The following is a 257,483-nucleotide window of genomic DNA, read 5'->3' as shown; positions in this document are numbered from 1 at the left end:
GTCACAAAACGACATGTCCTCATCAAAAATCGACATGTTTATGTCAAAAAGTGTAGGTACTCATTTGCTTCACTATAAAATTAAATTTATTAATATCTCTTTATTGAAGTAAAAATATTACGTTTCTGTTTATTTAAATGTTACTAATAATTAAATTGTATGATTAGTATCGTTAGTGATAAGAATTAGAATAATTTTGATAATAATTAAACGAATTATGATAGTTTGTGAATACATATCCATTTAATGATTTACATGTGTAAATAGACGGTAAATAAACGCATGGAAATTGTATTGTTTTATTTATTTGCAATTAAATATAAGCTATTCCATATATTCAATTTATTGAATTTTCTCCATGATATGTAAGTCCATTCGGATGACAAGGCTGAGTGATATCGCGGTTTTTTTATATACGCATATCTTACTCTTGAATCACTCTATCTATTGCTGAACTGAAACTGCAATAGAAACTGCATTAGAAGCTAAAACTGCATCTATTTTTGTAATGAATCTTTTTTAAATTACGCAACGGATTTAGCCGTTGCGTAATTTAAAAATGATGCATTATAAAAAAAAAGATATAAGCGAAGAGACAGCGGTGGCGACTCTGTTTTATACTTTTATACTATGTAAAGATTTATAAATATACAACAACGAGAAGAGAAAGAGGCAACAATGGGCGGCCTTATCGTTAAAATAATTTTGTTTACACTATTTTATTATACTACATAGTAAAATAAGGTAAGTATTTCTGCTATTTTGTATAATTATATACGTGCGTGCTAATAGAAAAAGCATTCTTGATGGCGCGACACCGGCAGGCGACAGCGGGCTCGTTATCGTTTGAAAAAGGAATTCAAGAATTTATAGGAACTACGAGTATAGAAGGCGAGGTCAGTCACCTCTAAAACACCGGTATTTCGAACTGTTTTTTTTTTATTTATATTAAGGCTACGAAACTTTTTTAAACGTTTTAGCACAGCAGTTTTATATAAGGTTTAATAAAAAAAATAGTCTAATAAATGAAATAGTAATTCTGAATATTTTACACGACGAATTATAGTTCTAAACTTAGTAGAACTTGTACTACGGGCATTAAACAATTTGATAGACAGATTTACTTAAACACTGTCTCTTGCAAATACTTAATATATTATACGTAATATTAAATCTAATTTTAATACCTTTATAAATCTTAGTTTTGGGTAATAAGATGTGTTATTTTTCATAATATTTTTTGGTAGTCTATACATATAAATAAAATTGGAGTGTCTGTTTGTGATATTGAAATAACTGTTTTTTACTACATGCATATGAATATAAATACATATCCATGTACATATACAGGTACATATACAGTACATACACCAAAATAACATTTTTTACAATTTTAGTCTGTCTGTTTGTTCCGGATAATCCCTGAAATGGCTGGACCGATTTTGACGGGGCTCTTTTTGGCAGGTAGCTGATGTAATAAGGAGTAACTTAGGCTACTTTTATTTTATAAAAAATAAAGTTAAATCCCACGCGGACGAAGTTGCGGGTACAGCTATAATAAAACAACACAACTGTCTGTCCAAAAAAGTGATCACAGAGTAATAACATTACGTCGAATAAGACTTAGCTGACGTTACGAGAATTGAACCATAATTGAATCTATGTAACATAAAAAAAAAGTTTTAAATAACGCCGGCTTGGATTGCAAATGTCGAGAGTAAAATGAAAATGAATATATACAAACAAGGTACATCACATATACTGGCCTAAAACATTGGTATCACATGTTCATGCAAAAAATATTTTGTTGTCAGTTTCAAGCGTTGAGGCAATATCGAGCACACTTTTTCCCGCGCAAATGAACAAAACCACAGATATTAAAATATTCGTACGTAGCGGCTAACCTCTCATCTGCATTCGATTACAGATTATACATAAAATGTTTTGTTCTAAATGACACCTCAAAGCAATAATAGGCAGTGTTTATTTTTCCGCGCAAATAACATCGGCATAGATATTTAAAATTCGAACTGAAACAACGATGAACATATGTCATAACCGTATCTTGCTTGAGTATCACTATTATAAACACCAAGCAAGTATTCACTGCGTTTTTAATTACATCGATTAATATTATACGATTTTTTTTACTTATATTGTAATTAAGTAATAGTAAATAGATGTTCTACTTCGAAAGCTATAGAAAAAAAAATGAGCAAGAAACAAAGATTCTTTTTATATCTTTGAAAAAAAAAAAACGTAGACTAGGCTGTACGGTCTAAGGATCTTTGCCTGTTCCATCACTGAAAAGGAGATGGACGAATATGGAACAAAGATATTTTTATCTTTGAAAAAAAAAAATCTACAATAACTTTACCTGCGCACTGGTGTGAATGCGGGCGGATAAATTTTGTTTTTATTTAATTTTTTATTTTATACGTAGGAATCAAAAAGTAAAATCTTTCCCTTAATTTCCAATATTGGGTTGGATAAATGAATTAGACGATTATGTTTGGACTATCCATCATCAGTTGCCGTTTGAAGAATGCCACCTTCCCGGAAGTCGGAGCCGTATCAGTGTCAACTGTGCTCTGATCCAATATACATGCAAATTCGCATGAAGACAGCCGCAAATTGTGTTTACAGAGAGATCGAACTGACTCAATGCTTTTGGGAACGCCTATGTATGTGTTAAGGTTAGAAATTGTTTTCAACCGACTGTCAAAAAGGAGGTTCTAAATGTGAATGTATTTATTTACATATGCAATATCTGTTAGGAAGGTGTTACATAATTTGATTGTTGATGGTTATAAGGGCAGAGGAAGGCTGAAAAAGAGATAGATGGACTGTGTGAAGGATGATATGGTAAGAAAGGGAGTAAATAACGAGATGACTGCGAACAGGGATGAATGGAAGCGAAAAACATATTACGTCGACCACAAATAAATGGGTTAAGGAAGAAGCAGATGATGATATGCAATATCTGTTATAATTTGATGATTATTGTTAATGATAGATTTTCTTATATTGTTGAGTTATTTATGTTTTTGAAATGGACACCAAACTGATAGTAATCTCTAATATAATTATATATAGTGATAATAATAACACAGAACAATTCACAGCACCAAACTAAACAGAACTGATGTTGTTGGTACTAGACAACTTATAGAAATACTTAAATTTATATTAATTTGTAAATGCACACACACACACAACATAGAAATCACGTATAACGATGTAAACAAATCATTGTACTCGTTAATACAAATGTTGCACCCTGCTAGGAATCGAAGCAGCGACGATCAGAATAGAAACGGTATGCAAAACCGCAATATTTTTTATGGATGACAATGGAATGGTGCACTCGATTGCGCTAAGGGTTTACGCTGGGCACCAGTGGAGGACGATAAGATGAGTATGAGGTCCGGTCAGTTAGCCCATCGTGACAAATCACCAAGAATATATCACGATGGTTTCCAGGGGGAATCATGCCCCCTCCGATCGATCCCCCGTCCAATTCAAACGGGGATCGATATTACGACCTGGGCCGAGGTTCGAACCCCTAGTGGTGCCCTCAGACTAAAGTCGTATCCGTCAGGCAGGAGTTGGCCTTCAGCCGCCCCATAAGTCCTTCCGCGTGTTTGGAGTGCTATCTGCACTCGCCCCCTAACGTCCGGTGAAGCTGTAAAGGCCAGCTGCGGCCAACAGCATTAGAGTAGTCCGAAAAAAAAAGAAGGGGAACCACGTGGAGGTCAACCTGGTACATTGATAGTAATAAGATTATCAATCCACATTACTAACCTTTCCCTCCAACCGTTAACCAAGGCTGACTTACATGAAAAGTACATAAAGTATGTAAGTACATATAAAAGTACATCACAACGTTTTGTTAGGCCGTGCATGTCTACGCATAGGAATTTTACTTCTAGGAAGAACTAAAGCATAATGTCATAGTATCATATTTTATTAATACAACTTGTAAAATGAAAATTTTGCTTCTTAAAATATAATGAACAATCTCGTTATCAAAAAAAGTTTAATAAAGAAAACAAATTAAAAAAAAAAGTTGTTTTTTTGCAGTCTAATTATTACATTCAAATTTTTATAAAGGTCATCTCTAATTTAAGATTCAGTTTTATATTGCACCGAGCTAAATGAAAAATGTTTCCCGTATTTATAATTCCAAGAATTCTCGTTCAATATTTGAAAAAGGAATACTGGAATATTTTAATGTACTTTTTTTATAAGATTAATAATCGCAACGCTGTAGACTGCGTCATTCCGGAATCGAGTTATTGATTAGTATTAATTATTTTATTGTTTTTAATTTTTAAAAATGGAACGATGATGTTAATTAATTTTGGTATAAGAAGTTTATTAAATTTGATGATATTCTTTAAGTAGCAAAGGACATATGCCCATACAGGATTAATTAATAAAACAATTCTATAGTATGCTCGATGTATTTATATGTTTATATTAATTATCAAATACCTACCAATAGTACAACTTACTCTGTTTAGTTTGAGAATTGGGGCTATAATAATAAGGTTTTGTATGACATATATAATAATAAATACATATAATACTTAAAATTATAACGTTATTTTTAATAAAAAATAGACATCCCATAAATGTAGAGGGATGGAGCCGTAAGTAGTTTATATTTTTTTAAATACGGAAAACAACTATTAGTAGTTTTTTGTATATTATTTAAATAGATTGTTATATAATGAGCTGTATAAATAGTGTAATATATAAGGTACATATGTTTTAGATGCACATTTTATTTTATATAAGTTGCCTGTCACAGATTATACTAGCATTTCAATTCCACAGATTACTTAAGATATAAACAGATCTACGAAACGAACTTAAACGGTGAAGTATTTAATTTTGTCCGATGATGGACAAGTGATTATAACTTTGTAATTGCTACTTAAAAACTTAATAAGTGATTTAACAATTAGCACAGAATCGTGAAGGTTGCTTATTCAACTAATTCGAGTCTTCAACGTAAAGTTAAAAGTTGAGACGCTTTCTACAAAGTTGTCTATTAATTAGCTACATAATAATGAATAAACCCTTGCGTGTAATTACAGTGGCCGAGATGGTGTGTTGTTTACTAAAGGCCTCTCAATTTGGTCCGAATTAGACAATACTAGTGGGACATCCCGGTTTCTCTCGATTGATCTTGACTTTGCGTGTTTTGTATATATTGGCATCATATTCGACGGCCTCGGAAGTCTAGTGGTTTAGCACAGCCTTACTCCTGATGTTAGGGGTTCGATGTATAGTTTATTAAAGGCCTCTCAATTTGGTCCGGGTTATGCAGTAGGTACTAGTGGCCCGTCCCAGTTTCTCATGACTTTGCGTGTTTTGTATATATTGGCATCTTATTCGACGGCCTCGGAAGTCTAGTGGTTTAGCACAGCCTTACTCCTGATGTTAGGGGTTCGATGTATTGTTTACTAAAGGCCTCTCAATTTGGTCCGGGTTATGCAGTAGGTACTAGTGGCCCGTCCCGGTTTCTTCCCATTGATCAATATCGCGTATTTTATATATATGTATATTGACATATTATTCAACGGCGAAACCATGGTCTAGCGGTTTATCACATCATCTTACTTTCGATGGTTTCGGGTTCGATTCCTTATGTGTATTTAAAAGTATTATTGTTTGTATCGGGCAGGGTGTTTATGTATCTACAAAAAGAAGAGACTAAATATATCTGTAGGTTAACCAACAAACATGCTACTAAATATTATTTTACTAAATGATGTTCTTTCTTTCTTTAAACGTTCAAGTATGGTTATAATACATGAAAAAAATATATTAGTTAGGGTGTTTATATATTGTCTAGTAACCATAACACAAGCTCTCCTTAGCTTAAGACTAGATGGCGCTGAGTGAATTGTACGGGGATATTATATTACTATTATTAATATATATACTTACTTACTTGGAATGTGTTTTTGAAATAGTGAGGGATTTTTTATATCGGGCAATAGTTCCAGAGAGATTTTCTCAAAATCCGCACTCTCTCTCTTTTTTAAATATTACTGTATACAATATCATATTTCTCTTACATTCATTTAAATTTATTTTTAAGAACAAAGAGGAAATACTTTTTAATTTTAACGTTTCTATTTTGATGTGTAGTTTTTATTTCACGTATTAATATTATGTTTCCTTACATGACATTCTCATAAAGAAAGCCGCTTTAATATTATTTATTTTAATTTTAAAATTTCATCAAAACATAATAGGATAAAATATGTATCTACCTAACACACTATAGACTCGAGTAATAATTTTCATCTTAAAATATCCAGTTTCCCGCAAAGCAAAAATACGCCACGTCAGACGCAGGAGGTCCATAGTGATGGGAACATGTAAAGATATCTTTTATATTTCTAATATATTATTTTTAAAACTTATTCTCATTCATAGACTAATATTTTTATAACTATGTATGGTATTTTAATGAACTTTTTGCATTTTCGAAGGAAGGCCTCCAGCAAGGTGGACCGACGATCTGGTTAAGATCGCTGGAAGGCATTGGATGCGAGCAGCGCAGGACTGAACGTCGTGGAGATCTTTGGGGAAGGCCTTTGTTCAGCAGTGGACGTCTTCCGGGCTGTGATGATGATGATAATGATGACTGCATTTTCTTTTGCTTAGAGGTGGCTTTCGCCATCTGTCGCCTTTCACCGATAAAGATTTCCAGTTTTAGTGTGGCGAAAGTGTAATTAATGAAAATTTTGTAAGTTAATGAAATTTCTGTATATAGTTTCAAAAATATTAAAATTTTAATAGTTAATTTTAATAATATTATAACCGCGAAAGTTTCTAAGTATGGATAATTGATATTCTTTCAGACAAAAACTACTGAACGGATTTTGATGAAACTGTACACTGTACAGTATAGGTTAAGCATCAGATTAAAAGGTAGGCTGTTTCTATGTAGATAAAATTGCGGGCACATTCAGAGGCATTATAAAAATTATCGCTGAACAAACATAACGTAAAATTATAAAATACAATAAAAGTATTAAAAAATATATTAAAAATGTTGTCTTCTTCTCTGTTGGTTTTATCTGTTGGATATTAATAATTATTTATTTTATTCAGAATACATACTATTTTATTTATATTCACTATATTTTCAAATCTGGCTTATCACAATGTAAAGGAAAACTAAAATATCTAAAGCAGTGATTATATGTGGTCTACATCGACCCGCAGGGGTCTATGACAAACTGCAAGGGGTCCAGCGGTCATCTTGTTGTTTTTACTTTATGTTTTTAGCACTAAACTTTACTACAGTTAGAAATTTACAAAAAATCAATACCAGGTAAGAATGTGGGATGGGGTAAAGATAGGGGGGGTCTACCCAAAATCGAAAAATATGGCAAGGGGTCTACCACATAAAAATGTTTGGGAACCTCTGGTCTAAAGTCTCTCCTTTAGTGAGTTTTACACTATATAGTAACTATTATTATAAATGTGAACGTGAGTTTGTTTGTTACACTTTCACACCTAAACCGCTGAATATTTTATAATGAATTTTGTGATGGAGATAGATGGCACCCTAGAGACTTCTCGAGAAAAACTTATAAGTATTGCGATGATGGAAGGAGTAATTTTTTTATGAAATGTTTTCATAAGTCATCTGATATATTTTTATAGAATAATAGACAAATTGTGCATCCTTTATTTTTTTTCAAATATTCAAAAAATGAAATGTATAGATGACTTAGAGAACGCGAGCGAAGCTGCGGGTAATAAAATTAAGAAATTAAAGTAACTTCCGAAACGAAAAAACATTAATATTGTATAGCTACAAAACATTGATCACATCAACTTTCAATAAAAAAAAGCATCATAATCGGTTCATTCGGTTAGCTGTCAAATACCGCAGATATGTAAATCTTATAACATACTAGCTGTGCTCGGTTTTACTCGCGTTAAATTTCAATACAAAATATATAGATAGATAGATAGAGTGATAGAGTACAAAGAGCAGATATATCTGTGGTTTCAGCCGCGTAATATTTATAGCCCATGTATTCTTCTAATATATAAGCTATATTACTGCAAAGTTTCATCAAAATCGGTTCAGTAGTTTTTGATTGAAAGAGTAACAAACATCCATATATACAAACTTTCGCGTTTATTGAGGTTGGACGATTTTTTTGGGGTTGGAGTAAAAAAGCGGTACCTCTAAAACATCGACTAAAAATAGTGAATGTAGTCGATAAACACGTCGCATCACTAATGCACGAGAAAATTTCAAATTTATGCAGAATAAATCTCTATTGTTCCGTACGTAGGTACTAAACGTGAATTTGTTAGGTGTCGCCTAACCTACGTAATTTTGATTACACGTGCGCGAACTTTTTCTAACTTCCGGAATAAATCAGTTCCGTGATACTTCCCGGGAGAGTTTCACGTGTAAGCCGCGAGTTATTTTGAGTGTATGACGGTACCGCTGCAAGTTATATCGAAAATAGTTGTATGGAACTAGTTTCACGACACGAATTTCTGCATCATGAGGAAATTTCTCTTCGTAATGCATGCATTAGTTTTATGACGTTCTTACTAGTGCATCGTATCTCTCGTGCGAGGGGCACGACCCTTGGGGAGTCGAGTTTATTACTACATATGATAAATTACATACAGATGCAATAAATTTGTTTATTAAAATACAAATGTTTTGTACCATGCGAGGAATCGAACCCGCGATACGTGGTTACGGCCCGTAAGTGTGGTCACGTCACAAAGCGTAAAAAACCAGGAAAAGACGAGAAAATGAGACAATAGTGAAAATAATAATAAATTCTTTATTGTGCTCATAGAAGAAATACAATAAGAGAAACAGTCAATATAAGCAATTTTTACAGACTACCTGGAAGATAAGACTCACATACACAGAAAATAAAAGACACCATAATTATGAAACTAATAAATAGACATACATATAGTGTTTGCGATCGCAAATAGCCCTTTAATATATTTAAAAATGAAATTGGACCGTCAGGCACAGAACATCGTGTTACTTTATATACATTTTGCACTCCTCGGACATTCCGTGGCGACTTTTAAATTCTGTGTACAACATATTCACACCATTTTTATTTCAATAATATAACAAATTTAAAAAATAAAACAGCAATTTTCCTCCAGTAAACATATAGATTTATTTATTTATTTACTTAATACAGAAAACATGTGTACTAATTTACTGAAGAAACGATGATATTCACAGAAGTATAAAACTGTGTTGCGAATATCGACACCCTCCACCTAGTATATATAATACCAAATACAAAAAAAAAATACATGCAATGTCTTTACCCATCACGTATTGTCTAATAAAATTTACAAAATATTTAAATTTACCAAAAACAAAGAAAATTTAACTTATAAACAAAAAGAAAAAATGCACAAAACAAAAAGAACCTATGCCTGTATTTGATATGTAAGCATTATGCGTATGTGTGTGTGTGTGTGTGTGTGCGTATGTATGTGAGAGAGAGAGAGAGAGGGTGGTCTACGATTACTGTACATTATTATATAGATATGAATAAATAACACACATACACTTATATATATACAATTTTACAAACAAATCCCAGTGCGTAGCTCGGTCGCTACGTGTTTATTGTAAATAATTTTGCTAATCAATTTCCTTGCTGACTGTACAAGGTAACATTATTAATCCTGAGTAACAGATGCTGCATGCGGGTAGTCTGACAAATGAGGCAACTGTTAATATATTATACGACTAATATTCACACCCGACTTGATTCGTGTGAAGATAATGAATAAATCAGCGTCTATGAATCAATAAGGGTTTTTATGAATTTATCTCGCTGTAAAATACAAACTTGTACCGGCTTGGTGGACCTGGTCAAAGTGGGAGCACTTTGACCAGGTCTAATATAGGAATTTATCTCGCTGTAATGTAAATATGTATATATTTATTTAAATTGTTAGTTCTGTAAGGAACAGTACGGTATTGTTTTTCTAATAAAAAAGCAGCTGTAATCTCATATAGGGAAATATTGTTATTGTAATATAAATAACAAAAAAACCAGGCACATAAGTACACACACACACACACACACACACACACACTGCACTTACTTGGTTTCAGCCCGTAAGTGTGGAAAAAACCAACAAAAGCTGGGAGAGCGAGACGATGCTAATAATAATAATAAAAAACCTGTACTTACCTTACCTACCGTAAATACAAACTTGTACCGGCTTGGTGGACCTGGTCAAAGTGGGAGCACTTTGACCAGGTCTGATATGGGAATTTATCTCGCTGTAAAATACAAACTTGTACCGGCTTGGTGGACCTGGTCAAAGTGTTCCCTCTAATATGATTGAGTGCAATGATGGCTAACTCATCCGTCATACTCGTGAACGGGTGCTGCTTGTGGGACTGATCTGTTCGGGTTACGAACACTGATCACACTATACAGGTGGTCTATAGTACTTGTTTTTTCAATAAAATATACAGGTAGTTATTTTATTGTCCCAAATTTCAATTTAAAAATGAATCTGTATTATTATAATCATGTACAACATTTATTTGAAGAGAATACGAGCTGAGTTTGTGGTCAGCTCTTCTAATCTCGTAATTATTCCGAACTGACAGTAGATTTGACATATCATAAGAGTTTGTAATAGACCTACATGAATAAAGATATTTTAAATTTGAATTTTGAATTATCTCATTCCCTCAATGTAAGACACAGTGCTATAGATTATCCGGTAGGAGGCTAGCATTGTACCATTTTTGTTTATTCTAATTCATTCATTCTAACAATGTACCATTATTCTATTCAATTGTTGAAGACTCTTTTTAATCATAAAGATGCCTGTGGCTCTATTCTTCCATAACTTATGTCACAATTTTTGAAAAATGTTTATATTTTTTTTTAGGTATAGAAACTAAAGTGTATGTATCAGTAATAAAAATTAATACTAACTAACATTATTAACCTAAAAACATAATTTTTTTTTAAATATAATATAATAACTAAAATATATTAATAAAAGGCTTTAGGCAAGGTTCCGAAGATACTGGCAGCGTTCCCCCTTTGAATAGCTATACTAATTCTTTGGTCGAGGTAGCTGCCAGCTCTTCGGTCTCCTGTGATATCGACTAATCTTTTTTTATTATATTATATTATATGTGTGTGCGTACGCGTGGATGTGTGTATATTCTTATATAACAGTTTTTAGCAGTAATGATAATGATGCAAAAGTAAGAAGTCACTTTCCGACTAAAAAGGTAAGACAAAGGTACCTTTATAAAAAACTACTTTTAAATAAAGTACTAAATATCATAAATTAACAGCATCATTTTACGTTACATTTATTCGGTGGTCTAGCAGTTTAGTACACGACTTTACTGCCGATGGTCGTGGGTTCGATTAATCGAACGGTATAAACATTTGTATTCTTAGGTCTGTATTTTTTATTATTCTATGTGTTATAATATTATGTTATCTGTGGTGTTATGTATGTATTTATAGAGAAAAGGTATTTAAGTATTTCTATCAGAAATACAAATAATGTTTATTCGAATAAACTTAATATTATATTTGAATGCCTTTTGAATAATAATATAGTTATTCTACCGCTTATTCAGAAAGCAGATTCAACAAAAGAATAACGTACAAAAGACTCGCGTGTTACTCTTTTGAATAAATGTTTTTCAGCATTACATTGCATACGGTCGGCAACCTGCACCCCTAGTGTTTCAGGCGTCCGTAGACTACGCTAACCGTTTACCATCAGATGTGCCGTATGCTTGTTTACCACCTACGTAGTATAAAAAAACATATTTAGAATTTTGTGTGGAATACAAACTACCAAATATTGTCAAAAGTAAATGAATAAATAGCTACTTGAGTAACCTAATAAATCAGTCGTAGTTATTTGACCAGAACAGTTTCTATAAGTGAGAAGTAGAGTCGAGGCAGACAGAGTAGGAGAGGTAGAGGTGGTCGGTATACTCTACCCATATGGGTATATTTGGGTACACATAACAGTAGTTTTCCTTAGCTTGGTACTAGATGGCGCTGTGCGAATTGTCCAAGGTTATTATGATCTATCCATCTTAACAACCTTTCTCGTTTATTATATATATTTTATATAGTAGGCTTGTATACAAATACAGCTCGGACTTGACCGGTTTCTTTTCTATTAGGCTAACAATAACATGTATACGTGTATAGGGTTGCGTTATTAATCCGCCAGATGCCGCATGAGGGTGGCTCTGACAAATGATCAGTGCCAAATGAGTTATAATTTACATCGTAGATGTAGGAAATGTGGATATTCAAATATTTAAATTTGGAATCCTGGTTGAATGATCCATTGAAAGAATGAACGAAAGAACGAATGAAATTAACGATATAATATTTATTTATAAAATAGTATTATTTGCACAAAGGCTATATTAAAAAACTTAAATATTCTATCGAGGTATATAATAAACCACCTAAATTAACTTAGTAACCTTTGCAAGGTTACTAAGTTAGGTGGTTTATATCTAGACGAATGGCGGTCTTCCACCGTACGTTTTTGGATTAACTTTTTGCCACGCACAAACACAATGTGGAGTCACCTTCCAGCAAAGGTATCTCCGATATGATATTGAAACCTTCAAGAAAAGAGCTTCTTCCTGAGAATAAAACACAATGGTGGCAACAGCAAGACAGAGAGAATATTTTTATTTACTAACCTATATCATTGACAATATTTCTTACAACTACTACACATGTAAATATATGGCGTTAGTTGTCTCTAAAAAAGGTATTTTGATAATAAATTATAATTTAATTCCTTCTTAAAGGACCGGCAACGCACTTGCAATTCCCCTAGTTTTGTGAGTGCTCATGAGAAGCGGTAATCATTTACCATCAAGCAGCCGCTAATTGTGTCTCCATTGCTATAAAAAAGATAATTTAAGGTTTGACTCTATTTTGATAAATATTTTTCTAAAAATTAAACATTAACATATATTTGTAATTCAAATTACAATATTGAAGTAATTTTTTTTTATTGGTTTGTTTGGGCTATTGTCAGATACCCTGCACCTGTAGCACTGCGACCTACATAGGTCTATTGTGCTCGCCCTTTTTCAAAGTCCGCTACCTAGACCCGTCAGGGACAAGAATTGAAGGATATTCTTAGGAGCGATGGTTTTTATCTCCTCGGGAAAGAGTGTAAACTTTCCAAGGGAGATATTTTTATGCATGAGTGGGCTACAACCACATGGGATGTGTAGTGGCGTTTCCTCATCAGTTTGGCAGAATCTGCAGATTGAAGTAATTACTTCTCATTCATTTTTAAATAAACCAGTTCATTATAGATTTGATGGCCTTGGTAATCTAGTGTTTTAGCATACAGCCTTAATTCCGATGATTGCGGGTTCGATTCTCGCATGACTCAAAAACTTGTATTCATGAGTATGATCATGTGTATTTGTCTAGCTGTTTCTTTCATTAATTTATGTAAGTACTAGCTGAGCCACAGTTCTACTCGCGTGTAGTTTATAGCATATGTGTTATTCAAATATATGAGCTGTATTGTTCTAAAGTTTCATTAAGATCCATTTTGTAGTTTTCTTCATTCTATAATTGCAAGATCAAAGTAGTATTTTATTAGTCACTGACACGTACGTTGTTATTGCGCACACTAGCTGTGCCCGTTATTCATCCCTATGTCATTAAAATTTGTAGCCTGTGTTATTTTATATATATGCTATATTACTGTACTGTACTGTAGTAGTTTTTGCTTGAAAGAGTAACAAACATCCATCCGTCCATACTCACAAACTTTCGTGTTTATAATATTAGAAAGATTTATATCAGTTTTTTAGTACCTACACTCTGCTTAGTTTGACACTAGATGGCGCTGTGTTCATTGTCCTCTATTATTCTTATATATTGTTACATCTTGTATATATATATATTGCTATTGTTGTTATATGTCACGTCGCGGAAAGACACAGTTTTATTAATACAAAGAATAGCGTATCCATTGCGGCTGTCGCTCAGTTCCAAAGGTGATTTTTCTAGAAAATCACATTGTTGTCATTCTGATGAGATTATTCGTCATGCAGAAAAATATAACAGATCATACATATACAACTAGTTTAATAATACACGTTTTTTTGTTAGACAGACTTCAACTATCGTGTCAGAAATTATAATTTAACCTGGGATCTTTAAATACTGTGTCGATAATTCCATTATATGGCTAAATGTGTAAACGAAACTTAATAATAATAATAATAAAGATTATTACTTATTTATTCAGCGTTTCAGTATTCTTATTTACTACTATATATCTAATATTTATTTTTCTAAAATAAAAGTTTACTATATAATCAGCTACCTGCCAAAAAAGTTCCGTCAAAATCGGTCCAACCATTTCAGAGATTACCCGAAACAAACAGACAGACAGACTAAAATTAAAAAGGTGTATGTACCGTATTTATATTAATGTAGTAAAAAACGGTTATTTCAATATTACAAACAGACACTCCAATTTTAATTATATGTATAGATATATTATTTAATATTTACAACTTAAAAGCTTAAACATACCGGTAACGCTGAATGTGACTCCCACTCACACACAAGATATATATTATACTGTAGTATACATGATACAAACCACAGATAACACAATATTATATAGTATAACTATTATACCACAGTGATTTTCAGTGGGGCCACCACCCACAAGATAGCATACGTACAGATAACAAAAGGAAATAATGAAATTAAAATGTGAGGAGATGTGAAGTTTTCTTAAATGTGTTTTTAATCAATTTATCTATTACTGTAGAGTCAGCGAGAAGAAATATACAGTAACTGATTAAAGGAAGTAATAATAAACTTGCATATACCTACAAGGATAAGCATATACTACTACCTTCCATGTTATTATTTATTTCTTGTTTTGAGTCTTATTGTAAATTGTATTATTTGTGTTATGTTGGCAATAAATCAATTATCTATCTATCTATCTACTACATGTCCTATATGAGTACTTTCATTAAGTAATAAGATCCACAACTGTACCATGTAGAATACGTGAAGCGAAAACTTTGTTCCCCTTATAGATTTTTTTTTGGACCTATCTAATGCTGTTGGCCGCAGCTTCACCGGACGGTAGGGGGCGAGTGCAGATGGCACTTCAAACCCGCGGAAGGACTTATGGAGCGGCTGAAGGCCAACTCCCGCCTGACCGATACGACTTTAGTCTGAGGTAATAATGTATAATAATAAGGTAACATCGTAATTTTTGAATTGGACAGAGGATCGATCGGAGGGGACCTTTTTGATAAAATTGCGCGAAATTTCACATACTTATAGTTTATATAGAGAAAGTGTGTGGAATGGTAATATTTTTTAAAATAGTGCATCAAATAAATAGAATAAACATTACACATATAACCATGTATTTATACGTACACACGCATATATACTCTTTTGTTTATTGTTAAAGTCTGTAGTCGAATATCGACCACTTGGCAACCACTAGTTTAAAGAAAGTACCAGTTGAGTTTCTTGCCAGTTCTTATAGACTATGGTAACAGAACTGGCTATTAGATATATTATAAAGAATTGATTTCCTTTGGATATCATAGTTTATTGGTGTTGATTAAATTCGAACATACGACCTTTGACTCCTAAATCGGGGTAGTAAACCATTAGTCCTCGACGCCCTTCTGACGATAGTTAACAATACTCCCTAAAATGTTCTATATATGTATACCTACATATATTATAAGGGTACCTTTTTTATCGAAACCCAGAGGCAATATTTTACATCTGATGTTCGCACTTTACATATGTAAATATAATACATTCAACAAGGGTCCAACACTACAAAACTTGTGTACAAATGTACCTACAATAGAATGTGCAGGACGGGTAATTGAAACTGGTACTTTCCGTTGTCAATATGATTTGAATTATTTTTTTTATATTATGAAAATAGAAATCTGAGATAAAGAAAGAATCTGGCAATAAAGCTAGTATCAATGGGATTGTTTTTATTGACGTCCTCGGTGGTCTAGCGGTTTAGCACACCGCTTTACTTCCGATGGTCGCGGGTTCGATTTCACGCACCATACAAACATTTGTATTCATGAGTATGATTGTTTGTATCGGTCTGAATATTGTATATGTACCTAATGTATGTATTTACACGTAAAAAAATATCTAAGTATTAAATCAGTTGTCTAGTACCCATAACATAAGCTCTGTTTACCGTGGGACTAGATGATGTAGTGTTGGTTGTCCAGGTTATTTATTTATACATAAATTAATCATAAAATAATGCTATTTATTTATTACTAGCTGTTTAGATAGAACTTGGAGAATATCCGCCCAACTCGGGGAGGCGAGTTATCTATATATTTATAAAAAATATATATTTAAGTGTTTCTGTCAGTTGTTTTGTACCCATAACACAAAGTCTGCTTAGCTAGGCATTAGATGGCGCTGTGTGAAATATCCAAGGATATTATTATTACTTGTTAAATTGTTTTTTACAACAGAATATTACCAGAGGGATATGTTAAAAGAAATCACATACTAATAATTATTGTACTTGTGCAAAGTCGGGTATACCATAAATAGAAAAATCCTTAAATAATTATAGAGACAATATCGAGCCACAGTTCCTTAACAAATAGCTGATACAGACAATTCTCTTTATAGGGGCTGCTTGGAAGCCGAAGAATCGGCCGCTCACGTAATCCTGGAATGTGTAGCAGTAGCCACACAACAAACACAAATTCTTCAAACGGAGAGGTTGCTTCCTGTAGCCTGTGAAGATACCAGGAGGCTTCTGTGCTTCTGGAAAGAGTCTACTTTAATAGTGTCTTCTCTACACGCGTTACGGCGCAGATGAGAATCTAAGTGATTTTATTCTTACCAATATTTAGGCGCAAATGTAGCAAATGGTTGCAAGAACAATCCCTCGTTTCGTAGTATTGTAATTTACTAAGTTGTGTCGATATATATGTGTACACGCTAGTTTGCGTCTGATGGTATATACGATAAAATAACCCTGAATAATTCTTAGATTTTATTTAAGTTGTAACTAATCCTGAATAATGTTTAGATTAAATATATATAATTTAAGTTTGTTATTGTCAATTTTTATGTTTACTTTGTTAGTTGTAGTTTAAAATTTAATATGCTATCGTCGTCGTCGATCTCACATTATATTTTACTAATAGAGGCTATAACAGAATAGCAGAAAGGGTGGACTCACTACCCTCACTGAGTTATAGACCGTATTGTCTCATTAATTAGTTTTTAAATTATATTATTCTATGGGCAATAGTTGTATTGTGTAAAAAGTTTCTGTTTGAGACAAATAAAGATTATTATTATTATTATTTTTTATATATATATATATATATCTCCCTTTGATGGGGTAATAGACTGATCATTGCGGGTAAAAATCACCAAACAATGATAGTATAAATTATGAATGATGTGGATGGATAATTTTTAAGTGAAAGACAAAAATTTGCGGACTATTCTACAAATGTTTAATATTACACCTTTTTGGAGAAGGATGAAAGTAAGTGGGTGAAGTTGTAATATCTTGAGGCTTATTATTATTATTATTAAGTGCGTCGAGAATAGAATAGAGTTCATATTACATTACATTGCAAGGCTAAATGCGGAGAATAGAGTCTATATTTCATTACATTACACGTCAGGTTGTAATACCAGTACATTAAACTATCCACATCTATCTCAATAATGACACTCGTAAAATATGCATCACCCTCAACAGATATGCTAAAACCACATCAAACACCGTCGTATTACGTAACGCAATATTATTCTAATTCAAATAGCGTATAGATACAACATTATTCTTTGGTTATGTAGTTAGCGCCTACAGAATGTGGGCGCATTTCGCTTTCGCTTCTCAAAGGGTTGTACAAGATTAATTAGTACAAATGTTATGATAATAGAAGGCGAATAAGCGTCTTTAATCTCCTTTTGTACACGTTATGTCAGAGAGGTATGCAATTGTTGTATTATTTTAATAATACGTATATAATTTTATATTATACTAGCTGACCCGGCAAACGTTTCGCAATGTAAATTAAAATCGCTATTAAAAAATAGGCGTTGATTGTAGAAGGGTGAAACATTAGGGACGTATGTATTTTTTAATGCCATAAAAATAATAAAATTTGTCTAAAAAACGAACAAAATTGTCAACAATATTCAAATCACTTTTGTGTGAAGAGAACTCGACAGAAGCCGGGGCTTTTCTCTATTATAATGTACTAGTTGACCCGCGCAACTTTGTCTGCATTACACTTACCAGACTTTCATTGTATTTCGCCCAATTTACATAATGTCTTTTAAAATTATATCATATGTGTTATTCTGATGTATAAGCTATATTACTGTAAAGTTTCATCAGAATCCGTTCAGTAGTTCTTGCGTGAAAGAGTAACAAACATCCATCCATAATCACAAACTTTCGCGTTTATGTTATTACTAGCTATGCGCGGTTTCACTCGTGTGAAATTTATAGCCTACGTATTATTCTGATGTATAAGCTATATTACTGTAAAGTTTCATCAGAATCCGTTCAGTAGTTCTTGCGTGAAAGAGTAACAATCATCCATCCATACTCATAAACTTTCGCGTTTATAATATTAAGATAGTATAAATACCAACTACCACTTTAAAGTGCTGACGTCGCCTTCTAAGTACTTTGAAACAAGTCTGAATCAACGGCGACTCCTCAGTCCTTTTACTCGACTTGCTTTAAATGAAAATGGGACTGTTTTATTGCTGTGTTCATTTAAGTTTATTCTTTCATATCTTACAGTTTCAAAGATATCACTGAGACCTCTTTTGCTTAAATCTGTATTCATTATAAGTTTTTATTTGACTTGTAATGTTTCTTTCCTTATGGAGGTTGGCTTGACTTTCTTAGGTTTTTTCTGAATTCTATTTTTGGATAACGTATTTGTTGCCTATATAAAAATATCTTGTTAAAGACTGACTGTTAATTTAATTATTAAGTAATTTATTTGTTCAAAGAACGACAGAAATTATTTACGAGTTAATTAATTAATGTGTGCGTATGTATACATAGGACCTATCCTACTACTTACAGCAAATATATATAAATAAGAAACACAATGGTGTGTATATTTTGTAAAAAAATATATAATTTTTACAAAAAATAGAAATAGATATCTCTCAGGTCAATATTTAATTTGATACCGATGTTTTCTTCATCGGAGAGTAAGTTAGTTAGCGATAAAGATCGATAAAATTTTAACTCACGATCTCTTGGGCGTAATTCAGGGCAGTAAACTACTTGGCCATTGTACTCTCAAATAAAGAAATACATTATATTTTAAAATGAAATTTAACAGATATTTAATCTATTTATATTCTTAATTTTGTGTGTTTATTTTACAGTTGAACAAACTTAACAATTATACAAACGAACTCAAATGGAGTACTAATTAAACAGAAGTTTCTCAAGCTGTCTCCTTTTAGTGGAGTAGTTGATTTTTAATATATTATTTTGTGGATTATTTCGCTCGAGCGCTCTGAATTAACGAGCGATATCGAGTTTATTTATGTATTCGTACATAATTTTATACACTATTCTCATGTTTTTTTTCTTCTTTTGGATTCTCATGTTTACTGTATGAGAATATTCATGCATATGTATACAAGATTTTAGGCCTTTTAATTCTCATACAAGTTTGTATGAGATTTTGACCTACGGAAATAAAAAAAATACAGTGATGTAGGAGGTGAAAGGACCTAATTAAGATATATAATATACTAGCTACCCGCCGCGGCTTCGCACGGGTGTACATGTATTATACATGACCTTTCTCTTGAATCACTCTACGTATTCCTTTAAACTGCATTAAAATCCGGTGCATAGTTTAAGAGATCTAAGCGAACAGACAGCGGTAGCGGCTTCATTTTTTACTACGTAAAGAAGAGTATTATACGAGATTTCATAAGTTTTATTCATACGAGGTTAAATATTACATATTATAAATGCAATAGTGTCTGTCTACTTTACTGCTAATTTTTCACCAGTAAAAGGAACAAACGATTCTGAATTAAAATTGATATAAATATAGGTGATAAGGTCCTTGATTTAAAAAAAAAATCTGACATCACTTTATCATAATAATAACACCCTTAACAATAATATAGTAATAATCCTTGGACAATTCACACATCTAGTCACAAGCATCTTATTTCATCACAAGGTATCTTATTACTTCTATTTATGTTCTTTATAATTTACTTCTCGTACAATAAAGTGTAAATAAATAAATAAAATATGTTACTTATGTATAAATTACAAAAAATGTATCTAAATATTTATATCAGTTGTCTAGTACCCATAACACAAGCTCTACTTAACCATAGGACTAGATGACTTTGTGTGAATTGTCCAGGGGTATTATATTATATTATTATATTACACATTTTCAATTTTACTTAACATTAGTGTTGTTAACATCTATACAAATGTTATAAATTTGAAAGTATCTGTCTGTTTGTTTGTCTGTTATTGATTTTATGACTTAATGGACAATCAATTCGTAATGAAATTTAATTTAAAGATAGATTGTTAAGACGAATATAGGCTATCTTTTGAAAGCAGATGATATCGCGATTGGATTTATAGATGATTTGTATCACGAGCATAAACCATCTTTTATCTAAGTAGACGATGTCGCAGTTAATAGCTAGTTAGAAATAAATTCGCGCCTGAAATTTATCAGCGACTGTAGCCAATAAAGGTTGGGGAGATTGTGGATTGCATCCCGTTCAATCTGGGGGAAGCAGTTACGTAATTAGTTACGGACATTTGGCCGCTGCCGGCAACACCATTGTTCCCACTTCGCGCTTCTCTACTACGTACCATTAGGGTTGCCATCTCTCAGCTCTGGCATTTAGAACAAACTAGGATTTTTTAGAACTCTCTCTACTACGTACTACCATTGTGGTTGCCATCTCTCAGCTCTGGCATTTAGAACGAACTAGGGTTTTTCTTTCAGACTCTCTCTACAATGAACTACCATTAGTGTTGCCATCTCCCAGCTCTGGCATTTAGATCGAACTAGGGTTTTTCTTTCGGATTCTCTCTACTACGAACTACCATTAGTGTTGCCATCTCCCAGCTCTGGCATTTAGAACGAACTAGGGTTTTTCTTTCGGATTCTCTCTACTACGAACTACCATTAGTGTTGCCATCTCTCAGCTCTTGTAGTTAGAACAAACTAGGCTTTTTTTTTCAACTCTCTTCACTAAGAACTTCCATTAGGGTTGCCATCTCTCAGCTCTGGCAGTGAGATCAAGCTAGGGTTTTTCTCTCGGACTACTCTAATGCTGTAGGCCACAGCTAGCCTTTACAGCTTCACTGGACGATAGTCCGCGAGTGCGGGCACTCCAAACCCGCGGAAGGACTTATGGAGCGGCTGGACGCCAACTCCGCCTGACGGATCCGACTGGTCTGACAGCACTCCTAGGAGTTAGAACTTTGGTTGAGACCGTCGTAATTTCGATCTTCGTTTGAATTGGAGGGGTAAGGTATTGTCAGTAAAGGTATGTCTATTGCTAGCAATGGATCATATCAGGTTGACAATGCGGTATTGGCAACAATTTCTAGTAATTCCTAATAAATTCGTCACGTAATTACTGATCTGACTTCGAGATCATCCTATCATAGTCCACTGAGCATGCAGGCAGGCTGGGGATAGCGCAGGTAGTTATAATTCCATTATCAGCTATTAAAAAAAACGCACAAAAAAAAAACGATGAAAATTCAAACACAACACTTGAGTTTGAATTTTTTAAAGTTACCAAATAGAACTTCATTATTATATTATAAACGCGAAATTTTTTAAATATGTATGGATGGATGGATGTCTGTAATTCTATCACACAAAACTACTCAATGGATATTGAGGAAACTTTACAGCAACACAACTTATAAGTCAAATTAATACATAGGCTACAAATAGCCTACGCGTGAAACCACGAGCACAGCTAGTAAGTAAATTTTTAATTAAAAGCATTAAATCGTACCTCTGATGATAAGAAAACTCCGAAATCGGAACTATAAATTAAACTAGATAAGACTTTCTCTAAACTAGGACCAGTCCGGGAAAATCTAGATAAATGGTAACCCTAACTACGCCGTATTTCGAACAAAATAGAGAAAAGAAAATCGACGTAGTAAAAGTACACGTACAGAGTAATGAACACTACGCTTTATAAGAGTTGGCACCGCCCATATGAGAGTTGAAATAAAATTGAATCTATGTTACAACCTGTAATGATTCTAAAAAAGAAAATCTTTTACATACGTTTCACACGAAAACATTGTGTTCGTTGACGCGAGCTTGTTCTTTTTTTAAGTTTGGTCTCATAAGAACTTCAAAAATTAAATCAGACAGTGGTAAACAACTAAATTAAAAATGTACAAGTGATTCGATCACATGTGTAAACCGGAATTAATTTAAACAAAACGGTAGTTCGGTAGTTTTCTCATAAAATTTATGTCAAGCTGTAAACTGTACTGTATCTGGTGATTCATAGATCCAATTTTGGATATGAGAAAACTACCGAAGACAATGTCTGTATGGGTTGAGTCCTTTTGCCTTTCCCTAACATGGGTACCAAAAAAACAAAATAAATTTTGGTTGAACTGACATAAAAAGTAGTTTTAATTGTTCTGTGAGAACAGTTAATAAGACGACGAAGTGAAGAGAAATCATGCTGCAACTAAAATTGGATACGTACCTGCGAAGTTGGAATGGAAACGGTCGGTTGAATCAAAGGTATTCTGTAATGAAATCTCAATGGAACCAGTGGAAATGCGTTCGGAAATGAATTCAGCGCAATCCGTCTCCAAAATGGCGGCAAATAATGAAATGGAATATCAATATATTCGAAATTCAAAATTAGATAATTGGAACTCAATAGAAATGTATTCGAAATTTAAAATTAGATAACTGGTTTAAATATATTTGGGATCGTGTTTTGCTTTGATTAAACATAATCGATTTAGTTGTGTAATTTTTAAGTGTAATAATACTATTACGATATAAGTACGTTATTATAACATATGAGACTGATTTTAGCCCGAACCAAACGCGAGGGCGTAATAGCATACACACGTGTATTGTATGACGTTTAGTAACACACATGACTATAAATAAATTATTATTTAAAATCGGTGAAATTAGTACCAATTTACGAGCAAGTGTGTTGAAAAAATATATTATAACTAGCTTTTGCCCGCGGCTTCGCTCGCGTTAATTTATTCTCTTATGGGTGGAATTCATCAAAATCCTTTCTTAGGGGATGCCTACGTCATAGTAGCTTTATGCATGCAAAGTGTCACTCCGATTGGTTTGAAATTGACAAAGTTTCATACAAAGTTTCATCCCCTATTTTATCCCCTTGGGGGTAGAATTAATGAAAATCCTTTCTTAGCGGATGCCTACGTCATAAGATCTACCTGCATGTCAAATTTCAGCCCGATCTGTCCAGTGGTTTGGGCTGTGCGTTGATAGATCACTATGTCAGTCACCTTTCAGTTATATATATATATATATATATATATATATATACTAGATGTCCCGGCGAATGTTGTTTTGCCTTAAAATAAAAAAAAAATTAGGGGTGGACTACCCCTAACATTTAGGCGGATGAAAAATAGATGTTGGCCGATTCTCAGACCTACTCCATACGCTCACAAAATTTCATGAGAATCGGTCAAGCCGTATCGGAGGAGTATGGGAACGAAAACTGTGACACGAGAATTTTATGTATATGATAATACATGTACACCCGTGCGAATAGTAATAATATAAACATAAATTGTCTGTCTTTATATAGTGACATTGGTATTGATTTGCGGAAACCGCATTTACAGTAGGGATATGAAAAAATAATATATTATTTTACAAACATATTTAAACTTGAACTCCTGACCTGACGGATACGACTTTAGTCTGAGGGCATAAATTTATAAATGATACTTAATACCAAAAATTTCGCAATTATGAATCACTAGCTGTACCCGCGACTTCGTCCACGTAAATAATGAAAAAATATTTAACTCAATTAACACAATATAAGTCAAATAAATAACTTTCATCATTTTAGCTGATAAAAATTAAAAATAAATATTTAATCAATAGGCTAAAAAATAAATTTCAAGCTTCTAGCTTTAAACATGACGATACATCTATATAACCTTGGATCTACTCTTTCAATCCTCTTGTAACCCTTTTTCACATTAAAAAGTAACCTACGTCCTTTCTCAGGATCTAGTCTATCTATGTCTGTTTCAAATTTCAATTTAAATCGGTTCAGTATTTTTGGCGTGTAAGCGAGACAAACAGACAAAGTTACTTTCACATTTATAATATCAGTAAGGTATTTAATAAACTAACTCTAAAAAGACAAAGCAAAAAGTTTAATCGTTCTAGCTTCCACAACCACACAAACAGCAAATTTCCACAATAATTTTCATTCCCTATTTTATTTTACTACTCCCCTCCCCCCTAAGAGTAAAAATTTTACAAACATTGAATGTCATATTTATTGATATTTAAACAACAGGCTAAAAATGAGTCTCAAACTTCTAGTTTTAAAAAATGACGATTCTTCATACAGCGTACCATTGCAACCCCCTTACAATCCTTTTTTCACATTCAAAAGTACCCTATATTCTTTGTCCGGGTGTAAATCTACCCCAAAAGAACCAATGAAAATAGTTTTATCGTTCTAGTTTCAAAAATTACGAATTTACATAATAACTATCATCCCCTATTTTATTTTACCCCTTTAAGGATAATTTTTATACACACAATGAATGTCATATTTATTTATATTTAATCAACAGCCTCAAAAATAAGTTTCAAGCTTCTAGCTTCAAAAATTAATTGTTTAAAAACTTGGTTATGTGTTCAATATTTTTTTGCTTTTTGAGGGTAATTTTTTTAAAACAATGAATGTCATATCGGTGGTTTATATTTAATCACACTTAAAAATAAGTTGTAAGTAGAAAAATTATTTTACATAAAAACTTGCATCACACAATTTTATTTTCTTCTTGTGATATTTTTTTTACAGACAATGAATGTCATAGTATTTATATTTAAAAAAAAGTCTCATCAATAAGTTCAAAAGTGCTTCAAAAATGACGAATTTATTTGAAAAATTTTAGTTTCTATTTTATTTTATTCTATTCTATTCTATTCTACAAACATTGAATGTCATTGTTATTTATATTTAATCAATGAGAATAAAGAATGAGAATGAAGAATGAGAATGATGAAAAATGTCGATTCTTCCAAGAATGCTTTGAAGAATGAAAATGAAGAATTTTTCGCATGAAGAATGAGAATGAAGATTGAGAATGAAGAATGAGATTGAAGAAACATAATGAAAATCAAGAATGAGTAGTTTTGAGACTGAAGAATGAGACAGACAGACTGAGTTGAGCATTTAAAATGAGACTTTGTGAGAATGACAAAAATATATTTTTAATGAGAATGTAGTAAAAATGTGAATGAATGAGAATGAACAATACCAATGATTTTGAAGAATGGAAAATGAGAATAAATAATTTAAATGAAGAATGAAAATGTATGACACAATGAAAATGAAGAATGAGATTTTATAAAAATGAGACAGTTTTTTTATTTTAGAAAAATAGAATGAAAATGATTTTGATACAACAATGATATATTTATTAAATGAAAATTTTATTAATTTTGTGTTAAATGATTTTTAAATAAATGAAGAATTCGATAGTGAGACCATGAATGAGAAAAAATGTAAATAATAAAATGTGAAGAATGAGATTTTTATAAAGTTTTTTTTTTAAAAATAATGTGATTGAAGAAGAAACAATATTTGATGATGAGAATGATTTGAATGTGAATGAAGAATGAGAATGTATGAAGAATGAGAATGAAGAATGCTAAAAGAATGAGACTGAAGAATGAGAATAAAAATGAAAAAAAAGAATGAGAATGAAGAATGAGAATGAAGAATGGGAATGAAAGATTAAATGAAGAATGAGAATGACACAAGATATAGAATGAATCATGAAAAATGTGAATGAAAATGAGAATGATGAATGAGAATGAACGTCATGTTTCCGGCCAGATCTTTCGTTTTAGAATGAAAAATGTGTTGAATGTTCTGAGAATGAAGAATGAGACTGAAGAATGAGACTGATGAATGAGAATGAAGAATGAAGAATGAAAATGAAGAAGGCGACTTAAGAATGAGACTGAAGAATGAAGAATGCAAAAAAAATGTGTTGAAGAATGAGTTGTTAACTATGAGAATGAAGAATGAGAATGAGAATGAAGAATGAGACTCTTCATTTCATTCAATTTTACGAATGAAAGTAGCCTAAAAATGTGAATGAAGAAGGAGAATGAGAATGTAGAATGAAGAATGAGAATGAAATGAGAATGAAGAAGATTAAGAATGAGACTGAAGAATGACAATAAAGAATGAAAAAGTGATTTGGGAATGAGAATGAAGAATGAGAATGAGAATGAAGATTTTGTTAAGAATGAGACTTATCTGAAGAATGAATATGAAAATGAGAATGATGAATGAGAATGAAGATGGTTGTTACTTAAGAAAAACTGATTGAACGAATAAAGAATGAAAAATGTGATTGAAGAATGAGAATGAAGAATGAGAATGAAGAATGAGAATGAAGGATGAGAATGAAGAATGAGAAGAGAATGAAGAAGGCACAGCTAGTAATCAATGAAGAATGAGAATGAAGAATGAGATCTCTGAAGAATGAAGAATTTTTATGAAGAGTGAAAAATGTGAATAAAGAATGTGAATGAAAGATGAGAATGAAGAATGAGAATGAGAACGAGAATGAGAATGAAGAATGAAAAATGTGAATGAAGAATGAGAATGATGAATGAGAATGAAGAATGAGAATGAAGAATGAGAATGAAGAATGAGAATGAAGAATGAGAATGAAGAATGAGATTGAAGAATGAGAATGAAGAATGAGAATGAAGAATGTGAATGAAGGATGAGAATGAAGAATGAGACTGAAGAATGAGACTGAAGAATGCGAATGAAGAATGAGAATGAAGAATGAGAATGAAGAATGAGAATGAAGAATGAAAAATGTGAATGAAGAATGAGAATGAAGAATGAGAATGAGAATGAAGAATGAGAATGAAGAATGAAAAATGTGAATGAAGAATGAGAATAAAGAATGAAAAATGTGATTGAAGAATGAGAATGAAGAATGAGAATGAAGAATGTGAATGAAAAATGAGAATGAAGAATGAGAATGAAGAATGAGAATGAAGAATCCGAATGTAGAATGCGAATGAAGAATGAGACTGAAGAATGGGAATGAAGAATGAGAATGAAGAATGAGAATGAAGAATGTGAATGAAGAATGAGAATGAAGAATGAGAATGAGAACGAAGAATGAGAATGAAGAATGAAAAATGTGAATGAAGAATGAGAATGATGAATGAGAATGAAGAAGGCGACTTAAGAATGAGACTGAAGAATGAGAATGAAGAATGAGAATGAGAATGAAATGAAGAATGAGACTGAAGAATGAGAATGAAGAATGAGAATGAAGAAGGCGACTTAAGAATGAGACTGAAGAATGAGAATGAAGAATGAGAATGAAGAATGAAGAATGAGAATGAAGAATGAGACTGAACAATGAGACCGAAGAATGAGATTGAAGAATGAGAATGAAGAATGCGAATGAAGAATGAGACTGAAGAATGAGACTGAAGAATGAGAATGAAGAATGAGTATGAAGAATGAGAATGAAGAATGAGAATGAAGAATGGGAATGAAGAATGAAAATGAAGAAGAATGAGAATGAAGAATGAGAATGAAGAATGAAAAATGTGAATGAAGAATGAGAATGAAGAAAGAGAATGAAGAATGTGAATGAAGAATGAGAATGAGAATGAAGAATGAGAATGAGAATGAAAATGAAGAATGAAAATGGATAAATGAGTTTGAAGAATGAGAATGAAGAATGAGAACGTCAATGAAGAATGAGAATGCAGATCTTCTCTTCTTGATTTTATTCTAGTTTTTGAATATGATCCATGTTGTCAATAAAGGTTAGACTAGAATACTGATTTGAATTAATCATAAGAATGGGTAGTGGTATTGAGTAAACAAAAAGTAGAATGGAGTAGAATGGAGTGGAATGGATTAGAATGAAGTAGAATGGAGTGGAATGGGGTGAATTGGAGTAGGATGGAGTGGAATGGGGTGGAATGGAGTAGAATGGAATAGAATGGAGTAGAATGAAGTAGAAAGTTGCAATGGGGTGCTCATATTACTAAATTGGCGAGTCGACTTAGTTCTGCCGCTTATGCGGTAAGAAGAAGTAGACAATTAACAGACGTGGCAACGGCTAAACTTGTCTATTTTAGCTATTTCCATAGAATTATGTCGTTTGGTATTTTGTTATGGGGCAAAGCAGCTGATATAAATACAATATTTACTTTACAAAAGAGGGCCATTCGCTCCATTTATGGTATGGGTTCCAGGGAGTCATTGCGAGAGTGTTTTAAGGAATCAAATATCCTCACCGTTGCTTCTCAATGCATTTATGAAAATATCATCTATGCCAGAAGGAATATAGACAGTTTCAAAAGAGTTAGTGATTGCACTAATAAAAGCTTACGTAACAATAACAAACTGATTTTACCTAAATGTCGTTTAGCTAAAGTTAGTAATTCGTTTTATGGCAATTGCGTAAGGTTTTACAATAAAATACCAGAGTCTGTTATAAATCTGCCAGAAAAAAGATTTAAATGTCAAATAAAACAGTTCCTTTGCAAAAAAGCTTACTATAAAATTGAAGAATTCGTTAACGATAATAATGTTTTTATAGAAAAACTTTGAATCCATAGCACTGACAATATTATCTGATTACATTAATAATGAGTGCGTAGCGACTTCTATGTTGATTATCGCATGCCTCTTACTTGTTATACTGTAATTATTTATATAAAAAAAACATATATTAAAAAGAGCAACACACAAGTTTCTTGCTCATTCTTCTTGTGATGAATCTGCATTCCGAATGAGTGGTAGAATCAAAATATGACTATTCAAAAGTGCTTGTAATGAGTTTATTTGAATAAAGATTATTTCTATTTCTATTTCTATTTCTATTTCTAATGGAGTAGAATGGAGTGGAATGGGGTGGAATAGAATAGAATGAAGTAGAGTTGAGTAGAATGAAGTAGAAGTAGAATGGGGTGGAATACAATAGAATGGAGTAGAATAGAGCGGAATGGAGTAGAATGGATTCGTCTACATTTTTGAGATATCAAATGGCCTATGTCTATAATATACAACATCTTCGCGTTGAATATAATTACGATCTATTTAGCCGTTTAGTAGTGAAAATTTGTCAAACAATAGACACTTTCACATTTATAAAGTTTGAATTTAACTGGGTGATGACTACAACGTCGTCTGTGTAGATTTACATATCGCTTTGTCAACTTGAGAAATAATTAAATGTTCATATAAACTTTTATTCCATTTTCTTCAATTTTTCGCGTTTAAAGTAACTTATATATGTTCTTCGCCGAGATCTATCTTTATATCAAAAAGTGGTTGCAGTGACTATTTTATAACTATTAGTGGTGTGCAAGCGCTGTATTTTACTCAAAATTGAGCAAATACTCAGTAGATATTATTTCCTACGAGGCATATTAAATGATTGCTACGGAATATTTACTGAGAGTTGAGTGAATGGTGCAGTGCATACACTAATCTCCATCTAGCTGTGTATATCACTGCCATTCATAATAATATTAATAAGACCTCGGTGGTCTAGCGGCACAAAACCTTACTTTCGATGGTAGCGAGGTCGGTTCCTCGCACGGTACAAACATTTGTATACATGAGTATGATTGTTTGTGTAGGTTTGGGTGTTCTTAATGTATATTATATTTAGATAATTTTTTAAAAATAATTATATATTTAAAAAAATATCCAAATATTTCTATCAGTTGTCTAGTATCTATAACACAAGCTCTGCTTATCTTGAAATTACATGGCATTGTGTGGAATTATTCAGGGATATTATAATTATTTTGGGACTGAAATTCAGATTTTGTTATCGGTGTTACCTTCGCCAGAAAGTCAGTCAGAAATATAAATAACCACACATATTTTTTATGGTATCAGATTTGTATTCACGTCCTTTTTATGAAGCAGTAAGCCACCACGCTCTAACAATTTAATTAATACAATTTAGAGCTAATGTCCGAGAGTGGGCATTAACAAAAACAAAAGATTACGTGATTATGTGTTCTGCCGCGGAACAAATGGAAGGGTCTATAACTTACGCAATTGTTATATACAACTATCTGACCCCGCAAATGTTGTTTTGGCATATAAATTTAAAATCGCTATTAAAAAATAGGAGTTGAGTTGGAGTGAAAATTTAGGGTTGACTGCATTTTAATGGGGGAAGGGGGATTTTTTTCAATGTGACTGTTGACCCCATTGCTAGCAATGTACCATGTCAGGTTGTTCACGCGGTTCCCCCTGGAAACCATCTTGATAAATTCCTGGTGAATTTGTCACGATGGACTAACTGACCTGACCTCATGCTCATCTTATCATCCTCCACTAGCGCCGCACCAGCGTAAACCGTTAGCGCAGGCGGGTGCATCATTACATTATTATACATATAAAAAAAATACCATATTAAAAAAAGTAGGGGTGGGTAGTAATAATAATAACATTTTGAGACTATTAACGCAGACTATCATCCCAACTAAGCAGACAACATATGTACTTATACAACAGGTATAAGTACATATTTGTTTTGTAAATACGTACATAATGAACATAGAAAACACCCAGAACGATATAAACAATCATACTCATGAATACAAATGTTTGTACCGGTCCAGGAAATGATTCCGCGAACATCGACAGTAAGGCGGTGTTCTAAACAGTGGTTTACCACTAGAGTTTTTTTTTCGGACTACTCTAATGCTGTTGGCCGTAGCTGGCCTTTACAGCTTTACCGGACGTTAGGGGGCGAGTGCAGATGGCACTCCAAACCCGCAGAAGGACTTATGGAGCGGTTGAAGGTTATCTCCCGCCTGACGGATACGATTTTAGTCTGAGGGCATCACTAGGGGTTCGAACCTCGGCTTAGGCCGTCGTCCCCTAGAGTTGCCAGATTTTTTTTTTGCCTATGAGGGCAAATGCTTAAATAGGTAAAAAATACGGGAATTTAATTTTTTACCCGGGACAAATAAAAACTAAATTATATAGTGACATAGAGCAAGTTAGCTTTAACATATTTTAATTTGTTTTAACATATCTATAAAAATTAATACAATTATAATCGTAATTAGAAACGGTCATTAACTCGCTTTATACATAATTAGTGGTACAAACGTTGCGTGCGTGAGTATTTTTGTCTAGCGTAGATCGATCGATTTAATCATAAAAAACGGAGCACGATTCGAATACGGGACAGAGTAACTAAAAACTAAGCCTAAAATACGGGACGTCCCGAGAAATACGCGACGTCCCGTATTTTATTATTTACCACTGAGGCTGTCGAATTATAAAGGTGAAAGATTTTTTTAATGCCTGAATTAGGAAACTTGACACGTTTTAAAAAGTATACGACCTGTAGAAATCTACTTTATCAGCGAATAACATAGTTTTTCTTTATTTTTCAAAGAACTAGTCATTATAACAAAAACATCGACCATAAAAAGCATCTTCCATGAGTTAATAAAAAAACGAGCATCGAGCACAGCGTAGCAACGGTGCAATGAAGTCCTATATCCGGAATAGCGTTTTAAGTTAATTTTATAAAGTTAACATGACCCTACTAATATTTAAACTCGCTCGAAACTCATTGAGAACTCACTTGTAAATAGTTTTTATTTTATTCAACAGACTATTATTCTTTTTTATATACTGCTCGGGTTTCTCATCGGTGCATTACAAATCTTTACATATCTCTGCTCTTCTGCACTATAATATGTAAATATTACATACAAACCTTCCTCTTGAATCACTCTAACTATTGGTAAAAACTGAATTAAAATCTGTTGCGTAATATAAAAGATAAGCGTATAAACAGCGGCCGCGACTTTGTTTTTTTTATAGCATATAACGAGGTTGCGGCTCATCTGATATTATGTAAAAATGAATAAATATTGTAAATATGTAAATTTTGTCGCAACTATTACAGTCGATTAGCAATTACCTGGCTTTGAGGTATGGTTCAGTGGGACGGTGCTATATGGCAGTGAAAATATAGAGTACAGAGTATGGGGCATAGTCTGTAGTTGTTACTAGTTTTTAAGAATAGCAACACAAGAGACAAGACGACTTGATAGACAATGTATAGTTTCAATTGATCACTCGATACTGCAATTCAGTCGCTGTAGTATATGTGAGAAGGAGAAGAAAGCATTATGTCGTCTCTAGCGTACACAGCTGGCGTCATAGGGCCATGCTGTAACCGGCAAGTGAGAACAGTGGTGTGTATATGAACCGATAATGAGGAAGACAAACAGTACAGTAGCCGAAGGTACCTTTACATATTATTCTTCTGAAATGGCAACTTATACAGAGGAGTCGTATGACCTCGTGATGACCTGTGGTGCTGTTCAAAATGCATACATATTGCATGCCTTATATACTTCTTACTACTTAGGTTGGACCTAAATTCGTTTGCTATAACAGTTATATAAAAAAAACTAGAAGTGCGCGTGACGTAATGCGCGTTATATTTAGAATCGCCATCTAGCGATGTTAAATCAAACAATATCAATAAATAAAACATATACCCTTATACAGTATCTCTTATGTTATTAATAAACGAATTAACATAATTGTAGATACCTTTTTGAAATTATAAATGAAATTAATCATTTTATTACGAGTATTTAGTACATTTCACAGCTTTCTTTAATTTAATGGATCCAATATACAGCACCATCTGTTATGTTAGTAATAAACTAGTTGACATAATTTTTGACAGAGTTTTCAAACTATAAATGATATTAATTATTTCATCATTATGTATGTATTTTTCATAGCTTTCTTTAATCTATATTTTGATATTTAATAACATATTTTATGAACATTTCATTTTTACCACTATGCAAATGCTATTGTATGCACAAGTCTTATCACACAAACAGACAGTCAGACAGTTTTTGCCTCAGCATAATTTCACGGTTTTATTGTATGAGAAGAGAAGAGATAAATATGATTCGAGAACAATGAGTAAGAGAAGATTGTATTCGAACAGTAGCTTATTCCGATTTTAGTGTGTTCATAAAATTTTACGCGCTGCTCTCTCCTTTGTGTGCCACAATATTTAATATTTAAACACTTCGGTTAATTTCGTGTAATTTATTTCCTTTGCTTTGATAACAAAAAGGAACATGGTAATTGGATTTTTTACATTAAGTTTCTAAGTAGTTTTAATAATAAATATTTTTAGTACATCTAATTGATGTCGAATTTAACATCATTCTGTTGCAATTTGCGAAATCCTGTCTTGTGTGGTGGACAATCCTTACTAATAATATAAATCCAAAAATAAATCAGTCTGTCCGTTTGTCTCGCTTTAACACCAAAACTACTGAACCGAGTTAAGAATAAATTCAAATTAAAAGAGATTCTTTACATAATATAAAACAAAGTCACCATTTTCTATTATTAAAATACGCAATAAATTTTAATGCGGTTTGTGTTTGTTTATATGTATAATACATGCATGTTATAGTATAGATCAAGCCGAGAAATTCGAAGATTTGTAATGCATCCGCGCGAATACAAACAAAGAGTTATATGCACATATAAATATGCACACAATCGCCAATGAAGACACCCAAAAAAAATTTAAACAATATCTACGCATAAATGGTAACAAATAGTAATGTAGGAGAATCAAATCTGCAAATATCGGAATTAAATGTATTAATATTACGTGAGTGAGATATTATTATTATTATTATTTTTATACTATTTTATAATTATATAACAATAAATTGGTCTTCTCCTATCTTCCGCTTGATGATGATGATGAAAATTATGGAATGCAAAGCTTAAATAAATAAATAATATCATTACATCCAATATAACTTTAAAATATATTTGCACAAAAAGTTCTTACTTTAAAACAATATTTCATAAGAGTCCAAATCTTTGAACTCTTAACGAGATGCGTGTAAATACAAAATTTTCTCTCTGATCCGCCCACTTCTTTGTATCAATATTTGTATTACGACATTCAAATTTTAATCGTACTTCCTATGTAATATTGGAAATTAAGTTTGAAACATTTTTGTATGCATTAAGGAATATTTTTTTAAATTCTAATTAAAGGTCCAGTTAAAATACGCTGTTTCAAGGTTATTTGGTCACATCACTACAAAAACAATTAGATGACATAACCTTGAAACAGAGCAGTTTGATGTGGTTTGACGTTTAAAAACTATTGTTTTTATATTTGTTAAGTAGTTAAACAGCCCAAAATTAATACTATATTGTAAGGTGGAATAATTATTAATTTTTTAATGTCATCACCCGTTAATAAGGCAAATAAGAGATATTTAAAATTTTGCTTTATATTGTACGTCAGTTCATAGTTACATGGCCCATTCCATCTCGACCTGTCAGAAACGCAAACTAAGCGACCGGATTGTAAAAGTATAGCAAAAAAGCTGATTGTAAGAGGTAACCATTCCCTATGAACAGTATCGTGGACGACACGTTATCATTTGACTAAACGGCTAGGCCACCGAGGCAATCAAATGAGCTGATTAAGTCGTCCATTTGGTGGTAAATGAACGATGAAGACAGTCAGTAGACAATCGAGCTGTAAATATAATTTATTATGTAATAGTATTTTACGATATAAGTGCGTTATAATGGTTATAACACATGAGGCGTAATAGAGCTAATGTAAATAAAATGAATATTTTGTTTGTAAAGGATTGTATTTTCCCGCCAATGATTCAGTTAAGAATGACATAATTAAAATTCGAGAGTTCTGTGGTCTTTTAATGTAGCAAAGAGGTTGCATACACTTATAAATAACAATATCTAACGTCTTAGATATATATCGTACGATGTTTTATAACATACCATACAACTGTGATGTACTCTGTTGCTTTCCCGCCGTTTTTAGATCACCGTCCTGTCAACTGGCTGGCGCCGTTCTGCGGTCAGTTCGAAATTTGAAATTGAAAAAAATAGAAAACAGTGCGTTTATAACGCACGCGTTTTTTTATGAGATGCTTCATATATAATACCAAAAACTAATGGAATAAGATCAGTGGATCTTATTCCATTAGTTTTTGGTATTATATATGAAGCAAGTGTGTTAAAAGACGATTATTACATTACAATTATACTTTACTGTTGCTAAGGAATACTAGAACAGTACTAATTTTGAATGTGATGGATTGATTATTCTTTCTCTTTCTACCTAATATGAATTTATATGCTTAATATTATGATATATATAGAACAAAATATTCATATGGAAACATAAATCACTCGTCAATTTCGTGCCGGCGGAAATGGCCACGTATTTGTATGAGCTTTACTCTTAGCTCATTTGCTCCAAGTGAAACTTTTTTATTGGAAAATTGGCTGGACCTCCATTTAAGGGTAACTGAACACTAGCGATTGAATATTATGACTCATTTATTTTGTATTGTATTTTTGTTATTCGATAGATTTTATTTCAATACAATACAATATAATCGAATTTTAAATAGAATAATTTTATAGTAAATAAAGTATATAGCTGGCCTTTATAGTTTCACCGGACGAAAAAGGACGCGAGCTCAGAGGGGACTCTCAACCCGCGGAAGGACTTATGCAACTGCTGTAAACTCCTGCCTGATGGATACGTCTTCAGTCTGAGGATGCCGCTAGAGGTTTAAACGACAGGTCGTGATTTCGATCTAAGTTTGAATGGAATAGGGTATCGATTGGAGAGGGGTTTAAAAATGTTTTTGTTTGTTTAATTATTAGTTTCGCAGTTTTTTTATATACTATACGTATATATTTGGATTTATAAATTCTTAGGCTCACACTGCGATTTGCTTGCGACAGAGAAAGTTTTTGACAGAAGTTTTCACTTTCACTTTAAGATATATATATTACTAGCTGTCCCTGCAAACGTTGTTTTGCCATATAAATTTAAGTACTAATATCACTATTAAAATAAATAGGAGACTGTGGTAGAAGTTTTAAGACTATATAGTATTTATTTTTTAATGTCACATAATATAAAAAAAATCGTAAAAATAAAAAATAAATATTTGGAATGAATCACCCTTAACGCTTAGGGGTATAAAAATTACTTACAAACCTACCCTAACTTAACATCAGACCTACTGAATATACATATAAAATTTCATCAAAATCGGTCAAGCTGTTTCGGAGAAGTAAAAACACGAAACCTGTGAATTTTATGTACATATTTTATATATAGAATTTTAGATATTTATACATATTGTTTAAAATGAGTAGATAGTAGTTTTTACGTTAGTCTGCGGGAGACCTACAGTGATCGAGTGAAGTTTAGTAGGACTCGCCCTCGCATGTTCGGGGTTCGGAAATCTTTGTTACATATAGCTTTTCCTTTCTAACAATGCTTACAAATTGGACTAAATTACCCTAAGCTCGAGCGTCCTTCATTGAGTTTGAGGAGCCTCGTTATATGTACGTATACATATATTCTTTTATGTATATTTCACTATTTCTATGAGGCTATCTCTGCTGAACCTATCAAGTTGTATAGGATATTTATGATAATTACCTGAAAATACACTTAAATTCTATCACATATCAATTTATACAAATAAATAAAATTAAAGTGTCTGTTTGTAATATAAAATGAACAGTTATTCACTACATATATATGAAGGTAGGTATATTATAAAAAAATGGTATATGCTACTTATATAAAATTGAATTTACAATAAATTGTTGGTTTGTGACTTCTGTTCGTTCTTGTTAATATGTGAAATGAAATGGTTGGACGGATTTTGACGGGACTTTCACGCATTAATAGCTAATGTTATCAGGAGTAACTTAGGTTACTTTTATTTAATTTTTTTTTTATTTTAATAAAATAATAGGAGCGGAGCTACAATGAAGAATGTTGCAGAAACGTGTAAAAACGTAACGCAGGCGAAGTTGAGAGGATCTAGTAGTGGACAATAATATATATATACCATCATAATTAGATAGATAGATAGATAATTGAAATATTGCCAACATATCACAAATAATATAATTTACAATAAGACGCAAAATAAGAAATAAATAATAACATAGAAAGTCTGCAATAGGAAATTGGGTACATGACTATACTAGAGTCATTTGCACATATTTTGAATGCCACTGTCTACACTCTCATTCAATTATCAGGCTTGACCTCTGTGCTAAATTTCATTAAATTCGTTGAATGACACTTGGAAAGGTTCCTTCGATAATTCGGCGACGCTGAAATAACGTATAAAATCACTCTGCTGAATTAATTCCCCAACTGAATGTTAATTCCCTTTCAATTTCCATGCGATATACATATGTATAAATATACACATACATATCACTACGACTGTTATCTGAGATGGGGAAGTTAGAAGCATTGATGTCCTTTCTCAGGGTCTGGACCTGTGTACCAAATTTAATTTAAATCAGTCCAGAAGTTTTGGCGTATAAGCGAGACAGACAGACCGACAGACAGACAGAATTACTTTCGCATTTGTAATATTAGTAAGGACCAGATAAGGATTAGTAAGGAAGTAAGGATAAGAATAAAAAAAATGTACAGTTGAAAGATATCGCCGAAAAGTACACTCACTGATAAAAAAAAACAACAAAATATAGCCATGTTATAACGCAAGTAGTAAATATCAAAGGAATGTTTTAATTATTAACCCAAGGGACGGACTGGCTGTAATTTCTGAGCCTTTTGGTCACATGCCTTCGGTACTTTAAGTCCCCGGAATTTGTTGTTGCAAAGTTACTACACAATTATGCACAGACATACGAAATATCCTGTGTATTGTTTCATTTAATATTCATTTCGCCGATGAACCCGCTTCCTCTTGGTATAGGAATAAGTACTTTATGTTTCTGTTAATAAGTTTGATTTTCTATAACAAAAACAAACTAATATCGTAAAGAGGAACAAAAAAATTGCTTCTAATTCATAATCTCCAAAAATATATAAGTATATATAGATAGATAAAAATCTTTATTCGTATCCCGATAACAAAGATAGTACAAACAAAATTCAAATAACACATAAGAATAGTAAATAATTATAAAAAAAAACACATAATACTTTAACTTCCACATAAAATAAAAAACATAAAATAAACATTAAAATACATATTAGGTGCCACAGGGATACGAAAGGGTTGAGCTACTCAGTGAACAATTTGCTCAGCGAGCAAAACACTGATTTTCAGTAGCAGCCCAGTGGTGGTGCGATCGCGTGCATATGAATTTAAAAATACATTCACATATAGAAAACCTTATTAGCAAGTAACGTGAAGTGTATCCTTACTTTAATTTTTTTCCGACTACCCTAATGCTGTTGGCCGCAGCTTGTCTTTACAGCTTCACCGGACGGTATGGGGCGAGTGCAGATGGCACTCCAAACCCGCGGAAGGACTTATGGAGCGGTTGAAGGTTATCTCCCGCCTGACGGATACGACTTTAGTCTGACCGCTAGGGGTTTGTACCTCATTTGAATTGGACGGGGGGTCAGAGCATATGATTGTTACTTTTTATCGTCTTAGTGATGGAATTAGAAATATATGATCTTGATTCAAATAAGCTTAATGTAAGCTCTTTTAAGTAATCTATTTTTTCAATACACCACTCATTCTAGATGCAGGCTCATTGATGTTCTATGTTAAAACTCATAGGCATAGGAATATTAGAAAGGCATGGCACTATAAAATTGGTTAATACTGATATAGACTATTTTCTGTTTCAAACCGCGGGTAACTTCTAGTTTATACCTATATTTGTATAATACAGCTTTAGTAATAGAAATAGAAATAGAAATAATCTTTATTCAAATAAACATAATATAAGCACTTTTTAATAGTTAAGTTTTTTTATTCTACTGCTCATTCGGAATGCAGACTCATCACAAGACGAATGAGAAAAGACCTTAAGTGTTGCTCTTATAAATATTGATTTACTTATATTTAATTAACAACAAGGATTAGGCATGCGACAATCAATATAAAAACCGCTACGCGCTATATAATAAATCATAATAAAATAATAAATAATTTCTCCACTACCTTTTGTAAACATTACGCTCATATACAGAGATACAACGCTACATTAGCGAGTACAAACAATGCATTATCTCTCTAATTTATAGACACTAATAAAAGACAAGTAATCAACTCGTAGAATGAAGCAACCCTTTCATTTAGAAGCTGCTCGGTCCACAATGCCGTGCAAACAATTGGGTGCCAGACCACGTACGAACGTGTATTCCCATTAACGACACAGTGTTGTATACGTGCCTATAATTAAAAGGGGGATATAGGATTGTTAGTAATGAGGACTAATCACCTATGCTAGCAATGTACTATGTCTGATTGATCTCCACGCGGTTCCTCCTGAAAACCATCGTGATAAGTAGGTATCTGGTGAATTTGTTGCTATGGGCTAATTGATCTGACCTTTATGCTCATCTTATCATCCTCCACTGATGCTCTGCCAGCGTAAACCATTAGCGTAAGCGGATGCACCATTCCATAATCATCCATTAAAAAAAATCTTGTTAGAAGAGAAGGGATTGCTAGTAATTGGGACTGATCTCCACGCGGTTACCCCTGAAAGTCATCGTAATATGTAGGTATATGGTGAATTTGTCGCTATGGGCTAATTGTCCTGACCTCTATGTTTATCTTGTCATCCTCGACTGGTGTCATCCTGGAACTATAACCATTAGCGCAAGCAGGTGACCCATTCCATCATCATGAAATGTAAATATGTTGCTAGGGGTGGAGGGAATTGTTAACAATGGGGACTAGGGGTCATTTTTTATAGAAAAACTTTAAATCTCCACAATATTATCATTACATTAATAATGAGTAATGTTGATTATCGATGCCTCTTACTTGTTATGCTGTAATAATTTATATAAAAAAACATCTATTTAAAAGAGCAACACACAAGTTGTCATTCTTCTTGTGATGAATCTGCATTCCGAATGAGTGGTAGAATCAAAATATGACTATTCAAAAGTGCTTGTAATGAGTTTATTTGAATAAAGATTATTTCTATTTCTATTTCTATTTCTATTTTGCTAATTTTCTACACACCAGTTCTGAACGAGATCTATACAATTGAAAAAATCCAGAGCAAAACAATAAGTCATTATAATTTTTGTATTAATTATTTTGTAAAGTTTTTGCATACTAGATTCTGAAGCTTCACGATTGTACTATATAAATATAAATAACTATTTAAGGTATTTATCTGCGAATAAATAATTGAATTCAAATGTTTGCATTGTGCGAGGAATTGAATCCATGACTATCGAAAGTAAATCGTTGTGTTAAACCGCTAGACCACTGAAGCCGTCAAAAATGAAATAATGTTTAATCTATCGTTAACTGGAGTGGTACTAAAGGGAGCTTTTCGTCCTTTTGTGGAGCGACTGCGATTTCTGAATGTGGGCCAATTAAACTGCCTTAAAGGGAGTCAAAAGAACGTGGGTATGTTTTGTTCTTAGCTTAATGGAGCCCTTCATTATTGAGAAATGGTATACGTGGCGAACTATAACTATGTTAGGGATTTCGTAGCGTGCATTTTTATACCACTCCTACACTAGCTACCCGCCCCGACTACGCCCCGGGTATCTATATGTTAACTTTCGCAACCTTTCGTTAAGGTTGCGAACACTGATTAGATTTTTTGTTTTTTGCAATTTCATGTGCTGGTGGTTACTCTATTCTCCCAAATTTTAATTTAAATGAAATAGTATTATTGTAAATATGTACAACATTAAAAAAAAATACGAGCTGAGTTTCTTGTCAGTTCTTCTGATCTCGAAATCATTCCGAACTGACGGTAGATTTGACTATCATAAGAGTCTGTAATAGACCTACATGAATAAAGATATTTTGAATATGAATTTGAATTTGAACTAGCAGACACGGCCACACATTGCTATAGTTTGGCTTGAATAAAATAATATTGCGACTGTAAATTGAAATGTAAGATATCCTATCTTTCAAGTTGGTGCAAATCAAATTTGCAATCGGTTCAGTAGTTTAGAAGTTCATCGCGGACAAACAACGTGACATGAACGTGAAGAAAAAATTTGTATCGCCTTTTTATGAAAATTGCGAAGCCGAAGGAGTTGTCAGTTGTTCTGAGCTCGATAGCACTCCGGACTGATGATAGATTTGACATATCAAATCAAAACAAATCAAATAATTTATTTACAGAATGCAGTGCTTATATATAGATACAATATTAAATATATGTAATGGCCAGTATATTCAGCCTGCATACAGGCGTGCAATTTTTTATATATTATTATGATATGTTATTCTAATTAATCAATAATTATATTAAAATAAATATTTCATTGGAATTACTGGTATTTTTATCATAAGAGTTTGTGATAGACTTACATGAATAAAGATACTCTGATTTAGATTTTATTATATACTAGCTGTACTCGCAACTTCGTCCGCGTGGAAATTAATTTTATTTTTCTAAAATAAAAGTAGCCTAAGTTACTTATTACATCAGCTACCTGCCAACAAAGTCACGTCAAAATAGGTTCAGCCATTTCAGAGATTAGCCGGAACAAACAGACAGACAGACAAAAATTGTAAAAAATTACATTTTGGTGTATCTATCGTATTTATAATCATATGCATGTATTAAAAAATGGTTATTTCAATATTACAATCAGATAATCCAATTTTATTTATATGTATATATGCGCTAAATGTGTATGTATGTATATTGTAAGTGTGTACTTAATGCTCGTTCTATAGGAATCCCCTCTTAAAGGAATCATTTCCATGTAATGATAATATTGTTGCAAGAAAATTGTCTCCTTTTATAGTCCGCACGCTGCAATAGGGTGCGTCTTTATTTTTGTGTAACTGAAATTGCGAACAATGACGGTAACAACAAAACTTTCTGTCGGCAATCTTAAACTGGAACACAGCTTCAAAGCACGTTGCTTAGTGGCAGAAATAAGCGAGACATAGGTATCCACGCAAATAAATAAAATTATAAACTTTTTTTATACTACATGGTGGCAAACAAGCATACGGCCCATCTGGTGGTAAATGGTTACCGTAGCTTATGAACGCCTGAGACACCAGGAGTGTAATGCGCGTGTCGTGAGAAAACCTCGACAGGAAGTTTATTCCACAATCTAAGTGTACGCGAGAGGAAGCTCCTCTGAACTCTCTTTCTCACTGAAAATAATAAATCAATTCTTTGCAAAACAGTAATAATCTTTATGTAGGTTGTGACGGATTATTGACGAATATAATGAGAAAAAATCATGGAAGAGACAAACATATTATGCCGACTCCAAATAAATGGTATAAGGAAGAAGCAGATGATGATGATAATAAAAAAAGAAAGAAAAGTACCGTATAATAGCAAATATATTCCTATATTACTTACATTACTATTATACTTACATTATTATACATGACATATATAATAATGTAAGTATAATAATAAAACAGACAATAAAAAAGGTTTATAAAATAGTTTGCAACAGATGTCGACTCTAAAAATATCGCTACATAAATAGTGTTATTCATATGCATGCTGTATAATTACCCGTGATAGTGTGATGCAGCACGAACTGAAAGGAAAGAAAAAAGAAATATTTTGCTCATCCACAAGCATCATACAAAGCAAACATAACAAAAAATAATGCGCCTGGACAATTCACACTACGTCATCTAGCCCCAATTTAAGCAGAGCTTGTGTAAAAATACTTATATATTTCTTTGTTTGTAAATACATACATAATATACACAAACACCCAGACCGAAATAAACAATTATACTCATTGTTTAGGCGCGGTTGTACTATATTTGGCCCAATATATTATTTTACTATAGCAACCCTGGAACGACGGTATTTCAGCGGGCCATAGACAATATGTTAACCGTTATACTTTCATATTCAAAATCTGTCAACGATCATACGCATTATCACATGCAACCATTGTAAACCTATTTTCAAGTAATTAAAAAACTAGCCAGGTTTCTTCGAGTTCTCTTCTCACTAAAAGGCGTAAACACTCATGAAAGAAAATGTTTGACCCCTACGAGCACCGAACCCGTAAGCATCAAAGTAAAATGCGTTCATAGGCTATGATAACCATTGAGGACCTCGGTGGTATAGCGGTTTAGCAAACCGAATGAATGAAAATGTTTGACCCGTAAGAGGAATTGAACCTGCGACTATCGGAAAAAAGAGGTGTGCTAAACCGGTCAACCTGACGTACATCGCTGGCAATGGAGACATCAGTCAAGATTACTAATCTCCTTCTTTCTTTTTTTTAACGGGTGGAAAATCTTCAAAACACCCTCACCCCGCTGAGGGATGGCTGGGTGGTACGTGGTATTTTTACCCACTAAAATGCACACGATGTAGCAAGCCAATATGCCACAGCTGAGGGTTTTGCATGTGTATTCCACCCCGGCTCCAACGGCGATGGAGCGCCCTAGGTGTTATAGGGCAGGCCCCATCTTGCTAAGGTTAGGGCGACCTATTCCGCCCTACTCCATTGTGGGGGCGTGTGGGTATAAGCGCACACCTCTGGTTCATTTGATGGGGTGACTGTCTCATCACTTTCCCCTAACTACTGTACTATCTATACATACAAAAACATTTGAGTGTCTGTTTGTAATATTGAAATAACCGTTTTTTACTACATGCATATGAATATAAATACGGCACATACACCAAAATAACATTTTTAAAAATTTTTGTCTGTCTGTCTGTTTGTTCCGGCTAATCTCTGAAATGGCTGGACCGAATTTGACGGGACTTTTATTGGCAGGTAGCTAATGCAATAAGAAGTAACTTAGGTTACTTTTATTTTAGAATAATAACGTTAAATTCCACGCAGACGTAGCCGCGGGTACAGCTAGTAAAAATATAACATTAGATTTTAACTCGCGTCCTAGTTCAGCGTGTGTATGACTCGAATAAAAAAGTCAAACGTAGATTACCTTATACGATCAGAAAATATGAAATTATCGCTTTCCAATATGAGAATTAGAATACCTTATTCATATACGACATTAGAGTCAGTTATAGTGAAAATATATGTGTTTTTATGACATGTAATCTTACTAATATTATAAACGAGATAGTATGTGAGTATGGACGGAAGAAAATTTATGTATATAACCGGGTCTTCAAACTTATAATTTTATGGCAAATAAATGTGTTTACCTCTCGTATTAAGAGCCGGTTAATAATATACATAATGTATATTAAACACGATCTGATGGATGTTTGTTACTATTTCACGCAAAAACTACTGAACGGATCTTGATGAAACTGTACAGTAATATAGCTTATACATTATAATAACACAGGTTACAAAGTTCATACGGAAGAAACCGCGGGCACAGCTAGTGTTTTAGATAAAGTATCATACGCAATAACAACTTACGTGTCAGAGAACAATAAAATACTTCTTTGATCTTGCAATTTAGGCTTCCCCGCGATAATAAATTTATGATAGAGTTTATAGCCTATAAAAATTGCTATATCTTATCACGACATGAGGTGGCGTGATGGGCTGGGTCATTGGGCCCCCAAAATTATGATCAAGCATAGTGATGGCTCATCCGTCATAGATACTGTTGTTTGAACTGGTCTGCTCTAATCATTGACTATTGCAAACTCTTGGCACATTTTTATATATTTATTTTACTGCAATTTATAGAGTTGTCGTAATTTGTATTGTCACTTTTGCCTTGCCACTGTTTGTATCTTCATTATAAGTACTTACCATTTTCTTTCCATTGTTTAATTTGTAACACGCATACAGCGATTTAGCACATCACTTTGCTTGGTCGCGGGTTCGATTAAAAATAAGCGCGTAACAAAAGCTAAAAAACCGGAAGTGAACAGACAGCCAGCGTACATGACTTACTTAAGAGAAATAACGGACAAAATTAGAACAGCACTAAATGAATACTCCATTAAGACTGTATATTATCCGCCCTAAAAAGTAACGAACAACTTACGTTCACCAAAGGATAAGCTACCTTACGAAGCTCCAGGTGTCTACAAAATTGACTGTAGTTGTGGTAGCTCTTATATTGGCCAAACAAAACGATCAATAGCCGAGAGAGTCAAAGAGCACATCGCAGCGGTTAAAAATCGACAACCACACAAATCAGCGATTGCCGATCATCTACTGAACGCAGGAACAAATCACTGGATTGAACTACATGCGCCTAAGGTCCTCTCTACTGATCGCCACTATTACCCACGAATGGTCCGGGAGGCGATTGAAATTAAAAAACATCCCAATTTCAACAGAGAGGATGGCTTAAAATTATCATCTGCGTGGAATCCAGTCATAAATAAATTCAAGCAAAGTTCAGTAGCATCAATAGTCAATAAGTGTACGGATACCGTGAGTGCTGTGTGTCCCGAACTTTCGTTAAACAATCTAGTGACGGTAGATGAGAAAAAACATCTGTCACCTATCTACCTACTCCAGTCAGCTCGTGACCACGGCTAGTGCAACCTAGTCGAAACGTCGAGAGGGGTAAATACCTTTATTTGCCATAAAATTATTCGTGTTAAGACCCGGTTAATAATTTAAATAATGTATATTAAACACGAAAGTTTAAAATTAACTAATCTTATCTTCTTCTGTACAATGATAATTATATGTATATATGTCTAGATGGCGCTGTGTGAATTGTCCTGAGGTTGATTCACATCTTATGGTTTCTTACGCTTTGTGGCGTATACCACACTTGCGGGCCGAAACAAAGTAAGTGCAGTGTGTTATTATTATTATTTACCATTAAACGCTCTATATCAAGTATTGAAATATTATTTCTAAAGATATTTAATATAGAATGTGCAAATAGGGTCTATATTAGGTTTCAAGTCACGATCTCTGTTGGCCCCAACATTTGTCCCAAATGTTTCATGTTACACTTGTTTGATTTATTCGAGACAGGCCCACTCGAATGTTTTATGGCCAACCTTCATGAAACCCTAGCAATATTTATGGTTTCGGCTATGTTTAAAGATAACCTTAGATGTTTGTTTGTGCCCTTCTGTTTTCAAGTACCTACTATATACTGTGACCAACGGGCTTATACGACATTTTTTACCTACTACAATGTGTGTGTATATATATATATATATAATAGACTAGCTGTGCCCGTGACATTGTCCGCGTAATAACCCAAAATATCCAAAGAAAAAAGTTTCATCGTTCTAATTTCAAAAATGACGAATATCCATACAAACTTTCACCCCCCATTTTAATTTACCATCTTAAGGGTAATTGTTTACAAATTTTGATTGTCATGTTTATTTATATTTAATCAGAAGCCTGAAAAACTTTCAAGCTTCTAGGTATCAAAATGACGGTTCTATAGAAACTTTGACCTCCACTTTCAACCCCTTTTTTCGCATTCAAAAGTAGTATGTCCTTTCTCAGGGTGCAAACTATCTATGTACTAAATTTCATTTCAGATCGGTTGAGTAGTTTTGGAATTGGATCGGTTGAGAAAGTGATACAGACAGACAGACAGAGTTATTTTCGTATTTGTAATATTAGTAAGGATATGTATATGAACAGAGAACCAATAAATAAATTTATAATAAAGGACACATCTTTTATTTATTTGACTAGCTAACCTGACTGAAATATTCTCGAAGAAATAGAAAATAAATCAGTTAAGTTTCTTGCCAGTTCTTCTCAAGTGAATCTGTATGGAGAGGGGGGGGTATTATTAGTAATGGGTCTAGAGTCCCCATTCGTAGCAATGTACCATGTTAGGTCGACCTATAAGCGGTTCCTCGTCCATGCATCGTGGTTAATTTCTGGTTATTTCATCACGATGGGAAAACTGACCTGACTCATGTTCATCTTATCACCATCCGCCAGCGTAATCCGTTAGGGCAGACGAGACCATTATCATCCATTAAAAAACTGGACGATAGAGAAAAAAATATACAAACTAGCTGTCCCGGCAAACGTTGTTTTACCATATAAATTAATAACGCTATAAAAAAATAGGGGTTGATGATAGAAGGGTGAAAATTTAGGATTGTATGTATTTTTGTATGTTGTATCATAAATAAACAGAAACTAAAAATTTTGTCTAAAAAATAAAAATCTAGGGTTGGACTACCCCTAACATTTAGGGGGATGAAAAATAGATGTTGGCCGATTCTCAGACCTACTCAATACGCTCACAAAATTTCATGAGAATCGGTCAAGCCGTTTCGGAGGAGTATGGGAACGAAAACTGTGACACGAGAATTTTATATATAAGATGTTCACTCTGCGAGACATCAAACCGCGTCCATCTGAAGCAAAGCGGTATGCTAAACTGCTAGACCACTGAGACCGTCCACTCAGATGTCATTATTTAGTCGTTTTAGTGATGTGCAGTCTTAATGGAGGTCATAACTACCCATAATTACTACTTGGAAATTTGGGAGCTCTAGAGAGGAAACTTCTCTAAAATTACCCTGTACAAGACAATAGGGAATTTATCTTGATGTAAATGATCTATTTCTGTTTTTATAAGGATGAAATCGTTGATAAGCAGCTTTTATATTACAGAATTGACGACCTCGGTGGTCTAGCGGTTTAATAGATCGCTTTACATCCGAAGGTTCGATTCCTCACACGGCGCAAAAAATTGTATTCATAAGTATGATTGTTTGTTATTCTATGTATTTACTTACAAAAATATATATAAGTATTGATATCAGTTATCCAGTACCCATAACACAAGCTTCGCTTACCGTGGGTCTAGATGGCGCTGTGTTAATTTTTCAAGGTTACTTATTCATTCTTTCATATGTATATACTAAAATACAGTGAAGTTACAACGTCAACTTTTTTCAAGTCGGTTTAATATATCCAATGTCACGAGCGACTACAAGAAATATTTCCTTTGCCTGAACAAATGTTAACCGAGAAATTATTTCTATAGACCAAGGCTTCAGATTGGCGGAGCGGGCAGCGTTTAACGAATGGCGTGTCGTCGGTAAGAAGTAATGACTTTTATCGCCCGCTATTCGAAAGCCGGCAAATCTTAATAAGGGTGTGCGCTTTGTGTTAAGAGACGCGTTATTTATTTTTTTAAACTTATTAAGTGACTGTACAAAGTCGCCTGCTTGGATTCTTCAGTTTTATCTATTTCTGACGCCAAATATATGGCTGCTAAATTACTGAGTTTGTAGCATTTGTAGTCGTGTTTGGGTCCATTGGTTCTCGTACTCATAATTTTGTTAACAATGAAGGCGCTTAGTAGGCTGTATGAAGTGGACCTAAGAGCTGGCATTTCCCTGTCTTAATAGCAATGCAGGTGCTCGGTGGGTTGCATTGAGTGTACACAAGGCACTTTTAAGAAATCACTGTCTTAAGAAATCACCTCGGGAAGACTTCCACACGAATTAAGCTTTTTACATGTATTGTGATATTTATTTATTTTAATATTGTAGTCGTTTAATATTTGTATTCTGATGATTAATATATTTCAATTAAGTAATTAACATAAATAAATTTTACGTTTATTTAATTAGTAATATTAGTTTAATATTAAAATAAAGTATTCATAAAATTATTTTCTTTTAATGAATATTAAAAAAATATAAACAATATTTTGGATATCGCACGCTCTTTTTTACCACTAAACCACAACCCTACTTCAATGTCCTGTAGCGTTGTCATTTTTATCACTTTGATTATTATAACCACTTCTGTCATTTATTTAAATAACTTTGTTCCATATTGTAAATATAGTGTATGCATTTGTAAATATAAATTTGCTAAAAAATTTAATTTACATTTCATGAACATATAAGATAAAAAAAATTGTCACGATTTTTTACGATTGTGTTTATAATTGAATTTAATTGTTTTCAAAATGCCATTTATATAACACGTCCTATTCTACGGTGTATTCAGTTATTGAGATGATATTAAATTTCGGTTTATATAAAATATAAATTGCAAAAACAAATGCTCGGGAACTGCACGCTCCTCTTATGACAAAACTACAGCCTTACTTCAATGGAGCCGCAAGCCGAACTCTTTTATAGGCAGTGTTGTAATTCTTACAAAATTCCTTTTGACTTACTCCGTATGTCTGAGTGCTACGTTGAAATATTTATTGTATGCATATAATAAAAGTGTCGACGTAACTTTTGTAGGTAATCTATGTATGTACGACACTACATACGATTACTCATAAAAGGTATAACAAATTGAAATTCTTTATTTGTGAAGTATAGGTTACAAAGGTCTACGAAGAGATAGTAAGTTTCACTGTCTTCTGCAGTTACGCGTATAAATAAGATTGGAAACACACTATATATATTATTGTAGGATAATATAAAATAGTTAATCTTTGTCCAGAAATACATTTATGCTATAAAAATTTTATAACAAAAGCGAAACTCAGTGACGTTATTTTGTTCTCTTTATTTTGGCGACAGACAGTCATTATATAAATATATGCCGAGTGGTTACTGAAGTAAACAAAAGTGGAAAGATGATAAAAACGGTCACATTTTTGTTACATAGGTACTTAGTTTGCGCGGCCACATGATCAATTTAGTAATAAAAAATCAACTTACTAATATTATAAAGAGGTTATATTTGGGAGTATAATTTCTAAATGAACTAACCAATTTCGGAAATTATTTTATTGTTGGATAGTCCATTTATCGAGGAAGATAAGCTATATAACATCATGCTACGACCAATAGGAGCGGAGCTGCAATGAACAATGTTGCAAAAACGGGAAAAATGTAGCTCAAATGGACTCAAACATCCATTCTATTATAATTATTATAATTCAGACTTCTACTTTGTTTCTTAAAATTGTTCAATGTTATTAGTATTCTATGACTTTTAGCTCGCTATAACATTCTCTGATAACCCTGTAATTTTTTTTCTTTTATGTAAACAGGAGGGGAGGAAGGGAGGGGGGGAGCCCTTCCGTTCTCCCCCCTCCTCACCAAATAGTAATACATATGGTAACCCTGTGTGTTCTGACATCCTTTCCCAATCCTTATATCCTTGTATTAATGAACACATAACAAGATATTGCATTCATTCAATCAATTCCAAATTCAAATATTCCCGCCAACCAGTGTTAACTGCTTGAGCGTGTGAACCCCGATTAAAGAAAAAGTGTGTTCCTTATGGCTGTCTATATATTCTATGTGAATATAAACAAGAAAATCTGTCTGAATTCATGAGTCTAGTGTATTATAATTGTGACACAAACTGCTGGTGGTGTGTGGAATCGGAGTCAAGGACGAAGGGTGATCCCAAGGTCTTCAATTCACCATCAAATTAGCCCGGTCGGTGAGTCCCGCCTTCTCCTACCTATTTCTGTCAGCACACAGTCATCTGCTGGTTTCTAGGAATATTCAAACCTTTCTCAGGCAGGTGAATAAAATACCTCAGATTTCTTTAGCAATTTATTCATATTCTCCCACCCTGTATAAAATATTATCTTTCATGTAAGCACCTCCATTTATCTTCGGATAGAAATGCACTTATGCAGTAACCCTACATTTATTCCAAAGACTAAGATGATTAACTACTTCCGTGATTTAATTTTATGTGAACTCCCTCACCGAATAGTAATGTACTTATGTACATAGTCCTACATTACTATTCCCGAAGACTAAGATGTCATGCTTCCGCGATCTAATTAAGTAATTCTACTACCACATATCAGTTATCAATTAGAAACACAGTTTACAAAGCAAGCCACTTGGCGACTGAAACACGAGTAGGTGCGGTGAGGTATTCACGCAGACGGTTTTGTGTGCCTGGGTCTTTATGCACTTCTCCATATGAATCTTAATTACGTCAAATCTTTTGAACAGGTCGTTTCTGTGTGGAAGTTGCGTTTAAAATGGGTATAGATTTATAATTACTATAGAACATCAAATCAATGACGACCTAGGTGATCACCTAGGCCGTCACAATGCCGTTTCAGATCCCTAATACCTATAGAAAACATTTTTATTGCGTAACATTTTTATTAGTTATAGCATAATTAAAAAAATATTCAAGTGTTTAATAATTTAACTTCACTGTTAGTTTACGGTTATTTTAAAATTTGATGTCCTCGGTAGTTTAGCGGTTTAGCACACCGCCTTACTTCCGATGGTCGCAGGTTCGATTCCTCGCACGGTGCACAAGTTTGTATTCATGTGTATGATTGTTTGTATCGGTCTTGGTGTTTTCTATATGTAATATGTATGTATTTACAAAAAAATATATGTCTAAGTATTTATATCAGTTATATAGTACCCATAAGACAAGCTTAAGCTAGGTTAACTTGGATATAGATGGCGCTCTGTGAATTCTCCTGAGATTATTATTATTATTAAATCAAAAATCATTTATTCTTATGTTATGTTATCTTCTTATATTATGAACATCAAGTTTTTTGTATTAATATATTTTCCCCACTATCCAGTTCAGTATACAGATACAGTTAATAAGAACTAGGAAGAAACTCAACTGAGTTTATTTATATAGTACACTGACTACAATATAGGTCTAATATTAAAAGTAGTATTGTCATTCAAGTAATCGTTTAGTGAGTAATAGAATTTGCTCAATAAATATCATTTAACAGATGTTTTAAATTTATTTCAACGTAATTTTAGTTTATCCTTTAGTATATTATTGTAAATTTTTATACCTATTTCCATTTCAAGATTTATAGACTTTCTAAATGACACATAGACACATCAAATCTTTAAATCTAGTATTAATGTTGAACATAAATTACCATCATCAGTCGTCAGCATGATAAAGTGAATTTCCAGCACATTTAATTTGCCATCTTGAGTAAATCGTTACGTAGCTGTAAGTATGTCAATTCGTTTCCTAATGATGGCGTTGCTATGTGTTTTCAGCATCCATTCATACTGCTTTACGCTTCTGAATACAGTCACTACTCTGTATTTTCGATTCGCACTCTATGTTAGTTAAGTATCTCATTAATCTATTGTTTCTTTTAAAATAAGTAGCTTCGGTTATTTTGCGCTATTACTATCTGCTTAAACTTCTTATTTGCTTGTAGAAAGAAGGCTCGCTCTAATCACTACGACTGATATATTTTGTTATTCGTTTCTGTTATTTGATTCGAATTTAAAAAATGAATCTGTATTTTTGTAAACATGTATAAGCTCAGTTGAAAAGAATAAGAGCTTCTTGTCAGTTCTTTTTGGTTCGAAAACCAAGATGAATTTAATGATGATACTATATCATTGTTAAACCAAAGCACTCCAAACTGACGCTACATTTGACATATCATAAGAATCGATAATTAGATCTAAATTAATAAAGATAGTTTAATATGATTTGACGAAAGTAACTATTTATTTACTCTTATGAAATTAAATTATTCCTAATTGGAAGTTTGTATTCACACAAAATCTTGAAATTTAAAGTTGAACGTTAATTTAAAAGAGCAACAAGGGAGTTTCTTGCTGCGTTCTCTTTATGCTAAATGAGTGGTAAAATAAAAGACTTTCCTTACGGGTATTAAGTTTTTTAAAATAAAATTATTTCTATTTCTATACAAAGCAGAGAGCACGTCTTTCTTACTTATGTTCATGTCTATATTTAAATGAAAGAAAAGATAATATTTGTGATAATCGTGTTTTATTATTTATATTTGAATTTTAAAGTACAGAATCAGTCTTCGTACGTAACCATTGTATGCCAAGTGAAATAGTTGCGGAAATAGATTATTGCTGTAATACTATAACCACAGATAACATAATATTACATAAAATGTTCATATCTTTTAAACAAGGAACTTTCAAAATTAGGTCGTCCTTCGTTTTGTGAATGTACTTTACTAAATTTACGATTATTTACTAAAACTTTTTTTCACATTTTAGGACTATATGATCTTATTGTTCGCAATTGGTGAAATATGTAGTTAGAGTTTTTTTTTATACTCATAGCATATATAACATATTATAAACTGAGTTCATCAATAGAAATTAATCTAAATATGATAGAAAATTAATATAACCGACAAAAATAATAACTTTTTGTATTTTTATATAAAAATGTTTTTAGGACCGTCAACTAAACGAATAAGTATTATTATATTTTGCAATTTTGCTATTTTGTTTTTGGATATTATCATAACTACTATTAACATAGTTAAATTTAGTCTTTCTAAACCTATTTTTTTCAAATCGACTTGGAAGGTTTCTTAAAATTTGCTTATCGCAATTAAAGACAAAATTTAATGAAGATAGAACAAGATTTAGCGATTTATCTAATCATAAGTCACTAATTACAAGTTAAAAACGATATTTAGGCTCCTGAAGTACAATTAATGATTTTAGTGCCTTAACATTAACAAAATAGAGATTATACAGACAGCAGATTATAGCTTTTTACAGATACTTACTATTCAAAGATTAATAAATTAAATAGAATAAAATAAAATAAACGTAAACTTCAAAAATGATCAGTTTCGGTATTCTTAAACATGTATTCAGGTTCTTTTTATTTCCTTGAAATTTACGGACTTTTGTACAAACTAAAAGTAGATGCCAGTTCCATTGTACCCTAAAACTAATAACTATATCGCTTTTCCGGTGATCTCAGGTTGATCTTCAACAATGCTAATATTATTACTTTAATCCATTTGTCCACTCGATCCATTGTTGAAATCAATAACATCGTTAATAATATCAGCGACATTTTTGTTTTCAATGATATTCACATGATTACTATCAAAGAAGTGTATAGTTACAGGCGCCTCGCTAAATTTATCAAGACCATAATTCTCTTCACAAACTATAAATGGAGGATTTTCTTTTGGTCTCAGAAGTATAATTGGTGATTGTAACTTCTTAATATTTACTTTATCGTAGTTGTAAACTACCTTCATACGATCGAAGCATACTTGAGCTGTCGATGCGATAAATTCTTTTGAATAATTAGTTTGTACTGGGGATACTTTGACACTGTAATCAATTCTTTCATCATAATTCTCTATTTCATTGAGTTTCTCCATTAGAGTATCAGTGACTTCATTATTTGGTGATACAATATCTATAGTTTTACAAATAAGACTGTTTTGCAGTTGGAAGTCATTCTTGAAGTCTACCATAGCATTACCGATGGAGAGAAGGAAGTCAGGGGCGCCGTCTAAGCAGAATATAGTACCCTTGATACCTGTACAGAGTAAAACTTTATATGTTGGTAATGTTTCCTACAAATACGAAAGGGATATAACATAAAATAAGTTTATTAAATGTTTAATGTGTTTATTAAACATTTAATAAACTTATTTTACATTTTGAAGTAATGTCAAATAGTTAAAATTAAATAGTTATTAGAGACTAAAACGTAGAACGTTTATTTTGTTCTAAAATTCTAAATGTGACAGGCTGAATAAGGTGTTTTGTACACTGTCAAGCAGAAACTGCTTGAATGAATTCGATTAAAATTTGATACATCTAGATGTATCAATTCACTCAGGAAGTATGATGATTAAATGATATAAGAATATATTTTACCTTGACTCTCCAATTTAGCCGCTAAATTCAACGCTAGTATAGTTCCAAAACTATACCCTAGCAGCCAGAACTTGGAGCCAGGTACCAATTTGGATATCACCACCTATAATAGATATAATAAATTGAATTTCAACAATAAAAGTGCCAAAATACTGTTTTAAATTTGACGCCGTCATTATTTATACGTATAAACTCTTGCGAAATATTGGGAACTCAGCAAATAAATATAAAACGTGGTAAGATCCCGTTATTTTTACTAATTATACGTATAAAAAGTGTCAATATTTTTAAAAGCGATTGGTATATAGGTATTTAAATATAGTTTCAGAGATTATCGTCTCTCTTGTCTATACTAATATTATAAACAGGATTTTTTTTGTGCGTTTGTTTATTACTAATTTCACCTACATTACTAACAAATAATTTAATAACATGAAAATATACTTTCCTGTTACTAAAGCTCTTTCAACTATAGATCTACTGTGAAACACTTTAAAATACATATTTTTTTAAATACATTAATTACAGTCATAGACATGAGTACATATATTTGTATCGTTCGCGTAATCGAACTCACAACCATAGGAAGGTAAGATGTGCTAAAATGCTAGAACATCGAGAATGTCTACTGATAACAATCATAAAGATTTATTAAAAGCAGAGCAGGATAGACTTATTCCAAATTATCAACATATTCACCTGATACAGTCTCTCCACCATTTGGTCGCAGTTTTCATTTTTATGCACAGTTCCAAGTTGCAACACGCAAACTTCGATGTTGAGCCTACGGCACAGTGGATCTAGTACTGCAGCGGAACCTTCTACTCCTGGTAGCATGATCATTACATCCTCCATAGCATGTATTGCTTCTTGTTCCTGAGAAACCACATGTAATCTTTTATTAATGATTTTTAAATAGCAATTTTTAATTGCGGTTTTTAAAAGCTTTTTTAGCTAAACTAGTGGTAAAAATTTCCTATATGATTGTTTGTGTTACAATTTTTTTTAGTTTAATATTATTAAGAAATTATATTCCATATAATTACTTAAAAATTATAAATTTTAATCAACACGTATATATTTAGGTATTTGTATGTCTAGCTTTATGTGTACACTCTTTTGCCTCGTTAAATCTATTCGCTTGTGAAAGAGGACACGTGATATTTCAGGTGATATAGAAATAATATATTTTTATATCACCTGAAATATCTTGCTTTCTATAAATGTATGAGGTCCACTCAGGAGTCTGAACAGATCTTAAATAAATTTTACTCTTATAGATTGTATGAGGATTCACATAGGCTATCCTTTATGTTAAAATATCATGAGATGCGACTAATGAAATGATGTAAATTAAGAAATTGCAAATGGATAGCTGAACAATTAATCTTACTTCTATTATATTGCTAACTGCAGTGGTCATAAAGATGAGTGGTTCGTTGGCTAATTTTTCTTCTCCGAAATTCCTTATAAGTATCTTGAGACCTGCAGGAACCTCAATATTTCCTTGTTTAACTACAGCTTTTGATGCAGTACTATCACTTTCCGCTGATAATTCCAGTAGTCTAAAAGTTAGTTCCAATTTATAGTATTATTATAATTATACCTTCAAGACTATTGTCCTAGATGGGGTAGTCAGAGGCAATTTTACTGTCGACGGCGTGGTGGACGCAACAGTGGACTTGCCTACTTTAGTTCGGTATATTGAAATCTAGCGTGGCTGAAGTTGAGCCTAGCAATGTCTCTCAGATTAATTTGGTTTGCTACCGGTATTTCTATCAGCAGTGAGTTAATCAGGAATATAACTCGCAATTTTTCGGCGTAAGATACTAATCACTAGGCACCAACACTTTCAAGTTTAAAATAATTAGATTAAATTAGCAATAATTTAATAGTATATATAGAATATAAAGTATCTTAAGGGTCGATAAGGCCTACGTGACACTCCTAGTATTCCACACTTAATATTTCTAGCGTTTATAAGCTACGGTTACCATATATTAGGCCATATGCTTGTTTGCTATCATCGTGGTATTTAATAATATTAAAAATCTGCCTATAGCTATCTTATTTGCGATACTTTTACATAAGAAAATCATTGTACTCTTTCCTTCTTACCTGGCGAAGGTTAGCGTTCTGATATCTTGTGCAGTGAGAATTATCTCGAATTCTCTTTCAAGAGTCTGTTTGATTTCCACAGCCATCATACTATCCATGCCCAATTCAGCTAAAGTGACTTGTCGCGACACTGTTTTCAAATCCCTAATACCTATAGAAATATGTGTAACATTACCATTATATTAGTTATTTCTATTTATTCCAAAGTTAAAAAATGTTCAAGTGTTTAACTAACAAAGTTACATTTTAAAATAAAACTAATAACAATAAGAAATGTGGAAAAAGTTGTGAGATTGAGGTAATAATTTATAGATGTTTTTTTTATGTAACTGGCGTGCAAGAAGTCACTGGACCACCTTATGGTAAGCTGGAGCGTCGCCTATATACATGAAGAATACTACTCATTCATTGTTCTTATATTAATATATATTGTCAACATAAACAGTTTATAAAGCAGGCTGGTTAATGATTGATATACTCGTGAGAAAGAAGCATTCGTGTTAACATCAGGTTTTTTTACGTATGCGACTTTATAAAATGCCAGCCTCGGTTAATGCATGTCATTCGTGTGAAATTAGTCTTCGGACCACAAAATGTTAAAATAAAGCCTATGTTTATTAAAGGAAAGAATGTTAATAGTAATAGGTAATAATAAAAAAATCAACAACGTGCTCGTGAAGTGGATTTCAAGAAAAACGCGTGCGTTTTATAACGCAAATACTGAAGTTATATACGAACTATTTGCTATTTTTTATCAAATTTCGAAATGAGCGCCACGCGGCGCTATCTAGTAGGCAGGGCGACTTAAAAGACTTAAAATGGCGGGAGAACGTATCACTTTAATAATTGTACTTTCGCTGTCTCAATAATTAAAAATAACAAAATATATTATTATTTAAAAGATCACATTGCAACTTTCTTGTGATAAGACTTTCCGAATGAGCGGTTAAAATTGAAAAAAAAAATGTGTTGACTACTCAAAAGTGCTTCAATATTAGCTTATTTGAATAAGATACTTTTTTTCTTTTCTTTTCTATGGTTTTTTTATTCTGTTTCCTTGCAAGTGTGTGAAAAAGGTCGTACTATATTCGTGCGTATTTAACACACTCGGCTTTATTATGCTCTCACCGTAGGCTCGGGCTGAAATTTCGCCTCGTATGTTATAATCATCATGACACTTATATCGTAATATACTATAATTGAAATTTGTACCCATAATATCAGCTATGGTCTGAACAATATCCCCACTATTAGAACTACCAGTCTTTTTCTCAGCAACAACGATAGACGAGACGATTGGTGCATCTTGTTTCAAAAACTTGTCCAAAGTTAATAAACACGATGATATCCGCTGCTGCAAAGTTCCACCAATCTCCAGCTGTACGTCTTCATATTGCATATCTGCTACTAAACCAACCTAAAAAGACGTAGAACTATTTACGAATGTAAAATAATAGATAATATTATACATTTATTACATTCTTACTAATATTACAAATGTGAAAGTAACTCTGTCTGTCTGTTTGTCTCGCTTTCGCGCCAAAACTATTAAACCAATTTAAATGAAATTTGGTTTACAAATAGTCTAGACCCTGAGAAAGAATATGGTGTACTTTTCAATGCGAAAACAGGGTCATTTTTAAAGCTAAAAAAGCTTGAAACTTTTTCTTTGGATTTTTGGGCTAAATTATTCAATATTTCTTCTTTATTTGATCAATGTTAATATTCTACGAACGAATACGCGGATGCAGTTAGTAATAAATAAATAAATATTTTATATTACTATATATAGATATATACTAACATCACCAATTGCACCCCACTGAATAGCAAGACCAGGCAATCCATCTTTCTTCCTTTGTTCACAAATTCTTTCCATAACTGAGTTCGATAGCCCATAATTGGTTTGTCCAGCGTTACCTCGACCACATGATACCGATGAGAATACTACAAAGTTCCTGAAGGGACAATGTATATTAGAAGTATATTATTACAACAGATCTATAAAGTAGACAGATACAGAATCAAATTTAGTAAAGTAGTCAAAGGCATAATCTTTAGACGTAACATTTGGCACGTCCACTTTTGTCTCCATGGAAACCAACATGTCGTGGAGTAAGTCAAATGCCGTCTCTCGGATTACTTTTCGATTGTTGTCTATATTTCTATCACCGTACTACCTATTTATGTTATTTAGGGCGCTACTAAATATTTTATGATATTTAGTGGCGTTCATATATGGAACTAATTAATTTTAGGTACAAAGGGTAGTCCACTAGGCCATGTCGGCATTTGAATTTGATGTCTTCCAGATATGAACGCATAGTGCGTACGGTTTTAGGCGTAATGTGTAGTCTACTAGACTACATCATCATTCGAATTTGGTGTCGCCCAGGAATTAACTAACAACTTTTAGGCGTAAGAGGTAGTCGACTAGACCACGTGAGATTCGAATTTGATGTCGTCCAGAAATGAACTAACCACTTTTAGGTATAAGGGGTAGTCCATTAGACCACGTCGGCATTCTAGTTTGGTGTAGCACAGATATGAACTAACTACTTTTAGGCGTAAGCCTAGCCCACATCATCATTCGAATTAGGTGTCGCCCAAAAATTAACTAACTACTTTTAGGCATAAGGTATAGTAATCACTAGACTACGTCAATATACGAAATTGCCACTAATATTATCATTACTTACTTCAAATTCGGACATAGTTTTCTTGATAATCTATCCAAATGCATAGTAGCAAGGGCTTTCGGACCAAATGACGTTTTGAACATTTCAGGGTTTTGGTTTTGAAATATCGCATCTTTCAGAATCACAGCAAGATTAAAGATGGCTTCAACAGTACCCATTTCGTTGGCCATGTTAAGCATTTCCTCGCATCCAGACTCCGTGGTGACATCATGAGTAGAGATGCGAACGTCGGCTCCATAGGATGACCACATCCTGTTAATAATTTTTACTTAATAGTTAAAAAATATATATTAACAATCATTATATTACGTGAAGCAAATACTTTGTAACCCTTTTTACGAAAATTGCGCAGAAAGAGGTGTCTGAAATTTGGCACACTTATATTATTAAAAAATACGTTAAATATATATATATATAAAACATTACATCCACTATTAAGTATTTCATACATACGCATAGAATTATATCTTTGATAATACAACGAAACTTCACTCAATCACTAGATTACAATGCTGTTAGAAAGGACCTACAGTGATAATGTTAAGACTTACCTCAATCTTGTCGACTGGTAACCATTACTGACACCTTTGCGGGAAGTCAGTAGAATCTTTCTAGCTCCTCTCAATATGCACCAGTCAGCTAATTCTAAGCCGAACCCACCTAGACCTCCTATGATTATGTATACACGATCCTCATGGCACATGTACCTGGAAAAAGAGTAATAATAAAAACCTACAGGAAAATAAAAGAAAACCCAAAAATTCACACAGAAGCCATATAGTCTCAAGCTAAACAGAGCATGTACTATATAATATTTGTGGCTAAACAACAACAGATAATGAAAAATGAAGAGTACGTATTTTGTGTAGATTTTTTTTGTGTATTTTTATTTAAAACATATTTTCATATTTCTTACCCTTATCGAGTTATTTTGAAAAAACAACACTTCTTTTAATTTTATCATCGTTTTCCCGTCAACTTAAATCAAAATTTCTATTTGAACATTATTATTCATGTATTTGCGGACTTATTTTTACATATTGCGCCAAAACTAGTCACATCATGTTTAATTTAAAATTTTACTGCACTAAATATTAATTCAAATATTTATGTAATGTATTTATATAAAGGATCAATGAGTAATACTTTACCTAGGAAGCGCTTCGATAGGCATACACGTAGGTTTCACTGGTAAATCAGTTTGCTCCTCATTCCGAATTTTAATAAGCACCTATTAAATGAAACAATATTCTATATATATATTAGCTGGGGAGTCTATCTATCTATATCTATGTCGCTTTGCTATATAAAAAATAACATCGCTATTAAAATATAGCGGTTGTTGATAGAAGCGTGAAAATTTATGTATTTTTTAATGACAAATTATAAAAAAAATATATTTTTACCGAAAAATTAAAAAAATGTTAGGGGTATGAAAAATACATAGTAGCCGATTCTCAGACTTACTGAATATGAATATAAAATTTCAGAAAAAAACGGTCAATACACATACTGTAATACAATACAGTCTAACATTGTAACACAAGAATTTTATATATAAGATGGATGTACTCGTATATATTATATGCGAATACTGTTAAAAATGCAACCAAATGAAACCAGCAGCCAAATGCTGTCAGTCACTATATTGATTGCTACGAGTGTGATTTCCCAAGGCTCTGTTACGATTAGTTAAGCTCCGTGTAATAATTTGCTTCTATGATATACTAGTTGTACCCGCAGTTTCATCCGCCTGCAATTCATAGCCTATATTCTGATGTATAAGTTATATTATTGTAAAGTCTTATTAAAATCTATTCAATACTTTTTGCGTGAAAGAGTAAAAACATCCATCCATCCATTCTTCTCAACATCCTTCACGACTCTTTTCCGATTTAATTTTTAAATTATTAAAGTAATTAAAGTAAATATAATTAAAACAATATTTATTTAAAAGAGCAACACACAAGTTTCTTGCTCATTCTTCTTGTGACGAGTCTGCAATCCGAATGAGCGGTAGAAAAAAAAAAACTTGACTATTCAAAAGTGCTTATATGAAGTTTATTTGAATAAAGATTATTTCTATTTGGGCTTAATTTGATTTGAACTCACGAATTCACTTCTACGTCGAAGTAGTAGGAACAAAATGCTATACAATTAAATTAATATAATTTTGTTACCTTCCCAATATGTTTTCCTGCAGCCATATACCGGAAAGCAGTTTCGATTTCATGCATTTCGAATGTGCAATAGGTTAATGGGCGAACAGCTCCGCTCATAATTCCAGCGAGTACAAGTTCTTTCAGCCTCTGTTAGAATTATGAATCTTAGTGTCATTATGCAAAAAGTACATTAGACAAAAAATAGACCGATTAAAAAAACGGCATTAAAAATAAAAAAAAATCAAAAGCATTACAATGTAATCACATTGCAATGTTTTTGATTTTTGTTATTGGTGTAACATTTTGACGACTTCGGTGGTCTAGCGGTCAAGTACACCGCTTTACGACCGATGGTCGCGGGTTCGATTCCTCGCATGGCACAAACATTTGTATTCATGAATATGATTGTTTGTATCGATCTGGGTGTTTTCTATGTATAATATGTATGTATTTACAAAAAAAATATCTATGTATGTATCAGTTATCTAGTACCCATAACACAAGCTCTAGCTAGCTTAATTTGGGTCTAGATGGCTCTGTGTGAATTGTCCTGAGATTATTATTATTATTATTATTTTAAGATATTGATATGTATCATAGCAAATAAAAATAAAAAATCATTTATTCATGTTGGACACTTCAGCCGCTTATGAACTTAATTTTTTTTGTATTCTAATTTTTCGCTACCATCCAGTTCAGTGTATAGTCAAGTCTATATGTAGTCTCAACGATATTTAGCTACCAACATGAATTTATTTAAATTTATCTAAGACTGAATCCTGAAAATGCTACAGATAAAGTAACGCACAAACACAAAAACAATTCAAATATTTGTATTGTGCAATGAATCGAACCCGCGGACATTGGAATTAAAGCGATGTGTTAAAACTCTAGAATACTGAGACCGTCATATATGCAGAAAATTGTTTTTGTTTTGAAAATTTTAATAACTATAAAACTTAAGTTAGATATAACATTTTAATTTAAAGCCATACCGAGCAATAATGAAGTATGTAACAAGAAATTAATTAGTAAATTGAAGTTAAATAGTAATTTGAATATTTTAAATGTGGATAGTTAGACTCAGTATCATACTGTAATTGTCAGACTAATGATGTAATTTAAAATATTATTATAATATTTTACAAGCCAAAAACGGCATGTTTGGAATAATAATAATTTTAAGACCACTATGTACACATGTTTCAGTAAATATATTGATTTAAATTAAAAAATTGAATTAGATCTTTAGTAAGTAGATCTTACTTGTTAGTTTTATATATATTGATAATATTTATTCATAAGCACAAGCATGCAATTTATAAGCAAAATGCACTAACCTCTAAAACTTCTGAGCCTTCGTAGAAAATATCATCCAACATAATACCGTGAAAAGAGGTTTCTTTAGGAGCGATTTCTAGCAGCGTGTTGTTGCTAACATCAAATTTGCCAATTTCGAGGAATCTGCCACGGTAACGGAGGCATCGGACCGACGCCTATCATAGAACAATGATACAAATAAGAAAGAAGAAGAAAGCAATTCAAAATCAAGAATTCATAGGTACTAAATGGAATAAATCAAAATGGTAATATTGTTATGACAACATTATCGTAATCTATGTATTTATATAATAACTGTTCTGAAAGAGGGTAACAAGTAACGGGGTTTTAATGTTTCATGCAAAAAGTACGGAATTTGTTTTAATGAAACTTTACAATAATATAGATTATACATAAGAATAACACAGAGACTATAAACTTCACGCGAATGAAACCGCGGGCATACATACATTAGATTACATGGTGTGGAGGCATAACATTATAGTTTGCAGGAATGGGTGAAGAAATGCATGATAAATACCATGGGCAGCAAATATTTATGTGATGTCAGTAATCGATCATTTATATAGGTGACACTTTCGCTAGGACATTTTCAATTAGCACTTTCAATTAGGTGAGCAGTTAAGTCTTTTATGATGTCAGTGATACTAGTCATTAATATAAGTGATACTTTCAATCAGGTGAGCAGTTAAATTACCTATTCATAATCATCCTAATTCATAGGATATTATATTGGTAAATTAGGTTGTGCATACGTAGATCAAAATGTTTTGATAAAAGATGTCAATACTATAATAAGAGTTTAAAAAAAATTAAGTTGTCTTTAAATTAGCCTTACATGAAGTTTGTCATCCGAAAGAGAATTGAGCACTATATCCACACCTTTGCCGTTCGTTTCTCTACGAATCATGTTCTCGAACGAAGTGTCTCGTGAATTTCCAATATGACTATCTGTTGATAAAATTAATTATTAAGTAGACAAAAGAACATAAGTATACAAAAGAACAAAATTCAAAAGGTTAGAAAAATAATACCATAGAATTTTTGTGCATTAATTTATATTTGTGACTTAGGTGAAGGAAAAACAATAACAAATCAAAAATTTATTCAAGAGATGGCGGCATGCTCGCTGTAAAATTTTATATGACTCAACAAAATGTTGATACAGTGTTGCGTTCACTATGACGTCGACAATAATGCCTCTATTACTCTATCTGGAATAACAATCATGAAGTTAGAAGGGAAGAACCTTATATATCTTATTTACCTTTAAGTTTTGGAAATAGTTTCTTAATCAGTGCTCTCTTTTCAGGTGTACCAACAGTGGTGAACACTTCGCACCCATAGTGAAGTGCTACGTTAATAGCAGCTTGTCCTACTCCACCTGATCCGGCATGAATCAGAACAGACTCACCAGGTCGAATTTTACCAACCATTACCTGAGAGAAATGGATTAATAGATTCATCATTATCATAATTTCAATCCAACTTTCTGAATCTACTACTGTATATGAATCTACCTATTTCATCACTAGTATGACAGACACTAGTACAGTTCGTAATGTCCCAATTTTTTTGTATTATTGCAATATTTTTGAGATTCTCACTTTACTAGTAGGAATAATCCAGAAGAATCATCAGTATTGTAAATTTCTTATTTCAGAAAAATGAACCAGTAGTATTTATTAATAAAAATATAAATATTTGCTTATACCTAAGATTTTCTCGTCATGATATAATAGACCAGACTAAAAAGGAGTATCCTTGTCTATTTTATACTAATATTGTAAACGTAGAAATTTGTGAGTGTCAAACTAACAGTCATCAATCCAATGCACTCCTTTACGTAAAAACTACTGAATGGATTTTAATGAAACTTTAAATCAGAATAATACATAGGCTAAAAATTTAACGCAGGTGGAAGCGCGGGTACAGCTAGTTCCAAATATACCTATATATTATTATGTGTCATAATTGATTGATTACATATATTTGATTAAGACTTTAAAGTTTACCAAACAAGCAACAAAACCTTAAATGAACATGGCGAACAAAAGATGCTTGTATTTAAATTGAAGCACTTGGTTTTCATCGTGATGAAATTCCAAATATTATTTCAAACACTTGGATACAGAGTTATGAGAGTATCTAATACACTTGTCAAATGAGCTCCAATACTTACCATAGCACAGTAAACAGTAAGGTAAGTAATAGGCACGGTAGCCGCTTCTTGAAAGCTCCACTCATTAGGAATGTCCCAAGTAAGTGTTTTGCTAGCTTTTACCATGTTTGCCAAACCGCAATTTGGTACAACGGACATGACTCGAGAACCACTAAAAAAAAGAATAAAGATAAAGTTAGTTGTAAAGGGTACAAAAAGATTTTAAGAAATGTTATATATTTTTTTTATTTTCAACTAACACTCCATAGCAACCTTAATACAATTAATTCTACTGTAAATGAACTTCAGAATTAAAATCCTTCTAGTATAAATTCCATTTTAAAATGGAATTCCATTAAAAAAATTCTACTGTACAGTGACGTTTTAGGAAACTGCTTCTAGAACGCTTTTATACAAGAATACAATATTATTGTTCAGACTATATACTTATCATCATCTACTTCTTTCTTATCCCATTTAGAGCATATACTTAATGGAAGAAAATAAAATTAATAGATGCTAGAACAGCTAAATAACTATAACTTGAGCAAATAGTCTATACAAACTTCGGTGCACGTCCCACAATTTCTATTCCTTGCACGTACTCCTGAGCAAGTCTACCACGAGCGACGGCATCTACTGTCACACGGCCACTGGCAGTCATGATATCACGGAAGTTTAGTGCAGCACAGTATACCTTTGGTGGAACAATACAATCAGTAATGGTATGACATATAGTACATGATGTATAGCGAAACTTGAAATAAAGAAATATAATAATAAATTACAAACGACCCTGAACAATTAACACAGCACCATCCAGTAAGCAAACCTTGTGTTATGAGTACTAAATAACTGGTATAAATACCTAGATAGTTTTTTGAAATACGTACGTAATATACATAGAAAACACCCAGACTCATACAAACAATCATACTAACTCACGAATACAAATGTTTGTACCGTGCGAGGAATCGAACCCGCGGAAGGATCGTTAAGGTCACTCTAACATAGTACATTGCTGACTATAGAGATATTGTTGAACCATATGCTATTTTCTATAATTTCACGGTTGCAGCTTCATATCTATTCTTCTTGGCAGCATTCCGAACGTATTAGGAGGAACATAAATTATTATTTAAAAGTGCTTAAAATTAAGTTTATTTTCATAATGACTAATTGTATTTTACTATAGTCTAAAAATACCACTTACTTGCACCAGCACATTATTAGGATCTTTGAAAATCTGATCTTTCCTGATTGGACCTTCGATCCATTTTAGTGAGGATAGATTCCCGATAGTTAATGGACTAACGAAAGCGTGATCTGCACGAACAGTATCTAAATTTCCAAGCAGCAAGTGGCGGTACGTGCCCCATTGACCCTGTGTATATATTAAAATTCTTTATTGGTATGTAATTGCCTAAAATTTATTAATGTGGTATTCGCCTGTAATTGGCATATGCATTATATGTAAACCATTAAGTACTCAGTTACATTATTCATAATGTAAATACATATATATGCTATAGGTGAAATGATTTTGAATAAGTAAATATGTAGGTCTTAGTATCAGAATGATCGTATTGAATTTGATACATAAATAATCACAATGATATGGCCTAGAGTACTTAAATAAATCTAATACTCCAAATAATCATATTCCATAGATGACTAAAAAATCTAATACATGCAAGAAACTGAATCCATTACTAATAGTAATATATACTCACATCCTGATAAATATTAATAGCCAAATATTTCTGTAGCTGATTTTTATAGAACTCTAAATCTGGATTGAATTTAGCAGCAGCAGGATCAGAAATTAGAAAAGCACTGAAAATATCGCCGCCTGGTTCTCTTCTTAGACAATTAACTAAACCAAGGAGTCCATTAATATATTCTCCTTGTGTGTATAATATAGTTTTTTGTCCTGTTTTTAAGTTTTCTTGAACTTTCTGTATCCATGAGAAATTTATATCGGTTGCGTCTATTTCGATGTACTCATTCGCTTGGTTGCCTATTATACGTTTTCTTAAAAGCACTGTATATTCTGCTCCAATGTTTTGTATAGTGATTAATTCGTATTCATCAGATAGTTCATTGCCACTAGGGTGGTCTTTTTCACGGCTTATAATAAAGCAATTTTCGCGAAGAGTAGATGCGGCTTGCTTTAATACCTATAATATAATAGATGCAATTTATACGTATATTATTTAATTTAATAAGAATAAAATTCGTTGTTTAATTATGTGATTACATAGTTATTGCACATACATAGGTGCTGTTCACGAAGCTTAAAAAAGCATTTAAATTTCAACATCAAATAATAACAAACTGGTTCATATATAGAAAAGTCTGCACGCAGCATGATATCAATACGCTAAGATACTTGCGGAATTACCTGGCTTTTTAGTCAAGATATTATGCTGAGCAAAATAAATTTAATGCAATAACATTTGAGAATACTTTTCTAAAATTGAATATAAGTTAATTTAATGAAATATATGTATATAAAGAATTTAATATGTAGGAGACGTAGAGAAAAATAGACGTATACTTCCATACTTAGGACCTGATCAAGCCATTTTTTTAGTTTATCTAATTATTTGATATAAAGTTATGTGTTTAGTACAAAATGGAAGATAAAGTCGTAATGAATTCAGAACTATGTAATATATTTAAATACTTACAGAATCTCTGTTCAATAAATTAGCACCAATACACAATACTGCGTTAGATTCTCCACTAAGTTTCTTTTTGTCTACATTAACAGTCGGCGACATTTCAAATGTTTCTTCAGATATTAACATTAATTCAGCTTGAACTAATGGTAGATCAGCAAGAATTTCGCCAATCTGTTCTATTATCGGTTGCAGATTATTATTATTATACTCTACATCGATAAATTCAATGGTTTTAACTTTATAAGTTGGCATATTTTCAAGAATCAATTGTACATTAGCGCGGAGGCATTCTTCGAGCTAAATAAAACGGAATGAAATATTAGTTTTAAAATCTAAAAATTAGCAAAATGATAAAACAATAATATGAAAATCACCTATGTGTATTTGTTTACCGACAAGAAGTTTAAGGGCAAATAATATTATATACTACTATCTTCTTTGCATTTTCTATGTAATTCTTACCTTCATCGTGTGATTTCCAAAGTTTGGTATAAATACGTTCTTTTCCAACACAGGTTCACCTAATGGTGCTCTCTTGGAAATAGGTGTGGCATGCAAACCACGAATTTCTACGCCTCCCGACCTATTGACATTAATAACCGTATACACCTCTACAATTCCAGTGCTTTTATATATTTAAGATAAGTCTATTTTTATTTTATTATTTAGTTAGTTCTTTTATACTCGATTGTCTCTAATTAGTAGTATTACGGCAGCATCTAAGAGTGGACTAGTACACATAAATTAGGATCCACCTGCCTCTTGAGATTCTTGAATAACGAACGAAACTGACAAAAGTACAAAGTTTATATCGATAATATTGGTAATATTAAGAATACAAATATTTGTATTATGCGGGGATTTAGCTCTTGATCACCAGAAATTAATACAGCTATGTCTGTGTATCACCAAGAACACGAAAGTTAATATTATTATCGCATAAAGAAATGTAAATATATCTTTATTTACCATAAAATTATTCGTGCTAAAACCCGATTAACAATGTGTTCCTAATATTAATAATCTACACGAAAGTTTAGCAATTACGTCAAATTCAAATCAAACTAATTCAACTTACCTGATAACATTAACATCCGGGTATACTCGAACTTCTAAAGGATGCAGTTTAGAATTAGAATTTGTTTTTCTTATAATATTATAGTGAACATCAACATCTATTGACAGTCTCTCGATCCTGGTGGGTACGAAGAGACCACGGGTATCTTGGCCGATGATCTTGAGTTGCAGCATGCTGTCCATAAAGGTGATCCAGTTGTTAATCCAGGCGAGACGGCCTCGGGTACCTTCCACATTGCAGCTGATAACTCCTCGAAACAGGCGGCTATAGAAAAATGTGCTTTAAAAAATCATTTCATATTCAGTTATTCCCGTAACTTACTCTGGTGGACCACTAATTGAACATAATGATTTCATTTATATATTTTGACACCATACAGATTTTATCCTTCAATTATTATTATTAATATAATATAATAACTTTGTACATTATTAAAATATCTACTTTTTACTTGTATCTATTGTTATCAAAATTAAATTATAAATTCTTGACTTGACCACGACTATGTGACCCCCTCCTGGCGCCAAAGCTGGATCCGCCCTTGTACCAATATACATGACTATATACAGTACCATGGGTATCACGTCATTATGTGACCCTTCCCACTCATGTGTTACCATTTCGGAAGATTAAGGTATTATGCTTCATCTCTCAGTAATTTTACTGCTATACCTCATAACCAAACGTTTTGAGAAATATGAAAGTAGACAGAGGTACTCACGGAGACTTTGTGTCTCGGTAAAAATAGTTGCAGAGTCAAAATGCTATTGTTGCTATTGCTGACAAGGCCCTTTTGTCAATTTAGCATTATAAATATTTATTACCTGTACTGGTATCCTCTAAGTCTTAGTTCCTTGTAGAAATCTTTGGTGGACACGTGTTTGATGTTGGGTCCTGAGATTTCAGTTTGCATCGGTAACACTCGATAGTCTTGTCCAACATTATTCTTTAAATATGCACATCCTGTAACTATAGACGCACCGCTTTCCACTATCTAAAATGAACGAATTATACCAATATTTCACTATAACTTAACAATGTTAGTTGTAAGTATAAAAATGAATAAAACTTATTAACACCATCTAGTGGTACCGCTGTAAAACTAAAAGTAAAAATGCTATCTTGTTCTATTGAACAACCTAGGTAACATTTTCTTTGAACTAATAAATTAAAGGAATTTTAAATGATTAAGGAAAAAGGTCAAAATCAAACCTCAAAATTTCCGCTTCCTCTGTGTATGATAATAGTAAATATTAAGTATCCATCCTGTGGAACGTTAGTAGCTCTTAGAAAGCGAACATTCTCGAAGACCACTGACAATTTGTCAAACAGTAGTCCCATCATTTTACCAAGTGTCTCCCATACAAGAACCAGGTATCCAGTGGCCGGATAGAGGATGCGACCTGTCGAGTAACAGCTGTAGGTTTATATTTATTTTCCTGGAATAGTCTGTCGCCTATATTGACGATCTCGGTGGTCTAGTGATTTAGGACACCGCCTCACTTCCGATGGTCGCGGGTTCCTTTCCTCGCACGGTATAAACACCCCCTCAGATCGATCCCTCGTCCAATTCAAACGGGGATCGATATTACGACAGTCTGAGCCGAACTTCGAACCCCTAGCGGTGCCTTTAGACTAAAGCCGTATCAGTTAGGCGAGAGTTGGCCTTCAGCCGTTCCATAAGTCCTTCCGCGGGTTTGGAGTGCATCTGTACTCGCCCTTTATCGTCCGATGGAGCTGTAAAGACCAGCTTCGGCCAACAGCATTAGAGTAGTCCGGAAAAAAGTTAATATAAATGTTTATATATTTATGAGTATGATAGTTTCTATAGGTGTGGGTGTTTTCTATGTATTCAGGTTATCATGTAACATGGCATTTCTTCAGGGTCAACGTGTCCATAGGCTATGATAACCGTTTAGCATCAGATGGACCGTATGCTCGTTTGCCACCTACGTGGTATAAAAAAAATAAAATAGAATACTACTCGTGTAAGCACCGGATAGCACAGGCATCTGGTAATTTCTGTTTTATTTACATGAAAAGTTTTTAAAATACATGTGTTTTTAATTATCTATTAAAAAAACATGTCTTTCTTCTTATGCACCAAACCTTACCATCAATAACATGGCCTGCCAAGTATTCATTCTCCTCGTCTGTAATTGAAACGCATACCTTTCTTTCACTTACTAATATTTTCTCTTCAGTTTTGTATGACGCTACAAACCTAGAAATATAATTGAATAGATATAATTTAATAATTTTAAAAGAAAGTGTATGATATGAACGTGGATGGCTGGAAAGTGAGAGGACGCTCTAAAAAAGATGGATGGACTGTGTGAAAGATGATATGGATAAAAGAAGAGTACGCTCAGATATAACGGCCGATAGAGATCAGTGAAAGAGAATAACATACTGTGCCGACCCAAATAATGGGATAAAGACAAGGTAATGATGATAAATTTATTACTTTTTTAAATATGACGCGGCCATTATATATCCTCTATCTATCCATACATTACATGCAGTACAATACATAAAATTATTAAATATTTATTTCTTTAATTACCAATTTTCATTATGCTCCCACTCTACTAAATGTGCCAAGTAAGGTGTACCTTGTGACACGGGTAAAGGCACGTGGGGATAGATGTTAGCAAGCTGCGGGTTCAGTCCCAAATTGTACAATCTGCAAAATGAATACAAATTATACAAGTAAATAGAGGTATGGTGATTACGACAAGAATGTGATTAAACAACAATATTTGTTAAGTTAATTGTGATTTAACCCTTTATTGTGCGAAAAAATCTTCAATAAAACCTCCCCCGCTGAAGGGGTGATTAGGGGTTTTGTGGGATTCTTACCTTTTAAAAAACCAAACAGTGTACCTACGAGCGCCAATGCTGGAGTTACGAGGTTTCGTTATTAGAGATTATACATAATTTAACCCTACAGAGCCAATTACTTACATAAGGTATAAAAATATCTTCTCAAAATGTATCTTATTGGACTCTTCCGAAACGGCTTGGCTGATTTTTATGAAATTTTGCAAGTATATTCAGTAGGGCTAAGAATAAGCCGTAAACGTATTTTCAGGAACCCTAAGTGAAAAGGGTGGTCCACCCTAGAATCTATTTTATATTTTTTGAACATTTTTAATACAACACAATAAAATTAATGTATATTAGTCGACTAGTACCAATAATATATATAATAGTCTGTTTAGCTCGGAACTAGATGGCGCTGTGTGAAAATTCCAACGATATTATTATTATTCTTGTATACACTATACATGATATATATGTATAGTGTATACAAGTGTATATACAATAATATAACATAAAATTAAATAAATATAATTACAATTTTATTACTCACGTTCCTAGTGCCGTAAAAAGAGTTTGTATATTACATTCATTGCTTTTCTGAGCTAGTGGTACTATCGTAGTATTCTTCTTGATGGAACCTCTCAAAATAGTTTTCAGAAAGTCACATGGAGCTACCTCTATGATAACTGCATTGTCTTGAATAAGCTGACAGACATCTTCAAAGAGAACTGGACTCTGTTAATAAAAATACAGTTCTCTAACAGAAATTTTAATTTATAGGAAGAGATTTTATTTACATCCTATAATCTATATTGGGGCAGTAAAGTCCTCGAGTGACGACCACGGACCGGAAGACGCAGTGTGGGAAGGCCTCCAGCAAGGTGGACCGACGATCTGGTCAAAATCGCTGGAAGGCATTGGATGCGAGCAGCGCAGGACCGATCGTCGTGGAGATCTTTGGGGGAGGCCTATGTCCAGCAGTGGACGTCTTCCGGACTGCGATGATGATAATGATGATAATAATCTATATATACGTAATAAATTTATAGCTCATGTGTTATTCTGAAGTACATTATTGCAGCTATATGATTGCAAAGTTTAATTAAAATTCATTCGTTATTTTTGCGTGACAGAGTAAAAACCTATACATACACTCGCAAACTTCCGCGTTTATAATATTAGTAAGAAGGCAAACAAGTTGATGGCCCACCTGATGAAGTGGCTAAGTCGTAACTATATACTTACTCCATGGTTATAACGTTATTATGTGAAGCCCATAGATATCATTTCAGAGGATTATGGTATTATACATCTACAGCCTGTAATTTTACTGCTTCATCTCATCCTTCAACCGAAACATATCTTACAAAGCAAGCTGCTTAGCGGCTCAAACATGTGAACTTAAGGCACAGGTGTACAAATACAGCATAGTTGGTTTTGTCTTAAATAATTAAAGCATATTATAAAGAGAGAAAGAAAATTTGTTACAATTTGAGGCATTCATTTTTGTCAGGTATTTTATTCCAGAATAACATAGAGTGTATTTTATACTAACAATAAGGTTCGTAATATGAGCACCAGATCGATACGGTTAGCAGATTTAATCAAATCAAATCAAAAATTATTTATTAAAATAGAACATTTTAGCCGCGATGAACGTCAAGTTTTTTGTATTAATATTATTCCCTACTGTCCAGTTCTGTGCACAGTTAAAAAATAACAAAATAAAAGTGAATATCTGTTAGAAATTGTTCAGTAAAAGATAAACGAAACATACTAAAAGACTGTGGATGTGATATTCGGCAGAAGACATCTCAATATTTGGATTCTTCCATTCACTGCGAGGAACTGATGTGGATATCCAATGCTCCGAACGGGGTTTTGGAGATGTAATTATTTCCTTAAGATACTTAAGAAGTTTGGGACCTGTAAATTATTATAAAAATTAACAAAATTAATATATGAAGGTCCGGGTAGTCGAGCGTTTTGGGGAGGAATATACGTCAGGTTTTTAAGACAGTAAGGATGCGGCAGTTCCTCTGTGTAGTTCTATGAATCTTCTGGTATGACTCTATGAATATTTTTCAGACACTGCCTTACTTCCTATAGACGCTGGGTTCGCTTCTTGCATGAAATTCATAAGTAGAAAACAAGCAGAACTAACAAATTATTTACTGAAAAATATATTTATGTATTTATTAGTTGTTTAGTACAATAATAAATACAAGTCTGTCATAGCTAAATACTTAATAGTCAGGTCCTAATCACTAGATGGAATTTTATGTACTAAAAATATTGTACGGAACGCCGTTATCTCTCCAGAACTGTGAAAGAAGTCACTGACATTTAAAACAACAATTTCAGTACTGAAGACGGTTTTATGTTGTCTAGCATACAAAATCCAGTCTTAGGTATACTTCAGATAGGTGTAAAGCTAACGCGATATCCTTGAAAAAGTCGAAGTGATACAGTTAGTTTTTTTAGGACTCTTCAAATGCTGTTGGCCGCAGCTGGCCTTTACAGCTTCACTGGACGATAGTGCGAGTGCAGATGGCACTCCAAACCCGCGGAAGTACTTATGGAGTGGCTGAAGGCCAACTCCCGCCTTACGGATACGATTCTAGTCTGAGGACACCGCAAGGGTTCGAACCTCGACTCAGTTAACAGTTTAACAATATTATAATGGTCAATATCTCGTTATCTCGCATGTAAATATAACAACTGTGAAAAAAGTCTAAATCTGTGCATAGTTTGGCTTATTTTGTGACTAGATGGCGCTGTGTAAATGGTCCTGTATTAGTACAAATATTGCCTAGAAGCTGTCCTAATTAAGGATTATTTTGCCAAATTACTAAGGCACAAATTAGTACCGTACATAATTATTCCTTTGAGGATAATAACTGCTTGTGTTGGCGAAATCTCAGCTGTAAAATTACGAAATGCGACTTACATTAGATATTGTATTTAAGCAGAATTAACAAACTCTCGTTTCTAATCTATTTCATTTTTTATTGCCTATAAAGTATTTTAGATGGTGGTATAACGATTTTTTTTAAATGATAATGGAATGGTGCACCCGCCTGCGCTAACGGTTTACGCTGGCGGGGCACCAGTGGAGGATGATAAGATGAACATGAGGTCAAATCAGTTAGCCCAACGTGACAAATTCACCGGAATGTATCACGATGGTTTCCAGGGGGAACCGCGTGGAGGTCGATCTGACATGGTACATTGCTAGCAATGGGAACATTAGTCCACATTACTAACAATCCCCTTCCCCCCGGTATAACGGTTTAGCACACTACTTTCCGATGGTCGCGGGTTAGATTCCTCACATGGTGCCAAATATTGTATTCATGAGTATGATTGATTATCGGTCTGGGTATTTTCTATGTATATTATATATGCATTTACAAAAAATATATATCTAAGTATTGATATCAGTTGTCTAGTACCCATACTCTGCTTACGCGGGACTAGATGGCGCTGTGTTAATTGTCCAAGGTTATTTATGTATTATTATTATTACAAGTGGTTTTAATGTTATAAAATTACCAGCTTCAGCAACGTATTGTGAATGGCAAGCAACATTGGAATGTGGAACTTCTTTCACAAATATTCCTTGAGTTGATAACTTGGCAGTAAAGGTTTTCATACTATCGATAGGTCCAGATATGGTGCTGGAATCAGGACTATTACGACAAGCCACTTCTAAATCTGGTGGACATATTGATTTAATCTGTAACATAGTATATATATCATCACATTTAATATTATTTTGTGCTTCGTTAGTTTCAAAATATAATGAACTAAATAAGAATTAGCAAGTATTAGTTTCGCCATTATAATAACCATTTATTTATTTACTCTTCTAGACACAAAATGTTACATACAGCGGACTTGATGCGTGGAAGCTTTTCTTTCTTTTTATTCAGAACATTTTCATTATCCCCAGAATCTATTGGTTATATAGTTTTCTACTTTACATGTAATGCTATAATGATCTCATCGAAGACTTTCAAATTGTTACTGTAATGTTATGTTTTAGTAATATCATAATTTCAGTAAAAGAATTGGAGTCATAAGAAAGAAATAATGGATGAACCGTTAAATTCAATCATTTTAATTCATAATTAGTGCACCTGAGATCGTAACGTGATACTATATAATCTTAAAGCCGCCCTAATAAAGGGCTTAGTCAGTACTAAAATATTTTTTAAATTCATACCAGAAGTGCCTATGATTAGCGCGTTCAACCAAATAGATAAACAAACTCTTGAACTTTGTAATAATATGAATAGCTCCTCTGCGAACGTTGGACCAATCATAAGGACGGTGAATAAATGAAATGCTAACAAATTCGTCTCACACAATTGTAAACCACGCACAATGATCCAAATGCGAAGTTGATTGTGTTAAATAGAGTTTATATACACCATTGGAAGTAACAATAAAAAAAATAATCACTTGCCTCTTTATAACCAAGACCAACAATTGCCATGGATCCTTTAATGAGCTTTGTCTCAGTAAATGCCAGACCTTGACTGTAAGCAGATAGAATCATCTGTTCTGCTGACAAGCAACCATCAACATACGCGCAACCTAATTCACCAAAACCATAACCTAAAAATAAATTATTTATTTATTTCCAATGATTTAATTTTCCAGCATTAAAAATCGATTACAATGAAAAACAAAACAAAGATCGAATAAAGTGCAAAAGTCGGTATTTGAAAATTGAAGTGTCTGTATATATATTCAAATTAACAGATTGTCACTAGTTGTATACAAAAGTATACGGAACTTGATGAATACAGTACAATATACATGCTAAGCAGTAGGACAAAATAGGTCGCCTTAACAACGAGATAGGGTCTACCCAACACCACCTTCATGACGGGCTAACGCCATCGGAGTCGCAGTAGAATGATAACGCGACCTCAGGACTCTGGCAACGGCGCTCGTAGGTTTGGTTTTTTAGTGATTATGAACCTCACAGATTTGAAGATTTCTCCACACAATAAAAAAACTTTCTCACCGATAACATAATCAGGTGTTATGCCAACAGTCTTTAACACATCAGTAAGGCCAATCTGAACTGCTGCAATGCCGACGAAAGTGTTCAGGATGTTATTATGAATCTTTGGCTTGGGTTCCGAAATAATCTTGATTAAGTTAATCCCTTTTGTTTTTAATGTCTTATGACATCTGTATAGAAACAAGGAGAAATGTATATTATGTGTCGACCTAACTTGTTATTTATTAGTTCATTGCAACTCGATACAAAATTATTCCTATTGAATTAAGAATTGTGAAGTACTTAAGTATATGGTGACGACGTGGAGGGGGGAATTGTTAATAACTTTACTGCGAACAAAGGGTTCTATAAAATTCTCCACACGGTTCACCGTGGTCAATGCCAGATTTTTTTAATGTAATTGGGGCGGCAAACAAATTGTGCTTCAAAAAAAAGTTTGCACAGTTTTACGCAAAAATGACTGTTTGTTTTAATTGAAGCAGGCGAGCACCAATACGAGGACAAAATCTTCAAAATGAGTCTATGTAATACAAGTATTTTTGTACTTGTATTACATAGACTCATTCTAAAACTTTAACTAAAACTTTTACATAAAAAAAATATTGTTACACAAATTCATATATCATCAGACCTGGTGTATACATAATCAAAAGAAACGAAACAATTTCGCCTTTGTGTTCGCGTTAGGTACATCGTTTCATTTTCAAAATGATACATTATATTTAAAAAAATATGTAATGGGTATTTCTGGGCGCAAACAGTATACTAGCGATTAATATTAAGACTTAATCCTAATTATATAACAACTTTTTTAATAAGATAAACTAATTATACCTCTTAATAGCAGAAGCGAAGGCAGGGATGTTAATAAATTGCAACGCCGTGTTAGCCCAGTCCGATTCGATGCCCGAATACACGAACCAGACAGGCCGCCGGATTCCAGAGAAGTAGTAATAGTCACGTGCGATAGATACAGTTTTGGTAGGTTTTGACTCTAAAATAATTAATGCGATTTATAACTTAATAATGCCTCTTTGGATAAATAGGTCATTTTCTTTCCAGAATCGGATAAACGACATCTATATATATAAACAGCACTGTGGACATCACATCATCAAGGAACGTTCATCGTACCCCTCATGCGTTGCTATTCAAAAGACTATTTCAGATGCCATGTTACACCCTCCAACCGAAGTACCAATGCCAATACCAAAGGCCGTAAAGCTTCCAGTAAGTCATGTTTCCGTAAGTAATATTTGTGGTCTCACACATAATAATGGCAGCGGAAATAAACAAAATAATACGAAACCATTGAGTAATGAAATGACCTTGCGCAATAATATCTAATTTCACAGTTTAGTGGTTTCCTACCATGTATTGAACTTACGAGACCAAACACGTATGTCCATTTAAATGTCTAACTCCTTGATGACGGAAAGATCGATATCAATCCAGTTGGATTCAAATATACCCAGCGAAATGAGGACATGTCAAATGTTACGTTTACCAAGGTTTACGTTTAATAAATAGTTTAGCAATGCTTTTACTACTCCAACTGGAGATAACAGCGATGAAATATCTTTTATTAAGTATCTATATGAAATTGTTTTTACCTAATAATGTAAATCCTCTAAATTGGTGACCTTCAATATTTCTATCATGTATAGCATGAAACAATCTCACTTCTTCTATGTCTACTGTTCTTGATTCTAGGTCATCAAATATTCTGGCTATACCTGATTCAGTGCGTCCAGAAGCACAGACAAGGCGTGGCAAGTCATCAGTTGGGAGACCATTATTAACCTGGACAAAAGAATTGAAATATACTAAGATATCTTTAAAAAAATCCATATTGCTCTACACAATACTAGCTTCTACCTGCGATTTACCATACCTAGCTTTCGTTAAGTAACTGGAATGGCAAACAAATGGCAATTAGCACAAATAGCAGCATCGTCATTTAATGCTGCCTGACTTACTATTGTTATTATTTTACTATACACGTAATTGCATACATTGAATCTTTGCAGTACTCTCAAAAATTGTACTTCAGTATTTATGGTATATAAATGTCCACAAGCACAACCTGTGATGGGTGTGAATTGTGATTATTTTGCTATACACGTATACTTGACTTGTCTTTGCGGGTGAGAATCACATTATGATTTTGGTTCATATTCAGAGCTCTTGCTGCTTTGTTATTATTATTATTTTATTAGTTTGATTTACTACCTAACCATAGTACAGTCTTTCACTATTGGGTAGTTGATTTGGGATTCGTGGATTATGCTAATTTATTAACTAGATTTTAATCTCAGTACTTAAGGCTGTTGTAGATAAATTTCTGTAAGAAATTACCTTTTGGGGAGCAATATTCTTCAGTAGTACGTGAGCATTCGCCCCGCCAAATCCAAAACTATTAATACCAGACATTCCTCTACTCCAAGGTTGCTTCTCAGTCACAACTTGGAGACGTCCTTCAGCTAACGCAGCAACACCTTCCCGTGGTGTTTCGTAGTGCAAATTCGGTGGAATGAGTCCTGTGTTATATGCTATACACATCTTGAAAAGAAAATAAAATTCTTCTTAGAATAAAACCTATTATTAAATGACTCGGTAGACAACGCTTAAGAAGTGTATGGTCTTAGTTGTTTTGGTGTACAATATTCAAATTTGAAAAAATATAATGTAATATTTAAATTAACAGATTTTCACTAAATATAATATATTTGAAAGTATATAGGGCACAATAAACAGAAATATTTGTGAAACAATTTTTTGGCTGTATGTTTGTTCATGCTAATGTCTGAAAAGGCTGAACACATTTTGACGGGATTTTCACTCGCAGTTGGTATAGTTAGTACACATTTACAGAGCCTCTATTTCGATTCGTCATGCAATAACTTGAGAACCACTTTATTTATTTAATTCAACCGTTTTAAATTGTTTACTATTCTTTTTAATGTTCTTACGAAACTAATAATTAAGCAAATTGGTAAATTTCTGAAAACTTTAATTACTATATACATATACCTCTTAAACAGTAATGTACAATATACCTTAGCAATTGAGCAGAGACCAGAAGTAGGTTCACTGTGACCTAAGTTGGACTTAATAGAACCGATCATTAGAGGTTCAGAACGACCCGTACAAAACACATCGTCGATGGCTAGCAACTCTTCAGGATCGCCGATTTGAGTGCCTGCGGAGATAAAACATTTATTACTACTAAAATGTCCTATATTTTGCTAATATTGTTCACTTAGAGGCTTTAATTTTGTTGAATTATAATAATCTACGAGTTAAATAAGTGAGATCTAAAAACTACGTTACTGTATCTACTTGGACATATATAATGTGTATGTTTGAATATTTTTATTTCTAGTACCCATAACACAACCTCTGCTTAGCTAGGGACTAGATGGTGTGTGAAATGTTATGTGAAATGTCCTGAGTTTAGGTATACTAATACTATTATTATTAATATTTTTATATTTAAAGATGTATATAAACAGACCTGTTCCATGAGCTTCAAGAAATTCTAAACTGGCCGGTGAAATGGCACACTCCTCGTAGAATTCACTGAGCAGCAGCTTTTGTATTTTCTCCGATGGATACGTAATGCCCTGTTCTTTGTAGCCGTCACAGTTTGTCTTCGCGTGCAATATCTGAGCATATATCCTAAAAATACTCATTATTAGATTTTTTTGGGTTTGGGCTATTGTCAGGTACTAAGACCAGTAGCATTGCGACCTACATAGATCTATTGTGCTCGCCCTTTTTCAGAGTTTGCTACCTAGTCAGTGACAAGAATTGAAGGATATTCTTAGGACCGATGGTTTTTATCTCCACAGGATATAGTGTAAACTTTCCAATGGAGATATTTCGTTTAGCATGGTTATGCATGAGCTACAACCACATAGGATGTGGCGTTTCCATTAATATTATTACCGGTGAAGGTGAGTGTTGAGGTACACCCGCAAAGAGGCCACTTATATCTACACCCAGGTCACAAGTGTCGGGAACTGCTCGGAGTTTCCCTCTTTACCACTCGATGGACCCAGCTCTTTAAACCTAGACCCGGGTCACAAGTCCCAGGAACTGCTCAGAGTTTCCCTCTCTACCACTCGATGGACCCTGTTCCCGCACCGTGAATCAATGGAATGCTAAAAAGTTCGTCTTTCCCACGATATTTAATTTTTTTTTAGATACAGGATATTCTTCTGCGTCCGTCATAGTGATATATTCATGTTAAATTTCATAAATATCTGAGCGGATCAATCGAACAGCTGTTTCAATCTTTAGGAGATAAAAACAAACAAACTTTCGAATTTATATCAGTATTAACTGACCCGCGCGTCGTTGTCAGCATTACACTTATCTTAATTGTATATTGCATAATATATTTTTAAATTATAGCCTATTTCGTTATTCTCATGTATAAGCTATGTTATTCTAAAGTTTCATCAAAATCCATTCAGTAGTTTTAGACAAACTTTCGCATTTATGATATTAGTAAAATGAATAAGTTGACTTAGTTTTTTTTATGTTACTAGAATAATAAACATGCCTATGGCGGGCCGTAAATGGTTGATTAAAAATAAATAGAGTTAAAAAGATGATGATAGAAAGTGTATAAATTAAATATTCTATTGGTAACATAGCTTTTAAAAACAACTGTTACTGTTATTATTACACCATCTTACTTTCGATGGTAGCCGGATCGGTCTGGGTGTTAAAGTATTTCTATCAGTCATCTAGTATTCATAACACATGCTCTGATTGGCTTGGGGCTATAGTCCCAAGCCAATCAGAGAGATGACGTTGTGCTAATTGCTCACGATTATTTATTACTAGCTGACCCGCGGAACTTCCTACTTAACATTTATCATTATATTTCGCCAATTTTCATTATATGTTTTTAAATAATTACTTAATTGAGATTCTGATGTATAGCTTTTATTATTGTATATTTCATCAAAATCCGTTCAGTAGTTTTTGAAAGAGGAACAAGCATCCTTTCATCCATCCGTACTAACAAACTTTCATATTTATAACATTAGTAAGATATGAGTGTATACAAACTCACAAAATTATGAGCATACGGACGAAGACGGGTCGAGTCACTAGTGACATGATTGATTATCGTTAACTAATTTTAAACTACATTGCCTTACCTTTTAGAGTCTTTTGCTTTCTGCAAAAAACATACAGCTATAGCTTCAGAGCGAGCATAACCATTAGCTTTGTTATCAAAACTCTTGCAAGTACCATCAAGGGATAATACTCCTAATCTGTAACATTAATCAATAGACAAATTAAATTAAACTACTTGTTACCATGTTGAAACCAGATGTTCTAGAGTAGATAATCTTTCTTAGCACATCCTTCTATTTAGTTGTTGCTCTATTAAAACTAAAAGTAGTAGATTAGTCAGTCCTACATATCCTTATGTTCTAAATAAATTTGTTGATGTACTAGTTTTTAAAAATGCGCACTGATACGCACGCATTTTCTTAACTCTGCAAATTATTATTCTACCCCTTATCCTATCTGTGCGCTTTCTCCCACTTCTGAGGCAGTGGATGAAACAATCATGGCTTCGGTGGCTAACCACACTCCCTCTTCTGCAGCGTCTCCTCTTCTTGAGAGCGTGCTACTTCATTCTCGTGTACTTGCTCAACCTCCGGTGACAGTAATGCGCGAACTCCCTCCTCTAGCCTCCTAAAACTCCGGTAGTACACCGGACCCTCAGCTTCGCTCTCTCCTTAAGTCGGAATAGAGCGAACACTCCCACAGAACGTGATGGAGGTCCTCCTCCAGATCTAAATCTAATCCAAGTCAAGCGACAGTATTATTTTTCAGGGAATTCATCCCCACATGCTAGAACCTAAGTGGTCTCGGACAGTGTGATTTCAGAGGAGCTTCCTCCCGCGTACACTTAGATTGTGGAATGAACTACCTTCTGAGGTTTTCTCGAGAAACTACAGCATAGGATTTTTCAAGAAGAGTGTATTAAGGTATTTTAAGGGTCGGCAACGAGCATGTAATACCCCTGGTGTTTCAGGCACCTATAAGCTACGGTACCCAGTTACCATCAGATGGGCCGCATGCTTGTTTACCACCTGTGGTATAAATAAATTACCTGAAGAACTGTAGTGATATAAAGGGATGTATGCACAGGTTAGACCCGCCTACTATAGCAGAATCACAATGACCGCCCCGGATGGACTTGAAGGCGTGTTCCAGCGCGTACATCGTGCTTGAACACGCAGTGTCGATGGTATAGGATGGACCAGTCAGCCCCAGCCAGTGGGAGATGCGATTGGCCAACATAGCACGACAGCATCTGCACGCAAAATAGTATTATTTATAAACTTTTTTGTGGGCGATAGATTGAATAGTATGAATGATATTAATGAAATAACGGATTCATTAATTCATAATTTTAGAATGGTGCAAGGTACAATCATTTGTATTCATGTGTATGTATTGTTTATATCGATCTGGGTGTTTTATATGTATTTATTTAGAAAAAACGTATGTAAGTATTTATATCATTTGTTTAGTACCTATGTGAATTGTCCAGGGTTATTATTATTAGTATAGAAATATTTTTACCGTGAGAATAGAACCCGCAACCAACATAGCTATCACTGTATACCCAATACGTAAGTACATCAATAAAAAATAGTTAATAGTTTAATACTTACCCAACAATACCATAATTATTGACGTGCATCTTTTCGTAGAACCATGTCTTCTCAGATTCAGAGAAACAGCTTCCGATGAAGACACCAGTCCTAGTGTTACGTAATTCTTCAGGATTCATACCTGATAAGAAAATATTGATTGATTAAAATATCCGAGTTATACAGTATGCCATCAAAATTTATATGAATATTGTTTTGAACAAAAAGGTAATTCAATTTATTTTTGAATTTATTAGGAACTAGCTAACATGCGTAATTTCTCCTGCATCACATTTTCCCAGTTTTTGCAACATTGTACATTATTTTTCATTACAACCTCTTCAATTTTATAATAGGCATTTTTACGCAGAAAATGTTATACGGGACATTTGAATATTTTTTTAGGCAGATTTAGAACAAACTCTGGTAGTTTGTTGTAAAATCTTACGCAATTACCGTAAAACTAATTACTAACTTTAGTTAAACGGTATTTAGTACATTATTATTTAGTATAGTATTTAGTTAATCAGTTTGTTATTATTATATAAGCTTTTATTAGTGTAATCACTGAATCTTTTGAATACGTGATATTTTCATAAATACATATATTGAGAAGCAACTGTGTGGATATTTGATTCCTTAAAGCACTCTCGCAAAGACTCCTTGGACTTTGTTTAAATATTACTAAACTAAACTCACCAGCATCGTAAATCGCTTCATAAGTTTTCTCTAATATGATCCTACACATCGGGTCCATCGTGTGGGCTTGTTTGTAATGAACTCCGAAGAAGGAAGCGTCGAATTTGTTCACATTGTTGATCTTTCCAGTACGCTGGGGTATTTCGGGATGTCCTTGTTCCCATCGACGGTTGTCGCCGGATATTAGATCCACCTACGTAGAATAAAAACAGATATATATCTCAGATCATTGCTATGTATAGATGTGGTTGGCCATAGTTAGAGGAAACTAGAAAAAGTATAGACTTTGATGGCCATCGGCAGTCTAGTGGTTTATCACACTACTTTACTTCCGATGGTCGTGGTTTGATTCCTCGCTCGATGCAAACGATTTTTTGTATGGATCTGGATATTTTCTATATGTTATGCGTGTATTTACAAAAAAATATAACAAATAATCACAATCTAGAATAAAAATGATTTCACAGTGCGAACAATCGAACCCGCGACCTTCGGAAGTGAGGCGGTACGCTAAATCACTAGACGACCGAAGCCGTCAAAGAAAGGATGCCAACGCTTGAGTGATAAATACTTTACATACCCTTAAATAGTACATAAATTACATATAAAATAATACATAAAAAGTAATTTAAAATAATACATAGTTACATAATTTTATGTTGTACCTTATTAAACAGATTCTCTTGCAGATGCATCACCGAATCAGAATCCGGGAAGAATCCAGATATGCCGGTGATGCAGATCTCCTCCCCGGGTGGTGGGTGTGACAGGTGGTATCCTGACGCCAGTGCCTCCTCGGTGATTTCATTTGAAGACATCTGCAAAATTTTCAGTTTATAATAAAGCTATTTTATTATTTAACTAGATGTTACCCGCGACTGCGTCCGCGTGGAATTAAACTTTTTTTATCTTATCTTAACCCTTACTAATATTATAAATGTGAAAGTAGGGATGTTCGTTACTCTTTCACGCAAAAACTACTGAACCGTTCATCGTGAAATTTTGTACACATATTGTTGGATATTAGAGTGAAAATAGAATATTTATATTAAAAAAAATTAATGGATTCAATGCAAATAAAGCGAAAGCCACGGGTAAAAGCTAGTAATATTATAAACGCGAAAGTTTGTGAGTATCGATGCATGTTTATTACTATTTCTCGTGAAAACTACTGAACGGATTTTGATTAAAATTTATAGTAATATAGTCTATATTTATTCGGTATATTCGGTACATACACCAAAATAACATTTTTTACAATTTTTGTCTCTCTGTCTGTTTGTTCCGGCTAATCTGTGAAATGACTGGACCGATTTTGACTGGACTTTTATTGGCAGGTAGCTGATGTAATAAGGAGTAACTTAGGCTACTTTTATTTTAGAAAAATAAAGTTAAATTACAGCTATTATAATATAAACTATAAAAAAAACTATTATGCATTACTACTTACTCACCTTTGTATATGTAGTTGTTGCAATGCAAGTGGTACAAATGCTTCGGTATAGTATGTTAAGACCGTCTAAGCTATGTACTAGAAACTTAGACCCGATGGCCACTTATATAAACAAACATAATAAATTAATTACATACATTACACGTGCCATATACAGGATGTTCTATTTTCATTCTATTCTCAATATTATTTATTTTATAAACGTGAAAGTTTGTAACTACCTATTTTCATTCTTTCCTTAATATCTCATAAAAAATATAAATGCGAAAGTTTGTGAGTATAGAGGGATGGGTGTTTGCAATGCGTGCAAAAAACTTACTGACGGATTTTAATGAAACTATGTAATATAGATTCGAGTTAATTCGAGTTAAGTCGAGTTTTATGTATTATATATAAATACACACCCTCAAGTGAAAGTTGCGCAGTTTTAAAGTTTTAAGCATACATAGGGACGGACAACAATGACATCTGTTTTTTACTATCATTGATCATCAGAATAATACATACATAAATTTCATGCAATCGTCACAAATATTTAATATTATTAATAATAAATAAAGTTATCATTTAATTTTTTTAAATGATTGTCCGGTTATGTTATCATTAAAATGATTATGCGTTCTATAAGTCAACTTCTATTAATAAAGTAGTTACAGAAATATAGTTCTAATGATAATGGTTCGGTGCAGTCTATCACTAAAGGTTTAGCTACTGGCCAAAAACAATAGATTTGGATGAAAAAGGTTAAAAAAGGTAACACATTAATCTGTTTATTCCAGCGATGGATGGACTGTGTGAAAGACGATATGGTAAGAAACGAGTAAATAACGAGATTGACTGCGATTACGAGTTATGAATTGAAGATATAAACATATTACGTATACAACAAATATGGTCAATGGGATAAGGATATTATATATTAACAATATAAGTTTACAAACATTTAATAGAATTTGCAAACAAATTCTCCATAACTTTAACATTACAATGATTAACCTTAAGGAAAAACTATGTCTAAACTTTTATTTATGAACGGTAGAAAGACAGTCTCTAATCACTAGATCACCAAATGATTTAGAACCAGTTGGTTGTATATTCAATAACTTCTTCGATTTACGTATTTAATTGAACTAGATAGCTAAATTCATTGGCCAGTTATATATAAGTTGTTCAAAAAAAATAAAATGGTGGATTTATGTCCTGTAAAGGTAAATACGCAACTAACTCAGCGTAAAGTTATAGATAAAACTGCAACGCTGCTGTTTTTTTTTTTTTTTTTTTCACGTCAGGAAAATCCATCATGGAGAACCAGTCACAACGGGAAGAATGGATAGCGCCCACCGTCACGCTACCGGCTTAAGCAAATAAATAAATAATAATCATTACATATTATAAAGCAAAAGTCGCTGTCGCTGTCTGTCTGTCCCTATATATGCTTAAATCTTTAAGACGGATTTTGAAGCGGGTTTTTTAATAAATAGAGTGATTCTAGAGGAAGGTTTATATGTATATATGATACATGTACACCCGTGCAAAGCCAGGGCGAGTAGCTAGTAATGTAATAAAAAGAAAGTAATTTTGTTTTTACATTGTGAATGGGAGTAGTAAAATAGTAAGAATATTGATACTATGTCTACTACATAGTATCAATATTCTTACATACATACATATAGATGTGTCAACTCGAGTTAAATCGAGTTGCGGTGAATTCGAGTTAACTCGAGTTGAATTCTGTCAACTAGAGTTGGAAGTATTCAACTTGTAAATGAACGAATCAAGTGAAAGAGCGAGAATATGATTCTGTCGAACCGACAATGACATGAAATTTTCCGATAATTTCATATCATACAATTTTCAATCGTCACAAATATTTCTATATTGATTTGAGGTCGTTATTATTTATTTTTTCGCATATTCGTCCGGTTATGTTATCATTAAAATGATTATGTGTTCGCGGGTTCCGCGGCTTTGAAGTGCTATTTCTAATCGCCCCCTATGGTTCGGTGCAGCTATCGGTGCAGCTAGCTACGGCCAAAAACAATAGATTTGTTCGAAAAATTAAAAAAATACCAAAATCTGTTTATTCCAGGTAATTCGAGTCAACTCGAGTTAACTCGAGTTGTGTTTATTACGAGTTAGCACATTTCTACTATATAGTACATACTATATATATATAACAACAAAGTAAGTTAGTATTTACATATTATATATTAACAATATAAGTTTACAAACAGTTAATAGAATTTGCAAACAAAGACACTAACTGTTAACTAATACAATGATTAACCTTAAGGGTTAAACTAGTATTTATTAATTACTAACTACTACAGTCTCTAATCACTGCGACTGATTTACTCAACCAGTTGGTTGTATATTAAATATTTTCTCTATTCGAGTATTTAATTGAACTAGTGCTAGTTCATTGGTAGTTATAGTTCGTTCGTTTATAGTATCGTTCGTTTTAGTTAGTTGGTAGTTTTTTTTTATGGATGATAATGAAATGGTGCACCCGCCTGCGCTAACGGTTTACGCTAGAGAGCACCAGTGGAGGATTATATGATAATTTATCACGGTGGTTTCCAAAAGGAACCGCGTGGAGGTCGACCTAACTTGGTATTACCAGTTCCAATTATTAACTATTCTCTTTCCCTCCACATCGATTACCATCCGTTTGCCACTTACCATCGGGTGGGCTGCCACCTTTGCTATTCGAATTCTATATAAAATGCCGCTTACTCTAGTATTAGGTAAATACTATCTACCAGTGCTGGCACGTAATCTGTATATTTGAGCCGAAATCAAAATGTAACTAATTATAATATCTCAATAATAATATAATATCTCAGGACAATTCACACAGCGCCATCTCGTCCCAAGCTAAGCAGAGCTGGTGTTATGGGTACTAGACTACTGATATAAATACATTGATACATTTTTTTTAATAAATACATATTATACATAGAAAACACCCAGACCGATACAAACAATCATACGCATGAATACAAATGTTTGTACCGTGCGAGGAATCGAACCCACGACCATCCGATATAAAGCGGTGTGCTAAACCACAAGACCACCGAGGCTGTCGATATAATAGAAATAGAAGTTATGTTTATTCAAATAAACATAACATAAGCACTTTTGAATGGTCATATTTTTTTATTCTACCACTCATTGCTGACGCAGACTCGTCACAAGAAGAATGAGAAAGACTTGGTTACTCTGCAATCAATGTTACGTATTCTCTATGTCTGGCAGACCTTCAGGGCTGGTTAGTTGGTTATTTTCTCGACATTTATCGCCTTTCTGACATTCTTGAATATTTTTGTGTCAATGTACATGTAAATATTCTTATGTATGCAAAGTAACTTAATATCGACGACAAAAATAGTAACTGACCGATATACCTATATTTTTATGTAAATAATTTATTAACAGGGTGCGACTTTTTTTATTAATACTTAACAAAAAAGCTGTTTTCCGCAATTACGTTTTCACAAACTTTCACTCGTTTTTTTTTTGATATAATAAATGGGTAATTCTCATGAAATGCCGAAATTTGAAATAAAAACTGTAACAAATTATTGACATTAATTTGTAGATATTAATTTTTTTATGGATATTGTAGTATTGATGTCACTATATTTTAATTACATGGTGGTCCCCGGAACAAACATGTATTATGAGGAAATTATAAAAGTAAAAGTGAGGGAATGACGAGTGTTAACGTATGATAATATTATATTTATATGCAAGTTTTGTTGTATAAAAGTAGTATATTAAAAGCAGCCCTGACAAAGTAAGTCTGCAGACTATTGTGTAAAGGTGTTTGTTTAAGGAACAATGGCCCGTTATTGTCCATATCATTATTTTAGGAATCTAGATTAAGTATTTTGTTAATCAGTTTGTGTTTGGAATCAGGATTAGATTCCATCTTTGGCTTTATCTCGATCTCTGATCCAGGTGCGAAGGCGATAGGGTATTGGCATAAGCGGGATGTCTGCAGATCCTATTCTCGCTAGCTCATCCGCGGCGTCATTTTGATCCACTTAATTCACACTCCATTGGGTGCACAGATGTAGTAGGATGACGAGCTGGTCATAGTATGCGCGATATTAATACTATGAGTATTAACAACGAGCAAGGTGAGGGAGAGAACAGAACCTTTGAAATGTAAATTATGTTTAATTTAAAATAATCTTAATACATGTAAAGTAATATTATTTTCGCACACCACTAAGAACTATATATCAAAGAAAACCACGAAACAATTGCAATACGATTGCATCATTGTATTACTAACTTTAATCATATGGCACTTAATCACAATGGTAGTAAAATAATAATATTTGCTTCAAAATAACGATTATAGCATAAGAAAATAAAAAATAGCGTCTTAGAACAAAATAAATGAAACAATTTAAATTACTCTAATTGAAAATCTTCTAATCAAAAGTTCCCTTTTTACCTATTCAGTCTCAGACAGTCTTAACTCAGTTCGATTTTAACCTAGTCTAATCTACTATTTCCCTTACAGGATAACATTCTTACGGAATATCATCTCTTTATTAAAGTTGGAAATTATAAATGGAATGGAATGAAATTATATTCTGCAGCAGATCACTCTCATTGATCTGCTGCAGAATGTAATTCCAGGCATACAACTATTCTGTCTCTGACAGTATTTGAATCAGTTTGAAATAATGTCGTAACAGCAAATTATAGACTAAGTTAAAGTAAACAATCAAAACAAACAAAAGTACTACTATCACTACAAGTTTATGTGAGGGAATGAGGACATAAAGAATAATTAATAGCACCTCGTGATATAACCTTACTTTTAAAAAGAAGTTTATGCCTAAATTAATTACCCCCAAGACGCTACTTCTCTATACAATTAATAACAGTATAAGTATTTACCTTTTGTTTTACCAGGCTGTGAGGGAATGACGATCAGAAATGTAACATTAAAAAATAATTAATTCAATATTTTTTTCTGCTTCAGCGCCTACAGCCTCACGTTGAATTCGCAATATTGTTAAATAGACAGTACTACCCACTATCAAAAACGAATAGCAGCAGTCATGTTTGATTACAGATGCGTTCATAATTCCATTGCCAATAAAATTTGAGGGAATGATTATTTTTTGGGACACGTGTACATTTCCATTTATTAAATTCGTTTATTACTTTGTAATCTAAATTAAGCTTTTTTTTTCATTAACCAATTAAGTTTTTATGCAATTAACCATAGTTGCAACAGTTTTGTGAATTTTATTGTGTCGTTGATGATGATGAAAGGATTCAATTTAGAGCTTAGGAAATAATGAGGAGTAATGATTTTGGAGATATTAAATAGATGCATTTATTTTATTAAACACTTTTAGCGCCAAAATGATATGTGAAACTTTTAGGCGCAGTAGTGTAGATTGCCAGGAAATATTGGTTAACTCGAGTTCTGTTTAATCTCTAGGAACAAATGAGAAATACCATGGGCGTTACAAAACGCTGCAATGTAACGACTGTGGTGCTGTTCATGTATGGCGACGGTTACCACTTACCATGAGGTGGATGGTCAATTTGCCATTATAATTACATAACCAAAAATTAATTCAATATGATTTCGATGTGTAATTCGGTTACTTCAATGTTATTTTGTAAATCGCTATATATGCATAATGTAGTAACATGACATAAAAGAAGCATATCGTCACTTCTATGATACCAGAAGGGTAGTCCGGACGCATTGACAATTTTCAACACTACGCTGAAAGCAACATTGACGTTTGTTTTGTTCAGCATCATCGTCATCATCATCGCAGCCCGGAAGACGTCCACTGCTGGACATAGGCCTCCCCCAAAGATCTCCACGACGATCGGTCCTGCGCTGCTCGCATCCAATGCCTTCTAGGGATCTTGACCAGATCGTCGGTTCACCTTGCTGGAGGCCTTCCCACGCTGCGTCTTCCGGTTCAGCATATTTGAATCCAATGTATCAGGGGTCGACACTACCGCCATATTTCAGATTAAATTAGTTTTATTATCGGTGTTACCTTCACAGGAAAGTCAGCCAAAAATATATATAGTTTTTGTTTTGGTGCCGACCAAATTTCTACTCGTGTAATTCAAGTCGAGGTCGTAAAGCTATGACGATGGAGGACGAGGCTATGACGCTCTTAAAAAAAGTAGTAAAATGAACATCACAAAAAAGAACAACCCCTAAATTAGTACATTGTTTTCGAGTATTTATCATAAAATTATAGTTATAAATGCAAGTCTGCGTGAATAAGCAAACATTATACATTTCCGTGTAAACAGGTCAAGTTAATTGTCCGGTTCATGCAAAAATAATCAATCATCGGTATTCGAGTATCCAATGTAAGTAAATTTTGCTACTTCCTATAGTGAGATGATACAAATGCTTAATAATAAAATGCATTAAGTAAATTAAAAGAAAAATCTATATTCAACTTTAAGTGTAAAACGTTAAGTTAATGTTTTAAAAGTGTATTTTATTTAGTTACTGCAGTTTAAATATTAAGCGGTCATAAGGGACTGTGCAATTCTTCAACTATCAATATGCAACTATCTATATTTTGATGGTACCAATAATGTGCCTTCACAAACAGTTTTCCCAGACAGGGTGGTCAGAGGTCAACTGCTGACGTGGCTCCCTTGGGCCAGTATGTTGCTGGGAATTAGACTACTAGTATGAGAATTCCATTACTGACAGTACCTGCCCCTAATCTTTTAGATGGCGTCTACAAGTTTAGAGAGCAGGATAATATCAGGATACAAGGCATCACAGCCGTCTCCGGGAGAGGAGATTTACATAACTGGTATTTCTGGCAGCTTCCCAAACTCCGACTCGGTGGTTCATCTTCAGGAGAATCTCTTCAATAAGGTAATTGAATCAATATTGACTGTATTATTAAATAAGTCACCTTTTGCGCAAGCCCCGTATTGACTGTTCGGGAGTCGCAATTTGGCCACCGAACATTACCCGACTTCATATGCAATCTCTCTCGAACTATTGTTTAAACATTGTACTTAAGATATAGAAACTTAATGAAGTCCATTAGTAACAGTTTTTTGCGCAATAAACTTATTAATAAAAAACACGTATTCTACTGCCGCAGGTGGATGGATGCATTAACAGTTCTACTATATACTACAATTCTTCTTCTTAGTCGATTCCTCAAGACTCATGATTTTCTCATTAACACCAGAATTGCTTCTTCCATACAATACTCTTCAGGAACCTCAGTACTATGCCAAGTGGATAACCAACTGTATATTTCGCTTGACGGTATCTCGAATGGAATCAGTCCATCGTGTAGGTTCTGCCTCTGCCCTTTCTATCGGTCAAATTTTAAATATTATACATTTCTCCAAATTATCTATGCCACGTGACCGAATAAAGTTAGCAGAAGCTGGAAGCACACAGTAGAGATTTGTTCGACGGGTTATTCTAATATACCCAAATTATTTAGTTCCCGACGGGCCACGCGATCGAACAAAGTTAGCAGAGGCTGAAGGTACACAGCAGAGAGATGAGTTGTTCCAATATAGACATTAGTGCGGCGCTGCGCTCATGTAATTCCTAACATTTTGCGATAGCTACATCTTGACGATATCTATTTTGGATCACAAGTTAAAAAACATCTAAAATTTACCAGGTGGACTTAGTGACGTCTGATAACCGACGATGGATTCATGAGCATCCCGAAATTCCACATCGTATCGGCAAAATCAACAATGTGGCCAAATTTGACGCCTCCTTCTTCAACATTAACTACAAGCAGGCTCACACGATGGACCCAATGTGCAGAGTCATACTCGAGAAGGTTTATGAAGCTATATTTGATGCTGGTAAGTAAAAATTACAAAATTTCAGCGATAAATCTAAATAATATATTATTATTTGGTTTCGTATTTGACAACCTCGGTGGTCTAACTAGCACATCGCCATTATGGGTTTAGTGTGGGTTCTAGATAACTGATATAAGTACATCGATATATTTTTATTGTAAATATATGCATAGAAAATAGCCAGGCTGATATAAATGTTTGTGCTGTGCGAGGAATCGAATCCATGACCATCGTCAGTAAGGCGGTGTGCTAAACCGCTAGACCACCGAGATCTTATTCGTAATAAATCATTTTATCAGGTCTGAACCCCGAAGACCTTCGCAATACACGCACAGGAGTATTCGTTGGCAGCTGCTTCTCTGAATCTGAAAAGACTTGGTTCTATGATAAAATGCACTTCAACAATTACGCTATAGTTGGGTAAGTTTGTGTTTTCTGCTTACTCTTAATTGCATCTGTCTCAAATAGTAGATAATATATACTAACTAGCTGTGCCCTCGGTTTCACTCGCATGAATTTTGTAGCCTATGTGTTATTCTGATGTATAAGCTAAGCTATGTTACTGTAAAGTTTCATTAAAACCCATTCAGTAGTTTTTGCGTGAAAAGGTAACAAACATCCATCCACTATACTCACGAACTTCCGCGTTTGTAATATTAGAAAAATAATAGGAAAATTTTACGAAGTGCGCTAATTTATACGTTTCCTGTACTATTTACTTAGATGTATATAACTTTTATTTACGTTAAAGGGGTACACACACAAGGCATAGTAATATAAATAAAAGATACTCAATTATATTGGTCAGTTAACAAAAAACAATAGAGGCTCAAAAAACGTGTGAGTTACGTAGTGTGTGTGCATCGCCCATACGCAAGAAAGGTACTCGTAGAACCTCAGAGTGTTGTTTGCTACAAACAGCAAACTACTGATTTTCAGGTATTGCCCAGGTACATACGCGACGCTTGTTAGTGAATATATAATAGTTGTAATAATTGTATTACCTTAGTAAATTTATACGATGGTGTGCTACATGGCTTATTAGTAACGAGAACACTCAACGCGGAGTCGTAATGACTGATTTTACACTGTTTTTTTTTCGGACTACTCTAATGCTGTTAGCCGCAGCTGGCCTTTACAGCTTCACGATACGGACGATAGAGGGCGAGTAGAGATGGCACTCTAAACCCGCGGAAGTACTTATGGAGCGGCTGAAGGCCAACTCCCGCCTGACGGATACGACTTTAGTCTGAGGGCACCGCTAGGGGATCGAACCTCGGCCAGGTCGTAATATCGATCCCCGTTTGAATTGGAGGGGGGGTCGATGGGGACACTGGAATTAAATCTAAATTATGTGGAGACGTAAACAAATGAAAGGGTTCCGAGTGTTGACGAAACATTATAAGTGTAGCTTCTAATTGAAATCTTCTCCCAATTTAAATAACTAAAACCTACCGAGGTTTTCAAGAAGGATATATTAAGGTCTCTTTAGGGTCCGCAACGCGCACGTGTTACCTCTGGTGTTTCAGGCGTCTATAGGCTACGCTAATCGTATACCATCAGATGTGCCGTATGCTTTATTACCACCATCGTAGTAAAAAAAGTCTACGTGCTGCCTATATCGTAGTATTAAAAAATTCTGACGAGTAGACAAAACTGTCTACCCACTTATTTTGCCTTATTGGAAGTCACAGCAAAAAGCACTATATGCGACATTTCGACTGACGTAAAAAGAGGGGGATAAGTTTGACGATTGTTTGCTATTATTTTATCTTCTTTTATTATTTTCCCCAGATGCTGCCGCGCTATGTTATCTAACCGTATCTCCCATTGGCTAGGAGTTACCGGTCCGTCATATACCGTGGATACAGCGTGTTCCAGTTCTCTGTATGCTGTGGAACATGCTTTCAGAGCAATCCGTGATGGTCACTGTGATGCTGCTATAGTTGGTGGCTCTAACTTATGTCTACATCCTTTTATATCTTTACAGTTTTACAGGTATGCAATGAAACTTATCTTAATAATAATCCTTCACAATTCAAACAACATCAAGTTCCAAGCTAAGCAGAGCTTGTTTTATGGGTACTAGATCACTGACAATAACACTTAAATTTATAAGATTAAAAATAAGAAACTGCTCAGAGTTAGCGTGGCGAGTGGTGGACTACACTACAACGTAACTCGCCTGGCGGCGTTGTCTAATATCATCTGCTTCTTCCTTATCCCATTCATCTGCGGTTAGCGTAATATGTTTATTCTTCTTATTCTCTTCCATTCATCCCTGTTCGCAGTCATCTCGGTATTTAGTCACTTTCTTACCATATCACCTTTCACACAGTCCATCCATCTCTTTTTCGGCCTTCCTCTGCCCTTATAATCATCCACATTTATATGTAACAGCTTCCTTAAAATATTATCTAATAGGCGTCATCTACTATATATTTATGTACCGTGGGCATAGCTACGCAGTCCTTCCAGGACTAGCCATCACTATCGTCATAAATTCCCGGTGAGTTTCGTTCGCACCTGACCTAACTTCATGCTCATCCTATCATCTACTAGTACTCCGCCAGCGTGTAACCGTTACGGCATATGGGTGCACCATTCTTTTGATAGCAATTCGTTTCTATATTCGTTCTAAGTATTTGTGGTATTTTTGTAGATTGGGCGTGCTATGTCAGGATGGTACTTGCAAGAGTTTTGATAATAAAGCCAATGGCTATGCTCGCTCTGAAGCTGTCAGTGTTTGCATTTTACAGAAAGCAAAGGACTCGAAAAGGTAAATATGACAGAAACAATATATAATTCTTTACATATTATGCATAGCTAGTGTTTTGTGTACTAGACAACTGATAGAATTACTTAAATACATTGTTTTATAACTACATGTATAATAATAATAACACTGGTCAATTCACACAGCGCCATCTAATCCCAAGCTAAGTAGAGCTTGTTTTACGGGTACTAGACAACTGTTAGCAATAAACAGACTGTTAGGTTACATACACTATATGTATATATAATATATATTAGCTATTAAAGAATACGTTATTTTGCCAGAAAATTAATAAGTTCTGCCGCCGAGAAAATCGTGAAAGTTTAATATTGCTATTAAAGAATAAGGGTTGATTTTAGTTGGGTAAAAATTTATCGGTTGTATCTATTTTTAATAGCGAATCCCTAAAAAAAACATTTTGGACTTTGTTAATTAAAAAAAAAATTAAGTGATGGACATGAAAAATATTTTATATGTGTATTACAAAAAAAAAATTATTACAGTAGGCTTTATTTATAATTTCACTGCCTCATCTCATTCTCCAATCGCCACAGCTTACAACGAAGTGGCTAGGTGAAGTGGGTGAGACAGAGATAACAAAAAAAAATTGTACAACGATTAAATAGTGGATTTATTTATACATTTTTAAAGCAATGATACCCTTATTTAGAGTATACGCTCAAGTACTACACACAAAAACTAACTGCGACGGCTACAAAGAACAGGGTATAACTTATCCATCTGGAAGCATACAAAAGCTGCTGCTCAGTGAATTTTATGAGGAATGCGCCATTCCACCATCCAGTTTGGAGTTTCTTGAAGCTCACGGCACAGGTTTGTTTATTTAAACTTGTAATATAGTATGCGTGTAACCGAACATATATAGGTACAGACTGTTGTGAATGAAGCAAGTTACTTAATGGTACAGGCTTTTATTACAGGTCATTACAATCATGGCACATAAAGTATCATATAATAATAAAGCTATTGCTGTTTATACTTTGAATTTTGTAACAACAATCTAAATATAATATAATGGTTTTTTCCCCAAAATAAGCTATTTTGGGGAAATACTAATGTTATACATATGTTACATAGAAGTGGACTAAGTCGCGGACTTAGTCCACTTCTATGTAAATCAAATCATCGTCACAAAATTAGCCATCTACATATGTATGTATATCCCATATTTTGATGATAATGATACAGCAAATCCAATTGAAGTATTTACACAACGCCATCTATTATTTTATTCATGAATTTACCAAAATTAGACAACGTACTTAAAATTAATAGGCCTAAATTAATATTTTAATTAACGATGAACTGTGTAATTTTAGCACAGACAAAAAGCCTTATTGTCTGTGTAACGCTAAAAAATATGTTAGTGTACTCTTAGATGTATATCTATTTGTATTGATTTTGTTATAATTAAATAAAAAATATATTAAAAAAAATAACACGAACATGAGAGTATTTTACTACAGGTACTCAAATTGGTGATCCCGAAGAGTTATTAGCGATTGACGAAGTGTTCACCGCCGGCCGGTCGGAGCCGCTGCTGATAGGCTCCATGAAGTCCAACTTAGGTCACACTGAAGCTGCTTCGGGTTTGTGCTCGGTTTCTAAGGTACAGAGGACATTTAAATATACATACAAATCCTTACTATTATAATATTACAAATGCGAAAATAATTCTGTTTATCTGTCTGTCGCGATTTCACGCCGAAACTACTGAAGGGATTGAAATGAAATTTGGTACACACTTAGTATAGACCCTGAGAAAGGACATAGGCTACTTTTTAGTGCAAAAAAGAACTGTAAGGAGTTAATATCGGAGAGAGAACGATGAAACTTTTTTGGGTATAATCTTACTAAATATATTTTCTTTACTTGATCAAGGTGACAATTCCACGCGAACGAAGTCATTTATATATCTATACATATAAAAAGAGGTAGTAATTGTCTGTAAGATATATGAGATAAACTAATATTGCTGGACATCATCAAAGTTAAGGAACCCAAAATAATGAATGTTATATTTTTTAACCGCTAGTCTATATGTTTATGCAGGCTAATCAGATCGATCGATCGGCCGATTTGTGGTTTTCACTACTATAGTGTATTAATCTTCACTTTAAATATTGCGTTTGTTTTGTTTAGTTTAGTTTAGTTAGTAAACCGTAGGACCGATCGTCGTGGAGATCTTTGGGGGAGGCCTATGTCCAGCAGTGGACGTCTTCCGGGCTGCGATGGTGATGATGATGATGAGTTTAGTTAGTTTTTATAAATACCTTAGAAGTTTCTTCCGTGATCACAAATATGACATTGAAAAATAATTGTTCTATCAGATATTCTTAAAACAGTGATATCCACTGTACTTTTTTATTTTGTCCCTTGTAAAAATATTATCAAAATACTAGGACTAACTCATAAACTTGCCAATAAAAACCAAAACACTAACATTTTTGAGATTTAGGAGTCCCAATGTAATAATAGTGATTAAGAACATCTGGAGTGGATAGATATTTGCTGTCCAAAACTGCAAATCAATAGAAACAAACTCAATAGAAAATTGTGTGCTGATTTTTTTCTAGATGTGTATAGCATATAATACTGGATTTATACCACCAAATCTACATTATAACACTCCTCGAGATGGTGTCGCTGCTTTATCTGAGGGCCGTCTTAAAGTTGTCACTGAGAAGCAACCCTGGAACAGAGGCTTGTGTGGCATTAGCAGTTTCGGTTTTGGTGGAGCCAACGCTCACATCCTTTTGAAGAATAGTGCTCGAGAAAAGGTAATTTATGCTTAGGCTATCTAAAAGATATGTAGATTCAAGGAAAATGTGTCTTAATGTAACGTGTTAATCATCCTAAGTTATTAAATATTTTCACATAAGAAGAAAGAAGTAAATAAGAAGAAGATTTAGAATGGTTATATTAGTTTTTACTGCTTGCTTTTACAATGCAATCACTCATGGCTATTATATTTACAATGATAAGTTAGATCATGTGCAAGAGCATTTGGTTATACTCTTTTGTTATACTATTTTAATCATTAAAACGCATGATCTATTTTATTGGGTTATTTGGGCTATTGTCAGGTGCCTGTAACACCTGTAGCATTGCGACCTACATAGATCTATTGTGTTCACTACCTAGACCCGTCAGGGACAAGAATTGAAAGATATCCTTAGGAGCGATGGTTTTTATCTCCTCGGGAAAGAGTGTACACTTTCCAGTGGAGATATTTCGTTTATGCATGAGTGGGCTACAAACCACATAGGATGCGTAGTGGCGTTTCCTCTTCAGTTTGGCAAAATCTGCAGATATTTGTTGTGCATGTTTTGCCATATGCTTGTTTAATTTGCAGTGTCCTGTGAGGGTCCTAGTCATCATGCGTATATCACGCATGATCTAAGTTATCATTGTAAACATAGTAGTCAAAACAATCTTAAAAAAAATGGCAACGCATTAAGATGCTATCTAAAGCATGATTATAATAGGCAGTGCATACTAGTTCCTCTACCACACTCCCTGAAACAAAAATATTAGATGTAATTTATGATACTTTTCTTCATTATATGTATTAGAAATTATTTCACATTTAATCAGGGTCATTCGTCGATTCAACGTCGAGTATTTGATTGTTTTAATCGTAAGTTTTCTTTGGCAATTCTTTTTAATGTAATATCTGAAACAACGGCAGCAATTGGGTTGAATTTTATTTTTAAAATCTAACACAATTTTACTAAATTATAGTTTGCGTAGTAATAATGTTTAGGGTTTAAGGTCAGCAATATGCTCGTAACACGCCTGGTGTTACAGGCGTCTATAGACTACGGTAACTGTTTACCACCACATGAGCCGTATGCTTATTTGTCACTAACGTAGTATAAAAAAACGAGATATAGCTTATTTGCAAAGGGAAATTGCAAATATCCGATTTCTGATAACGAAGTCAAAGTGAATTTTTGAATATTTAAACCGTTTTTATCATTCAGGTAAATAATGGTCTGCCAACTGACGACTTGCCCCGTCTAGTCTGTGTATCGGGACGCACCGAGTCTGCTGTGGCCAGAATACTTGATGACTTGGAGTCTAGAACTGTAGATGTGGAACAAATCAGACTCTTGCATGATATCTTCGATAAAAATATTGTTGGCCACAAATTCAGAGGATTCACATTATTGGGTAAACAGCTTTTGAAATAAGAACTATCTAAGAAAAAATATCCATCAAATCTACTGTAACTTACTTGTACATCTTTTACACAATAACTTATCGGCTTTCAAGTAGATATCATCCAATATAGTTTGGTAATGAAAACTGTAACAGTGTTACACCAGTCTTTCAGTCTTCGTTACAAAACTATATTAATATATTTTTATACAACTAATAAATACGTGTACTCGATATATTTTTATATTATTTTATAATACTATATATATATAAGATAATATACCACTGAACTCGCCTTCCTCTCTTCTCTTCTGCACGCTGTGCACAAAAGAAGCCATAATTGATCTGCTGTGAATATAACTACCTATTAAGTTACTGTAAAATTAAATATATTGGAAACTGAGAAAATAAATAAAATATTACAGACATAATATTTTTTAGGTTCAACACCGACTAGGAGCGTACCACTTGCTCGAGACATTCGATATTTTTCTGGACTTCGCCGACCTATATGGTTTATGTATTCCGGTATAGGTACACAGTGGAGTGGTGTAGCCACTACACTTATGACGATGCCTGCCTTCGATGCTGCTATAGAAAAGTTAGTATCTTTTAAACCTATTGAATTTAATGGTTTTCTATTAGAATACTTACACCTGTCTTTAGACACGATTATGACATAATGCTGATATATATCATGGTTTCGGTGATTTGTCAGTATAGCTCACCGCCTTACTTTCTTTGGTCGCGCGTGTATGATTCCATACTCAGTGTTAACATTTGTAGTCATTATAGCTTAGCTAGCTTAGCTTAGCTTGGGACTAGATGGTACTGTCTGAAATGTCAATATTATAATTATTAAGTCGCTAATGGCATTATTCACATTTTAACACTATTTACTTCTTACCCATTTTTGAATTTCCAGTCCGATTATATTCTTTATTCTTCTCCACTAAAACGCGTTTCCAAATAATTTGTAGCTGTTTAGGGCTCGTATCAATAAGTTGTCTTTTTGTTTCCAGTATATATATATACATATAGACAGTATTGTCCATATATATGTATATAGAAATAGATAAATATAGTATGTATATATGTATCTAGTATAAACTAGTAGTTATTTATTATACTCTAGGCATTGTCATATAAAACACTAACAAAAATAATCATGAAGCTCTTCTATAAATAATTTATTTTATTATAGTAGAAATTTGGAGTACATATTATTACTTATTTAATGTCTCATGCAACAACGAGATTTATATGTATAAACATACTTAAAATTGTGTAATGTTAACTATCAAAATTTATTTCCTCATAGGTGCCACAAAATACTAAAGCCAAAAGGTATCAATTTAACGAAAATAGTCACAGATGTCGACTATACAAGTATTGATAATATTTTGAACTCCTTCATTGGGATCGTGGCGATACAGATCGGTCTTACTGATGTGTTAAAAACAATTGGCGTCGAACCCGATTACATTATCGGTAAGTAATTTATTGTTAACACACACTTCTTTAATAACGAAATGAACAATGATATTGTTAGTTGACAATTTCTCAATAAAAAAAGTATTTATCGTGGTCATTTAATAAATATACTTTGGAAATTTTGTATAATTTTAGGACCATCATATTTTCAATATATGATAATGGAATGGTGTTGCCGCTTGTGCTTACAGCGGGTAAACAGTATGTCAAATCAAATCAAATCAAACATCATTTAAGCATGTGGGATATTTTAACTGCTTAAGAACGTCAAGTTTTTTGTATTAATATTTTTCCCTACGTCGGCAGGGTACCATTTGTGTGGACTGGTCTGCTCTAATCACTATGACTTATTTTATTACTCTTATTAATTGTTTAACCAGTTGTTGTGTACTGAATGTTTTTTTTATTTTATTATTTCATTGAATTAGTGCTAATCGGTAGTTTGTATTCACACACTTAAACTTAAATTGTAAATAAGAATAAATTATTTAAAAGACAATACACAACACACAAGTTTCTTGCTTGTTCTTCTTGTGATGAGACAGCATTCCGAATGAGCGGTAAATTAAAAAAAAATGTTATGACTATTCAAAAGTGCTTCAATGTAAGTTTAATTGAATAAATGATTTTCTATTCTATTCTATTCTATTTAAAAGTGATTAGTATGAGAATAATCGTATTACTATTTTATGTATACTCCGGGCTTGAGTCTTAAAGATTTCTAATTTTTAACAATATCACTTCTAGGACATTGTGTCGGTGAATTGGTCTGCGCTTACGCAGATGGCTGCTTTACGGCTGAACAAACTATAATGGCGGCGTACAGTCAAGGACTGGCATTTACTGAGACCAAGTTAATTAAGGGATCTATGGCTATGATCGGTGCCAGCTATGATCAGGTATTATTAATAATATTATTAAGTCAAACAATTCTATTAAAAGGTCCAACAGTATCATTACAGTTAGAAAATATTGGGATTAGTATTTATATAGTAACAGATATACTGTTTGATTGTTCCCGGATTGCTAAAACTAAAAAACGATTAAAAAACAAAGTCTACGTTTCTAAACTCGAATTCTACTGTTTTCGTAAGAAGTTTGATATCGAAATAGAGGAAGTGAAATGATCAATAGCAGAAAATGCTGGTAACATACTTAGTTTACACTGCTCTAGTAGATTTCTAAATTATCAACCTATCCCATTATATTACAATTATCCAATTAAATATTCTAAGCAAATGATGGAATGCTTGTAATATGGAAGTAACTGGATGGCATCCCTCGCTGGATCCTTTACGATATATCGTTTTATTTTGGTAACAGATAAATTCAATATGTCCTCTTGATATTGACGTGGCTTCATATAATGGACCCAACTCCGTTACAATTTCTGGCCCAGCTGATGTTATGAAGCGTTTCATCACAAAATTATCTGCTCAGGATATATTCGTCAAGGAAATACCATGCTCCAATATCGCATTTCATTCGCGGTATACTGCCGAAACTGGTAAGTTTAAACAAGTACCTTTAATAAGGATAGATCGAGTAAAAAGGATTAAGGTTATCTTAAGAGATCAATCAAGGCTTGATTGATCTCTGATTGATAACCTTTGATAAAAAGGAGTAACAAATTATATCCTTTCTTATGAGGTAGAGGAATTTATCTATGTCTTCGATATAGATTATACTAAAGTCGAGAAAGAGGGTCGTGATCTAGCGGTAGTATCCTGAATTATGACTGTTCGTGAGAGAAATCCGAATGACAGAATAAAACTTTGAGTGGAACTTTATATTTCAACTCTTCGTTGTAGCAAACACTGATATAAAACTAAAAATTAAACAAGTAACGGCTGTATGCCTGCTCCCGGTCACTTTGGATTCAAAATATACAGAGCGAATTGTGAAGTGTAGCGTTCACTACAAAATTGACATTTGAAAATACCTCTGACTACCCCATTTGGGGTAACAGCCATGACATTATGTTTGTGTTGTTTGCATACTGTCTCAACACAAGCTTTGGTCAAATATGAATTTTAAAATTTTATATGCAGTCGTCCGAAAATAATCTAACTTCTTCGTAACTTGCTTGCAAATATGTAATGAAATCTGAAAATATATGTGGCAGAGACATTATGATGTCTGTTATCAATGTCACTCAACTTTATCTATATACTCTATCAGCAACTTTTTATAAAATACTTACAGAAATGTTAATAAATACTATTTTATTAATATATAGGTCACAGACTTCTTAAGTACTTGAAGAAAGTTATTCCATCGCCAACAGTACGCTCAAAGCGTTGGGTTTCCACATCAGTTCCCCAGTCCCTTTGGAAGAGTTCTAAAGCTGAGTTGTCATCTGCGGAGTACCATACTAATAATATTTTGGTATGATTTTTTATTATGAACATATTTAAAAATACTCTAAATCTTCATGTTCGCTTCTTATTACATACTGACGGTATTGGTGGTACAGAGGACTAGGATACCCTCTTTTAGATGGTTGTAGGTTCAGCGAACATTTTGTATTCATGAGTACGATGGTTTGTAATTATACCGGTATTTTCTATATGCATTATGTATGTATTTCCAAAAAATATATTCAAGTGTTTCAATCAGTTGTCTAGTACCCATAACACAAGCTCTGCTTAACTTGGGACTAGATATCAGTCAGTGAAATGTTCAGGTTTCTTATTATTATTAACTTCATACATTCCACCAACAGAGTCCAGTTTTATTTGAAGAAACCTCCCGGCTCATTAACAAGAATGCTGTCATCATTGATCTGGCTTCACATGGTTCACTCCAAACATTTCTTGAACAATCTATGAAGAAGGATATCATCAATATATCTCTTCTTCAAAAGAGTCATAGCGATAACAAACAAATTCTTCTTGTGGCGCTTGGAAAGTAAGTATCAATTTTTCGAATGTCAAGAAATCTTTGATAAATTCTATAACTTATTTAATTTGTATGTTATTTTAGATTATTTGAGTCGGGTATAAATCCCCATCTTGCTAACCTCTACCCTAACGTGGTATTTCCAGTATCACGTGGCACACCAATGTTATCACATTTAGTGGAGTGGGAACATGGTGAAAACTGGTAAGTATAGATTTATTCTTGATACCGTGATTATGAGAAGAAAACTAAATAAAGAACTTCACAAATATCACATAATGCATGTATGTTACTAAATTTTGCGTTCTGCTACTGCAAAAAGCTTAATGTAATTTTTGCCATGGGAGTAAACTCAAATTTTCAGCTATAAGTATTATTTATCACTATTAAGAACTTAGTATATTTGATGAATCTATGCCTAAATTCAAGAGGGTCAGTAAACTATGGTATTATTCTAAATTCACTAGATGCAATAATGTATACTTTTGACAGATGTTAAATGAATTAAAAAGATAATATAATTACAAAGTTGAAGAATTAATTTAAATGTTTCTTCATGGTGTAAATAATTAATAATTTCTAGGTACGTGACATGTTACAATAAGGCTCAAGATATATTCAATTGCGCAGAGCGCATGGTCAAGATGTCTTTAAAAGACGAGCAATCCGAATTCCTGTCAGGTCACGTCGTCAACGGTAAGGTGTCATAAAACCATTATCATTAGTATTTTTATCATTTACTAAACGAATAGTTTCTCTAAATTCATTATTCTATGATTTCACCAACTTTCTGGATAATTTTTGAGGACGTAGTTGGTCCCCATGTTAGGTTTGCAGCTTGGACCTTTCTTCCTATGAGTATTGTTTTCACTTCAGCTTCTCAGCATTGACTTCAATCAGTATCAAAACCAAACAATGAACTTAATAAGTAAAGTATAATTAAGATGAATTATGAAATTTTGTCACGGATGATTATGAAGTATTTGATATAGAAACCAGATATAATACATACTTTTAGTGCAGTTTTGCATATTGTTCCAAATGTCAACAATCCGTAATTCATCATGATGGTCACTTAGCTACAACGCTTAGAAGATTGTCACCAGAAGCCAAAGAATTTAATAAAGAAATAGTAAATTAAATCTTGATGTTAATGACTCTGATTTCCCTATATGGAATAACAGTCATGACTATGTTCGATTCACTATTAAAATAGTATATGGCATAGCCATTGAATTTATATAAGAGAAAAAAATATATATTTAATGTAAAATATTTTATCACCAGGTCGCAACCTCTATCCCGCTACTGGATATCTAGTCCTTGTATGGGAAACATTTGATACAATGGGAAAGCTGTGCGATGGTATGTCGGTTATCTTCGAGGATGTCCGCTTTCATAGAGCCACTAATATCCCTAAGGACGGACAGCTGATCTTCATTATTTCAATACATAGAAGTACTGGAAATTTTGAGGTACGAATTATTTTGTACATTCTAAAATATTTGGACATTATTATGGAGCATTACTCGAAAAGGACAAAATACATTGTCAATGTAAAAAATATCACGCTAAATTCTATATTTAGATTACCGAAAGTGGAATATCTATCGTAACAGGACGTATCTTAGCAAAGGAGAACGTGGGACAAGATTTCCGCGTATTACCAACTGTACCTGAAGTATTCGCACCTAACATGAAACATATGCTTACTAAAGATTTTTATAAGGAATTAAGGCTTAGAGGATATCAGTACAGGTAAACCAATTCAAAATTCAAAATATCTTTATTCATGTAAGTCTATTACAGACTCTTATGATATGTCAAATCTACCGTCAGTTCAAAATGATTTCGGCATGTGAAGAACTAATAAGAAACTCAGCTGATATTCTTTTCAAATAACTGTTACATATGTTTACAATAATACAGATTCATTTTTAAATTCAAATTTGGGAGAATAGAGTGACCACCAGTATAGGCTATTGCAAAAGCAAATAGTCTAATCAATCTTCGTAACTCAAACAGACCAGTCCCCACAAGCAGCACCCGTTTACGAGTGTTCGAATGAACGAATGTTCTAAAACATTTTACATTTTACGAAGTTGATAATTCAAACAAGCTAAATGCTTACCTACCTACCTACTTCCTAAATGGAAAGTAATAATCGTATCAAACAATCTGACGGTTCTGACGGTTCACCTGATAGTAAGCGTAATCGTCGCCTTTATACGAATATGAATAGCATCACAGATATTACATAATGCTTTGTGATATCAGATGTTGCATTTCTTGAAGATTAAGGCTAAATTTCACTAAGTAAACTAATTTCGCTTAGTTGGAATTAAACTCAGTTCAAACGTTTAAACGAGTTTAAAGTTTCATTTTGCATTTCGCTAAACTCGTTTACAAAATCTGAATGCCCGATTTTCTACGGTTAATTCTTAAACGAATTTAAAACAGATGTCGCTTGATATATACAAGTGACATCATCAATAAAATTTTACCTATTATTATTAGACTGCCACACTTCAATATTCGTTTTATATTACAATATTCACTTTAGAAAAATTAAATGAGTCAAGGAGGATCCCTAGCTCAACTAATTTTTCATCACAATTTATTTGAAATAGAGATATTTACGTAGACAACTTTCTATCACATCTACATACACACATATCTTAGTAATTTAGTAAATAACTATACTGCGATGTTTTTTATTTTAATTAATATTAATATTTTTATAGCGGCTTATTCCGTGGCGTATTGGGTTGTACAATCGAAGGTACTCGAGGTCGTCTTGCCTGGGTTAATAACTGGGTTACATTTATGGACTGTATGCTGCAACTTAAAATTATTGCCCAGGATACTCGAGGTCTCTTCGTACCGACTAGGATCGAAACACTGTCTATTGATGTCAATATGCACTACAATGCTATATCGAAAATGAATGTTTACTCTAAAGACAATTCTTTTGAAGTCCGGGTCTATCCTGCCGTCAATGTTATCAGGTACAGATTCAAAGATACAGTTGTTGGGTATTATTAAAAGTTTTAGCAAATAATGTAATTTGTAAACAAAGTCATTAAATCTTTTAGAATCTAGAAGAGTTATGTATTAAAACTTACTACAGTATAAATTATGCTTTATTTAGGTACTAAAAGCTGCTGTTGGTACATACTCTTATTCAATAAAAGACTTTACTCCATACGCTGTCCAGGCAGTACATATTGTAAGATACAGATTAATGTAGCTAATTTACTACGATGGTTTCGAAGTGAGACCAAGAGAGGTCAACCTGACTACTAAGCATCATTGTTAACTTTCTACGTGAGATTGAAAACACTGCAAATCAAGCCCAATCTATATACCTGAAGTAATTATAGTCTAATCTATTAATTATATTGTAATCAAAATTCTAGGGCTGGAGGTGTTGAAATTAGAGGTCTACATGCTGCACCAATTCCCAAAAGGGTACCATTGGGAGAACCTGTGTTGGAAAAGTACAAATTTATTCCTAACTTTGAAGACAACGAGATGAAGGTATTTATTTATAAGTCTAATCAGATAAAATAAGCAGATTGGTAAGTTTATAATTTAGAAAAATGTTTAAAGTTATAAATTTTAAAACTAGTTTTACTTATTGCATGTATGTTTTAAATTTGGTAAATTGGTAAACATAAACCCGATGAGGTTTAGTAAAATGGGAAATGGTAAATTTTTATGTTTGAATATAAAATGGTTAAATAATATGTATGAAATTCGTAGGTTATTTTTTAAAATATTATAATCAATTATTATGTATGAATTTTTTTTTTGTTTAGATACAGGACACCCTCAGAGCGAATATTCAAATGATTCTTGAAAACGTACCAACATACAAAGTAAAGAGCATTGAACTGGTTGACGATGAATATAAGAATAATGGCTTACAACCTATGACAGAAGAAATTTACAAAATCCTTGGTGATATACCATTAGTCCAGTCAGAATTGCTTTTAATATGTGATGAGGCTATTGAAATGCCAAATCCTATAATTGTAGAAAATAAGAAACTCAGTGGAGAATCTAATGCAGTCTTATTCGTTGGAGCTAACCTATTACAAAGGGAATCTGTAAGTCTATTTATAGAACTGCTAATTTAACCATATTGTCTACTCTTATTACTAATTCTAATCTGTCGACATTTGTACCGCCCTTTTTTATCAAGTCTATTTCGTAGCAGCGTATTGGTTCCATAAATTTAAAACATTTGCATTAATCATAAACTACAAAAGTCCATTATCAATCAATTGAAAACATCTATTCTATTTTACTTTGCAGGTCTTAAATCAGGCTGCAGCTACTCTTCGAGACAAATGCTTCATTATAAGCCGAGAAAAAAGCCGTCCAGATCCCAATCAACAATCAAAGGCATACGATATAATCACAATGCAAAATATTGGTTCGGAATATTTAATTCTTTTAAGAAAACGTATAATCACACGGTTAGCTGAGTACGTAAAAATAGAAAGTGCAGATGATGACTTTTCGTGGGTGGAAATAGTTAAAGAAAAACTTAAGCTTGCTCATAGAATTGTACTTTATACTCAAAACGAAAGCATTAATGGTCTACTGGGACTTGTAAATTGTTTAAGAAGAGAACCAGGCGGTGAAATTGTTTCTGGTGTTTTAATAACTGACCCAGCAGCTCCTGCATTTGACCATAATTTGATGTTTTATAAAAAACAATTACAAAAGGATTTAGCTATCAACGTGTATCAAAATGTAAATAATAACTGTAATATTTATGACATATATAATAATATAATAATAACCATGAACATTAATACAGCGTAATCCAATCTCAAGCTAAGCAGTATGGCATTAATTTTTTTAGAAATGCATATATAACGTATATAGAAAACACCCAGACCAATACTATAATCATAATAAAATGAATCATGAATACCTACGTGCGAGGAACCGAACTCGTGACCATCGGAAGGTAGTAATAAGTTTTTTTTAACAAAATTTAACAATTTTTAATACAGGGACAATGGGTCAGCTATCGTCACTTGCTCCTCAGTAATTTAGATAGAGTTCAGGCTCACCATGCTTTTGTAAATACTTTAACTATTGGATACTTGTCTTCTCTAAGCTGGATTGAAGGACATATCAGAAAGGACGTGGCATTTAAAAATCCTAATAGCATTCTTGTACATGTAAGTACTTATTCGTATTATTATTTTTGTATCTATAATTTACATATATAATATTACTGGAAAAATGTAGTTGATTGATAAAACACAATGCATAGTGACTTTACATCACCTGAAATATATATGCTGAGTAGAAGTCACTTTCAGCTTTACCAAAGTAAATTTTTACTTCGTAATTAGTAAATATATTTATATATTCTAAACTTTACAAAGTAAAGCTGAGCTCGTCTGCGTGAGTATCTTAGTCTTACTTCTTCTTAGTCAGCCGTCAAGCGTCCAGCTTTCTAAACCGTATTTCTGCTTTAGGGTGTAGTTTAGGCAGTGCAACAACGACAATTAGGTGGGCCGCAGGCATGTTTTCCATTTCTAAAGACGCCTCTAATAGAAGTTTCTTAAAAATATGCAAATTCTAAACCTGATTTCTTTTTCAGGTGTACTGTGCAGCTGTCAATTTCCGTGACATTATGATAGCAACAGGTCGCGTGACAGCTGACGTTATTGCCACCGGCAGACTTGCTCAGGAGTGTGTGCAAGGATTCGAAATCGTCGGACGCACACAGAAGTTTGTACTTCAGTTCTAATTTTATCGTTAACATTATGTAAAAAATATGTTATTAATGATAATATTATTTAAAAGCGGATATTTAGCGCTTTACAAAACATCGACCTTGACCAGGACATTATATACATGAAATATTATAATATCATTCTAAATATTTCTTTCATACAATATGTACATTTTATGTAGACTCTTCAAAACTGGCATTTATTTATTAAAAGACTTATGGTAGTCACTGAAGGTAGAGAAGTAATCTGAGAACAGAGATGTTCAACTCATGATTCTTCCAGACTACCCTTTAAATTACACAGAACAGAAAACGGGACAATATAAAGGGGATTAGTCATTTCAAAATTTAGTATGTTAAAATTGTCAAATTAGTAAATTAAAATATTGAAATTTCCTGAACAGTGGTTCCCGGGTAATGTGCATGCTGAAAAACTCCGCAATAGCTAACATGGTGGAAAGTGATAAGAATTTCACTTATTATATCCCTGATGAATTCACCTTCGAAGAGGCTGCAACTATACCAGTGACATATGGAACTGCCTACTATGCGATGGTGGGTGTTGTGATTCTTTTTTTATTGGTGCAAAAATTTCTATTGATGAGTTTGTATCAGTCTAGGTGTTTCTTTGTAAAAAAATAATATCTAAGTATTGATATCAGTTGTCTAGTAACCATAAAACAAGCTCTGCTTACCGTGGGACTAGATGGCGCTGTGTTAATTATCCAGAACTATTTATATGATATTTATTTATTAATGAGTAAGTATTTTTGTCAATTGAGTATGTTACAATTTTTTTCTTACACACTATTCCTCTATATCTTTGTTTTTTTTTAAATTATTGATTTTAAAAGTTATATTTAATTAAAACAAAGATATAGAGGAATAGTATATAAGAAAAAAATTGATAACTTCCGTAGTTTAAACTTTTAATACTCGTGTATATGCAAAGCGATTCGATGTTGTTTTTTCCAAATTTTGCCACAGCTGGCCTTTACAGCTAAGATTCCATGCACTAATCCAATATTATTAAAAAGAAAAAATCGATGATATTTTTGAATAAATACACGCTCTTTCATCCATCATCCTTATACATGCCGGAACAGGCGGAGTTGGACAGGCGTCAATTTATTTAGCACTGCACTATGGATTGGAGGTGTTTACAACTGTTAGTACACCCGAGAAGAGGTCCTTCATCAAGAAACTGTTTCCGCAACTTAAAGGTCAAAATCCCATATTCAAATATTACTACGTATAGACTTGGCTTATGGACTCACAAATTTTACAGAGAAGCAAAAAACAACCTTAACCTTGGTTGTTTCTTGCTTATATTTATACTGTATTTGCACTATCCAAAGTTGTAGGTTATATTTGATTAGCCACATTTCCGCATGTAGGTAACTGCATTTGTTTGTCATATTTTTATATGGTTTTGCGTGTGCTAACGGTATATGCTGGCGGAGCAGCAGAAGGAGACAATAAGTGGAGCGTAAGACCAATTCAGTATGCCCATCGTGGCGAATTTCCAGGTATTTATTAGAATAGTTTTATGAAGGACAATCTGACATTTTACATTGCTAGTTATGGGGACATGACTTGAGTCCAAATTTGGTAACTATATATTACTCATATTTGAATCGATTTAGGTGTTTTCAATGTATGTTTACCGTGTGTTTTTATATGTGTTTACCGTGGCACTAGATGGAGCTCTGTTAATTAAGTCAAGGGTTATTTATTTACTTATCTATACAAACTCATAAACAATACAGGATAATAAAATATATCATATTTTGTTACTAAACAGACAGCCATATTGGAAACTCCCGAGACACATCTTTTGAGGATATGATCCGCAGAGAAACCAACGGCAAAGGTGTGGATTTGGTGCTGAATTCGCTGTCCGATGATAAACTTCATGTAAGATCTTTAATTAACTGTATATCTTAAACATTGTATCTTTAGTACGTAGTAGTACTTATTTAAAAAAAAATCATATAGCCCATTTTAAAAAACGCATTCTTTTGAGTCACCAATAAATTTCTATAGCTATTAAAACTAAATGTGCTGCAGCAAAGAAAACAACTGTAAGCAAGGTAACCAAATCTTTCGAATTCGGTTAAAGAACCAAATCCAATGGATGTAATATAATCAGCATGGACTGGTTATCATCATTAATTCTAGTATGATCATCATCTGAATCAGATGTCATTTTAAGAATAGCGCCATCAGCAGATTAACTAAAGTTAATCATAAATTATATTAATTATACTAGCTGACTCCGCAAATGTTATTTTGCCATATTAATTAAAGTCGCTATTAAAAAATAGGGGTGTAAATATAGCTTCATCGGCGAATGAAGTAAATCCTAAATTATATGAGCATTAGGATTCATCTTAAAAAATCCATTTTTAAGGACTATCACCATTAACTGTTCAGAGGACAATGTGACATTAATTAAGTTTGTTTCTTTGTTTAATTTATTTCACAGGCATCGGTCAGGTGTCTTGGCTATCGCGGACGATTCCTCGAGATTGGCAAATACGATATCAGCAACAATACGTATCTCGACGTCGCTCACAAGGAGCTGTCGTTCCATGGCATTGTATTGGACCACATATTTGAACAATCGAAAGAATATAAGCAAATTGTGGTAATTTCATCTACATCTATTTATTTAATTGAAATGTAATGAATGTAGTGGAAGTTATAAATAAGAATAGAATACTCGCTAGTTCCTGTATAAGATAAATTTATTTACCATGTACGAAACCTGGTGTGAAAATAGATAGGCGAAACAATTACTATTATATATATAAACTATCTGTGCCCGTGATTTCACCCGCGTGAAATTTATTGCCTATTATTCTGATGTATTACGGTACAGATTCCTTAAAACCTGTTCAGTAGTTTTTGCATGAAAGAGTAACAAACATCCATCCATAATCACATATCGTCGTCACATTAATATTTCTGGAAGTAGTACTAATATCTATTATTATTTACAGATGTTGTACGAACTTATTTTATCGGGTCTAAATAGTGGAGCCGTTCGTCCATTGACTTATTGTACATTCGAAAAGGATGATATTGAGACTGCATACCGCTATATGGCGGCCGGAAAACACATAGGAAAGGTAAAATTTGCTGTAATATTCTTTACGCAAAAACCAAATTTTTTGTCTGTAGATTATAATATATCAATAGCAAAAAATTTAATAAGTTAATACATAACTACTATCTCAGATTTGGTAGTTGTAAACGATGCACTCTCAGTTAAATTTAATTAATAATAGTCTATATTGAACAGATAATCATTAAAATACGAGATGAGGAGCGAAATGTATATACGAAACCTACTTGTCTCCCTATTGAAGCAATCCCTAGGTATGTAAAATAGATTTTTGTGCTTATTGAAACAATATTTATATCCACCGTTTGTTTGTTTAATATTTGTTTATATGTTGTTTGCGAATATTGAGTATTCCTAATATAATCGGTTTTCGGTTATACTCGTATATAGGGATACTGTATATTTTAGAGATATCACTAAAACATGCTAAATTTTATTCGTTAACGTAGTTCGGTCAACATGTTTGTGTTCCGCTGGCCAAACTCTCCAACACTGTAAATTGTCCGAACAAAATTTGCAAAAAGCGTGACCCGGTAGTATAGTCCAATATTTCCACAAACTAAACTGATGTGAAGAGCATGCAATGTCGAAAAATCTGCAAATTAGCCTAATCAATCAGGCGCGCAATATAATAGCGTCTAGCTTAGACTTTACTTATAAACAACTAATGAACTAATTTTCAGGACAAAACTAATTAGCAATATTAATTTATTGAATGAAATTATTCTTTTTATAGATACATGTGCAACGAGGAATATGTATACGTCATTGTAGGCGGTTTGGGAGGGTTTGGCCTAGAGTTGGCTGATTGGTGCATCTTGAGAGGCGCAAGAAAGGTTCTCCTAGCTTCTCGTAAGGGAATCAGCAATGGTTATCAATCTTATAGACTAAGGTAAAATAATCTAATTAATTTATCTATCCTTACATTTCAGATTAATAATAAGATCTCTAGATCGAATTTTACCGACATCAGACTTCATAAACCAAAATTGTCCAAAGCAGTGCTAAACTCCTTGACTTTGTTGGACTCAAATACATATAAATATAAACTACATATATTTCATGATATTTTATTATTGACAGAGCATGGGCATCATACGGCGCTGACGTGCAAATTTCTTCTCATGATGTTACCACCGAATCTGGATGTGAAAAAATGCTAAAGATGGCGAACGATATGGGTCCCGTTGAAGCCATTTTCAATCTTGCCGTTATCCTGAAAGATGCCATATTCCAGAATCAAACTGCTGAGACATTTAAAATATCTTTTGCACCTAAAGCACTAGTTACGTTGCATTTAGACAAACTTTCGACTATACTATGTCCAAGACTGAAGTAAGTTAATCATTATTAGTTGTATTATTGCCTGTCGTTTTATTTATAGTCCGCAGTATGTCTTCCTTTTCCATAAATCGTCACCAATCACTGTATTTAAGCTTACTTTACTTTTATTAATTCCATCCTAAAATGGCTATGTGATTAATATATATACGTTTGACGTGGGAGCTTTGCCTATATATAACTGCAGTAAGTTCTATACTAGAATGTGTATCTAAACTTACACTAACGGGCTTCTACTGCGGTGAATGTTGACATACGTCGGCAAAGAGACCTCTTAAAACTAAGAAGTGCTCGCAGTTTCCCTTTCGGCCACACGATGGACCCGACACCCGCATGGTGAATCCATGAATGCTAAAAAGTTAGTATCATACACATAGTCCATCCGTCCCTTATTCAGTTGTTTGCCTCCATGCTCTTTACAAGTTCACATTTAATAATTTTAATATTGTTCCACAGAAATTTTGTAGTATTCTCATCAGTGTCATGTGGTCGCGGTAACGCTGGTCAAACTAACTATGGTCTATCGAATTCTCTTATGGAGAGGATCTGCGAAAGACGAAAGAAGCACGGATTACCAGCTCTAGCTGTGCAGTGGGGTGCTATTGGCGATGTAAGATCAATAATGACTTAACCATATTATTTAGATGTTTATAATTATTTATTCTTAATTTTATTTTTAGCAAGGAAGAGACCTCTTCTCTTGAAGCGTTTCTTGCAACAACATAAACATTTTTAAATTACATAGGGGTGGAGTATCCATCCTCTCTATTAGTGTTCACATTTGCTATTACTGTTTTAACATGCCCCCGGTCTTGAAAGATTCCACTTTCAACTCTTCTGCTTTGTTTCAAAGAAGGCATATATTAGAGAATGCCCGCCTGACGATGCCGGTCTCCGTCCTTATGTCGGCGACACTTGATATACCGTCTTTGCCCTGTAGAAATGATGCGTCCTAAACGCCACTTTAATGGAGGTAAGTGGTCGTCCTTGATGAGCACTAAGGTGTCTTCAGGTCTGCTTGGCGAGTTTTCCATTGGTTCCTTGTTTGCATCTCGGATGTATATTCTTTAGACCACCTTGTCCAGAAATATTGGCGTATTTGTTCTACCCGTTGATATTGTATCAAATTTGATGGCGTGAGATCTTGGACATGAGCTGGACGTAAGGGATAATAATCTTGAGGATCTGTAGACATAGCACTAAGAGGACGGGAGTTCAAAACAGCTTCGACCTGTGTCATATGTTAAATGCGAATTACCGACTACGCTCCGCAAGACATTCTTGCATGAGCGCACACCACTTTCCCACAGACCACCCCAATGAAGAGAATAAGGAGGTATAGATAAAAGTTATTTTTTTTACTAACAGCGTAATTAATGATATCTCGCGAACAATCAGAGAGAAAATTTAGAAATCCATTCATGAATCCTATTAAGTTTCTGCCGTTGTCGGAAAACATATCAGAAGATTTACAACGGCGAGAAATAAAGCATTTGGGAACTAATAAATACGCATCTGTTGACAAATAACCTACTAATTCTAAACTAACTGCGCGAGTAGTAAAACAAATAAAAATTGCAATAAATGCCTTTATAACGCGTGCACCTCGGCACTTACGATTTAAAATATAAACTGGACCCATATAGTCAACTCCAGAGCACATGAATGGAAATCCAGGTGTTACCCGTTGCACAGGAAGATTACCCATAAGAGGTGTTAGCGGTTTAGCACGAAAGCGACCGCATCTAGCACAATTATGTACTGTTTGTCTGGAAGTATTTCTGCCACCAATCGGCCACCATACTTCTCATATCGCATACAAGAGAGCCTGTGGCGTTGCGTGCAGTAGACGTCTGTGTTCCGCACGAAACAGTAGTATGGTAAATTGATGTTTGCCTGATAGTAATATGGGATGATTTTTGTCGTAAGTAAATGAAGTAGAATTGAAACGACTATATAAATAATTAGCGTGTCTAGACGTTCAGTAGATCCACCGAGAATTTTTAATATTCTTAAATACAGTGTCGATGAGTTTTTTCAATAACTCTGGTGATCCCTTTGTTAATGGTTGGATTGAAAATAATGCTTTAACGTGGTTATGAATTAATAATCTATTATTATCATACCCGTTTACAATTTTTGTATTGTAACTAATTCAGCGCAACTCATCAATGATGATTTTAGATAAGCGCGCTCCTAAGAAATAAGCGCAAAACAAAACTTTCAATTTTTGTATTGCGCTTATTTCTTAGGATATATGTATTAGTAATAGGTAACAATCCCTTTACTTCAGCCAATTTTCAAAGGAGCGGTCATAGGAAAGTAAAGGTTGGCAATTTCATTAAATTAAGAGATCCTTTAGGAGAATCTTCGGTAGATTTGTCATCGGATAGCAGCTCATCAGCCCTAGCAATCACATCGTAAATAAATAATCATAAGTTTTTCCTACAGGTCGGTCTAGTAGCTGATATGCAAGATGAAGATATACAATTAGAGATTGGAGGTACTCTGCAGCAACGGATATCATCTTGTTTGCTGACTTTAGACAAGTTCTTGAAACAAGATTTTCCTATTGTTTCTTCAATGCTAGTAGCTGAAAAAAAGACTAGAAGTGCCAACTTTGGGACAATTGTGGATGCTGTTGCTCAAATTATGGGTATTAATTAGATTTTAATTAGATGTTGAAATAAGTAAATAACTCCTAAATATAATTTAGATGATTAGAAATAAAAAATAGTTAAAGTTGCCAAAGACAACAGTAAGAATACACAATATGTAATTTCTGTTTTCACGATTATTATTGAGTGAGAGATTTCTTTAAGCAAAAAGGTCACATTTAAACACACACAATAAAACATATTTATGTACATTACGTAGATGTTTTCTAAGTACTTATTATTTTAAGAGCACAATTAAACAATTCTATTATTAATAATATTCTTATTTTTATAGGTATTAATGATCTGAAAACCGTATCTCAACAAGTCTCTCTGGCTGACTTGGGCATGGACAGTATAACAGCTGTGGAGATCAAACAAACTCTTGAAAGAGAATTCGAAGTCTTCCTCACCGCTCAAGACATAAGAACTATAACATTTGCCAGGTAAAGAGGTTTGATACCTTATCTTCCGGAATGGTAATAAATTGATGAGTGATGATGTAATATGTGTATGGTTCTGGTACTTATATATGGGCAATGGTTAACCTTAAATTACAGTCATCGTCTTTGCTATTCCCTTTGATAAAAAGGGTATTTCAATCTTATATTCTGTCATCTCTCGTCAACCTGTCACTGTAATCTCTTAATGAATATAGATAGGTATCTCCTAATACACGCCACTGAATTTAATCTTCAACTATTCGCTTCTAGCCGTTGCCTTGTATTTTCTTGCTCCACAAGTGCCAAGTCGTCCTACGTTACATTTTAGTCATATTAATGGATAAATATTAAGAATATTACGATTTTTAATTTAGACTCTATTTAATAAGACTCTATTTTAGAAATTATTATTAAACGTAATGATTTTATTTTATTTATTTATTTGGATACTTACTTAAGTACAATAAGTACTTAAAATTAAAAAAAAATGTTTTACCTTTAGAAAGTTAGTACCATGGAGTAGCAGCGTCAGTATTTTTTAATTGCATTCCCTACCAATTATAGTAGTTATTTGTATAAAATCTGGGTGAGTCTTAAAAGTAGTTCTCGAGTGATTCTTAAAATAAAAATATATTTCAGATTATTGGAAATAACTACTCAATGTGGAAACATCCCGTCTGCAGTAACTAAACCAAACACAGAAGTAGAAGCTTCCGCTGGTCTGAAAGTTTTGTTAAGAAACTTTGCGGAAGAAAAATTGGTGAATAAACCAATCATTTACATGCCGACATTGGTCAGCGATGGATTTGAAGTACGTAACATTTTTATTTAGACAACATTTTTAACGGGATTGTTTATAGGAATGTAATATAAATGGATTTTGGAATGCTTTCTTCATATATATATAGTCGCACGGTACAAACATTTGTCACGTCATGATTGCTTGCATCGGTCTAGATATTTTCTAAAAAATGCTATATTATAAATTAAGATGAATGAAGATATAAATTAAGTGTTAGGTATTTTTTATGTAATTTTTACACATTGGGTTACATTATTGGAGTTTTAGTAAGGATCCCTAATTTTTTTGGAAATATAATATAGTCTATGATGCTCAGGGATAGTGTAGCTTCCTAATGGTGAAAGAATTTTTCAAATCGGTGCAGTAGTTTCGGAGCCTATTCAATACAAACAAATTTTTCCTTTTTTTTATAGTAAATTATACGAGAATATACTCATGTAATTTAATTTAATTCGTATAACTCGTACGATGTATTGCTTTAAATAATGTTACACTCGTATTTATTATTTTTATAACATATGTTGTATAATTTGAAACATAATGTAAATTGTTATTGAATAAATAAATATGTGGTAAACATTATTTGTATTTTCATATTGCAGAAAATAGAAGCTGTCAATGAAAAACTGATGATTATGCTGCCAGGGTTAGAAGGATGTGCTGCAGTATTGGAGCCTCTATGCCGTAAACTCCAGGTCAAAGTGTGCGTATTGCAGCTCGGAATCGAACATGTGAACGAAAACTGCGAGGAAATGGTGGAACGACTATATCAGGTCTGTATTTTGTAACCGTAACCGTAGTAATCCAAGTTACAGCAGTAGACTCATACCTGCCATGTTAGATTTAAAAATGAACAGCGAAATATAATCGAGCGAGACTAATATACCCGATAAGATAACGAGACAAGTATTTACAATGTCTATCTCAATCAATTCAAATATATTATTGTATAGCAAGAACAAATTAGCAATCAATAGGCCTTAAATAATTTTATATTTTTATTATGCAGTTAGCCATATCCTGCTTGGAACCCCGATCCAAATTCTGGTTACTTGGCTACAGCTTTGGATGTCTCCTTACATTAGAGTTAGCAGCCAAGTTAGAATCTGAAGGTAAGATTTCTTGTGTGTCATCATTATTGTCTTGCCTTTATCCTTCGTCTTTTTTATAATTTATTCGTGGTGGAGGTTGAATAATTGTACCATCATCAAAGATTCAGACACTAATATTAGCAGATGTTACCAGTGAGGCCACCATGTCATGTTATTCAATGCATTACCATTAGCTATTTGGCGAAAGGCATATGCAAAACCCAAGTACCCATACAGACGATTTTGCACAATGTCTATCCTTGACATAAGTTTAATATATCCAGTTTACCCTGTTTTATTGATAACAGTTATTCTAATAATTAGTTAAAAATATCTGTTTGCAGGTTACAAGGGAGCAGTATTCTGTCTGGACGGATCACCCGAATTCCTCTACTCTATAACTACTTCGATACTAAACTTCAATAATGACGTCCAAATTCAGAACAGCATAATTTGCCATACTATTAACAAGATAGTACCAAGCAATGATATCACTAAAACTTTAAAACAAAAACTAAACGGGATTGATAAATACGAAGATAAAATCAAATATGCTATCGAAGTGTCTTCAGTTCAAACAAACTACTCCAAAGAATTTATCTCATGTATAGCCCGAGTGAGTTTTGATCGTATAAAAGTAATACTAAATCACAATTTGAATGATGTTAAGAAGCTCCAATCCCCAATTATACTTATGAGACCAAAAGATACTTATCCGTTTATTAAATGTAAAGACAACTATGGTCTGGATAAGTTTAGTGACAGTTCTGTAATTGTACACTTATTGGATGGTAATCATGTGAGTATTGTTGAAAATAAAGATGTAGCTGATATCATTAATAATGTTATATCTGACAAAGACGAATAACAAAAAAACGTTGCAGAGAATGCAAGTAACGATACCAACGTAATGACACTTGTAAAGACCACTGTTATATTTTATTCATCATCCTTTATTAATAATATCAAAGGATGATTAATATAAAATATAATGCTGGACTGTAAAACTGTTAAATTGAATAATTGGAGTTACAAAATTTAGACTAGAATAATATAATAGGAACGCATGCGGTGTCGTTGTTGGCGCACGATGAAGTGCTGTTCGATGACGCTTGAACACAGAATTTAGCATTAAATGTTAATTTATAAAAATGGTGTAAACTAGATATAAGGGTAGTAATTTATAAAAATGGTGTAAACTAGATATAAGTAATAATCAAAATATATTATACAGTGCATTAAAAGTTAAATCAATAAAATGAGTTATTTTTAAACCCTTCTGTTTAGATAATCGAGTCTCGACATAAACAATTTTATGTAAAAAAAGGTATTTACTGCTCTCAACGTTTTGACTGTGTTGCAGTAACTAGTTGAAGTGGTCTTGAATTAACGTAGTGAGTCAAGTATGTATGTAATATTATGTTATCTGTGCAGTCTAGGCTACTAAACTTTGACGGCCTCGGTGGTCTAGGGGTTTAACACACCGCCTTACTTCTGATGGTCGCGTGTTTAGTTCCTTGCAACAATTTGGTACAAACATTTGTATACACAAGTATGTTTGTTTGTATCGGTCTGGGTGTTTTCGATGTATATTATGTATATATTTATAAAAAAATGTATTTATATCAGATGTCTACGACACATAGCACAAGCTCCGCTTAGCATGGGACGAGATGGCGCTGTATGTATTGTTAAAAAAACTTGCTATAACATTATTTGAGTTAAGAGCCTATTAAAAAATGAAGTATCATTTACTATAATAAATGATTTTCAGTTTGAAATTTAGTATAATATAGACAGCTCTATAGAATATAGCTATAAACAAAATACCTAAAGATGAGAAATTGGAAATTACAGAGCAAATCTGAAATGTGTAACTGCAATAAGGGTGCCCTATTACAGTACAAAAGACTTGTACTTGAATTGATATTTTCGTATGTAGCGCGGCGGTTATCCTCATCACTGTAGCGTTATATATGTTGTGATGAGGTGGCGCTACATAATATATTATTTATTGTAGTATGTAGGTAGTGAGTATACCAGTAAAATGATTGTACTATTTATTAGACATTATTAAGTTTATACAGTCGACGCGGAGTCGAGATGTAGACTGATTTTATACTTAACTTAAATCTATGTTAATGGAAACGTAAATTAAAGGAAGGGTCTCAAGTGTCGACAGAAATATTACAACTGTAGGCACATGTGACACGGAATGAGATATTTTCGTGCTGTAACAGGGATGGAAGAGGCGGGACCAATCACAGCGCAGAAAGTAGCTCTTCATTAGTTCACATATTGAACTATACCCACAGGTAATTCAAGTGAAAGTGTTAACACTACGCCAACACAGATGGCGCTGAAGATATTATGAATTGTCTTTAGGGCATCAAATTAGTAGGTATATTTTTTAACGAATCAAATCATAACGAACAGTTAAATAATAACGAACAGGTAGACACTTTCAAATTTATGACATTAGTATTTATTAATGAGGTTAAAATGAAGTCTATAAAGAGTACATGAATGCAGATATTTCAGTTTGAGTTTACACTAGCTACGTTTTTCACTAGATCCGTTGGGTCAGGCCAATTTATCAGATTAGCAACTGAGGTTAGCTGGTTTTGTTGGGCCGGTATTTGCAAAAATGCAATATCTCAATCCAACTAAATTGATTGATTACCAAATAGTTTCGACTCTACAGAACGCTATCAGTAGTATCGCCTATGAGTGGTAGATTAAAAAAAATGTAATGACTAGACAAAAGTGCTTCAATTTAAATTCATTTGAATAAATGATTTTCTATTCTATACCATTCTGTGGTACAGTCGTAATCTGTATATCAAGACAATAAGGTAGTAAAGTCTTTGTAGCATTAGGGTCCATTTTTTCATAATATCTCAGGATAATTCACACAGCGCCATCTTGACACAAGGTAGGAAGAGCTTGTATTAAGGGTACAACAACAACAGATATTATACATAGAATTTTCGTTTTTATACGAGTATAAATACATATTATAAATAGAAAACAACCAGACCGATACAAATAATGATACTCGTAAATACAAATGTTTATACCATGCGAGGAATCGAAACCGCGACCATCGGACGTAAAGTAGTAAGCTATACCCCTTGACAACTGAGGTTGTCATATTTATATACAATTTGCTACATTGCTATCAATATTTTAAACAATTTATTTTATTGCATCAGAAACAGAAAAACTAGTTGCAACTTTGTCTACTGTTTTTGAGATAGCTTATATCCGACTTGTAATACTGTCTTCGCGCAAACTTCGTAAGGATCCGTTCAGCTGTTTATTCGTGACTAAGTCACGGTAAAGTTAAGGCAAGGTAATTATGGTATGGATACAAGTATGCTGATCGTCTGCAAACATGGATGGTAAATTACAATACAATTAGCAAACAATGCCATTGAATATTTGAAAATAAATTACATGATATTATTATCCATGCATACATACAAACATTAGCGATTTTTTTTATTCTTTATTGCACAATTTCACGTGTACTAAAGGCGAGCTTAATTCCATATGGTATTCTCTAACAGCTAACCTTTAGGTAGAAATATATAGAGATAGCGTATAACTGACAATAAACACTACTAGGTTAGTAGTAAACGATGGACGCCCGAAGGTCGATCTTCGATGAAATTTTGGTCTCGATCGGTCAAGCCATTTTGGAGGATTGTCGTTACATAAAGTGCAAAACTGATCTCTAAGGTCACTGTGCACTCCGCTCGTTAATATTTATATAATATACTAGCTGTTCCCGCGACTTCGTCCGCGTGGAATATAACTTTATTTCTCTAAAATAAAAGTAGCTGTTGTAATAACGAGTAACCTTATTACATCAGCTACCTGCCAAAAAAAGTCCCGTCAAAATCGGTCCAGTTATTTCAGAGATTAGTCGGAACGAACAGACAGACATACAAAAATTGTAAAAAATGTTATTTTGTTGTCTGTAACTGTACTTATACTCATATGCATGTAGTAAAAAACGGTTAATTCAATATTAAAAAACAGACACTCCAATTTTATTTAAATGTATAGATAAATATAAATAAATAATATATATCACTTTTTATTTGTTTTATACAAATAATATTAGAAATAAAAATATTCTACCACTCGTTCAGAATCCTTACGTATATATACTTCGGAAATAAGAACAGAGAGTAAATAATGAACTAATCATTGTCCAATCTTTCAGTATATTGATTTGCTTTTAAAGCCCTATTTACACTCAGCCCGAGAGGGCAGGGAAGTGAGCACGGAAGTGAACTGCACCAGAGTGTAAACACGATATTTCCCATGCCATTGGCGCTGTCACCTGCGCTGTCCGGCGCTCACTCGATTGTCGGTTTTTCGTGCGCGAGTCCAAGGACTGGCAGCGCGAGTGGCAGGGTAAGCGGGTGTAAAGCTAAAGTACACTTAGAGATACTTGGGTAAAGGGAAACAAAGTCTGTTTGGTGTTACATGATGAATTGACGTCCGTGATTCTATTCATGTATATAAAATCTTTAAAAAATGATTATATTTTTTCATATGCATGTAGTAAAAAACGGTTAATTCAATATTAAAAAACAGTAGATGATAAATATAAATAATTATGGTAAATTAAGTTTAATTATATGTACATTTTATTTGCTCTTTTTTTTTCGTTTGTTGTTTATATTGTATTTTTTATATAAAGAAAAATAAATATAAGTCCATCACCTATTCACTAAATTTATCACGATGGTATAATCCAGAAGTAAATAATATAAGGTCGACTAAAATTGGTATTCAGTGCACTGAATAAAATATTTTTCCTTATTGGGGGGAAAATCTTTGATTATATTTTTTTGGTTGTAGATGATAATGGAATGGTGCACCCGCCTGCACTAACGATTTACGCTGACGGGGCACCAGTGGAGGATAAATAAATGTGAGGTCAGGTCTATTAGCCCATCGTGACCTATTCACTAGGAATTTATCACGATGGTTTCCAGAAGTGACCGCGTGGAGGTCGACTAAAATTGGTATTAATGGTCCCATTAAAATTGTTAAATGTTCCCATTATTAGCAATGTCTCATATCCCCCCCCCCCCGGTCGATTACCAATTTGTCACGATGGGCTAACTGACCTGACCTCATGCTCATCTTTAGTATTAGCGTAAACCGTTAGCGCATAATAGGAACACCATCCCATTATCATCCACAAAAAAAAAAGTTAATTATTAACTTTCTGAATAGTACCATATTTTTTTATTCTACCTTTCAATGGTAACGTAGACTCGTCACAAGAAGAATGATACAGAAACTTGCGTGTTACTCTGCAATCAATGTTACGTATTCTCTATGTCTGGCAGACCTTCAGGTTGATTATTTGATTATTTTCTCCACGTTTATCGACATTCCGACATTCGTGAATATTTTCGTGTCAATGTACCTGTAAATATTCTTATGTATGTAAAGTAATTTAATATCGGCAACCAAAACAGTATGGGACTAATACGTATATATTTTTATGTAAATAATTTATCAACAGGGTGCGATTATATTAAAACATTTTTTATTATTAATACTAAAAAAATATTTTTATTAGCGATTTTATGTTCAAGAACTTTCACCCTTTTTTATTATGTTGGGATAAAAATACACTATGTGCATTTACATGAGATGCATAAAATGTCCCCAAATACATTATGAAGTTTGTGCCATCTAGCGTGCTCTAACATAAGTATTCCAAACTTCAAAGAGCCATCCGCTCTTAGTCCTCAGAAACGGTAACAAATAGGGATGTGTGAGCTCGAGTTAATTTGCTAAGCGAGTGGTGAAGTTCCAGTTAACTCGAGTTGAATTCTCCCTAACTCATGTTTGAGCTGGCAAATGAACGAATCAAGCAAAAGAGCGAGAGTGTAAATAAATAGTTCTTTTTTTTAACTATTCTAATGCATCTGGCCTTCACAGCTTCTACGATAGGCTAGTATAGATGGCACTCCGAACCCGCGGAAGGACTTATGGGGCGCCTGAAGGCCAACTCCTGCCTGACGGGTACGACTTTAGTCTGAGGGCACCGCTAGTGGTTTCAAACCTGGCTGTCGTAAATTCGGTTCTCGTTTCAATTGGACGCCATTTTAATAACCGAATGGTAACGATGTTGACACGAAGTTTTCCGATCATATCAAACTATATTCACCGTTCACAAATGTCACAATATGGAAAAATTTACAATTGAGGTTTAGTTATGTTATCACGAAATGAATTTTAGCAATGATAATTGTCCTAACAGAGAGTTGAATGTTGGACAATTAAGTTCTACTATCTAAAAAAGTAATTTGTAACAAATCAATACACTCCCTCTTTTTCTGCTAAGTCGAGTTGTGTAACTCGAATTCAATTCCAAGTTACCTAAATTTCAACTCAAGTTAACTCGAGGCGTGTTTAATCTGTAGAAACAAATAAGAAGTACTATGGGTGTCACATGACGATGTAATAACTGTGGTGCTGTTCATGTATGGCGACGGCTACCACTTACCATCAGGTGGATGGTCAGAATGTCATTACAGTTACGTAAACGAAATTATACTCGATATAATTTTGATGTGTAATTCGCGTGCTAACTTGTAAATCGTCATATCGCATATCTATCTACAATACTGGTGTAATTCAGTAATTTAAAATTTTTGAAATTAGATTTTAATACCACAGTTACAAAATGGACTTTCCAAAATTTGTAATTTTTGAGTTAAGCCAGTATTGTAATAGGTTTACGATATATTCGTAATGTGATAAAATGAGATGCAACAATCATATCGTTACGACTATAACACCAGAAGGTGTAGTCGAAGGCGTTGACAATTTTCGACACTCCGGTGAAAGCAACATTGACATGTCCACATTTTTCTGACCATATTTGAATCCAATGTAGCAGGGGTTAAAAAAAAATCTGAGAGATTGCGATAGGGTCGACTCCATCTCTCAGATTATTTTTTTTATTTTGTTATCGGTGTTTCCTTCACCGGAAAGTCAGTCAGAAATATATTTTTTTCTTTTGGTGTATGTTTCTTTGGTACCAAATTTCCTCTCGCGAAATTCAAGACAAAGTTGTAAACCATTAAAAAAAGTGGTAAAATGAACATCACAAAAAAGAACAACCACTAAATTAGTACATTGTTTTCGAGTATTTATCATAAAATTAGCGTTATAAATACAAGTCTACTTGAATAAGCACGTATTATACATTTGCGTGTAAACAGGCCAGGTTAATTGTTCGGTTCATGCAAAAATAATCAATAATTTGGTATTCGAAAATTTAATGTAAGTAAATTTTATTACTTCATATAGTAAGTTGATTCAAATGCTTAATAATAAAATGCATTGAGTAAATTTAAAGAAAATCCTATTATATATTTGACGTTAAGTGTAAAATGCTTAAGTTGATATTTCGATGGTGTATTTTATTCAGTCACTGCAGTTTAAGTGTTAATCGATCATAAGGAACTGTGCAATTATCTTCTATATTTTGATGGTAACAATAATGTGCCTTCACGACAGTTTTTCCAGACAGGGTGGTCGGAGGTCAACTGTTGACATGGCTCCTTGGGCTAGTTTATTGCTAGAAATTAGACCTAGTGCTCTAATTTCTATTCTAATTTCTATGAGAATTCTATTACTGATAGTACCTGCCCCTAATCTTTTAGATGGCATCTACAAATTTAGAGAGCAGGATAATATCAGGGTACAAGGCATCACACCCGTCTCCGGGTGAGGAGATTTACATAACTGGTATTTCTGGCAGCTTCCCAAACTCCGACTCGGTGGTTCATCTTCAGGAGAATCTCTTCAATAAGGTAATTGAATCAATATCGAGTATATATTATTAAATAATACGCAGTTTGACCGACAAACATTACTTAAGTTCATCCACAGTCCGTTATCTTTCACTGGTACTTCACGCATTTTGCTACCGCAGGTGGATGCACTAACAGTTCTACTATATACTACAATTCTTCTTCTTAGTCGATTCTTCAAGACTCATGATCTAATGATCATTAGTCATGAATCGACTCACATTCGACACCAGGAATGCTTCTCCATACAATATTCTCCATGTATCTTTAGTGGATTGCTCAAGGCTCATTGACACCAGGAATGCTTCTCCATACAATATTCTCCAGGTATCTTTAGTGGATTGCTCAAGGCTCATTGACACCAGGAATGCTTCTCCATACAATATTCTCCAGGTATCTTTAGTGGATTGCTCAAGGCTCAATGACACCAGGAATGCTTCTCCATACAATATTCTCCAGGTATCTTTAGTGGATTGCTCAAGGCTCATTGACACCAGGAATGCTTCTTCCAAACAATACTCTCCAGGCAGAGATGCCTCTACTTGATACTTGGATAACCATAACTGTATATTTCACTTTACGGCATCTCGAATGGAATCAGTCCATTGTGCAGGTCCTGCCTCTGCCCCTTCTCTAGTCCACGTGGCCTACCATTATACATTTCACCAAATTATTTGATTCCGATTCGCCTCGTGACCGAATAAAGTTAGCAGAAGCTGGAAGCACAAAGTATAGATTTGTTCGACGGGTTGTTCTAAAGTACCCAAATTATTTAGTTCCCGGCGGGCCACGCGACCGAACAAAGTTAGCAGACCCTGGATGTACACAGCAGAGAGACGGCTTGTTCCAATATAGACATTAGTGAGCTCCGTTCATGAAATTCCTAACATTTTGCGCTAACATCTTGTTAGCATCTATTTTGACGTTACGTTTGGTAACTTCTGATGGTCGTGGGTTCGATTCCTCGCACGGCACAAACATTGGTATTCCTGATTTTGATTATTTTTGTCGATCTGGGTGTTTTTTATGTATAATATGTATGTATTTACGAATAAAAAATATCTATGTATTTGTATCAATTTTCTAGTACCCATAACACAAGCTTTAGCTAGCTTAACTTGGGTCTAGATGGCACTGTGTGAATTGACCTGAAATTATTTCGGATTATACGCTAAAAATATAATTAATTTACCAGGTGGACTTAGTGACGTCTGATAATCGACGATGGGTTCATGAGCATCCTGAAATTCCACATCGTATCGGCAAAATCAATAATGTGGAAAAATTTGACGCCTCTTTCTTCAACATTACCTACAAGCAGGCTCACACGATGGACCCAATGTGCAGAGTCATACTCGAGAAGGCTTATGAAGCTATATTTGATGCTGGTAAGTAAATAAATTACAAAATTTTAGCTTTAAATCGAAATATTGATACATTACATATATCCCGTGATATGTTACATACTCCCGTCGGATAATTTTTTAGTTTTGATATTCGACGGCCTCGGTAGTGTAGCAGTTTAGCCTGACTAGCTTCCTACCGCGGATTTGATTGATCGCACGTCACAAAACATTTGTATTCATAAATATGATTATTTGTATCGGTCTGAGTGCTTTTTTTATACTATGGTGGCATCGAATCTGTGACAGACTTCTGTATACTAAACTACCAGACCACTATGATGGTGATTATGTAAGTATTTACAAAAAATGTATGTATGTATTTATATTTGTTGTCTAGTACAAGCGCTGCTTGGTACTAGATAGCGCTGTGTAAATTGTCTTGGGATATTATCTTATATATAAAATTCTCGTGTCACAATGTTAGTTACCTTACTCCTCTGAAACGTCTTGGCCGATTTTTATGAAATTTTATATGCATACTCTACTGAGTATGTCTGAGAATCGGCTACTATCTATTTTTCATACCCCTAAGTGATAAGAGTCCACCCCTAAGATTATTTTTTGGCCAAAACTTTTTATTTATACTTTTCTATTGTGTCATTAAAAATACATACAACCCTATATTCACCCTTCTATCACCAACTCCTATTTTTTTATAGCATTATTAATTTATATGGCAAAACAACGTTTGCCGGGACAGCCAGTTGTTATATAGGTGTTTCCTTCATCGGAGAGTGGAATATGAATTAATAAAGGTTTTTGTGCAGGCTATACTTAAACTCGCGACCTCTTGCATATAAATCGTTGTAGTCTACCCCTAGGTTACTACATATGCTCTCAAAACGTTATTATGTACTTAATATCTAATAATAATTTATTTATTTTTATATTCTAACAAATAAATAAATAATTATTGTTTTGGTAGGTACAACAGGTCGGGAGTAATATATAAAAATAGGTTTCATCACTTCCAGCGCACTAATTATTATTCATATTTATCAATTTTATCAGCTCTGAACCCTAAAGACTTATTACAATTGGGTAGGTAAAGAGTACCAACTCTTTTTATACAAAACCTATTTTAATACAATTACTACGATAGTAATTGTATTAAAATAGGATTCATTATATTCTGCTGTTCCCAGCGTACAAATATTCATAATTCATCAATTTTATTAGGTCTGAACCCCGAAGACTTATTAGAATGTGGTAGATAAGAGTTCGTAGTAATTGCATAAAAATAGGATTCATCATATTCTGCTGTTTCCAGCGTACAAATATTCATAATTCATCAATTTTATTAGGTCTGAACCCCGAAGACTTATTAGAATATGGTAGATAAGAGTTCGTAGTAATTGCATAAAAATAGGATTCATCATATTCTACTGTTTCCAGCGTACAAATATTCATAATTCATCAATTTTATTAGGTCTGAACCCCGAAGACTTATTAGAATGTGGTAGATAAGAGTTCGTAGTAATTGCATAAAAATAGGATTCATCATATTCTGCTGTTCCCAGCGTACAAATATTCATAATTAAATAATTTTATCAGGTCTGAACCCTGAAGACCTTCGCAATACACGCACAGGAGTGTTCGTTGGCAGCTGTTTCTCTGAATCTGAAAAGACTTGGTTCTATGACAAAATGCACTTCAACAATTACGCTATTGTTGGGTAAGTTTGTGGTTTATGCTTACTCAAATTGCGTCAGTTTAAAATAATAATATTTATTAATTATCTGTATCTGCGGTTTTACTTGCATGAATTTTATAGCCTAAATGTAAAAGTAATGTGTAGTAATTGTAATGTGTTAAAGTTCTGATGTATGAGCTGTAGTACTATAGTTTCATCAAAATCCATCCAGTAGTTTTTGTGTGAAAGACTAACAAATATCCATCCATCCATCGTTCCTTCCATACGCACAAACTTCTGTGTTTGTAATATTAGTAAGATATAAGACAGATAAGATGTGATGAATTGTCACTAATTTATTTGTTTCCTGTGCTATTTAGTTAGATATAACTTTTATTTGTGTTAAACGCGACAATAATAGTAGATACACAATTGTAATGGTCAGTTAACAATATACAATATAGATACAAAAAACATGTGAGTAACGTATAGAAAAATACAAAAGTATAAAAAAATTATAATGTTTTGAGCTCTGTATTTCAAAACAAATCTCTTGGTCATGGGTAAAGTATAGATGGCCGTGAAGTAGATAAATCTGTATATCCTCTTGCTTTGCCTTATTGGTAGGCCTAGTTCCAGCAGAACGCATTCTATGTGACACTTCGACTGATGTAAAAAGAGAGACAATAATTATAAGTTTGACATTTGTTTACTATTTTTTTTTAATTATTTTGCCAGATGCTGCCGTGCCATGTTGTCTAACCGTATCTCCTATTGGCTAGGAGTTACCGGTCCGTCATATACCGTGGATACAGCGTGTTCCAGTTCTCTGTATGCTTTGGAACACGCTTTCAGAGCTATACGAGATGGTCACTGTGAAGCTGCTATAGTTGGTGGCTCTAATTTATGTCTACATCCTTACATATCTTTACAGTTTTACAGGTATGCAAAAAACTCATCTTAACAATCCTTCACAATTCAGACAGCATTATACAGTCCCAAGCTAAGCAGAGCTTGTTTTATCTGTAATAGACCACAGATAGTGTTTTGTCTGTAATTTGTTTTATCTGTAATAGACCACAGATACTTAAATTTATAAGATTAAAAGACGCTTTAAAACTGCGAGAGTTGGCGTGGCGAGTGGTGGCGAGCGCTACAGCGTAACTCGCCTGGTTTTTTTTTTCGGACTACTCTAATGCCGTTGGCCGCAGCTGGCCTTTACAGCTTCACCGGACGATAGGGAGCGAGTGCAGATGGCACTCCAAACCCGCGGAAGGACTTATGGAGCGGCTGAAGGCCAACTCCCGCCTGATGTATACGACTTTAGTTTGAGGGTACCACTAGGGGTTCGAACCTCGGCTCAGGCCGTCGTAATATCGACCCCCCTTTGGATCGGACGGGGGATCGATCCGAGGGGGCTCGCCTGGCGGCTTTGTATAGTCATCTACTTATTCCTTATCCCATTCATCTGGGGTTATGTGCATATGTTTACGTAATATGTGTTTCTCTTCCATTCATCTCTATTTGTAGCCATCTCGGTATTTACTTCCTATCTTACCACATCATCTTTCACATATCCAATTCTTTTTCGACCTTCCTCTGTCCTTATAATCATCCATATTCATATGCAACACCTTCTTTAAAATATTATTATCATAGTCTAGTATATATTTATGTATCGTGCGTACAGAAACTATCTCCCTGGAAACCATCGTCATAAATTTCTGGTGAATTCGTCATGACTAGCAACTGATCTGACTTCATGCTCATCCTATCATCTACTAGTACCCCGCGTATAAACGTTACCTCAGAATCGTTATCGGTGATGGGTGCACCATTCTTTTGATACTCATTCGTTTTCTATAACGATCTAAATAAATGTATTATTTTTGTAGATTGGGCGTGCTATGTCAGGATGGTACTTGCAAGAGTTTCGATAATAAAGCCAATGGCTATGCTCGCTCTGAGGCTATCAGTGTTTGCTTTTTACAGAAAGCAAAAGACTCGAAAAGGTAAATATAAGAGTAATAATTACCAAGTACAATTTATACTGAATGTTGAATTTATATTAAATACTAGCTGTCCCGGCAAACGTTGTTTTGCCATGTAAATTAATAACGCTATAAAAAAATAGGGGTTGATGATAGAAGGGTGAAAATTTAGGATTGTATGTATTTTTGTATGTTGTATCATAAAAAAATAGAAACTAAAAATTTTGTCTAGAAAATAAAATAATAATAATTTACGGTTGGACTAACCCTAACATTTAGGGGCATGAAAAATAGATGTTGGCCGATTCTCAGACCTACTCAATACGCTCAAAAAATTACATGAGAATCGGTCAAGCCCTTTCGGAGGAGTATGGGAACGAAAACTGGGACACGAGAATTTACAATTTATACAGTCCTTTCCTTCCCTGTCCCAGTCCTTTAGTGAAGGTACCTTCACTAAAGGACTTTGAAACTTAACAACTGTTAGAAATACTTAAATACATACAATATATGTGTATATATACATACTTGCTGACCCGGAAAACGTTGTTTTACCAAATAAATGAATAAGTCGCCTAGAGTAGAAAATCGTTAAAATATTAATATTGCTATTAAAGGGTTAATTTTTGTTTATCTATTTTCAATAGCAAGTCCTAAACAATTTGTAATTTTAAATTTAAACATTTTGTACAGTGAACTTAGGGTTATCAAAAATATTTTATCTCCTATTTCCAAATCCACTGAAGGTATATTCAGTAGGTTTGAAAATATAAATTCATAGGAATCGGTCAATTTGTTTCGGAGGAGTTTTGTTACAAACACTAAGCACGAAAATTTTATACTTTACATATAGATGTAATCTATAATTTTTTTTTTATAGATTATAATAATAATAATAATATATTTTTTATTGACACCAATTTAAGTAGTTACAGTTATTGTCCTTATAAACTATTACATTTTTGTTAAATACACATCATACATATAATTTACCAGTGGCATCTATACTAGGCCGAGCCTGTATCATAGATACTAGTTTCTTCCAGCGACAAATAGGTAAAAATTAAAATATTGCAATCGCGTGGGTAGATTTACATTTCAACTTGTACAAAATATGAATGAATTGCATTGGCATCAATCCATTCGCAGCTCGTAAACAGGTTTACAAGTGACTACTCAGCGCGACCACAATAACCATGAACATAAACAATATACATAATAACGTTAGTTAACAAACTAAAATAATAAAGTTTTAATTTAATCTTTTTATATCTTAATATACGCTTAATTTCACTGCCACATCTCATTCTCCAATCGAAACAGCTGAGAACAAAATTGATAAGTGGCGGGGTGAAGTGGGCGAGCCTGAGGTACCAAGAAGATTTTATACAAAGTTTATTTAGTCATTTATTTATTACTAGCTGTTCCCGCGACTACGTCCGCGTGGAATTTAACTATATTGTTCTAAAATAAGAGTAGCCTAAGTTACTCCTTATTACATCAGCTACCTGCCAAAAAAAGTCTTATCTAAATCGGTCCAGAGATTAGCCGGAGCAAACAGACCGACAGACAGACAATAATTATAAAAAATGTTATTCTGGTATATATACCGTATATATATTCATATGCATGTAGTAAAAAACGGTTATTTCAATATTACAAAGAGACACTCCAATGTTATTCATATGTATCGATATAGATTTAACAATCATGACATTTTTGAAGCAATGATACCTTTCTACATATATGTATACAATACTGCCTATGCCACTGTTTTGGTTTGACTTGAAGAGATCTCTTCGAGCTATAAGTCCACCTTTGTTCACATTGTCTCTGAATTACATTATTATGTATTATGTATGCAATAAATAATATATACCCTTATTTAGAGTTTACGCTCAAGTACTACACGCTAAAACTAACTGCGACGGCTACAAAGAACAGGGTATAACTTATCCATCTGGAAACATACAAAAGCTGCTGCTCAGTGAATTTTATGAGGAATGCGCCATTCCACCATCCAGTTTGGAATTTCTTGAAGCTCATGGCACAGGTTTGTTTCTTTGATCTTGTAATGTAATATACGTGTAACCGAATATATTTATAGGTACAGACTGTTGTGAATGAAGCAAGTTACTTGATGGTACAGGCTTTTAATGAAGCGAGTAACAATTAATTGTCCTTGCAATATAACAGTCAGTCATTACACACTTAAAATGTCACATAATAATAAAAAAGATATTGCTGTTTATAATTTGAATTTTGTAACAACAATCTAAATATAAGGTAATATTTTTTTGCCCCAAACTAAGCTTCTGCAAATTATCATCATAAAATTAGTCATCTACGTATGTGTATAGATACCTTATATTTATGATACTAACACTGCAATAATAATTGAAGTATTTACACAGCGCCATCTATTATTTTATTCATAAAATAATTACCAAAATTAGATAACGCATTTAAAATTAATAGGCAATAAATACTAATTTACCCCAGGGCGAGATGGAATTTTGTGTCGGTTTTTGTAATAAGAATAAAATAAATAATACCAGGACATGTAAATATAAAAAATATTAAATAGATGAAACAAGTCTTGATATTTTCGTTGTGACTGTTGGTATATTTTTCAGTATAAATATATGTTGTAAAATCCGTGCGTTATCTATTTTAAATTTAATATAACTACCGTAACCAGTGAGGAGAGATTGAGGGGTTTCCTGCAAAAATGTGACATTTTGTCACGATTCGGAGAAATTTAGGGAGAACAAATTTGTAGGCTAAAGTGAACAAGTAATTTCAGTGTAGAGCTGTTGACATAAAAATAGGATCATAATCACTTGCCAAACAAACAAACTGATTGGTAACAATATTGTAATTAAGGCGAACACGCTTATTTACCTCCAGTCTAACAAAGTACTTTCTACAGGTACTCGGATTGGTGATCCCGAAGAGTTATTAGCGATTGACGAAGTGTTTACCGCCGGTCGATCGGAGCCACTGTTAATAGGTTCTGTCAAGTCCAACTTAGGTCACAGTGAAGCTGCTTCTGGTTTGTGCTCGGTTTCTAAGGTCAGTATTATTAATATATCTGTACATATTTTAACCGTTTATTTGAGTGTTTTATGCAGATTGTCGTCAACCGACTTTTTCTAGTGTACTGTGATAACCTTCCCTTAAAATTGTGTGGTTCTATGTTTCTATTGCTGTATGTAAATACATATATGGTATACGGTTAGTTTTTAATAAATGCCTTTGAAGTTTGTTCCGTTTGTTCTTTCAGATATTCTTAAAACAGTGATATCCACTCTATTATTTTTCCTGTCTCTTCCAAAAATATTATCAAAATTCTAGTAGTAACTTATAAACTTGCTAATAAAAACGAAACCACTAACAATTTTGAGATTTAGGAGTCCCAATGTAATGATAGAGATTAAACAACACCTGTAGTGGATAGATAGATATTTGTTGATGAATACTGCAAATCAATAGGAACAAATTTAATTGATTTTTTTCTAGATGTGTATAGCATATAATACTGGATTGATACCCCCAAATTTACATTATGACACTCCCCGAGCGGGTGTCGCTGCTTTATCTGAGGGCCGTCTTAAAGTTGTCACAGAGAAGCAACCCTGGAACAGAGGCTTGTCTGGCATTAGCAGTTTCGGTTTTGGTGGAGCCAACGCTCACATTCTTTTGAAGAACAGTGCTCGTGAAAAGGTAACTTAGGCTTAGGCTTTTAGATATGTTTTATTAATTAGATTCAGGGAAAATGTGTCTTAATGAAACGTGTTAATCATCCAAAGTTATTAAATATTTTTACATGAATAAGATTTGTAGTATGAATATTTAGATTGATTATATTAGCTTTTACTTCTTGATACAATGCAGTTACTCATGTTTGTTATATTTATGATAAGTTAGATAAAACACCTCAAATTTAATGATTAGGAAAAGTATCACATGTATGCTCTAAAGAACATATCCAAATCTTCAAAAATGGCCAATCATGAAGAATATCGTTTATTACAATATTACGACATCATTATTACGACAGGCATTGCATATCATTTCTTCCATGAATTCCTCCCTGACACAAAAATGTCAGATGTTGTTTAAGAAACTATTCTTCTTATATTACAAATGATGTCACATTTAATCAGCTTTATTCGTGGAATCAATACCGAGTGTTTTATAGTAAAGTTTATATGCCAAAATTTTGTACCTAATATATTTATCTGAATCAACAACAGCAGTCAGCTCAAATAATTAATAGGATCGAACAAAAGTTAAATCTTGTAGTAATAATGAAATATAGCAGATTTACAAAGAGTAATTGCAACTTCTAGATTTCTAATAACGAACTCAAAATAAAATTTTAAATATTTAAACTGTTTTTATCATTCAGGTAAATAATGGTCTGCCAGATGACGACTTGCCCCGTCTGGTGTGCGTATCTGGACGAACAGAGTCTGCAGTGGCTAGAATACTTGATGACTTGGAGTCTAGAACTGTAGATGTGGAACAAATCAGGCTTTTGCATGATATCTTCGATAAAAATATTAATGGCCATAATTTTAGAGGATTCACATTATTAGGTAAATAAGTTTTGAATTAAGAAGTATACAGAGACAATAATATCATTCAAATCTTCTATAACTTATTTGTGGTTATCGCTTTATCTATTTGAGACTACAATATCTATTATTATCGAATTCCTGTAATTTATTCGTGGTTATCACTTTTAGTAGACACCCTAAACTATGTTTTCTACGTTCCTTACTTGAAAATCTTCCCATGTAAATTCCCTTATAATAATACTCTAACTCAGTTTTCAAGTAGATATCATACGATATAGTTTAGTAATGAAGGCTGTAACAATGATACACGATTTTTCAGTCTTCCTTACAAACTATATTAACATACTCAATAATTACGTGTATTCGATATTTTTTTCATGCAGAATTTTATAATTATATAACAATTATATCGTCCTCCTTTCTCATTTTCTTATTTATTATGCGCAAAAAGGGCTATAATCTGCTGTGATATTAACTACTCGCTGTAAATTAAAGGAATGCAATGCTTAAATATATTGGAAACTGAGAAAATAAAATATATTATAGACATAATATTTTTTAGGTTCAACACCGACTAGAAGCGTACCACTTGCCCGAGACATTCGATATTTTTCTGGAATTCACCGACCTATCTGGTTTATGTACTCGGGAATAGGTACACAGTGGACTGGTGTGGCCACTACACTTATGAAGATGCCTGCATTCGCTGCTGCTATAGAGAAGTAAGTATTTTTTTAACCTATTGTCGGATTTATTTGGTTTTCTGTTAGAATTACGATAAATAAGATAATACATAATCATGTCCATAGATATGGGTTTCTCATCATCATCATGATATAACATTCCGATGATAATCATATAACATTATATCATGATTGCCTTGGTGATCTATCAGTTTAGCTCACCGCCTTAGTTTCATTAATCGCGGATTCGATACCGTTCTCATACGGTGCTAAAATTTGTAATCATGATTGTTTGTATTGGTCTGAGTACTTTCTGTATGTAGTCGATGTAGCAGCTTACAATAGGTTGTTGGGCGCAGTGGGTGCAGTGCCACAGTGGTTTCGGTTGGTCCTCTTTATGTGCCTCTTCTTCTGTATCACGACGAAGCCATCGTCGCCACGGTCATCAGTTTTAACACATGTAGGAATAACGCTCGATGCCACCTTTGGCACACGCCGCTGTGATGTTGGTTTACTAGCGTATCCTTGAACAGACTGTTAAAATCGACGTGATCATATGTGACTGGAGGAAGTTTGTTCAAATCCTTCGCCACAAAAGTCGGCACGTTATCTGGATCGGTTATAATGTCCTGTACCCTTTTCTGTGTCCTGTCACATCTGCGTGACACCATCTGATAACTTTTATTTAGCGACTCGAAGAGCAGCACCTTTGCCCTCGCGATGTCGTCCAAGCTGAAGTACACACAGATCTGGACTGCACTTACTTCGCCCATTACGTCTAGCTTCTGCTGCAGGAACGCAAGGAGTTCGTTGACCACAAGTTTATCACACATGGCTATGCTTCGACTAGCACGGCTTATCCCGCGCTGAGCAATTACGATAAAATAATTAATTATTACCTATTACGTGCACATCGGATCGCGCTTACTGTGAGACTCTGTGATTATACTCTAGGCATTGTCATATCAAACACTAACGAGAATAATGATGAAGCTGTTCAATAATTTATTTTACTATAGTACTATCTTGTTGAATTTTGGAGTGTATTACTACTAAGCTGTTACTTATTTAACAAAGAGATTTATACACACGACATACGTAAAATTCTGTAATGTTAACTATCAAAATTTATTTCCTTGCAGTTGCCACAAAATACTGAAGTCAAAAGGTATCAATTTAGCGAAAATAGTCACAGATGTCGACTATACAAATATTGATAATATTTTGAACTCGTTCATTGGGATCGTGGCGATACAGATCGGTCTTACTGATGTGTTAAAAACAATTGGCGTCGAACCTGATTACATTATCGGTAAGTAATTTGTTATTTACAAATATTTCGCTAATGACAAAATGAATGAAAGTTATTCGACAATTTCTCAACAACAATGTATTTGTCTTTGACAATTAATATAAAAAATTAAATACTCATAGAAAAGCAAACAAATGACACCTAAATTAATGGTGTCGTCCGCATAACTTTGCCAATTTTTTATATATTATTAATAATGGAATGATGCCTGTACTTACTGACAGGTAAACAGTACATTAAATCAAATCAAATCAAAAATAATTTATTCATGTAGGACATTTTAGCCGCTTGTGAACGCCATCCACATGCTGGCAGGGCACTATTGCTTCTCATGTCTATCTAATCATATTACTATTTTATGTATAGTCCGCGCTCAAAACTTAAAGATTTTCAAAATGAAAATTGTCATTAATATCATTTCTAGGACATGGTGTCGGTGAATTGGTCTGCGCTTACGCAGATGGCTGCTTTACGGCTGAACAAACTATAATGGCGGCGTACAGTCAAGGATTGGCATTTACTGAGACCAAGTTAATTAAGGGATCTATGGCTATTATTGGTGCCAGCTATGATCAGGTATTATTAATAATGTCGTTAAAACCAACAATTATATTATAAGGTCCAACAGTGTTATACCAGTTAGGTATCACTAGAGGTTAGGTATCACATTGATCAATACATTGGGATTAGTATTTATATATAGTAACAGGTAGACTGTTTGATTGTTCCCGGTTTCCTAATAATTAAGATCAATAGCAAATGATGCTCTAGTAGATTTCTAATTGACGACCAAAATCATTGTATTCCAAATATTTAATTAAATATTCTGGATGGGATCTCTCACTGAATACTTTCTGATATAATGTTTTATTTTGGTAACAGATAAAATCTATATGTCCTCTTGAGATTGACGTGGCTTCATATAATGGACCCAACTCTATAACAATTTCTGGTCCAGCTGATGTTATGAAGAGTTTCATCGCTAAATTATCTGCTCAGGATATATTCGTCAAGGAAATACCGTGCTCCAAAATCGCATATCATTCGCGGTACACTACCGAAACTGGTAAGTTGTTTCAGGTAGTTTGCTCAAATACCTTTAAAAAAGGATGAATACGCTCCTAGTTTCAAACTTTTAGTCATCTCCTAAAATCTCCACGGCTAAAAAGTAGTAGCAAGTTGTATCCTTTCTTATCTCAATGAGGTAGATGAACATACCATACAGATTATACTAAAGTCGAGAAAGAGCGTCGTAGTCTAGAGGTTTACTATCCATAATTACGCCTGTATTTGTGAGTTAAAATCCGAACTATAAAAAAAATTGGGTCGCAATTTATAATTCAACTCTATCTCCGTTCGAGTATCCTAATCTCCGTAGTACTAAACACTGATATAAAACGAAAAACAATCTAAGTAATGGCTATAGGCCTGCTCCCTGTTACCGTTTTTATAGGATTCAAAATCTGAAGAGCGAAATATAAAGTGTAGCATTCACCACAAAGTTTACGGTTGAAAATGCGTCTGAAACAAGATAACATGTCTGAAACAAGGTAACTGTCACGACTGTTACCATAAATGGGGTAGCCAAGGGTGGGGTGGGTAAACTAGTAGATTAGAGTAGATTCTGCTGAAAACTTGAGTATGAACAAGTTCTGATCAAATAAATAAATCTTAAAATTAAATTAAAGTCTTCAGAAAAATTCTAACTTCTTCGTAACTTACATGCAAATATGTAATGTAATCTGAAAATATAAACAGCAGACATATTATGATGTCTGTGATCAATGTCACTCAACTCTATCTGTTGATTCCATCAGCAATTCTTCGTAAAATATTTACGGAAATGTTAAATTATATTATTTTTTTAATACATAGGTCACAGACTTCTTAAGTACTTGAAGAAAGTTATACCATCGCCAACAGTACGTTCAAAGCGTTGGGTTTCCACATCAGTTCCCCAATCTCTTTGGACGAGTTCCAAAGCTGAGTTGTCATCTGCGGAGTACCATACTAATAATCTTTTGGTATGTTTTTATTACATTATGGACATATTTAACAATAGTCTAAATCTTATTATTATATACTGACGGCCTCAGTGGTGCAGAGGCATACAATCATACAATCTTTTTTTGGATGGTCGCGGGTTAGATACAGCTAACATTTGTATCCATGCGTACGATGGTTTGTATTTAAATCGGTATTTTCTATGTATATTTATATGTATATTTACAAAAAATATATCTAAGTATCAGTTATCTAGTACCCAAAACACAAGCTCTGCTTAGCTTGGGACTAGACTACACAGTGTGAATTATTCAGGTTTCTTATTATTATTATGTTCATACGTTCCGCCAACAGAGTCCAGTTTTGTTTGAAGAAACCTCCCGGCTCATTAACAAAAATGCTGTCATCATTGATCTGGCTTCGCATGGTTCACTCCAAACCTTTCTTCAGCAGTCTATGAAGAAGGATATCGTCAATATATCTCTCCTTCAAAAGAGTCATGGCGATAACACGCAAATACTTCTGTCGGCGCTTGGAAAGTAAGTATCAACTTTTCGAATGGTAAGAAATATTTCATAAATTCTATTACATATATTTAATTTGCATTTTATTTCAGATTATTTGAGTCTGGTATAAATCCCCGTCTTGCTAATCTCTACCCCCACGTGGTATTTCCAGTATCACGTGGCACGCCAATGTTATCACATTTAGTGGAATGGGAGCACGGTGAAAATTGGTAAGTATAGACTTATTCTTGATTCCGTGTTTATGAGAAGAATATATATCACAATAATAAATACACACACAATAATATATTTGAACTCTACAAATGTCACAAAATTTTGCGTTTTTCAGCAGTGAAAAAAGCCTAGTCTGATATATGCCAAGCGTGTAAACACAAATTTTCAGCTATAAGTATTTTTATCACTATTAAGAACTTAATTCATTTGATGATCCTAACTCGGGACAGTAAACTATACTTCTAAATAAACTAGCGGTAATAATTACTTCTGACTGATGTTAAATGAAGTGAAAGGATTATTTAATTTACAAAGTTGAAGAATAATTTGAATATTTCGTCATGGTGACAACAATTAATAATTTCTAGGTATGTGACAAGTTTCAACATGGCTCAAGAAACATTCAATTGCGCAGAGCGCATGGTCAAGATGACTTTAAATGACGAGCCATCTGAATTCCTGTCAGGTCACGTCGTCAATGGTAAGGTGTCATAAAATAACATCATCATTATCTTTAGGTCATTCACTATACAAATGGTTTCTTTATATTCCACTACGAAGAACATATCTATGAATTTACCAACTTTCTGAAGCATTTTCGAGATCATGGTTGGTCCTCATGTTAAGGTTAAGGTAAAACCTTTCTATGAGTATCGTCATCACTTCAGCTTCTCATTATAAACTTCAAGTAGTATAAAAAGAGATAATTTACTTAAGAAATAAAATATGGTTACGATGAATCATGACACCCTGTCATGTGGCTTAAAGGGATTCTTATGAAGTACTTCATATAGAAACCAGATATAATACATATCTCCAATACTCCATTTTTGCATATTATTCCAATTGTTAACATTCTATAATTCATTAATAATTAAAAAATAGCATTATGATCATTATTCACACGCAATCATGATTGTCGCTTAGCTATAACGCTTCAGAGATTGTCACTAGCAGGTAAAGAATTTGATAAAGAAATAGTAGACTAAATCTTCCTCTTAATATTTCTGAGTACTCCATCTGGGATATCAGTCGTAACGATGTTCGATTCACTATTAAAATTGTACGGCTACTCCACTGAATTTTTATACACAGAAATAAATTTATACTTAATAAATAATATTTTATCACCAGGTCGCAACCTCTATCCCGCTACTGGATATCTAGTCCTTGTATGGGAATCATTTGGTATAATGGGAAAGCTGTACGATGGTACGTCGGTTATCTTCGAGGATGTCCGCTTTCATAGAGCCACTAATATCCCTAAGGAAGGACAGCTGATTTTCATTATTTCAATACATAGAAATACTGGAAATTTTGAGGTACTAATTATTTTGTAAATTCTAAAATATTTGGAAAAATACCATGGAACGTTACTCGAAAAGGATAGTATTTAATAATGATACAAAATACATTGTTAATGTAGAAAAATATCAAGCTAAAACGCTTATAGGCCCAGAATTAATACTAATAAGATTAGTGGAGAATTATTTATTACAAACCGATTTAAATTAAAAGAGGTGAATATTTTTCATTCATGTATTTCTATTTTAGATTACCGAAAGTGGAATGTGTATTGTAACAGGACGTATCTTGGCAAAGAATAACGTGGGACAAGATTTCCATGTATTACCAACAGTACCTGAAGTATTCGCACCTAACATGAAACATATGCTTACTAAAGATTTCTATAAGGAATTAAGACTTAGAGGATATCAGTACAGGTGAACTAATGTTGTGAAATATTTTTCATTTTATGTAATTGAAAGCTAATCCTAATGGAAAGTAATAATTGTAGCAAACAATCTGACGGTCCACCTGATAGTAAGCGGTAACCGTCGCCTTTATACAAATATGAATAGCATCACAGCCACTACTAAATGCTTTGTGATAGATGTACCTTTCGAATGTTGCATTTCTTGAAGCATAAATGGTTTTGTACATCTGTACCCTATTATTTCACTACCATACATTAATATTCCTTTTATATCACAATATTCTCTTTAGCTCCCTCTTATCTAATCCGAATTTTCAGAATTAGGTGAAATATACATTCATCAAAAAGTCTAAGCAACTATTTCAAATGCAAATTATTAAGCAATTATTATATCATTTCTTACCAAGTAGGTAATACCTATGTAAAGTTTTTTGATCTAGAGGACATACTGGTTGGTTGTAAAAAAAATCGAGTATCATTTGTTTTTTCTTCACAAATTCAAAAGCAAATGCATTTGTATGGATATTATAGCGTTTTCTTTGCTTATTAAAATTTAGTATTCGGTATAAATTTAATGATTTAAACAATAATTTGAAAAAAAATTTAAACTAATTTGGATTTTGAGACATTTTTTATGTCATGGAACGACATCATTAGGACACAGATGAAATGAAATGAACTATAGTAGTATGCAATCTCGGTATTTTGGTGTGAATAGAAGCGTTATTTGCCGTCTTCATCTCTTTATCTTGAGGATGTTCTAAGGCCTTATGTTCGTCCATTCGCCCAAATGCATACAGCTTTGCATACATGGGAGTACTTGGCAAGGAAAAACATTCTGGTATTGGCTTGACCTGCACAATCGCCAAACCTCAACTCCACCGAGCATGCATGGGATATGCTCCAGAGACGTGTTTTAAAGGACTTGGATGCAGTGACAACACCCCAACAACTGATGGACATACTAAAATTTCATTGAGAGCACTTGCCGCAGTCACATTAACAGTCTCATCGATTCTATGAATAATCGGTGCCAGCAATTTCTCCGTAACAGAGGAGGCCACACTTTGTTGTACAACCTTTTAATTCTAGTTTAAGTTTAGTTGATTGGGCACCTTATTTTGTACTACATAAATATAGTACTTACTCGTAATTATTGTTAATTAAGAGTATTAAAAACTAGAAAATATTTATATTGTTGTTTAATAACAAAAAAGTATTAAAAAATAATATAAATAAGAAAATACTAAGGATTTAATGCGAAAACACATTGTAAAATTGAAATTTGTATGTGTTGCTTAGACTTTTTTTATGTATGTAGATATCTATATCTACATACATCAATCATACATCACAACTTTCTATTACATCGGTCTACCTTAGCAACTTAGTAATAGTTATTTACTAAGTTACCGCTATATTCTTTATTTTAATTCATATTAATATTTTTTATAGCGGCTTGTTCCGTGGCGTATTGGGTTGTACAATCGAAGGTACTCGAGGTCGTCTCGCCTGGGTCAATAATTGGGTTACATTTATGGACTGCATGCTGCAACTAAAAATTATTGGCCAGGATACCCGTGGTCTCTTTGTACCGACTAGAATCGAAACACTGTCTATTGATGTCAATATGCACTATAAAGCTATATCGAAAATGAATGTTTACTCTAAAGACAATTCTTTCGAAGTCCGGGTATACCCTGCCGTCAATGTTATCAGGTACATATTCAAAGGTACAATTGGTATGTATTATTAAAAGTTTTTGCAGATAATTAAATTTGTAAACAAATTCATGAAATATTTTAGAATCTGTATGTCTTAAAGTTACATATTGCAACTCATAATACACAGTATAAATTATACTTTATCTAGATACTAAAAGCTGCTGTTGGTAATGTTCTTACTCTAAGACTACTACATTCGCTGTCAGGGCAGTACATGATATAAGATACAGATTAATGTAGCAAATTTACTATGATAGTTTCGAAGCGAGGTCAACCTGACTACTAATCGTTATTGTCAGCAATCTCCTTTTTGCGTGAGATTAAAAATACTGCAAATCAAGCCTTAAATCCCTGAAGTAATTTTACTCATAGTCTAATCAAACATTCTAGGGCTGGAGGTGTTGAAATTAGAGGTCTACATGCAGCACCAATTTCAAAAAGGGTACCACTGGGAGAACCTGTGTTGGAAAAGTACAAATTTATTCCTAATTTTGAAGACAACGAGATGAAGGTATTTATTTATTAGTTTAATTTGATAAAAGAAGCGGTAAGTATTGATAAGTCATTTAAAAAATGTTACAAATTTAAAATCTATACTTATTTAATTTTTTTTATTCATTTACGGATAAACAGAATTTAGTTTTATAATACTGAATATAAAATATTATAATTAATTATTATGTACGATATTTTTTTTTTGTTTAGATACAGGACACCCTCAGAGCGAATATTCAAATAATTCTTGAAAACGTACCGACATACAAAGTAAAGAGCATTGAACTGGTTGACGATGAATATAAGAATAATAGCTTACAACCTATAACAGAAGAAATTTACAAAATCCTTGGTGATATGCCATTAGTCCAGCCAGAATTACTCTTAATAAGTGATGAGGCTATTGAAATGCCATTTCCTATAATTGTGGAAAATAAAAAAGTCAGTGGAGAATCTAATGCAGTCTTATTCGTTGGAGCTAATCTATTAAAGAGAGAATCTGTAAGTCTAATATAACTGTATAATTTAACCATAATGTTTACTTCTAGTACCATAATGTTTAATTCTGATCTCTGGACATTTTTCTCACAATTTTTTACCAAGTGTTCATCGTAGCAGCGTATTGGGTTCATAAATCTAAAACAGTTAGATTCCCCATAATCTGCAAAAATCCATTATCAATCAATCGAAAACTTCTATTATATTTTACTTCACAGGTCTTAAATCAGGCTGCAGCTACTCTTCGCGATAAATGCTTCATTATAAGCCGAGAGAAAAGCCGCCCAGATCCCAATAAACAATCGGACGTATACGATATAATCACAATCCAAAATGTTGGATCGGAATTTTTAGTTCTTTTAAGAAAACGTATAAGCACACGGTTAGCTGAGTACGTAAAAATTGAAACTGCAGATGAGGACTTTTCGTGGGTTGAAATAGTTAAAGAAAAACTTAAGCTTGCTAATAGAATTGTACTTTATACTCAAAACGAAAGCATTAATGGTCTCCTAGGACTAGTAAATTGTTTAAGAAGAGAACCAGGCGGTGAAATTGTTTCTGGTGTTTTAATAACTGACCCAGCAGCTCCTGCGTTTGACCATAATTTGATGTTTTATAAAAAACAATTACAAAAAGATTTGGCTATCAACGTGTATCAAAATGTAAGCAATAAATGTATTGTTTTATGAAATATATATATAATAATAACCAAGAACACAATCATTTACACAGTGTCATTTAATCTCAAAATACTAGACAACGGAATTTAGAAATACTTAGACACATTTTTCGGAAATACAAAAAACACCCAGACCAATACAAATAATCATTATAATATTCATGAATACGTGCGAGGAATTTAACCCATGACCACCGTGGACGTCCATCGTCCATCTTGGACGGCCTCGGTGATTACTTAGATTATTTTATGTGTTACTTAAACTTCATAAAATATTCTAATAATATTACTCAAATAACTTCTGATAATTTTTAACAAAATGTAACGATTTTTAATACAGGGACAATGGGGTAGCTATCGCCACTTGCTCCTCAGTAATTTAGACACTGTACGGGTTCACCATGCTTTTGTAAATACATTAACTATTGGAGACTTGTCTTCTCTAAGCTGGATTGAAGGAAATATCAGAAAGGACGTGGCATTTAAAAATCCTAAAAGCTTTCTTGTACATGTAAGTATTTGTATATAAATATTTATATATGTAATATTACTGGAAAAATGTATTTGACTGAAAAAAAGATTGCGTATGTACCTTAGTCTTACCTACTTCAGCCGCCCAGCGTCTTGCTTTTTAATCTATTGTAGAATGCAGATTAGACCGTGAAATTACAGAATAAGAAGCTTATAAAATATATTATTCCTCTGGAATGGTAATGTATGAGTGGTATTATCGGTGTCACATGATAACGTGATGTCCGACGTACTGTTCATGTATATACGCGACGGTTACCGCTCACAATTGAGTGGGGCGTTAGATTGTTCACCAATTCAGTAGTCACCGCTATTTGGAGTTTCGAAACAAAAAACAAATCCTAAACCTGCTTTAATTTTCAGGTGTACTGTGCAGCTGTCAATTTCCGTGACATTATGACAGCAACAGGCCGCGTAACTGCTGATGCTATAGCAACCGGCAGACTTGCTCAGGAGTGTGTGCAAGGATTCGAAATCGTAGGACGCACACAGAAGTTTGTTCTTCATTTATAATTTTATCATCATATAAAGAACATGTTAACTATGAAAATATTATTTAAAAGCTACCGATATTTCGACAGTCGAGAGTTGGCCCGAGATTAGAACCTTTGTAACAGCATCGAAATAGCGGAAGCTCTTAAATATTATAATATCATTCCTCTATAATATTATCTATCTTTTTATACAATGTTCCCATTTTGTGTAGAGCCTTCAAAACTGGCATTGTATTAAAAAAGTTACAGTAGTCACTGAAGCTACAGACGTAATGTAAGAACACAGATCTTCAACTTTTAATTCTTCCGGTATACTTTAAATTGCAAAGAACAGAAAAGGTAATTTTTTAATCTTCCGCTCATTTGGAAAACTGTCTCATCACAAGAAGAACGAGCAAAAAACTTGACATTTTTCAAATCCAAACTACCAACTAGCACTAATATATTAGCGTCAAATATAAATACCCAACAAGATTAAATTAGTCGTAGTGATAAGAGTACTAGTACTAGTCCCTACAACTAAACATTTATAAAACAGTTGGTGTCATTTCAAGATTTAGTAAGTTAAAATTGTCAAATTAAAATATCGATTTCTCCTGAACAGTGGTTCTCGGGTAATGTGTATGCTGAAAAACTCCGCAACAGCTAACATGGTGGAATGTGATAGGAATTTCACTTATTGTATCCCTGATGAATTCACCTTCGAAGAGGCTGCAACTATACCAGTGACATATGGAACTGCCTACTGTGCGATGGTGGGTATTGTAATTTTTTGGAATAATTAGGTTTTTTGTCAATTAAGTTCGTCACAATTTTGTCCTAACACACTATTCTTCGATGTCTTTGTTTTGGTTAAATATAACTTCCACCGTAAGCAGTATAATCATAGTCCCTCCCGATCGAACCCCGTCCAATTCAAAAGGCGAAATTACGACGGCCTGAGCCAAGTTTCTAACCCCTAAGGGTGCCCTCTGACTAAAGTCGTATCCATCAGGCTGAAGTTGACCTTCAGACGCTCCATAAATCCTTCAGGTTTGGAGTGCCATTTGCACTCACCGTTGTCGGTCGGTGAAGATGTAAAGGTTAACTGCAGCCAGCATTAGAGTAGTCCGGAAAAAATCGATTATCATGATTCTGTTTTTTTTTTTCTCTTTTTCTGACTCCGGCGAATTGTGTTGCAATTTCTAGTTTTTTTTAAGTGGTGATATCGACGCGTATTAATAAGTAGTAATTTAGGAGTTAGGAATCACAGAATTAGGAGAAATGGAATGCTTTATAGCTAGCTAGCACTAACACTAGCACGGGCGGTAATATTTTTACATTGGTACGCTTAAAAAAATTTGCATACTGTTAATAATTATTTAAAAAAAAACATTTTTATTTGTATACTTTTGAATGAATATACGCTCTTTCAGGTAATAATAGGTAAAATGCGTCGTGGTGAATCCATCCTTATACATGCCGGAACAGGCGGAGTAGGACAGGCGTCTATATATTTGGCACTGCACTATGGATTGAAGGTGTTTACAACTGTTGGTACACCTGAGAAGCGGTCCTTCATCAAGAAACTGTTTCCGCAACTTAAAGGTCAAAATCTCATACACAAATATTATTAGGAATACGCTTGGCTTGAGCTTACGAATTTTACAGGAAAGCAAACAACAACCTTATGCGGTACTATCCTAAGTTGTAGCTTATATCTGTTTATCTCAATCGCGTATCCGACTGGCGAGACGCCAGTAGAAGATAATAACATAAGCGTGAGACCAGGATAGGTAGCCCATCGTGATTTCCAGGAATTTATCAGAATAGTTTCAAGGTGGACATTGCTAGTTGGGAACAATACATGAGTCCACATTACTAACAATCACTTTTTCTTCTATTTATTATAGCTATTGTCATAATTACAAGGAGTGCAAACATTTTGTATTCATGTCTATGATTGTTTGTATCGGTATATAGGTGTTTTCTCTGTGCTAGTATATTATGCGTGTTTACCGTGGGTCTAGATGGCGCTTTGTGAAATGTCAATGGTTATTTATTTACTTATCTATTTATCTATTCTAGACAAACTGATAGACAATACAGGACAATAAAAATATCTTATTTGTTTACTAAACAGACAGCCATATTGGAAACTCCCGAGACACATCTTTTGAGGATATGATCCGGAGAGAAACCAACGGTAAAGGTGTGGATTTGGTGCTGAATTCGCTGTCCGACGACAAACTTCATGTAAGATCTTCGATTAACTCTATATCTTAAATATTCTATTTTTGATAGTTCTTTAATAGCTTAAAGATTGTAATGAGTTTTTTAAGATTTGCATTCTTTTGAAATGGGTTGGCATTCCGTTTACCATTCTTAAAAAAATTCGTCATGAACACCTACACAACTAACTATCCAAAGTGACAATATAGCTTCATCGGCAGATTATATGATAGGAATCCTAATTCGATCAGATTAGAACTCATATTAAAAAATCCGTTTTTAAGGACTTACTACTACTAACTGTTCAAAGGACTATCACACATTAAGTTTGTTTGTTTCTTTAATTTATTTCACAGGCATCGGTCAGGTGTCTTGGCTATCGCGGAAGATTCCTTGAGATTGGCAAATACGATATCAGCAACAATACATATCTCGACGTCGCTCACAAGGAGCTTTCTTTTCACGGCATTGTATTGGACTACATGTTTCAACAATCCGAAAAATTTATAGAGGTCTATAATTTCATCTACATATATCTATTTATTTAATTGAAATTAATTGAATGTAGTAAAAAGTTGTAAATAAGAATAGAACACTATGGCATACGCTACTTACTTAATTTAAATTATTAACCGGGTCTTAACACGAATAATTTTATAGTAAATAATGGTTTACGCTACTTACTGTATCGGATATCATATATGAGACCTGGCATGGCTGAAGTAGATAGTCGATAAAATTATTATTTTTATATATATAAGCTGTGACCTGTCAATATAAGTTTCACCCGCAATTTATACCCTATATGTTATTCTGATGTATAACGCAAGAACTACTGAACAGATTTCGATGAAATTTTACAGTAATATAACTGTAATATTTCATCGAAATCTGTTCAGTAGTTCTTACGTTAAAGGGTAACATGGATACCATACTAACAAACTTTATAAATCGCTCGCAAATTCGCGTTTATAATACTAACTAATAAGATTTTATAAAATAAGAAAGAAGCAATATAAAAAATTGCACATATATATTTTTAATTATACTATGTAAGTAGTACTATTAAGATGGATCATTTCCAGATGTTGTACGAACTTATTATATCGGGTCTAAATAGTGGAGCCGTTCGTCCATTGACCTATTGCACATTCGAAAAGGATGATATTGAGACTGCATACCGCTATATGGCGTCTGGAAAACACATAGGAAAGGTAAAATTTGCATATTATTCTTCCCAAAACTGCATATATTATTTAATAATTCGACTTAGACTCTTCAGTAACTTTTTGTCTATAGATATATACATAAGTACTATCTCAGATTTGTTTAATTTGGTGGTATATATGATAATTGATAAATAATCCTGAATAATTTTTAGTTTTATTGAATTTTATTATTGTCCAATATTATTAGTTCGTAATCTTGTTACGTTATGTCAATTTTTATATTTACTTCTTACATCGTCGTCGATCTCTTATTGTATTAATTTACTAATAAAGGCTATTAAGAGCTGATTAAGAGAGAAATTCAAAATGGCAAATATTCTCACCGTTGCTTCTCAATTTATATATTCAATTATCCTATAGGTTCATAAAAATCTTGAATTATTTTAAAAAAAACAGCAATATTCATAATATTAATAATAGATTTAAAGACAAACTTGCTGTCCCCAAGTATCGTTTAGAAAATTCAATAGGTCTTTTATGGGAATAGGTATAAAAATTTACAACAAGATAAGTAATTAAGTAAGAGTAACTCTATTGAGTTTCTTGCCAGTTCTTCTCAATTGGATCTATATACCGAACTGAACGGTAGGGTAAAAATTAATTTAATAAAAATGTGACGTTTATGAGAGGCTAAAATGTCCTACATGAATAAATGATTTTTTGAATTTGAATATGAATTTATAACGGAATAGCAGGGTAGATCATTTTGTCTTGTTCATCACTTTTAAATTTTATTATTATATATATATAAGCAGCATTTGTATTAGTTTTTATTTGAGACAAATTAATATGATGACGATTATTATTATTATTATTTGGTAGTGTAAGGCATTATCATCTGTCGAAGTTTTTGTGAACGCAATGCTTGAACTTTAAGCTGTGCTCCTAATGGAGTGTTGTGAACGATAGACTTTCAATTAAATTTAATTAATAATATTCTATATTGAACAGGTAATTATTAAAATACGAGATGAGGAGCATAATGATCTATATACGAAACCTACTTGTCTCCCTATTGAAGCAATTCCTAGGTATGTGAAACAGATTTTTTTGCATATTGAAATACTATTTATATTTACCGTTCGTTTAATATTAGTTTATATGTATGTCGTTTGCGAATATATATTTTTAGATGAAGGATATATATTCGTATCTATATATATAAATAAAATTGGAGTGTCTGTTTGTAATATTGAAATAACCGTTTTTTACTACATGCATATGAATATATATACGGTACATACACCAAAATAATACTTTTTAAAATTTTTGTCTGTCTGTCTGTCGTTCTGTTTGTTCCGGCTAATCTCTGAAACGGCTGAACCGATTTTAACGGGACTTTTTTTGGCAAGTAGCTAATGTATTAGACATTAGCTACCTGCCAAAAAAAGTCCCGTTAAAGTAAAAGGCGTAACTTAGGCTACTTTTATTTTAGAAAAATAGTATTAAATTCCACGCGGACGAAGTCGCGGGTTCAGCTAGTTGTTAATATAATCTATCTTCACGTAACATTTCATTAATATAGTCAAGTCAGTCAGATATAAGTTCGGAAGTATTATAAGTATATACCTATGTATTTTCTCTTAAACCAAATTTTTCAATAAGAACAATGTATCCATATTTGTAACTATCATGGTTTACAATTTCTTACAATATATTGCATCTTAAAGTAATTTTTGCAGTGGTAGTGTACCAACTGTAGTTTTCGGTTATATATCTATTGGTATTCTCTACATTTTAGATATATTACTATAACATGCAAAATTATTAGTCAACATAGTTAGGACAACATGTTTGTGTTCCACTGGCCAAACTTTCCAGCTCTGTAAATATCTCGAACAAACTTTGCAAAAAGCGTGACCCGGTAATTTTTTTAAATTGACTGGTTCAGATTGATCAGGCAGATTTGTCGATATTACATGTTCTCCACACTTGAAACAATTGCACTCCACAATGGACTATTCTACAGTCCGTACTATTGGACTGTAGAATGGTCCTATATTTCCAAGAACTAAACTGACTGTGGCCATTTTATTTGGGTGTGTGAAGAGCATGTAATATCGACATATGTGCCTGTACAATCTGAGCCAGTCAATTAAAAAAAAATTATGAGTCTCATGGTTCATTCGGCATATTATGAGTCATGAAGTAATTATCGGGAAAAACAATTTCGGAATATTATGCAATTGAATGAAATCATTGTTTTTATAGATACATGTGCAACGAGGAATATGTATACGTCATTGTAGGTGGTTTGGGAGGGTTTGGACTTGAGTTGGCTGATTGGTGCATCTTGAGAGGCGCCAGAAAGGTTCTCCTAACTTCTCGTAAAGGAATAAGCAATGGTTATCAATCTTATAGACTAAGGTAAAATAATCTAATTAATTTGTCTATCCTTACATTTCAGATTAATAATAAGATCTCAAGGTCCAAATTTTACAGATATCAAGAAACTTTGAGTTTATTTAAACTTCAACAAATTTTCTTGAACCGTCGATCATAAATCAAAATTGTCCGAAGCAGGGCTAAACTCCCCGACTTTGTTGGACTCGAATATATATAAATATATTTCATTATTGACAGAGCATGGGCATCATACGGCGCTGATGTGCAAATTTCTACTCACGATATTACCACCGAATCTGGATGCGAAGAAATGCTAAAGATGGCGAACGCAATGGGTCCAGTTGAAGCCATTTTCAATCTTGCCGTTATCCTGAAAGATGCCATATTCCAGAATCAAACTGCTGAGACATTTAAAATATCTTTTGCACCTAAAGCACTAGCTACGTTGCATTTAGACAAACTTTCGACTATACTTTGTCCGAAGCTGAAGTAAGTTACTCAATACTAGTAGTGTACCGCCCATGTCCTTTTATTTATGGTCCGTACATGTCTTTCTTTCCCCCAAATCCCCATCAACCATTGTAATTAAGTTTACTTTACTTTTATTCATTTCATCGTACATGTAATCTATCTTTCCTTTATTGTTAACCTTCATAATTTTGGAAGTTCATATTTAATAACTTTAATATTTATCCACAGAGATTTTGTAGTATTCTCCTCAGTATCTTGTGGTCGTGGTAACGCTGGTCAAACTAACTATGGTTTATCGAATTCTGTGATGGAGAGGATTTGCGAAAGACGAAAGAAGCATGGATTACCGGCTCTAGCTGTGCAGTGGGGTGCTGTTGGTGATGTAAGTTTATTATTGACTTTTGAATATGAATTTGTCCCATTCGGTGTCGAGATCCTTGGTCCGTGGGGTCCTAGCGCTATAAGACTTTTCAAAGAAATAACGAAAAGGTTAGTCGACATCACAGAAGACCGAAGAGCTGGCAGCTACCTTGGACAAAGAATTAGTCTAGCTATTCAAAGAGGGAACGCTGCCAGTATCTTCGGAACGTTGCCTAAAGGACCCCTTTTAATAATATATTTTAGTCATCATATTATATTTTTTTAAGCTTTTTAATTTTAGGTTCTTAGTTGTACAATTGACTTAAGTATTATTTAGATATTTAGAATTATTTATGAAAACTAAAAAATCATTATTATCATCGCCTTAATTTTATCTGCAGTTAGATACTTCAACGACCAATGATGAACAATGACTTAAACACATTTTTAAGTCAATACATACATAATATACAGAGAAAGTACCCAGACAAACACATACAATCATATTCATGAATGCAAATGCGCGATGCGAGGAATTGAATCCGCAACCATCGGAAGTAAAGCGCTGTGTAAACCTCTAGACTACTATCATAAAAGAGCTATTCAATGAAAAAATAGGAATGCATGTTGTCGTTGCTATTGTCTATGTTCCATATAATAATAATAATCTCAGGACAATTCACACAGCGCACAGTCCCAAGTTAAGCTAACTAAAGCTTGTGTTATGGGTATTAGATAACTGGTACAAATAATCACAAGTCTTCCTACAGGTCGGTCTAGTGGCTGATATGCAAGATGAAGATATACAATTAGAGATTGGAGGTACTCTGCAGCAACGAATATCATCTTGTTTGTTGACTCTAGATAAATTCTTGAAACAAGATTCGCCTATTGTTTCTTCAATGGTAGTAGCTGAAAAAACAGCTAGAAGTGCTAACTGTGAGACAATTGTGGATGCTGTTGCTCAAATTATGGGTATGAATGAGATTTTTAATATAAACTTATAAATATAATTTAGATTAATACAGATAAACCATTTGTTAAAGAAGCAAAAGGCAACAATAAGAATACACAAAATGTATCATCATTCATTTATTTTTTATTAATACTAATTTCAATTAAATGTAGCATTACTTACGTATATATAAGAATATAATAATAATAATATATTATTATATACATAAACCATATAGAGTAATAGAATAATTAAACAGTTGATGAATATATTCATATTGCAAAATTAAAATTTTGTGACAGACTATTTTTAAAAACGAATTCATTTATAATAAAATAACAAAGCAATGCAATTCCTCGTTTCAAAATAAAGCGGGAATACTGAATATAGACGTTAAAAGAGGGATCTCTGTGGATTTATTTCTGGGAAAATATGCAGATAATTGAAAGCGAGATATTACGATAGCTATGAGTATTTAATTTATTAAAATACAATTATCAAAATTGATATAAAATATAAAAAGAAAGAAGTAAACCGACAATGAGTTCGCTTTACAAGGAACAAAGATCCTTTGAACACATGTTCATTTTTTAGTTGTCATATACTATAATCAACATGTTCCTATGATTTATTATGCCTGTGGATGGTAGAAAAAAAATTCGAAAACATACGATTGCATTCTTAATATATTATTTATAATTTATTTTACTTACCTTTAGTATTTATATGTGTATCTATTTTGTTTCTGTATTTATAGTATTTCTTTTTCTTTTCTTTGTTTTAAGCTTGCATCTCCAGGTTGTCTGTAAGAGAATGCTTTAAGCAAAAAGGTCATATATACTTTGCATAGATGCTTTCTATGTGTTTTCTATTTCAGGGCATAATTTAAGAATTTTATTCTTATTAATATTCTTATTTTAATAGGTATTAAAGACCTCAAAACCGTATCTCAACAAGTCTCTCTTGCTGACTTGGGCATGGACAGTATGACAGCTGTGGAGATCAAACAAACTCTTGAAAGAGAATTCGAAGTTTTTCTCACCGCTCAAGACATAAGGACTCTAACATTTGCAAGGTAAGGAGATTTGACACAATATCTTCTGGAATGGCAATAAATTAATGAATGATGACTTAACATCTATGGTTCTATGCATGTAATCATACAACTAAGTTACCGTCATCTTACTTGCTATTCATTCCCTTTGATAAAAGAAAAAGGTACTATTTCAATCATATTCTATCTCATCTCTTATCACCCTCCCACTGTAGACTCCCTTAATGGATCTAGATGGTAATGTAATAATACACGCCACGGAACTTAATCTTCAACTCTTTGCTTCTAGCTGTTGCTTTATATTCTTCCTCTACAACTATCAAATCATTCTAAATTTCATTTCAATTCACATCAATGGATGAACCTATTAATAGCATTACGACTTTTAATATTATCACTTACTCTATTTTAGAAATGATTATAAAAAGGAAAGTTTTCATATCTTTTTGTTCGTATTGGAATCATTCACAAAAAAATTATATTATTTACCTTTAGAAAGCTAGTATCATGGAGTAGCAATGACAGTATTTTTTTCATTGGATTCCCTACCAATTATAGTAGTTACTTGTATAAAAACTGGGTGAGTTGCTATTCTTAAAATAAAAATACATTTCAGATTATTGGAAATAACTGCTCAATGTGGAAACACTCCATCTATAACAACTAAACCAAGTACGGAAGCCTCCGCCGGTCTGAAAGTTTTGTTAAGAAACTTTGGGGAAGAAAAGTTGGTGAACGAACCAATCATTTACATGCCGACATTGGTCAGCGATGGAATTGAAGTACGTTACTTATTCATTTAGACAGTTTTTTTAATGAACTTAGTTATAATATAAATGAATTTTAATAAGGATCTATTTATAGTATCTATGTATCATATTATTTACGCTAAATTATACGTATTCGTGCATTTGTTTATTTTTATAATTTTAATAATATAACTAAGTATAAGTATTTTCTCACTGTGTTTTCATCTTTCACAACAATTGTTTCAACTTCATCCAGAAGTCTTCTTCAGGGTGAAATCTGCTTCAGGGTGACTTCGACGCATACGTTACGCCGCCGAAAGACGTTAATTAAAATCAAATAAAATATTATGTTAATATAGGTATATATCAACATCGATGTAATGTAATCATATGACGCGTGGCACTTCTAATGCGTTGCTATTCCGGAAAACTAACTAAGTGTCAAACCTTCATATTTTACGACATCATTGTTTAATCTTACTCTTCAACTGAAAGACCGCTTATAAAGCAAGCTAGTAATAAATGGAAAATGGTAATTCAGAGATGACTATTTTTACTTAGAGAAAATCATTCATGGACACTCGACCTAGGCAAGCGGGTACTCTGAGACTCCTATACACTAAAATCTACAAGTTATTCAGACGACGCATTTTCGGGAAAATCGCAAAGAACCTATTTTCGGCAGATATAGAGACTTATACAAAGTTTACTTCATTATATATATATATATATATATATATATATATATATATATATAATTCAATATCATATATAATTCAGTACAGCTTTAACCTATTTTCAATACGCTTACATAGCTTTATGTCCCTTCAATTTTTGGATTGGCGCTTAATATGTGGCAAGAATAATTTGTACTAGAAATATATTTTCATGTTGCAGAAAATAGAACCGATCCACGAAAAACTGATGATTATGCTGCCAGGGTTGGAAGGCTGTGCTGCAGTATTAGAGCCTCTATGCCTTAAACTCAAGATCAAAGTGTGCGTATTGCAGCTCGGAATCGAACATGTGAACGAAAATTGCGAGGAAATGGTGGAACGACTATATCAGGTTTGTATTTTGGATTAGGTTATATTATATTTTTAGTGGCATCATGGCCTGATGATTTACTATTAGATTCAAACCTTATAGGTGAGTTGGTATCTAGCTGTCACCAAAAATTATGTTCATATGTTTCTCCGTATAGTTCGTGCCATAATGTGTGTGTGATCCGCAGCAATCCAAGATGGTCGTAAGCTTAGTGTGGAAGTTTGAGAGAGATTGTTCAGGGAATCAATTTCATTTTATCTCACTTTTATTCTGATTATTTCTTAAATCTGAACATAACATTTTGTACTTTTGACATTATATTGTATTTGTGGCTACATATATGTATTTTTTTGTATAGTTGGGAAGCAATCTAACCCTCGCCTATATAGATGAGCGTCACGTTATCATTGACGATCGTAACATTGCTTATGTATTGCCATTCTAGAGAATATCATGCTTCTTAGCTTATAATTTATTTACAAGCTAAGAACGACGAAACATAGCTTCTAAAATAAGTTTATTGGCGGCTGAAAAGCAGACGACATTTCAGAAATTCGACTAATTGGTCAATTCAAATCAATTATTGTCTAACATGAACAAATGAGCAATGAAGGTCCTAAATAATTTTATGTTATATTCTGCAGTTAGCAATATCGTGCTTGGCACCCGGTTCCAAGTTTGGGATACTTGGATACAGCTTTGGATGTCTCCTTACATTAGACTTAGCAGCCAAATTAGAATCTGAAGGTAAGGTTTTATTGTGTGTCCTCATTATAGACTTGCCTTTATCCTTCGTCTTCTTTATCATTTATTCGTGGTGGAGGTTTATCAAATGTATCATAATTGTAAGTGCATATTCCTTGAATTTCATTACTTTTGGTTCAAAAATATGCTCATTGATCTTTGTAGCCGTTTATTTTAAGGCGACCATGTTATGCTATTTCACAGTTTTATCTCATCATTCAACCGAAACACATCTTATAAATCGTCACAGGTTTTTGGCGACAGAAATATGCGAGACCTGGGAATAATACCAACGATTACCCACAAAATCTATCTTAGACAAAAGTTTATCCAGTTTGCCCTTTTTTATTGATTGTAACAATTATAACAGTTTTTCTAATAAATAATTAAAAATATCTGTTTGTAGGTTACAGGGGGGCCGTATTTTGCTTGGACGGATCCCCGGACTTCCTCTACTCTATAGTCACTTCGATATTGAGCTTCAATAATGACGACCAAATTCAGAACAGCCTAATTTGCCATACTATGAACAATATAGCACCAAGCAATGATATTACTAACAATTTAATACAAAAACTCAACGAGATTGATAAGTACGAAGATAAAATCGAGTATGCTATCGAGGTGTCTCCAGTTCAAACTAAATATTCTAAAGAATTTATCTCACGTATGGCTCGAGTGTGTTTCGATCGCTTAAAAGTAATACTAAATTACAATTTGAATGATGTTATGAAGCTCCAATCTCCAATTTTACTTATGAGACCAAAAGATAATCCTCCGTTTATTAATTGCAAAGACGACTATGGTCTGGATAAGTTTAGTAATGGATCTGTAATTGTACACTATGTTGATGGTAATCATGTGAGTATTGTTGAAAATAAAGATGTAGCTGATATCATTAATAGTGTTATATCTAACAATGATAAATAATGAGAAAATTTTGCGTTTTAATACCGATAACGAAATGAACATAATGACATTTGCCTCTATTATATTTTTATCATCATCCTTTATTATTACCAACCGAGCCGCCTTGCTTCGCACGGATGCATAACAAGACTTTAAATTTCTCGGCTCGTTATATACTATAACACAGATGTATTATATATATAAACCTTGCTCTTAAATCACTCTATCTATTGCTGGAAACTGCATTAAAATCCATTACGTAATTTTAATGATATAAGCGACCGACAGCGGCGGCGACTTTGTTTTATAGTATTTATTACATATAAAATGATGAATAAAATATAATTGAGAACTGTAAACTCTTATATCAAATAATTAGAGGCACAAAATTTAATATACCTACATATATATAACATTATTTTATTTAATTATGTATATCATATTATATAAGATACGGTTGATAAAAAAAACCTATCAAAGTAATAAATGAAGGTACTTATCTATACCTGACTTATCCTGTTTTTGACAAGCTTATTTATGTCAGGTCATATTCGTTGTACTTGTTTTAAGAATTCATTCTAGATGTTCATTTATAAGTTTTGTGCGATGTTTGTGATTATATATTTTCAAAACGGAAACCATCTGCTCACAGAAATAAAATAAAATAAAAATAAAAAATCCTTTTAATTCCTAAAAAAGAAGAATTATTAGCCTTCCCTAATTATTTATATACGTATCATATTATTGATTCCTTTATATATTCTATTCGTTATTTAATTATATTATATTATTTTATTTATATAAAATATATTATTATTAGTCTGCAACAAGAATTAAAATATAATTTCTTTTATATATATATATATATATATATATATATATATATTTATTTAGTTGTCCATTTAATGTAAGTTACATTGAAGAACTTTTGAAAAGTCATCACTTTTTTTTTAATTTACCGCTCCATAAGCTATCTTATCACAAGAAGAACGAATAAGATTCTTGTCTGTTATAAAAAAATTTGGGGTGGACTACCCCTAACATTTAGGGGGATGAAAATAGATGTTGGCCGATTCTCAGACCTACTCAATACGCTCACAAAATTTCATGAGAATCGGTCAAGCCGTTTCGGAGGAGTATGGGAACGAAAACTGTGACACGAGAATTTTATATATATATAATTATGTATGTAACTGTATTTTCTGTGATAGGCACAATAAATAGTTTCTTTCATTCATTCATTCATTCAATAAATGTTACTGAGTTTGACATTTGGTATAATGTAGAAAGGTCTTTATATTCTATAAACAAAATACCCAAAGATGAGAAATAGGAAATTACATAGCAAATCAGAAACGTGTAAGTGCAATATAGATCCTTATAGCAGTACTAGAGACATGTCCTTTTGCCATGAATTTAATATTTTCCTGCTGTAAATAAAGCTATATTTTGTTTAGACTTCTAGTGATACATTAGTGAATATTGCATTCAATTCTATTTAGTAATTTTTACGCGATTCTTATAAAAAACATGGATATGTATAAATAAATCAAATGCTATTGTTTTAATTAATTTTGCTCTAATAAAGACCGCTCTATGTATTAGTTTAATATCTATAATGTACAGACATCGCTTTGTTATAATTTTAATATATGTATATGAATCGAAAAGTGTTAAAATAGTTTTTATTAACTATCAACTTTGTGAAAATTTTAAAGTGTACCTATATTTTGATTTTTCTTATTACTTGGGTAGAAGAAATAGATGATTAAGTTAATAGTAATATTGTAACTAATGTACTAATAAAAATTGCATACGTCTATTATTTTTTTTATTTCATTGTCCATTTCTGTGATCTTTACAGTTACTTCTTTAAATTCAGACACACATTAAATAGTAATAGATATGATGCTAAGATAATTATTAAGAACTCATTATTTTTATATGAAACCACACTAGGCACACTTCGCCCCTCCGATCGAACCCCTGTCCAATTCAAAAGGGAATGGATATTACGACAGCCTGAGCCGAGGTTCAAACCTCTAGCGGTGCACTCAGACTAAAGTCGTAACCGTTGGGAGTTGGCCTTCAGCCGTTCCATAAGTCCTTCTGAATTCGCCCCCTATCGTTCGGGGAGCTGCGGCCAACATCATTAGAGTAGTCCGAAAAAAAATTTACATACCGGGTTTCAAATAAAAAAATAAATTGCGAAGTCAGTACCTATAGAATATCTGTATTTTTATCAATAAATTATTTAATATATAATGAATGAATAGTAGTTTAAACAGTAGTCTAAAAAAACGAAGTAATGTTTAATTATATATTAAAGTACATATACTAATTACTGCTATTCTAACAAATTTATCATTCCTGCATAACACTTGTGAGTGATTTTTTAATAATAAATTGGCATCGCAATCGAGCTGACGGTCTACCTCTTGGTAAATGATAAAGTCTATGCACACGGACTTCATCGTGATATTGAGTGAGTAATAACTGGTTAAAAAAAAATGACAAAGCTACTAAATTCCATACTATGACAAACTAAAAATATTATTCAAACACGTTCCCATTGTAGTTATGACGAGCAGCGTATACCATTTTCGTAATGCTTTCCGGCCTGAATTTCAGGAATGACGGGCCGCGCCCCTGTCGAGACGGACCGAAACAGAAATTGCCTGAATTGTTATCCATTGTTAACATAAGGAATTCTGTATTATTTCGTGAAATATGAAGTTGCTATATTTTTTTTTATTTTTGTTACTGAAAATTACTTTTTAGTCTACTGTACATATGTAAATAATAATAATAATGTTTATCCACTGTTAACGTAGGTACATAAGGAATTCTGTATTATTTCATGAAATATAAAGTTGCAGTATTTTGTTTTATTATTGTTACTGAAAATTACTTTTTAGTCTACTGTACATATGTAGATAATAATAATGTCTATTCACTGTTAACGTAGGTACATAAGGAAATTTGTATTATTTCGTGACATATGAAGTTGGATTGACCATAATGACGGGGGTCTATCGGTTTAGTACACTGGCTTACGTCCGAAGGTTCATGGGTTAATTTCTTCCATAAATCAAATATTTGTTTTCAGTAGTATAATACATACACTATTTATAAATAGTACATTTAAAATACATATTTCTAAACATTGTAATTTACTAGACTTAGTTTAGTTTGGAGTTTGGCCTAGAATGCAATATCTGAATTGTTATGGATATAAAAAAAATATCTCCTCCTTCTTTGGAGTCTATTAAAAAAAACTGGCGATATGTAATTGTAATGGATATTAAAAAACAAAACCTGAAATAAAAATCTCTTCAATTTTTCGTGTCGGGTAAAAAAACAACGGTGTCCAATATAGCAATGGAGAAACGAAACTTTTTATTAAGTAATACTAAAGTTTAATGTGTGACTCATTCATACTATAGTTAATATATAATTAAATTATATTATTAGTATATAGTGTAGGGCTGACTCATTCTACAATAATATATAGTATGTACCTATTTAACATATACTTACACATATACATTCGAAAGATTGTCGGAGCTGTTCACGACAAAATGGCTGAACAGATTTATTTAAATTTACCATAGCCTGTTAGATAAATTCTTTCATTGTAACTAATGATACACAATTACACTTATATAGTTTTGCCATCATTACGTAACAATTTTTTATGAAAAAAATTGTTGTTGATTATAATATACCAAAATATAAAAAACTACCTATGAAGCCCTTTAAGTTAGCATTTAATAAATGGTAAATTTATCTATTAGATAAATGTTTTTACAATATGCAGGAGTATTAATAATAATTTATGAATATAACAGTTTATGAATTACATACATACACATACTTATATACTAATTCAAGGTTACAGCTAGCTAACCCTATTTACTATTTAATGTGTTTCCATTATCATTAATTAGGTATTCCAATCAAATCAATTTCCTGGATCATTTGTGAAATCTGATGACGCTTTGTTTATGTTTTTTGCTTAGATTACGGGTGTCCATAGACAACACATAAAAGACAAATTAAAATATAATCATCTTCACAATTTAACACGTATTCTAATTACGTAGATGGTAGGAACCACCCAGGTTTAGTGATTTAGCCCGTTCCATTACTTACATAGCCGCAGGTTCGATTCTACGCAATATGTATTCATGAGTAATTGTTTGTGTTTATCTAAGTGTTTCTATGAAATTACATAATGAGGTAAGATATCTTAGTTTTTTGGAATGGGAATGCATGAGTAAGCTATTGTAAGGTGCTAAGACCTGTCATAGTGCGATCTGTATAAATTTATTGTGCTCGCCCTTATTCAAAGTTCGCTAGCTAGACCCTTTGAGGGACAAGAATTGAATGATATTCTTAGGACCGATGGTTTTTATCTCCTCAGGATATAGTATCACGGGTAATCACATGATAATGTGATATGTGTAGCGCTGTTCATGTTTGTTATTGACGGTTACCGTTTACCATCAGATGGGGCATAACCTTGTTAAATAAAGAACTTTAAATTTACGCCCTGAAAACTGTGAAACAATAATTCAGATAAATTTATTTAATTCAAATAAATTTTTACTCTAATGCATATTAATATTACGTTAGGACTAGATGGCGCTTTATTATTTAGTATTTAATATAATAAATTAAATATTTTATTATATGAATTATATTCAATTAAAAAAGCTAGTTAATTTTTTTTAGATATTCAAATTAATTACAATTGGATATTGTAATAGTTTACGCTGGAGGGACACTATTGAAGGATGATAAGATGAACACGAGGTCAGATCAGTTAGCCTATTATGATATATTCACTAGGTATTTATCATGATGGTTTCCAGGGAACCGAGTGGAGGTCAACTTGACATAGAATTTTGCTAACAACGAGATTATTAGCCTACATTACTATTATTTAACACCTAAGATATAATCTATAATCTGAGGACAATACACATAGTGCCATCTAAACCCAAGTTAAGCTTGTGTTATGGTACTAGATACAAATACGTATATATATTGGTTTTTTTTTTAATTTTAGTGATATTTATATACATAACTTAGTACTATATATACATAACTAATTATACAATAAAGAACCTAAAATCAAGAACCTTAAAAATATAATATAATAACTTTTAGTTATTATATTATATTTTTAAGGTTCTTGATTTTAGGTTATTGAAAAAAAATTAAATACACACACCAAATACACCCAGACCGATGCAAACAATCATAGTCATGAACAAAAATGTTTGGGCCGTGCGAGGAATCAAACCCGCGACTATCGGAAGTAAGGCGGTGTGCTAAACCACTAGACCACCAAGGCTGTTAGGGGAGCGAGGGGGAATAGCGCTCACCGGGTAATGGCGCTCACCCCTGTAACTCTATCAAAATGGAATGTAGCAACACGCCATGCACCACGTTGCTTAAAGCACGAGGATAGGTAGCCTCTCTCTCCCTAAAATATGGTCGAGCGCAGTGATGGCTGGCTCATCCGTCATACTCGTGAACGGGTGCTGCTTGTAGGGACTGGTCTGCTCTAATCACTATGACTGATTTCCTCTTATTAATTGTTTAACCAGTTGGTTATATATTCAATACTTTTTCTATTTGAGTATTTAATTGAATTAGTGCTAATTGGTGGTTTGTATTCACACACTTAAACTTAAAAATGTAAAGTAATAATAAAATTATTTAAAAGAACAACACGCAAGTTTCTTTCTCGTTCTTCTTGTGATGAGACAGCTTTCCGAATGAGCGGTAGATTAAAAAATGTTATGACTATTCAAAAGTGCTTCAATGTAAGTTTATTTGAATAAATGATTTTCTATTCTATTCTATTCCTCTAAAAGACAGCAATGCAAACAGACAGTCAGCTCGCGTTGTGTGATCATGAAGTGCGGATTTTCGTTTACGGCCACACTGATCTAATTTTTGCACAAGTGTTTTATGGCGGTAAGTCTAAAATTTTAATGCTGATTTAACTATTTAGTATATTTTTCTGATAATAAAACTATTCTATTTTATGGTAATGCAATCAATTTTTAACAATTACATATGTTTAATTTTTTATTTCTAATTAATTACAACTTATTGTGACTTATTTTTTTTATTGTTGTATATATGCTAAGGAAACGTCAAAGGATCGCCGCTAAAGTTGTTAGACCGAAAAAGACCTTCAATCTGCTAAAACTATGATTAAAAAAAGTTTATCCAAAACAAGGAAAAAAAAACATGATACAAAAATCTTAAAAGAAAAATTCACATGAAAATCTTCAGATAGAGCAGATAAAGAGCACCTTTGCGACGATGACAGTGATTCCGATGACTCCCGATGATTCTCGGCGCTGGTTTTCTTTTCTATTCACTAAGATTAATATTATATAATGTTTTTCTTAAAAATTCTTGATCAACAAACACAATACTTTATTGATTTATTCTCACTTTATGCGTTTTTTACTATATAATAGTTTTGGACAGGCGGATAGAAATTGAGCAGCGTTAGCGATGACGGCCGGAGGTGAACTTGAACTTGAACTAACTGGGCGAAACTCTTCTTTCTATTTCTTCTTGTCCTTTGACATCTTGCATGATTTCAGGAAGTAGGACAAGGAAGGACATATATGGGATTAGTATGTCTGAGTGAGACAGCTATTCACGAAAATTATCTAGGTCATCTGATGACGCTAGAAATGTAAACACGCGTCGTGGAGCATGCCTCGATGAGTCCGCCGCGACTATCGAGTCAGCGTTTTCACCTACGACCGATGCGGTGACGCCGAGAGCCGACGTCGTTCCTCGTCCCGCGCCCCCTGCTCGCACACCGCGAGCGCCCGCACCGCTGCAAGTGGAAGCAGCACCAGCAAAGTCCGCGGTGCTATTAAAGCGCCAGGATTTTGCCACCGTCGCCGCTAAAAAACCAACTGCTCAGCGAAATGAGCCTAAAGTGACTCTGAAAATGACCCCTATGTGTACAAAGTCTGCTAACCGTGACGATGATGGTTTTGTCACGGTACAAAAGAAGAGGCGCACAAAGAGGGTCAATCGAAACCATTGTGGCACAGCACTGACAGGGCCCAACTTCTTGTTACGTGCCGCAACACCGACCACGGCAATGTACCTATCCCGCCTACACTACGCTACCAAGGAACAGGACATTGTTGACTACATCCGGACTAAAAGCAACCTGACATTGAGGGTGACGCAGTTGGAATCGAGCCACAACGCGAGCTTCAAAGCGTTCGTGGCCCTGGTCCCCACCAATATGCTGCCCACCTTCATGAAGGAGGACTACTGGCCGAAGGAGGTGGTCTATCGGCGCTACCGTGGCAGATTGCCGTCGTCAGTGCCGTGACCATAGAGACAATTTTATTTTACATATTTGATTATTATTTCTTATGTATGTTAGTCTATAAGGTATTTATAATATGCCATGTAGCCTGAAGTAAATAAATAAATAAAAATAAATAAATATGTAAATTAAAACACGCGCTTATGTTTCTATTATATAGGTAGTTGAAAAATGTATGAACAAGATGCGCGACTGCGTGTGAGTGAAATAGAGTATTAGTAGAACTATCGATGCGTAAGGAAAGTATAGGTAAAATTAAATACTATAACGTTTCGGCGCAAACTCCATGTTTTCCTTAAGTGAACACCATTCACCCTTCTTCCCTTACTACTAATAAACAATAAGGTAAACTGAGAAATTAGTAAGCGGCATTTTGGAGAGTTTACAAACATACATACATCGTAACTTACTAATTTATACATATATATATATTAAATATCCAAATTATATATATAAATATGAATTAGTCTACTTAGTAATAAATAATCAACTGCGTAATATGGAAACAATGTCACATACAAATGAAAATACATTTTTTTAACCGATTGAATAAAACTATTGGTAGAGTTGAAACAAATTAGCATTGCAAATTCATAGACACTGAAAAATGTGTTTTTTGTTGTTATACAGGTTGTATTTAAATAACGAGCGATAAATTTATATGTTACTGGCTGTCCCGGCAAACTTTGTTTTGCCATATAAATTAATAATGCTATAAAAAAATAGGGGTTAGTGATAGAAAAAATACATACAACTCTAAATGTTCATTAAGGTTGTATGTATTTTTTAAACACACATAATAAAAATTTATACATAAAAAATTTTGCCCAAAAAATATAAATATAATGTTAGGGGTGGACAACCCTTTTCACTTAGGGGTATGAAAAATAGATAGTAGCCGATTCTCAGAACTACTGAATATGCTAATAAAATTTCATAATAATCGGTCAAGCCGTTTCAAAGGAGTATGGTAACTAACATTGTGATACGAGAATTTTATATATTACTAGGTGTCCCGGCAAACGTTGTTTTACCTTATAATAAAAAAAAATTAGGGGTGGACTACCCTAACATTTAGGGGGATGAAAATAGATGTTGGCCGATTCTCAGACCTACTCAATACGCTCACAAAATTCATGAGAAATGGTTAAGCCATTTTGGAGGAGTATGGGAACGAAAACTGTGACACGAGAATTTTATATATAAGATCTTATATAATTTCAAAGTATATTTGTTTGATTATAAAATTAATGATAAATCGTTACATTATATATCATTTATGATAAAGCGGTTTACCGATGAAACGACATTTGAATTAAAGATGAACAATGGCTATCTTTTATTTAATAGAAAGCAGTAATTTTTTTTATAAATATTTTAGTAAATTAATTAGACTGTAATGAAATGTTATTCTTCTAGCAATTACCCGTAATCTGCTACTTGTCTTGAAATTAATATAGTCTACGTTTATCCTAGATACATAATTTATTTTTAATTCTAACATTATTTTCGTTTAGTCATAAAAACGTAATAAACAGAAACACAGACACACTTTCGTATTTATGTTAGGTATTTTTATTAAAATATATATGACACAATTAAAAATAATAATAGAGCACAAAATCTGAACAGCCTGTATACACTTTAATTCTAAATTATTTACCTACTAGTGTGCATTAAAATTTGCAGGATCATTGCCCAATTGGGTGGACTAGGCGTTGGACACAACCATAAAAGCTAGCAATTCCTTGATCAGAGCTTACAACAGATTCAGTTTGTCAGTGTAATAGAAATTGTGCCACTAAAAAATAAATGTAAGTAAATTTAATTTAAGATATTTCAAATTCGGAATGTTCCATATTTTTAACTAGATTTTTCCTTGATGATAATAAGTCATATATAAAGTTTATTGTAATAAATAGTATCGTGCCATTAAAAATTTAATATGAGTACATTTTTAACATTCAGTAAGATTTAAAATCTGAACGTTCCATATTTAAAACTAAATTTGTTCTTTTTTTAGTTTGTCAATGTAATATGAATTATGCCACTAAAAAATAAATGTAAGTAAATTTAATTTAATATATTTTCAAATTCGGAATGTTCCATATTTTAATTAAGCTATTTTTTTCTTTCTTTGTCATTGTAACAGTAACTGTGCTACTAAAAATTAAATACAAGTATTTTTTTTATTATTTATTAAGTACCACAAATTAGAACGTTCCATATTTAAAACTAGATTAGTTTTTTTTCCTTTGTCAAAGTAACAGGAATAATGCTACGGAAAAATAAAAGTAAGTACGTTTTTAATTACTTAATAAAATGTATATTGGGAACGTTCCATATTTGAAACTAGATTTCTTAATCTGCATTATACAGGTTTATAGTCTTGATATAACATTATTGTGCTTTGAACATATTGATATGAATTTTTATGGAAGTAATTTCAACGATATGATCAACTATTGATATTTAACCACTAATATATTCATCAAAAAAGTCTAAGCAACACATACTTTTTCAAATTATTATCATCATCATTCATCATTTTCAAATTATTAATCAATTATTATATAATTTCTTACCAAGTAGGTAATACTTATGTAAACTATTTTGATCTAGAGGACGTACTGGCTGGTTGTAAAAAAAATCGAGTATCATTTGTTTGTTTTTCACAAATTCAAAAGCGAATGCATTTGTTCCATTTTTATAGTGTTCTCTTTGCTTATTAAAATTTAGTATTCTGTATCAATTTCATTAGGCCGGGTCAATGTGTTCCCTCCAATATGGTCGAATGCAATAATGACTGAAATACTGATATCCAACCAAATATTAATACGCGAGATGGCATTAAACTCCCTCCTACTTAGAATTGGCGCCAATGATCGTGGGTTTGATTTCTCGAATGATACTTAAACATTTTTTTTCACGAGTATGATTGTTTGTTTGTGTATAATTTTTCTAAGTATAAACTTATGTATTTAAAGAAAATCTATTTTAGTATTTATACCAATTGTTTGTGGTATCAAAATAGAAACTCTACTTAGTTTGGAACTAAATGAAAAATATTTGGGAATGTTATTATTGTTATATTCTTTTATACAGATGTCATCAAATAATAAGGACTTTTCATCTGGTTATCGGCTATCACACCCACCTACTGGTGAAGAGGTCTACATTACCGGCATATCTGGTAGTTTTCCAGACTCCGCCTCCGTCATAGAACTGCAGGAAAATCTATTTAACAAGGTAAATACCTTACCTCTGTATATATTAATAATAATAATAATAAATCATTCCAATCGTTATGTCGGTGAACGGTCTTATCCCAACCAGTCTGGAACAACATCTCAGACGGTTGGGATTCCGGGGCGGCTCACTCCCGGGAAAGATGCAGAAAGCGGTGCTGTTAGATTCTGCCCGCATTGTACGCCGGTTTCTCTCCCTGGGGCCCTGAACCCCGACCGACTGTGCTTCTACCGGGGGTATGTTGCCATCTCCTCTCCTTAAGAGGGGAGATGAGAATTTTTGGAAAAAAAAATAATAATAATAACATCTTTATTTGTCTCACATAAAAACCAATAAAACTTTAAAGTAATGTAGAAGACAAAACGATCTATAACTCATAGTGGGCTGTGAGTCCACCCTCCATGCTATTCAATATATCTGTTTAACTAGGTATATATGTATAGTACTCTTCTTTATTAAATTGTAGCCTTAATATTGCTCGGGTGCTCATAACTATGTAATTTTTGTGCATATATACATGTATGTATAGCATATGTGATCAGCACTATGACATAATGACGGTTTTGGTGGTCTAGTTGTATTTTTTTTTTATTGGGTTGTTTGGGCTATTGTCAGATGTGTAGCACCTGTAGCACTGCGACCTACATAGATCTATTGTGCTCGCCCTTTTCAAAGTTCGCTACCTAGACCCGTCAGGGACAAGAATTGAAGGATATTCTTAGGAGCGATCGTTTTTATCTCCTCGGGAAAGAGTGTAAACTTTCCAAAGGAGATATTTCGTTCATGCACGAGTGGGCTACAACCACATAGGATGTGAAGCGGCGTTTCCTCTTCAGTTTGGCAGAAGTCTAGCTGTATAGGACATCGCCCTACTCTTAATGGTCGCGGGTTCATGACTATGATTGTTTGTATCGGTTTGGATGTTCTTTATATATAATATGTATATAAAAAAAAAGTTTTTAAGTACTTATATCAATTGTCTAGTACCCATAACACAAACTCTCCTAAGCTTGGATCTAGATTGCGCTTTATGAATTGAATAAAATATTATTATTATGGTGCACGTAACATTCCTGATTTTTAGTTTTATATGACTGACCGAGAATAATCTTCTACTTCAGGTAGATATGATATCGGATGATGACAGACGATGGGAGTACGCCAACACTGATGTACCCCATTGTAGTGGAAAGATAAACAAATTGAACAAATTTGATGCATCCTTCTTTAAAGTCAATTACAAAGAAGCGCACGCTATGGACCCAATGGCCAGGATTCTTCTAGAAAAGGCGTATGAAGCTATTTTCGACGCTGGTAAGTGTTTTGATGTAATTAGCCTGCTTATTGGTGGTTACTTGTTCAACTCACGTAAGTTCTACATCGAGTATTTCTTCAGAAGGTCTTTTCTATCTACCAACCGCCGGTGCGCCACCACATTTATTTCAGAAAGACAATGTGAGAAAGATGGCGCCACTAATCCTGGGGCATAATACAATGAGGCCCCTAAATACAGTGGTTCTTACAATAGTGCCGAATACAAACATTTTTTTCGGTTAATTAAACAATAAAAGATGATGTCCTGAGAAAGAGAGTAATAACAAGATGACGCGAATAGGGAAGAATGAAAGAGTAAAACATATTATGCCGACTTCTAAAAAATAGGATAAAGAAAAAGCAGATGATGATGCTAATGAAAATAATATCTTCAAAAAAATTGGCAGATTGACAAAATATGAAGACCCGTGGCTACTTATATCGTGGCAATTCCAGTGGGCTAAAATGTCATTCCTTTTATCCTTAATTACACTTCTCAGTCTCAGTCTATAACCGAAATACACCTTAAAAAGCAAGCTGCTTATTATTATTAGCGCTGCTAGGCAGCTAAAATAGGTTAGACAAATATTCGATGTACCTATCTTTCTAAACTATTTTAGCTGCTGCTTTAAAATTTACAAATGAGCTAATTGTTTACTTAATCGAAAATGATAATGGAAAATACACATATTAAGGATAGTGAGTATATGTTATATACTATCTTCTACCCCACACTCTATACGTGGTACAGCGTAAGGATATAACAATATAATCTGATCTGCATTATTATTTTATAATATATGTAGTTTGAGGACTTTATTTATTTATTCTTTTGCACACAAAATTGTATAAATGCGGACTTAATGCCTGATGGCAAGGAATGTAATGTTTTAATTATTATTACGATGTCACAGAATCTATTATGGTAATAGAATTTTTATTCTGTGCATTTAGTGCAGTACCCTTTTGTTTCAAATCAGTTATAGTTAACTCATTAATCACCACAGTAATAATAATAACAGTATTGCAAAGATTAAGAATTTGTCTGTCGAATGAAGGTTGCGGGATTTAATTTCACACAAAGCGCCTATTGTTCAGGTACTACATATTGCGTTGATTGTCCATTATCAAATGTTAACTTATTGATTCACAATTTAGAAGCTTTGCTCTTGCCTTTCTGAAAGTAGCTATTGCGCCTTATTTTTCAGAAATTCTCTTTAAATCTTGACACAATTTTCTCCTTAAATCTCCCTGTTATAACTGTATCTCGGTCTTTCGCTCCCTTTTTATCTACTTTACCTTCAATTATAAAGTTCATTAGTTCTTTGTGTATGTGTATCCCTTTGTTTCTCTTTTATTTTTATTTATTTATTTCTTTTCAATAATGATACAAAATAGTTTATCTAAGACCTATTTACCTTATATTTTACACGTTATCTTTTCTATTATTTCACCATGTTTTAAAACCTTCAATTTTCTTTCCTCATAACACGATATATTTATAATTGAATCTAAATTATTAGGTATGAACCCCAAAGAGCTGGAAAACACAAAGACAGGAGTGTTTATTGGTGTTTGTGTCTCTGAAGCTCAAACGAGTTTGCTCTACAACAGAATGCATGTCAACAATTACGGTGTTATTGGGTAAGTTATATAGAGTTAGTGGATTTATATGTATATATATTACTCTGGTCATTAAGTTGCATGAAATAAATAAGAAAAATTTGTTGATGGTTCAATTTACTGGTTACTTCAATGTTCAGACAGGTAGTGCAAGACCTTTTATATAGTAGAGCACGATGATGGCTGGCTCAACTATATCTATGAACAGGTGCTGCTTGTAGGGACTGGTCTGCTCTGATAACTATGACTAATTTATTTTGTTACTCAAGTAACTAATTATTTACTTAAGGCAACATTGCTATTATGCAGATTCTATTCACACACTATTTTAAAATACTTGAAACATTTGTTTAAAATCTAATGGTATGCGGCTCGTGGAACTACTTATGGCGTTGTTATTTACGGACTAAGATGACAAGCATGTACATATTTTGTAATTGCAGTACTAATTTGCACCCTACAACAGAACCCCACATAAACAAACACATTTTACAAAGCAAGGTTGACAACTAAATAAGATCTGAATTACCCGCAAGACGACGAAGATAAAATTTGCTATGTCGAGTTGCTGACTCCCATAACCCGCCAAAGTAAGCCGACTAAGGGAGAAAAATTAATTGATTTATTAAAAAAATATATATCTTGTTGACTATTAAATAAAAGTTTTGTCTCCTGCAAAATTCATCCCAGTATCCCGTTTATCTATTATAATAGAGATATGGGTATCTCGACAATTAATTTTTCATCTTCCACAGGAGTTCCAAAGCTATGTTTGCTCACCGTATCTCACGGTGGCTCAAGGTTCAAGGTCCTGCTTACAACATGGATTCAGCTTGTTCAAGTTCCTTTTATGCACTAGACCATGCATTTGCAGCTATTCGAAATGGACAATGTCATGCTGCTATTGTTGGTGGATCTAATTTATGTCTTCATCCTCATATGATGCACCAGATCGCTAGGTAATATATATATATATTTATGTATTGCTGTATGAATTATAATTATAATAATAGATACATTTTTGGTAAAGACACACATAATATACATAAAAGAATGAATACATTAGATGAAGTATGAAAAAGAGATGGATGGACTCTGTGAAAGATGATATGATAAGAACGTCATCTCGTTATTGACAGGGGTCAATGACTGCGAACAGAGATGAATGGAAAAGAAAAACATATTAAGCCGACACCAAATAAAAGTGATAAGGAAGAAGCAGATGATAATGTCATACATTATGTATATACATAGGAAATATTAAAACCAATACAAATATTCATAGTCATGAATACAAATGTTAGTACTCATGACTATAATTGAATTTATAGGATTGGGTGCGTGAATGGAACGACCGGGTAGTAAAGCTTAGCGTATATTTATATAACTAACCTTTTTTATATGTTGATTCTCGATTACAGAATCGGTTTGTTGTCTCCTGATAGTCGTTGCAAAAGTTTTGATAATTCCGCCAATGGCTATGTTCGCTCTGAAGCTGTCACCGTGTGCTTTTTGCAAAAAGCAAGGGACTCTAGAAGGTACTATATCTATTTAATATTAACTTCATTTCTTTTAGTCCATATACTTCTTCTTTAATATTAATACCATAAATTATATGCTTAATTGCTTGCCTGTCCCTTTGTTACCTTTTACTATTAAATAGTTGAAAGTATCATAATGAAATTTGAGGCCAAGATAGCCTTAGCATAGTTTACTCCCACGACCTTGCTTAAAAGCTTAAAGGTTGTTACTTCAAAAATAGTCCGCATAAAAAAAACTTAGTGAATTTATATTTTTAACTGAGCATCTGATAATAGAAACATTGATATCAAAACAAAACTAATCCGAGAGACAGCAGTAGAATCACCTCCTAATCTGATCCTAAAATATTGACCAGGTAAAGTATTGCCTTCACCACGACGTCGATAATTGAAAATGCCCTCTAACTACCCCACTTAGATTAACAACAATGACTATAAGATTATAAGATCAGAGGCATGGTATCTTAGACCTGTGGAATGACAATACATGAGTGGTGTCAATAGTGTCAGGTGATAGCGTGATCTCCGTAATACTATTCATGTCAATTCGAACAGCATTTCGGAGAAAAAACAAGCTCATAGTGTGTATCGCTTGTTTTTTATTGCAATAACATTTTTTTTTAATATTAGTTCTCGAAATTATACAGTATTATAAGTATATATAGAATTACGAGTCACACTGACCAAGTTATTTATTTATTTACTCTTTATTGCGGTAGAAGTAAATTATAAAGAACATAAACAAAAGACGGTCATATCGCGTTATTTGTATGCTTTATTTTCACAACTTTTGCTGCTATTATTCTTATGTCTATAGGGTCCACGCTCAATTAGTACATGTGAAGACAAATTGTGATGGATTCAAAGATAATGGGATTATGTATCCAGCCGCTGAAGGGCAGAATATTCTGCTAAGAGAATTCTATGAGGAATGCTCTATCGTGCCTTCTACATTGGAATACGTAGAAGCTCATAGTGGTGGTACGTTTATATTTACAATACTAAATTCAGCGCCATCTGATTCCAAGTTAAGCAGAGCTGGTGTTTTGGATACTATACAACTAATACTTCCAATCAATTTTTTTGTCGAGCCTCAACATCGTTTCGTATATTTCGCTGCTCTTAGTTTCGTAGTGCCCGAAGGCTATTATTATTTTTGCCAACACTCGGCATCCGTTCATTTCTTTACATCTCTACAAAACTTAAATTCAATGCAAAACCAGTCCGCATTGATTTTACAATGGCCTATATTCAGCATTGGACAGCAGTAGGCTGATGATAATAATAATTGATTGTAAAATATATAAATTTATTTCATCTCTCTTTAAAAAATTTGATGAATGAAATATTATAAGTACATGCTGGTACAATGTCTTGGCTCACTACAGGCTTTGAATCAACTGCAAATGTAAAATCTGTAAATAAACACTTTAAATATTTTACAGCATCAAAATATTTTACATTTTTGTCTTCAGGAACACGTGTTGGTGATTTGGAAGAGGCGATCACAATTGATGAAATATTCTGCACCGGGCGTACGGAACCAATATATGCCGGGTCTATCAAGAGCAACATAGGTCATACTGAAAGTGTTAGCGGAATTTGTTCTATTGCTAAGGTAAATTTCCAATATAATTGAACAGAAAGTTTGAGAACGTGGTGACGTTTTAGTCGTCGTGTAGTGATTTACTAACTCAAATTGCTATTGATGGTATATTTATTAGTCGACTTGACTCGATTGCCCTTGTAAACCATCGTGATACATTTCTGGTAAATTTCTCATAATGTGCTAACTGACCTGACCTCATCCTATCATCCTCTATTAGTGCTCTGCCAGCGCAAACCGTTAGCGCAGGTGGGTCAGTCAATTGTCCTGGATTATTATTATTTATATCTTTATTCTAGATATGTATCGCATACAATACTGGTTTCATTCCACCAAATCTACATTTCAAGACTCCTCGTGAAGACATTCCTTCATTTGTTAATGGTCGTATACGGATTGTAACGGAAAAGCAACCCTGGAACAGGGGGTTGGTTGGAATTAAGAACACCGGTTTTGGTGGAGCGAACGCTCATGCACTTTTGAAAAACGTGGCTCGAGAAAAAGTAAGTAATTTTGAAATTAGAGGATAAAAGGTATGACATCTTAATCCTGAATGGCATGAGTGGTATTACGGGTGTCATAGGATAATGTGATGTCTGTAATGCTGCTCATTTTTGTTAAAGTCATATATATATATATTAGCCTTGGAGATCCAACGGTTCAACATCGCATGACTGCCAATAGTCCCAGGTTCGATAAGATTCTTCGAATTTCCAGGTATTTTCTATTTATGTACACAAAAAAGGTTGTAAGTATTTACTTTACATATTGATTGATTTTATTTATAACCTTTATACTGTTAAGTTAATGTTATTCTTGTTAATTGCTATTTCACTACCTCCACCAATAGACTCCAAGTTCCTCAGTCCAACGCTTTCCTTCCTCACGTTGATCAAGCCACTGCCCTTATATCACGTAATAAAATCATCATTATTAAATATACTATTATTTGTTAAAACTCGCCAGGTCAACAACGGCCTTCCAGAAGATGACTTACCTCGCTTAGTGTGCGTATCCGGACGTACCGAGTCATCTGTGGCCAGAATACTTGACCATCTGCAGTACAAGCCAGTGGATGTGGATGAAATCAAACTATTACACGCTGTACATAATAAGGATATTCATAGTCACAAATATAGAGGATTCGTGTTATTAGGTGAGCATTTACTTTTTGTATGTAATGGGAATGGCAAAGAAGCTGGCATTATACATGAACAGTACTACGGATATCACGTCATCATTAAATATCCGTGATACCACTTATGAGTGGTATCGCGGGTGTCAAAAACGTGATGTCCGTAGTGCTATTCATGTTTATAAGCGATGATTATCTCATACCATCAGGTGAGCCGTCAACATGTTTGCCATACGAATTATATTAAAAATAATGATATTTAATGGATTTTTTGGAAACTTTCGTATGTTTTATTACACATATTATTTATATTGTTAACCAAGTCTTACGTCGATTGAGCTAAATACCTATATTGACCATACAATTATGATTAGGACCCGATAAAAATTTAGATAATTGATGGAAATTGAAATTCAGTGTAACCTGACTTACTTCTAGGATCAACACCCACCAAAAGCATACTACTATCTCGTAGCATACAAGAGTTTAATGGTAATAAACGGCCCATCTGCTTCGTGTACTCAGATGTAAGTTCGAAGTGGAAAGTCATGATGCAACAACTCCTTAGGATCCCAATATTCTCTGCTGCTATAGAGAGGTAAAGCCATCTTATTATTTACTAATTGTTTCAATTAAGAGACAGCCTATTTTCCTCCTCCTGATCATCTGGATGAGTGGCGGTCCGTGCGTTTTTCCAGAATATTTTTGCCACGTACAACCATATTGTGGAATCACCTTCCAGCAATGGTATTTCTGATCCAATACGATATTAAAACTTTTAAGCTTATTCCTACTTAAAAGGCCGGCTCATGGGCGGCGATAATTACTTATCATTGGGTGAAAAGCAAGTTCGTTTGTCCCCAATGCGCTACTGGAATTAACAAAATTTCATTCCAAATTCCAAATTCCCACAATTTCTTTTTGAAACAATTGTGGTGGAGTAATGCGGCCCTAAGATTATCCTTCAATTCTTGTCCCTGACGGATTGGTAGCCAACGTTGAAATAGGGTGAGCACAATAGATCTATGCAGCTCGCAGTACTATACGTGAAAGACTTGAAGAAAATGGCGACTGTAAGGAGAAATGAATTTGAGGAGATACACTCGGTACGGAACACTCCTTAGACGGAATCTATTTCTGTTAAATAAGACAACAAGCTATCACACACTTATTATTCAGTTCACACTGAACGTAATAGCGTTACCAACTTAATTGTTATTTTAATTTCAATTTATTAATTTATATTCATTTTTTATATTTCTAGATGTCACAACGCATTAGTACCAAAAGGCATCAACTTTAAAAATATAATTACAGAACTAAATACTGCTGCTTATAATATCCTAAACTCATTTATTAGAGTCACAGCATTTCAGATTGGTCTCACTGATGTTTTAAAAGCCATTGGTGTCGAACCTGACTTTGTCATTGGTAAGTTTTTAAATTAATATTTATATCATATAGAGATAAAATACTGGCTATGGCATACATTTTGTACATTGAGATACTGTATTTGTAAATATAATTACTAATACAAAAAATCATACTAATGAATACAAATGTTTGTACCTTGCAAGGAACCCGCGACTATCGGAATTATGGCAGTGTGCTAAACCACTAGGACACCAAAGCCACAAATTAACATATAAAATATGTTATAGGATTTGGCGTCGGTGAGTTGGGATGTGCATATACAGACGGCTGTCTTACAGCAGAGGAGACAATCTTAGCAGCTTATAGCCAAGGACTCGCACTAACTGAAGCTAACCTCATAAAAGGATCTATGGCTGCTATTGGCATTGGTTACGAAATGGTAAGCAAATTAATAAACTATTCATGTTAATTGTCACCATTTCAATATAGATAGGAGAAATGAGGATGATCGTGTGGAATAACGTCATATTTACTGAGCAAAGCCTATTACTCACTAAACGATTACTTGAATGACGCCTATACATTATTTAATGTTAGACATAGACACCTATATAAATATACATTGTGATAAACTGGTCTAATATGTGATATACCATAGTAATAAAATTAGAATGTAAAAATTTGACGTTCATAAGCGGCTAAAATGTCCTACATGAATAAATGATTTTTGAATTTTTTGAATTTTGAATAGAATATTGTGTATATACTGTGTATTTCACGATTGAAACGAGCCTTCCTTTATTCGTTCTATCACGTGCGATCAAGAACGTGTGCTATTTAGCGCGGGAAAACAAGTACATAATCGTGAATTCTTTTGTTTATGTTTTAGATTTACTCTTTAGAGAGTGATTACACTTTCTCTTAAAATTTTAATTTGTATTCCGCCTGCTTTATTATAATCTACTATTATTAGAAAATACGTTAGATTTATAAATTATCAATTACTTTATGTTCATATTTTTGTTCTATAGATATCCGCCATTTTACAATGAGTATTAATTATTACAAATGTGTGCTTTACACACGATGAAGAACACGGGAATGCACGTGTTCTTTCTTGTTTTCTTTGTCTCTACATGCACATTCTTTCTTGCGTGAAAGCGTGAAAGAGCGTACGTGTAAATGCTGCCATTAGTGTTGTAAAAACATTTGTAGTCATACAGGATGCTCTACCACTTAAATAATAAAAGTTATGTGTTACATGAAGAGAGGCCTTTTCCGTTCTTTTGTCTCTGACTATTCCTATGGGAGATATACATGCGAATATTTAGGCTAAATCTAAGTTTAACTCTAGAAAATTGAACGTTAACTTTAAAGTCTATTATGTTGTCTGACACTTATAGTTCCTATTTCGACAGATTAACCCAACGTGTCCAGATGATATTGACGTGGTTTATCGGATAAACCCTAACTACAGCGTCGTGTCAGGACCGTCTAATATCATAACAAACTTCATAGAAGAGGTTTCAGCTCAGAAATTGTATGCTAAGGAAATATGCTGCGACATTGCGTATCACTCGCGATATATTGCTCATGCTGGTTATATATATTATATTTCTTTATATATATGTTACATTTCATAATACAAAATACTTCAAAAAATTAATAGTTTACTCGTCAGAAATTAGTTATTGTTGCTTATTTAATAGTAAATAGTGTCAATTTTGCTATTTGGCAGTTTGTATTCACATAAAATCTGAAAAATGTGATGCTGATAAACATTTATTTAAAAGAGCAACACTCAACATGCTTTCTTGTTGTAATGAATTTGCGTTGCGAATGAGTAGAATAAAAAAATGACATTTTATTAATGGAATTTTATAATAACTGATGGTAAAAGGTAACCCCGTGGAAGTGAACTATCAATGCTGTGACATTTACAGGCCCTAATCTACGCAAGTATCTGAATAAAGTTATTCGTTCACCGAAAACTCGTTCAAAACGTTGGATCTCCACTTCGACCCCGGAATCTCAATGGAATAATATCAATTCAAAATATTCCTCTGCTGAATACCACAGCAACAGTATACTGGTATGATTTTGTTGATTATTTTCGTTTTTTATATACTCGGAATGGCAAACTGGCAGCCTGTAACACTACGGACATCATATTGCCATCTTACACCCATGATACCACTCATGTGTTGCCATTGCAGAGGATAAAATATCATATCATATTTAAAATTAAGTTTAAAAATAATATAATAGCATTAAAAAGACTGTTAGGTTGCTAAAACTAATAAGCAATACTAATTAAAAGATTATATTATTTTATAAAAAAATATTTCGTCTACTTAAATTCTTCTGCAGTGAATTCCAGTATTTTATCATTTGTTTATATTTTAACTTTGTTGTACAATATATAAAGATTTCAAGCTTCCTAATGGCATATTGTATAAATACCTTTATTAGACAATACTAATTTACAGAATCCAGTTTTCATCGAAAACTATTCTCACTTAATTCAAGAAGACGCTATCTTCATTGAAATGGTTCCACATGATATACTACAAGTTATATCGCAGCAGTCTCTAAATAATAACATCGATCATATATCACTAAGCAAAAACAATACGGATGATAATGTACAAGTGCTATTTACAGCACTTGGAAAGTGAGTATAAAATGCCTTAGTATTAAATGTATAATATTCATCAAGAATAATAATCCACAACATAATAATATTCCACACAGCGCCATCTAGTCTAAAAGTAAGCAGAACTTGTGTTATGGGTACTACACTCAAATTGACTGCGAGCAAATTGTAGCCGAGCTTGCCGGTGGCCTGCAGTCAATTTGGGGCCCGTTGCAGGCCTTTTTGATGCTTGAGTCGATTTGGTTGCTCGCGAGTGTAGATAACTGATACAAATACTTACCATACATAAATACATATATAATATGCATAGAAAACATCCAAACCGATTATGATTATGATATTTACAAACAATCATAGTCATGAATATAAAGGTGTCGTGTTAGGAATCGAAGCCGTGACCATCGGTAGTAAAGCGGTGTGCTAAACCGCTAGATCACTGAGGTCATCAATCATCAATCTATTACAATTGTAATACGATAAGAGTTTTCAAAAAATCTCTTAATTAACATTATAGTGTTATTTCATTTAAATCGTACTCATACTTGTATTTTCGTACTGTAATTAGTTATTTTAAAACTGTATGACAAATTAATATAACATGGTCCGTTTTAATGGCAATCAAATAACAATAAATAAACCGCGTTCAGGCCACGAAAAAACATTATTCTCATTATTATTACGTTTCAAAACTTGTTTACCACAGTTGTAGTATAAAAAAGAAGGAATTTATTCAATTAATACTACCTTTTGTAAATAATTAATAATACTATCTTTTCTAAAATGCATACACCCCCCCCCCCCCCCCCCCCCCCCCCCCCCCCCTTCCCTCTCTCCTATGTAACATATATATTTCATAATTAAAATAGCAAATTAAATAATAGGTTTTAGGATGAGGTCACTAGGAAATTATTAATAAAAAGTAAGTAAAGTTCCAAAACTTACGGCAATCTATGATTTAGAAATAATTATATGAGACTGTCCAAAGAATACTTTCATGTAACAGAAGTATAATAAATATTAGTCTAAATAAGGAAATTACCCTAATAAGAGAAAACATTATGTTAAAACTCTTACGATACTCTGAAATTAATTTCGTTTTATTAAACCTATTTTTTAATTCATCAAAGACAGACCGATCGGTATTATTAATTTTTTTTAAAGGCACTTTTTATATGTACATATAAAATAGTTTTACTTAATGTCTTATTTATTTACATTTTACAGATTATACGAAACTGGTTTGAACTTGCAACTAGCTAACATCTATCCGCATGTTCCACTTCCGGTATCACAAGGCACGCCGTTTTTATCTCATCTGGTAGAATGGGACCATAGTGAGGATTGGTAACTAGCAAATTAATATATACTCTTATAGGATTTCAATGATTTTATAATAAATCTTCGGTTTGGGTACCTCAGTCTCACCTTGTTCTGCCACCAAGCCGTTTAATTTGGAAACCATAGTTTGGTTGTACGGTGAGATAAGGCAGTAAAACTACAGTATAAAATGCATAAAATTTTAGTTCTCCAGAATGGCAATACATGAAATGTACTACGAGTATTACATGTTAACGGGATGTCCATTATCGTGATCTTTTGTCTCAATCAATGTGATTGTACTCTATTATCTTTAGTCTTAAACAATATGATAGTGTTCAACTATATTTCTTACTTAATTCAATAGTGTTCAATTATCATTTGTGTCAATCAATTTAATAATATTTTACCATCATTCTTCTCAATCAATGTGATAGTACTCTACTATCTTTTATTTCCATCAATGTGATAGTACTCGACTATCTTTTGTTTCAATCAATGTGATAGTATTCTACCATATTTTATCTTAATTCATTTAATTCTTAGTTAGATTTGATGAAGTATTCAACTATGTATAACGGAACTTTGACTATGTAATTTTTTAATTTATCTAAAGTGTGACAAATTCCTAGGTACGTGACCAAATTTGATATTCAAGAAAAGATAAATGTGGGAGAACGCATAGTCAGGATGTCCATTAACTATAGTAATGACGACTACATGGCCGGTTACGTTGTTAATGGTAAGATTTTAAAGAACGAAATTCAATATATAATTCGGAATATATTTAATGTGTATGTTTTTTTGCTGCAATACCACTACTACCCCAGTGATAACCACCAATAAGAGGCCTGTGTTTTCATTCTTATTTCTTCAGAGCTTCGAGAATTACTTAGATAAATGTGTGGTAAAGTTTTATACTGAAGTATCATTATGGCATTGAAATTACCGAGAACAAAATCGTGACGCCACGGGAATGGCAATTCATGGGGTGTACCACGGGTACTGCAATATGCTTTGTAATTATTTATAAGCAACTGTTATCATTTTCTATAAATAGGCTATGCTTATTTACTATTCTAGCTACAGACACCCTCGGTGGCAGTTTAGGACATCTTACTTTCATCTTTCACAGGTTCAATTCCTCGCAATGTACAAAACTTTGTATTTAAGACTATAATTGTTTGTATTGGTCTTAGTTTTCTCTACGTATACTTTATAAAAAAGGTATTTAAGTATTTCTATTAAATTAGAAGTCACATTACAAACTCTGGGCTAGTTTGAGAATAGGGCGCTATGTGAATTGTCTAGGATTATTATTGTTACGAGAAACAACATAATAATAAAATTTTCATTTTGGATGTTTTGCCCATTCAGACCGTAATGTCTATCCGGAAGCCGGCTACTTGTTCCTAGTTTGGGAGACATTGAGTATGATGATTGGAAGACTGTACACTCAAGTGTCTGTGGTATTTGAAAATGTTTGCTTCCACAGAGATACTGAGATTCCCAAAAAGGGGAAATTGGAATTCATTATTTCAATACAAAAAGGAAGCGGGCAATTTGAGGTCAGTAATAAATAGAGAGCTTGGTATGATTGTGTGGCAGAAATAAACTTTATTAATTTATAAGTCTGTCTAAGTTAGAACTTGCGACACAACTTTGAACATATTTTATAGAATTAGGTGTTATTTTCCGGAAATCCATTCCATTACCTAATGGATTACATTAATGAACTATATCCCAGTTTGGTCGGCGAATAGTCAACACTAGGCTTTCAAGCTATATCCGAGCTTTATAGCACGGATATAGATTCAATAACGGTCGGAATTTGATCACCTGTAGGTCGGAACGCTACCAGAAGGGATGTACAATTGTCCGCACTGAATATGTGTGATCTCGCACATGCTAATGCAGAATTAAAGAAAATATAACTCCGCTGTAATGAACAACACGCCGTACTCACCCAGAAGAAGACTTGAATGAATTGGGTGAATTCGAAATAATGACGCGAATTTATCGCAAATTACAAAAACAGTTACAGTTTACATTCCATTACAGTGCGAGTCCGCTGTAACGGATGGGCTGTGCTCACCCTGAAGAATATTTTTATGTTATCTGGCTAATGAATAATATGTTCTGAATTTGAATTTAGATTCATAGTTCTATATTTTTTAATTTTATTTAAAATTTTTATGTAATGAAGTGAATTTACTAAAAGTTTTTACTTTACTTCTTGACCTAATAAATATCCGTTCATTGAGTATATTTTTCTATATAAATATAAAAAATTACAACACAAATAGAATCTATTTAAGTGTCTATATAATATCACATAATGTAATTTTTGTAAATTTCCGTACATAATATTTTTAATATTACATAATTGTAATATTAATATTAAAATGAACATAAGTTTTGATAATGGTATAGTATATATGGCATCGAAATTACACCTTAATCCAAATTAGCAAAGCATAAGTGGTACCTCTGACGTCACGTCATGACGTTATGTACACGGAGTTGTCCATGTATATAGGCTATTTGAATATGGTTGGTAATAAACATAAGATGGTCTTTCCCTAGTTTGGCACTTGAATAACATATAAAATATCTTCCAGATAGTTGAAAGCGGGACATCTGTTGTTACTGGCCTTATACGTAAACAAGAAGATGTGGAGAAGAAATATCTTAAGTTACCAGCGCTAATTGAGACCTCCGAAACTGACAAGCATATTATGAACACTAAGGATTTCTATAAAGAAATGAAACTTAGAGGATATCAGTACAGGTAATATAATGATGCTATTTTTTTTTTATTATAAATGCTTTAATATGTACTATAGGTAAGTATATACTACGATCGGTATTATAATGTACAATGAAAACATTTGAATGTAGTAATTAAGTAAATACCGGGGTATTTTTAGCAAGTATGATTGAACTAAGCATACGGTTGTACCAGTACCAAAGAAAGAAAACTACCCTCCGTGCTAGTTTTGACTAAAAACTGTGTTACGGCAAGGTGAGTCCAGCTCGGTTCGTACTAATGTAACATTTAAATGTAGGCTCTATTGTATTCACTTACAGTTGATTTTTACATTCTATTAATGCTTTTTTTACATACAACATGAAATAAGCTCGTGATCGTCCAAAGCTATTTAACTATATTCGTTAGTTTCAAAAATCACATACATTTCTATCTATTGAACTAATAATTAATAAATAGGACAATTCACACAGCGCCATCTAGTCCCAAACTAAGCAGAACTTGGGTTATAGATACTAGACAACTGATATAAATGCTTAAATACATACATAATATAGAATACATCCGCACATTAAGATAGAATTGTTCGTTTAGCTTAACGTATTATTACATTTCTGAGTTTGTTCAAATTCTATTTTTATTGTACTGCAGGGGATTATTCCGCGGAGTGATTGAAACCAACGTCGACAAGACTCATGCACGTCTTGTATGGGATAAGAATTGGATTACATATCTGGACTCCGTACTGCAACTTCAACTCTTCAGTCAGGACACACGCAATCTATACGTTGTTAAGAGAATTGAGGAACTATCCATAGATGTTCAAGAACACTATAGTATTTTGTCAACAAATAATCCACATATTCAGAGGCAATCGTTGGACGGGAGACTTTACTCTTTTCTTAACATTATCAGGTATTTAAACTTTATATACACACCTAGTACAGAAAATACTGATATTCGAAAATCCACTCTAAAATAAAATTGTTGATATAAAATCTAATTTAAAAAGAAAATATATATTTTTAGCTAATCCAATGTTAGTATATATATAGAAATAGAAATAATCTTTATTCAAATAAACTTAATGCAAGCACTTTTGAATAGTCAAGTTTTTTTATTGTACCGCTTATTCGGAATGCAGATTCATCACAAGAAGAATAAGCAAGAAACTTATATGTTGCTCTTTTAAATAAATATTGATTTACTTATATTTAATTAACAACAAGGATTAGGCATGCGACAATCAACATAGAAACCGCTACGCACTTAATCTCTGCTATATAGTATATAGTTATATAGTAGGTATGTAATGGCTAGTAGCCCAGTGACCAAAGTTCGACCATAAGTCATTTAAATTTTATTTTAACTTTATTAAGGTGTGAATTCATATATATATATATACATTAAGTCTAAATCTACAATTTAGATCAGGTGGCGTAGAAATTCGTGGGTTACATACTGCGTCAGTTCCAAGGCAGGCAGTAATAGATGTCCCTGTCTTAGACAGATACGTTTTTGTCTCAAATTTTGGAAGAATTGAAATGAAGGTAAATAATTAAATTAAATCTGAGTAATATTGTAATCAATAATAATAGTTAAAATATAACTGTATAACTTCATAAGTGTCAAATAAAATGAAGTAGTCAGAAGGATATATATAATAATAATATCTCAGGACAATTCACACAGCGCTATCTAGTCCCAAGTTAAGCTAGCTAAAGCTTGTGTTATGGGTACTGGATAACTGGTACAAGTACATAGATAATTTTTATTTTTCGTAAATACATACATATTATACATAGAAAACACCCAGATCGATACAAACAATCATACTCATGAATACAAATGTTTGTATCGTGCGAGGAATCGAACCCGCGACCATCGGATAGTAAAGCGGTGTGGTAAACCACTAGACCACCGACTCTGTCGATAGGCTATCGATATATAAAATAGTGGCTAATTCAACAGCATATTTGAAATCGATGTAAGAAAGGATGAGTCTATCGCCTTCTCTTATATTAATTTGGCATTTTGCAAACTCAGTCAATAACATAAATTGACACAAAGTTATTGTTGTATCAGCCAAATTCGAATCCAGGTCAATCTCTTTGTAATCTCCGGAGTAGTGCTACTAAATCACGGAGTTCCTATATAAACTGTCACTTGTTATATTATCGATACATAAAAATATACAATCTTATATTTCATTTTAGCTGGACGATTGCCTACGAGCGTATATGCAAATAATTATTGAAAACATACAAGCATATAAATTTAAAGTTGTTGAGACTGTGGACAAAGAATACAAGGATTATATTCTTAAACCTATAATAGGACATATTGGTAAAGTTTTAAATAAACTTGTCTTTGTACAAGCTGAATTGCTGCTAATATCAAAAGAAAAAATAGAAACACCAGAAAAAACAATCACGGTAATCGATGATTTAAAAGGACTTAATAATGTTGTTTTGTTTGTTGGAGCAAATTTATTGAACAGACCACCTGTAAGTAAAATTTTAATTATAAACATCTTTAATTCTTCTAGACTGCAAAAAGTCGTGGGTTCATAAGTTCTGCGTGGGTACCTCAGTCTCACCTATTATAGCTGCCAAGTAGTTTGTTTTGTAAAGTGTGTTTCAGTTGTAAGGTGCAGATTATAATACAACAGGCATGACTCTTAGTCCTCTGGAATGGCAAGGAATGATTGTGCTGTTCATATATGTACGAACTTTGCCACTCACCTTCAATTGACCGTCAGCATGTTTACCATTTCAATTACAAAATAGTACATACAGGAAAATTCGAAAAGGATAAACAGAGAAGCGATAATATTCTTGAAACTAAACAACTTCCCCAAAGAAGAAGTGATGAAGTATGAATTTTAAAATCTTGATGCAATTTACGGTCACATAATCACTTTACTATAAAATGTTTTAGATATATATCTTAAACAATGCAGAAAGAAACAAAGAAAAACCAAGAAACAATGCAGAAATCTGAAAATACATATGTATTTTCAGATTTCTGCTTTGTTTCTTGGTGAAATATGTTCAGTTTTATAAGTCTGCTTATTTTTTGTGACTACTTTTTTGTAACAATGTGTAGACAACGACTAACATCATTCAACTTATTTTTCGTTATGAAATCGTAGCCATATTAAAACAGGTACCTACGTACTTAGTTAAATGAGGACTGTGATGAATCTCATAACCACTCGTGTATAGTATTTTAAAATATGCATTGAAATAATATTAAAATATCTTCAGCACTTATCTTTGGTAATCAATATTATTTCATAGGTATTAACCAGTGCTGTTGCTACTCTCCGAGCTAAATCCTTTATTATAAGTAGAGAAATGAAATATCCCAATGTTAAAGAACACTTAGAATTTGATATTATTGCTGTTCAATCCATTGGAAAAGAGTATTTAGTACTCTTAAGACAACGGGAAGTATCTCGTACGACTAAGTTCATCAAAATTGGAAATGTCAATGACGAAACCTTTCCCTGGATAAAAAGGGTACAACAAGAAGTGAAGATTGCTAAGAAAGTTGTTCTTTACACGCAATATGAAGAAGTGAATGGTCTTTTAGGTCTCGTGAATTGTTTAAGGAAAGAACAAAGTGGCGACATTATTTCATGTTTAATGATTTCTGATCCTATGGCTCCTAAATTCAATCCTAATTTGGAGTTCTACAAAGAACAATTAGATAAAAATTTAGCTGTCAATGTTTATCAAAACGTAAGTAACGTAGATATCAAATATTAATTTTAGGTACAGTGCATATTCAATATCTAAACATTATTGTATAGTAACAAAGTAACTGTGTGTAACGAAATGTGATATCTTCTCTAAAATATATAATTTTTCCTGTCACATTGTTAGTTGCCATAATTCTCCGAAGCGACTAAACCAATTTTAATGAAATTTTATATGTACACTCGTTCGGTCTGATGATAGGTTGTTATCAATAACTTATATTACTATATGAATGAAAAATCATACAACCCAAAATTTTCGCACTTTTACCATCAACCTTTATTTTTAATAGCTATATAAAATGACAAAACGACGTTTGCCGAGACAATCCGTACACATATATGTATTAATAAATTACAGGGACAATGGGGAACATATCGTCATTTGCTACTCGAAGACACCACCGTTGCTGTTGACCATGCGTTTGTTCATACTTTCTCAATAGGAAATCTTTCCTCAATGGCATGGGTCGAAGGAGCCTTAAAAAAAGATAAATTTTCCAAAAACATAAATAATGTACTATTACAAGTAAGTAGTAAATAGTATATATTCATCTCTGCTGAATATGTACGATTAATTTTGAAACTAATTCCTAATGATTTAAATATTCTTATTTAAAAAATCAACAATCATCTCAACGTTTCTGATCAAGCTACTATTTTAAAAATAAGTTCCTTTGTTAGAGAAATATTCGTATTATTCATTAACGTTATTAACAACGTCATTACGCATAATGCTATGTCTATGGTAGTACATAATAACATACGTTATTAGACAATTAAATTTCGTTACAGCAAATACTAGTACCGGGAAAGGTAATATTAATTATTATGATGAATATTAATAAGCTTTTGTAATATATTACTTGGCTATCAAGCAATCATGATCCTCCGAAAGCAGAGCTAGTACAAATGAAATAAAAATTATTTATAAGGGTAGATATCAATCAGATATACTTTTCTATCTATCTACCTCTAAAGACCTGCCATGAATAGAGATATATTTGAGAATCGCCGTTTAATATTTTATTAAAACATATTTACCTATTATTTATATTAAAAATTAGTTACTAGTAGTAAAATCTTTACGTTTATTTCAATAGGTCTACTGTACAGCAATTAATCTCCATGACGTCTTAACTGCAACTGGCCGCAATTCAAATGTTACTGCCTCTTATAACAGAGTTACAAAAGAATGCAAACCAGTAAGAGATGTTGTTGGACGTACCTCAAAGTTAGTTCGATGCAATATATTAATAACTATTTCCGTATTAAAATTTCAGTTAATTAACTTAAATTTTTTATAGATTGTATGTAATTAGCCGCGCAATTTCTTCTGCGTCATATTCTCCCCGTATATTAAAATTTGGTGCAATGTTATAGGCTATGGTACTCATAAAATAATGTGGCTTTTATTACCCAGTTATCTAAATTTCAAATATTAACGTAATATCTTTAACAGTGGTTCCCGAGTGATGAGTATAGCAAAAAACTCAGCTATAACTAACATGGTAGAATGCAATAAATTAATTACTTGGAGTGTTCCTGAGGAATGGACCTTTGAAGAAGCTGCTACAGTGCCTGTGGCTTATGCAACTGCTTATTATGCTCTGGTAAGTTTTATACTTATCATAACCAATTTGTTTAGTAATTTCTAGTTTATGCGACATATTGTATTCAAATTTATTAAAATAAAATACTTAATTATTTATGCTTAGGTAATAGTAGGACAAATTAAGCGTTCTGATTCAGTCCTTATTCACGATGGAACAAGCGGTGTAGGACAAGCAACTATCAATATCGCCCTCAGCTACGGTTGCGAGGTTTTCACAACTGTGGGGAGTTCTGAAAAGGAAACATTTCTAAAAAGATTATTCCCACAACTAAAAGGTAAGTAAATAAAGTTTTGGATGTTTTCTACGAACCCATACAGAGTTATCGGAGTGTTTTGGAGGATCATAAGGTGTTTGATAATTGGACGACTTGCCCGCAGCACAACACATACTTTAATTTAAAAAGATAATTGAAGAAATTGTGCGAAATATAATGTGATACATAATCTTTATAAATATGTTTATGATACAAATATAATCAACAGTATTATTTATTTGAACTATCAACAGACACCCATATCGGAAATTCTAAAAATACATCATTTGAAAACCTAATTTGTAAAGAGACCAATGGAAAAGGAGTTAATATAGTGATGAATTCGCTTAAAGGCGATAAGCTTCAGGTAAAACTAAAGTTGTTTTTTTTATTAATGGCTGCAGAGAATTTTTCTGATCATAAAAAATCCTACAGTTAAGAGTATTGAAAGCAATTTAAAATGAAATATTCTGTAATAAAACAAATATAGTGTAATTTTTAAAATGAAGGGTTTTTCCATATTTTTATTTCAATAAGTTAGGAAATTGTTGCTAAAACAATAGTATTATATTTTTTTTTACCCTGTAATAGCTTCTGTATACTAAATATATCTTACCAGTGTTGTGTTATCTTAATAAAAAAATATTAATATTATTTATACTGCCATAATCTACATTTACCGGTTTACTACCCTGACTTACGCCCAAGATATTCAAACCCTGTCCGGATTTGGATTTGACTGCAAAAAAAATGGCAGTAGACTCGCTTATTTTACACTAAATACAAATATGCCGTGTAAAATATAGATCCAAAATATGCACAACATCGACATTGACTATGTCTTTGACTACCCCGTCTGGGATGATAATCCTGAAAATATGTTTGTTTTATGTATTTATAAAAAAATTGGCATCATCCATTAGGCTTCCATCAAATGTCTGGGTTATCGTGGCAGGTTCCTCGAGATTGGCAACTTCAATAGTAATACATCCATCAACATGTATTTGCCAAAGGAGACCTCTTTCCACGGCATTACTCTGGACTTTGCTTTGCACGAGTCAATTGATTTGAAAACGGTTAGTATTTTTATTTTTATTTTGTAAACTTACATCGTTAGTTTCGGATATTTCTTTTCTATTGTAACTTATTACTTCAACTTCTTATATCTGTATCTGTAGGTTATCTAGTAGTCTATTATAGAGTTAAATCAACTTTTGCTTACATTCTATCTAAAATTTTGCGTTAATTTATATATTATTTTTCAGTTTTTAAATATATTACCTTTTTCCTTTTGTTTTTTTCATGAAAAACTGAGACCTAAGTAGAACAAGTAAAATAAAATAGATTTTAGCGTTGATCACTAAAGAGTAAATATAGTACGTACAGATGTCTGAGAGTATGATTTTTTCTATACTTATCGTACGCTGTACAATAGAATGCATTATCTCATTAATTTTCTAATTATTAATTCCATTTATTATTTAGCTAGCGATATATTTGTGTCGCAAAATTGTTTAAGTATTTTGTATTAATATTTTTTCCTACCGCCCAGTTCACTATATGTACATATTAAATTAAGAAAACTGGTAAGGAACTCGATTGATTTTTTTTAATCTTTCTTTTCTATATGTGGTTATATATAGGTTAGAGCGTGTGAGTGTGCAATGAAAAGATAAATTTATCATTTCATATTTGATTAGTAGTAAGTACGCAATAACTTTTAATTCTTCCTTCTTCCAACAGAGACTACAGGAACTTATTCTATCTGGAATTGAGATTAGAGCCGTTCGCCCCTTGACGTACTGTATTTTCGAAAAAGATGAAATAGAAAGTGCATTTCATTATTTGGCCGATAATAAACAGATAGGACAGGTAAGTAATTTGGAAGTATAGAGATATTTTTTCTGTATTGAACCTTCAAAAAAATTGCATATTCCTCCTTAAAAGGCTGGCTTCTTATAGAATAGAATAGAAAATCATTTATTCAAATAAACTTTCATTGAAGCACTTTTGAATTGTCATAACATTTTTTTTTTAATCTACCGCTCATTCGGAATGCTGTCTCATCACAAGAAGAACAAGCAAGAAACTTGTGTGTTGCTCTTTTAAATAATTTATTCTTACTTATAATTTAAGTTTAAGTGTGTGAATACAAACCACCGATTAGCACTAATTCAATGAAATAATAAAATAGAAAAAACATTCAGTACACAACAACTGGTTAAACAATTAATAAGATTATTATGTAGTTATGAGTGTTATGGATGCTCATGGACACCCTTGGTGTTATGAATGCTCATGGACAGTGGTAATCTCTTCATCAAACAATAACAATATTCAATCAACCATCAGTTACGCCACAATCTTAAATCTTGCTATAAAAATAAAAATCACATAACATATATCATCACGCCTATGTCATATTTGAGTAGGTAGTGATAATGGAGAGCCTCTTGGCTTTCCATTATCACTACTAAGCCACTTTGTTCTATCTACTCTCATACAAGTTTACGGGCACTTCTGGTACAAGTACTGCTTATCTTCGTCACCATGAACTTTCACCTCCTATTTCACCCGTCCTAGATTTTTTTGGAATTAAAGATTGCCTATGGTCTTCTTCGTACTAGCTCATATCTTCATATCAAAATTTAAACGGCTAAAGGGATGTTACCCTTTAGCCGTTTAATCGTGAAAATATAACAAACAGACAAATAGACATTTTCACATTCGTAATATTACTATAGATGGCCCTTCTGCAACATATCTAACTGATAAAGACGTAATACTAGTGATATAGTAGTTCTAAAACATAAAAATTACTATTGTTTAAATATAACAGGCTAACCAATAAAGACTTAAAACTCGGGATATAGTCACTATCAAATGTAAATATTTCTTTATTAAAATTTTATTAAAACAGTTGAAGCCTTTTAATAGGGGTATCAAAAATATTTATTAAAATTCTTTAGGTCCTCAGGCTTTGCATTTTTGTAACAGATAATAATTAAAATCAGAGACGAGGAGCTTACTAATCAACCAGTGCAGCCCAAATATTCACCCATTGACGCAATTCCCAGGTAACAGTAAATATTTTTATTTGTACGTATAAAATATTAATTAGTCTCACGAACTTAAGAACGCCGTGATCAATTTGTATATTTTTTCTTACTAAACAGAAAGAAATACGAATTGAACAAAAAAACTTGCCTGAAAAATTGGTAATTTAGTGCGTAAATTTTAATAGACTACGTCTAATGGCGGTTAAGGATGATCCTGGTGAAAATATCAGACAGTATAACTGTAATTTCTTCTCAAATTGACAAGAACAATGACTATAGTAAATTCATTTTTACTTTCATCGCTTAGTATATTTATCAATACACACTTTGTAGTCATAACAAAACAAAATTGTGGACCCAACATGATGTATTATTAGCAATGGAGCAACTTCTTGATACAGACATCTAAATTTTACCAGGTATTGGTGTCGAGAGGATCAAGTGCAGATAATCGTAGGCGGTTTAGGAGGAATAGGTCTAGAACTGGCCGACTGGTTCATATCAAGAGGCGCCAGGAAGATTCTACTCATTTCTCGCCGAGGAATCAGTAATGGTTACCAATTTTATAGAATACGGTAAGCTATAATTATGAAGTATTTTATCAATTTTCCAGGCAATCTTAGAATAAGAGATACAATTGTAGGAAACGGTGGATGATTTGCAAATAGATATATTAAATTAAGGCCAAGAAATTATTATATTATTGGCTACATTTTTATTAGGGTTTGGACAACTAATGGCGTTGACGTGCGAATTTCTACTCATGATATCACAACGGAATCTGGTTGCGAGGAAATGTTGAAAATGGCCAACACAATGGGCACCGTTGAATCCATCTTCAATCTTGCTGTTGTTCTAAAGGATTCTATATTTCAAAATCAAACACCAGAAACATTTAAAATATCATTTAGACCCAAAGGTCTAGCGACAATGCATTTGGATAAACTGTCAAGAAAACTATGTCCAACGCTGAAGTAAGTATTTGGACTAAATATTTATACATCTTCAAGTTTTTAATGCACAAGAAAAAAATTCAATACAGATATTGAAATTGTTTTCTGAGGTCTTACTTCATGGAACAACCACATATATACACCACCAGGACCTATGACATGATAATGCATTTTATGATTCAGATACTGCTATTCCTGAATCTCTTTTACGATTTATTTGTACTATAAGTTAATCGAGATAGGGCTTATATAATGCTATGTTGTATCAAGGCATGCCATGATAATATTCTTTCCTACTTCCAAACCGGAACACAGCACCAGTTTGACGACAAAAATAATAGAGATAAATATACCTAAGTAAACATCTTTATACAAAGCCTATCTTAGTTAAATTATAGCGTAAAAAGCCGTTCTATGAAATATTTTTTTATCCATCAGGTACTTTGTGTTGTTTTCATCACTTTCGTGCGGTCACGGCAACACTGGACAGACCAACTATGGTTACTCCAATTCTGTGATGGAAAGAATCTGTGAAATCAGAAGGAAAGTCGGATTGCCTGCTCTTACTATTCAGTGGTGTGCCATTGCAGATGTAAATAATTTTATCAGATTCTTTTCGATTAAGAAGTCTCTGTTTATAACAACAATATTGCCACATGATTTATATGATATTAAACGAATAAAAAACGATTAACAATGCATCGTCTATCTACTATCGGTACTTAATATTTAAATTCTTATATTTTGTAGTGATGATAATCACAATTAAACCTTAGAACTTGAATAACAAATTGAAAAATGTCAATTTACCGACAAAACGTATAAAAAGAAGTTAATTTCTCTAGTTAAGTATTTTTTAAGAGCTCTGTCCTTTTTATTATATTTATTAACAATGAGGTTTACAGAATATATGAGAACAGAAAGGAATTTGTGAAAAAATAAAATATAATATGTAAAGGCAAGGCAATGATCACTAAGCCACTAAGTTCATTTTACATGCTATAGGTAGGCGTGCTTGCTGAAATGCAGCAGGATGACAAAAAGTTAGAAGTAGGAGGTATATTACAACAAAGTATTGCATCATGTCTGTTACATCTGGATAAGATGTTGAAACAAGACAATACAATTGTATCTTCAATGGTTGTACCTAAGAAACAAGCTGTAGAAACAGAAATACGAACTGTCACAACTGCAGTATCTCAAATAATTGGTACGAATTATTTTTTTAAAGAGTTTTCATTTTACATTTTGACACTCGATTGGTCGGGTCAATGAGGAAAATCACATTTGGAAATCATTAAATTACGTGATTCTATAATACTAGAAAAGTATCAGAACAGAATTCGTGTATATAGTTAAATCAATGTTAATCTCAAAGATTGGCCCCACCAATCGAATGCTAAATTATATGGTATATACATATATTTAATTACACAACAACGGTATAGTAGTAGTACATGCTCATCATGCTCAACAACTCATCACATTATCACGTGACACCCATGATACAATTCATACATTGGCATTCCAGATGACCAAGATGTCATACCTCTTAACCTATAATGAATGACCATGAATATGACAATGCCTCTGATTATCTCATCTGGAACAACAGTGATCAGGTTGAATATTATCATTATACAATGTCATGCATTCTTAATACACAGTCGATTCTAAATCATTTTTCTTTTTCGTGAAGCAATTTTGAGTTTATTTATTTATTCTGTATTGTACCAGAAGTAAATTACAAAGAACATAAACAGAAGTAATTCTTCCAGATAACCTTTGGGTAGAGGAGTGAAGACACAAAATGGTAGTAGAAAGCGCATGAAGGGACTAGAGAAAAAAAATGGCATAGCAATACTACATATGAATAATAATAATAATATACATTTATATACAAGAAATTTTATATACTAATACATATATACATATATATACACAATAGTATTAAGTACAAAGTAATTATGATCTTGAATTACGCAAATTAGTTTAGTGTAGTTACAAACTCAAATTCAAATACCATTTATTCGTGTACATTTTAGCCGTTTATGAATATAAAATTTTTTGTATTATAGTTTTTTCCCTACCGTTCAGTTCAGTATTCAATTGAGAAGAACTGGCAAGGAATTCAATTAAATTTCTTACCCATGTCTAATGTTTTTCTAGGTATTAAAAACATGCAAACTATGTCCCGACAAATACCCCTAGCGGAATTAGGAATTGACAGTATGACTGCTCTTAACATCAAAAACACCCTTGAATTCGAGTTTGAAATCTTCCTTGCTGTTCAAGAAATTAGATCAATGTCTTTCACAAGGTAATGATTTTGAAATTTTCTGACATTGGGTTTGATATAGCTAATTTTATTTTAATAATCTAAATACTCTGTGACACTTTTGAATCATCATTCTTTGATATTACCACCACATTCGAAGATTTATTCAAAATTGGCTACGGTTTTTTTTAAACTATTGTTGTACAACCTTAGATGTTGTTACTTTGTATAAATAAAAACTACAAACATCGTAAAATAATAAAAAGTGTTAAACACGATATTTTTTCTAAATCAACATCTTAAATTAATTCTTTCAGATTAGATAAAATCTCAGAAGCACTTTCTAATGATATCAATAAAACTGGTGTCAATACTGAACCCGTAATAAAAAACGGCGTGGAAAAAATGGTTGAAAAGGACGCAAATGGAATTAAAGTGAGTTATTTTTTTTTAAATGTATCTGTGATAGCAATTAAAGACGGTAGAACTGTTCGTCTCTTACCATAATAATAATATCCATGGACAAATCATATACAAGTACCTAATTTCTAAATATATTTCTTTAAGAGAGAAAAAGAGAACCATAACGAAATGGACATAATGTTTGTACTGCCAGGTTTAGATGCCAATTCTACAATGAAACTCAGCCGTAGACTGAAAATTAAAGTTTGTGTATTGAAACTAGAAAATGGAGAACATAACGAAAACTGGGAGCAAATAGTGGATGTGCTGTATCAGGTAAGAATATTGCAGGATTTTAGCATGCGTAATAATGATATTTGTAGTAATAGTATTTCCGAAAGTCGTGTTCTTAAAGTTTGAAAATTTATATTCCTCGATCTAAGAATTGGTATGTCGTGTTTTATGTACTTCAGTTTTGATATAATTTACTTTTAATTTATGTTTATGTATTTTAAATACATATTAATTAACCTTATCGTCCATTCACGTTATTTTTAATTTTATTGTTGCGTGACATTATGGTGGAGTGTGGCAACATTAATAATAGATAATAGATCTCTAGTATATTTAATATAATATATCAAGTATTAGCTACTCGCCCCGGCTTCGCCCGAGTGTACATGTATACTACATGTAAACCTTCCTCTTGAATCACTCTATCTATAAACAATTCAAAATCCGTTGTATAGTTTTAAAGATTTAAGCTTGGATAGGGACGGACAGACAGCGACAACGACTTTGTTTTATACTATGTAATGATATTACTGGAAAAAGAACATACCGTACCGTATTTTTATCTATTTGGAATGACAAACAAGCAGGCGGACCCATCTGATGGTAAATGCTACCCGTCAATGTATGTACTAAAAAGTAATAAATATATTAGTTGTTTAGTATCCGTAACAGAAACTTCAATTAACTTAGATTTAGATGGTGTTGTGAGATTGTCCAGGATAAAAAACATGCATAGACAAATATTTCTGTTCTAGTTAGCGATATCTCATCTAACATCTGGTGCCAACTTTTGGCTCCTTGGATACAGTTTTGGCACCCTACTTGCGTTGAAATTAGCCTGGAAACTAGAGAATCGAGGTAAGATTTATATCAGCCATCTGGTGTATCTTTATATTAAACAAACTAAATTGCTCCTTGATGCTCTTGAATTATTTGATATTCTTTTTATAAAAATGCAAGGGCATATAAACATGGCAGACAGGCCATGATGGAAAATGGTAACCACCATCCATGTATAAAAATACCATCGTGATCATATAGATGAATAGTGGTCCTCCACCGTGCGATTTTTTTAATTGTTTTGTAACGACACAGTAATGCTATTTCCGAATCGATATGATATTACAACCTGGAAGAAAAGGGCTTATTCCGTCTTAAAAGGCCGGCAACGCACTTGCGATTCGCCTGGTGTTGTGAGTGCTCATGGGCGGTGGTAATGACTTACCATCATTTTTGTTCTAACATTATGTACCATAATAGTAATTATGAAAATGGTCATTATGTCGATCATTGTAATTTATAAATTCATGTACCATTTATGACTGTCAATTAATAAGTCTTAATCTAACATTCTCTCTTTAGGTCACAAAGGAACTATATTCTGTTTGGACGGAATCCCAAATTTCCTGTTCGAACTCGCTTCTCAGAAATATATTAGTGATGACTTTAAACTTCAGAATACCATTATTTGCAAGTCTATAGATTTCTTTGCTCCAAGCAATGGCATTACAGAAGCACTAATTGAAAATCTTAATGATATAGAAGATTTTAACAAGAGGATTCAATATAGTATCAATACAACATATTTACAAGCTGCATATTCTAAACAATACATAGCATCAACAGCACAATTAGGTTTTGAGTATGTAAAAGTCATATTTAATAATACTACAAAGATTAAGAAACTGGATTCTCCAATAGTTCTAATAAAGACAAAAGAGAATCCTCTAAGTGTTTCTAAAGAGAAATTTGGTTTGGGTAAATTCAGTGATAGAGTAAACGTTCATATATTGGATGAGAATGTTAGTGTAACGGAAAATGAGGATGTTGTGAATATTATTAATAAAGTTATATATAATAAAGAAGAATGGATGAAAAAGGATATTGGAAGAATTTAGTATAAAACTAGTAGAGACACATGTTATAACAGTTAAGATCTAGACGATATTGTTATGGAGTAATATATACCTCTTAATGTATAAAAACATAAAACTCATATATTTGATATTATTAAACCAATTTTAACTTTTGAATTAGTTTGTCCTTTTCCCTCATTTTATCTTCTTTATTTAAAAGAATGTGATAGAAGACCATGAGTTATAGATTTTAAAAATTCGCATGTATACCCCTTGATCTTAAAAATCTCAAACTTCCTCTAAAGATGTTTTCTCTTTATTATAAGAATAACCTTTTATAAGACGCTGAAAGATCCTGTATAAAAAAATGTTTTTAATTTTAACTAGGCTGTGTCGTCCTTTCCTTACCAACTATTTTCGTTAATTGAAAGAAAGTAATAAAATATTGTAATAAACAAACTTACCACATATATTTTAAATATTACAATAAATGTTATACAGTTTTACTAATATGTATAGTGTAACAATGAATGTACAAATATGTCGATTAGTATTGTCTATAAATAAATATTTGGCCCAAATGTGTTTTTATTTATGCCCATTAGAAAATATTTATCTACAAAATGACTTCCTGACCAGCAACTCTAGCATATAATTCCAATAGTATATACATATAGGTACAAATCATCGTTTCACACTTTGATATATCAAAGAGTATAAAAATAGTAGAAGAAGAACATCTCAGGACAATTCACACAGCGCCATTTAGCTTGGCAAGCTAAGAAGAGCTTATGTACTAGACAACTGCAACAAATACATACATTTTTTTGTAAATACATAAATAATATACATATTATTTGTATATTTACAAAAAAATATAACTTCTTCTAATCTCCTGCTTTATACTCCTTCTCCTAGTTCTTAATTACTCATCTCAATCTTTCACTATTTCTGCTATCAATGTTTAAATTTCTCGGCTCGTTATGTACTATAACACAGATATGTTATTACATATATAAACCTTGCTCTGCGCTGCTATATATATTATAATACCTACGGGTCATTTTCTTCTGCTAACTATGCTTTTTTTAAGAAAAAAAGTGATGCACACAACTAAGTGCGTGCAGCAGTTATAACATACAGACAGATAGACACGCTTCAGAATTTATATTATTGGTATTTATTAATAAGGATAAGAAAAATTGAATTTCGTAAAGAGAGCAAGAAAATTAATATTTCAATTTGACTTTACCCTTGCTACGTTTTATCACTAGATCGGTTGGGTCGGGCCAATTTATCAGATTAGCAACTGAGACTAGCTGGTTTAGTCAGGTCGGCATTTGCAAGAATGCAATATCTCAATCCGGCTAAATTGATTGGGTGCCAAATAGTTTCGACTCTACGGAACGCTATCGGCGGCTAGTTTAGTAAATAATATAAAATTAACTATTCTTTTTTCCAATCAATGTTTCGAGTTTAATTCGAATCCCGCCAAATTTTTATTTCGAATAATGAATGAATGAATAAATTCACTCCTTTTTTAAATCAATGCTCGAGTCGATTCGTTTTCCGCCAAATTTAAAAATACGAATAATCAAATAATGCGCTTTTAGTTCTTATTTCAAATTTGTTCCCCTCATTTGACACATAATATTTTTTTATTTTAAACTGTGATATCAGGAAATGTTTTAGAATGGCATTTTTTAATATTTCTTTGCAGATATAATAATAATATATTTATTTGTCAGAATATGGTATGTACAATGGTGGTAATTATATATAATATATGTTTCATCATATTCTGCTGTTTCCAGAGTACAAATATTAATTCTGTAATCCTCATTATAAATCAATCAAGACATTATTAATATTTAATTAATAATTTTAAACGTTTTGTTTGCAAACTCTGCCTCACTTGGAACACTTTTTTGTATGAAACTATGCATGCTCTCTTTGAGAAACATTACGTTTTGTTACATATATTATATTTTAGTTATTTTCTCCTAAACTCTTATATAACGTTATGTCAATTATTTTGTGACCAGACTTTTAATTTCGGATTTCATCGTCACAATCATTTGAAATTTATACAGTGTATATATGTAGGTATGTAAATATTTACAATATATTCCTAGTTTCATAACGTCACGAATAAATAATTGTATAAGCAATTATAAGCATATATTACCAATGTGGACTTTGCTCAAAGTCGTAGCGTGCATTCTCAACTATTTCAACCGCTAGTTTTTTTTATTTGTTTGTTTGGGCTACCGTCAGGTGCTTGGACCTGTAGCACTACCTACAGAGATCTATTGTGCTCGCCCTTCTTCAGAGTTCGCTACCGGTCAGGGACAAGATTTGATTATTCGTTTTTTTTTTGTGCTCTGTGCCCGCGACTTCATCCACGTAGTGAACTAATGAAGAAGATATATTTAGTTCGAGTATAACCCAAAAAGTAGTTTTATCGTTCTACTTAAAAAATCACGATACTTTCATACAATCTTTCAGCTACTCTTTCAACCCCTTACAATCCTTTTTGGCACTAAAAAGGAGCCTATGTCCTTTCTTAGTGTCTATACGATGTATCTGTGTACCAAATTTTATTTAAATCAGTTACTATTATATATATTCTTTGTTGCATTAATAATATAATTTAAAGACAATGTGAGCAAACGTGGACTTAGTCCTAGAAGAGATCTTCCAGACAATCTAAAACAGTGGCATATGTGATATTGAGTGGTGCAAAAAATGACAAAACTACTAAATAAATTCCATACTATGACAAACTAAAAATATTCAAATACGTTCCCATTGTAGTCATAACGAGCAGCGTATACCATTTTAGTAATGCGTTCTGCCCTGAATTTCAGGAATGACGGGCCGCGTCCCAGTCGAGACGGACCGAAACAGAAATTGCCTGAATTGTTATCCATTGTTAACGTAAGGAATTCTGTATTTATTTACATAACCTAATTGTACAACTAAGAATCTAAAATTAAAAAGCTTAAAAAATATAATATAATGACTAAAATATATTAAAAAGCCCTTTAAACGTTTGTGTATTAAAATATAATATAATATAAATTACTTTCCAATCTAGTGTACATATGTAGATAATAATCATTATATAAATACGTTATATGCGATACGTGACGTATAAACTTTGTACCCCTTTTTATAAAAATTGCATGGAAGAGTATGAAATTTCGCACACTGTTAATACTCATAGTAATAATATCACGCATACTGCCATGACGCTCTCGTAGTCATACTGCATCTGTGCACCGTGCAACATTTGTGCATCTGTGGCGCATTACTTTTGCCCGGGAAAATTAACGACAAAATGGCTGTCTTCTGCAGACATTCTTATAAAATATTGTACTTCTTCTATCTATTAAAAAAATCGCTTCAAAATCCGTTGCGTAGTTTTAAAGATTTAAGCATACATACATTTACATTTGCTTTATACTATGTATTGATGGCAGCCTGTATGTACCGGTGGTTTAGCACACCGCTTTACTATCCGATGGTCGTGGGTTCGATCTCTCGCATGGTACAAACATTTGTATTCCTGAGTATGATTGTTTGTATCGGTCTGGGTGGTTTCTATGTACAAGATGTATGTATTTACAAAAAAAAAATGTATCCGTGTATTTATATCAGATGTCTAGTACCTATAACACAAGCTCTGCTTAGCTTGGGACTAGATGGCTTTGTGAGAATTGTCCTGAGATATTATATATTATTATTATTAATAACGTTGATGACAATGATTATTTTAGATTATCTAAGTATTGTGTCCCTGTTTGTTGTCTAGTATTTGTTTTATTAACATTCGATTTTAAGAAGTTGTAACTAACACTATGGATAAAAATCCGAATAAACAATATTATTATTATTTATTATCTTTTCTTTTCTCTCCTAAGTTCATCTCATCAGTTAGAAGGTAATACTCACCCACACAAGCTTTAGCCAAGTGTGGGAGAGGTTGAGTCATGTGAAGACTTTATTGGGGAAGTCAGGAATTTTCTAATTCTAATTTTTCTATTTTATTATTATTACAATAATTATTATTATATTTGTAACGAAGCATAAAATACGAATAATAATTCCTATCTATCTAAATATGTTCCTCCCATTATTCGATACACTCTTGACAGAATGGTCGTGGTCATTATGTAGTGGAGTGAGAGGCAGATTTCATCCGCCTTACGATGTGATATAGTGATGCAAATTAGCACGTTCGATAGTAGATTGTGCCAGTGTACGTTTTATCTAACGACGCAGTTGCTAATATATATAGTTTATGTAATTAGTCTAAGCTTATATAATTCAAAATATGTAACAGATAATATATAAGTTACACCCTACTGTGTGTGTTTACTCTCACCACCGCTCCTGTTATCACGACAACTCGCCATTTTTCCCTACTGGCTGTTTTTCTGATACACTAAATGAAGTGGACACAGATACCGTTTTGACTTATTTTTTACGTTGTAGAACATATATAAATATATGTGTTGACGGTAAAAGACCCCGTGAATGATCACCCACATGGAAATGTCATTTTTGTCCGTGGATGATCACACACAGGGTCTAGTGCCCGTGGATGATCACCCACAGGGTCTAGTGCCCGTGGATGATCACCCACAGGGTCTAGTGCCCGTGGATGATCACGCACAGGGTCTGGTGCCCGTGGATGATCACCCACATGGTTTAGTGTCCGTGGATGATCACCTACGGGGTCTAGTGTCCGTGGATGATCATCCACAGGGTCTAGTCAACTCTACACTGTATGACAAGCCGCTAAATGGATGCGTCGTACTAGACCCCGTGAATGATCACCCACAGGGTCTAGTGCCCGTGGATGATCACCCACAGGGTCTAGTGCCCGTGGATGATCACGCACAGTGTGTCTGTTTTGAATAGATGTTTTTTTATGATCATCACCAGAGAAGAGACGTGACCAAAGAAGGTAAGGATGCGCGATTGTGTTAATGTAAATAGACGTTGCTTGATGCCGAGTTCTTCGAAGATGGAAACATTTGTCCTAAATTTAATCTACGAAATCCGAAGCAATCGTCTTCAGCACCACATTTCTAAATCTTTCTCTTTTCCATTACACGCAGGGTCTCTTCAAACTATTACAAGAAGAGGACAGAAATATCTATCTATCTTATTCATAAACTGTTCATATTTATCAATCAATACAATAAATTCTTATATAAATCTAAAATATAACACAATTTATGACTGACGCAAGTAACAACCGGGGCCAACTGTTGGACGCAGAAGAATTCAGAATTAAATTAATACTTACTTCCTTACTAAAAGTTTAAATCAAAGTAACTCTGTCTGTCTGTGTCGCGTTTTCACGCCGAAACTACTGAATCAAATTAAATGTTAAATTTCGGTCACAGATAGTATAAAAAGGGAAAGGACATTTATCTTATATTTTTTAATGCGAAAAGAGGTTGAAAGTTGAGATGAATGGTTGTATGGAAGTATCGTCATTTTTAAAGCTAGAAGCTTGAAATTTATTTTTTACGCTGTTGATTAAATATATAAATATATATGAAATTATAAAAACTTTGTAAAAGCTAATAAAAAAAAAATAGGTGTAAAAAATAGGGTAAAATAAAATAGGTGTTAAAAATTTATATGGAAATTCGCAATTTTTTAAGCTAGAACGAAGATCATCTGTGTCTTATTGGTAAAATAATTAGCCTAATTAATTAAAAACGCTATACAAGGTTGTATACACTGTTCCACGCGGACGAAGTCGCGGCTACAGCTAGTTAATTTTATACATAAATATAGTAATTCAAGGTAACACGTGCCTGTATAGAGAACGTGTTTCCATTATCATTAATTAGGTATTCCAACTAAAACAATATCACTCATTTCCTGGATCACTTGTGTAATCTAGTAATGCTTGATCTATGTCTATCCTGATATTTTTTTTTATTTCAAATGTGTTTGCGCTTGATCTTACCTCATCTGATGATAAATGATGGCAAGACCTAGGATGTAGCGCGCTTCCCCAGAAGCAACAGGAATAAAAATAATCTTTATTCAAATAAACTCAATACAAGCACTTTTGAATACTTAGTAATATTTTTAATTCTACCACGTTTCATTAGGAACGCAAATTCATCACAAGAAAAATGAGCAAGAAACTTGTGTTTTGCAGTTTTGAATAGATGTTTTTTTTATATTTATCAATCTATGAACCATAGACTTGAAGATCCGGGATTTTATTTCTCCACACGATGTATATGTATGAGTATATTTTTTTGTATTTGTCTGAGTGTTTCTATGAAATTTCAGGATGAGAGCAAGATATCTTAGCTCTCTGGAACGGGACGTATGATTGGTAATCCAGTTATCATGTGATAACGTGAGATCTGTAGCAATGTTCATGTATAATATTTACGATTACATCTTATTTTTAAACTAATTACTTTGCCTTAAATTCACGCCCTGAAAACTGTGACACAAGAATAAGAATAAGAATAACATTTATTTCATAAAATATAACTTACATAAGTAACATTGTAACTATGACCCCACACTAGGCTATGCCTGTATCGTGGAAATCAAAGCAGGTTTGACAGTTAACGTTACATTGGTACGGCGATCAGAGTGCATATAAAAATTTTGTGTTTATATAATATTAATACTAGTAATATATGACAAAAAATAAAATAAAATAATGAAAGAATAACAAGAATATACACATTCATTTAATGTTAGACATAGACACCTATATAAATATCTTACATTATAAATAAACTGGCTTTTTAAAAAAAGTAATTCAATTGAGTTTCTTGCCAGTTCTTCTCAATTGTATCTATATACCAAACTGGACGGGAAAAAAAAATTATACTGTAAAAACTTAACGTTCATAAGCGGCTAAAATTTCCTATAACAAATATATAAATGATTTTTGAATTTGAATTTACAGTTAAAAAAATTAAGCTTTCCATACTAATAACCTAGTTCTAAATTAGACTAGATGGCGTTGTGTGAATTGTCCAGTTATTTTTATTATATAATAAGTGCCTAAAAACGATAATTATTTTAATTTTTCAGGAAGAACAAACTAACTGACTGCCCAACTCATGGTAAATGTTTTTTTTATTGTGGACTTTGGCTATTATCAGTTGTTAAGGTCTGTAGCACTGCGACCAGCATAGTATATAGTAACTATTGTGCTCGCCCTTTTTCAAAATTCGCTACCTACCCGTCAGGGATAAGAATTGAAGGATATTCTTAGGAGCGATGGTTTTTATCTCCTCAGGTTATAGTGTATACTTTCCAAAGATATTTTGTTTACGCATGAGTGGGCTAAAACCACATAGGATCTGTATTGACATTTCCTCTTCTGCTTGGCAAATTATGTAAATGGTAGGTGGTAACAGTCGCTTATATACATGAACAGCACCACGGTCATCGCATCGTGTCGTGATGGTGTACCCAACATTCGTTCCATTCCAGAGGTTTATTATGCCATGCCTCCGTAAGCATAAATAAAAAACGTCTATACTTATAATAAAAATCGACTTTATATATAAAATTATTGTCTATGCTAATCATTGAAACGATTATTTCAGATTTGGATGCGCTTTTCACTACACATTTACACTCCATATTTTTTGCGAACAAATTAAAACTACCGTGTCTCATTGAAAAATGAATTTACCGACCCGGGCCCATTTATGCATTAAAATTTAAATAAATAAATAAATATATACACATAATGTTAGTAATAAAAAAATCTGCGTTATGTGGAAACAAGTCCACATATACAAATCAAAATTCCATTTTTTTGACTGATTAAATAAAACTATTGGTACAGTCCACGACACAAATTAACATTGCAAATTCAAAGACAGTGGTAAGTGTATTTTACTATACAGGTTGTATTTTATTTATATGTATGTCTATATGTCATATTATATTACATTTATGTTATAATACTTATATTTATTAAATCTGTCTAATATAAATCTGTCTTATAATTAATTTTAGCAGGTGCTAAAATTAAATGTTATTAATATTATAAACGCAAATTTTGTGAGTACAAATGGATACAAATGGATGATTTGTTACTATTTCACACAAAAACTACTAAACAGATTTTGATAAAATTTTACAGTAATATAGCTTAGACATCAGAATAACTCATAGGCTATAAATTTCATGCGGGTGAAATCGCGGGCACAGCTAGTTTGTATTATATATAATTTTATTTTTAATTCAATCATTAAGTTCTGTTTAGTCGTTTAAAAACAAAAACGTAACAGACACACAGACATACCTTTGCATATATAGATATAAATGACCTAAATAAAAAAATAATAGAGCACAAAATCTGAACAGCCTGTATACACTTCGCTTCTAAATTATGTACCTATTAGTGTATATTAAAATTTGCAGGATCATTGCCCAACCGCGTAGATTAAACGATGGATATAACAATATAAGGTAAGCCATACCTTGATCAAAGTTTAGAACAGATTCAGTTGTGCCACTAAAAATTAAATGTAAGTAGAGTTTTAATTATTCTGTATGATTCAAATTGAGAATGTTCTATATTTGAAATTATTTTAACAGAAATTGTGCCACTGAAAAATAAATATAAGTACGTTTTCATTTACTCAATAAAATGCATATTCTCTCGATCAGAGTTTAGAACAGATTTAGTTGTGCCACTAAAAATTAAATGTAAGTAGATTTTTAATTATTATGTATGATTCAAATTGAGAATGTTCTATATTTGAAACTAATTTAACAGAAATTGTGCCACTGAAAAATAAATATAAGTACGTTTTCATTTACTCAATAAAATGCATATTATCTCTGATCTATTTTTAAATATTCTAATCTTCTATTTAAATATTCTAATAAATAATCTTCTTCTTCTATACTTATAATAGAGCGGTCAATTCTGTATGAAATATATTTCCAAAATTACTATCAGGAGATGATTAGTGATCGATACTGATGCCAAAAATGCAATCAGTAATTTTTTTTCTGTCTGTCTGTGTGTATGTTCGTTATAGAAACAATAATTACTCGACGGATTTTAACGAAACTTGGTACAATTATTCTTCATACATCTGGGCAGGTTATAATATACTTTTTATCACGTTACGATCAATAGAAGCAGAGCAGTGAAGGAAAATGTTAGGGAAAACATTACAACCGCTGAACCGAACTTATTTTACGAAAAACGATGGAAACGCAGACAAAGTCGCGGGCAACAGCTAGTTCAAAAATAGATCTTTTTCTTAATTACCATCCTACAGGGTCTTGACTTCACAGTATTATGCTGTAAAATGATTTTGTTTTAATTTTCATTAATATGGAAGTAAAAATAATCATCAAATATTTAAACACAATTAATATTTTTGTGGAGTATATGAAATACTATCTGCATCAATCTGTCTATCTATCTACATAAATATTATTTGCATTTCTGTCTATGTTTTAGAAATATAATTTAGCCTATGTCGTGATCCGAGACTGAAAGTCAAAATAATCATATTAGTACTATCTGAAGTAAAGCCTATATTTCTTTTATCTATATTTCTTGTGTTACATTTTAAAGGCCGTGAAATTACAGGTTTTATTAAATATAATTTAAATGGTAAACAAGAACAGCACTTTATTTATTAGACGAATTAAATAAAAAGTACAGCAACTCACATTTAAAATTATTACTGTTGTACAATTACATAGCAACAGTAATGACTGAATAGGAAATCGTTAAAATATCATTATTTTAACGTTAGGAACAATGAGACATAGTGGCCCTATCTCTTAAATCTTAAACAAACACGTGTACACAATAGGTGTTACAGATAGTTCTCTTTGTCGGGGCTGCTTTGAAGCCAAAGAAACGGCTCACGTTATACGTAGCAGTACCTCGGAACGGTGAGGTCGGTCCGTAAAGTCTGTGAAGATACCAGAAGGTTTGCGCTTCTAGGAGGAGCTAGGCTGGCTACTTCAGTAGTCTCGACTCTTCACGCACAACGGCCCAAATGAGAGCCTAAATGAGGATGGTAGAGTCCAATTTACACTACATTATTGACTGTAGTGAAGAAAATACGAATATTAAATCAAATATTAGTAAGCGAATGGTAGTAAACTTAACCTACCACTTACGATCAGCCCCGAATCTTAATTTTTTTCGAGGCGGGGTTAAAACTAAAAATGCCGCCCCACTAAGACTCTCCCCCCCCCCCCCGTCCAACATTTTTACAATTTGTCTAATGATTAATGTTAATTATTGTGGCTTTATTAACTGTTGTATGTTTATTTTCAAATGCATTGAAATAAACATAAATTTTCAAGTTAATTGTGTACTTGACGTCCGTCTGTCTGTGGTCAAGTTATCAAAGGTGCGTCGAAACTTCGAATTTGCCGTTCCTAGAACTTGCTGCCCGGGGCACGGGCCCCGTGTTGCTCCCCCTAGATCCGGGGCGTGCTTAGGATTGGTGTCGATGATCGCGAATTCGATTTCTCGCTCGATACAAACACGAGTACGATTGCGATCCTTTCACCGTTTTCTAAGTATTTCGTACTTATGTATTTAGAAATTTATTTCAATATTTATTTAATTCTCACAGCACAACTGCTTAGTCAGTAAATAAAATTTATCCTGGTTTATTATTATTTAATACATTTACACATTTTTTTATACAGATGTCATCAAATAATAAGGACTTTTCATCTGGTTATCGGCTATCACACCCACCTCCTGGTGAAGAGGTCTACATTACCGGCATATCTGGTAGTTTTCCAGACTCCGACTCCGTCATAGAACTGCAGGAAAATCTATTTAACAAGGTAAATACCATACCTCACCTTACCTCTGTATTAATAATAATAATCATCTTGATTTGTCTCCAATAAAAACTAACACACTTATAATATAATTTTAAAGTAATGAACGAGACAAAACGCTCTGGGGGCAGTGAGTCCACCCTCTCTGCTATTCAGTTATAGTCTGTATTGACATATGCAAATAGCTTGACCTAACGTTGCTCGGTTGCTCATAAAATTGTAAGTTTTGTACATAGTTATGTAGCATATGTGAGCAGAACTATGACGTCATGGCCTTAGAGGTTTAGGAACCACCTTACTTCGACTGTTCGCGGATATGAGTAAGATTCCTCGCACAATACAAACATTTATATTCATGAAAATGACTGTTTGTATCGATCTGGGTATTTTCTATATATAGTATAAAGATATAATAATAATCTCAGTACAATTCACACAGCGCCATCTAGACCCAAATTAATTTAGCAAAAGCATTTGTTATGAGTACTAGATGACTTATACGTATACATAGATTTTATTTTTGTAAATACATACATATTATACATAGAAAACACCCAGACCGATACAAACAATCATACTCATGAATACAAATATTTGTGCCGTGCGAGGAATCGAACCCGCGATCATTGGACGTCAAGCGGTGTGCTAGACCGTTAGACCACCGAGGTCGTCGAAATTTATGTATTTATATAAAAAAATAACTACGTATTTATATATCAGTTGTCTAGCAGCCACACAAGCTCTGCTTAGATTAGGACTAGAAACTGTGTGAATTGTCTATTGAAGGTATTATTACTATTATATTATATATATTACTAGCTGTCCCGGCAAACGTTGTTTTGCCTTAAAATAAAAAAAAAAATTAGGGTTGGACTACCCCTAACATTTAGGGGGATGAAAAATAGATGTTGGCCGATTCTCAAACCTACTCAATACGCTCACAAAATTTCATGAGAATCAGTCAAGCTGTTTCGGAGGAGTATGGGAACGAAAACTGTGACACGAGAATTTTATATATAAGATATGACGCCCGTGATGCGCTGGACTAAGTAAAAACTATCCAATCCAAATCACTAAGATGTCTCTTATCCTGTAATTTTCCTCTCTTATGTCACCCTTTAACCGAAATACGACTTACAAAGCAAGGTCGGCTGAAACACAAAATAGTTTTTACAAAATCTTCCTCGTTATATTATTTAGTATTTATAGATAGTTTTAGACTCTTGATCTTAAATAACCTTTTATTTCAGGTAGATATGATATCGGGTGATGACAGACGATGGGAGTTTGCCAACACTGACGTACCCCATTGTAGCGGAAAGATAAACAAATTGAATAAGTTTGATGCATCCTTCTTTGGAGTCCATTATAAAGAAGCACATGCCATGGACCCAATGGCCAGGATTTTTCTAGAAAAGGCTTATGAAGCTATTTACGACGCTGGTAAGTGTTTTTATGTAATTGGCTTTATTTCGTTTAGTTCACAGAGATTGCTTGTCTCTTGGCTCTTCAGAATGTCATTTGTCCCTACCACTCGCATTTTCCCCACCACATTTATTTCAGAAAGTTGATGTTGCTAATTCCATATCGTAACACAGTGGCGCCCTCTAAATACAGTTGTTTTTACAATAATGCATGCAATAAACATTTTAAATAAATTATCTATCTTATATCTGTAGTTTGAGTAACATAATGTTTTATTTGTTATTATAATGTTACAGATTTTACTATATTAATAGAATAGTTTATTAAATTTGGCGCAGTGCCCTACATATATCATATATATCCAGTAATTATCTTTAAATTTTAACACGTTTTCCTTAAATCTGCCTATTATAACTACATCTTGATCTCCTCATCCCTTTCTTTTTATTTTTCCTTTAATAATAATGTTTATAGGTTCTTAGTGTGGTATCTTGTGTACCTTTGATCCCGTTTTTTTTTTAAAGAACCGATACAAAATAATCTTTTTATTCATTCATTCATTCATCAAGTTTTAATCCCTTTAATTTTCTTTACTCATATATTGTCATGATACATTAAAAGTAAAATGTAAATTGTTAGGTATGAATCCCAAAGAGCTGGAAAACACAAAGACAGGAGTGTTCATTGGTACTTGTGTCGCTGAAGCTCAAACAAGTTTGCTCTACAACAGAATGCATGTCAACAATTATGGTATTATTGGGTAAGTTATACTGTTATATAGAGTTAGTGGGTATGTCAATCCAAAACATTATACATATGTGTATATTATACTTGCCGTTAAATTGATTGAGATAAATAAATAAGAAAAATCTGGTGGAGTAGTCATGAAATTGAATAATCTATGACGTGGTCGAGTATCATAAACAGTCATGATGAATTAAATATCCAGACAGGCTGTGGCATGGTGGGACGGGTTGTTGGGCTCTATAAAATGTGTGGTGAGCGCAGTGACGACTGGCTCACCCGTTATGCTTTTAAACGGGTACTGCTTGTACAAGTCCCTTGTCTGCTGTAACTATTTATATATTTATGGCAACATTACTATTTGGCAGCTTGTAGTCACACATTATCTTAAAATTCTTCAAACCTTTCTTTAAAACCTATGCGGTATTCATCGCAAATACATGAACAGCTCAGCACCACGCCATACTGTGAAGCTCGTGGAATCACTTATAGCGTTGTCATTTCACAGGACTAAGATGACAGGCATGTTCATATTTTGAATTCCTGTACCTAATCTGCAATCTATAACAGAAAAATACACACAAACAAACATACCTTACAAAGCAATCTTGACGATTAAGCAAGATTACAATTGCCCGCAAGACGACATGGATAAAATTTGCTGATTCCCATAGCCCGCCCGAATAAAGCGATTGAGGGGATAAATAAAAATTCAATTGAATTATTAGTAGTAAATTTAATAATACCTCATTCACTATCAAATAAACATTTGGAAAATCATTTGCGGCGCCTTCAAAATCCTTCCCGTTCTCTCGTTCACTAATTGTAATATATACATAGATAGATAAAACTCGACGATTAATTTTTATCTTCCCCAGGAGTTCCAAAGCTATGTTTGCTCATCGTATCTCAAGGTGGCTCAAGGTTCAAGGTCCTACTTATACAATGGATTCAGCTTGTTCGAGTTCCTTTTATGCTCTAGACCATGCATATGCAGCTATTCGAAATGGACAGTGCCATGCTGCTATAGTTGGTGGATCTAACTTATGCCTTCATCCTCATTTGACGCAGCAGGTCGCTAGGTAATATTAGTAGCAATAATAACCCCAGTACTATTTACACTATTATATATATTAATACCTATACGTAGCAATAATTCTTTAGTGCCTTTAGTAATGATAGTGATGGCCTCTGTGGTCTTGCTATTTAGCACACCGCTTTAATTCCGATAGTCGCGGGTTCAATTCCTCGCACGGTATATTAATGAGTATTGTTTGTATCAGTCTAGGTGTTTTCTACGTATATTATGCATGTATTTACAAAATATATGTATATATATCTTTTGTCTAGTATCCATAACACATGTTCTGCTTAGATTGGCACTGGATAGCGCTGTGTGAATTGTGCAATATTAAATAAAATAATGTAATATGAAACTATCTCTTTATATGTTGATTTTTTATTTTATTTAGTCGTTGTAAAAGTTTTGATAATGCCGCTAATGGCTATGTTCGTTCTGATGTGAATAGAAGGTAACCTATTTAATATTATCATAAACTTTTTTATAACTTTTTTAATAGATTTCCTTCTTTAATATCAATATTATAAATAATATGCTTATCTGTCTGTCTGTGAGTTTTTTACCTTTTGCAATAAAACCGTTAAAAGGATCGAAATTAACTTCCACAACCTTACGACGAAAGTACGTAAGTATGGTTGACATAAAAAACTTAGTGAATATATATTGATGAGATGATGATGATGAGAATCCGATAATAGAAACACGGATATTAAACCAAAATCATTTCGGGCCGTGGTCGCCACTCGAGGACTTTATTGCTCCAACGGCCATCTGTCGTATTACTACTAGGAGTATTAGTACTACAAGTATTAGAAAGGAGGTGATTCTACTGCAGTAGAATCACCTCCTTCCGAAATATTGACCAGGTGAAGTATTTACGTACGACAGATGGCCGTTGGAGCAATAAAGTCCTCGAGTGGCGACCACGGCCCGAAAAACGCAGCGTTTTCAATACCGACGATCTGGTCAAGATCGTTCTTTAGCATACCGATCATCGTGGAGATAAATAATACGTCTTCCGGGCTGCGATGATGATGATAATGATGATGAAGTATTTTCATTACCTTTTTGACAATACCTCTGATTTACCCGTTTAGGTTAACAGCCGTAAATTTATAAGATCAGAGGCATGACATCTTAGTACTGTGGAATGGCAACGCAGTGGTATCACTACTGATACATAAAAAAAAAATAAATTAAAAAACTACTACTCACTACTCGTGAATATACATTGATGTCAGATCATTATGTTTATTTTATGTTTCAGTGTATAGTTATGATTGATATTTATTTATATAAAATATGGTAGTATGTCGTAATTGTTTACTCTGTGTTATCTGCCTAGATCTATGTATGTATCTATATTATTATTATATGTATGAAGATATCCGCAGTATAACAACGTCGTAGCACCTCGTTACGACATATGCTGAGCGGAGACCTATTTGGTACTATGTAATTAATATAAACCAGTATGTCATTTAAAAATATTTTTATCATTGTTATGTACCAAATAAATTATTTTCTTTCTTTCCTTTCTTTCATTATATCCGTAGTACTTCATGTATATAGGTGATGGTTACCGCTTACCATCGGGTAGCAATCAGTGTGTTTTCTATTCCAATTACATTTTTTTTATATTTGTTCTCGAAATTATTCAGTGTCATAAATTAGAGTTACGGGTCACACTGATCAAGTTATTATTACTATCATGTCTTATAGGGTACATGCTCAGTTAGTACATGTGAAGACAAATTGTGATGGCTTCAAAGACAATGGGATTATGTATCCAGCAGCTGAAGGGCAGAATATTCTGCTAAGAGAATTCTATGAGGAATGCTCCGTCGTGCCTTCTACATTGGAATACGTAGAAGCTCATAGTGGTGGTACGTTTATATTTATAACTAGCTGTTCCAGACAGTATCGACTTCGTCCGAGTGGAATTTTATTTTTCAAAATAAAAATAGCCTAAGTTACTCCTTATTACAGCAGCTACCTGCCAAAAAATTCCAGCCATTTCAGTGATTAGTCGGAACAAACAGACCGACAGACGTCTGTCTGTCAAAAATTGTAAAAAATGCTATTTTGGTGTATGTACCGTATTTTAGCGGTATAGATTATTATTCCTGGCCACTACTATAATCGGAATACACGTTATTGCAAACCGTAAAAGATGACCTCACGAGGAAGGCAGAATAAGAATGCGGAACAGCCGTTGTCAATGTACAGATAGGCTTGTTTGCCACCTACGTAGTATATAAAAAAATTGTTAACACTCAGTACCCGTCCACATGTTTACATCTCTACAAAACTGAGATTTAATTTCAGTGTAAAACTGTAAACAGTGAACAGTAAAAGCAGTCCGCGTTGCGGCTTCGTGTTGATTGTACACTTCCTATGCTTTGAAAAAAAAATTGCTTACACGTTTTGCATCAACTGTAAATATGGTGGGGCAACTAATCTTGAAGCTTGTTGTTGAAACTTGTCGGCATTATCTGTTATACTTTAATGTATTAGAGCATTAAAATCTTTTATATCTTTTCCTTCAGGAACCCGTGTTGGTGATTTGGAAGAGGCAATCACAATCGACGAAATATTCTGCGCTGGACGTACGGAACCAATATATACTGGGTCTATCAAGAGTAACATAGGCCATTCTGAAGGTGGTAGTGGAATTTGTTCCGTTGCTAAGGTAATTTTGCAATATAATTGAACAGAATAAGTTTGAGAACATGATGACGCAGTAGTCGTTGTGTAGTGATTTACTAACTTAAACACCCAGGAAGGAAAGGTATTGTTAGTAATGGATTAATAACGCCATTGCTGGTAATGACATGGCGTCATTGGCAGGTTCATCACGATGCTGATTCTTCTAGAAACCAGCATCATACATTCTTGGTGAATTTTCAATAATTGATCAGACCTCATTCTAATCCTATCATACTGTACTGGTGCCTCGGTAGCGTAAACCGCCAGCGCAGGCAGGTGAACCTTTCCATAATCATACATAAAAATACTCTCCATATGGGTTCATCCATGTCGTAAGTTCAAATCTGGATGAAAAAATATTTGGATATCAATTTTACATTACTGATGAAACTCTAGCAAATACGAACATGTCCAATATTATTCCGAGAGTTGTTACTCGTAGTAGGCTAGCGAAATGTCGCGTTGTATACAAATATACACAGCAAAATGGGGGCATTCCAATTGTTGCATCCCTCGTAATGCTGTCAAACCTGTCATATAGTCAGCGATTCACTTGGCGCAAAATATGATGCCTGGAGAGTATTAGTTAAAAGAAGCATTCCTAGTGGTTATGACCTTCACCCTTGAGGAACAAACTAAGAAGAAGAATTGTTGCGTTCACTATGAGGTCGATAATTGACAATGACTCTGACTATTCCACCTGCAATAACAATCAGTAATTTCACTACTATCCTTTAATAATTCTAAACTAACCACATGTGTAAAATATATTAATTATTTTACTACTTAATGGATATATATTATTTAATTTGGTGTCGCTGTAATTCCCCCCCCCTCCTCTCTTCCCGTGGGTGTCGTAAAAGGCGTAATTCATCGACATGTGTGACAGACGTTCTACAAACTACCATCATACTGCGATCGCCAACCCGCATGACCAAGCGTGGCGATGATGGCGATCAAATATTTGAGACCATTGCTGAAAAGTCAATACGTCTTTCGGGCTGCGATGATGATGATGATGATTTGATGCTTGCCTCGTTGATCATACCTCGTTCAGAGGTGAAACACGCGTTCCAATATGGGTGTAGACTCAATAACGGTCGGAATTTGAACACCATTAGAGAAGGTCATAAAGGTAGTCAAGTTGTCTCAATATTTCTTTAGTGCAATTGATGGCATTGGTAGTCAGAAGCACAGCGCCTTACTTCCATTGTCGTGGGTTCGATTTCTCGCATGATAGAAACATTTGTATTCATAAGTAAGACTGTTTGCATTGGTCTGTGTGTTTTCTATGTATATTATGTATGTATTTACAAAAAATACTATATACATAAGTAGTTGTTGTATTGTGTATTATATCAGTTGATTAGTGCCCATATTACAAGCTCTGTTTGCCTTGAAACTAGACGGCAAGGCGCTATGTCAATTGTCAATTTATACTATTTATGTATTTTTCTAGATGATCATCGCATACAATACTGGTTTTATTCCTCCAAATCTACATTTCAAGACTCCTCGCGAAGACATTCCCTCATTAGTCGATGGTCGTATCAGGATTGTGACCGAAAAGCAACCCTGGAACAGGGGTTTGGTTGGCATTAAGAACGCCGGTTTTGGTGGCGCGAACGCTCATGCACTTTTAAGAAATGTGGCGCGAGAAAAAGTAAGTCATTGTCACATTCATGACAGCTTAGACATCTGGAATGGCAACGCTTGTGTGGCAATGCGAGTGTCACATGATAACATGACTTCTGTACTACTGATCATTTTTTATAGTCATATATACATATATAAGGCCTTGATGATCTAGCGGTTCAATATCGCCTGATTGCCAATAGTCGCCGGTTCCATGAGTGTTCTTCGTGTCTTCGGGGTTGTTTTTATGTATATTACGTATATATATAAAAAAATTAAGTTAAGTATTACTTGTTATTATGGCTTTGCTTAGGACTAGCTATCATTGTGTGAATTGTCCTTGGTTGTTATTTTTTTTTTATGTTTTGAAATTGTTTTCCTACTACTATAAAAAAGGCAGATATTGAACACAATAGAAAATAGACGAGGAAAAATGTTGGGTCACTTGATACGGCATGATGATTTCATGAAAATTATTATTGAGGGGAAAATAGAAGAAAAGAGGGGCAGGGGAAGACCAAGGCATAGCTAAATCAAACAAATTGAAGACAAAATGGAAGTCGTGTCGTATCAAGAATTAAAGAGCATAATGGAAGATCGCGGAAAGTGCCAAGAGCTCCACCGACAAGAGCATAGCTCTTAAATTATGAATGAATGAATCATTACTAGTAATCGCTCAATGGCGAACTTACCATACTAACTTTAATTAAATATGGTTATGTTTTACATTACATTCAATATGTTTTACATACAGTTACAATTAATATTAAAGACAAATATTACACTATTCTCAATTTGTCATATAAATTGTAGTGTGTGTAATGTTTTCTTATTGATTTAATGTATTTTATGCCTAATTTTTAAGAAATGTTAGCATTCTGCACTCATTCTCTATATATATCAATATAATATATCTGACTTAAAATTTATATATATCTATATAAATTCTAAGTCCGGGCAAATGTTCGTAAAAGAGGTAGAAAGTTTTTACTTTACATATTATTTTATTTATTAATACCATTTATATTGATAGTGAAGTTAATGTTGTTCTTGTTTATTGTAATTCCACTAACTCGGTTCGTCAGCTTGTCCTCAGACAGGCCTCCTCCAATACTCCATGTTCCTCTGTCCACCGCTTTCCTTCTCCATGTTGTTCCAGCCACTTCCCTTATATCACATATTCATATAATGATTATTAAATGTACTATTAAATTGTTTTAAAACTCGCCAGGTCAACAACGGCCTGCCAGAGGATGACTTGCCTCGCTTGGTCTGCCTGTCCGGACGTACCGAGTCATCTGTGGCCAGAATACTTGACCACCTGGAGTCCAAGACAGTGGATGTGGATGAAGTGAAACTATTACACTCTATACATAATAACGATATTTTTAGTCACAAATACAGAGGATTCATATTATTAGGTCAGTATTTATATTTTGTATATAATAGGAATAGCAAAGAAGCTGGAGTGATACGTGAACACTACGAATATCAGGTTATCTTTACAAATTTCATTTATGCGTTGCTATTCCGTGTAAATACAAACTACCAACCAGTAGTAATTTATTAGGGTCAAATATAAATATAAACGATCTTACTGTCTAGTAAGATCGTAGTGCTGTTCATGTATATAAGCGATGGTTACCGTATACCATCGGGTCAAAAATAAACATAATTGATAAATTTCACTGTAAACTGATTGAAAACTAAAATTTTAAAATTACTTCTAGGATGTACACCCACCAAAAGTATCCCAATATCTCGTAGTATACACGAGTTCAGTGGTAAGAGACGACCCATCTGCTTCGTGTACTCGGATGCAGGATCACAATGGAGAGTCATGATGCAGCAACTCCTCAGGATACCAATATTCAATGCTGCAATAGAAATGTAAGCCATCTTACTATTTACAAAATTGTTTAATTAAGAGATAGTCTATATTCAACCTCGTGGTATAATAAAATACCATCCTGATCATGTGGATGAATGGCGGCAGTATGTGCGTTTTCCCAGAAATTTTTTTCCACTCATAACCACATTGTGGAATCACCTTCTAGCAATGGTGTTTCCGATCCGATACGATATTGACACCTTCAAGAAAAGAACGCATTCCCTCTTAAAAGGCCGGCAACACACTTCGAATTCCCCTGGTGTTGTAGGTGTTGTTCCAATTCCCTGGTGTCATGTGCGGTGGTAATCATTACCGTAGTAAGCCGCAAGCCTATTTGTGTCCTCTGCTATAAAAATCAAATTCTCTATCTTCACGTTAGCTTGCTTTGTAATGAAGATGTAATTCAGTTGAAGGATGATATTAAGTAGTGATATTACAGGATGCAGGAGCATAACATGTTAGTCAACGAGGAGTGGTATAGCATGGGTGCCCCTAATTGTATGTCCGAAGTGTACTCATGTATTTATGCGACGATTACCACTTATCATCTGGTGAGCCGCTTGTTTGCTATTACTATTCCCTTTATAAAAACAATTCATAGAAATAATTTATTGACAGACTTTCTTATACCCTTGTTTGTATGATTGATTTTTTATCAATATTCTTTTATTAACGAATCAAATAGTCCGTTGTCGCCATTATTGAAAAAAAGTTGATTGAGTATACCACTGTATTTAGAGGGCGCCACTGTATTATGCTCTGGAATTTGCAGCGCCAACTTTATCTTTACCACAATCCTTTTCTGAAATGAATGTGGTAGAGCAATGGGGGCTGGTAGGAAGAAAATACATTTATGCTAATAAACAAGATAAACAAGTCCCTATTTTCATTCATTCATAATTTAAGTTAACAAGCCTTCCATCCTCTTTAATTCTTGATACGACACGACTATTTACTGAACGTAATAACGTTATCAGCTTAATTGTTGCATTAATCGCCAATTTATTAAAGTATATAACATTTTTTTGTATTCCGTAGATGTCACAACGTATTAGTACCCAAAGGCATCAACTTTAAAAATCTAATCACAAAACTAAATACTTCTGTTGATAATATCATAAACTCATTTATTGGAGTCACAGCGGTTCAGATCGGTCTCACTGATGTTTTAAAAGCCATTGGTGTAGAGCCCGACTTTGTTATTGGTAAGTTTTGTCGTAACTAATATTATAAAGACAATTTCTAACATATAAAGATAAAATATAGATTATGGTATACATTACATATATTGAGATATTGTTTTTGTAAATACATATAATATAGATAGAAAATACCCAGACCGATACAAACAATCATACTCACGAACACAAAAGTTTGCACCTTGCAATTAATCTAACCCTCGACCATGGGAAGCAAGGCGGTGTGCTAAACCGATAGACTACTAAGACTTTATATTAACATATAAAATATGTTATAGGATATGGTGTCGGTGAGTTGGGATGTGCATATACAGACGGCTGTCTTACAGCAGAGGAGGCAATCTTAGCTGCTTATAGCCAAGGACTCGCACTCACTGAAGCTAATCTCATAAAAGGATCTATGGCTGCTATTGGTATTGGTTACGAAATGGTAATTATAATTGCTAAATCATTTTTTATAACATTGGAGGCAAACGGGCTTGCGGCACATCCGATGGTAAGTGATTACTGCCGCTTATGAACACTCGTAACACCAAGCGAGTTGTCAATCTTTTCACGTGCGATCATCTCGTGTGAACGCTCTCTTGTCTATATTTACATGCACGTTCTTTCCTTCGTGAAAGCGGATTCCCGCGTGAAAGAGAGTTAGTGTAAAGACTGCTAGTGCTGCGCACTTAAATAATAAAAATAAGTTATGTAATATATGAAGAGGGTCATTTTCCGTTCCTTTATAGATACGAGAGACATACGTGCCAATATGTCAGATAGATTAAGTCTAACTTTAATTCTATAAAAATGTTCTAACTCTTAATTAAGATGTCTTAATACTTATAGCTGTCATTTCAACAGATTAAAACAACGTGTCCAGATGAAATTGATGTAGTTTATCGGATAAACCCTAACTTCAGCATCGTGTCAGGACCATCTAATATCATAAGAAGCTTCATAAACGAAATTTCAGCGCAGAAATTATTTGCTAAAGAAATATCATGGTTGGATATTGCATATCACTCGCGATATATCGCTGATGCTGGTAATATATATTATATTTCATTATATAACTGCTATTTTTCAAAATATTATAATACTTTAAAAAATGTATAGTGTATCTACTCGTCAGTATTGATTATAATTGGTGCCTGATTATTACTGTCAATTTTACTATTCGGCAGTTTGTTATTAAAATCCTAAAAATATAATGCTGAACAACCTTATTTATAAGAAACACGGAAGTTTCTTGCTCGTTCTTCTTGTGATGAGTCTTGTTTTCCAAAGTAAAAAAGTTATCCAAAATAAGTTTTGTTAAGACTGTGATACTGTGTGATACTATATTCAGATTCTTAGACAACTATTTTCTAATAAACATAAAATATTAGACAATAGTTAATTTTTAATTTAAGTCTTCCTACACATTTGTATATATATTCTGTAGGAATATTATGATCTGTTGAGAATACTTAAACTTTAAATACTTATTCATGTAATCTTAAAATAAATAAATAGAAATCAACAGGGGTTTCAATTACTACCAGCTAATGGACGTGAAGTATTAATGTCATAACACTTTCAGGTCCTAGTCTACTGAAGTATCTGCACGAAGTCATTCGTTCTCCAAAAACACGTTCAAAACGTTGGGTTTCCACTTCTACACCGGAATCTCAACGGAGTAGCATCAATTCAAAATTTTCGTCAGCTGAATACCACACCAACAGTATACTGGTATGATTCTGTCAATTATTTTTGTTTTTTTTTATATACTCGGAATTGCAAGCTCACAACCCACCGCACTCTGGACATCACTTTATCATCTGATACCCGTGATACCACTCATGCTCACCTTGCCATTTCGTGGGACTAAGATGTCATCCTTCCTATCCTTACGAACCGAAATAGATAACAAAGCAAGCTCCTTGGCGGATGAAGTAGATAGCAGAGGCAACTAGGCATGATGACTCTTTACAAAGGCTACCTCTGATTATGCTATAATACAAAGCATACTTATTATTGTAATCTACGTAGGCAGTGCTGCAAGATAGGCTAGTCTAAATATATATAACTCAAAGGTAACTGACATAGTGATCTATCAATGCACAACCCAAACCACTGGATGGATCGAGCTGAAATTTGGCATGCAGGTAGATTTTATCACGTAGGCATCCGCTAAGAAAGGATTTTGATTTATTCAAATTCCAAGGGGATAAAATAGGGGATGAAAGTTTGTATGAAACTTTGTCAATTTTAAACCGATCAGGATGAGACTTTGCATGCATAAAGCTACTATGACGTAGGCATCTCCTAAGAAAGGATTTTGATAAATACCTCCCCTAAGTGGATAAATTAACGCGAGCGAAGCCGCGGGCAAAAGCTAGTAATAATATAAACCTAAATAATATTGTTTCACTTTGTTTTATTGCTGCCCCGCTATTGCACGGACACCCGTGTATAATATATAATACATACATACACATGTATGTATTATATATTATACTGTATTGTATGTATTATACATATAAACCATCATCTTGAATTACTCTCTCTATCGCAAAATCCGTTGCATAGTTTAAAAGATCTAAGCGAACAGACAACGGGAGTGACTTTGTTTTATACTTTAACTAGCTACTCGCCCCGGCTTCGCACGAGTGTACATATATTATATATATAAACCTTTCTATTGAATCACTCTATCTATTTAAAAAACCGCTTCGAAATCCATTGCGTAGTTTTAAAGATTTAAGCATACATAGGGACGGACAGACAACGACAACGACTTTGTTTAATACCATGTACTGATTTTTATGCATAATTTAGAAAAATATTATTACCACTCAATACCACCTATGCCTTTAGCGTGTAGTGTCGCTGTAAGAATAGCACCACCCCTCTCTTCCCGTGGGTGTCGTAAAAGGCGACTAAGGGATTCATCGACCAGTGGACGGGCAGCAGCGTCCTACTGAGTACCTACCATCATACTGCGATCGCCAACCCGCATGCCAAGCGTGGCGATTATGGATTTACAACCAAGGCCCCGGCCCCCAGTCCCCGGCGGCCCCGCTAGTCTTGATCATGGTAGCGGTCATGGAAACGGCGGGGCAGGGGGTGCGAAGAATCTCCGGGTAAGACCAGGCTACCACAAACGACGACCACTGGCCCTGGCAACATATGTACAACGTTCAAACACTGCGGACCGACGAAAAGTTAATTGAACTGGAGGAAGAGTTGAGCAGATTGCACTGGCATGTCGTGGGATTATCTGAAGTCCGAAGAAAGGGGGAGGACTCGATAGTCCTGAAATCGGGCAATCTGCTTTACTTCCGGGAGGGCGATCAACTGTCCCAAGGCGGTGTCGGGTTCCTCGTCCACAGGTCCCTTGTGAATAATGTTATCAAGGTCGAGAGCGTGTCGACTAGGGTAGCGTACCTGATACTCAGAATTACCAAACGGTATTCATTGAAGGTCATCCAAGTGTACGCTCCAACTTCGACGCACTCCGACGATGAGGTTGAGGCTATGTATGAGGATATCTCCAGAGCCATACATAGTACAAAGACTCATTATAACGTTATCATGGGGGACTTTAACGCAAAATTGGGCAAACGAAGCGGTGATGAGCTGAGAGTGGGGCAATTTGGTATCGGTGATCGGAACTTCCGAGGTCAAATGCTGGCCGATTTCATGGAGAAGGAGAACCTCTTTATGATGAACTCCTTCTTCAGGAAGCCGGAACACCGGAAATGGACGTGGATTAGTCCCGATGGTGCCACAAAAAACGAGATAGATTTCATTGTCAACGAGAAGACAGATTTTCAATGATGTCTCTGTGATCAATGCCGTCAAAATTGGAAGTGATCACCGGATTGTAAGAGGCACATTGAATCTGAATCTGAAACTCGAACGATCCCGACTGATGAAATCTACGCTCCGCCCTACACCTATACAGATCCAAAACCCCGAAAGCTTTCAGCTAGAATTGCAAAACCGTTTCGAAAGCCTTGGTGACTGCGTTGACGTGGACGATTACAACAACAGGTTCGTGGAAACTGTCCGCGCGGCTGGGTCTAAGCACTTCAAAACCCGCCGCGCAGAAAGAACCGGAAAAATATCTATCTCTACCCTCAAATTGATGGATGAAAGGCGAAGTATGGTCCTGCAGTCTCCGACTGACGCTTCTCAGTATCGGCAACTTAGCAGGCAGATCTCTAAGTCCTTGATATTACGCCACTTTAACACAAATTGTGTAAAGGAGGCTATTGAGAGAAACAAGGGCTCAAAAGTCTTTAACAGGGATCTGGCTGCCGGACAGAGCCAGCTGACGCGACTTAAGACGGATGACGGCAGGATCGTTTCGTCTAAACCCGAACTTTTGAGGGAAATTGAGAAGTTCTATGGACAGTTATACACGACAACACGGGCACCTGTTAACAACACGGCGAAAGACCCTAGAGCCAAATTAACCCGACACTATACCGAAGATATCCCGGACGTCAGCCTGTACGAGATTGGTATGGCTCTTAAACAACTTAAAAACAACCAGGCGCCGGGCGATGATGGAGTTACTGCTGAGCTTCTGAGGGCTGGAGGTAGACCTGTTCTACGAATCCTCCAGAAGCTATTCAACTCCGTCATCCTCGAGGGCAAAACGCCTCAAGCATGGCAAAGGGGTGTGGTGGTTCTATTCTTCAAGAAGGGAGACAAATCGCTTCTGAAGAATTTCAGACCCGTAACACTGCTGAGCCATGTTTATAAGTTGTTTTCGAGAGTCATCACGAATCGTCTCGCGCGCAGGTTTGACGACTTCCAGCCTCCCGAACAAGCCGGATTCCGAAAAGGCTTCAGTACCATAGACCACATTCATACGCTGCGGCAGGTAATTCAGAAGACCGAAGAATACAACCTGCCACTTTGCTTGGCGTTTGTGGACTATGAAAAAGCCTTTGATTCGATCGAGACGTGGGCTGTGCTACAGTCTCTCCAGCGGTGCCAAATTGACTATCGATATATCGAAGCGTTGAAATGTTTGTATGAAAACGCCACTATGTCAGTTCGCCTCCACGACCAGAATTCGAAGCCTATCCAACTGCAGCGAGGTGTCAGACAAGGCGATGTTATATCGCCAAAGCTGTTTACCGCTGCGTTGGAAGATGTCTTCAAGCTTCTGGACTGGAGCGGGCTGGGCATCAACATTAACGGCGAGTACATCAATCACCTTCGATTTGCCGACGATATCGTGGTCATGGCTGAGACCCTGGAAGACCTTAGCAAAATGCTCGAAGACCTCAGTAGAGTCTCACAAGGAGTAGGTCTTAAAATGAACATGGACAAGACGAAAATTATGTCAAACGTCCATGTCGTACCTGCGACCGTAAAAATTGGAGATTCTACACTCGAAATTGTCGATCACTACGTATACTTAGGGCAAACTATCCAGCTAGGTAGATCCAATTTCGAGAAAGAGGTCAATCGTCGAATCCAACTCGGATGGGCAGCGTTCGGGAAGCTCCGATATATCTTTTCGTCCAAATTTCCGCAGTGTCTCAAGACGAAGGTTTACGACCAATGTGTGTTGCCAGTGATGACTTACGGAACAGAGACGTGGTCGCTAACTATGGGCCCCATCAATAAGCTCAGAGTCACTCAGAGGGCAATGGAGAGGGCTATGCTCGGAGTTTCTCTGCGTGATCGAATCAGAAATGAGGTGATCCGCAGAAGAACCAGAGTGACCGACATAGCCCGAAGAATTGCGACTTTGAAGTGGCAATGGGCAGGCCACATTGATCGTAGGACAGATGGCCGTTGGGGCAGTAAAGTCCTCGAGTGGCGACCACGGACCGGAAGACGCAGCGTGGGAAGGCCTCCAGCAAGGTGGACCGACGATCTGGTCAAGATCGCTGGAAGGCATTGGATGCGAGCAGCGCAGGACCGATCGTCGTGGAGATCTTTGGGGAGGCCTATGTCCAGCAGTGGACGTCTTCCGGGCTGCGATGATGATGATGATGATGACCACCTATGCCACTGTTTTGGGTTGTCTGGAAGGATTATTAATGAAATAAAGAATATATATATTAATAATTATAATGCTTTATTTGTATATACCACATGATTATAACACTAACAAGGAGTAATATATAACAGTTGAAGTTAGTTAGTTAGTTCTCGGTAATCAAATGGCAGAAAGTTGCTTAATACAATATGAGCACCCTGATAACGAAAACTGGGTATTACACTTGTGCTATGGGTATTAGAGCTCTCTTGTATGTACTGTAATAATATAATTATAGACAATACTAATTTACAGAATCCAGTTTTCCTCGAGAGCTATTCTCATGTAATTCAAGAAGACGCTATCTTCATTGAAATCGTTCCACATGATATACTAGAGGTCATATCGCAGCAGTCTCCAAATAATGGCATGAATCGTATATCTCTAATCGAGGACACCACGCAAGATAGTGTACAAGTACTATTTACAGCACTTGGAAAGTGAGTATAAAGCATCGATTAAGCCCATTTTTAAAAAGAAATTATTTTATTTTCACTTGATTCATCAAATTGAGTATAACTGTATTGCATTGTATTAGAATTATATTTATCTATATTTAGCATTTATGTATTCGGTACGATATTATATAATTATTATATACTATGTATACATATAATACTACTATATTTTTTTAGTGAGATAAAAATATTTTTTTACATGTTATTGTAAAACCTTGTTACTTTTCTGTGAGCAAAAATTTTGCAATATTTAATTATTTGTTACGGTCTATGGTTAATGTAGAGGGATTTTATTAGTCTTAATTGTTTAATTAGCAAATAAAATAAATATTACGATTTTTTAAATCGGATATCTATCAGTGGGGTACAGTGGATCGTTTTGAGTTGGGATACAGTGACATTAAAATATTTTTTTTGCATGTAAAATGTCACGGAATAGGAAAAGGAAGACCAATATTGGTCTGCATACGGAAGAACAAAATAATTTAAAATATCTGCAGGGTACAAAATAAACCTGTAGCTAAATTTATTAATATTCCGACCACGACTCTGTACACCAAATTACTCAGAGCGAAAATTTTTCACTAATATCCATGAGAAGCTCTTACAGCTGACAATGTTACAATAAACATCTTTTATTGGGTTTTAAATAGCCATTATCCATTGTGCCCCATAAATGGGTCACTGTGGATACTTTGCCATTTAATAAAAAAACTTGATTATCTAATTACTAAGTATTTGTAAGGCTATTTTTGCAATGTTGTTTCAAAGTTAAATATATCTTCTGAGTTTTCATTAAACCAATAATCAATCTCGAGCAGAAAAGGTGAAGTTATAGCACTTGTAAAAAAAGTAACCACTGTACCCCACACTCCCCTATACATATATATATGCATTTACTATGATGAGCAAAGCGTTTGATTTCGTTCCACATGAACTATTACTGTCTAATATGGACTTAGGGGTAATGCGAGGGGTGGATCAATATTTGTTACTTCAACTAACAAATCTTGATCTACAGTTAAACGAAATATTGTATAAATCTGACGACAAAGTAAAAGATATTGGGATGCCACAAGGAAGTATTTTGGGTCCATTATTATTTATTTTATTTATAAATGACCTACCGACTATAACTAGATATTTTGCACTTTATTTGTGGACGATATAGACCTACATGAATAAAGACATTTTAAATTTAATAATTTGTATTTGTAATAATATCGACAATTATCGTGGAATATATCCAAATAAGCTAATATTGCCTGTTATGTTAACAGACCTATATAAAAGAAGTTGTTATCCAAAGGCTATCCGGATATACAACAAACTAACGAATTGCCATCGACGCAATTTAAAATACAATTATTTAATTTGTTGATTGACAAATGTTCTTATACAATACATAAGTTATTATATAAACGATGTTCAACTACTCTTATAAGAAAGAAAACATAAAATATTGACTGTAATAACTTAGCATAATTTTAACTTTCGTACTGAACATATGACAGTTTTATAAATATAAAAATATTGTTTTTAATAATAATAATAAATTTATAATATGTAACTTTTATTAAATTATTATATATATAAAGAATAATAATAGATTAATTTACATTTTACAGATTATATGAGACTGGATTGAACTTGCAACTAGCTAACATCTATCCGCATGTTCCACTTCCGGTATCACAAGGCACACCATTTTTATCTCATCTGGTGGAATGGGACCATAGTGAGGATTGGTAACTAGCAAATTAATATATTCTCTCACAGGATTTAAACGAGTACTTTGTAATAAATCGTCGGGTACCTCAGTCTGACCTATTTCAGCCACCGAGCAGTTAGGTACAGTTTGATTGGTATCTTTTGTCTTATTCAATTTGATAGTATTAAACTATCTTTTATGTCAATCAATGTGATAGTACTCAATTATATTTTTTCTCAATCAATGTGATAGTACTCAATTATATTTTTTCTCAATCAGTGTGATAGTATTCAATTATCTTTTTTCTCAATCAATGTGATAGTATTCAATTATATTTTATCTCAATCAATGTGATAGTATTCAATTATCTTTTTTCTCAATCAATGTGATAGTATTCAATTATCTTTTGTCTCATCAATGTAATAGTATTCTACTATATTTTATTTCAATCAATGTGATTCTTGTGTTGTATTTGATTGAACATCTATTTACTTACAACTATTCAACTGTAATTGAAGTTTGACTGTGTAATTTTTAAGATTGACTAAAGTGTGATAAATTTCTAGGTACGTGACCAAATTTGATATTCAAGAAAAGATAAATTTAGGAGAGCGAGTAGTCAGGATGTCCATTAACAATAGTAATGACGACTACATGGCCGGTTGCGTTGTTAATGGTAATATTTTAGAGAAAGAAACTCAATATGTTATTTGGAAATCATTCTATCTGTATTTATTTTTTACTCTCTTCTCCGTTTGTGAAGTAGCTGTGGTAATATAGATTATATTACAACTGCTACCTCATAAGAGGCTTGTGTTTTGTTTTTTATTTTGTGATGCTTTATTTAGTTAAAGAAATATGTGGTAAAATTTTATACTGTAATATCATAATGGTAGTAATTTCAGAGAACAAAGTCAAGACACCTTGGGAATGCCAATCCATTCAATGTGATATACTTTGTAATTATTCATAAGCTACAGTTATCACTTTGAATTAATAGGCTTTGCTTATTTGCTATTCTACCTATAGACACCCTCAGTGGTATAGCAGTTTGGCACATCGCCTTACTTCCGTCGTTAGCGGGTTCAATTCACTCGCACGGTACAAACATCTGTATTCATGACAACGTTATAATTTTAATTTTCATACTGCTTTCTTGATATATGATAGCGTAGCGGCTTTTGTATTGATTGCCGCATGCATCCTTATGTAAAGTGCGAATACTGTAACTACCATATAGTAATTTTTGTAGCTGTGACGTGGTCGTGTGGAATGAGTAGTCATGCTCACTAAAATGTCCAGACATGTGGCGGCGTGGTGGGCCGGGTCAATGGGCTCCCTAAAATATGGTCGAGCGCAGTGATGGCTGGCTCATCCGTCATACTCGTAAACGAGTGCTGCTTGTAGGGACTGGTCTGCTCTTATCACCACGACTGATTTAATCTTATTGCATGATTATATTTGACCCAAAAAAATAGTGCTTGTTGGTAGTTTGTATTCACACGTTTCGACTTGTAAATGTAAACTTACAAGGATTATTTAAAAGAGCAACACACAAGTTTCTTGCTCATTCTTCTTGTGATGAGACAGCTTTCCGAACGAGTGGTAGATAAAAAACAAATTGTTATGACTATTCAAAAGTGCTTAAATTAAGTTTATTTGAATAAATGATTTTCTATTCTATTCTTTCTATTCTATTCTATTCATGACTATGATTGTTTGTATTGGTCTAAGTGTTCTCTATGTATATATTTATAACAACGTATTTAAGCGTTTCTATCAAATTAGTATCCAGCTTAAATAAACTCTGTTTACGCTAGCTTGGGAATAGATAGCGCTGTGTGAATTGTCCAGGGTTTATTACTATTAATAACATAAACTAAAATTTTAATTTTGGATGTTTTGCTCATTCAGACCGTAATATGTATCCGGAAGCCGGCTACTTGTTCCTAGCTTGGGAGACATTAAGTATGATGATCGGAAGAGTGCACACTCAAGTGTCTGTGGTATTTGAAAATGTTTGCTTCCACAGAGATACTGAGATTCCCAAAAAGGGGGAATTGGAATTTATTATTTCAATACAAAGAGGAAGCGGGCAATTCGAGGTCAGTAATAAATACAGAGCGTGGTGTGAGTGATGGTAGAAAAAAAACTTTGTATTTCGGAAATCTTCGAAGTATCTATGAAAATGTATATTTCTGAATAAGTTAGAATTTGCGACACAACTTTGACTATATTATCGAATTATATGTTATTTTGCGAAAGTCCATTCCATTTCCATTACTTAATGGATTTCATTATTGAACTGTAACACAGTTTAGTGGTCGAACAGTCAAGAAACACTAGGCTTGCTAGCTATAACGGAACTCTATTAATTGCCTGATGATGCCTTGTTCAGACGCCAAATATGTGTCGCCATATGAGTCTATATTCAATAACGGGTGGAATTTGATCACCAATAGAGAACGTCGTAACGCTTCCAGTAGTGGTGGTCAGGTTTCCGCACTGAATATTTGTGGTCTCACACATGCTAGAAAGGTGAAAGCTTAAGAAACACTTCCGGATGAAGTTGAAATAATGTCGCGAATGATGAAAACAGGTAGGTACAGTTTACAGTCCTTTACAGTGCGACTGTAATAGACGGTCTGTATTCACCCTAAAGAGAACTACCGGATTGTTATAACTGCCTAATCATCATCTATTTATATTCTAAATTTGTATTTAAATTTGTAGTTCTGTTATTAAGAAAATTAACTCCAAGTTTTTATTTCACTTCTTGACAGTCCTTTTAATATCTCACCTCATCCGTCATACTCGTGAACGGCTGTACTTGTGACGACCGGTCTGTTCGAACACAGATAACATAATATTACATAGTTCGGATTACGAAAGCTGATTAGACTATTTGCTTTTCAAAAAATTGCAACAGCATATGCTGCTGGTCACACTATTCTCCCAAATAGTAATTTAAAAATAAATCTGTATCGTAAACATGTTTGATATTTGAAAAGAATACGAGCTAAGTTTCTTGTCAGTTCTTATCAGCTCGAAAGCACTCCGAACTGGCCGTAGATCTGACTATCATAATATTCTGTAATACATCTACAAAAATAAAGATATTTTGGTTTGATTTGACTTAATATTTTAGAGTTTACGCATGTATATGTACAGTTATGTATTGTTGATCTTCTTTAACTTATAAACAACCAGGCCGTTTAAATAACATATAAAATATCTTCCAGATAGTTGAAAGCGGGACATCTGTTGTTACTGGCCTTATACGTAAACAAGAAGATGTGGAGAAGAAATATCTTAAGTTACCAGCGCTAATTGAGACCTCCGAAACTGACAAGCATATTATGAACACTAAGGATTTCTATAAAGAAATGAAACTTAGAGGATATCAGTACAGGTAACATAATGTAATTGGACGACCTCGATGGTCTAGCGGTTTAGCACACCGCCTTATTTCCGATGGACGGGTTCGATTCCTCGCACGGCACAAACATATTTTGTATTCATGATTATGATTGTTTGTATCGTTCTGGGTTTTTGTATGTATAATATGTATGTATTTACGACAAGAAATTATATCTATGCACCTAGTTATCTAGTACTACCAATAACACAAGCTTTAGCTAGCTTAACTTGGGTCTAGATGGCGTTGTGTGAATTGTTCTGAGATTATTATTATTATTATGACGGTGTATTTAACTATATTCGTTAATTTAAAAAAAAATCACATACATATCAATATATTGAATCATTATGGTAATGATTAATAGCCAGGAGAATTCAGGTAGCGCCATCTAGTCCGTCTGATATAAATACTTAAATACATATATAATATAATACATATATAATATAATGACAAAGGGAAAGCAATCAGAATTAATAATTGTTCATCAGAACATACAAAGTTTTCCCGGCAGCGAGTTAATTATACAATTATTTTTAGAAAAGTATAATATTGATATTGTCTGTTTCACAGAACATTGGCTTAAAGAGAGCAATATGATGTTCAATTTAAATAATTATAACGTTGTCAGCTGCTTCAATAGAAAGTGTTAACAGAGGCGGGTCTATGATAATTGCAAGAAATAATATTAAAGTAAAGGAACGTGCTGACATTGTTAGACTTTCTATTGAGTGTTGTATAGAATTATCTTGTATAGAACTAGAAAATTATATCCTTATATGTGTGTACAGGCCTCCTAATAGTGATTACAATGTTTTTGAAGGGGTGATGGAGGATATTTTAAAAAAAATATTTAATAGTCTTAAAAAAATTATTGTATGTGGAGATTTTAACGTTGATATTCTTTGTAACACACCCACATGTACAAAAATTATTAGTTTATTTCAGTCATTTGATTTAAGTCATGTCTTTCATGAAGCCACTCGTGTAACTGCCACGTCTGCTACTTGTCTTGACAATGTTTTTTGTAACTGTGAGTATACAGAAAAATTCATAATAAATAAACTTCCTTCAGATCACTGTGGTCAAGTTGTTAAGTTTAACAGTCAGATCAATAAAGTCAACAATAATAAAAAATCAAAAAGACAAATAAATGTTTACAATATTAACAAATACAAAAGCGCGATTAAAAATAAATTGGATTTGCTGTTACAATATAGTAATAATCCTGATTATCTTTACACTAAGCTAATTACTATTCTATCAGGAGAATATGAACAATTTTTCAAGAAAAAAGAAGTTTATGTTAAATCTAAATTCACGGAATGGGCAACAGTAGGTATACTTAAAAGTAGAAATATTTTGTTTGATTTATACGATCAAAAAAAATATCGATTTGATGACAAATTCACCACTTATGTGAAAAATTGTTCTAAAATTTTTAAAAAAGTTTGTATTTTGGCTAAATCTAATTATATTAATAAACAATTTAAGTAGTCTTCTGACAAAATTAAAACCATCTGGGGCATTATAAATAAAGAAACCGGAAGATCTAAATTAGCCTATAATCAATTTGCATTAAATTATGATAATAAATTAATAACAGCAACAAAAGATGTAGTTAATGTTTTTGAAGATTTTTTTGCTAATATTCCGATTAATATTACATCTTCTCTGGACTCATCTCCATCTCGAGCAAAAATATTACTAGAGTCTAATATCGGTTGTTGTGCTTTAAGATTTAAATTTTCACATGTTAGCCCCGTTCATATCATAAAAATATTCAAACATCTAAATTTAAAAAATACAGAAGACCTTTGGCCATGTCTGTAAAAGTAGTTAGTTCTTTCATAGATATTGTTGCTCCATATCTAGCTACTATTTTTAATAAATGTATTGATAATGGGACTTTTCCACAATTAATGAAATTTAGCAAATTAATCCCACTATTTAAATCAGAAGATAAATTTGAGCCAGGGAACTATAGACCTATATCTATTTTGCCAGTTCTAAGTAAGGTGTTTGAAAAGATAATGTTAAATCAAATGTTACAACACTTCAGGGATAACCGACTGCTTCACAGTCAACAATATGGTTTCACCGCCGGCAAGTCTACCACTGACGCAGGTGTAGCGCTGATAACACATATTTTCCAATCATAGAAGTCACAGGATGCACTCGGAGTTTTTTGTGACCTATCATAGGCATTTGATTGCGTGGATCATAAAACACTTTTGTACAAGCTCGAACATTATGGTATAAAAGATAATGATCTAAAATTAATGAGAACTTATTTAGAGGATAGGGTCCAAACTGTAGATATTGACGGTATAAAATCTAAGGGAGCTAATATTGGGATGGGCGTTCCACAAGGGTCAATCTTAGGCCCCTTTCTCTTTTAAATTTACATAAATGACCTTCCCTTTATGGTAGAGAAAATTGCAGATATAGTGCTGTTTGCGGATGATACTTCGTTAGTGTTTAAAATTGGACGTCAAACTAATCAATTAGACGATGTAAATTGTGCTATGTCTGCTATATTAAATTGGTTTACATGTAATAACCTATTATTAAATTCCAGCAAAACAAAGTGTATAAAATTTACACTTCCTAATGTAAGACCAATAAATACACAGTTATTGCTTAATGACGAAATAGTAAATTTTGTTAATGATACAGTTTTTTTAGGTATAACAGTGGACTCGAAATTACAATGGGGGCCCCATATTTCAAAATTGGCCAATAGACTCAGTTCAGCTGCATATGCAATTAGAAGAATTAGGCAATTAACAGACGTGGCGACGGCTAAACTTGTATACTTTAGTTATTTCCATAGCATTATGTCATATGGTATACTACTATGGGGTAAAGCAGCCGATATAAATACTATATTTATTTTACAAAAGAGAGCCATACGTTCTATTTATGGTATGGGTTCAAGAGAGTCATTACGTCAGTGTTTTAAAGATTCAAATATCCTCACCGTTACTTCACAATACATTTATGAGAATATCATGTATACACGGAAGAATTTAGACAGTTTTAGAAAACTTAAATATGTACAAATAGAAACTTACGCAATAAAAATAAGCTAATTTTACCTAAATGCCGCCTGCACAAAGTCAGTAATACATTCTATGGTAATTGCGTAAGATTTTATAATAAACTGCCAGAATCTGCACTAAATCTGACAGAGAGGCAATTCAAATCTTATATTAAACAATTTTTATGTAAGAAAGCCTATTACAGGATAGACGAATTCATAGAAGACAACATATCAAGTAAATAATTAGTTTATTAGCATACAACGTTATAATTTGTTTATCTCATTGCTTTCTTGATTCAATTATTTTAGAAATATGAAAGCGTAGCGGGTTTTGTATTAATTGCCGCATGCATTCTTATGTGAAATGTGAATACTATAAACATCAGATGGCAATTGTGAGTAAACATGACGTGGTCTGGTATTTTGAGTAGTCATGCTCACTAAAATGTCCAGACTTGTGGCGGCGTGGTGGGCCGGGTCATTGGGCTCCCTAAAATATGGTCGAGCGCAGTGATGGCTGGCTCATCCGTCATACTCGTGAACGGGTGCTGCTTGTAGGGACTGGTCTGCTCTAATCACTATGACTGATTTCCTCTTATTAATTGTTTAACCAGTTGGTTATGTATTCAATATTTTTTCTTTTTGAGTATTTAATTGAATTAGTGCTAATTGGTGGTTTGTATTCACACTTAAACTTAAATTGTAAGTAAGAATAAATTATTTAAAAGAGCAACACACAAGTTTCTTGCTTGTTCTTCTTGTGATGAGACAGCATTCCGAATGAGCGGTAGATTAAAAAAAAAAATGTTATGACTATTCAAAAGTGCTTCAATGTAAGTTTATTTGAATAAATGATTTTCTATTCTATTTCTATTCTATTCTAATATATGTATATACATTGAATACACCCAGACCGACACAAACGATTATACTCATGAATACAAATATTTGTATCAAGCCAGAATCGAACCCACTAACTAAGACGGCGGTAAATCACTACATCATCAGCACCATCAGCCACCATCACCATCAGCAGCATCATTTGAATAAAATCTTATATATAGTGAATTGTGTATGTGTGTTTAGTTAATTTATTAATACTTGTAGTCGCAAAGTGGTCGAAATTCCCACCAATATTAATTTCAATTATAAGTTAGGTATAGTCCAAAAGGATCCATTTGACAATAGGATCTTAATAATGTTTAAGGTCCTATTGTCAAAGACTATACCTCTATACGTGTGTGTGTCGAATACATGTTTTTTTTTTTAATTCATTTAATGTAATTCTTATGATAATTAAAGAAAATACTAGCATTGTAAACTTCCTTATCTATATAAACTATAAGTAACTTCGAATTTAATATCGCACAATTGTCGTCGATGGGGATACAAAGTTTCTGCTTCACGTATTAATACATTTCTGCGTTTGTTTAAATTCTATTTTTTATTGTACTGTATTTTTTGTTCATTGTTTATTTGTGCGCAATAAATTATTATTATTATTACTACGTTTTAGGGGCTTATTCCGCGGGGTGATCGATTGCAACGTCGATAAGACTCATGCACATCTTGTATGGGATAAAAATTGGATTACATATATGGACTCCGTACTGCAACTTCAACTCTTCAGTCAGGACACACGCAATCTATACGTTGTTAAGAGAATTGAGGAACTATCCATAGATGTTCAAGAACACTATAATATTTTGTCAACAAATAATCCACACATTCAGAGGCAATCGTTGGACGCGAGACTTTACCCTGTTCTTAATATCGTCAGGTATCAGTTTTAAACTGTATATGTTTCGCATCAGTAATATGATATCACACACCTAGTTAGTTCTGTATTAATTAAAAAATTAGCCATTTTGGAAAAACCACTATAAAGTTTTTGTTTTAAAGTTCAATTTCAAAATCTTTCATTTTTCAAATTTAATATATATATATATATATATATATATATATATATATACGTTATACTATATATACTAGTAGCCCAGTTATCATAATTCATTTAAAATAATAAGTCGAACGTAAAGATAATCATTTATATGAATACGAAATTATGTGTATGTCGACCTGACATGGTACATCGCAATAGCAATGGAACCACTACTTTTCATTTCTAGCAATGGTCCTCCCTCCTATATATTTTTACTTTCTAGCCTTAACTATAGGGTAAAATTATGAATTTTTAGATCGGGTGGCGTAGAAATTCGTGGGTTGCATATAGCTTCAGTTCCAAGACAGGTAGTAATAGATGTCCCTGTCTTAGACAGGCACATTTTTGTGCCTAATTTTGGAACAACTAAAATGAAGGTAAGTGTTCTTAATTCCAGTATTACGCTAATCGTATTACTTTACAATATGTCCTATAATAATAACAGTTCATTAAGTATGAAAAACTACTACACCTTCATGAGTGTCAAACCTGATGAAGTAACCAGAAGAATTAAAACCTGTCAACATCGTGGTGAATGCAACACTGCACACATTTTGCTCAGCGTATTTGAAATAATTATCGGCGAGCCTATCGCCGTCTCTTAAATTAATTTACTTTTATATTTCATTTCCTTTACCGAAAAGTCAGTCAGTAACATAAATTGACAAAAAGTTATAATTGTGTTAAGCAAATCCGAATCCAAGACCTTTGGCTTATTTATTACTATTAAAAATTAATACTAACTAACATTATTAAACTAAAACTAAAGACCTTTTGGTTATTGTTAAATTAGTATAACAAATTTACGTTATCATATAGAATGTCACTTATCATATATTTAAAATACACAATCTTATATTTTATTTTAGCTGGACGATTGCCTTCGAGCTTACATGCAAATGATTACTGAAAACATACAAGCACACAAACTTAAAGTCGTTGAGTCTGTAGACAAAGAATACAAAGATTATAATCTTAAACCTATAATAGGACTCATTGGTAATGTTTTCAATAAACTGATCTTAGTGCAGGCTGAATTGATGCTAATATCAAAAGAAAAAATAGTAAAACCAGCGAAAACAATCGCGGTAATCGATGATCTAAAAGGACTTAATAATGTTGTTTTGTTTGTTGGAGCAAATTTGTTGAACAGACCACCTGTAAGTAAAATATTAATTAAAAACGTCTTTAATTCATCTAGACTGTAAAAAGTCGTCTGTTTAGATACCTCAGTCTCACCTACTTCAGCTGCCAAGCAGGTTGCTTTGTAAGGCGTTTTTCAGTTATAAGGTGCTGATTATAGTGTAAGAGGGATGCATCTTATTCCTCTAGAATGGTAACGCATGATTGTGCTGTTCATCGATGTACGACGGTTACCACTCACATTCAAATGACCGTCAGCATATTTGCCATTACAATTACAAAATTGTATATAAAGGAAAAGTCGAAAAGGATAAACAAAGATGCGATAATATTCATGAAACTGAACAACTCTCTAAAAGACAGGCAGGATCTCTCCAAAGAAACAAAGTGATGAAGCATGAATTTTAAAAACTTTATGCAAATTGCGGTCACGTAATGACTTTACTATAAAATGTTCAAGATATATGTATTTTAAGATTTCTGCTTTGTTTTTTGGTGAAATTGGTTCAGTTTTATAACTTTCTTATTATTTGCGACTACTTTCTTTGTAACAATATGTAGAGGACGACTAACATTATTCAACTTAATTTTCGTTATAAAATGGTAGCTATATTAAAGTAGTACTTACTCAAATGTCAACTGTGTTTAATATCACGACCATTCGTGTAAAGTATTTAAATATTAAAATAATATCAAAACATCTTCAGTACTTATTTTTCATAACAATATTATCTCATAGGTATTAACCAGTGCGGTTGCTACTCTCCGAGCTAAATCCTTTATTATAAGTAGAGAAGTAAATTATCCCAATGTTAAAGAACATTCAGAATTTGATATTATTGCTGTTCAATTTATCGGAAAAGAGTACATAGTGCTTTTAAGACAACGGAAGGCATCTCGCCCGACTAAGTTCATCAAAATAGGAAGTGTCAATGACGAAACCTTTTCCTGGATAAAAAGGGTACAAGAAGAAGTGAAGGATGCAAAAAAGATTGTTCTATATACACAATATGAAGAAGTGAACGGTCTTTTAGGTCTTGTGAATTGTTTAAGGAAAGAACAAAGTGGCGACATTATTTCCTGTTTAATGATTTCTGATCCTATGGCTCCTAAATTTAATCCCAATTTGGAGTTCTACAAAGAACAATTAGATAAAGATATAGCTGTCAATGTTTATCGAAACGTAAGTACCCTAGATATATATATAATAGACCCTTCTAGGTAGATTACATATTCAATATCTTAACATAATTGTATATTATCAAATCTCTAATATCTTCTCTAATAATATATAAAATTCTCCTCTCACTGCTGCTTGAAAATGCTGCTTATGGCTCTCCATATTTAAAAGGGCACCAACCAAAAACTACTACGTAAAATAAAATTGGAATTTTTCACACACCAGCCTTGCTATATGAGCTCTCAAAACATATAAAATTATACGGCTTAAGTGTAAAGTTGAGTGCAAAAATTACAATTGAGGATATAATAGATTTAATAAGTCAGGAAGAAACGAAATTACTTTCCGAACAAACTAACAACATGAACCCCTATTTTTTAATAGCACTATTAATTTATATGGCAAAACAGCTTTTGCCGGGACAGTTAGTAAACATAATAATGAATTATAGGGACAATGGGGAACGTATCGTCATTTGCTAATCAAAGATACCACCGTTACTGCTGACCACGCGTTCGTTCATACTTTCTCAATAGGAAATCTGTCCTCACTGGCCTGGGTCGAAGGAGCCTTAAAAAAAGATAAAGTTCCCGAAAACAAAAATAACGTAGTGTTGCAAGTAAGTAGTAAATAGATTATACTTAGATCTGCTGAATACGCACGATTCATTTTAAAACATATTCCTAATGATTTTGGCCGTCTTGTTTTTAACAATTCATAAACTAATCATAAAACAATTGTTATTGAATCTACAATCACTTCAGCGTTACTGATCAAGCTACTATTTCAAAAAATGTTGCGTTATTAGACAAGATTCGTTTTATTCATTAAATTCATTACGCATAATGTCTATAGTAATAATGTACGTCATTAGACAAGTAAATTTTGATAAAGGCAATACTAGTGCCGAGTAAGTTAATTATAAGTAGTATTTCGCTACATATTTTGCAATTTATTAAATGGCTGTCGAGAAATCATAATTCTCCAAAAGCTACGTACACTGCTTTTGGAGAATAATGATATCTAATCAAATGATTTTTTTTTCTAATCATATCAAAATATCTCTAAGCATGTAGGTCTTATATCAAATCTACCATCAGGAGTTATGTATAATGACAGAATTCAATAACATCCTCTCTACTTACCTCTAAAGATCTATCATACAAATAGATATATATATCTGATAAATGCCGTTTAATACTTTATTGAAAAAGAAGTACCTATTTTTAATAATACATCGCAAGTTTCTTGCTCGTTCTTCTTGATGAGTCTGCGTTCCGAAAGAGTAGAATAAAAAAATATGACTATTCAAAAGTGTTTATTTTAAGTTATTTGAATAAAGATTATTTCTATTCTCTATTCCAATGTTAAAAATTAGTTTCCAGTAATAAAATCGTAATGTTTATTTTATTAGGTCTATAGTACATCGATTAATCTCCATGATGTCTTAACTGCAACTGGCCGCATTTCAAATGTTGCTCTCTCTTATAACAGACTTGCACAAGAGTGCATACGAGTAAGAGATATTGCTGGACGTACATCAAGGTTAGTTCGATGAACAATATTAATAACTATTTCCTTATTAAAGTCTAAAACTTAAGATACTGAGAATTTTTTAGATTTTATAAGTAGCTAACTAGCGCCATGTCCTCTGCGTCACATTTTCCCCGTTTAGGTAAAATTTTTCATTACATCTCTGCTCCTATTGGGCGTAGCGTGATACGTGATACCCTATGACACTCATAAAATAACGTGGCTTTCTATTGTTAGAAGAATTAGTGAATCGGTTCTATTTAATAGTATTTCCAAATCGATACGATATTGAAAGCTTGAGGAAAAGAGCTTATTCCTTCTTAAAAGTCCTGCAAAGCACTTGCAATTCTCCTGGTGTTGCGGATGCTCATAGGCGGCGATAATCGCTTACCATCAAGTGAGCCGCAAGTTTCTTCTCGTTTTTATTTCTATAAACATAAAATTAAAAGAAATATTATCCAGTTATCTAAATTGCAAATTTTAAATAATCTTATAATGAATTCAATGATCTTAATATCCGTAACAGTGGTTCCCGAGTGATGAGTATAGCGAAAAATTCAGCTATAACTAACATGGTAGAATGCAATAAATCAAGTACTTGGAGTGTTCCTGAGGAATGGAGCTTTGAAGAAGCTGCTACAGTGCCTGTGGCTTATGCGACTGCTTATTATGCACTGGTAAGTTTTATACATAACCAATTTATTCAGTAATTCATAGTTTATTCGACATATTACGTGTTCAAATTTACTATAATAAAATTCTTTATATTTTGTGCTTAGGTAATAATAGGACACATTAAGCGTTCTGATTCAGTCCTTATTCACGATGGAACAACCGGTGTGGGACAAGCAACTATCAATATCGCCCTCAGCTACGGTTGCGAGGTTTTTACAACTGTGGGGAGTTCTGAAAAGGAAAAATTTCTAAAAAGATTATTCCCACAACTAAAAGGTAAGTAAATAAAGTTTTGGATGTTTTATACGAATTCATACAGAGTTATGGGACACTCCCGTTGGAGGATCATGAGGCGTTTGAAAATTGGACGCATTCTCCGAAGCACAATACATAATTTAAAAAGATAATTGAGAAAATTGTTCGAAGTATAACTTATATCAAGTAAGTGTGATACATAAGAAGTTGCCGGATGAGCTAGTAATTATATATATTATCTTTATAAATATGTTCATGATACAAATATAATCAACAGTATTATTTATTTGAACTATCAACAGACACCCATATCGGAAATTCTCAAAATACATCATTTGAAAACCTAATTTGTAAAGAGACCAATGGAAAAGGAGTTAATATAGTGCTGAATTCGCTTAAAGGCGATAAGCTTCAGGTAAAACTAAAGTTGTTTTTTTTTTATTAATGTCTGCAGAATTTTTTTCTGATCATAAAAAATCCTACAGTTAAGATTATTGAAAGCAATTTAAAATGAAATATTCTGTAATAAAACAAATATAGTGTAATTTTTAAAATGAAGGGTTTTTCCATATCTTTATTTCAATAAGTTAGGAAATTGTTGCTTTATTTTCTCTGTAATAGCTTCTGTATACTAAATATATCTTACCAGTGTTGTGTTATCTTAATAAAAAATTATTAATATTATTTATATTGTCATAACCTACTTTTACCGGTTTACTACCCTGACTTACCCCCAGGAAATTGATTGACTGTAAAAAATGGCAGTAGACTCGCTTCTTTTACGCTAAATACAGATATGCCGTGTGAAATATAAATCCAAAATATGCACATCATCGACATTGACCATGCCTTTGACTACTCCATCTGAGATGATAATCCTAGAAATATGTTTGTTTTATGTATTTATAAAAAAATTGGCATCATCCATTAGGCTTCCATCAAATGTCTGGGTTATCGTGGCAGGTTCCTCGAGATTGGCAACTTCAGTAATAATACATCCATCAACATGTATTTGCCAAAGGAGACCTCTTTCCACGGTATTACACTGGACTTTGCTTTGCACGAGTCAATTAATTTGAAAACGGTTAGTATTTTTATTTTGTAAATTTATATCGTTAGTTTCGGAAATTTCTTTTCTATTGTAACTTATTACTTACAACTTCCTATTCCTTGTGTTCATTTATATATTGTTTTTTAGTATTGAAATGTGTTACCTTTTTCCTTTTCTTCTTTTACAATAAAGAACTGAGTACTAAGTTGTTAAAATAAAATGGATTTTAGCGTTGATCACTAAAGAGCAAATATATATTTTCATACTAAGATATCTGAGAATTATTTTTTTTCTATACATCTCGCACGCTGTACAATAGAATGCATTATCTCATTCATTTTGTAATTTTTTAATTAATACCGTTTATTATTTAGCTTGCGATATATTTGTTTGGTACTATCAAATTATCTACGCAGGACATTTTAGCCGCTTATGAACGTCAAGTTTTTTGTATTTATATTTCTTCCCTACTGTCCAGTTCACTATACAGATTAAATTGAGAAAACTGGCAAGGAACTCAATTTTTTTTAATCATTCTTTTCTATCTGTGGTTATATATAGGGGGCGTGCGAATGTGCAATGAAAAGTTTCCTATCATATTACAATTACCAGTAGATAAATATAACATTTCATATTTGATTAGTAAATACGGAATTCTTTTAATTCTTCCTTCTTCCAACAGAGACTACATGAACTTATTCTATCTGGAATTGAGAATGGAACCGTTCGGCCGTTGACATATTGTGTTTTCGAAAAAGATGAAATTAATAGTGCATTTCATTATTTGGCCGATAATAAACAGATAGGACAGGTAAGCAATTTGGAAGTATAGAGATATTTTTTCTGTATTGGACCTTGCATATTCCTCCTTAAAATGTCGGCTACTTACGTGCAAATCCATTGGTGTTACGGATGCCACAAGCTCATTTGACTTCTTTGTAGTAAAAATAAACAATTTCACATAACATATATTATATAGTTACACTTATCTCAATTTGAGGCAGGTAGTGACGATGGAAAAGCAAATAGTATACCTCTGTCTTCTCTACTCTCCTCTACTTTCATACACCAACCTATCCTACAAGTTTGCTGATTACAGATACCTCATATATTATTATGTGTTACCCATAACTTCGTCTGTAGTTCAACTTTTATGCAGACGAAGTTGTGTGTAACTATTCCCTACTTCACTTCTAGATTATTTCTGGGATAAATATAAAACATTACTCTATTTAAAACCTTATATCTCCAAAATTCATTAACGGGATGTTAATGACTATCGATATTTAGCCGTTGAGTCGTAATAAGATAAACAAACCGCTAGACATTTTCACATTCGTAATATTAATATAGAAAGTCCAATTGTGATATGACAGCGACGAACTGATATAGACGTAAAACTCGTGATATAGTCTATCTCAATGTAAATATAGCTATTCTTTAATTAAAACGATTGAAGCCATTTAAAATGGGTATCAGGTTATATATTTATTAAAATTCTTTAGATCTTCAGTTTTCGCATTTTTGTAACAGATTATAATTAAAATCAGAGACGAGGAGCGTACTAAACAACCAGTTCAGCCCAAATACTCCCCCATGGATGCTATTCCCAGGTATAGTAAATATTTTTAGTTATACATATAAGATATCAGTTAGTCTCGCGGACTCCAAAACGCTTTGACTAATTTGTATATTTTTTCTTTGATAGCTTTAACACATATTTAAATATAAATGGAAAAGAATATCAAACTGAAAAAAAATATCTAAAAAATTGGTACATTAGTGCGTAAATTTTAATAGACTACGTCTAATGGTGGTTGTAGATGATGATCCAGGTGGAAATATCAGACAATATACAAAACTGTAATTTCTTTTTAAATTGACAAGAACAATAACTATATGTAAATTCTTTTTTATATTCATCTGTTAGTATATTTACCAATACACCCTTTGTAATCATAACAAAACAAAATTGTGGACCTAACATGACACATTATTAGCAATGAAGCAACTACTTGATATTGATATCAAAATTTTACAAAAAAATTACCAGGTATTGGTGTCAAGAAAATCAAGTGCAAATAATCGTAGGCGGTTTAGGTGGAATAGGTCTAGAACTGGCCGACTGGTTCATATCAAGAGGTGCCAGGAAGATTCTACTCACTTCTCGCCGAGGAATCAGTAATGGATACCAATCTTACAGATTACGGTAAGCTATAATTATGATGTACCAGCTGTGCCCGCGGTTCTACCTGCATGAAATTTATATATAGCCTATGTGTTATTCTGATATTATAAACTATGTATATTACTATTCATCAAAATCAGTTCAGTAGTTTTTGCGTGAATAAGTAACAAACATCCATACTTACAAACTTTCGCGTTTATAATACTAAGATTAAGATTTTATCATTAATTGCTAGAACTGGATTTTAAGTTCAAAACATAAATAAATCAATCAAAGTAATAGCAAACAAGAAAACAAGGTGATGGTCCACCTGGTGATAAATAGTAACCGTCGTCTATATACGTAGTATAACCACCACATACCACATTATCATGTGACGTCCCTGATCCATGCATTGCTATTCCAGAAGAATAAGATGTCATGCCTCTTATCTTGTATCTTCTTATGACGACCTCAGTGGTCTAGTGGTTTAGCACACCGCCTTACTTCAGATGGTCGCGGGTTCGATTCCTGGCACGGCACAAACATTTGTATTCCTGGGTGTGATTGTTTGTATCGGGTATTTTCTATGTATAATATGTATGTATTTACGAAAAAAAATGTATCTATGTATTTGTATCAGTTATCTAGTACCCATAACACAAGCTTTAGATAGCTTAATTTGGGTCTAGATGGCGCTGTGTAAATTGTCCTGACATTATTATTATTGTCTGCTTTATCTCACAAAACATAGTTGACAAAGTAAATCTTGACGGGTGAAATAGGTAATAAGTAAAGCACATTTAGATAAGTAGAATATGCTTCATTTGCATTATACAATGATAGAAGATAGATGCAATTAATTGATTAACTAAACATATGTGTATACAATGAGGCGGCCTTATTACTGAAAGCTATTTTTTCAAGGCAATCTTAGAATAACAGATACAATTTTGGGAAATAGTGGTTGACATGCAAATAAAAGTCAGTAAGAATAATAATATAAATAACAAGGAAGTTATTAAATTATTGTTTTTACATTTTCATAAGGGTTTGGACCACTAATGGCGTTGACGTGCGAATTTCTACTCATGATATCACAACGGAATCTGGTTGCGAGGAAATGTTGAGAATGGCCAACACAATGGGCCCCGTTGAATCCATCTTCAATCTTGCTGTTGTTCTAAAGGATTCTATATTCCAAAATCAAACACCAGAAACATTTAAAATATCATTTAGACCCAAAGGTCTGGCGACAATGCATTTGGATAAACTGTCAAGAAAATTATGTCCAACGCTGAAGTAAGTATTTGAACTAAATATTTATACATCTTCAAGTTTCTTATGCAACTGAGGAATTAGAACTCAGGAAATTATGTTAGGACACATCTAATGTAACAACTGCCTATATATATGAGTAGGTTCAATGACATCATAATACATTTTGTGATTCAGACACTGATATTCCTGAATTTTTTTTTCGATTTAATTTTATTCTAAAATTTAACTGAGATATATAATGTTGTATGATATGAAGGATTGAGATGACATAAGGTTTATACTTCCAAATCGGAACACAATAGCAGCTTGATGGCAAAAGTAATAAAGATAAAGATACCGAAGTACACGATCTCAGTTAAATCGGAGCATAAAAACCTGTTATATTAAATATTTTGTATCCTTTAGGTCCTTTGTGATGTTTTCATCACTTTCCTGTGGTCAAGGCAACGCTGGACAGACCAACTATGGTTACTCCAATTCCGTGATGGAAAGAATCTGTGAAATCAGGAGGAAAGTCGGATTGCCTGCTCTTACTATTCAGTGGGGAGCCATTGCAGATGTAAATAATTTTATCAGATTTCTTTTCAATAACAAGTTTATAAGGCTTGTTACTAACAATGGAACATCAAAAGTGTCCCATTATTAGGAACAAGTCTCTCTTTATAACATCAAGATATTAGCCTAATATTACCACACTGTTTTCATTTCTAAAAGCACGGGTATTTTTTTCGGTTCTTCATCTTTCAGGATGTTATAATAATAAAATGTATTTACCATACATTGTATCTCCACTATTACTACAATAAGATTTAAATTCGTAATACTCTCTCCAGTTACGTATTCCTTACTTTTTAGGAGCTCTATTAGCATTTTATTAAAAAAAATATGAATGTACCTAATAGAAACAGAGAGAGCTGAAAGGGATTTGTAAAAAAAGGAAATATAATATATAAAGGCAAGGCAAAGATGATAGGAGAGTTACGAATGAAGGTTCAAAAATTAATTCACTGTCCATTTTACATTCTATAGGTTGGCGTGATAGCTGAAACGCAGCAGGATGACAAAAAGTTAGAAATAGGGGGTACATTACAACAAAGCATAGCATCTTGTATGCTATATCTGGATAAGATGTTGAAACAAGACGATACGGTAGTATCTTCAATGGTTGTACCCAAGAAACATGCTGCAGAAACAGGAAGACGAACTGTCACAACTGCAGTGATGATGGTCGGACCAATTAGGGAAACCATTTCACAAATTAGCACGTTAAAAATACGTGGAAATATAAAAAATCAGACAATTCGTCTATATTATTATTATGTTCTCTTACCTTCTTAAGTTATTGCGAGAGCTGATGGTAGTCTATTCCTACGAAATACAGACAATGTTATATTCACCACCATGTAGATTGTTTTTTTATGTAATTGGAAGGGCCTCCTGATGTTTAATAGTAACCGTTGCCTATATACATGAATATTACTATGGACATCACGTTATCATGTGACATCCTTGATACAACACATATATAGCCATTCCAAAAGACTAAGACGTCATACCTCTTAATTTCATAGAACAATAACATGGCAATGACTACCTCAGCTGGAACTATAATGGTAAGGTTGAATTACCACAACGCACTCTTTTCACAACAGCCCAATTGAATTCATTGATATTTTGCATGAACTAATTTTGAGTTTACAGAATGATGGAGCGCAACGTGATGATCCTGAGTTACGAACTTTGATTTAGCTTAGTCAAATTTTTTTCTAGGTATTAAAAACATGCAAACTGTGTCGCGACAAATACCTCTGGCAGATTTAGGATTGGACAGTATGATTGCTCTAAACATCAAAAACACTCTTGAATTAGAGTTTGAAATCTTCCTTACTATACAAGAAATTAAAACAATGACTTTCACCAGGTAATTAATGTTTTTGAAAGTTTCTGTCACTGCGTTAGAATTTTTTATTTAAAAAAACTAAGTATAAGAACTTCTGAATGGTCAGTCATTCTTTGATATTAGCACCATATTCGAAGATTTGGCCAAGCAGGGACATGAAAGAACTCGACTGCAGATTTTTTAAAACTAATATTGAACATACTTAGATATTATTGATTTTGTTTAAATAAAAACTATCAAACAGCTTAAAGTAATAAAGAGTCTTAAAAAAGATTATTTTCTAAAAAAAAATCTTAAATTAATTCTTTCAGGTTAGATAAAATATCAGCAACGCTATCTGATGACAACAATAATACTGGTGATAACACTGAACGCGATTTGTTAATAAAAAATAGCGTAGAAACAAAGATTGAGAAGGAACCAGTTATTTATAAAACAATATACCATACAAATGGAGTTAAAGTTAGTGCTACTAGTATAATATGATATAGCAATTGAATAGATGCTTCAACTGATAATCTATTACCATCAATGGAGATTCTTATGGATTATGAAAGGAGGGTGCTACTTCTTAAATGATTAGTATCTAGGCTAGACCAGTGAAAAGATTTAATGATTGATTTTAGAAATTATAGCACTAGTTGCAAATTTTTAAAATTTGTCGCTTATAGTGGGAAGTAGATCCTTACTAGTGTAGATTAGTGGCTCCATTATTAGCTATATGCTATATCAAGCTGTATTCAATACGGTTTATTCTGGAAACCATTGCAATGAATTAATTACTGACATTATAAAAGTCTATATTTTACTAATTAAGTGTATTTTAACGGAAGTCTATTTCGGTACTTTATGGATTTACATTGTCGTAGCCTGTTCGCCGAACAGTTAACACTAGGCTTCCAAACTATATTCAAACTCTATTCATTCAGAATCTCTATTCATTCACTATTATGCTTCCAGTAGCGGTGGTCAGGTTTGAGCATTGAATATTTATGGTACGACACACAAAATAAAATAATATAAATCTGTTAAGTCACCATAAATTTCATCATCACCATCATCCATTGGCACTCTGATAGCATAGGTGAATATTACATCATCATTGTCAACGAAAAGACTATGGATGTTCACACTAGAATTATTTTATAAGTACTTAATTTCTAAATATGTTTCTTTAAGAGAGAAAAAGAGAACCATGAGGAAATGGCCATAATGTTTGTACTGCCAGGTTTAGATGCCAATGCAACAAAGAAACTCAGCCATAGACTAAAAATTAAAGTCTGTGTATTGGAACTAGAAAATAAAGAACATAACGAAAACTGGGAGCAAATAGTGAAAGGACTGTATCAGGTAAGAATATTGTAGGATGTTAGCACAATAGTGGTATTTGCAGTAATAGTATTTCCGAATGTGGTGTTCTTAATGTTTGAAAATTTATATCCCATGATCTAAGAATTGGAATGTCGTATTTTATGTACTTATTTTTATGTTTATGTATTATAAATACATATTATTATGATTTAATCTTATCGCCCATTCACGTTATTTTTAATTTTATTATTATTTCAAGTACTAGTTACTCGCCCCGGCTTCGCCCGGGTATACATGTATTATACATATAAACCTTCCTCTTTAATCATTCTGTCTACATATTTAAAAAACCGCTTCAAAATCCATTGCGTAGTTTTAAAGATTTAAGCATACACAGGAACGGACAGACAGCGACAGCGACATACTTTTATACTATGTAATGATATTACTGGAAGAATAATATGTATCGTATTGTTTTTATCTATTTGGAATGACAAACAAGCAGACGGACCCACCTGATGTTAAATGCTAATCGTCGTTAATATACCTAGTCGTCTATAGACTATGGTCATTACGTTATCCTGTAGCGCCTGTAATATTACTATTTTTTTTGGTATCGGCCAGATTTTAGCTCATGACCTCTTGAGCGTAATTAATTCTCTCATATAATATTAGTAGCATTTCATAAGTCCGTCAGAGCCATTAATAATAATATTATTGTAATGATGATTAATTGTTTTTGGAAATGAAGAATGGACCACATTTTAATATATCTTTTGGCGGGTTCGATTTCGATTCGAGTCGCACAATATATTATTGTATATATGTATATACATATATATGTATGTACTTACAAAAAAGGGATAAATATATTAGTTGTTTAGTAACCGTAACAGAAACTTCACTTAACTTAGATTTACATAGCACTGTGTGAATTGTCCAGGATAAAAAATATGCATAGACAAAATATTTCTGTTCTAGTTAGCGATATCTCACCTAACATCTGGTGCCAAGTTTTGTCTCGTCGGATACAGTTTTGGCACCCTACTTGCGTTGAAATTAGCCTGGAAACTGGAGAATCGAGGTAAGATTTATATCAGCCATCTGGTGTATATTTATATTAAACATACTAAAGTGCTCCATTTCTTTTTGAATTGTTTGATATTCTTTTTATAAAAGTATAATAGCATATACACAGACAAGCCACATGATGAAAAGTGGTAGCCACCATCCGTGTACAAAAATGCATCGTGACCATATGGATGAATGGCGGTACTCTTCCGTTCTAGCGTGCGTTTTTCTAAAAACTTTTTACCACGCATAACCACATTACAGAATCACCTTCTAGCAAAGTTATTTCCAAATCGATATGATATTGAAACCTCGAAGAAAAGAGCTTATTTCTTCTTAAAAGGCCGACAACGTACTTGCGATGCCCCTGTCGTTGTAGGTGCTCATGGGCGGTGGTAATCATCTTACGATCAGATGAGGCGCGACCTCGTTTATTCCCTGTGCTATTAAAAAACAAGTTATCTGATGACCATGATAATCCTCATCACTTATCTCAGAAGACTACAAAGTCTTTATTAGTGTCATTAGTCTATAGAACTAAGGAATTATACCTGCATATATAATTACAATGCTATATGTCACTGTTGGAATGGAAACCCACCTTACAAATAGAAAAAGAAATATTCTTTATTCAAATAAACGTAATATAAGTACTTTAAGTCACACACTTAAACACTCTCTTTGTAAAAAAGCTTATAAAATTGAAGTGTTATTAATTATTAATGATGTTGTTGAAGAAAAAATCTAACTTAAAATCACAGCGCTGACAACATTATCAGATTGCATAAATATTGAGTGCGTAATGGCTTCCATGTAGTTGTCGCATGCCTAAAACTTGTTCATATTTTTTACTTATAATAACATTTATTTAAATGTGCCACACGTAAATTTATTGCTCGTTCTTGTGAGTTTGCGTTCCGAGTGATAGAATAAAAAAACTAAGATTATTCAGTGCCTATATTAAGTTCTAATTGTCATTTCTTTTTTGTTCTACCATTATGTACCATAGTGGTAATTATCAAAATGGTCACCATCAAAATGATCCACATGGTTACATGTCATTGTAATTTATAAATTCATATACCATTTATAATCAATTAATAAGCCTTAATCTAACATTCTCTCTTTAGGTCACAAAGGAACTATATTCTGTTTGGACGGAATCCCAAATTTCCTGTTCGACCTCGCTTCTCAGAAATATATTAGTGATGACTTTAAACTGCAGAATACCATTATTTGCAAAACTATAGATTTTCTTGCACCAAACAATGGCATTACAGAAGCACTAATTGAAAATCTGAAAGATATAGAGGATTTTAACAAGAGGATTCAATATAGTATCAATACAACACATTTACAAACTACATATTCTAAACAATACGTAGCATCAACAGCACAACTAGGTTTTGAGTATGTAAAAGTCATACTTAATAATACAACAAAGATTAAGAAACTGCATTCTCCAATAGTTCTACTAAAGGCTAAAGAGAGTCCTCTAAGTGTTTCTAAAGAGAAATTTGGTTTGGATAAATTCAGTGATAGAGTGAATGTCCATATATTGGATGAGAATGTTAGTGTAACGGAAAATGAGGATGTTGTGAATATTATTAATAAAGTTATATATAATACAGAAGAATAGATGTAAAAGAATATTGGAAGATCTCAGTATCAAACTAATAGAGACATATGTTATAACAATAAAGATCTAGATGATATTACATCCTTAATCCATAGACGTGTAATGGAGGGTCGAAAAATTTGCGATGATGCCTGGCTTCAAAAACTTGCTGACAAAAGACGGAAGCGCCATCTAGGCGGTTCAGTACCGACTAATACCAATATTTTCTCTTGTCGAGCCTGTGGTAGGCTATGTAGCTCTCGTATCGGTTTATATAGCCACGAAAAGAGCTGTTCACGGACCATCACGACATAAATCGTCTATAGCAGACGCATAAGCCATTAGTCAAATCCATAAAGACATAAAACTCATATGTTTGATGTTATTAAACCAATTTTAACTATTGAATTAGTTTGTCCTTTTCCCCTCGTTCTATCTTCTTTATTTAAAAGAATGTGATGTAGTGACCATGAGGTGTAGTTATTAAAATTCGCAATTTATACCTGATCTTAAAAATGCTAAACTTATTATAAAGCTATTTTCTCTTTATTATAAGAATAAGCTTTTATAAGAGACTGATAGGTCCTGTATAAAAAATGTTGTATGTTTTAATTTTGACTAGGCTGTGTTGTCCTTTTCTTGCCAACTATTTTCGTCATTTGAAAAAGTGATAAAATATTGTAATAAACAAACTTACCACCGTACACCGTAAGCCGTCACATGTTTTAAATATTACAATAAATTATATATAAGTAAAAAATAAGTAAGTAAAACTATATTTTGTAATATATATAGTTTTACTTATATGTATAGTTTGACAATAAATGTACAAATATGTCGATCTGTTGTCTAAAAATAAATATTTGAAACTTTTGGCAACTGTGTTATTATTTATAAAAGATTTTGTTTCTATAAAACTTCTTCCTGAACAGCAACTCTAGGAACTAATTGCGATAGTATATATAGTTAATAAAACTAGTATAATTCATATATTTGCATGTTTGTAAGGACTAAACGTAAGAACGAGATATTTTCAGAAAGATTGTAATATATGTGCTATTTTTATGACAAATAAATAAATATTTTATACCCTTTGATATAAATAATAGAATCAAGTACTACGCTAAGCAGAGTTTGTGTCATAGGTACTAGACAACTGCTACAGATACATGAATATATTTATTTTGTAAATACATACACAATATACATAGAAACACCCAGACCGATACAATCGACCATACTCACGAAAACAAATATTTGCATTGTGTGAGGAATCAAACTCACGACCATCGGAAGCAAAGCGGTGTGCTAAATTGCTAGATCACCGAGATCATTAATATGTAATCGTCACTACAATCGTCACACACACGTACATTAGTAGCGTGTTAATTCCATATGTCGTGATCAATGAAAGAACTAACTAACATTATTATCGATTCAGTCGGTCTAGTCGCGATTATGATTTAAAGGAATAGTATAAAATTGGATTTAATTAAAATCGATATTGAGATTAAACACAGAGACTATGTGAGCATATTAAAGTCAATCGAAATGACTCAATCAGGGCATTTTTTTTTATACTACTATGTTGACAAGCAAGCAAACGGCCCATCTGGGGGCGTATTATGAACTCTTTAAAATCCAGTCAGTTTCCTAGTTCAGACGGCCTTAAACTGAATTGTTCTTTTTCGTATTATGAGGGTCCAAATTCAAACCGTATTCTGCCTGGATAGTTTGTCTCTGGCTGGTTAGTGGATTTTCTCGCGCTGCGTTCGGATACGCATACATTCGGTGCAACGTTAATCGAGGTTTTGTATGTCACTTTTTGGACAAAATATTAATTAAATAAATGTAAATTAAATATAGAAAACAGTAATTAAGATACAACGGTAGAATTTGTGTAATATACAAAAATATTCCAAACAATTTTATTGTCTTTTTTAATAATTCGGATTTATTTGTAAAAAATATTTTCATTGTAATATCCAAACGAAGTGTATCATTCCACAATCTTAATTCTGATTTTAATGTACGCGGGTTTCCAGGTTAAATCTTCTTTGAAAAATATACCGCACTGTCAAATATTTAACGTTTATATTTGATATTTATCACTTAGGTTCCAGCATGTGGGAATGAATATGGGATTTTTAAAATCCCATAGACACATCGTCCGGAGAGATATCGCGAGCGACGTGCGATTAAACTGAAAAGGTGGCCGTAAAGGATTGTCATCATGTCGAACATTCCTCAGAACACAGTCTTTTGTATAATCGGTAGAGCACACAAAGCGAAGCGAAGTCTCGCCTCAAACTAAGTGGCTCGATACCGTCAGAGAGATTGGGATCATCGACAATTCTAATAGCACGTCTCTGAACATTTAGTCGAACAAGGACCGAGCTAGGTATCCTAGTATATAATAAAATTATTATATCCTGCCCACAAGAACTAAGAGCAGTACTCCATGGGCGGCCGAACTTATGCTCTCAATGACTTATATAACAGTGTAGTCTCTGGTCCGCAGTGAAGTACCGCTTCGCTCTATTGATATACACACCGATTTTTTTGAAACCAGCTTAACCTTTTCTTCGAGGTGACTACGGAACTCAACCGTGCTAGAGATCCAATCGATACCGAGAATCCCAATACTCTTAGAGATTAATGGTAATGGACGTGTCTGGAATTGCGGAACCACAGCAAATTGTGGGTTTTCTTAGCGGATGTATAATCATTAACATATTTTGCATTCTGTTTCTTTATTGTTAATTTATATAATTATATTAAAAAAGATATTAAAAGTGCTTATATTATTAAACATGTCGGAATGCATTGATTGAGTCATTTCGACAACAACCCGGGACAATTCA

At 33.2% G+C, this 257,483-nt stretch overlaps 4 protein-coding genes and 1 pseudogene across 4 annotated transcripts; 4 read left to right on the top strand and 1 right to left on the bottom strand.

Moving 5' to 3' along the window:
- Nucleotides 1-53,962: 53,962 nt before the first annotated feature.
- LOC131843524 (fatty acid synthase-like) lies at nt 53,963-85,320 on the bottom strand. Its single transcript, XM_059192188.1, has 40 exons — nt 85,168-85,320; nt 84,503-84,695; nt 83,825-83,945; nt 83,257-83,460; nt 82,289-82,405; nt 80,629-80,792; nt 80,171-80,313; nt 79,470-79,673; nt 78,725-78,914; nt 77,946-78,105; nt 77,112-77,281; nt 76,545-76,696; nt 75,629-75,812; nt 73,851-73,999; nt 72,624-72,808; nt 71,814-71,933; nt 71,362-71,471; nt 70,460-70,650; nt 70,072-70,241; nt 69,248-69,511; nt 68,632-68,752; nt 68,176-68,466; nt 67,216-67,662; nt 66,696-66,866; nt 66,049-66,179; nt 65,504-65,654; nt 64,589-64,760; nt 64,160-64,272; nt 63,321-63,476; nt 61,999-62,127; nt 60,970-61,049; nt 60,370-60,525; nt 59,819-60,070; nt 58,924-59,077; nt 58,332-58,536; nt 57,120-57,270; nt 56,395-56,566; nt 55,701-55,877; nt 55,002-55,104; nt 53,963-54,657 (listed from the first exon to the last, which is right to left on the bottom strand). The coding sequence occupies exons 1-40, from the start codon at nt 85,318-85,320 to the stop codon at nt 54,116-54,118; spliced, it is 7,218 nt and encodes a 2,405-aa protein (XP_059048171.1). The 3' UTR covers nt 53,963-54,115.
- Nucleotides 85,321-92,243: 6,923 nt separating this feature from the next.
- LOC131843574 (fatty acid synthase-like) lies at nt 92,244-121,670 on the top strand. Its single transcript, XM_059192246.1, has 41 exons — nt 92,244-92,333; nt 92,710-92,859; nt 93,635-93,827; nt 94,127-94,247; nt 95,622-95,825; nt 96,490-96,606; nt 97,274-97,437; nt 98,091-98,233; nt 99,201-99,404; nt 100,611-100,800; nt 101,230-101,389; nt 102,110-102,279; nt 103,030-103,181; nt 103,606-103,789; nt 104,522-104,670; nt 105,008-105,192; nt 105,268-105,387; nt 105,767-105,879; nt 106,471-106,658; nt 106,772-106,941; nt 107,928-108,191; nt 108,603-108,723; nt 109,005-109,295; nt 109,504-109,947; nt 110,214-110,384; nt 110,813-110,943; nt 111,352-111,514; nt 112,017-112,170; nt 112,752-112,864; nt 113,436-113,597; nt 113,953-114,081; nt 114,255-114,331; nt 114,814-114,969; nt 115,161-115,412; nt 115,875-116,028; nt 117,870-118,074; nt 118,371-118,521; nt 119,158-119,329; nt 119,923-120,093; nt 120,330-120,432; nt 120,756-121,670. Exons 2-41 carry the CDS (start codon nt 92,710-92,712, stop codon nt 121,277-121,279), a joined length of 7,185 nt encoding a protein of 2,394 aa, XP_059048229.1. The 5' UTR covers nt 92,244-92,333; the 3' UTR covers nt 121,280-121,670.
- A 5,997-nt stretch (nt 121,671-127,667) lies between these two features.
- LOC131843573 (fatty acid synthase-like) lies at nt 127,668-161,688 on the top strand. The gene is made up of 41 exons (XM_059192245.1): nt 127,668-127,737; nt 128,121-128,270; nt 129,466-129,658; nt 131,231-131,351; nt 132,048-132,251; nt 133,205-133,321; nt 135,190-135,353; nt 136,233-136,375; nt 136,823-137,026; nt 137,715-137,904; nt 138,449-138,608; nt 139,712-139,881; nt 140,306-140,457; nt 140,764-140,947; nt 141,757-141,905; nt 142,240-142,424; nt 142,502-142,621; nt 142,994-143,106; nt 143,760-143,947; nt 144,180-144,349; nt 145,798-146,061; nt 146,457-146,577; nt 146,772-147,062; nt 147,278-147,721; nt 148,079-148,249; nt 148,633-148,763; nt 149,368-149,518; nt 150,179-150,350; nt 150,886-150,998; nt 151,331-151,486; nt 152,060-152,188; nt 153,155-153,234; nt 154,415-154,570; nt 154,787-155,038; nt 155,249-155,402; nt 156,151-156,355; nt 157,260-157,410; nt 158,006-158,171; nt 159,036-159,206; nt 159,830-159,932; nt 160,336-161,688. Exons 2-41 carry the CDS (start codon nt 128,121-128,123, stop codon nt 160,857-160,859), a joined length of 7,182 nt encoding a protein of 2,393 aa, XP_059048228.1. The 5' UTR covers nt 127,668-127,737; the 3' UTR covers nt 160,860-161,688.
- Nucleotides 161,689-165,075: 3,387 nt separating this feature from the next.
- Nucleotides 165,076-201,326, top strand: LOC131843567 (fatty acid synthase-like). Its single transcript, XM_059192240.1, has 42 exons — nt 165,076-165,080; nt 167,547-167,886; nt 171,331-171,474; nt 172,596-172,788; nt 174,312-174,432; nt 175,167-175,370; nt 175,833-175,949; nt 176,770-176,933; nt 177,428-177,570; nt 177,858-178,061; nt 178,525-178,714; nt 179,132-179,291; nt 179,958-180,124; nt 180,355-180,506; nt 181,486-181,666; nt 182,011-182,159; nt 182,557-182,741; nt 183,948-184,067; nt 184,673-184,782; nt 185,418-185,608; nt 186,662-186,831; nt 187,462-187,725; nt 188,240-188,360; nt 189,027-189,317; nt 190,113-190,556; nt 190,935-191,102; nt 191,677-191,807; nt 192,036-192,186; nt 192,292-192,463; nt 192,697-192,809; nt 193,366-193,518; nt 194,186-194,314; nt 195,440-195,519; nt 195,921-196,076; nt 196,224-196,475; nt 196,893-197,046; nt 197,460-197,664; nt 198,624-198,774; nt 199,050-199,167; nt 199,300-199,470; nt 200,184-200,286; nt 200,791-201,326. Exons 1-42 carry the CDS (start codon nt 165,076-165,078, stop codon nt 201,324-201,326), a joined length of 7,473 nt encoding a protein of 2,490 aa, XP_059048223.1.
- A 4,518-nt stretch (nt 201,327-205,844) lies between these two features.
- LOC131843566 (fatty acid synthase-like) lies at nt 205,845-254,654 on the top strand (annotated as a pseudogene).
- Nucleotides 254,655-257,483: the final 2,829 nt, after the last annotated feature.

The sequence above is a fragment of the Achroia grisella genome, unplaced genomic scaffold (genome assembly GCF_030625045.1).
Source record: "Achroia grisella isolate CSIRO2021 unplaced genomic scaffold, CSIRO_AGI_Agris_v1 utg319, whole genome shotgun sequence".
NCBI lineage: Eukaryota > Metazoa > Arthropoda > Insecta > Lepidoptera > Pyralidae > Achroia > Achroia grisella.
Note: the sequence above shows the minus strand (reverse complement) of the source record. Positions and strands in the feature narration are given on the sequence as shown.

Bases quoted from the DNA above. Each gene is read 5' to 3' on its own strand.
- LOC131843567 (XM_059192240.1), top strand. The intron at 180,507-181,485 runs GTAAGCAAATTA...CTATTTCGACAG, and splicing joins TTGGCATTGGTTACGAAATG to ATTAACCCAACGTGTCCAGA. The intron at 189,318-190,112 runs GTAAGTAAAATT...ATTATTTCATAG, and splicing joins ATTTATTGAACAGACCACCT to GTATTAACCAGTGCTGTTGC.
- LOC131843524 (XM_059192188.1), bottom strand. From the start codon at position 85,320: ATGTCTTCAAATGAAATCACCGAGGAGGCACTGGCGTCAGGATACCAC. The intron at 78,106-78,724 runs GTAAAAACAATT...TAATTATTTTAG, and splicing joins TAGAGGATTTACATTATTAG to AGTCAAAACCTACCAAAACT. The intron at 55,878-56,394 runs GTAAGATTAATT...GTGGTTTCTCAG, and splicing joins CAGTTAGCAATATAATAGAA to GAACAAGAAGCAATACATGC.
- LOC131843574 (XM_059192246.1), top strand. From the start codon at position 92,710: ATGGCGTCTACAAGTTTAGAGAGCAGGATAATATCAGGATACAAGGCA. The intron at 110,944-111,351 runs GTTTGTACTTCA...TTTCCTGAACAG, and splicing joins ATCGTCGGACGCACACAGAA to TGGTTCCCGGGTAATGTGCA. The intron at 114,970-115,160 runs GTAAAATAATCT...TATTATTGACAG, and splicing joins TATCAATCTTATAGACTAAG to AGCATGGGCATCATACGGCG.
- LOC131843573 (XM_059192245.1), top strand. From the start codon at position 128,121: ATGGCATCTACAAATTTAGAGAGCAGGATAATATCAGGGTACAAGGCA. The intron at 137,027-137,714 runs GTAACTTAGGCT...TTTATCATTCAG, and splicing joins AGAACAGTGCTCGTGAAAAG to GTAAATAATGGTCTGCCAGA. The intron at 139,882-140,305 runs GTAAGTAATTTG...TATCATTTCTAG, and splicing joins CGAACCTGATTACATTATCG to GACATGGTGTCGGTGAATTG.